The sequence below is a fragment of the Ranitomeya imitator genome, chromosome 5 (assembly GCF_032444005.1).
Source record: "Ranitomeya imitator isolate aRanImi1 chromosome 5, aRanImi1.pri, whole genome shotgun sequence".
Taxonomy (NCBI): Eukaryota; Metazoa; Chordata; class Amphibia; order Anura; family Dendrobatidae; genus Ranitomeya; species Ranitomeya imitator.
The window spans coordinates 102755522-103036471 of NC_091286.1; the positions used below are offsets into that span (position 1 = coordinate 102755522).

A 280950-nucleotide genomic window follows, 5' to 3' on the forward strand; every position below is an offset into this window, starting at 1 on the left:
ACCCAGAGAGCATTGACAGACTTTCTAAGAAAAATGTACAGCTAGTGAGACGGAGCAGCCGCAGAAACTTCTAGAGACTGTTCCTGCCAAATACTGGGCTTGCTCCCCCACCCCCTACTAGGTGATTTCACAGTTTCTTTTTGCATACTAATCCATATAATTGCTTGTCAAATACTCTGTAAATATTGTCCTTTTGTGATTGTCATTTTCAGTATCTCTGTTTCTGTTTCATATTGTTAATCCAAAAAGTAAAATTGTTGTTTCTACCTGGTGCCTCCGCTGTTGCATTTAGCCACCTGCTTACATACGTAGGGTTAATAAAAGAAAACAAAGAAGTCATGAGATTTCTATAAATCCAGTCCACTTTGCTGGGACTGTAAGACGCTGTGTTTTTGTGCAGCAAAAATATATAGTGTCAAAAACTCATTGTGGGAACTTAACATAAGGCATGTGCATTTTTTTAATACGAATCACAGATCAAAATCGCCTATTCAAGTCTATGGGTCCTTCAAAAACTGATACCATCCATGTGCTGTCCATTTTTTACTCACTTTTTTGGTGACCAGAAAAATGCTCTAAAGAAAAAAAGCCCACAGCCATGAATGCCCACATTGACAAAATAGCAACACTTATAACCCCCCCCCCATAATATGTTATATCACTCAGGGGTCTGTGTACAGGGTGACCCCGGCTGTACCGATATAACATTATTATCAACTTTACTTGTGGGCAATTTTCAGGGAACTGACTTTTCTTATGGGAGAAGCCGGAGAAAACACCATCAGTTTTTTTGCATATAAGAAAAAAATTATGAAATGCTGATGATAAAACTGAATCACTGATAAAAATGTGATCCAAAAACACATATGAAGACAGTCAGGTTTTTCACATGTGCAAAAAAAGAAGTAAACAAAACATGGAGGTCTGAATGAGGTTTAAAACGAAGGTGCAAATGATCTGCAAAGGAACAAGACACTGGGTGTAAATGAGCCAAACGTATGACTATAGATAATATTCTGGGTAGGTTTATTGCAGGTCAGGTGGTTATATAACATGTATTATATTTAAGGTTCAGCTCTGAGGGCCAAACTTATACTGGAGGATTTGGCAGGTGTACGTAGTGTAGACTACAAAATATCACAATTGGTGTGTAATGGAAATACTGCGCTAAGGTAACACAGATGGGAGGCTACATCAGCTAGGACACCTAATGCAGGGCTAATATCAGGGGATAAGATAGCAGCAGGGAAATAACACTATAAAAGCAACCGATACGGAGGCTCACTAGACTGCATCAACACGGCAACATTTCTCTCCCACACCTGATCTTAAAGCGTTTTATTATCAACTGTTAAACTGCTTGTAAAATTCATTGTAAAGGGGTTGTTCCCTTCTAAGCCAATCCATTAAGAATCCCTATGTTTCCACCCCGGTACAATGATAACACTTAGGCCGGAGTCGCACTACCGTAGAATACGGACAAGTGTTATGCGAGTATAAAAAAAAAAAAAAAAATCGCATCGCACTCGGACCAGTATTCATCTATGGGAAAGCTCACGTCACCGTATTTTTTCTCAGCCGTTTTCATTGTGCGAGTGAAATTGCAGCATGCTGCGATGGCCCAGTGTCCGTGACAGAGTCTTGGCTCACTCGCACCCATATAAGTCTATGGGTGCGAGTGAGACAACGCACATCACTCAGATATCACCCGAGGGATGTGCGATATACGCTGACCCCGGCAATGGAGAAATTCATTTCATCTAGCCAGCCCCCTTCACACTCCATGCTGGACACAGAATGCACGTTCTGGGGTTGAAATAAAGTTGAACGTATAGCTACATCATATATACTGAGTCGGCCTTCACAGGGAGCAAGACTGAGATCTACCTTGCTGCATCACATACGTGGAAAGCCCTTACCCTATAGATCATCATGACTTTTACACCAAGCATAAAGCAATGTTTATTTTACGGTATCATTAATCCTAACAATTCTGTATAACCTTATCTTCACTGTAACCAGCTTATATAAATACTAGGCTACAGACAGGAAGACTTGATTGTTGCAGGAGGTTGGGAACACATCCAGCACTTGTGTTCTTTATCATTACGGTTCTGCCCTTTACAAAATTATTGGTCAGATGTAAATCAGCTTTTCGGAACTGTACAGAAATGGCCGTGTTAATAAACGACTTGGAATAAATCCAGAATCTATTTCGGTCAAGATAAAGATTATTATGAAACCTCTGAAGGACATTGATGCCATAAGGATGAAGATGTTCTGAAATAAGAGGAGTTGATGCATAGTACTGTAAAAGGCAAATCGCCCATTTACTTCGGGCCTTATCCGTCTGATAATACTGCTAAGAAGCTATATAAAAAACAAACCTTAGGCCGGTTTTAAACATCCATTATTTTTGTGGGTTGATCATGAATGCATTACAGCAGATTGATTGTCCACAACCCCCCCCCCCCCCCCCCTCAAAATTGAGACATGTCCTGTTTTGATCTGTGATGTAGATCAAGCTCATCAATTGCCCTATGAAAAGAGAAGGGGAAAAAAAAGGCAGATGGAACATGGATAGAATCATGTTTAATAAGTGGGAGAAGGAAAGATTTTTTTTGTTTTTACAAGTGAAAAACAGAAGGAGCAAGGATTCTAAAATCTAAGAAATGGATAAAAAAAATAAGAAATGGGTTCAGGACACTGAAAAAATACATGAGAAAAAAAATGCTTAACTCACACTTCAGTGTTTTTTCTTATTACTAGTGATGATCAAACACTAAAATGCTCGAGTGCTCGGTACTCGAATCTAGCATGTGGGACGTTCGGGTGCTCAACTCAAATACAGAGTATAATGGAAGTCAAAGGGAAACCCGAGAATTTTTCCAATAGACCCCAACAGGAGGGCTGGGGAGGCAGGAACATCACTGAAATGATGAAAACAGCACTCTAATGAAATGGGAATAGCATGGGGAAGACGCCTGGACGCATCTCTAACTCCCAGGTCGCTGCTGGGAACAAAGCTGTAAGAGTATTACGCCACTTTTACGGACTGACAATAAAACATACAAAACCAAAGATAAAATGGATTTATAGGGAAAAAAATGTTAGGAAACTATCTTTCCTGTATAATGCCTTGTATATAAGGCAAAATTATAAAGAGAAAAAAATAGCCTCCTCCACCCCTTAATAGCTGTGAAACATGTGGAGCGGAGACCCGAACATGGTGCACAAGCCAAGCACCTGCTTTCTAGCAAGTTGCTGATGGGGACTGGAGATTTCCTTTGACTAACGCCATTATCTCCCCTTGCTTCTGTTGTGAGGCTTTTGGACCTTGTGCCGCCTTGTCTGTTCACATATGCTACTGCCGTTCTGTTATCTGACAGTATTTTTACATGTGGTGACCCCTTATCCTGGGCAGAACTTCTAGCAGAACTATCCTGATGGCTGTTAGCTCTGTCATATTTGATGTCTATATCTGAAGGCCATCGACCTTGGAGAATTCTGCATTGTGTGTGAGCCCACAACAAAAAGAGCTTGGATCTGTGGTGAAAATGGTGAGGGGTTCAGGATTTCCAATCAGATCCACTGAGAGAAGTTTTCCCTAGAGAACTACCACTTTAGATTCCAGTGCGCTTTTTGAAATAGTAAAATTTTCTGTCCAGGTTTCCCTTGATTTTTTTCATCTCTTCCAGGATTAATTCACTGTCAGTGTTGACATGGCCTTCCTCAGGGAGATCACTGGGTTGCTAATTATTTTGGATACAGATCTGAGTACTTTCCTTATTTTCCTTCCCGGGAGAAAGGATGTTTGTCTCTTGGAGTCTAACAATATCCAAAGGAATGTTTGCTCTTGTTCTGGGGTTGCTTTTAACTTTTTTTAATTTATCAACCATGTTAAGGAATCTAGAACCTATTTGACTTGGTCTACTGCCCTTCTGTAATGTTTTTGCTACAATTAAAAAATCATCCAGATATGGGATGAATAGAATGCCTTTTTCCCCTGACGTGAGCTAACGTTTCTGCCATCACTTTTGTGAATACCCTTGGGGCCATTGAGAGGCAGAAGGGGAGGGCCTGGATGAAACATTTACTGCTACTCATTTTTTGTGGCTTTGGAATATTGGCACATGGCAATACGCATCCTGGAGGTCCAGAATAGCCATAGCCACGGAAAAAGAAGTTTTACCACCGACCCTATTGTCTCTATTTTGAAGTGTTTTGCTTTTATAGATTGATATTTTTCAGATTCATACAGTAACAATGCAGTGACATGACAAGAATCTGCATAACTAATCATATTCTAAATAGTTACAAGTCAAATTTATGTATGGAATACCCAAGATGATTGTCTATACAATGATGGTAGTCTCCAAGTAGTAATGGATAATGAGATATAGAGCCTGAAAGTCAAGATTTCAAAACATTGTTACCCTTTTGCTCTTTTCTGGAATTGTCCTGAAAGATTGATCCGGTTTTCGCTCTAGGAAAAGGGGGTTTTCAAATTCCCTTCCTCTGTATTAACACTCCCTTTTTTATAAGATGATTTCTCATTCGATCTTCGCTTATGGTGCCTAAGGTACAGTGACTCGAAGATATCTTTTCCCAGGCAGGAAGAAATTCTTTTAGGTCTTCCACTTACTTGGATCCTGGAGTCATTGCCTCCTGGATCTTTTGAGAAACCCTGATAAAAAAAACCCCCAAAACTATCCTCTGAAAAGTTCTTTCCTCTATTCAGAGCACGGTTGTGCAGCGAGTCTGACCACATGACCAGATACATCTGCCAAGAAATCTGCTGCCTTCAGAATAGTTGAAAGTCTTCTATTAGTTCATCTCTTGGACACATGTTCCTAATCTGAATCAAATTGGTTGAACCACATTCTACAAGACCTTGCTGTGCATGTGGCCACTGTACTGGGCTTGAAGGCTGCAGCCCCCTATTCTCAAGCTTTTTACTTTCCTATCCTACAAGTGTTGTGGGACACTTTAGAAACTGCAGCGTCTATTTCTCTATATTGTCCAAACACTTCGGCATCAAAAGGATATTTCCTTTTAAGTTCCATTGGGATAAACAATTTTTTTATCTGTCTTTTTCCACTCTTTTTTTCATGAGAGTTTATGTTTTGTGGACGGGGAAGCATTTGGGCTTCTGAATGTCTAATCCACAAAAAATTATGCCCTGCATAGACTTTGGTTCTTTCACGTGTTCTATTCTCATTGATGCCCTGACTGCCTTCACCAGCTTATCTGTGTCTTCGGTGGAAAGCATGGCTGACCGCCGTAATCATCATCAGAGGAGAATGAGGAGGACTCATTGTAACAGAACCCTCGTAGTTCACATTCTTCTACCTCATCTTCTGAGCCAGAGTTTAATGTGACGTCTTTCCTTACTGAGGAGTTGCTGGGGCCTTCTTAGATTCAGAACCCCTTTAAATGATTTATTAAAATGTAAGTCTTGATTATGGACCTCATTCTATCCATCAAGGAGCTTCTTCAGCTAGGAATGTTCCTCTGGCTGGAATGATCCTGATGTGAGGAATTGTTTTTATACGGACTCAAGAGGAGCTCATGTTTGTGCTGGCTCAACCCCTCCCAGAAAATGAAGCCACAGACACCCAGCATTGATTTCTGCATTTCCTGTTTAGGTAATTGATAATGACCTTCGGGGAGCAACGGCCCATTCCAAGCCATACTTCCCCCTCAAACTGTGCCATGCCCGACCATGACCATCCCTTGCTGAAAGTGACGTCCGCCACCACTTTGTGGAGCTACTGTGCCAAATCTGGTCATGATCCCGAATCCTTCTGCAGTCCGGTGTCACAGGTTCCTTCTGCCAGACACAGGCTCGTTGATGCTGGAAGCAGCCATCCCCAGGTAAAACTTCTCTCTGGCAACGCCGGGAAAATGTAGGTCTTCCTCAAGGATAGGAAACCACTGAAACGTATAGAGAGGCTCCGCCTTTTAAAGCTGTAGGTTTCCTATTTTTGAGGGCAAATCCTCTCCATGGTGCTGTCGTGGGGGGGAAAAAAAAGTTTTTTTTATTGGAAATTGCTTCACAAAATGCTCTATTTTGGGGAAATTTGAGAAGTTTTTTTATGTCCTGAAATGTATTTTTGCAGACCTCCGACAGAAAAGTGCCTAGATTGAAGGGTTTGCAATCAAATCAATCAAATGTTTCAAAGAAGTGATGCGCACTCTTTTTCCCACTAGGTGTTTTTCAAAACCTGAAGCAGAAGAAAAACAATCACAAGACTGAACACATGACCAGAAAGTCGTTGCAAAATGGAAATTGGGGTCGTATTTCAACTATTTATTGTGGCATCTTCTCAGAGAGGACAGACCCAAAATACTCATTAAAAAACTTAGTGTGCACATACCATTACTGCGAGTTTTTAGTGATAATTGTTCACTGGCCAATAAATTCACCTGTCTGAATAGGAGACAGCAAAAGAAATACCGGTATTCATTAATTCAACTCCCTTTTATATAAATGTTAATAAAAAGGCCACCAACATGTTGGAGGCTTCTTGGCCATCTATTAATCGGTGTCGGATGCTCCTTGGCACACTGAGGCTTGCCCTTGGAATAGAAATACTTAATCGCTTCTAAGCGGAGTCCTGACAGGAATGTTCCATGCTAGCAACATGCTCATCCTCCATATTGCAAGCCACGCAGCTTCACATACATAGCCATTCTCAACAAATTCTATATTTACTAATGAATGCCTGGCATCTGCTGCTTTCAGAACCTGGCAGGAACATGGCGACCATCTTCAGATTCCGATCATTGACCAGACTACAGAATGGCATCCTCACAAAAACCTCTGCACTATTCAAGTTCACATTCTGTGACTTGTGCTATAATACGGGCATTTCTTTATAAGCCATTTATTAGAACGGTGTGGTCTTGGGCTTCAATTTCATGGCTTCACTATTCAATTTGTTTTATGACCTGTGCCATTCTTGTCAAAAACTAAAGTGGATCCCACCAGAAAGGAGGAACTAAATTTTTTCAATGTATATATGACCAAATCTTTGTTCTCAGACTGGTAGAGGGTTTAGATGTAGTGGAAATTTTGTGATTAAAAGCTTTTTCACCATTTTTTCAGTAGTCGTCATTCATAGAAACAAGGCAGGTGTTAAGTACGTGCTCGGTGAAGATTCGGGATTGCATTTGCATCTTTTTTGTCGTGTTTTTCATTTGTGCTTAATTCTTTTAATTTGCACTTTTTTTAAAGTCTACTTTATGTGTGTTCACTAGTGATGAGCGAGTATTTGTGACTGCTGGGAGGTTTAGTTTTCCTTGCCCGCATCTGCATGATTTGCGGCTACTAGACAGCTTGATTACATGTGGGGATTCCCTAGCAACCAGGCAACCCCCACATGTATTCAGGCTGGCTACCAGCCGTAAATCATCCAGCTGTGTCAACTAAAACTAAATCTCTGAGCACTGACAAATACTCTGAGACCACCCGAGCACAAGTATACTCGCTCATCACTAGTGTTAACCTGTTTGTTTTTAACATCATTGTGAGCGGCATTAGTGGCTGATTCATCAATTGTGACTTTATAAAAAGCTGCAAAAATTTTTGTGCAAATTTACGTCAGTCTTCCACTGGTTGACGTTATGTATGCCTGGAAAGTTTTGCATAAATTTTGCTACATTATAACATGCAACATTTTGAGCTAAAAAGTGAGAAAAAAGTTAAAAAGGCAAAAATTAAGAGCATTTTTGATTTTCTGTAAAATAATGAACCACACATTCCATTTTGAAGAATTTGGCATTGAACCGGCAAACACCCCAAGGTAGAAATATAAAAATATAAAAAAAAAACAACACCAAAAAAAACAAACCACAAATGGTAAATCAGGGCCTGCCTAAACATCGGGCTCACCAACAGGATAGCTACCATGTCTCCTACAAACACATATAAACATCTGCTCTTATAATGGCATATGTATGGAGATATTTTACACCATAAAAATCACTTTTACAAGAGAAAAAAATAATGTATACGCAGAAAATGACAGAATGATATGGCAGCACAAAGAATATGTACAGCCTCTGTGGGCTACTATAAAAGCTCCATGCACAAGACTTCACGCAAGTATCTTGGAAATTCTCATTTCCTTAATTTACGTAATCCCACTTTGATAATAAAATTTTGAAAACTTTATATAAATGACGTAGGAATAAAGACGTACACCATGTTTGAATAAAATTAATAACCAGTGTCTATTCACAATAGCCAATCATGGATATCAAACACAATAAGTCACAATTCTATGTTCCGTATTTCTTACAAGGATGTGCAAGATCCTTCGAGAAAAATTCTTTGTGGTCACACTCCTGAATACAGGAACACTCTCCGCAAACTCCGAAAGCGCCTCCAAGTCAACTGAAAATGGCTTCACCAAATTAGACAATGCCACTAGGTCTATGTAGAGTATATCTTTGCCTAGTCCATGTGAACTGAATGTGGCCGTTCATAAAATTGATACCACTTCATTTGTTTTTGGTCTAGGTCTTGCTGAAATTTTCTGTATGTAAACTTTAGGTCTTTAGAAAAAAAATGACATCTGTTTCATGGGATAGAGCACCATGTACAGTAGGGTATTGTGCATACAACGTCTTGTAGACACTGATTTATCCACTTTGTTTTGAAGCAGAAGACGCCTCAGAAATATACTGGCAGGTTTTTTCTCCTGAGGCATCTCTTTTGGCATTTTGTAGACTTTGCCGCCAGCAACTTTTGAATTAAATGTTAGATATAAAATTGTGACAATTTCCAAGCAGAAGATGCTTGAAGAATGGACGGGTAACTTGTTTTAGATGCTTCACAGCTTTCAAAACCTTAAAAACGCAAAGATAAAGGTAGAACATATACACAGCACTTTCCAGGAGGAATCCACCCTAGAAAAAGATGTAATGTGCACATATAGCCATGCCAAGGTAGGTGATGATACACAAGAGGTGAATGTTTGGGAAACAGGTTTTGGAAGGGTTGTACATATTTGTCCTTCAGCTCTGATGTAGAAGCAATGGTGGTTGCTTTGCACTACAGTCTGTAAAATGAGCAGGAATGTACAAGAAATCCAGTTTTAAAAACTAAACAGGCAAAAGCCCTGATTTCCCGACGTTCTGCCTAACAGGTTATTGCTTCCAGGCATGTGATCTAACAGAATAGGAACGTCACCTGAGATCCCACAAAGCATTAATATCCGGTAACACCAGTATGTAGTTTTAAGGGATTGACTAATTGTGTTAAGCTATAAAAACTACAGAACATCAGTGCGCCCCCCGATCCTTATTAAGCCATTCTACAATGGCCCAGGTAAAAACTGGATGAGGAGCACTCTGCATCCATAGAAATTAAATGGTGGAGGTCTTTTCCATGTCAATCCCGACTCTCTGCAGGTATAGATATAGGAGACTTTGATGCCTAGAACAGGTGGAGAAGTGGTCGGAGTGCGGGCACAGTCGTGAAATAGTCATGTAAAGTAAATTACGTGACACCATCATCATTTTTATGGCCTGAGTGCGATACGTCCAAGTTTCTACACAGATAGCAGTGTGGCTAGAAGTAAAGTGTTTGGGATGGGGAATTTACAGTTTTATAGCATAAAACACAATCAGGGTCAGACTGGGGTGTCTGGGGACCACAGAGGGAACGGACTCTAGGGGCCCACCCTTCAGCTATATGCCCATCTGTTAGTCGTTATCCCCGATATAGTGGAGCTGCTCCTGAACATTTACTGTGCGCCACAAAAACTGGAACAAACAATTATGGTAGTTTGCATAAAGGGGTTCTTCGGTTATAACAAGTTATCACGGATCCATGGGCTCTACAGGATAGGTGATCACTTAGGTCCGACCATTAGAAACTGCACCGATTGAAAGAATGAGTTTTAGCTCTGACTGGAAATAGGCCCGATGCTATTGCATAGGGAGTGTGGTGAAATGAACATCTCCCGACGATGTGGCCGCAGGAGATTTTAAACACAGCCGTGTTTAAATCTCCCGCACAGACACCGCTGGGAGATCGGCATCGGCAATTGGCGGCGGGCGACCAATCACATCAGCTGCTAGCAGTATTCAAATCTGGCGCCAATACCGCTAGCAGCTGATTGGTCGCCAGCCTTGGCAGGGGATTCAAATCGCACGCGGCAACGCTCATTGGCTCAGCCGGTGGGGGATTTGAATCCCACGCCGTTCAGCCAATGAGCAGTGCCGCGCAGCTTTGGCGGGGGATTCAAATCCCACACGGCACCGCTCATTGGCTCACCCGGCGGGGCGTGGGATTTGAATGAGCGGTGCCGCACGGCTTTGATGTTGGATTTGAATCCCGCACCGCTCAGTTGAGGCCAGGGGCGCTCAGCCAATGAGCGGTGCCGCACGGCTTGGCGGGGGATTCAAATCGCATGCGGTAAACGCTCATTGGCTCAGCTGGTGGGGAATTTGAATCCCACGCCATTCAGCCAATGAGCAGTGCCGCGCGGCTTTGGCAGGGGATTTGAATCCTGCGCCGCTCAAAGCCACGCGGCACTGCTCATTGGCTGAGCAACTGCCGGTTGAGCCAATGAGCGGCGCGGGATTCAAATCCCCAGCCAAAGCTGCCAATCACATCAGCTGCTAGCGGTATTCAAATCTGGCACCAATACCGCTACTGGAGGGGCATTCAAATCCTGCGCGGCACGCTCATTGGCTCAGCCAACGAGCGGTGCCACGCGGCTTTGGCAGGGGATTCAAATCCCGCTCATTGGCTCAGCCAGCGGGGGATTTGAATCCAGCGCCGCTCATTAGCTGAGCTGCCGCTGGCAGCACAGCTTTGGCGGGGGATTCAAATCCCGCATGGCACCGCTCATTGGCTCAGCCGGCGGGGTATATGAATCCCGCACCGCTCATTGGCTCATCTGGCGGCAGCTCAGCCAATGAGCAGTGCCGCGCGGCTTTGGCGGGGGATTCAAATCCCACGCAGCAGTGCTCATCAGCCGGCAGGGACTTTGAATCCAGGGGCGCTCAGCCAATGAGCAGTGCCGCGCAGCTTGGCAGGGGATATGAATCCTGGCGGCCATATCGGAATACCCATAACTTGGGTGTTCAAATATGGCGGTCGGCGTAGTTCCGATGCGAGCAGCTGGGAGAATATCCCGACGGAATAGCGGTGCCGTTTTTGTCACTTCCGGCCGCGGTGGATTGTGGGATAGCGACACAATCACCGGAAGCTGTGACCAAGCTGATTGGCAATTATATATTAGATAGGACACAAATCCCCATTTAAAATGCAGCGGCAGGTGAGATGTCTGACTATAGCTCCATTCCTTCTCTTTGGGGCTTCCAGAAAAGACAAGTGCAGCGCTCGCAGCCACAGAATGAATGAATGGATGAGTGGTCAAGTCGGACGTGCCACTCTAGTCTAATGGGGAAAAAAGTTCCACATTCTACCGATTAGGTCCAAGCAGTCAGACTCACACTAATCAATATGTCCTGTAAGTGCATCTCTGCCGCGCTGTACTAAGTATTTAATCTCTAATGGAAATAAAGAATCTTTTCCTAAATAATATCAGAGTGAACAAATGACTGCCACAGACAACACGATCCCCTATACCAAGACCAATAATACCACATACAGGGAAGAAATACCACCACAACATGACCGGACCACATAGTGACCGAATAATACCACATATTACCAGCATATAGCGACCAAGTAATACCACATAGGAGAAATATCGCCACACCATAACTAAACTACATATTCGACCACATAGTGACCAAATAATACCACATACAGGGGACAAATTCCACCACACTATGACCAGACCACAAATTACCACCACATAGTGACCAAATACTACAATACTAATCATGAATACAAACCACAATACCAACAACATGATTATTACAACCAGTGATACTATACACAAGAGCTCTGTATATACACTGTGTGCAGAATTATTAGGCAAGTTGTATTTTGATCACATGATACTTTTTATACATGTTGTCCTACTCCAAGCTGTTCAGGCTTGAGCCAACTACCAATTAAGTAAATCAGGTGATGTGCATCTCTGTAATGAGGAGGGGTGTTGTCTAATGACATCAAAACTTTATATAAAAGTGTGCATAATTATTAGGCAACTTCAATTCCTTTGGCAAAATGGGTCAGAAGAGAGATTTGATGGGCTCTGAAAAGTCCAAAATTGTGAGATGTCTTGCAGAGGGATGCAGCAGTCTTGAAATTGCCAAACTTTTGAAGCGTGATCACCGAATAATCAAGTGTTTCATGGCAAATAGCCAACAGGGTCGCAAGAAACAGGTTGGGCAAAAAAGGAGCAAAATAACTGCCCATGAATTGAGGAAAATCAAGTGTGAAGCTGCCAAGATGCCATTTGCCACCAGTTTTACCTTATTTCAGAGCTGCACCGTTACTGAGTAACAAAAAGAACAAGTTGTGCGATACTCAGGGACATGGCCAAGGTAAGGAAGGCTGAAAAACGACGACATTTATCTTATGTTTCTTGTTCAGATGTGAAGACTGGGCCAAGAAATATCTTAAGACTGACTTTTCAAAGGTTTTATGGACTGATGAAATGAGATTGACTCTTGATGGGCCAGATGGATGGGCCAGAGGCTGGATCAGTAAAGGGCAGAGAGCTCCACTCCGACTCAGACGCCAGCAAGGTGGAGGTGGGGTACTGGTACGGGCTCGTATCATCAAAGACGAACTTGTGGGACCTTTTCGGGTTGAGGATGGAGTGAAGCTCAACTCCCAGACCTACTGCCAGTTTCTGGAAGACAACTACTTTAAGCAGTGGTACAGGAAGAAGTCAGTATCATCCAAGAAAAACATGATTTTCATGCAGGACAATGCTCCATCACATGCCTCCAACTACTCCAGTGTGGCTGGCCAGTAAAGGTCTCAAAGAAGAAAAAATAATGACATGGCCCCCTTGTTCACCTGATCTGAACCCCATAGAGGACCTGTGGTCCCTCATAAAATGTGAGATCTACAGGGAGGGAAAACAGTCCACCTCTTGGAACAGTGTCTGGGAGGCTGTGGTGGCTGCTGCACGCAATGTTGATGATCGTAAACAGATCAAGCAACTGACAGAATCTATGGATGGAAGGCTGTTAGTGTCATCATAAATAAAGGGGGCTATATTGGTCACTCATTTTTTGGGGTTTTGTTTTTGCATGTTAGAAATGTTTATTTCTAAATTTTGTGCAGTTATATTGGTGAAATAAACAAGTGAGATGGGAATATATTTGGTTTTTATTAAGTTGCCTAATAATTCTGCACAGTAATAGTTACCTGCACAAACAGATATCCTCCTAAGATAGCCAAATCTAAAAACCCACTCCAACTTCCAAAAATATTAAGCTTTGATATTTATGAGTCTTTTGGGTTGACTGAGAACAGTTGTTGATCAATGATAAAAATAATCATCTAAAATACAACTTGCCTAATAATTCTGCACACAGTGTAGTGTCAGTAATGATTATCAGTGACATACACAGATATGGCTCCTGGTCCCCCTCATATCCATCCTGCCCTCCCCCCATATATCCATCCTGCCCCTTCCCCCAATATATCCATCCTGCCCCTTCCCCCATATATTTATCCTTGTCCCTTGAAATGGCTGCAAGCACAGAAGGAGAAGAAAAAAAAAAATTCCTCTTACCTGCCTGCGCTCCCGGCAGCATCCTCCCTTACAGATTTGGGGTGCTCATATTAAAATTGCCACCAACCTAGCAGATATGTGCGCACCAGTGACATCAGTCGCACGCTCGTCTGTGTTCATCGGGACGTGCACCACGGTGGTTCAGGTAATGAATGCTGCATGCGCGTGCCCCTGCACATACTCTGCCTGCGCATTTAAAGGGCCTGTGCCCCTAAAAAAAAAAAAAACACTTTTTTTCCCTTCTTCCCACAGACATCTCTCTGGTCCACTGCAAGGGCCCATCGGTGATTCCCCCCGATACCTCGCCAGTCTAGTCCGACTCTGAACACAATTATCTATGGCATATTAAAAGTTTTAATAGAAGGTGGATGACGCATTTAAAAAAATTAAATAAATAAAAAAAGAACAACTAAAAGTACTGACAAAGAGGCCAAGATACAAGAAAATAAAAATGAATGTTTATCCAGACACTGGTGTCACTTACAGAAGTGCTCACACTATAGAAAGCACGTCGGCGCTAAACCACTGGTACATACAATCTGCAGATATCTCATTTTCCATACTTGGCTTCTACTCATGACAGGTGGTGTCAGATTGTCCAGTCACTTTCTGACAATCAGATAATCCTTGAGATTTCCCATACCAGGCATATTTGGCTGGATAGCAGAATGGCAATGCCTTCACTATAGTGAATGGTGAATGTTTCCAAGTAAAAGTTATTCACAGGCTTTTCATGCCCAGGAGGAGCACAGGTACCAGCAATGTTATAAGGCACGTGCAGAAACCATCCTTCCATCTGCTCGTTAGCGCACGGACAGTTTAACATTGATGTTCATTGCTGCCAACTCCGCCACAAAGTACCGAAAAACATACGGCACAGAAATGACGTCAATTGTATCTGTCCGGTCACAGACCAAGCAATAGTGCTTCCGGTTTCGCATTGAGGACCAAGATGGAGGAGGCTTCTCCAGGATAGGCGACAGGAGGCTGCCGCAGGTCACACACACATGGGCCTCTGATCTATCGGAACAGTTAAAAAGCCTGTCATGAAGAAGGAAGGAGGTTCCATGTGCCAGCAGGGCATCACGCTCCATCTCTCCAAAACGAATACCTCCTTGGACGTTTCTGCCGCCCACAGGCTGGTTGGTCACTTTGTCACGAGAGCCGGTTGTCCTAACTTGGAACTTGTCAGAAACCATGTGACGAAGACGCTGGTAGTAGACCACACCGATAAAAATGTCCGCCTCAAGCTCAAGCCCACTAATGCCGCTGTACAATTTCTCTGTGCCATAGTAGTTGTAGCCAGCAGCCTTCAACATTTCACCAAAATATTCCAGAGCAGAGTTCTCCTCTGAGAATGTGAAAGGAGTGGCATCGTGGCACAATCCGTGGAGTGCTGCCGATTTACCGGCCATGCTCTCAATCAACATCCCAATTGTCATTCTGGAAGGGAATCCGTGCGGGTTAAATAAAATGTCCGGAACCATCCCGCTTTCTGTGAATGGCATATCCTCTGCTGGCCACAGTCTGCTGAGGATGCCTTTCTGGCCATGTCGGCTAGCAAATTTATCACCTATGGTGGGGTTACGCGGGATCCTCATAGTGATGCACACGAATTGGAACTTTCCAATACCCAGGTCATTGCTGCAGGCCTTAATGTTGTCAACAATACAGTCCTCCTTATTCCTGAAAAGACAAGACATGAAAGTGAAGGAAAATCCATGAAAACAGTCTCACAGGTCTCTCTTATCAGTAAGGATATGTTCATGTGTGGCCTACAATAAGAGCCAGTTCACACGTTGCAGTTCTGTTGCGTTTTTTCTGCTCTGATGTCACAAAACATGAAGGATTTCCTAGTCCCAGCAAAGTGAATGAGAATCCTGAAGTCTCAGGCACACGCTGCGTATTCGTGACTTGTAGATTTATATCTGCAGTATGCAGCATTTTTGCTGCAGATTTCACGCAAACTAAAGAGTGGGGCAAAAAAGCATCAGAAAAACACAAAAAAAAAAAACATGTAAAAATGCTGCTATTTTCCTGCCAATAGATCAGTACTGCAGCAGATTTTTCATACTTGAAGTGCATTTTTTGTGTGCATTTTTTTTATTGCAGCTTTTTCACCCATTCAAATAGTTAAATCGCTGCAAAAAAGCTGCGTCTCAGCAAACACACACCAAGGCCAAGTTCACACTGGCCGTTTTTGCTGTTTTGTATGCTAGTTTTTACAGTACCAGCAAAACCTATAAGATTTCAGAAATCTCATGCACACACTGTTTTTTGTCATCAGTTTTTTGGGCTTTGCATGTTTTTTTGGACATAGAACATGTCAGTTTTAGCGTTTTTCATCCATTGACTTGAATGGGAAGTGAAAAAAACACTGAAAAAAATGCACCAAATACACAGGTATCAGGTTTTCCTGTTTTTTTTGTGCACGAGAGTCAAATCTAGCATACCAAAAACGCAGCAAAAAACATGCTTTTTTAAAAAAACAGGATTTTTGGTTGCTTACCGTAAAATCTGTTTCTTGAAGCCTCCATTGGGGGACACAGGAACCATGGGTGTATGCTGCTGCCACTAGGAGGCTGACACTATGCAAATAAAAAAGTTAGCTCCTCCTCTGCAGTGTACACCCCACCGACTGGCATTATGCTCTTCAGTTAGTGAGAAAGCAGTAGGAGAAAAGAACAAGGTTGAAAAACCATAACCACAAACTTGAGAACTGTAAACGTGAGAACAGTCATAAAACAGATAACAGAAACATTGGGAGGGAGCTGTGTCCCCCAATGGAGGCTTCAAGAAACAGATTTTACGGTAAGCAACCAAAAATCCTGTTTTCTTTATCGCCTCTCATTGGGGGACACAGGAACCATGGGACGTCCCAAAGCAGTCCCAAGGGCGGGAAAACAGACTTCCATCAGGTCAGAGGACTCGCCACTGCCGCCTGCAAGATCCTTCTGCCTAGGCTGGCGTCCGCCGATGCGTAGGTATGGACCTTGTAAAATTTGGCGAACGTGTGGATGGAAGACCAAGTTGCCGCTTTGCAAAGCTGTAGGGCGGAAGCCCTGTGGTGCACCGCCCAGGAGGCACCGACTGCCCGGGTAGAGTGAGCCTTAATCCCAGGAGGGGGCACTCTGTTCTTGACCCGGTAAGCCTCCAAAATTGCCATTCTGATCCATCGAGCAATAGTCGCTTTGGAAGCCGGTTGGCCTCTGCGCGTGCCATCAGAAATGACGAAAAAAGAATCCGTCTTCCGGAAAGAGGATGTTCTATCCAGATAGATCCTCACTGCCCTGACGAGGTCTAGCTTGTTCAACGATCGCTCCAGAGGATGAGTCGGAGCTGGACAAAAGGATGGTAGAACGATGTCCTCGTTGAGGTGGAAGGTGGAAACCACCTTAGGAAGAAAAGAAGGTGGGGGCCGGAAGACCACCTTGTCCTGGTGAATGACCAAAAACGGAGGACGGCAAGACAAGGCCGCCAACTCGGAAACACGGCGAATAGACGTGATGGCCACAAGAAAGGTCACCTTCCAAGAAAAAAACGATAGAGGAATCTCCCTAAGAGGTTCAAAGGGAGAAACCCTCAGAACGTCCAGTACCAGGTTTAAGTCCCATGCCTCCACAGGGGCTCTGTACGGCGGGACAGCATGGGCTACCCCTTGAAAGAAGGTCTTAATTTGTGGCCGAGAGGCCAAGGTCTTCTGAAAGAGAATGGAAAGCGCAGAGACCTAACCCTTCAGGGAGCTAAGAGCCAGGCCCGAATCCAGTCCTGCCTGAAGGAAGGCCAAAAGAGAAGGCAGGGAAAAAACCATAGGCGGAACGCGGTTGGACTCGCACCAACGGAAGTAAGCCTTCCAGGTGCGGTAGTAGATCCTGGAAGACGAAGGCTTCCGAGCCTGAATCATGGTGTGAATCACCCGGTCCGAAAGGCCGGACGCTCTTAAAACCGCGGTCTCAACAGTCACGCCGTTAAACTGAGCGACCGAGAATTCGGGTGGCAGATCGGACCCTGGGACAGCAGATCGAGCCTGTCTGGAAGCCGCCAGGGAGCGTCCGCGAGAAGGTTGACGAGCTCCGCGAACCAAGCTCTCCTGGGCCAATCTGGGGCGATCAGGATGACCGGCACCCCTTCCGCTTTGATCTTCAACAGTTTGGGAAGTAATGGAAGGGGTGGGAACAGGTAGGGCAGCTCGAACTGTGACCAAGGAATGGCCAGAGCATCGACGCCCACTGCGAGAGGATCACGGCACCTGGAGACGAACTGCGGAACCTTCCTGTTGATTCGAGACGCTGTGAGATCCACATCCGGAGTCCCCTATCGAAAACAAATCTGATGGAAGACCTCCGGATGCAAGGACCATTCCCCTGCCGCGAGGCCCTCGCGGCTGAGGAAGTCGGCGGCCCAGTTGTCCACGCCGGTAATATGCACCGCGGATATCACTGGAACCGTTGCCTCCGCCCAAAGAAGGATCTTGGATACTTCGGCAAGGGCCAAGGAGCTCCGGGTCCCCCCCTGATGGTTGACATATGCCACAGCCGTGGCGTTGTCCGTCTGGATCCGGACTGGAAGGCCCCTGAGGATCCTTTCCCAGTGGCGGAGGGACAGAAAGATGGCCCGAATTTCGAGGACGTTGATTGGCAGAGATGACTCCTGCGGCGACCAACGGCCCTGAACCGTCAGGTGGCGAAAAACCGCACCCCAGCCGATCAGGCTGGCGTCCGTTGTCACCACCTGCCAGTGAACCGGAAGGAAGGACCTGCCCTGGGAGATGAGAGGTGACGTCAGCCACCAGTTGAGAGACCGCTTGACCCGAAAAGAGAGTCTGATCGGCCGATCCAGGGATAAGACAGACCTGTCCCACTGAGACAGAATTGCTTGCTGAAGGGGTCGAGAATGGAATTGGGCGAAGGGAATCGCTTCCAAGGTAGCTACCATCCTCCCCAGAACCGTCATGGCCGATCGGAGGGAGGGAGGCCGAGGACCCTGGAGCAAGCGTATGTCTCGACAAAGAGTGGATCTCTTGTCCTTGGGAAGGAAGACTCTGGTCTGACGAGTGTCGAAAAGCATGCCCAGAAAGATGATGCGCTGAGAAGGAATAAGGCAGGACTTCTTCCGGTTGACCAGCCACCCGAAACGGGATAAGGTGTCGAGAACAATGGACAGGCTTTCGTGGGCCTGAGCAAAGGACGGAGCCTTGATGAGGATGTCATCGAGGAATGGAAACAGGACCAAGCCTCTGACTCTCAAGATGGCCATCAGCGCCGCCATGATTTTCGTGAACACCCTTGGCGCGGTTGCGAGACCGAACGGCAGGGCGACGAACTGAAAATGATCTTGTTGCACTGCGAAGCGCAGGAAACGGTGATGTCCAGGAAATATCGGAACGTGTAGGTAGGCGTCCTGGATATCTATAGAGCATAGAAATTCCTGAGCCTCCATGGAAGCAATTACTGAACGAAGGGATTACATCCTGAAGTGTCTCAGGCAAACCCTCCTGTTCAGCAATTTGAGGTCCAGAATGGGACGAACCTTGCCGTCTTTTTTCGGTACCACAAAAAGGTTCGAGTAGAAACCAGTGTACCGTTCCTTTTCTGGGACGGGAACGATTACCCCGGATTTGAGCAGAGAAGCGATGGCTGCGAAGAAGCCCGGAACCAGAGCAGGATCTTTTGGAGGACGGGATTGGAAGTAACGATCCCTGGGTCGGGAGGCGAACTCTATTTTGTATCCCGAGGATACAACTTCCCTGACCCATGCATCCTCTACTGCGGAAATCCAGACGTCCCTGAAACGGAGAAGACGGCCCCCCAACCTGGGAGTTGGGCTGGAGTCTTGCCGAGAGTCATGCGGAGGTGGATCTTCCAGTCCTGGGCCTGGACGATCTACCCTGGGAATAGCGAGGACGCCAGGACGGAGAGGGCCTGAAGGACACCGCCTTCTTCTCTTGACGTGCCTGTGGCCTCTGTTGCTGCTGGGAAAAAGAGTTTGATGCAGCGAAGCGACGAAAAGGCCGAAAAGAGCGAAACTGCCGTCTAGGAGGAGGGCGACGAGGCTTAGCCTGGGGGAGAAGAGAACTTGTACCCCCGGTGGCGTCCTTAATGATTTGGTCCAGCTGGGAACCAAAGAGACGAGAGCCCTGGAAGGGCAGACTAGTGAGGGACTTTTTGGAGGACAAGTCCGCCTGCCAGGCCTTGAGCCAAACGGTCCGGCGGATGGCAACGGCATTGCTGGAAGCCTGAGCCGCACAAGACGCGACATCCAGGGAGGCGGAAACCAGGTAATCACCAGCGTGGGAAATCTGGTTGGCAAGTTCCGCTAATTGCGCAAGAGGTGCCCCGTCCAGGATACCTCGCCGTAGATCCTTGGCCCATTTTGAGATGGATTTTGAAGCCCAAGTGGAAGCAAAAGCTGGACATAGCGCTGCTGAAGCCGCTTCAAAAGCAGATTTCGCGAAGGATTCTATAACTATCGTTAAAATCCTTCAGAGATGCTCCGCCGGACAGTGGAAGCACCGTGTTGGTGGACAGCCTGGAAACAGGGGGATCCACCGAGGGGGAGACCGTCCAATTGGCGGTAAGTTCTGGTGAAAAAGGATATAACACCCCCAGGCGTTTTCCCCTCTGAAAACGTCTGGTCGGATTCGCTCTCTCTCTGGCCAAGATTTCCTCGAATTCAGGATGAGGAGCGAAAAATTTTGAAGGTGGTTTGGCCCGTCTAAACGAAACCGCCTGATCTGCGGGTTCCGTAGAGGGATCCTTAATGCCACAGGTTTGGTTTATAGCCCGAATGAGGTTCTGGACCGTCTCACTCATGGTGGCGATTTGGTTAGGATTCAGCTCCGAAATATCCTCCGAGGGCGCATCAGATAATGCCTCGCCTGACTCAGGGGAGGAGGATCGGTGAGACACCAACCGTGGGGGAGGGCCGTGCGGCGAGATGGAGCGCGAAGAGGACTCAGACCGACGTTCCTGTCTGGACCTTTTGTGGCTTATCAAGGAGGGCTCGGGCGGCGGTTCCTGCGACCCGCTGGCCACTGCAGGGGTTTGCAGGGGTAACCGATCCAGCGCGGACACCAGGGTTTGAGATACCCGTGTTAAAATCGGCCACCGATTGTGACAGAGAGGCGGCCCAGCCTGGGATGGGGGGGATCACTCTCGGGCGGAACAGCCGGGGGATCCTGGGCGGTGGGAACAATCGGGTTGAGCACTGACCTGAGGGAAGCTTGCTGTTACAGGACGAACATGCAAAGTACATGACTAAGGCAGAAGATGAAGAAGTAGGGGGGCGAGAGCGGCCCCCTTTAGAGGTAGACATTTTAAGAGATCCCTGAAGAAATGCCAGCAGGTTAGGGGACAGTGGGGCAGAGGAGGGTGTCAGTCTGCAGTGCAGCTACTCACGGTAGATGAGAAAGGAATTCAGAGAGAGCTGTCCGGCTTGATGGAATGGACCTCCGGTAAAGGTAGTCCCTCTAGCAGGGGATGTGGGCTTCTGCTGCAGTCTGATCAGAGGAAGCTGACCGCTGAGGAGTGCGACAGGTGCAGAGGAACCTCGTGTTTCAAGATGGCGCCGGTAGGTGGGGAAAAGGGTAGGACCTGTGCCCGTCACGGAGAGGTTGTCGGGCGGGAGAAAAGCCCGCCCGACGAAGAGGAAAAGGGGGCGGAGTCCGGCACCGGAAGTAGGCCCCGGCCGAAGCCGGGGCCTAAATTAGAGATAGGTGCTGGAGAAGGCCGCGGCGACTGAGGGGGGAATCGGCGCGGCAGCTGAGACGCCGCACACCGCAGCAGGCGCAAAGCGGTGTGGCGGCCTACAAGCCGCCGCGCCAAAAGAACGGGCTGGACGGCCGCATACAACGGCCTGGGAAAAGAAGCTGCAGGGACCCGCAGCGGTGCGGCGGCTGTTTAGCAGAGCCGCCGCACTGAAGTAAATAATGAACGGCCGCTTGCAGCGGCCGGAGCCGGGCAGCCGCAAGCAGTGTGGCAGACCGAGAGGGCCGCACTGATGGCAAGGACGCCGCTGAGAGCGGCAGGACCAGCTGTGCGGCGGCTAGTGGTAAAGAAGCCGCGCCGGCACAGGGGCAAGGCGGCCGTCGCCAAAGAAGCAGTGCGGCGGCTGAAAGAAAAAGGGCCCAGCTCTGGAAAAGAGGTAAGGTGCCCTGCACCTGAAAACCCCTTAAATAAGGCACCTCCTTTGAAAAACTGTGGGATGGGGGTAGGCCGTTAGGTAAAATACTCACATTAGACATCCCACGCCGGTACTAACCTGGAAGGTATTAAGACGTCCAGGGGCTGATAGACGTCCTCGTCTCCGCGACCGACAGGCTATGGTGGGCGAGTTGGTGGGGGACGGGCCAGGACCGGACTTCTGAGCACGCTTGTGTGCCAGGTTCTTGGTCCTGCTGTGGGATCTATGAGGATACGGGGTGGCAGTACACGCCGTACTCATAGTCCGCATCGTGGGACTACAGGTGTGACTGTTCACCCTGTATCCCTCCGGAAAAACGTGAAAAGAAACGACGCACATTGAGGTAGATAAGGGTCTAATGAAAGACCCGTGTCCACCTCCTACTGACACTAAGCTAAACTGAAGAGCATAATGCCAGTCGGTGGGGTGTACACTGCAGAGGAGGAGCTAACTTTTTTATTTGCATAGTGTCAGCCTCCTAGTGGCAGCAGCATACACCCATGGTTCCTGTGTCCCCCAATGAGAGGCGATAAAGAAAAACAAACAAACGCTGAAACGCCTAGAGTGAACTTAATCCAAGCCTCATAATACCCACAGAAAAAAAACATTGTGTGCACAAGATTTCTGAAACTTCTTGATTACGCTGATTCTGTAAAAGGCCATGTATTTTACGCACCAAAGAAGCTACGTTAAAAAAACACAGCAAAACCTCCACGTGTGAAGATAGCCCAATGCCAAGAAATGTGTCCGTGTGATGTAAAGCTCGTACGACTCACTTGTAAAACACCACAAAGTTCTCTCCAGTGTTTTGGTTCAGATAACCATAGTACGGGTCTCCATAACGCAGGACAGCGCCTACCGGTGGCAGGCCATCGTCATCTAGTTTCCCCTTTATCCGTTCATCGTCCGGTTTGATTCCAAACACAAAATTGTCTTCGTGATCTTTTATTTTTTTAGCCAGGTCGATGACATCGGTTTTGTAAACGCTCCCATGAGCAAATCCTCTCTCCCAAGACGATTTGTTCAAAATCTGCAAACACAAGTAGTTTATATCAGATGGCTGATAAGGAGCCATATCAGGCATCCATCACAAAGTAGCTATTTAGTGGTTGCCATATAGTATTGCATCAAGGGTGCTGTTTGACTTTAAAGGGAAGCTTTTTTTGTTATCTAATACAATAGCAGTATGATGCAGGGGCTGAGACCCTGATTACAGCGATGTGTCACTTACTGGGCTGCGATTTGTTGTTTCTATACAATCAGTGTTTTATCAGCAGGAGATCATCATTACAGAACAACTTGGCACATGCATCCTAGTCCAACCACTGCACTAATGAGCAGCTCTGTTACTATCATACACGGCTGCAGATTGCGCAGGGCTCAGTTACTGGGGGTCACATGTGGCCCTTTGGCTAGTCCTATGCGGCCAGTGGAAAGAGACAGTCAAAGACCGAAAACCAGTGGCACCCCACACAAAACCTCTGCCCCCTGCCACAACTTCATCAGTATTCATCCTTGGGATACAGATACTGATGAATAAAATAAACAGAAAGCAGTCAGCTCCCTCTCCCACCATTCAGTCACTGCAAGGCTGTATGAGGGGCTTTGTGGGGGGGGGGGGCTTTGCAGGGGACATCATACTCTTTGTGTGACCATGGAGGCATCACAGTGTGCTGGGAGCTGATAGTAAATCATACTGCTCCTGTTATTACACCCAAATTGGTGTTGTTTTTAAAAAAAAAAAAAAAAAAAACTTTATGAAAAGCAGTAAATCGTACGGTTCTGATTAGCTGCTACTAATAAGAATACAGTTTATAATGAGCCCTATTGTAACATGTATCAGCAGTATCAGCCTATCAACATACTAAATTCTGCTCAATATGAAGAGGTAAAAATAAATCTAAAATAATAACAATGAGCTGAATTAAGTACAGCGTATAGGTTCGGCCCTCCATAACAGTAATAATATTTCATCTGGCCCTTTAGGAAAATGAAATGCCCACCCCTGAACTAATTGACACATCGCTGGAATCAGGGTCTATGTCCCTACATCATGCTGCTGTTTAAAATTTGCTTTAATATTAGGAAAAGGGGTTCAGGTATAGGGTGCAATAAATGCACAAACATATGAACGGTGCAGTAATAAAAAGGAGCTTCATCCAAACCTATTAACACTACAAGCAGATTATATCTATCCAACGCTATGTAGATAGATTATATTTTATACCCATAATTAATGGGGTACTCTGGGTCCTTTTCATATAAAGGATCTGACCATCCTCTGCACTTACCCAATTCGCAAGTGTGAACAGCGCCTACAAATAACTTACCATCGCATCCTCCATATCATATCCCGTGTACGAAATCACCGCTACAATGGCGTTTGTTCCAATTGGATAGTTATCCATGTCAAAATAATCATACATGGTGGGACGCACCAGAGGACTCTGGGGGGTCTGCAGGCGATACAGTTTGTTATCAGAGCGATCCTGATAGGTTAAAAGAGGGAACCCCATCGTCTGTTTACCTGGAAATAAGAACAGGACAGATATTACGTGGTCTGAACAGTGCCATATGGGTCCTGTGTGCACACGGTGGGAATATCGTGCGGGTACCTACCCATCTGACATTGGTACATGTTCCTGGGACTCTGGTTGTGGTCGGAGAAGGGGATGAAGTTGGCCACAACACTCATCAAGCTGTGAGGAAAGAGCTCCTGATGGGTGGTCACTCCGGGCACAATTTCACCCTCATATATCGCCACGTTCAAGAAAACCTGGAAGAGAGGCACAGATGGGAATCTAGACACATCAGTGGGCTGGAAGATCAATGAAACACACTTACATCAAAGAAAAATGTTGATTTTTATATGAAGTATCACAAAGTAGAAACCTCACACAGATAGCCAACTTCTATTTAATTAGTACCCCCTTCCTTATCACCGCTCCTAGATGCTCTAGTCTAACCCCAAATGCTGTACACAGACCAAACGCAGGCAGGATCCCCATTTCAGATGTGCTCCCCTACAAAAAACATAAATGCGGCACACTCTGCCAACAATGGGTTAATAACAAGGAATCGGCTCCGTTTAATCTCATTTAATCGGAAATGAAGAAATCATGTTCTATCCAGGCTGACTGGGAACAAGGGGCTTTCACTACTGCACTGTGAGCTGTGCGCACATAGGAACGGTAAGAATGAGATAAGTCCATCCGGATCAGCCGAAAATTCTGCACTGCTGATCCAAAGAGCTGAAGAAAAATAAAAACCTGTCATCTTAGAGGAATAAAAAATTAATTTCTGACCCCAAATGTTACAATTGGTAGTTGTGAATTCGCCATCAGCTTCAACTGGCAGAAAGTTCCAGAATCTCAGTGTTCTAAAGACTCCCCTCCTCCGCCGGGAGAGAACCTCATTTACCCTACAGCAGAGGTCAGCGGGTGCTGGCACGCTGCCTGCTGTGGGACTATACCTCCCAGCAGGCCTTGAACAGCCTGGTAGATTTACAGTCTAGGGTAGAAAATAATTCATTTAGGTAACTGATTTAGTTAGTTTCTCCCATACACACGCCTAGTGTAAATTTTACTGGCAGATTACGCTAGCGCTATTTTTTTGTGAAACAATATTTTGCACGCCGATTTCATGACGACCACACTACCCTGGTCACGCCACCCTGGTCTCGCCACCATGGTCCCTCGATCACAGCTACACTTACATGAGCTAGTAGATGACAATGTGTAATACCGCACCTGCTCCAACGTGCCGATCAGCTCTTCTTTCCCTACCGCCAAATTCCTAACAGGACGGACCATCCTGCAGGGGGTGGTGAAAACATACAGCCCAGGGTAAAGACTTGCTTTTCCAGTCATGGGGATGAGCACCACCTCAGTCCAGGGTGGGATCGCCTTCTCCTGAGTTACCTGTGAAATAGTAATAGGTCATATACAGAGTTGAGCAAATTTGTCCGGATTTGGGTCCGAATACGATCGGCAGCGAATATGGTTTTTGCAATATTCGTCGAACACAGCCGAATGTCATTAGGGTCAATGGGAGTAGTAATTACCGAATGTGTTCGGAACCGATCATCAAACATACATTCGGCACAAATAGGGTACCAATATGGCAAATTCGGAATTGGTGACCGAAGCCGAACAGAGTCGCTCAACTCTATATACGTTTTAGTAGAGATAATTTGTAGTTCACAGACCACCGAGAGGTTGTCTCAAGCAACTTCTGTCACATACTGATTGTATTCATCCTGGGAGGTCAGCAAACCCTCTCTCAATGGCAGACATACTCGTTTAACCCTTTACTGCTCAATAACTTAAAGGAGTTGACTGCTACTCAGACAATGGCTTCTCAATTACTATATTTCCCCATTTTCTAATAAAGACAGCCTGTTCTCTCCTCTGGTGTCAGCACCGTACCAGCAATGGTTGCAGGGAGACCCGGCACCGACAATCGGCGGCCGCTGATGGACCTCTTCACTGTCACTTCCTTTGGCTGTAACTGACAGAGCAGCGGCAGTGGTGGTGACTTCATCTGGATGTCAGTTACATGCAAAGGATGCGACAGTGAAGAGGACCATCAGCGGCCGCCGATTGGCTGCAGGGGTCACGTGACAAAACCATGTCATGGGAGATCCAGCACTGGGAGAACAGGCTGCTTTTATTTTAACAAGGTGCAATATAGTAATTGAGAAGGGATTGTGAGCAGCGAACAACACAATTTAAAGGGTTTGGGTGAGGAGTCCGGTCTTACATGGCCGATGCTGGCAGCGTTACACAGCCAAAACCTGCCTTTAATAGCAGCTGTTGGAGCCAATTCTAATTGCTCCTGTTTAACCGCTTAAGTGCCGCTGTTAATCTGTGAGTGGCAGGAGCGTGGTGGCGCACTCTTGTCCAAAATGCAGATAAACTAAAAGGGAAAAGAAGCTTATTTGTTGTTGTTACATCCGTAAAAGTCCAATCTCTCAATATATAGAATAATTTAACTCATAATAAAGTGTAAACAATAAGGAAAAGTTCATATTTTTTACTTACTAAAATAATAAAATAAAGGACATGGAAGAACCATGTTATGAGGTATATGCTACCACAAATGAATGCTGTAAAAATGAGAAAAAAATAATTGCATAATTGCTCTTTTCCTCCATATTTTACAACTGGAAATTTTCTTCACTTTACATCACATGGTAAAGTGAATGTCATTCAAAACTGCAACTTATCCCGAAAAAAAAAGAGAAGTCCTATAGGATTACGTTGATCAAAAGGTTTTTTTTAAAAGTTATGTATTCTTAGAAGGAAAAAACTAAACAAAAAACAGACCAAAAAGAAAATATCGTAGTTACTTACCGATAACGGTATTTCTCTGATCCCATGACGGCACTAACGAGAGAGAGGGATCCGCCCTCAGGGACAGGAAACCCACAGGTTAAAAAGGCGGGACCTCTCCTCCACCTCAGTTGGTTTACAGAGCCTTGCAGGGAATTTCTGCTGTAACTTAATTGGTTATTTTTACACAACAAAATACAACTGTATAACTTATATAAGCTCCTCTATATATATATATATATATACACATTTTTTTTTTTTTTTTAATGCACACCTCGTGACTTAATTTATAAGTAGTGTGGACACCCATACGTGAAGGGAGGGAATATACAGGTGCCGTCATGGGATCAGAGAAATACCGTTATCGGTAAGTAACTACGATATTCTCTTACCCCATGACGGCACTAATGAGAGAATTTCAAAGAATGAAAATTTTAGGGTGGGACCTCTGCCTCAAGAACTCTCCTACCAAAAGTTAAGTCTGAGGGAGAAGATAGATTAAGCTGATAGTGCTTGAAGAATGTAGAGGGGGAAGACCAAGTGGCTGCTCTACATATTTGATCTATTGATGCTCCACCACGTTCAGCCCAAGAGGTTGCCACCGACCTGGTTGAATGAGCCTTAATTGTGTTCGGAGCTTGTTCTCCGGAAGAGGTATATGACATCTTGATGGCATCTCTTACCCACCTCGCCAACGTGGCTTTCGATGCCTTGTGACCCTTATTTGGTCCCTGAAAGCAGACAAACAGAGCCCTCCCTTTTCTACACTCCCTTGTGGCTGATAGATAGTGTGTTAGATATCTCTTTACATCTAGAGTGTGTAGAGCCTCCTCTTTTTTGTTTTTTGGATTGGGGCAAAAAGATGGTAACGCTATCTCTTGAGATCTGTGGAATTTTGACGCCACTTTGGGAAGGTAAGAAGGGTCAGTTTTGAGGATTACTCTGTCATCTAATATTTGTGTTAGAGGTGGGTAAGCTGATAAGGCCTGCAGATCACTAATCCTGCGAGCTGAGGTTAGGGCCACCAATAAACAGGTTTTCCAAGATATTATTTTTAGTGAAGCCTGAGATAAAGGTTCGAACGGCGCCTTAGTTAGTGCTGAAAGGACTAAGTTCAGGTCCCAGGGAGGAGCGGTGAGATGTATAACTGGTCTGGACCTAGTAGATGCTCTAATAAATCTTTTTACCCAGTGATTCCCCGCCAAATCCTGATTATAAAGGGCACCCAATGCTGCAATCTGAACTTTCAGGGTGTTTGTTGCCAGGCCTTTCTCTAATCCTTTTTGCAGAAATTCTAGAATTTCCTGGATTGGCATCTGATCTGATAGAGTAACTGCTGATGTGGATAGGAACTTTTTCCAGACCTTGCCGTATGCTTTGGTAGTTACAGGTTTTCTACTAGCCAGCAGGGTAGAAATTAGATTTGAAGAAAACCCCCTTTTTGTTAACAGTTCCCTTTCAAAAGCCAGGCCGTCATATGTAAACTTTTTATTTGTGGGTGATTCACTGGCCCTTGATGCAGGAGGTCTGGGATATCTGGGAGTACCCATGGATCCGCTATGGACATTAGGCGTAGCCATGGGAACCATACTCTTTTCGGCCAGAACGGGGCTATCAATATCACTTTGGCTCTGTCCTCCCTGATTTTTTTCAAGACTAAGGGAATTAGAGCTATCGGAGGAAACACATAAGCTAGATGGAATTTCCATGGAATTAACAACGCGTCTATAGCCACTGGACTCCCCCGAGGATCTATCGAGCAGAAGGCCTCCGTTTTCCGATTTTGATTGTTTGCAAATAGATCTATATCCGGGGCCCCCCAAAGATCCACTATGCGTTTGAATATTCTTGTATTTAACTCCCATTCCCCCTGTTTTAATTGGGTTCTGCTTAGAAAATCTGCAGTTTGATTTTCTGACCCTTTTATGTGAAGGGCTGTCAGGGAGGACAAGTTGGCTTCTGCTTGTGACATGATGAAATTTGTCACTTTCATTAGGGATTGAGACCTCGTCCCTCCCTGATGGTTTAAATATGCTACTACCACCCTGTTGTCCGTCAGTACTCTCACGTGGTGGGAACGGAGGGAAGTTAAAAAATGATTGATGGCGTACTGAACTGCTAAAAGCTCCTTCATGTTTGAAGTAAGGTCTTTTTCTTCTACTGACCAAGGACCTTGGGCAATTTGCCTGTTTAGGTGGGCCCCCCACCCCCAAGGACTTGCGTCTGTGGTCAGGATTATCGAGACCGGCCATACCCATGGAACCCCCCTCCTGAGATTGGACGGGTCTGTCCACCAAGCTAAGGAAGTTTTTGTCCGAGAGGATATTTTTAATTGCTTTTCTAAATTTCCTCCTGCGTGGGATACTGCCTCTAGTATTTCCCACTGGAGATCTCTCGAGTGGCTCTGAGCCCACTGTACCGCTGGGATACAGGATGTCATCGACCCCAGTATGGACATGGCTCTCCTTAGAGTGATCAGAGGAGAGATACTCAACTGATTCACTAGATGTATCATGTTGGATACTTTTTCTTCCGGCAGACGACACTCTTGCTTTGTTGAGTCTATTACTATCCCCAAGTACAACTGTACTTGAGATGGGATAAGCCTGGATTTTTCCAGGTTCAAAAACCATCCTAGATTTGATAGGGCTACCATCACTCTGTTTAGTTGCTGGCTGCAATGTAGAGAGGAACTGCCCATCACTAGGAGGTCGTCCAGATAAGGCACAATCAATATGTTTTGTTCCCTTATATGGGCCATTACTTCCGCCATTAATTTTGTGAATACTCTCGGGGCAATGGCTAGACCAAACGGAAGAGCCCTGTATTGGTAATGTTTCAGTTCCCCTTGTATCATTACTGCAACCCTGAGATATTTCCGGAAATCCGGATGGACTGGCACATGATAGTATGCGTCCTTTAAGTCTATAACAGTCATGAAACAAGACGGGATAAGGGATCTGACACATGATTTTATTGTCTCCATTTTGAATTTTTCTATTACCAGGTATCTGTTTAGTTGTTTCAAATTTATAATTACTCTGAAAGTTCCGTCCGGCTTTGTTCGAAGAAAGAGCGGAGAATAAAACCCCTTTGTCTCTTCCTGTTGCGGAACTTCCTGTAAGACTTTCTTCTCCAGAAGACTGAGAACTTCTCTCTGGATACTCAGCTGCTCGATCTCTGACTTTCTTCGTGGTGTGACCACAAACTGATTGTGAGGCATTGAGTGAAAGATTAGTCTTAGGCCCGTCTTTATGATGTTTAGAGTCCAGGCACTTCCAGAAATTTTTTCCCAGGTTGGAAGAAAGTGGGTCAGTCTCCCTCCTACCTGGGGCACACCCTCATTGTGGCTGTTTTTTATTATCCGGCTTGTTGAACATGAAACCTCCTCTTTTGAATTTTCTGTCTTCCCACCCCTCCTTTTGGTTTTTTGGGGGGCGTCTTTGTGTGAACCTCCTTCCTCGAAAGGGCCGTCTATAAGATTGATTTAGGAATCCCGGAAAGGCTTTCTTTTTATCAACCGCTTTTTCGAGGACATCGTCTAGGGTGGGACCGAACAAATATTCACCTTCACACGGAATGGAACACAACTTAGCTTTAGTTTGCAGGTCCCCCGGCCAGCACTTTAGCCATAGTGCTCTCCTAGCCGCATTTGAGAAGGAAGCCGATCTTGCCGTCAGTCTAACTGAGTCTATTGAGGCATCTGCTAAATACGCAGCGGCACCTCTCATCGCTGAGACAGAGTCCAGTATAGACTCTCTCGGGGTTTTATTTTTTAATTGAGTCTCTAAATGATCCAGCCAGACCATTAGTGCTCTAGCTGTACACGTAGCAGCTATCCCGGGTTTTAGCCCCCCGCTGGCGGCCTCCCAGGACCCTTTTAGGAAGACATCGGCCTTTTTATCCATAGGATCCTTGAGGGTCCCCATATCTTCAAAAGGCAGAGCGAACTTTTTAGAGGCTTTCGCGATGGCGACGTCTAATTTTGGCGCTTTTCCCCATGAGGCGCAGGCTGGGTCATCAAATGGGTATTTCCTTTTGGGTGTTAACAGTACTTTTTTGTCTGGTCTTTTCCACTCCTTTTTTATAAGGGCTTGAATTTTTTCATTTAATGGGAACACTCTGTACTTCTTTTGTTCCAGGCCACTAAACATAAGATCTTGTACAGATTTTTTGGAACGAGTGTCTGCCAGACCCATTGTCGCCCTAACCATTTTTACCAGCGCATCCGTTTCATCTATTGGGAAACAGTTGCGACCGCTTTCTGAAGATGCGGAGGAGGATGATGAAGCTGTAGAGCTATCAGAATCCTCACTCGAGCTATCTCCCTCGCTGGAGCTGTAATCTGGAGATTTTTCTTTATGTTTTCTTTTACGGTTTTTTACGCTTTTTAATGCGTCCGCTACTTGGGTTTTAATTAGATCTTTTAATTCAGATGTGAAACTTGGTGTCTCCTCATCAATGGTGTTCTTAATACATGTCGCACAGAGTTTTTTAACCCATGATTCCGGCAAATCTGCTGAACAAAGCGGGCATACTCTATGTTTACTTTTCCCCTGGCATTTCTTTCCCTAGGAAACAATAAACCCCTATTAGAATTTCCACTTTCACGGAGGTCACTTACCCTCCTAATGTGAGGAAGATACCGGTTGTGGCTTTGAGGATGCCTCCTCCAGTTGAACCACCGTCTCCCTCCTGGATCCACCAGAGCCTCTGCTACGCTGGGATCCTGAGCTGCTGCGCTGCGTGGGTTTTCTTGAAGAATGGCGCTCCTTCGGGTTCTTTGTCACAGGGGCCTGTGAAATTTCTTCCACCGACTGCTCTATTCCACTCATGGTGGTAATCTCTGAGCAGCGGTATGCCCCTTTCCTTCCAGATATATACCGATGGAGCAGCGCCAGGCAACTTCCGGTTTACCCAGAGGTGCTTTGCGCCGCCCCGGAAGTGACCCCGGCGCCTGCGCAGTAAGTCGCCGGACCTCGCGCGCGCGCTCACTACTTGCCGGCTCACAGGAGGGACGGAGCTTCTGCAGCCGCTGCTGCACCCTGCGTCCTGCCGCTTGTCGGTGACCGGCGTCACCACCCCCTGTGCGCCTCATGGACCGGCGGAGGAAACCTCCAGGTAGCCGCCGCTACCTATTACCGACCACTCCATTGAAAAGAGAAGAGGCAGGCTCGGTCCTCTTCACTGCCTCCCCTCCGCGCATATCCACGAGGCCCGCCGACCCCGGAACGCGCCTTCAGGGAGGAATCCACCCGTGACCGTGGCAGGGCCCCCCGCTGCCTGAACTCGGCCCGATGGTCCCTGGACTCCTGGATGGTAAGCTGTGGGTCCCCGTCGGGGACAGGAAACCGAACTGAGGTGGAGGAGAGGTCCCGCCTTTTTAACCTGTGGGTTTCCTGTCCCTGAGGGCGGATCCCTCTCTCTCGTTAGTGCCGTCATGGGGTAAGAGAAATTGTTTCATTGAAGGGAATCTGTCAGCATATTTTCACTATGTAATCTGAGAGCAGCGTGATGCAAGGGTAGACCTGATACTTGCAATGTGTCACTTACTGGGCTGCTTGATGCAGTTTTGATAAATCCAGTTTTCCCTGCTGCAGATCTAGCAATTCTGAATGCCGAGCACTGTCTAATCCCATCTACACCACTGATTGGCAGCTTTGTGTTCACTGTGCATAGACAGAAAGCTGCCAATTAGTGGTGTGGGTGGGGTTATACAGAGCTCAGCATTCACAGAACTGTTTCATGGGACACTTCAGACATTGGTAAAGAATAGGAAACGTTCCAAAAATTAAATAAGAGTCACAAAAGCACAACAGCTCCCACTCTGGTGCCCCCTAGTGCTGCTGAAAAGAATGACATCCCATCCATTATGTGACCTCTCAGCCAATCACTGGCCTTTTTTTGCTGCAAACTCCCCTTGAATATTAATAATATTAGAAAACCTCTCATGGGAAGCTTTTTTTCTGATTGAAGGTGTTGTTCCCTTTCAGAAATATTTTCCGAAGTTTGGTTTTTCAACAAAAAAAAAAAATTCCAACAAAATAAAATGTGTGTTTCTTCCTATCGTGGGTCTTGCGATGTGTCTCCGCTGCTGCTCTGGTCTCTGGTTGTGGCAGTGACTTCCAAATCCCAAACACTGACCTCAAGACCTCTCAGATGCTTTGACATCTGTAGTGATTGACTGCAGCAACATCGGCATGAAAACACCAGAGACCAGGGCAGCGGCAGAGACACAGAGGAGGACTTGGGAGGGTAAGTAAAGCGGAATTGTTAACAATGCACTGTACATCTCAAAACTGAATACTCTCGAAAGCAGCAGCAATAAAATAGGAGCAAAAAATGGACACGACCTAGTGACCCTAAGGAAAAAAAGCTTTTGTTCAACATGATCTTAAAGGGTATCAAAGCAGACAGCAGGAAAATGAAGGCGAGTAACACTAGAGGGTGAGGATGAGTACACCCTGCAGTCACTGTCTCAGACATCAGATATTCCCCACAAGTATTACCTTAAAATTTCGAAGTGTATGGACAACATTTGGAGCCAAATCTTTCTCCACCCAGCCCACCATTGCTCCATCCAACATGACCGGGTAACAATCTGGAAAAGGGTTTCCAGGAATCCCATCAACCGGAGTGATTCCTGGAAGAAAAACCATGAACATTTAGAAGACTCCATCCAAACATCTAAGCCATTACTGAGCGCACCACTGCCCAACCATCTGCAAACCCATTCTGCTCAACACATACTTTGCCTCTTTTGGATTTGTATTGTACTGGCTGATATATATATATATATATATTTTGATCGCCTCCATGCCACGCCGCATTGATGCAGTAATTGATGCAAAAAGGAGCCCCGACCAAGTAGTGAGTGCATTTACTGAACGTACATTTCAGTAGCCCAACATTTCAGAATTTAAAATCATTTTTTCAAGCTGGTGTTATAAAGTATTCTAATTTACTGAGATAATGACTTTTGGTTTCTCCTTGGCTGTAAGCCATAATCAACATTAACAGAAATAAACACCTGAAATAGATCACTGAGAATTATCGCGTTCCTGCAAACCGGGTGAAAGGGTTAACTCCAATTTCACCCGACCTACAGGAACAAGGGGTGTGGTACTTCAGCCCAGGGGGGGTGGCTTCGCCCCCCCCCGTGGCTACGATCGCTCTCATTGGCTGTTGAAAGTAAAACAGCCAATCAGAGCAATCGTTATATTTTAGCAATGAAAATTGATGAAATATTACAATCCAGCCATGGCCGATGCTGCAATATCATCGGCCATGGCTGGAGACCCCAATCTGCCCCCCCACCGACTGACAGCTGCGTTCTGGCGCCGCTGTCAGCCTTTCCTACCCCTCCGTTCTGTCCCCGCTGCACTCCTCTCCCCTCCACCCCCCCGTCCTGTCTGGCGCCCCCCCACTGTCCGATCCCATCCCCCCATACTTACCGAGTCCTGGGGTCACTCCCGATGTCCGTCCGGCTTCCAGGATTGGCGCCGCCATCTTGCAAAATGGCGGGCGCATGAGCAGTGCACCCGCCGAATCTGCCGGCCGGCCGATTCGTTCATTCATTTTGATCACTGATACATCCTATCACAGTGATCAAAAAAAAAAAAAAGTAAATAGCCCCCCCCCCCCCCCCCCCCATATCACCACCATAGGTAGGGAACATTATAAAATAAAGAAATTATGTTTATTTTTCCACTAGCGTTAGGGTTGGAACTAGGGTTAGGGCTAGGCTTCTTTCACACTTGCGTTGGTACGGCTCAGTCGCTAAGCGTCGGCGCGACGTACCGACGCCCTTTGTGAAATTTGTGCACAACTTGGGCAGCGGATGGTGCAGTTTTTCAACGCATCCGCTGCCCATTCTGAAGTCCGGGGAGGAGGGGCGAAGGTCCGGCCGCGCATGTGCGGTAGAAAATGGCGGATGCGACGTACGAAAAAAATGTTCCCTTGAACGTTTTTTCGTGACGACGGTCTATCAAAACACGACAGATCCAGTGCACGACTGACGCGACGTGTGGTCTTACGTCGCAATCCGTCGTCAAAACAAGTCTATGGGAAAAAACGCATCCTGCGGGCACATTTGCAGGATCCGTTTTTTTCCCCAAAACGACGGATTGCGATGTATGTCACACGACGCAGGTGTGAAAAAAGCCTTAGGGTTAGAACTAGGGTTAGGGTTGCAATTAGGGTTAGAATTAGGGTTAGAACTAGGGTTAGGGTTAGAACTAGAGTTAGGGTTAGAATTGGGGTTAGAATTAGGGTTGGAATTAGAGCTTGAATTAGGGTATGTGCACACAGTGCGGATTTGGCTGCGGATTCGCAGCAGTTTTCCATGCGGTGTACAGAACCATGTAAACCTATGGAAAAGCAAATCTGCTGTGATCATGGTGCGGAAACGCCGAGTTGTATTTTCCGCAGCATGTCAATTCTTTATGTGGATTCCGCAGCGTTTTACACCTGCTCCTCAATAGGAATCCGCAAACGTAAAACCGCAGGTGAAATCCGTACAAAAAACGCAGGAAATCCGCAATAAATCTGCAGGTAAAACGCAGGGCGTTTTACCTGCGGATTTTTCAAAAATGGTGCGGAAAAATCCGCACACGAATCAGCAATGTGGGCACATAGGGTTAGGGTTGGAATTAGAGTTATGGTTGGGATTAGGGTTGGAATTAGGGATAAGATTAGGGTTAGCTGTGTGTTGGGGGTTAGGGTTAGGCTTGTGGTTAGGGTTATGGTTGGGATTAGGTTTGAAGTTAGAATTGAGGGGTTTCCACTGTTTAGGCACATCAGGGGGTCCCAAACGCGACATGGCGCCACCATTGATTCCAGCCAATCTTGCGTTCAAAAAGTCAAATGGTGCTCCCTCACTTCCGAGCCCCGACGTGCGCCTAAACAGTGGCTTACCCACACATATTGGGTATCAGCATACTCAGGACAAACTGGACAACAACAATTGGGGTCTAATTTCTCATGTTACCCTTGTGAAAATATAAAAATTGTGAACTAAAAAATCATTTTTTGAGGAAAAAAAATATTTTTTATTTTTACAGCTCTACGTTATAAACTTCTGTGAAGCACTTGGGGGTTCAAAGTGATCACCACACATCTAGATAAAGTCCTTGGGGGAGGTCTAGTTTCCAAAATGAGATCACTTGTGGTGGGTTTCTTCTATTTAGGCACATCAGGGGCTCTGGAAACGCAACGTGACGCCTGCAGACCATTCCATCAAAGTCTGCATTTCAAAACGTCACTACTTCCCTTCCGAGCCCCGACATGTGCCTAAACAGTGGTTTACCCCAACATATGGGGTATCAGCATACTCAAAACAAACTGGACAACAACTTTTGGGGACCAATTTCTCTTGTTACCCTTGTGAAAGTAAAAAATTACAGGCTAAAAAATAATTTTTGAGGAAAGAAAAATGATTTTTTATTTTCACGGCTCTGCGTTATAAGCTTCTGTGAAGCACTTGGGGGTTCAAAGGGCTCACAACACATATAGTTTAGTTCATTGGGAGGTCTAGTTTCCAAAATGGGGTCACTTGTGGGGGAGCTCCAATGTTTAGCCACACAGGGGCTCTCCAAACTCGACATGGTGTCCGCTAACGATTGGAGCTAATTATTGATTCAAAAAGTCAAATGGTGCTCCTTCCCTTCCGAGCCTTGCCGTGTGCACAAACAGTGGTTTACCCCCACATATGAGGTATCGGTGTACTCATGAGAAATTGCCCAACAAATTTTATGATCCATTTTATCCTGTAGCCCATGTGAAAATGAAAAAAATTGAGGCTAAAAAATTTTTTTCGCGAAAAAAAAAAGTACTTTTTCATTTTTACGGATCAATTTGTGAAGCACCTAGGGGTTCAAAGTGCTCACTATACATCTAGATAAGCTCCTAGCGGGGTCTAGTTTCCAAAATGGGGTCACTTGTGGGGGAGCTCCAATGTTTAGGCACACAGGGGCTCTCCAAACGCAACATGGTGTCCGCTAACAATTGGAGAGAATTTTTCATTCAAAAAGTCAAATGGTGCTCCTTCCCTTCCGAGCCCTGTAGTGCGCCCAAACAGTGGATCCCCCCACATATGGGGTATAGGCGTACCCAGGACAAATTGGACAACAACTTTCGGGGTCCAGTTTCTCCTTTTACCCTTGGTAAAATAAACAAATTGCTGCTAAAAGATCATTTTTGTGACTAAAAAGTTAAATGTTCATTTTTTCCTTCCATGTTGCTTGTGCTGCTGTGAAACACCTAAAGGGTTAATAAACTTCTTGAATGTGGTTTTGAGCACCTTGAGGGGTGCAGTTTTTAGAACGGTGTCACTTTTGGGTATTTTCAGCCATATAGACCCCTCAAACTGACATCAAATGTGAGGTGGTCCCTAAAAAAAATGGTTTTGTAAATTTTGTTGTAAATTGAGAAATCGCTGGTCAAATTTTAACCCTTATAGCTTCCTAGCAAAAAAAAATTTTGCTTCCAAAATTGTGCTGATGTAAAGTAGACATGTGGGTAATGTGATTTATTAACTATTTTGTGTCACATAACTCTCGTTTAACAGAATAAAAAGGCAAAATTTGAAAATTGCTAAATTTTCAAAATTTTCGCCAAATTTCTGTTTTTTTCACAAGTAAACGCAAAAATTATCGACCTAAATTTTCTACTAACATGAAGCCCAATATGTCACAAAAAAAAAAAATCTCAGAATCGCTAGGATCCGTTGAAGCGTTCTTGAGTTATTACCTCATAAAGGGACACTGGTCAGAATTGCAAAAAAATGGCCAGGACATTAACGTCAAAATAGGCTGGGTCATGAAGGGGTTAAAAATGTTATTAGTGCTACTATGAGACCTGAACATGTTATCTATACACTGCAATACCTCTGTATTCTACCTTGGATCGGCACGGTTACACGTAAATGCTGGCTGGATAACAAAGCAATTGACATCTACCAGGTATGGAGTGAGTTCCGCTCCAAAGCACGCTCATTACTTGCACCTGGCGTGTAACGTGCATGTTCATCATGTCGGGAAGGGTTAAATTAGTTATCAAAGATGATCCTGAGGGTAATGTACACTTATTCTGACTATATTGGTACATGGATCAGACGCATGCACAGTACCTAGCGTGCAGAGTAGGACCATCAGATGAGAAGTGTTAGAAGTCTGGGTCACGATCTCACACACCACAGTCATATGATTCATAAGACCACAGGGTTCTCCGTCTGGAGTGTGCACCGGGCACAGAAAACCCCACGACTCTGGCAGAAGACGGCGGACACTTGTAGTCCTCATTTTGGCAAAGGAAGCCCCTCTGTGTACACAGCGAAAGTGAGAAAGGTAACGGACGAAATTCAGCTTGTCAGCCACTACTGTCAGCCCACTAGTTTGAAGCATACCAAAACCTAAAAACAAGAAGAAAAAAAAAAATACCAATTAAACTTGCACTCTACAACTTAAAAAAAGTTGACGAACAGCTGCTGTTAAATAATTCCCCGATGACCCAGTCATGTACTTGCCACTTTTGCTGCGCACATTTCCAGTCGCCAGCAGGTATTCACACGATCTTGTGAGATCGGTGGTGGAACTGAATATCCTCATCAGGTTTTCTGTATTCATGACGAAGTTACTCTTCTGTCCTCTCTTCTCCAAGTTCAGTTTGGCTCCCAACAGCCAGCCCTCCATCTTTTCCTTTAAAACAAAAAGCAAAATATAAAGCTTCACTTGCAGGGGATTCGGATTTTCCAATTGTGTTTGGTTTTCTAGAGAAAGGAAAGTTTTTAAAGAGAATCAGTCACCATGACCGGCTATGTGTGGAAGGCAGAGGAGCCACAGATCGCAGAGATGGTGAAAGGTTGTTAAGAGTTGGTGTACTGGGCTTCTGAGCCCGGAGAGATGCATTAGAATGCCAACACGGACCGATGGCAGACTTACTGAAGGGAGATAAAAAAGACATTGTTGGATTAGTGTCTTCATTTAGCCACACATTGTAGCGGGTAAGGAGAGGGGTTTATAATGACAGATTCTCTGTGTATAAGGATACGAAAGACAAGATTGTAGCCATCCCCTCCCCGACATTGCAATATTCACAGCAGTTTCCATAAATGGACACACTGGCATGTCCAGGTGATTGTGCAGACACAGGAGCTGCGCTCAGCGCCATCACCGCAGGAGCTCAGCTTATAGAAGCTTTTCATTATTTTTGCTATTGTGAAAGCCTTTGTAAATAGTGTAGTGACAGAATTGCCATCTTCCTCGGTTTCCAGTGCGGTTCCGCTCCTCTTCTGAGTCACGTGACGGCTATTCGACTTGCCGGTTTACATCTGGGGTCTGTGCGTGAGCCAGAAGTCTCTCTAACTGTGTAAGTATAAGGAGCCATGTTCTGTGCTCTATGGACTTACATGGTTAAGACCACTTCCGGCTCACACATGGACCCCAACGTGAGCCGACAAGTCGGAATAGCCATCACGTGACCCAGAAGAGGAGCAGCACTGGAAACTGAGGAAGATGGAGAACGGTGAGTATAGTAACACTACAGTATGGGGCATGGTTAAGCTATTGAGCAGAGCAGTTGCACCAGAGCAAAGCTCCTAATATTACAATTAAAAATAGTTAAGAGAATCTGCACTAATTGGACTCGCCATCGATGGGAGATGGCCCGAGATTGGGGACGCACCAAGCTTTGCGGGTGCTAAAGTGACATGTTCGAGTGTCCCTGCACCCACAAGTTTCACAGTCCCCTTGTGTTCATCATTAGTAATAATATAAGGGTAATGTGGGTATCGGAAAAGTTGGAAGGGAGAGATCCTGACAATTTCTTTCAAAAATGTCTCCTTTACACTTTTTGGTAAAGAGACCCTCACTCCTGTTTGCAGTGAAGAGCGCCCATACAGTACTCATAAGACCTGGGCAGTGGCCAGGCCTACCAACCTAAAATGAATAAAATTCTCCACTACAATGATCAGGACATAGTATTAAAGAAAGTGTGGAAAAATAGGGACTTTAGGCTTGGCTGGCAGAAGATCTCATTCTTTCCGGAATTCTCAATGAAGGTCCAGTGCAAAAGGTCCATGTTTTGGACATTAAAGAAAGAAATAGCATTGAGCCTACAGTATGCCATGGGTTATTCTGCCCAATTGAGAGCGATTCCCCTGGGTACCCTACTACTTTTTTTTAGACTCTCAAAGATACTCTAAGATGGCTGGACACTAGTGATGAGTGAACGTGCTTCGATAAGGCGTCATCCGAGCGTGCTCGAAAAATATGTTCGAGTCCCTGAGGCTGCACGTCTTGCGACTGTTTGATGGCCGCAACACCTGCAGCGATTGACTGTTATCCTTCCATGTGTTGCAGCTGTCGAACAGCCAGGAGACATGCAGCTGCGGGGACTCGAACATAGTATTCAAGCACACCGAAGACACTCGGATAGCACCCGACCATGGATAACACCTTATCCAAGCACATTCGATCATCACTACTGGACAATCATGAGCAGCAGATCCAACAGGACATGAGAGCCGGATGAGTCTCCATTTTGGAATGGTCTTTTGAAGTAGTAGCTAAAAGCGCTTTATCTCTGGGTAAAATGAATGAATGTGACATGTTGCTCAGTCTCTCTCTGCAGTTTAGAAATTAGACATGAGTTGATTTGTGTGCAGATTTTGTATTTTTCTTTGCAGTAGTGTGAACCGGGTCCCGGAAACATCGTTACTTGGGAAACGTACTCTTACTCTTAGTAAGAGTATAACAGATGGCTCTAAATGTTCTTGTACCCCATCCCTTACGGGTAAGGGCAGGTATACATCAGTTTGGGGAGGGAAAGGGTTTTATTGCAGGGGGGGGGGGGATGAGGGAGCAGTTCTCTTATGTACACATGTATTAGTTTTTACACGTATTGGTTTATTATAAAGGAATTGAATCTGTTATTTGCTCTATTGTCTAGAATCCTGACAATTATTTCTAATTTGAGAAAATGGGATGAACGGTAAAAATCTTGTCATGGAATATCGAAGGCTTAAAAAATGGTTCCAAAAGGCAAGCGATTTTGGAATATCTCGGGAAGGTTAATCCTGCAATTATGGGGTTGCAGGAAATGCATATGGCCAGGTAAACCGTTCATTAGCTCACAGGTCTTGGATAGGATATAGTTTTCATTCTAACTATGGAGTTAGTCTTTTCGAGCATAAATATATTCCCATTAAATGCATAGACTCTTTTAGAGATGACAAAGGCAGGTTGGTTGGGATTCAGTGTTTTTTGTCTCACTTTGCATGTATAATTGTATTCCTCCCTCTTATTAAAATACTAGATGGTGGCCCAATTCTAACGCATCGGGTATTCTAGAATATGTATGTAGTTTATTTATGAAGATTTAAGAATAATGCAATGAATACACAGGATTCGGCCAGCCGGCCGGAGGCGACCAATCAGTGAAGTGTGGTTCAAATGCAGCGCCAATTCGCGGCCGGACTGCACCTGTCGCTGATTGGTCGGCCGGGCGCGACCAATCAGTGAAGCCAGGGCCGGCTCCAGGTTTTTGAGGGCGCCGGGAGAAAGTCTCAGTGGGCCACAGATACAGCAGAGAAATACCGGATTACGTACCAGTAATGCTCTTTTATAGAGCCCACGACAGCACCCACGAGAGAGGGGATCCGCCCCTAGGAACAGGAAACCTACAGAGAGATAAAAGGGGCGGCCCCCCCTCGCTCCTCAGTTGTTTTACAGAGAATAGGAGGAACCGCCGCCAGGTTTTAGTTAACAGGTTCAGGTATATATACATATACAGTGGGGCATAAAAGTATTTAGTCAGTCAGCAATAGTGCAAGTTCCACCACTTAAAAAGATGAGAGGCGTCTGTAATTTACATCATAGGTAGACCTCAACTATGGGAGACAAACTGAGAAAAAAAAATCCAGAAAATCACATTGTCTGTTTTTTTAACATTTTATTTGCATATTATGGTGGAAAATAAGTATTTGGTCAGAAACAAAATTTCATCTCAATACTTTGTAATATATCCTTTGTTGGCAATGACAGAGGTCAAACGTTTTCTGTAAGTCTTCACAAGGTTGCCACACACTGTTGTTGGTATGTTGGCCCATTCCTCCATGCAGATCTCCTCTAGAGCAGTGATGTTTTTGGCTTTTCGCTTGGCAACACGGACTTTCAACTCCCTCCAAAGGTTTTCTATAGGGTTGAGATCTGGAGACTGGCTAGGCCACTCCAGGACCTTGAAATGCTTCTTACGAAGCCACTCCTTCGTTGCCCTGGCGGTGTGCTTTGGATCATTGTCATTTTGAAAGACCCAGCCACGTTTCATCTTCAATGCCCTTGCTGATGGAAGGAGGTTTGCACTCAAAATCTCACGATACATGGCCCCATTCATTCTTTCATGTACCCGGATCAGTCGTCCTGGCCCCTTTGCAGAGAAACAGCCCCAAAGCATGATGTTTCCACCACCATGCTTTACAGTAGGTATGAAGTTTGATGGATGCAACTCAGTATTCTTTTTCCTCCAAACACGACAAGTTGTGTTTCTACCAAACAGTTCCAGTTTGGTTTCATCAGACCATAGGACATTCTCCCAAAACTCCTCTGGATCATCCAAATGCTCTCTAGCAAACTTCAGACGGGCCCAGACATGTACTGGCTTAAGCAGTGGGACACGTCTGGCACTGCAGGATCTGAGTCCATGGTGGCGTAGTGTGTTACTTATGGTAGGCCTTGTTACATTGGTCCCAGCTCTCTGCAGTTCATTCACTAGGTCCCCCCGCATGGTTCTGGGATTTTTGCTCACCGTTCTTGTGATCATTCTGACCCCACGGGGTGGGATTTTGCGTGGAGCCCCAGATCAAGGGAGATTATCAGTGGTCTTGTATGTCTTCCATTTTCTAATTATTGCTCCCACTGTTGATTTCTTCACTCCAAGCTGGTTGGCTATTGCAGATTCAGTCTTCCCAGCCTGGTGCAGGGCTACAATTTTGTTTCTGGTGTCCTTTGACAGCTCTTTGGTCTTCACCCTAGTGGAGTTTGGAGTCAGACTGTTTGAGGGTGTGCACAGGTGTCTTTTTATACTGATAACAAGTTTAAACAGGTGCCATTACTACAGGTAATGAGTGGAGGAAAGAGGAGACTCTTAAAGAAGAAGTTACAGGTCTGTGAGAGCCAGAAATCTTGATTGTTTGTTTCTGACCAAATACTTATTTTCCACCATAATATGCAAATAAATTGTTAAAAAAAACAGACAATGTGATTTTCTGGATTTTTTTTCTCAGTTTGTCTCCCATAGTTGAGGTCTACCTATGATGTAAATTACAGACACCTCTCATCTTTTTAAGTGGTGGAACTTGCACTATTGCTGACTGACTAAATACTTTTTTGCCCCACTGTATACATATTTACAACCTTATACTACATCTTTCTAATATTTACACCTCACCAAAAAAGCACCACGTGCAACTATACAAGAAAAGGGAGGGATGTGAATGGGTGCTGTCGTGGGCTCTATAAAAGAGCATTACCGGTACGTAATCCGGTATTTTCTATTCGCCACGACAGCACCCACGAGAGATTTTCAGAGACTATAGATTGGGTGGGTTAACTGAGTCAAGAACCGAAACCCCAAAGGTTAGATCAGAAGCAGCAGATAGGTCTAATCTATAGTGCCTATAAAAGGTGCCCGGTGAAGCCCAAGTTGCGGCCTTACATATGAGCTCTATTGGCACGTTCGCCCTTTCTGCCCAGGAAGTTGATACGGCCCTTGTAGAATGAGCCCCCACATGCATTGGAGGATCTCTTCCTTTGGTCCTGTAGGCCAAGACTATGGCTTCTCTGATCCAACGAGACAACGTCCCCTTCGTGACTCTGGATCCTTTGGTTTTACCCTGAAAAGACACAAACGGGGCCCTACTCTTCCTCCAGTCCCTAGTTCTTTCTAAATAGGCTAAAATAGTCCTTTTAACATCTAGGGTATGAAGTCTTATTTCCTCTGGAGATGAGTGGTCTTTATAAAAGGTAGGTAATAGGATCTCCTGGGATCTATGAAAACTAGTGGCCACCTTAGGTAGGTAACATGGATCTGTTTTCAAAACTATTCTATCAGGTGTTATAGATAGGTATGGAGGATCGATTGCTAACGCCTGCAGATCACTCACTCTTCTAGCTGATACCAAAGCTACTAATAATATTGCTTTCAATGAAATGTTCTTTAATGAGGCTGCATGAATAGGCTCAAACGGGCATTGTGTCAATGCATCCAGGACCAAAGATAGATCCCACTGGGGCACCTGTGGAATATTTATTGGTTTCGACCGTTCACATGCAGATATAAAACGGGATATCCATCTATCACCTGCGATATCATAACTGAAGAGGGCTCCTAACGCTGAGACCTGAACTTTCAAAGTATTAACTGAAAGTCCCAATTCTAGTCCTTTTTGCAAAAACTCCAGTATTGAAAATATAGGCACCTCTGAAGAAATTTGTGTAGTGTGAAACTGAAGAAATTTTTTCCAGACTCTAACAAATTTTGGTGGTAGAAGGCTTTCTACTCTTCATAAGGGTATCTATCAATCCACTAGAAAACCCTCTCCTGCTTAGTAATTGCCTTTCAAATTCCAGGCAGTTAAGTTCATGCCCTTCACTTGAGGATGGAAAAACGGACCTTGAGACAGCATGTTGTCGGCCAGAGGCAGAATCCACGGATCTGTCACTGACATGGCTCTGAACCATGAAAACCATGGCCTCTTGGGCCAAAAGGGGGCTATTAGCAGAATTCTTGCCCCTTCCTCTCTTATCTTCCTTATCACCATGGGCAATAGATTCCATGGGGGAAATGCGTATGCTAGGTCGAATGTCCAGGGTACCTGAAGGGAATCTAATATGTCTGGATTGTCCAGCCTGCACAGGGAGGCAAACATCCTGACCTGTCGATTGGATCTTGTTGAGAACAAGTCTATTTGAGGCATGCCCCATCGAGTTGTTATCATTTTGAAAATCTTCCTGTTGAGCATCCATTCCCCTTGATGAAGAGTATGACGACTGAGAAAATCGGCCTGAAAGTTGTCTACCCCTCTTATGTGTACCGCTGACAAGGACAACAGATGACCTTCGGCTAGCCTTATGATGTCTGACGCCACCTCCATAAGAGTGACTGACCGTGTACCTCCTTGACGGTTTAGATAGGCCACCGCAGAGGTGTTGTCGGAGAGGACCCTTGTGTGAGAGCCTCGCAGCTGAGGAAGAAAGTGGAGCAGGGAATAATATATAGCTCTTAACTCTTTAACGTTAGAAGAATCACTATACTCTGATCTGGACCAGAGTCCCTGGACCATCTGATCTCGAAAATGTGCTCCCCAACCTTCAGGACTAGCATCTGTGGTAACTATATTTGAAGGAGTGATTACCCACAGGACTCCTTTTGACAGATTTCCCCAATCTAACCACCATGTGAGGGAGTGTACCACTTCTGTTGGAAGAAAAACTATCTGATCTAAACGACCCTGATTCTCAATATTCTCCTGTAATATAAATCTCTGCAGCTGCCTGGTATGAAACTGTGCCCACTCAACTGCAGGAATACAAGAAGTTAAAGACCCCAGCAACGACATGGCGCTTCTCAAAGTCATACTACGCCTATTGATTGCTAAGTTCACTTTATCAATTATGGAGTTCTTTTTACTATCTGGCAGGCAACATACTTGATCAACCGAATCTAAAAGGAGGCCAAGGAACTTCTGACATGTAACAGGCCGGAGTCTCGATTTCTCCCAATTAATAATCCAACCAAGAGATTGTAATGAAACGGCTACCTCTTCCAATCTCTGTTCACACTGTAGGGAGTCTCTACCCACTATTAGAAGATCATCTAAATACGGGATGAGTAGTGTGTCCTTTAACCTCAGAAAAGACATTACCTCTAACAATAATTTAGTGAAGACCCTCGGAGCCAAAGATAGGCCAAAGGGCATTGCCCTATATTGCAGATGACAAACCTGACCATCTAATACAACTGCTACCCTGAGAAACTGCTGGTGTAACTGGTGTATAGGCAGATGGTAGTAAGCATCCTTAAGATCCAGCACCACCATGTAACAGTTGGGAAATAGATTTTTAATGGCTGATCGAATGGACTCCATTTTAAAGGCTTTAGGTTTTATGAAGGTGTTTAACTTCCTTAAATTAAATATAGTCCTAAAGGACCCATCAGGCTTAGTAATTAGAAATAAGGGAGAATAAAAACCCTTTCCTATTTCAGATGGTGGAACTTTTATTAATACTTGTTTGGACAAAAGAGACTTGATTTCAGTTTCCAGTGCTTCTTGCTGCAGCCTGGATTTTAGGGATGTAAGAAGAAAAGAATCCGGAGGTGTCCGGATGAGGTCTAAAGTGAGACCTGACGAAATTAAATTTAAGGCCCATGTATTGGCCGTTATCTCTCTCCACTGTTCCACAAATTGTAGTAGTCTACCGCCCACTGGTGGAATAGGGTTCACGGAACTTATCCGCTGGTCTGAAGGGACGCTTATTGAACAGATTGCCCTTCTGCCTGAACTCCCTGTTACTCCAGCGGTCTTTAAAGCCTCCTTTCCTTCCAAATGGTGGCTTCCTGAACGCTCTTCTGTAGGAAGGAATGAAGGGATTAGGAAACCCTTTTTTCCTTTCGCCCGCCTTAGTGAGTATGTCATCCAGGACAGATCCAAAGAGGTACTCACCCTGGCAGGGTATGGCACACAATTTAGCCCTGGACTGGGCGTCTCCCTTCCAATTCTTTAGCCATAATGCTCGACGAGCCGTATTTGAGAGATTTGCTGATCTAGCCACCAGGCGGAGAGAGTCTATTGAGGCATCAGATATAAATGCCGCAGCCCCCTTAATCAATGGAATGGAGGCCCGTAACTTCTCTCTGGAGACGCCACTCCTGATATTCTGATCCAGTTGTTCCAGCCAGACCAACATGGATCTACTACTACATGTAGCTGAAATTGCTGGCTTAAAAGCAGTAACAAAGGCTTCCCATGACTTCTTTAGCAGCGCATCAGATTTTCTGTCCATTGGGTAAGACAAAGAACCCGCATCCTCTACTGGCAAAGAAGAGCGGCGAGAGGTAGATGCTACAGCTGCATCAACTTTCGGCACTTTAGCCCAGGTGGCCAAGTCTCCGTCATCAAAGGGGTAGCGTCTCTTACAGGACACTGGCACAAACCCCTTCTGACCTTTACTCCATTCCTTCTTGACCAGGTCCTTTATAGCCTGGTTTACCGGAAATACATGGCCCTTCCTTTGAGAAAGACCCGCGAACATCACCTCTTGCTGGGTCTGGGGTTCTTTAGATTCTGAAACCCCCATAGTACTCCTTACTGACTTAACCAGATTTATGCCATCCGTAGGAAAGCAGACATAGTCTTCCTCATCTGATGAACCCGATAACAGAGACATCTGACTCAACCGCCCCGCTTTCTGCTGACGTGTCGGCTTTAGGCGAGGATGCTCTGCTAACTCTCCTTTCAATATTTATGGATGGACTGCTTCCTTTTAAACTCTGAAGCTCCTCCCGAATCATAAGACGTATTTCGTTCATCTTAACGGACTCTTCCTGCCGCAGTGTGTTCTCTATACAAGCCTGACATAGCTTTTTACTGTAAGAGTCAGGTAAGGGCTCAGTACATATTGCACATTGTTTGTGCTTGGTCTTCCCAGTCCTCTTCGCCTATTAAGACATAAGGAGGGGAACCGCATAAGCTTCCATCGAGCTATACAAAAACACTCACCCTGAAGTATACTTGTATACCGGGTCTCGGCTCCTTTGCTCGGCCTGGGGTGTGCTATGGGACGATCTCCTTCCTGACTTGTCAGTGGAGTCGCCTTTAGATAATCCACTGCCTCTTTTTCTAACAGTGACACTGGGTGCAACCACCTCCTCCACAGGGCGCTCACAGACCTCCTCATGGGATGACATGCTGACGCACCCTCTGCACAGCTGCGCTGTAATTTATGGCACCGGAGAGCACACACACACACCTTCCCCTTTTTTTTTTTTACCTATTTCATTAGGCTTTAGTCTTTGCGTCCACCGCAGCTGCATTCAATGGCGTCCACACAGGAAACGCCAGTCTGACCCCGCGCCCCCGGAAGTTCAAAGAACTACTTCCGGGACGCCGACCATACCGCACATGTGCGACAACTTTCTCCATGCGGCCGAATCCACCGCCATGGAGGAGGAAGGTGCTCCGTTGCTATCCGCACACCGGAGACAATGCTGATGCCCACAAGATATTATCGAGGGGCAAGCCCACAACGCAGGTACTCACCGGCCGTGCCGTTCTGCCATCCGCGGAGGAGCGCTACAACCTTCTCCCAGCAGGGAGACTGTTGCCTCTGAACATCCATTCTGATGCGATCAGAAGAGGGGGGAGCCAGCAGGAACCTTCCCCCGTCTCTGACACTCGCTCTGGAGCCCCTGCCGCTCAGCAGAGACGTACAGGCGGCAATCCAGACGAGCTTTCCTCTTCCATAACTTCCAGAGATTCTCTCTGAGGGTTTCCCATCTAGGAACAGGAAACCAACTGAGGAACGAGGGGGGGCCGCCCCTTTTATCTCTCTGTAGGTTTCCTGTTCCTAGGGGCGGATCCCCTCTCTCGTGGGTGCTGTCGCGGCATCTAACACGGCCCGCGCGGCATCTAACACGGCCCGCGCGGCATCTAACACGGCCCGCGCGGCATCTAACACGGCCCGCGCGGCATCTAACACGGCCCGCGCGGCATCTAACACGGCCCCGCGCGGCATCTAACACGGCCCCGCGCGGCATCTAACACGGCCCCGCGCGGCATCTAACACGCCCCGCGCGGCATCTAACACGCCCCGCGCGGCATCTAACACGCCCCGCGCGGCATCTAACACGCCCCGCGCGGCATCTAACACGCCCCGCGCGGCATCTAACACGCCCCGCGCGGCATCTAACACGCCCCGCGCGGCATCTAACACGCCCCGCGCGGCATCTAACACGCCCCGCGCGGCATCTAACACGCCCCGCGCGGCATCTAACACGCCCCGCGCGGCATCTAACACGCCCCGCGCGGCATCTAACACGCCCCGCGCGGCATCTAACACGCCCCGCGCGGCATCTAACACGCCCCGCGCGGCATCTAACACGCCCCGCGCGGCATCTAACACGCCCCGCGCGGCATCTAACACGCCCCGCGCGGCATCTAACACGCCCCGCGCGGCATCTAACACGCCCCGCGCGGCATCTAACACGCCCCGCGCGGCATCTAACACGCCCCGCGCGGCATCTAACACGCCCCGCGCGGCATCTAACACGCCCCGCGCGGCATCTAACACGCCCCGCGCGGCATCTAACACGCCCCGCGCGGCATCTAACACGCCCCGCGCGGCATCTAACACGCCCCGCGCGGCATCTAACACGCCCCGCGCGGCATCTAACACGCCCCGCGCGGCATCTAACACGCCCCGCGCGGCATCTAACACGCCCCGCGCGGCATCTAACACGCCCCGCGCGGCATCTAACACGCCCCGCGCGGCATCTAACACGCCCCGCGCGGCATCTAACACGCCCCGCGCGGCATCTAACACGCCCCGCGCGGCATCTAACACGCCCCGCGCGGCATCTAACACGCCCCGCGCGGCATCTAACACGCCCCGCGCGGCATCTAACACGCCCCGCGCGGCATCTAACACGCCCCGCGCGGCATCTAACACGCCCCGCGCGGCATCTAACACGCCCCGCGCGGCATCTAACACGCCCCGCGCGGCATCTAACACGCCCCGCGCGGCATCTAACACGCCCCGCGCGGCATCTAACACGCCCCGCGCGGCATCTAACACGCCCCGCGCGGCATCTAACACGCCCCGCGCGGCATCTAACACGCCCCGCGCGGCATCTAACACGCCCCGCGCGGCATCTAACACGCCCCGCGCGGCATCTAACACGCCCCGCGCGGCATCTAACACGCCCCGCGCGGCATCTAACACGCCCCGCGCGGCATCTAACACGCCCCGCGCGGCATCTAACACGCCCCGCGCGGCATCTAACACGCCCCGCGCGGCATCTAACACGCCCCGCGCGGCATCTAACACGCCCCGCGCGGCATCTAACACGCCCCGCGCGGCATCTAACACGCCCCGCGCGGCATCTAACACGCCCCGCGCGGCATCTAACACGCCCCGCGCGGCATCTAACACGCCCCGCGCGGCATCTAACACGCCCCGCGCGGCATCTAACACGCCCCGCGCGGCATCTAACACGCCCCGCGCGGCATCTAACACGCCCCGCGCGGCATCTAACACGCCCCGCGCGGCATCTAACACGCCCCGCGCGGCATCTAACACGCCCCGCGCGGCATCTAACACGCCCCGCGCGGCATCTAACACGCCCCGCGCGGCATCTAACACGCCCCGCGCGGCATCTAACACGCCCCGCGCGGCATCTAACACGCCCCGCGCGGCATCTAACACGCCCCGCGCGGCATCTAACACGCCCCGCGCGGCATCTAACACGCCCCGCGCGGCATCTAACACGCCCCGCGCGGCATCTAACACGCCCCGCGCGGCATCTAACACGCCCCGCGCGGCATCTAACACGCCCCGCGCGGCATCTAACACGCCCCGCGCGGCATCTAACACGCCCCGCGCGGCATCTAACACGCCCCGCGCGGCATCTAACACGCCCCGCGCGGCATCTAACACGCCCCGCGCGGCATCTAACACGCCCCGCGCGGCATCTAACACGCCCCGCGCGGCATCTAACACGCCCCGCGCGGCATCTAACACGGCCCCGCGCGGCATCTAACACGGCCCCGCGCGGCATCTAACACGGCCCGCGCGGCATCTAACACGGCCCGCGCGGCATCTAACACGGCCCGCGCGGCATCTAACACGGCCCGCGCGGCATCTAACACGGCCCGCGCGGCATCTAACACGGCCCGCGCGGCATCTAACACGGCCCGCGCGGCATCTAACACGGCCCGCGCGGCATCTAACACGGCCCGCGCGGCATCTAACACGGCCCGCGCGGCATCTAACACGGCCCGCGCGGCATCTAACACGGCCCGCGCGGCATCTAACACGGCCCGCGCGGCATCTAACACGGCCCGCGCGGCATCTAACACGGCCCGCGCGGCATCTAACACGGCCCGCGCGGCATCTAACACGGCCCGCGCGGCATCTAACACGGCCCGCGCGGCATCTAACACGGCCCGCGCGGCATCTAACACGGCCCGCGCGGCATCTAACACGGCCCGCGCGGCATCTAACACGGCCCGCGCGGCATCTAACACGGCCCGCGCGGCATCTAACACGGCCCGCGCGGCATCTAACACGGCCCGCGCGGCATCTAACACGGCCCGCGCGGCATCTAACACGGCCCGCGCGGCATCTAACACGGCCCGCGCGGCATCTAACACGGCCCGCGCGGCATCTAACACGGCCCGCGCGGCATCTAACACGGCCCGCGCGGCATCTAACACGGCCCGCGCGGCATCTAACACGGCCCGCGCGGCATCTAACACGGCCCGCGCGGCATCTAACACGGCCCGCGCGGCATCTAACACGGCCCGCGCGGCATCTAACACGGCCCGCGCGGCATCTAACACGGCCCGCGCGGCATCTAACACGGCCCGCGCGGCATCTAACACGGCCCGCGCGGCATCTAACACGGCCCGCGCGGCATCTAACACGGCCCGCGCGGCATCTAACACGGCCCGCGCGGCATCTAACACGGCCCGCGCGGCATCTAACACGGCCCGCGCGGCATCTAACACGGCCCGCGCGGCATCTAACACGGCCCGCGCGGCATCTAACACGGCCCGCGCGGCATCTAACACGGCCCGCGCGGCATCTAACACGGCCCGCGCGGCATCTAACACGGCCCGCGCGGCATCTAACACGGCCCGCGCGGCATCTAACACGGCCCGCGCGGCATCTAACACGGCCCGCGCGGCATCTAACACGGCCCGCGCGGCATCTAACACGGCCCGCGCGGCATCTAACACGGCCCGCGCGGCATCTAACACGGCCCGCGCGGCATCTAACACGGCCCGCGCGGCATCTAACACGGCCCGCGCGGCATCTAACACGGCCCGCGCGGCATCTAACACGGCCCGCGCGGCATCTAACACGGCCCGCGCGGCATCTAACACGGCCCGCGCGGCATCTAACACGGCCCGCGCGGCATCTAACACGGCCCGCGCGGCATCTAACACGGCCCGCGCGGCATCTAACACGGCCCGCGCGGCATCTAACACGGCCCGCGCGGCATCTAACACGGCCCGCGCGGCATCTAACACGGCCCGCGCGGCATCTAACACGGCCCGCGCGGCATCTAACACGGCCCGCGCGGCATCTAACACGGCCCGCGCGGCATCTAACACGGCCCGCGCGGCATCTAACACGGCCCGCGCGGCATCTAACACGGCCCGCGCGGCATCTAACACGGCCCGCGCGGCATCTAACACGGCCCGCGCGGCATCTAACACGGCCCGCGCGGCATCTAACACGGCCCGCGCGGCATCTAACACGGCCCGCGCGGCATCTAACACGGCCCGCGCGGCATCTAACACGGCCCGCGCGGCATCTAACACGGCCCGCGCGGCATCTAACACGGCCCGCGCGGCATCTAACACGGCCCGCGCGGCATCTAACACGGCCCGCGCGGCATCTAACACGGCCCGCGCGGCATCTAACACGGCCCGCGCGGCATCTAACACGGCCCGCGCGGCATCTAACACGGCCCGCGCGGCATCTAACACGGCCCGCGCGGCATCTAACACGGCCCGCGCGGCATCTAACACGGCCCGCGCGGCATCTAACACGGCCCGCGCGGCATCTAACACGGCCCGCGCGGCATCTAACACGGCCCGCGCGGCATCTAACACGGCCCGCGCGGCATCTAACACGGCCCGCGCGGCATCTAACACGGCCCGCGCGGCATCTAACACGGCCCGCGCGGCATCTAACACGGCCCGCGCGGCATCTAACACGGCCCGCGCGGCATCTAACACGGCCCGCGCGGCATCTAACACGGCCCGCGCGGCATCTAACACGGCCCGCGCGGCATCTAACACGGCCCGCGCGGCATCTAACACGGCCCGCGCGGCATCTAACACGGCCCGCGCGGCATCTAACACGGCCCGCGCGGCATCTAACACGGCCCGCGCGGCATCTAACACGGCCCGCGCGGCATCTAACACGGCCCGCGCGGCATCTAACACGGCCCGCGCGGCATCTAACACGGCCCGCGCGGCATCTAACACGGCCCGCGCGGCATCTAACACGGCCCGCGCGGCATCTAACACGGCCCGCGCGGCATCTAACACGGCCCGCGCGGCATCTAACACGGCCCGCGCGGCATCTAACACGGCCCGCGCGGCATCTAACACGGCCCGCGCGGCATCTAACACGGCCCGCGCGGCATCTAACACGGCCCGCGCGGCATCTAACACGGCCCGCGCGGCATCTAACACGGCCCGCGCGGCATCTAACACGGCCCGCGCGGCATCTAACACGGCCCGCGCGGCATCTAACACGGCCCGCGCGGCATCTAACACGGCCCGCGCGGCATCTAACACGGCCCGCGCGGCATCTAACACGGCCCGCGCGGCATCTAACACGGCCCGCGCGGCATCTAACACGGCCCGCGCGGCATCTAACACGGCCCGCGCGGCATCTAACACGGCCCGCGCGGCATCTAACACGGCCCGCGCGGCATCTAACACGGCCCGCGCGGCATCTAACACGGCCCGCGCGGCATCTAACACGGCCCGCGCGGCATCTAACACGGCCCGCGCGGCATCTAACACGGCCCGCGCGGCATCTAACACGGCCCGCGCGGCATCTAACACGGCCCGCGCGGCATCTAACACGGCCCGCGCGGCATCTAACACGGCCCGCGCGGCATCTAACACGGCCCGCGCGGCATCTAACACGGCCCGCGCGGCATCTAACACGGCCCGCGCGGCATCTAACACGGCCCGCGCGGCATCTAACACGGCCCGCGCGGCATCTAACACGGCCCGCGCGGCATCTAACACGGCCCGCGCGGCATCTAACACGGCCCGCGCGGCATCTAACACGGCCCGCGCGGCATCTAACACGGCCCGCGCGGCATCTAACACGGCCCGCGCGGCATCTAACACGGCCCGCGCGGCATCTAACACGGCCCGCGCGGCATCTAACACGGCCCGCGCGGCATCTAACACGGCCCGCGCGGCATCTAACACGGCCCGCGCGGCATCTAACACGGCCCGCGCGGCATCTAACACGGCCCGCGCGGCATCTAACACGGCCCGCGCGGCATCTAACACGGCCCGCGCGGCATCTAACACGGCCCGCGCGGCATCTAACACGGCCCGCGCGGCATCTAACACGGCCCGCGCGGCATCTAACACGGCCCGCGCGGCATCTAACACGGCCCGCGCGGCATCTAACACGGCCCGCGCGGCATCTAACACGGCCCGCGCGGCATCTAACACGGCCCGCGCGGCATCTAACACGGCCCGCGCGGCATCTAACACGGCCCGCGCGGCATCTAACACGGCCCGCGCGGCATCTAACACGGCCCGCGCGGCATCTAACACGGCCCGCGCGGCATCTAACACGGCCCGCGCGGCATCTAACACGGCCCGCGCGGCATCTAACACGGCCCGCGCGGCATCTAACACGGCCCGCGCGGCATCTAACACGGCCCGCGCGGCATCTAACACGGCCCGCGCGGCATCTAACACGGCCCGCGCGGCATCTAACACGGCCCGCGCGGCATCTAACACGGCCCGCGCGGCATCTAACACGGCCCGCGCGGCATCTAACACGGCCCGCGCGGCATCTAACACGGCCCGCGCGGCATCTAACACGGCCCGCGCGGCATCTAACACGGCCCGCGCGGCATCTAACACGGCCCGCGCGGCATCTAACACGGCCCGCGCGGCATCTAACACGGCCCGCGCGGCATCTAACACGGCCCGCGCGGCATCTAACACGGCCCGCGCGGCATCTAACACGGCCCGCGCGGCATCTAACACGGCCCGCGCGGCATCTAACACGGCCCGCGCGGCATCTAACACGGCCCGCGCGGCATCTAACACGGCCCGCGCGGCATCTAACACGGCCCGCGCGGCATCTAACACGGCCCGCGCGGCATCTAACACGGCCCGCGCGGCATCTAACACGGCCCGCGCGGCATCTAACACGGCCCGCGCGGCATCTAACACGGCCCGCGCGGCATCTAACACGGCCCGCGCGGCATCTAACACGGCCCGCGCGGCATCTAACACGGCCCGCGCGGCATCTAACACGGCCCGCGCGGCATCTAACACGGCCCGCGCGGCATCTAACACGGCCCGCGCGGCATCTAACACGGCCCGCGCGGCATCTAACACGGCCCGCGCGGCATCTAACACGGCCCGCGCGGCATCTAACACGGCCCGCGCGGCATCTAACACGGCCCGCGCGGCATCTAACACGGCCCGCGCGGCATCTAACACGGCCCGCGCGGCATCTAACACGGCCCGCGCGGCATCTAACACGGCCCGCGCGGCATCTAACACGGCCCGCGCGGCATCTAACACGGCCCGCGCGGCATCTAACACGGCCCGCGCGGCATCTAACACGGCCCGCGCGGCATCTAACACGGCCCGCGCGGCATCTAACACGGCCCGCGCGGCATCTAACACGGCCCGCGCGGCATCTAACACGGCCCGCGCGGCATCTAACACGGCCCGCGCGGCATCTAACACGGCCCGCGCGGCATCTAACACGGCCCGCGCGGCATCTAACACGGCCCGCGCGGCATCTAACACGGCCCGCGCGGCATCTAACACGGCCCGCGCGGCATCTAACACGGCCCACTATTATATAGCAGTGTGGGCACCATATCCCTGTTAAAAAAATAATTAAAATAAAAAATAGTTATATACTCACCTTCCGGCGGCCCCCGGATCCAGCCCAGGCTTTTAGCGATGATCTTGCCAGGTCCGTTCCCGGTAATGCTTTGCGGCAATAACCCGTGATGATGTACCGGTCTCGCGAGACCGCTACGTCATCTGGAGTCATTACCGCAAAGCATTACTGGGACCGGAGCATCGCGAGGAGCGGGAAAAGCTGTCAGGGACGCCGCAAGGTGAGAATATCATGACTTTTTTTTAATTATTATTTTTAACATCTTTTTACTATAGATGCTACATAGCAGTTTGCCAAAGAAGAATGGTCTAAAATTCCAGTAGAGCATTGTAAGAAACTCATTGATGGTTACCGGAAGCGGTTGGTCGCAGTTATTTTGGCTAAAGGTTGTGCAACCAAGTATTAGGCTGAGGGTGCCAATACTTTTGTCTGGCCCATTTTTGGAGTTTTGTGTGAAATGATCAATGTTTTGCTTTTTGCGTTTTTGTGTTTTTTTCATAAGACAAATTAAATGAAGAGAATACCAAAGAATTTGTGTTTGCATTCATTTTCAGGAAGAAAATGAGTATTATCTGACAGAATTGCAGGGGTGTCAATACTTTTGGCCATGACTGTATCTGGAGGATCAGAGCTCCTGACCTAAGGGCTTTCTCCTGTGCCACCTCAAATATCATCCAATGTCACCGATGGATTTCATTCTTTGTATTTCCCCTATTGCTCCTTAGGGCTACGCCCCCAGATCTTTATCGGATCCCTCTCTCCTTTTGTTTCGGGTACAAGTGAAACCAATGAGGTCTAGATACCCTTTAGGCTGGAAACTTAAGCCATTCTGGCTCAGACTTATTAACTATGATAGTGTTAAGGGGAATTTGTTGCAATTTTTCTGCACACAACTTAGGCTCAGTTCCTATTAGTGTAGGTTGAGACGCTATGAAGGCCTTCCCGAGGGGTACTAATAAGCGACATAAAAATTGTTAGAGATAATTCATGGAAAAAGGGGCAGAACTTAGAGAATAGTGTGCGGGGAAACTGAACAAATATACACTGCTCAAAAAAATAAAGCAAACACTTAAACAACAGAATATAACTCCAAGTAAATCAAACGTCTGTGAAATCAAACTGTTCACTTAGGAGGCAACACTGATTGACAATAAATTTCACATGCTGTTGTGCAAATGGAATAGACAACAGATGGAAATTATTGGCAATTATCAAGACACCCTCAATAAAGGAGTGGTTCTGCAGGTGGGGAACACAGACCACATCTGGGTACCAATGCTTTCTGGCTGATGTTTTGGTCACTTTTGAATGTTGGTTGTACTTTCACACTCATAGTAGCATGAGACGGACTCTACAACCCACACAAGTGGCTCAGGTAGTGCAGCTCATCCAGGATGTCACATCAATGCGAGCTGTGGCAAGGTGGTTTACTTGTGTCTGTCAGCGTAGTGTCCAGAGGCACTATCAGGAGACAGGCCAGTACACCAGAAGACGTGGAAGGGGCTGTAGGAGGGCAACAACCCAGCAGCAGGACCGCTACCTCAGCTTTTGTGAGAGGAAAAGGAGGAGCACTGCCAGAGCCCTGCAAAATAACCCCCAGCAGGCCACAAATGTGCATGTGTCTGCACAAACTGTTGGAAACCAACTCCATGAGGATGGTCAGAGCCCGCCGTCCACAGATGGGGGTTGTGCTCACAGCCCAACACCGTGCAGGATGCTTGGCATTTGCCACAGAACACCAGGATTGGCAAATTGGCACCCTGTGCTCTTCACAGATGAAAGCAGGTTCACACTGAGCACATGTGACAGACGTGAGTCTGGAGACCCCGTGGAGAGTGATCTGCTGCCTGCAAAATCCTTCAGCACGACCGGTTTGGCAGTGGGTCAGTAATGGTGTGGGGTGGCATTTCTTTAGATGGCCGCACAGCCCTCCATGTGCTCACCAGAGGGAGCCTGACTGCCATTAGGTGCCAAGATGAAATCCTCAGACCCCTTGTGAGACCATATGATGGTGCGGTTGGTCCTGGGTTCCTCCTAATGCAGGACAATGCCAGACCTCATGTGGCTGGAGTATATCAGCAGTTCCTGAAAGATGAAGGCATTAAAGCTATGGACTTGCCCGCCTGTTCCCCAGACCTGAATCCGATTGAAAACATCTGGCACATCATGTCTCGCACAATCCACCAACGTCACGTTGCACCACAGACTGTCCAGGAGTTGGTGGACGCTTTAGTCCAAGTCTGGGAGGAGATCCCTCAGGAGACCATCCACCGCCTCATCAGAAGCATGCCCAGGCGTTGTAGGGAGGTCATACAGGCATGTGGAGGCCACACACGCTACTGAGCATCATTTCCTTGCCTTGAGGCATTTGCACTGGAGTTGGATCAGCCTGTAACTTCATTTTCCACTTTCATTTTGAGCATCATTCCGACTCCAGACCTTTGTGGGATATTAGTTGTGATTTATGTTGATAATTTTTAGGTTTTATTGTTCTCAACACATTCCACTATGTAATGAATAAAGATTTACAACTGGAATATTTCATTCAGTGATATCTAGGATGTGGGATGTTGGTGTTCCCTTTATTTTTTTGAGCAGTGTATATCCAGAATGATTGCTCTGAAAATATGGCGCAGTGGAAAAATGCCCAATACTACAGTACACACATTTCCAAAGTTTGTAGGCAAAAAGATTGGGACTGTTTCTTAATCGACATCCGAGCTCCTTCCGGAGGGCATTTATAGACCCCTTTGTTCATATAGACCACAGTTTTATAATTAGCACACAGTGGATAGAGACCAGAACCATTGCGTTATTTCTTTACGGACTGATAATGAGATTTGATCTACATACCTTTAAAAACATGAGGAACAGCTGTCCTGGAGTTAGGACCTCCTGACTCATTAAACTGTCCGTACTGTCCTCCATGCACTCGTCTTTTGCAAAAGTAAAAAGTTTCCTGGTCATGTGGCAAAGCATGTAGAATTTCTCAACGTAGGTTTTAAGATGTATGCAAATGCACTGTCTGTGAATAGACAAAACTGTTGTAATTACAGAGAACAATGGTGGATTCTGTACAAAAGTTACTAAAGGTTCAACACAACATGTCGATGGATGTCGGCCGTTGCAGGGTTTCGCTCTCCCAGTAGGTGTAAGGCTGGAATCACACAGGAAAGTTTTGATGCAGTTTTTCAAGCCAAAGTTGGATGTGAATCCAGTGGGTAGGAGAAGAAGAATAAGTCTTTCCTTTATACTTCACACATAAACCACATCCACTTCTGACAGCTATGTATGATTCCAGGCTTAAAGGGGTATTCTTGTTTAACCAAACCAGTGGATGGGTGAAAAATGTCAAGTTTGGAGAAAGCCCCCAAGGTTGGACCCAGACAAATCAACTGAATCCAGGTCCTGTGTTTCCACCACTAGTGGGCTAGTGGTGGTGCCGAATGTCAGACCCCTACTGGCAAGTAAAGTGACAGCATATTCTAGCGAGATGTCATCACTTTATACTGAATAATTCCAAACTGCAAAGACTAATCTAATATATACTTCTACCATACAAACCAATAAGGCTATGTTTTTTTTTTTATGCAAATTTTAAGCTGTGTTTTTACATCACCAGCGAAGTCTATGAGATTTCAGAAATCCCTCACATCCTCCCCCCCCAAAAAAAAAACACGAAAAAAAAAAACACGCAGTAAATATGCAGCAAAAATGCAACATGTGAACGTAGAATGATCTTTCTAGCCTAAGGCTGTTACTGAGCAGGACAGGAATAGCAATTATAGAAACTGCTCAAGACATTCCTAACCCTATAAAAAGCATGGCATCTTACTCCAGAAGAAACTCTGCCACCTGTTCATCAGTATACCACTCTGGCATGAAAAACTTGACTCGAAAACGCTCTCCCAGATATTTGAGGACTTGTTCTTGGGTCTGACACCCGTCTTCCATCACCAATCGCAGCATCTGTGTGACGCAGTCTCTATAGAAGGAATTGTCCTCTTTTCCCTTGATCAGCTCTGTGAAAATCTGATAGTCGGAAAAACCAACTAATGCCTGGAAGAGTGAAAGAAACCAGATCAGACGGAGACACAAAATATCTAAGAAATAATACAAATTTGGTCTTTTGAGGTCCAAGCGCCATATTGTCATCACTCTCAAAGGCAGCAATACACTTTATGTGCCATTACTATATGAACAGGGAACCCATTCTCCTTGTGGGAGGCACAGAGATGGCTATATACCCACTCTTTTTTCGGATGTGGAAACTACTTTTAAGCAGCCACACACAGGCAAACATGTCTGACCAGATGGTTGGGGACCACACAGAATGGCATTATGGCCTGTGTGTGGCCCAGAACAGGACTGGATTAGATGGTCAGTGAGGGAGCCCAGACCAAGGGGCGGTCACACAATCACCACTTTCCACAGGTCCGGTGATAAAATATGTGCATGCAGCGGTAGGTGAACATGCGCACTGCTGCACCATTCATTGTCTATGGGACTGGCGGAGAAAGAAAAGTATAGCATTTTCTGCTCTTCAGCAGTCCTTAAACAATATAGTAGGTAGCGCCATCTATAGGCTGGATGAAGGCACGCTGCTCAAACACTAATACTATGGCTGACCCTGCTGATAAGAAACAGGAGTAGGGGAACCATAAAATACAGAACGGGCCAAAATCGTTCTGATCACAATGCTTCCGAGAAGACTTCTGTGGGCTAGTGTTGGCAATGTGTAGGAACATTAATTCATGACGTCACTTACGATCTACACTGACCTTCAGTGCAAAGCCTATGGGGAGGAAGAAGAGCTCCTTGTTATAGATGAAATTAACCATTACAGAGCCATTCTCCAGGTAATGCAAATTCATGTTTGCAGCGGTGTGCTCATCTCGGACACAACGGATCGTGAGACCTGGAAAAACAAGCGATATCGCCATGAATGGGTTAAATCGTTTTTCATTGGGCGCATGAATTATGGTATCACAATTACTACCATCGGCTAAAGCCAAATGTCATCTAATACGTGACTCTGTGCGGACGGTTTTATATATCTGACATTCACAATACACGCTGGGACCACCATTTCTGGACTGGCACAGGAGCATTCAAACATGGACGCATCATATGTGCCCATGAAGATGGCGAGTTTGGGTCAGGAAACCAGCAACTGGTACAGATGTAGCAGTCCAAGCACTGAATGTCGGATGTATGAAACCAGACTCAAACGCTGTTCCCTACGAAATCCATCATCCGTGAAGGTTTCTGATGGTCTATTATTTAATTTTACTGCCCTTCCCGTAGGACCCAGGTTTTCATTTTAGTGCTTTCGTCGCTCTCCTCTTTCAAGAGCCATAATTTTTTTTTATTGTGTCAACATAGCCATATGAGGGCTTGTTATTTTTGGAACGAGTTGTAGACTTGAACACCACCAATCACTTTACTATAAAATGCACTGACAAGCCGGATGACCTTTCCGGGTGCAGTGAATTCCACCGTTGTAATCTGGGTTTGGTTTTTATGGTGCTAAATGTGCAGGTGAGCACGATTATGGCAAAATACCAAGAGTCATTTTTTTTTTTTTAAACCGTAAAAATATATTTTTTTAATTTTTAAAATTACGGTAAGCATAAAAAACCTATTTGTTTGTGCAGCCATTTCCTTAGACCTATTACTTTCATTTTTCGGTCAACTGAGCTGTGTGATGCCTTGTTTTCTGTAGTTTTTATTGGTCCCATTTTGGGATACATACGTTTCTTTCACTTTTTATGGGGAGGTGCGGTAACTGAAAACCAGCAATTCTGACAGTGATTATTTTTCTTTACTCTATGGGTTAAAATGACATATTTTGATAGATCAAACTTCTACAAAAGCGGATAACAAACTCACTTTTTTATTTTTTGCATTTTCATAGGCATTTTACACTTTTTTTTATATACTACTTTTAATCTCTTTTAGCCCCTATACAAAACTCGTACCTGTGATCTTTTGATAACTCGCACTATATACTAGAACACTGTAGCATGGCAATACATTTAGATCTAACCATCTCCTAGGATTCACAGCCCAATCAGACCCACGCTGGTTGGAATCCCTGAAATTGCAAATGGTGCACGTGCGGCGCTCTCCTCCACAAACGCCTTCTGCTGTCCATTGACTAGGATTGCCGTAACTACTTAATGGAAGCATAACTTGTCTCGTGGCTTAACCTGACATGAACACAATTATCTTGGCCTTTAAGTAAACCCTTTTCAGAGATTTCTGCGCACTCCATGCTCTATTGACTAAAGTTGAGCAAAAAGAATAGCAGGACACTGATCCCGAACCACGTCAGCAGTTTTATCAGAGCCCTGCAACCCTCCTCATCTGCCTGCATCTACAGCACCTCCTCTGGTGGCTCCGTACATCATGAAGGCATCGCTCTACAATGATGATTCCAACCTGCAGGAGAAGGTTTGCCGGGCTCTTCCAGCCAATGTGGCCGCTGGACCCAGGTCCTGTCACTCCCATGCTCAACTTCATTACAGATTTTGGCAAATTGACTTTACGCCAAGTAGTTTCCCAGAATTATTGTTATAGCGCCATTTATTCCATGGTGTTCTACGTGTGAGGAGGGGTATACATAAAAACAAGTACAATAATCTTAAACAATACAAGTCACGACTGGTACAGTAGGAGAGAGGACCCTGCCCGCGAAGGCTCACAATCTACAAGGAATGGGTGAGGATACAGTAGGTGATGATAGAGCTGGTCATGCAGTGGTTTGGTCTATCGGTGGTTAAGGCAGGTTGTAGGCTTGTCGGAAAAGTAGGTCTTCAGGTTCTTTTTGAAGGTTTCAATGGTAGGGGAGAGTCTGATATGTTGAGGTAGAGTTCCAGAGTAGGGGTATGAACGACAGATCTTGTATACGATTGTGGGAAGAGGAGATAAGAGGGGAGTAGAGCAGGAGATCTTGTGAGGATCGGAGGTTGCGTGCAGGTAAGTACCGGGAGACGAAGTCACAGATGTATGGAGGAGACAGGTTGTGGATGGCTTTGTATGTCATGGTTAGGCTTTTGTACTGGAGTCTCTGGGTAATGGGGATCCAGTGCAGGGATTGACAGAGGGGAGAGGCCGGGGAATAGTGGGGGGACAGGTGAATTAGTCGGGCAGCAGAGTTTAGAATAGATTGGAGGGGTGCGAGAGAGTGTTCGAGGGGAGGCCATAGAGGAGGAGGTTACAGTTGTCAAGGAGGGAGATGATGAGGGTATGCACCAGGGTTTTTGCAGATTCTTGGTTGAGGAATGTATGGATCCGTGAAATATTTTTGAGTTGAAGGCGACAGGAAGTGGAAAGGGCTTGGATATGTGGTTTGAAGGAGAGATCCGTGTCAAGGATTACCCCAAGGCAGCGAGCTTGTGGGACTGGGGAGAGTGGGCAGCCATTTACTGCAATGGAGAGGTTCGTTGGGGGGGGTTTGTGTGAGATAGGGGAAAGATGATGAATTCTGTTTTGTCCATGTTAAGTTTTAGAAATCTAGTGGAGAAGAAGGATGAAATAGCGAACTGACAATGAGGGATTGTGGTTAGTAGAGTGGTGATATCTGCAATTCAGAGCACTGCATTGTAGGAGTGCAAATTCACAGTGTCTTCCCTTTTATACATTTATGGCCCAGGATCCCAATTTTGCAGTTTCGATAACTCCTATAAATAATGGCGGAAAAAAATGTGCAGCCGACTGTCCACGAAATGCGAAAATTATAACAATGAGGATTGAATTATTACTTTTTAGGGTCCGTTTACAGACACTGGTGTCACAATATAACTGCTGACTGGTAAACTTGACGATCAGCGGTCATTTGAATGCCTGTTCACACATTGTCCTCGGCAGCACGAGTCCAGCTCACACAGGACGATTTTCTTTTTTATGCTGCATAAAAGGTCCTTAACTGATTTTGCTTGTTCATCGGATGATCGGCAGCCTGCTTACACGGCAAGATAATTGGCAACGCACGTTCCTAATTCTCTTGCAGTGCAAATGCCCTTTTAGGATAAATTCACATCACACCAAAATATATCTTACAGAATGCAACAGAAATGTATTCACCGTATTGAGTATAGCCTCGGCCTCGGTTCTTCCACTTGGGGCGGATCAAAGCGATAGGAAAGTTCCTCCTTGGCATAATGAGCATTCTCATGACTTTCTCATTTCCATTTACTATGAAGTAGCCACCCATTTCCTTCAAATTAGAAACAATGAAATATTATAAAGTCCATTATCTAAGAAACACACATCTTAGACCTTATCAAATAAAAAAAATAATCCCCTGGGTGATGTGACGTGAAGCCCATTTTTGCAAACAACCTACTTCTATGTTTGGTCCAGATGACCTAGAGCTGCGAGATGGCAAAATGTTATTGCGGACAGAAAATGATCAGCAAGTACTATAGGAATAATCCCGCCTGATACACATCTGCATACTAGGGTCTGTATAGGATCAGTGTCTGCGCACCAAACCCACCTGTGATCCATAAGCCGAGAGGGAGTAATAGTTAAGAGTCACAGCTCTTGCTAATTCTGCTTTCTTGCTACATTAATGCAGTTTTCTAAAGCTACATTCACATGCCCAGTTATCATCCATTAAAACGGATCCAGCAGCAAGTTGTTGACAAATAAAAGTTATGCAGACAACTTTTTTGTCCAACTCTATCCTCTAGACACAGTGTTCCCCAAGTCCGGTCCTCAAGAGCCACCAACAGTTCATGTTTTCAGTATTTCCTTAGTATTGCACAGGTGATAATTGCATCACCTGCACAGGCAATAATTCCATCACCTGTGCAATACTAAGGAAATCCTGAAAACATGACCTGTTGGTGGCTCTTGAGGACCGAAGTTGGGGAACACTGCTAGACACAGTGGTGCATCCTTACAGATTAAGGACTGAGTGGATAAAGTCACACTATAAAGGCATATCACCCTCAATTAAAGCACAATTGTGCATTTATTCTTAATTTGTAAAATAAAATATGATAAAAGAAGTTATCACCATCTGCAGAATAAGTGATAACTTGTTGAACGAGGGACATCCGACTGCTGGGACCGGCAGAACAGGGAACTTATGTATGATCTGTGCTCCAATCATTCCCTATGGGGCTGCCATGAGCTTTTCCGGTAGCCACATAGAGAATGAATGGAGTGGCGGACTCTGCTGCACAATCTCATAACGGGGACAAAAGTTTTCAATCACGGATAAAAATTCCTCAATCTGATAATTGGTGCAGGACCCAGCAGTCATCCATTTGGCCAATTGGTGCAGGACCCAGCAGTCATCCATTTGGCCAATTGGTGCAGGACCCAGCAGTCATCCATTTGGCCAATTGGTGCAGGTCCCAGCAGTCGTCCATTTGGTGCAGGACCCAGCAGTCGTCCATTTGGCCAATTGGTGCAGGACCCAGCAGTCGTCCATTTAGCCAATTGGTGCAGGACCCAGCAGTCGTCCATTTTGCCAATTGGTGCAGGACCCAGCAGCAGGTTATCATCTATTATGTGGATAGGTAATAATGTGTTGTACCTGGACCGCTCCTTTAATGGCAAATACAATTATTAACTGACGTGATATGAGAAATTCTCTATACAAACACACTGAAGAAGGATCAAGTCATTGAATAATCCTCGATCTGCCCTTACCTGCTCTTCTTCATGATGCCGAATGAGTTCCTCTGGTGACAGGCCATACAAGTTACAGAGTTTGGATTTTACCATGATGGGCACATACCCAAAGGACTGTTTGATGACATCTTTCTGAACGCCATTGAGAGACCACCTTACATCCACCTACAAAAGAGAAAATACATTAACTTTCATATAGGAATACACCTTATTGAATTGGCAAACTACAGTCACCGAGGGCATGTCACCACAGCTTATCAGTACCCACCTGTAGAACACCTGCAGGCTCTTTGGACTTTATAAATAATGTCACACTTCATTAAATAATGTTTGAGCACTATTTAAGCTCCAAGTTGCTCTGTTACTCCTCCTGGAAATGTAAAAATAACTAATGTATCACCATTTCCCCAGTCATTGGGGGATGAGTCCCTACATATCCTGTGTCTAACGCAGCACTAATTGGGTGGTACATGTGGTCTGGAGAGTGACCTGGAAATATTCAGTTGTTAAAGAGGTTTTCCACTACTAACTTACTGTATATACTAGAGTATCAGCCGAGATTTTCAGCCCATTTTTTCCCCTCTCGGCTTATACTCGAGTCATATACCGGGGGTCGGCAGGGGAGGGGGATCCGGGGCTGTGTAGTTATACTTACCTGCTCCTGGCGCGGTCCCTGCAGTCCCTGGCTTCCCCGGAGCTGCAGATTCTCCCTGTACTGAGTGGTCACATGGTACCGCTCATTACAGAAATGAATATGCGGCTCCACCTCCCATAGGGGTGGAGCCGCATATTCATTGCTGTGAATAAGCGGTAACTGTGACCGCTCAATACAGGAAGAAGATGCAGCGCCGGGGAAGCCAGGGACTGCAGGGACCGCGCCGGGAGCAGGTAAGTATATAGGGAGCGCAGCGCGATATTTACCTGCTCCTCGCTCCCGGGCGGCTCCGTCTGCAGCGTCTCCTGGCTGTGACGCTCAGGTTAGAGGGCGCGGTGATGTAGTCAGTGCGCGCCCTCTGCTGAGCGTCAGTGCTGGAGATGGAGCCGCACGAGGAGCAGGTAAATATTGAAAGCGCCGGCATCCTGAGCAAGAGAGGTGAGTATGTGATTTTTTTTTTTTATTGCAGCAGCATTCTATATGGCACAGCATTATAAGGAGCACCTATGTGGCCATAATCAAAGGTGCAGAGCATATATGGGGCGCAGCTTTCTATGGAGCATCTATGGGGCAATAATCAAGGTGCAGAGCATTCTATATGGGGCACAGCTTTCTATGGAGCAATAATGAACGGTGCAGAGCATTATATATGGGGCACAGCTTTCTATGGAGCATCCATGGGGCAATAATGAACGGTACAGAGCATTCTATATGGGGCACAGCTTTCTATGGAGCAATAATGAACGGTGCAGAGCATTCTATATGGGGCACAGCTTTCTATGGAGCATCCATGGGGCAATAATGAACGGTACAGAGCATTCTATATGGGGCACAGCTTTCTATGGAGCATCCATGGGGCAATAATGAACGGTGCAGAGCATTCTATATGGGGCACAGCTTTCTATGGAGCAATAATGAACGGTGCAGAGCATTCTATATGGGGCACAGCTTTCTATGGAGCAATAATGAACGGTGCAGAGCATTCTATATGGGGCACAGCTTTCTATGGAGCATCTATGGGGCCATATTGAACGGTGCAGAGCATTAAATGTGGCACATCTTTATATGGAGCATCTTATGGGGCAACAATGAACGATATAGAGAATTACCGTATATGTGGCACAGCTTTATATGGAGCATCTTATGGGGCAATAATGAACGGTATGGAGCATCTATTTTTACTTTTGAAATTCACCGGTAGCTGCTGCATTTCCACCCTAGGCTTATACTCGAGTCAATAAGTTTTCCCATTTTTTTGTGGCAAAATTAGGGGGGTCGGCTTATACTAGGGTCGGCTTATACTCGAGTATATACGGTAATCCCCCTTCATATGTTCTAACTCTGCCTATCACTTTTCTAATATACTTCTAGTACCTGCCCGGCTCCTGTGAGCTCATCTCTCTGGTGGTCATATATTCTTCTGTTGTGATTCTGCCTCTGCTAAGTCTGGATCTGGATTTGGACAAACTGAGCAGTGCAGTCATTGGTGGGGCAGTTTCCAGTTAATAATATGCTTGTGCTCCAGGGGCAGCCTGTGGGGGTCTTCATGTGGTGCCTTGCTTACATATGCATCTGTATGGGCTTATGGCAGGTCACTAATCCCTCACTAACCTGCCCCCTATTCTACATACTGCACTTTCAGTTTATAGTGTTGTCTTTAACCCCTTTACCCCCAAGGTTGGATTGCACGTTAATGACCGGGCCAATTTTTACAATTCTGACCACTGTCCCTTTATGAGGTTATAACTCTGGAACGCTTCAACGGATCTTGGCGATTCTGACATTGTTTTCTCGTGACATATTGTACTTCATGATAGTGGTAACATTTCTTAGATATAACGTGCGTTTATTTGTGAAAACAAAACACGGAAATTTGGCAAAAATTTTGAAAACTTTGCAATTTTCCAACTTTGAATTATTATATGCCCTTAAATCACAGAGATATGTCACACAAAATAATTAACCCTTGTCAGGCTGCATAATTTTACAACCTTAACAGGCTGCATAGGTACAATTGTACCTTCACATATACCTCCACTGTGGGAAGACTTTACTTGGTTTCAGAAACTAAAGTTCATTCAGCTACAAATGTTATGCTGATATCTATTGTTCAGTGTTGTTACTGGTCACTTATGTTGCTGTCAATTAAGTTAATTCAAACTGGGAGTGGCTTCTACTTGTCTTCCTGCCTCCCTCCTCTCATTAGCCATTTTGCTGTTCATCTCATTGCTGTGAGCACACATTTCTAGGCTTGTGAAGTCTTCAATTTCTTGGAAACGAAGGTAGGAAAGTCTCACAGCATCTAACAGCCAGTTATACCTTTATTCTCATTATGTGGGGACAGAACAGTCAAATTGTCTTTCAGCCTGGACTTGGCTTACATATATTTTGTATGAAACTTATCACTATAGGTATAATTTTTATACGAAAAATGGATAATAATTAGTATCTACATATTGTTTTACGATGTTTTATTTATATTCAGCACAAAATACGAAGCCAAAATTCATCTAGCAAGTCATCATGAGTGATAGTAATGCTGGATCTAGTTTCCGCCATAATCCAAGAAAACGTGTTTGCAGGTTAGTATAATTTTGTGAAAAGCCAATAATGTAGTATTTCGGAAAATTATTTATTTTACATTTTTTCATATTTACAGATTTACGTCTGACGAAATAATGCGAATGCTAGAAGAATCTGATTCTGAGCATGAGGATGAACCATATGTTCCATCTGATGATGAAAACTATGTACCACAAGTGGATGTTACTGAAGAAGATTCAGACATTGAACAAGAAATGGTCATAGAGCATGAAAATGAATACGAATCAGACGAAAGTGTTGAGGATGATTCTGTGCCTCAAAGTGCAGGCGACATTTGGACTGCTAAGGATGAAACTCAATGGTGCAGTAATCCACTGCCAAATGCACAAACAAAATCTCGTAATGTCCTACGACAAAGAGGTGGCCCTGCAGCAATCAGCAACCTATATACAGCAAAAGAGCTATTCAAGTCCATCATGACTCCCGAGATGTGTGACATCATATTACGGGAAACGAATCGAAAGGCCAAGAGAGTTTGTGATGCTTACAACAACGAACTGGTACAACGTTTTCCTGATTCTTCCAAACGGCCACCACAAAAAACATTCAAGCAATTTACTGAAACTGAACTTCATGCATTTTTGGGCATACTGATTGCTGCTGGTGTGCACAGAGCCAACAAAGAGAATCTGGAGGAAATGTGGAATGTTGCTGCTCTGCCTCTTATACGTGCAGCCATGTCTCGTGACCGCTTCAAGATGATACTCAGATTTATCAGGTTTGACAACGAAAATACACGTGCAGAACGTGTGCAAACAGATAAAGCTGCACCAATACGGGACATCTGGACAATGCTGAACAGTAATCTGGAGAGAGCCTACAAGCCATATCATTGTATCACCGTCGACGAGCAATTATTTCCATTTAGAGGTCATACTAAATTTACCCAGTATATACCTTCAAAACCAGCTAAATATGGCATAAAGATTTTCTGGGCTTGTGACTCATCAAATGCCTACCCTTTACAAGGTCAGCTCTACACTGGGAAACCAACTGATGGTCCTCGACAAGTAAACATTGGAGAACGAACAGTATTGGACCTAGTGAGCTCGTATAAAGGCTCTGGAAGAAATGTCACCACCGATAACTTCTTTACAACCATGGAACTAGCTAAGGTATTGAACTCCTGGAACATGACACTAGTTGGTACAGTGAGAAAAAACAAAAGGTTCCTACCTAACAACATGCAGCCTGCCAAAGAAAGGCCTGTATACTCGACAAATTTTGCCTACAATCATGATGCAACAGTCTGTTCATATGTACCAAAGAAGAACAAATCAGTCGTGCTTCTATCATCTATGCACATGACGGGAGAAGTTGAAGAGACACTAGCAGCCAAGCCAGAGATAATAAAATACTACAACATAACAAAAGGTGGCGTTGATGTTATGGATAAAATGTTGGGAGAGTACACTGTGAAACGACGAACATCACGTTGGACTTTGGCATTTTTCTACAATATGATTGATGTCAGTGGGTTAGCATCCTACATCATCTACAGAGAACACAATCCAAGCTTCAGGGCAAAGGATCAACGAAGAAAGTTCCTGAAAGATCTCGCAAATCAGCTGTGTATGATTGCAATTGAAGATCGTAGTACAAACAAAATGATAATGAGAAACCATTTTCTTCGAGGTGCAGTAGAAATGGTGCTTGGACGATGCATTGTGGTAGCATCGCAGCCAGCAGCTGGCCCCAAAATACCTCATGGTAGTCGTGGACCCTCCCCTGTTGTTGGTAGTTGCTATGTCTGCAGAGACCTGAGGCGAAAACAACGCAAGACTAGAAAGTCTTGTGTGGTTTGTGTGAAACCCATTTGCGATGAACACTCTGTAGCAAAGCCAACATGCATTACTTGCAAAGAAAATCAATAAAAAAAAGTTTCTTACATTTTCTTTTATAATGTAAATGAACAGTTTTTTACTTGTTTATAATAGTTAAATAGCATTATCATTAAAAAAAATTTTATGCTTTTTCCCTTGCATTATCTTCATTCAAAATATATGAGGTACATTTGTACCTATGCAGCTTGTTATGGATGCAAAAAGATCTCGACCCCTTATCTCGGAAGCGGGTGGAGATATTTTATTGAAATTTGGCCAATATATTCTGGACCAAAAATGTAGAGATGTCACGAAATTTCAGCCCTCTACGTCTTTTCAAAAAAAAGTTATTGCAATTTTAAAACGGAATAGTTACAATTGTACCTATTCAGCCGGATAAGGGTTAATAAGTAACATTTCCCACATGTTTACTTTACATCAGCATAATTTTGGAACAAAATTTTTTTTTTTGTTAGGGAGTTGTAAGGGTTAAAAGTTGACCAGCAATTTCTCATTTTTATAACACCAATATTTTTTTGGGACCACATCACATTTGAAGTCATTTTGAGGGGTCTATATGATAGAAAATACCCAAGTGTGACACCATTCTAAAAACTGCACCCCTCAAGGTGCTCAAGACCACATTCAAGAAGTTTATTAACCCTTCAGGTGTTTTACAGGAATTTTTGGAATGCTTAAAAAAAAAAAAAAAAAAAAAAAAAAAAAATTTAACTTTTTTTTAGTTTTTTTTCACAAAAAAATTTACTTCAGCTCCAATTTGTTTTATTTTTACCAAGGGTAACAGGAGAAAATGGACCCCAAAAGTTGTTATACAATTTGCTCTGAGTACGCTGATACCCCATATGTGGGGGTAAACCACTGTTTGGGCGCATGACAGAGCTCGGAAGGGAAGGAGCGCAGTTTGACTTTTCAATGCAAAATTGACTGGAATTGAGATGGGACGCCATGTCGCATTTGGAGAGCCCCTGATGTGCCTAAACACTGAAACCCCCCACAAGTGACACCATTTTGGAAAGTAGACCCCCTAAGGAACTTATCTAGATGTGTTTTGACAGCTTTGAACCCCCTAGTGTTTCACTACAGTTTATAACGCAGAGCCGTGAAAATATATATATTTTTTTTTTCACAAAATTATTTTTTAGCCCCCAGTTTTGTATTTTGATTTTCCCAAGGATAACAGGAAAATTCGACCCCAAAAGTTGTTACCCAATTTGTCCTGAGTACGCTGATACCCCATATGTGCATTTGGGCGCATGGCAGAGCTCGGAAGGGAAGGAGCGCCATTTGGAATGCAGACTTAGATGGATTGGTCTGCAGGCGTCACGCTGCATTTGCAGAGCCCCTGATGCACCTAAACAGTAGAAATCCCCCACAAGTGACCCCATATTGGAAAGTAGACCCCCCAAGGAACTTATCTAGATGTGTTTTGATAGCATTAAACCCCCAAGTGTTTCACTACAGTTTATAACGCAGAGTCGTGAAAATAAAAATTAATTTTTTTCCCACAAAAATGTTTTTTAGCCCCAAAATTTTTCATTTTCCCAAGGGTAACGAAAAATTGGACCCCAATAGTTGTTGTCCAATTTGTCCTGAGTATACTGATACCCCATATGTTGGGGTAAACCCCTGTTTTGGCGCACGGGAGAGCTCGGAAGGGAAGGAGCACTGTTTTACTTTTTCAACGCAGAATTGGCTGGAATTGAGATCGGATGCCATGTTGCGTTTGGAGAGCCCCTGATGTGCCTAAACAGTGGAAACCCCCCAATTATAACTGAAACCCTATCCCAAACACACCCCTAACCCTAATCCCAACCATAACCCTAACCACACCCCTAACCCTGACACACCCCTAACCGTAAATGTAATCCAAACCCTAACTTTAGCCCCAATCCTAACCCTAACTTTAGCCCCAACCCCAGCCCCAACGGGAAAATGGAAATAAATTTTTTTAATTTTTCTTTTTTTTTTCCTTTGACCCAGTGGGGACATCACTGTATAATGACAGATCGCTGATCTGACACTTTGCAGAGCACTGTGTCAGATCAGCGATCTGACGTGCACTGCTCCTGGCTTACCAGCGCCTGCTCTGAGCAGGCACTTGGTAAGCCACCTGCCTACAGGACCCGGAAGTAGCCCTGCAGCCATTTTGGACCCGGGGTCTGAAGGGAGGAGATGCTCGGTACAAGGTGAGCACATCGCCTTGTACCGATCGTCTCGGCTGAAGCCCGCAGGGAGCCCCCTCCCTGCGCGATGCTTCCCTGTACCTGCCGGAACACTGCGATCATGTTTGATCGCAGTGTGCCGGGGGTTAATGTGCCGGGGGCGGTCCGTGACCGCTCCTGGCACTTAGTGCCGGATGTCAGCTGACACCCGGCCGCGATCGGCCACGCTCCCCCTGTGAGCGCAACCGATCGCATATGACGTACTATCCCGTCACTGGGAATTAAGTCCCAGGCCACCTTGATGGGAAAGTACGTCATATGGGATTAAGGGGATAAAAAAAAACAAAATGTAAAAAAAAAATGTAACTACAGCAAAATGGCGCTGGTGCATGCACAGTAGCATCCATCGCTTGCTGATTGACACTAATGTGCATGCGCCGCCAGCGCCATTTTGTAGTTTTTTTTTTTAAAGACCACAATGTGAACTGCGCAAGCGCAGTATGTAGAATAGGGGGCAGGTCAGTGAGGGATCAGTGACCTGCCATAAGCCATCAGTATGAATAGCTAAGCAGGGCACCACATAAAGACCCCCATAGTCTGCCTCGAAGCACGAGCATATCATTAACTAAGGCTACGTTCAGATTAGCGTTGCGCGCCGCTGCGTCGGCGACGCAACGCACGACGCACGCAAAAACGCGTGCAAACGCACGCAAAAACGCTGCGTTTTGCGACGCGTGCGTCGTTTTTTTGACGAAAATCGGACGCAAGAAAAATGCAACTTGTTGCATTTTCTTGCGTCCGACGCTAGCTTCAAAAACGACGCACGTGTCGGAAAACGCAACAAGAAAAACGAATGCGTCTCCATGTTAAACATAGGGGCGCATGACGCGTGTGTCGCCGCTGCGTCGCCCGACGCAGCGTCGGGAAACGCTAATCTGAACGTAGCCTAAAAATACAGGTTACAAAACAGCAACAAGACAGATTTCATCAACCACGGTATCATTGTAATCAGTATAACGGCGCTGACCTGACACTGTCTGTAGGTTACTGAGCACAATCCTGCTGACAGGTTTGCTATAATGCCATAAATTTTACATTAAGGGGCACTTTTATGGCATGGTGATAGTGGTACACAGCAATTGTGCCTACATGACATCTTCGCAGCACAATGTACATGTGACAGCACACCAGGCTTACCAATCAAAGAGCCATGGATGCCAGACAGCAAGAGGAGGTTGCAAGGATCTCCTCCAGCAGCGAGAAATAACCGTCATACCACCACCACGTCCAGCAGCGAGAAATGACCGTCATACCACCACCACGTCCAGCAGCGAGAAATGACTGTCATACCACCACCACATGCAGCAGGAAGAAATGACTGTCATAACACCACCATGTCCAGCAGGAAGTAAAGACTGTCATACCACCACCACGTCCAGCAGGAAGAAATGACTGTCATACCACCACCACATCCAGCAGGAAGAAATGACTGTCATACCACCACCATGTCCAGCAGGAAGTAAAGACTGTCATACCACCACCACGTCCAGCAGGAAGAAATGACTGTCATACCACCACCACATCCAGCAGGAAGAAATGACTGTCATACCACCACCACGTCCAGCAAGAAGAAATGACTGTCATACCACCACCACGTCCAGCAAGAAGAAATGACTGTCATACCACCACCACATCCAGCAGGAAGAAATGACTGTCATACCACCACCACGTCCAGCAAGAAGAAATGACTGTCATACCACCACCATGTCCAGCAGCGAGAAATGACTGTCATACCACCACCACCAAAAGCTAGGTGGAGATATTAAAGGGGTATTCTCAAGTCTGAAAGTTATCCCCTATTTTTGGGATAGGGTATAACTTCCATATTGCTGGGGGTCCAACCACTGGGAATCCCACTTATCCAGAGAATTGAGGCTCTGAAGAGGCTTACATGAATGGAGTGGTGATCTATCAAGCGCACTGCTGCTCCATCCATCATCTCTGCGCCCAAGACCAGAGGAGCGCAGCGCTGAGCTATCTCTGGCAGTCCCATTAATAATGAATGGAGTGGTAATGCGCATGACTAATATGCACCATACCAGCATAAAAATGGGGCTGTGATGAACCTGGCTATCTGTGGCGGTCCCATAGAGAATGGGTTGAGCAAGACATTTCAGAGCTCTGCACTTGGAATTGGTGGGGGTCCCAGCAATCAGTCCCCCAATGATCCACAAATTATACTTTGTGTATGTGATCGTTTTAACCACTTGCTATAATCCATTAACTGCTGCTCAAAATGTCAATTCCAGGCGCATCCCAGAGGTAGTCTCAAAACTCACCATCAGCTTTCCCCGGTATGTACATCTTCGGCCCCGGCATTCTGCTGGGTAGATCTTGGGGTTTTTGCAGAGACTTCCTTTAGGAACCATAGGATGACTGAGGGCTGCATCCATAATGGCAAATGATACACGATCGCCTTTGAAGGAGAATTCTAGTGGCTTTATAGCCTGTGGAAAGAAACAGAACATTACAAGGACATTCTGCTCAGCACCGGCCAAATGGCTGCTCCGATGGGACGCACCGGGCACATAGGGGCCTATTTATACATTTAGTGCGCGTTCTGGGAGCTAAGGGAATATTCAAAACCAAATGTAAAAAAATATTGTGAACAGACCCTTGCTGTGATGCCAATATATTTCCTGATTTTATACTCACATGACAGGTGTAAGACTTCCAAGGTGACACCAATAATATTGCATCTGCCATACCTACAGTATATGACAGCACACAAGTGGAGCTACAATCAGTCGTGCTCGGTGTGAAGGACATGGCTGATTGCTCATTTCAGTAACTAAGTCAGACCCTTCTTGTCTATGGATCTTCTATGACAGAGAAGGGGGCTGACTCAGCCAGCCCCCATCAACACGAAACACTACTTAGCCATTGGCTCCATTGCTCTGGTTTTCCCCTAGTTTGCAGTGATGACGTCACATGACTGCTGCAGCCAATCATTAGCCTAAGCACTCACAGCGGCAAGTACAGTGCATGGCGGGTGTGATGTCATCACTACAGGACCGGCAGGGGCCACCGGACAGGTGACGTATTGCAGTATACAGTACAAGCAATCAAATGACGACAAGACGAAAGTGAAAAATGTAAAAAAAATAAATATCCAGGTCTAACCCCCTTTCATCATCCTGCAGCATCTGTAAAAATCGGATCAAAATAAGACACCAGAATTGCCGTATATTGCAGCCACTGCACCTTAAAAAAAAAAAGCGAACAAACTGCGGCAATAAAAGCCGCACCTCGCCAGATAGAACACGAGCCCACGGGGCGCGGACATTGGCGACAATCCACATTTCAGCAGAGCCACTAACATAAAACCTCACAAGTTTGGTGTCGCCGTCATCGTTCCGACCCGGGAATTATTCGGCTTATTTCTACAGCACAAAGAGGAACGTAACGAAACAAGGGAGGAGACGTTGCTTTTCACCAATTCATCGCTGGCACTTGGGAATTTCTTTCTGACGACTCTCTGCATATTATACGGGAAAGTGCAAGGAAAAAAAATACAAATTATCCCGCAAAAAAAAAAGTCTGCATTGTTTTGGAAGAAAAGAATGAAAGGACAATTGCAAAAGCAAAAATAGTCTCTGTCCTTAAAATTCCTGCATAACCCAGCAATGCAGCGCCGGTCCTCACCTGGATCGCCCGGTACAGCCCGTCAGTCAGGGCCTCATTGAAGCTCTCGGTGTGAGCCCTGGTGAGGTCCTGCAGCGGCGGGTGCTGCTCACGTCCAGGCTTTCCATAGCTGGGGTCAGTCAGCTTCTTCAGACTGGGCTGGCTGGGCAGCGTGAGCCACTTCTGGGCCGCCTCCATAGTGTGCAGTGATGGCGCTCTACAGCCCGGACTACAGGCAGCACACGTGCAGGAAGATGGGGGACAGTATTCACAGGTGCGCCCTGTGCTTCCGCTAGAGGCGGCAATGTCATCACTTCCGCCTCCCGGAGCTGCGGCCATTTTGTTGGAGACCCGGATGACTGGTGGAGTGCTGCACTTACACCCGGCTTCTTCCTCCTGCCCTGCAGTCTGTCACTCTGTGAGCTGGTGTAAGTATCGCCTGTATTTTCTGTGTGGCACAGTGTGAGTATGCAGAGCTGTGTAATAGAAGATCATTCTGAAACTTGTATTATTATTTATTCTGGAGTTCTGCTATAATGTTTATCTGGAGCCTTCCCGGTGTAATGGTAATCGCACAATTCTATCTACCTTGTACCGTCCATTGTGTGCGGAATACGGCTGAGCTGGTGGTTTGTTACAATGTGTCCGTGTCCATAAATGTTACCTCAGCCGATGTTCAAACGTTCAGGATTTGTCATAGGCCAATACTTTTATAAGATCATGTGTGAGGAATCCGCGACTGTCACAATGGCAGCGGGTCAGTCAGTGTGACCACAGAGAAGTCCACAGCAGCTGTCACCATGGCAGCGGGTCAGTCAGTGTGACCACAGAAGTATGCAGCGGCTGTCACCATGGCAGCGGGTCAGTCAGTGTGACCACAGAGAAGTCCACAGCAGCTGTCACCATGGCAGCGGGTCAGTCAGTGTGACCACAGAGAAGTCCACAGCAGCTGTCACCATGGCAGCGGGTCAGTCAGTGTGACCACAGAAGTATGCAGCGGCTGTCACCATGGCAGCGGGTCAGTCAGTGTGACCACAGAGAAGTCCACAGCAGCTGTCACCATGGCAGCGGGTCAGTCAGTGTGACCACAGAAGTACGCAGCGGCTGTCACCATGGCAGCGGGTCAGTCAGTGTGACCCCAGAGAAGTCCACAGCAGCTGTCACCATGGCAGCGGGTCAGTCAGTGTGACCACAGAGAAGTCCACAGCAGCTGTCACCATGGCAGCGGGTCAGTCAGTGTGACCACAGAAGTATGCAGCGGCTGTCACCATGGCAGCGGGTCAGTCAGTGTGACCACAGAGAAGTCCACAGCAGCTGTCACCATGGCAGCGGGTCAGTCAGTGTGACCACAGAAGTACGCAGCGGCTGTCACCATGGCAGCGGGTCAGTCAGTGTGACCCCAGAGAAGTCCGCTGCAGCTGTCACCATGGCAGCGGGTCAGTCAGTGTGACCACAGAGAAGTCAGCAGCGGCTGTCATCATGGAAGCTGGTCAGTCAGTGTGACCACAGAGAAGTCAGCGGCACCTGTCATCATGGAAGCGGGTCAGTCAGTGTGACCACAGAGAAGTCAGCAGCGGCTGTCATCATGGCAGCGGGTCAGTCAGTGTGACCACAGGGAAGTTAGCGGCGGCTGTCACCATGGAAGTGGGTCAGTCAGTGTGACCACAGGGAAGTCAGCGGCGGCTGTCACCATGGCAGCGGGTCAGTCAGTGTGACCACAGAGAAGTCAGTGGCACTTGTCTCCATGGCAGCGGGTCAGTCAGTGTGACCACAGGGAAGTCAGCGGCGGCTGTCATCATTGAAGCGGGTCAGTCAGTGTGACCACAGAGAAGTCAGCGGCAGCTGTCACCATGGAAGCAGGTCAGTCAGTGTGACCACAAGGAAGTCAGCGGCGGCTGTCACCATGGAAGCAGGTCAGTCAGTGTGACCGCAGAGAAGTCAGCGGCGGCTGTCACCATGGAAGCAGGTCAGTCAGTGTGACCACAGAGAAGTCAGCGGCGGCTGTCACCATGGAAGCAGGTCAGTCAGTGTGACCACAAAGAAGTCAGCGGCGGCTGTCACCATGGAAGCAGGTCAGTCAGTGTGACCACAGACAAGTCAGCGGCGGCTGTCACCATGGCAGCGGGTCAGTCAGTGTGACCACAGAGAAGTCAGCGGCGGCTGTCACCATGGAAGCGGGTCAGTCAGTGTGACCACAGAGAAGTCAGCGGCGGCTGTCATCATGGAAGCTGGTCAGTCAGTGTGACCACAGAGAAGTCAGCGGCACCTGTCATCATGGAAGCGGGTCAGTCAGTGTGACCACAAAGAAGTCAGCGGCAGCTGTCACCATGGCAGCGGGTCAGTCAGTGTGACCACAGAGAAGTCAGCAGCGGCTGTCATCATGGCAGCGGGTCAGTCAGTGTGACCACAGGGAAGTTAGCGGCGGCTGTCATCATGGAAGTGGGTCAGTCAGTGTGACCACAGGGAAGTCAGCGGCGGCTGTCACCATGGCAGCGGGTCAGTCAGTGTGACCACAGAGAAGTCAGTGGCACTTGTCTCCATGGCAGCGGGTCAGTCAGTGTGACCACAGAAAAGTCAGCGGCGGCTGTCATCATTGAAGCGGATCAGTCAGTGTGACCACAGAGAAGTCAGCGGCAGCTGTCACCATGGAAGCAGGTCAGTCAGTGTGACCACAGGGAAGTCAGCGGCGGCTGTCACCACGGCAGCAGGTCAGTCAGTGTGACCACAGAGAAGTCAGCGGCGGCTGTCACCATGGAAGCAGGTCAGTCAGTGTGACCGCAGAGAAGTCAGAGGCGGCTGTCACCATGGAAGCAGGTCAGTCAGTGTGACCACAGACAAGTCAGCGGCGGCTGTCACCATGGCAGCGGGTCAGTCAGTGTGACCACAGAGAAGTCAGCGGCGGCTGTCACCATGGAAGCAGGTCAGTCAGTGTGACCGCAGAGAAGTCAGCGGCGGCTGTCACCATGGAAGCAGGTCAGTCAGTGTGACCACAAAGAAGTCAGCGGCGGCTGTCACCATGGAAGCAGGTCAGTCAGTGTGACCACAGACAAGTCAGCGGCGGCTGTCACCATGGCAGCGGGTCAGTCAGTGTGACCACAGAGAAGTCAGCGGCGGCTGTCACCATGGAAGCAGGTCAGTCAGTGTGACCACAGAGAAGTCAGCGGCGGCTGTCACCATGGAAGCAGGTCAGTCAGTGTGACCGCAGAGAAGTCAGCGGCGGCTGTCACCATGGAAGCAGGTCAGTCAGTGTGACCACAGAGAAGTCAGCAGCGGCCGTTATTATTCCACGTGGTTTTGGGGGGGTTTATGTGCAGAATATGAAGGAAATAATTTTGTGAATTTCTGAGCAGAGTTCACGGTTCTAGAGAACCCGTCACCAAGTCAACACCAGGAAATCCACTTATCTATAATCATCACCTTTATACTCTTCCTCTTTAGTGTGTCAGAGACATCCTTCACAGCTTACACCCTGTTCACACCGTATCTGTGAAGCATCGGCATACATACTAAGCCCACGTTCCCACCATCAGCTTCTGATGAGTTTTTGTTGTGCAGGTTTTCGGTGCCTATTAGATAAATTCGGTTACTTGGGTCTCTATGCTGTGATTTTTGTCTCTTTTTGGTATCTCATGTTTTATAAAGTTGCTTTGTCTTTAACACTTTCCGGTATTTGGCTTTGACACAACTTAAATTGATACAGGCGCGCGGATTACGAGTGGTTTTAGTGCCTTTCCCCAGCAGAATTGTATATGTGTTTTTTTTTCTGTGGCTTTTCGCCATCAAATTCAGTTCAATATTGAAAAGTCACACAAAGAGCGCCATGTACCCGCAAGAGAAACTAACATGTTGCGGATTTCAAACAGGCACTGCAGCTTAGTTTACACTGCTTAAAAAAATTTAATAACTAAATCATGAAGCACCACAGTAGATGATGAAAGAGAACAAATCGAATTAGTTCTCCCAAAATGCCCAACAGGCGACAAAATGTCGGGACTGCTCCAAGCAAGATGCAACACAAAAAAATGGAGCAAAAATGTCCAAAACCACATAATTATAAGAATATATAAAGTCTTTATTTATTGTAGAAATAACACACAACAATTGCAAAAGTGCTGTATGCACTATGCTTTTAAAAGAAGACCACAGGAAGGAGACATGACAATAGCCAAGCATAGGTGGGGGTACAATGATAAGTATACATCTTTTTTCATTCAGCAAAAAGGGTTAAGCAAAAGATCACATATACAGGGTCCAACCGGTATCCCCTTAAGAGAAATCACACAGATGCAATACGTTAAGTGCAGTAAATCAAGGATCAGGCTTACCCATTGAGGTCATTTAAATAATGTGCCCCCTCCTTGCCTGGCGCCCCGGCAAAAAAGGAGTATACAATGGCTGTTAGGTCCAGGAGATAAAGAATAAGATGAAGTAGTATGGGCTAGAAGAGGTTAATTACCTGGGTGTATGGTAGTCACTGGTGCGGAACATACCCAAAGTGCGTGTCGGGGTGTGTGCCGCAGCAGTGACTTCCATACAGTCACCCAGGTAATTGACCACTAAATGCGGGCTGCCCCTTTAAGAAGGGGGAAGCACCCTAACATGCTGCCAGGAAGTGCAACATGCACAAGAAATGCCAGCAGAAGGGGACCACTCTGCAGGGCCGGTGCAGTGAGTATGCCAGCATCACTCCCTGCACGGAGGGGGAGGGGAATCCAGGCAGGGGAGTGGCAATAGCGTCACACCCTATAATAAGAGCTGGTATCACACAGAATATATACACATTACAGGTGAAGCAATTGAACCACACTGATATTAGTAACTAAAATTAAAAGATGTTTTCTGGCAAAACTGACACAAGCCATTATGTTCTTACTAGATGGTGGCCCGATTCTAACGCATCGGGTATTCTAGAATATGCATGTCCACGTAGTATATTGCCCAGCCACGTAGTATATTGCACAGCCCACGTAGTATATTGCACAGCCACATAGTATATTGCCCAGCCACGTAGTATATTGCCCAGCTACGTAGTATATTGCCCAGCCACGTAGTATATTGCCCAGTGACGTAGTATATTGCCCAGTCACGTAGTATATTGCCCAGTGACGTAGTATATTGCCCAGCCACGTAGTATATTGCCCAGCGACGTAGTATATTGCGCAGCCACGTAGTATATTGCCTAGTCACGTAGTATATTGCCCAGTCACGTAGTATATTGCCCAGTTACGTAGTATATTGCCCAGTGACGTAGTATATCGCACAGCAACGTAGTATGCAGCACAGAGCCACGTAATATATTGGCCAGTAACGTAGTATATTGCCCAGTGACGTAGTATACAGCACAGAGCCACGTAGTATATTGCACAGCGAACTAGTATACAGCACAGAGCCACGTAGTATATTGCCCAACTATGTAGTATATTGCCTAGCCAGGTTTGTCACAGGTGAAAAAATAAAAAATAAACATATACTCACCTTTCCGAAGGCCCCTTGTAGTCGACAGCAGCTTCCGGTCTCAGCGTTGGTATGGGCGCAGGACCTGTAATGACGTAACGGTCACATGACCGTGACGTCATGACAGGTCTTTCTAGCGCAGGCGCGCAGGGCCTGTGATGACGTCGCGGTCACATGACCGTGACGGGATGGCAGGTCCTTCTGCCATACCATCTTTGCCACCGGAAACTGCAGCGGAAGATGGCGGCCGGCGGGAGCGGCTCAGCGGACTACGGAGGGTGAGTATAGCAGGTTTATTTTTTTATTATTTTTAAAATTACATTTTGTACTATTGATGCCGCATAGGCAGCTTCAGTAGTAAAAAGTTGGGGACACACAGGGTTAATAGCGGCGGTAACGGAGTGCGTTACCCGCGGCATAACGTGGTCCGTTACCGCCGGCATTAACCCTGTGTTAGCGGTGACCGGAGGGGACTATGCGGGCGACAGGCGCTGACTGCGGGGAGTAAGGAGCAGCCATTTTCTTCCGGACTGTGCCCATCGCTGATTGGTCCCGGCAGCCATGACAGGCAGCTGACGAGACCAATCAGCGAATGAATAACCGTGACAGACGGAAGTGACCCTTAGACAATTATATAGTAGATTGCTCAGTAGCGATTTTTGTCTTGGAACTCTGCCATGCAAGCCATTTTTGCCCTGTTTCTTATGGTGGAGCCATGAACACTGACCCTAACTGAGGCAATTGAGTCCTGCAGTTCTTTGGATGTTGTTGTGGGGTCTTTTGTGATCTCTTGGATGAGTCGTCGCTGTGGTCTTAGTTCCTTGGTATAAACAGTTCCTCGGAGACATATTTGTATTGTCCCCTTATATACTTGTACATGGTTATTAGATCGCCCCTCAGTCGTCTTTTTTTTCTAGACTAAATAATCCTAATTTTGCTAATCTCTCTGGGTATTGTAGTTCCATCCCCTTTATTAATTTTGTTGCCCTCCTTTGTACTCGCTCTAGTTCCATAATATCCTTCCTGAGCACCGGTGCCCAAAACTGTACACAGTACTCCATGTGCAGTCTAACCAGGGATTTGTACAGAGGCAGTATAATGCTCTCATCATGTATATCCAGACCTCTTTTAATGCACCCCATGATCCTGTTTGCCTTGGCAGTGCAGTATCTGACTTTCCAGAATACAAATTGCCAAACACAGAACACTGTGTAAGAAATGTCAGTGGATTTCAGCTCCGAAGTTTGAAAAATATTGAATGCAGCTCCAGACTATAATATAAGTTGTAACTTGTCTTGCCTTGTCTTTGCTCTGTTTGTACAGTTAGGTCCATATCTATTTGGACAGAGACTACATTTTTCTAATTTTGGTTATAGACATTACCACAATGAATTTTAAACAAAACAATTCAGATGCAGTTGAAGTTCAGACTTTCAGCTTTTATTTGAGGGTATCCACATTAAAATTGGATGAAGGGTTTAGGAGTTTCAGCTCCTTAACATGCTCCTAACATGCTCCAGCTCCTTAACAAAACCAGGGATTCAAGCTTGAGGAGGCTAATTTGCATATTCCAGGTGCCTTCTGGGAAAAGCGAAGAGTCTCCCTAAGCTAGAAGATCGTTGGGTACAGCCGGGACCAGCTGCTTGGAAAGAATCACCAAACCAGGGATTCAAGCTTGAGGAGGTTAATTTGCATATTCCAGGTGCCTTCTGGGAAAAGCGAAGAGTCTCCCTAAGCTAGAAGATCATTGGGTACAGCTGGGACCAGCTGCTTGGAAAGAATCACCAAACCAGGGATTCAAGCTTGAGGAGGTTAATTTGCATATTCCAGGTGCCTTCTCGGAAAAGCGAAGAGTCTCCCTAAGCTAGAAGATCGTTGGGTACAGCCGGGACCAGCTGCTTGGAAAGAATCACCAAACCAGGGATTCAAGCTTGAGGAGGTTAATTTGCATATTCCAGGTGCCTTCTGGGAAAAGCGAAGAGTCTCCCTAAGCTAGAAGATCGTTGGGTACAGCCAGGACCAGCTGCTTGGAAAGAATCACCAAACCGCGCGCCTTACGGCGCGCAAATTTTTGCCTGTAGGACATTATTGCAAGAGAGCTTGGCTGAGTAGATTACACAAGAAGGAAAACACACAGCAAGTCAGCAGGATCTAGGAGCAACATGGCAGATGTGACAACCTACATGGTGATCTGCAGCATGTGCTACATGTTCACAGATCGACCAGAAGAAGAATTAAATTTCACCTGTCAGAAGTGTAGACTAGTGGCCCTTTTAGAAGAAAAGGTGCGGGGTCTGGAAGAAAGAATAGCAACTTTGAAACTCATCAAAGAGAATGAAGACTTTCTAGACAGAACAGAAGCATCTCTACTGGTCACAGAAGGTGAAAAAAGTGTCAGAGAACCTCCAAAAGCAGATGAGTGGAAGCATGTGACCAAAAGAAGCAAGAAGACCATGGAGAAATCACCAACCACACAACTGAAGAACCGATATCAAATCTTTGTAGAGGATGAAGATGGCACACCTAAGGATGAAGCAATACCAGCAAGCAAAAAAGAAGAGGGCACACAGCAACAAGTGACAGCAAAAAGTACAGCCAAGAAGCAACGAAGAGTGGTGGTGGTGGGAGACTCACTACTGAGAGGCACAGAAGCAGCCATCTGCAGACCGGACATAACTGCAAGAGAAGTATGCTGCCTTCCAGGTGCGATGATCAAGGATGTGACCGATAGGATACCAAAGCTCTTCAACTCCAAGGACGTCCACCCATTTCTTCTGATACATGTTGGCACCAATGACACGGCAAGGAAGGACCTACCGACAATCTGCAAAGACTTTGAAGAGTTGGGGAAGAAAGTAAAGGAACTGGATGCACAGGTAGTTTTTTCTTCTATCCTTCCAGTAGACGGGCATGGAACCAGGAGATGGAACAGGATCCTTGATGCAAACAACTGGCTAAGACGATGGTGCAGACAACAAGGATTCGGATTCCTGGACCACGGTGTGAATTACTTGTACGATGGACTCCTCGCCAGAGACGGACTACACCTCAACAAACCTGGGAAACACACATTCGCCAGAAGACTCGCTACACTCATCAGGAGGGCGTTAAACTAGAAGAAGAGGGGACGGGAAGAAAAACATTAGACTTGAACAAAGAAGACCCAGGAAAACATACTCAGAAGGGAGGTAAGAACATTTCTAAAACAATCCACAGCGAGGAGATTGGAACAAAACAAAATCCTCTAAACTGCATGCTCGCAAACGCCAGAAGCCTGACAAACAACATGGAAGAACTAGAAGCAGAAATATCTACAGGTAACTTTGACATAGTGGGAATAACCGAGACATGGTTAGATGAAAGCTATGACTGGGCAGTTAACTTACAGGGTTACAGTCTGTTTAGAAAGGATCGTAAAAATCGGAGAGGAGGAGGGGTTTGTCTCTATGTAAAGTCTTGTCTAAAGTCCACTTTAAGGGAGGATATTAGCGAAGGAAATGAGGATGTCGAGTCCATATGGGTCGAAATTCATGGAGGGAAAAATGGTAACAAAATTCTCATTGGGGTCTGTTACAAACCCCCAAATATAACAGAAACCATGGAAAGTCTACTTCTAAAGCAGATAGATGAAGCTGCAACCCATAATGAGGTCCTGGTTATGGGGGACTTTAACTACCCGGATATTAACTGGGAAACAGAAACCTGTGAAACCCATAAAGGCAACAGGTTTCTGCTAATAACCAAGAAAAATTCTTTCACAATTGGTGCAGAATCCAACCAGAGGAGCAGCACTTTTAGACCTAATACTATCTAATAGACCTGACAGAATAGCAAATCTGCAGGTGGTTGGGCATCTAGGAAATAGCGACCACAATATTGTACAGTTTCATCTGTCTTTCACTAGGGGGACTTGTCAGGGAGTCACAAAAACATTGAACTTTAGGAAGGCAAAGTTTGACCAGCTTACAGATGCCCTTAATCTGGTAGACTGGGACAATATCCTCAGAAATAAGAATACAGATAATAAATGAGAAATGTTTAAGAACATCCTAAATAGGCAGTGTAAGCGGTTTATACCTTGTGGGAATAAAAGGACTAGAAATAGGAAAAACCCAATGTGGCTAAACAAAGAAGTAAGACAGGCAATTAACAGTAAAAAGAAAGCATTTGCACTACTAAAGCAGGATGGCACCATTGAAGCTCTAAAAAACTATAGGGAGAAAAATACTTTATCTAAAAAACTAATTAAAGCTGCCAAAAAGGAAACAGAGAAGCACATTGCTAAGGAGAGTAAAACTAATCCCAAACTGTTCTTCAACTATATCAATAGTAAAAGAATAAAAACTGAAAATGTAGGCCCCTTAAAAAATAGTGAGGAAAGAATGGTTGTAGATGACGAGGAAAAAGCTAACATATTAAACACCTTCTTCTCCACGGTATTCACGGTGGAAAATGAAATGCTAGGTGAAATCCCAAGAAACAATGAAAACCCTATATTAAGGGTCACCAATCTAACCCAAGAAGAGGTGCGAAACCGGCTAAATAAGATTAAAATAGATAAATCTCCGGGTCCGGATGGCATACACCCACGAGTACTAAGAGAACTAAGTAATGTAATAGATAAACCATTATTTCTTATTTTTAGGGACTCTATAGCGACAGGGTCTGTTCCGCAGGACTGGCGCATAGCAAATGTGGTGCCAATATTCAAAAAGGGCTCTAAAAGTGAACCTGGAAATTATAGGCCAGTAAGTCTAACCTCTATTGTTGGTAAAATATTTGAAGGGTTTCTGAGGGATGTTATTCTGGATTATCTCAATGAGAATAACTGTTTAACTCCATATCAGCATGGGTTTATGAGAAATCGCTCCTGTCAAACCAATCTAATCAGTTTTTATGAAGAGGTAAGCTATAGGCTGGACCACGGTGAGTCATTGGACGTGGTATATCTCGATTTTTCCAAAGCGTTTGATACCGTGCCGCACAAGAGGTTGGTACACAAAATGAGAATGCTTGGTCTGGGGGAAAATGTGTGTAAATGGGTTAGTAACTGGCTTAGTGATAGAAAGCAGAGGGTGGTTATAAATGTTATAGTCTCTAACTGGGTCGCTGTGACCAGTGGGGTACCGCAGGGGTCAGTATTGGGACCTGTTCTCTTCAACATATTCATTAATGATCTGGTAGAAGGTTTACACAGTAAAATATCGATATTTGCAGATGATACAAAACTATGTAAAGCAGTTAATACAAGAGAAGATAGTATTCTGCTACAGATGGATCTGGATAAGTTGGAAACTTGGGCTGAAAGGTGGCAGATGAGGTTTAACAATGATAAATGTAAGGTTATACACATGGGAAGAAGGAATCAATATCACCATTACACACTGAATGGGAAACCACTGGGTAAATCTGACAGGGAGAAGGACTTGGGGATCCTAGTTAATGATAAACTTACCTGGAGCAGCCAGTGCCAGGCAGCAGCTGCCAAGGCAAACAGGATCATGGGGTGCATTAAAAGAGGTCTGGATACACATGATGAGAGCATTATACTGCCTCTGTACAAATCCCTAGTTAGACCGCACATGGAGTACTGTGTCCAGTTTTGGGCACCGGTGCTCAGGAAGGATATAATGGAACTAGAGAGAGTACAAAGGAGGGCAACAAAATTAATAAAGGGGATGGGAGAACTACAATACCCAGATAGATTAGCGAAATTAGGATTATTTAGTCTAGAAAAAAGACGACTGAGGGGCGATCTAATAACCATATATAAGGGGACAATACAAATATCTCGCTGAGGATCTGTTTATACCAAGGAAGGTGACGGGCACAAGGGGGCATTCTTTGCGTCTGGAGGAGAGAAGGTTTTTCCACCAACATAGAAGAGGATTCTTTACTGTTAGGGCAGTGAGAATCTGGAATTGCTTGCCTGAGGAGGTGGTGATGGCGAACTCAGTCGAGGGGTTCAAGAGAGGCCTGAATGTCTTCCTGGAGCAGAACAATATTGTATCATACAATTAGGTTCTGTAGAAGGACGTAGATCTGGGGATTTATTATGATGGAATAGAGGCTGAACTGGATGGACAAATGTCTTTTTTCGGCCTTACTAACTATGTTACTATGTTACCACCCTGTTTTTAAAGGGACCAAAAGTAATTGGACAGATTAAATAATTTTAAATAAAATGTTAATTTCTAGTACTTGGTTGAAAACCCTTTGTTGGCAATGACTGCCTGAAGTCTTGAACTCATGGACATCACCAGACGCTGTTTTTCCTCCTTTTTGATGCTCTGCAAGGCCTACACTACAGTAGTTTTCAGCTGCTGTTTGTTTGTGGGCCTGTTTGTCTGAAGTTTAGTCTTTAACAAGTGAAATGCTGCTCAATTGGGTTGAGATCAGGTGACTGACTTGGCCATTCAAGAATATTCCACTTCTTTGCTTTAATAAACTCCTGGGTTGCTTTGGCTTTATGTTTTAGGTCATTGTCCATCTGTAGTATTAAACGACGACAATCAGTTTGGCTGCATTTGGCTGGATCTGAGCACACAGTATGGTTCTGAATACCTCAGAATTCATTTGGCTCCTTCTGTCCTGTGTCACATCATCAATAAACACTAGTGACCCAGTGCCACTGGCAGCCATGCATGCCCAAGCCATCACACTGCCTCCGCCGTGTTTTACAGATGATGTAGTATGCTTTGGATCATGAGCTGTACCACGCCTTCGCCATACTTTTCTCTTTCCATCATTCTGGTAGAGTGTTGTTCACTTGGTTGGCTGTTGTGAAGGGGTTTCTCTTCACCATGGAGATTATTCTGCGATCATCCACCACTGTTGTCTTCCGTGGGTGCCCAGGTCTTTTTGCATTGATGAGTTCACCGGTGCTTGCTTTCTTTCTCAGGATGTACCAAACTGTAGATTTTGCCACTCCTAATATTGTAGCAATTTCTCAGATGGTTTTTTTTCTGTTTTCGCAGCTTAAGGATGGCTTGTTTCACCTGCATGGAGAGCTCCTTTGACCGCATGTTTACTTCACAGCAAAACCTTCCAAATGCAATCACCACACCTCAAATCAACTCCAGGCCTTTTATCTGCTTAATTGAGAATGACATAACGAAGGGATTGCCCACACCTGTCCATGAAATAGCATTGGAGTCAATTGTCCAATGACTTTTGGTCCCTTTAAAAACAGGGTGGCACATGTTAAGGAGCTGAAACTCCTAAACCCTTCATCCAATTTTAATGTGGATACTCTCAAATGAAAACTGAAGGTCTGAACTTCAACTGCATCTGAATTGTTTTGTTTAAAATTCATTGTGGTAATGTCTATAACCCAAATTAGAAAAATGTTGTCTCTGTCCAAATATTTATGGACCTAACTGTATATGGATGATTGACCAAAACTCTTGTGCATGCCCTCATCATCTCCCTCCTCAATTACTGCAACACCCTCCTCTGTGGCCTCCCCGCTAACTCTCTTGAACCGCTCCAGTCTGTCCTCAACTCTGCTGCCCGGCTAATCCACCTCTCTCCTCGCTACTCCTTTGCTTCTCCCCTCTGCAAATCCCTCCACTGGCTCCCAGTTCCCCAACCAATCCAGTTCAAACTACTAACACTGATCTACAAAGCCATCCACAACCTGTCCCCTCCCTATATCTCTGAACTAATCGCCCAATATCTTCCTTCACGTAATCTTCCATCCTCCCAAGACCTCCTACTCTCCTCCACACTTATTTGTTGTTCCTCACACAACCGCCTCCCATGATTTCTCCTGAATATCCCCCATCCTCTGGAATTCCATGCCTCAACACGTTCAATTATCCACCACCCCCCGTTCCTTCAGACGGAACCTGAAAACCCATCTCTTCAGGACTTCAGGAAAGCCTAAAGCCCGCAATAATCATTCCGCCGTCTCACCAACCACCTGAGCTGCGGCCTCACCACCACTATAGCTCCCGCACCCCCGACCTTGTGTCTCTTCCCAATTAACCCATAGAATGTAAGTTCGCAAGGACAGGGTCCTCTCCCCTCTGTTCTGGTCTGTCATTGTAAATTTGTTTACTGTAAACGATGTCTATAACTCTGTACGTAACCCCTTTCTCATGTACAGCACCATGGAATTAAAGGTGCTATATAAATAATAATAATAACTTGTGCAAGCTGTATTGTATTCTCATTATTTAATATGCACTGTCCATATTTATCTGATCCTGCAGACTCCGGGCACAGACATGGTGCTGAACGGTATTAAAGCCGTGTTCTTTGACATGGATAACACATTGATTGACACATCTGGAGCCAGCAAAGAAGCAATAGAAGAGGTAAGTAACGTGTAAATCTGTTTGTTATACCACAATGCAAGTGTTGTGTAGCCCCATCATTTCAGGCGACTTTTCAGAATAAGTCAGTGTGTACATGAGTCATAAGTATTTCTAAGCACGGTGTCACCTGTATGATGGTGATTATGTTTTATGAAATAGAAGCTCTTGTGGTTAAAACCATTATCTTATATTTCACCTTATTCATAGGGTTAATTGATCAAAATGTGTTCCTCTGACTTGTCATAAGATCACATGGATAGAGCCTGAGAAGCAGGCTGACATCTTTAGTTAGTAGCAGTCAAATGTTTCATTAATGGGAAATCTCAGCCACAATATTTTGAATGAAGAATTTAAGGGGTTTGTCTTCCACATTGGAAGGTGAACAGTGCCGATAATGTTGTCCCCACACCCATTCTCAGACGTGTGTACAATCGCCAGATAATGTGCACCTGTCCTATTTTGAATAGGCCAAATGCATGCATCCCACCCAAGTGGCACCTGTCACTCCTTGTAAATTGGTTGTCCTGCACCTCACTCTTTTTTTTCCCTCTTATAAACTGTGCCCATCACCTTTTAAGATGGTAAGAATGGTGTCCCTGCAACCCCCTTTATATCCTCAGACATGCCCCTCAGAAAAAGTGCTTTTATACTTGCCCCGCGCTGCATGTAAATGATACGGTCCAGTCCGATGGGCGTCCCCAGATTGCGACCACCACAGCCCTGGTCCCTTCAAACGCCACCTTTTCTAATGGCATGTAAGTGGATCACGTCTCTCCGTCCTCCTCGTAGTGCCCGAAGTCTTGCTCCTGATTATTGGAATCGTAGAGCTGTGCAGGCGCGCCTCACTGTGCCCTATTATACATCCAGTCTCTCAATCATCCACATAGTGCCTGACGTCTCGCGCCTGCGCAGTGGAATGACTGGCTGTTCAATAGGGCACAATGAGGCGCGCCTGCGCAGTGGAATGGGGGTTATGGGATAATGCAGTCATAACAGCCTGCTCCTGCTTACATGCTTCGTTCTGTTAGAAGGTGCTGGTCAGATTACTTTTGTTATAGCAGAGACTGTCTCTGTATTTGGCGGAGCACTTATCCTATCAGTATAAGGTAGGTGAACACGGTTTCTGGGCACCTATACTGCAGTATACAGCTCAAGTTTTTTAAAAGATATACTGTAACATCGAAATAGGCAACCATTCACCAGAGGACTAAAATGTGTTACTATGGCCTCCATCTGGTCGGTATGCAACTGTATAGGAAAGTGCAGCATTCTGTGCTTTCCTATCCAGAAGGCCACTGTAAAGAAGCATTTACCATGCAGTATACATTTCTTTACCATGGATCCTTATGGTAGACCAATGCCTCGGCATCTGTCCTGCCTATGGCCACTATCGGGCACATAACGTGAGTGTATGCACCTTTTCATGGCTGGTGAGCACCCATGAATTGGCTAATTTTATTAGTGTACTCTATATGGCGATAATACAGCTTACAGTTCATACATTCCGTTTTGCATGTATCTTGGCAAACATAGTGCACTGCTACCCTTTTTGTTGTGTAGATATTTATTGCAGTCACTGCAGCCTGTACCAGTTCACATTTGCTTCATTCTGTTAAGGTACCGTCACACTCAGCAACTTTCCAACGATCATGACCAGCGATACGACCTGGCCGTGATCGTTGGAAAGTCCTTGTGTGGTTGCTGGAGAGCTGTCACGCAGACAGCTCTCCAGCGACCAACGATGCTGAAGTCCCCGGGTAACCAGGGTAAACATCGGGTTACTAAGCGCAGGGCCGCGCTTAGTAACCTGATGTTTACCCTGGTTACCATTGTAAATGTAAAAAAAACAAAAACACATACTCACATTCCAGTGCCTGTTACGTCCCTGGCGTCCGCTTCCCTGCACTCCTCCTGCATCCTGTGTAAGCGCCGGCCGTAAAGCAGAGCGGTGACGTCACCGCTGTGCTCTGCTTTACGGCCGGCGCTGACACAGGATGCAGGAGGAGTGCAGGGAAGCGGATGCCGGGGGACGCGACAGACACCGGAATGTGAGTATGTGTTTTTTTTTTTTTACATTTACAATGGTAACCAGGGTAAACATCGCGTTACTAAGTGCGGCCCTGCGCTTAGTAACCCGATGTTTACCCTGGTTACCAGTGAAGACATCGCTGGATCGGCGTCACACACGCCGATTTAGCGATGTCAGCGGGTGATCCAGCGATGAATCAAGGTGCTGGCCTTCTAGCTCCGACCAGCGATGTCACAGCAGGATCCTGGTCGCTGCTGCATGTCAAACACAACGATATCGCTATCCAGGACACTGCAACGTCACGGATCGCTATCGTTGGTAAGTTGTTCAGTGTGAAGGTACCTTTACATTCTGGACATTTTTGTTTTAAATCATTGTCCCTATGCCAAGATTCTAGAGTAGATATAAAAACTTACATACTATTGTTAAAATCTACGTTTTTTTTGTCATGTCATAGAACTTCATACCAACAAGAATAATTTCACAACTTTTTCCACACTTAATGTCACCCATAATCTGTACAATGCTATTGAAAAATTAACTGAAATCTTTTTGAATTGAAAAAGAAAAATATAAAACTTAAATATGTGTTTACATAAACATTCTTCAGGAGACACACACCTGTATATTAGGGGGGCTCTCATCGCTACAGAAATGCCAAACATGTGGAAGCTAAGGCTATGCGCACACGTTGCAGATTATTTGCGGTTTTTTAGCGTTTTTGCGCTATAAAAACTCTATAAAACCGCAAATAATCTGCATACATTAAGCATCCTATCATTTTTAGTGAAATCCGCAATTTCTGTGCACATGATGTGCGTTTTTCTGCATGAAAAACGCATTGCGGAAAAATAATGAACCTGCTCATTAATTTTGCGTTTTTTTTAGCGGTTTTCCCACTGTCTAATGCATTGGGAAATGTCTGGAAAAAACCGCGCAAAAACCACGTCAAAACCGCGCAAAAAAAGCATGCGGATTTCATGCAGAAATCTGGCAGAAATGTCCGGATTTTCACAGGAATTTTCTGCATGAATTCCTGAACGTGTGCACATAGCCTGAAAGTGGTTTAGACGCACGGTGGGAGCTCTCAAAGGAGGAAGCATTTGGATTTGGGAACATAGAATTTCTTTTGGAGTGCAAGGAGCCATAGCGCTTTTCTAGAACCCTTGTGCTGCCAGTAACGTGGAAGCCCCCTATATTTCAGTTTACAGACCTGAGAGCGGATTTGTTTTTGTTTTGGATTGAATTGAAGCTTTTATTGGAAACATTTTACATAATGTTTGGGACCACATTTATCCGGCGCTCTACGCTGAGCACTTATATTGGGGTTTCCATCTAAATATATGAGTGACGTGATTCAGATGAAACCCCCCCAAGGGAGGCACTCACAATTATGACAGCAGAGTTACTCTGGACTCCATGTGGCCTCTGCTCAGCGGTGTCCTTCTTTTCAGAATTGCACAAAACTTTGGTGGACCTCGCTTTTGTGGACGCCTAAAAAGATGTACACCGCCAGTTCACAGGCCAAACAGAGTCCACAGTGCCTCCATCTGCCTCATAGGGAATCTTCCACCAGGGGTTCTATTTGAATCATGTAGTTCAGAGATTTTCACAGAAACCCCGATGTAAGCGATCAGCGTAAAGTGCAGGATAAACTTGAGCAGAGTCTTGCTGTGATCTTTGGGAGGCAGAATGAACAAATCAACAGCAGGTGAAAAATTGGCTTAACCCCTTAGTGACCGAGCCAAATTTTTGAAATCTGACCAGTGTCATTTTATGTGGTAATAACTCTGCAACGCTTCAACAAATCCCAGTGATTTTGAGATTGTTTTTTCGTGACACATTATACTTTATGATAAAGGTAAATTTTGTTCAACATTTTTTGTGTTTATTTATAAAAAATATCAAAAATTTGAGAAAAATGTTAAAAAATTAGCAATTTTCTAAATTTGAATGATTATCCCTTTAATCCAGATAGTCATACAACAGCAAACCATTAATAAATAACATTTCCCACATGTCTGCTTTACATCAGCACCATTTGTAAAATGTTATTTTATTTTGTTAGCATTTTAGGAGGTTTAAAAATGTAGCAGCAATTTTTCATTTTTTCAAAGAAATTTACAACATTTATTTTTTTAGGGACTTATCCATGTTTGAAGTGACTTTAGGGGTCCCATATATTGGGAAACCCACAAACGTGATACCATTTTAAAAACAGCACCCCTAAACATATTGAAAACTGCTGTCAGGTAGTTTATTAACCCTTCAGGTGCTTTACAGGAATTAATGCAAAGTGGTATGACAGAAATGAAAATGTGTATTTTTACCACCTAAGTGTTGCTAACTTCTAAACAGATTACTACAGCCCTCAGACTCTAAGGCCGCTATTTGGTCATGAATTGCCATGGCAAACATCAGTACAACAAAATCATGATCTGAGGGCACCAATTGTGACAAAGAAGAAGCCCCCACACTCTGTTAACCATTTATAATGATGTAGTCACTATTGACAGCAGCATCTAAGGGGTTAAACAGATTTAGATGGTGCAAATACTGATTGTGGCTGGTACAGCAAGTTGTCAGCTATAGTGGACAGCCGACAGATGCTGGATTGTCATCTGTATGGGGATACTATTCTCTTATATCTCAGGTCAGTTAAAAGACGTATTGGCGGTCATTAAGGGGTTAATTTATTTTTTACGCCGTTACTCGTGCAGTATAAGGAATTAGGCTACTTTTTTCTACGGGTCGGTGCGATTATGTTTGGCTGCTGTCACACACTGAAAGACGCTTTTTATTGCGTATCCCTATATTTAGATAGCTATAATTTTTCCATATTTCGGCTGACAGTTTGTTTTTATTAATACCATTTTCGGGAACAAAGTTTGTAGATCGCTTTCTATTCCAATTTTTGGGTGGCAGAATGAAGAAAATTCAGTAATTCAGGAATTGTTTTTTTTTTGTTTTTTTATGTGGTAAAATTGAGAAATAGCTTTATTTTTTGGGTTAGTAAGATTACAGCGATGCCACATTTATATCTTTTGGCTCTTTTACACAACAAAAACTATTTTGTAGAAAAAAAAATATTTTTGCATCGTTTTTATTCTATAACTTTTTTTATTTTACCGCGGATGGAGCTGTATTGCGGCTTGTTTTTTGCAGGACAAGATGATGTTTTCAGAGATATAATTTTTATATACATGTCTTTTTGATCGCGGTTTATTCACTTTTTGTTCGGCAGTATGATGAGAAAGCATAGTTTTTTGCCTCGTTTATTTATTTATTTATTTATTTATTTTTTAGTGTTCACTGAAGGGATAAACCAGTGGGATAGTTTTATAGGTCGGGTGTAACTTTTTTTACCTTGTCCCAGGAGGACATCAACTTTCCCTGCCCTGAACACTGATGTTATTCTCTGCAATGATTTTGCGTTGCAGGGCATTAGCTCAGCGTCTCTCAGGCAGGAAGGTGTGTCAGCACTTGCTCTGGGCAGGAGCTTACAGGCCACTTGGTGACCCCGCTACCATCTTTCGGCTTTGGGTCACCATGACAACCATCAGCACAATGCGATCGCAATTGCTTTGTGCCGATGGGAGCAGAGAGGAAGGTCCCTCCCTCTGTGATGCCCATCAATGTAGCGGTCACTACTGACAGTGGCATCAGAGGGGTTAAACGCCTGCAGTCATGCATGACATCAACTCTGATATACAGCTGATGCCCTCATTTGCCTGCCCTGACCTCGAACAGCCTGACTTCGCCTTTGTCTTGCCCACTTGTACCTCGAACTGGAGTCCTTGACCCTCCTTTTCATCTGCTGCAGTCCCGAGAACTGCTTCCCTGGAGTGGTACCTGGTGTCTACTGGCAGCTGAGCCTATCCTCACCATCAGAGGCTCTAGTGAATACCCAGTAGACACTTAAATCACGCCCCTTCAGGGTAAGTCTGGCCCGTGGCGCAGTGGATCCACACCCACCACTGTTACAGTTGATTTTTTGACACGACAAAAACCTTAACAGCAGTGTGTAGGTTTTTATATAGACTCTAGTTATTAAGGGCCATATTTTAAATCCTTCTTAGTATATATACATTATCCTTAGTCTTCGTCACTTTCCTTCAGTTTACAATGTAAATGTATTTCCTATATTTTCACAGGTACTAAAATTCCTGGTAGACAAGAGCCAGTTCAGCGAAGAAGAAGCCCAAATTATATGTAATCATTTCCAAACAAAACTTCTCCATGAAAATTTTGATTCCTACAAAATGACTATGGATGACCTTAGGGTTTCACATTTTGAAACCTCCATGGAGGAGATAAGATCTGGAGATTATAAAGATTTAGCCAAAGAATGTTATAATCTTTGGAAAACATGTCGCCTCCAACTCCTGGCCATGTCAGAAAGTACCAAAAATATGCTGAGCGAGCTCCGAAATTCTGCCACCTTGGTACTGCTCACCAATGGACAAAGACAAGTTCAGAGAGAGAAAATTGAGGCTTGTGGCATCAGTCCATACTTTGATGCTGTGGTGGTGGGAGGAGAACATGTGGAAGAGAAGCCGGCACCATCGATATTTCTTCATTGCTGTGACCTTGTGCAGGTGAAACCAGAGGACTGTGTGATGGTAGGTGACAGTCTGGAAACTGATATTCTCGGAGGACTGAATGCTGGACTCAAGGCAACTATTTGGTTGAATAGAAATCCACATGGAAACAGCAACCCCAAGCCCACACCTCACTATGTCATTGATTGCGTGACCCGCCTGCCTGACGTACTAAGGAATTTACAGTAGCCGACGACCTTGACTGGGAGCAAAAAGTGTCTATATACATCCTTACCTCATATACTGTACCTATAATATGGGGAGAAAAGGTGCGAAAAGTAAGAGATCATCGATATACCACAAGAAGAGTCTATTGCATACTCATCCAGCTATAGACTATTGACCCCAGACTAATCCCCCATATTTCAACAGTTATCTACCTGGTACTCTGGGCTAACACTACACGATGGAAGCAATTAAACGGCCACCAGTTGACTACATCTTTGCCAATAGGTACCGTAGTAGTTTAACACCCTGTTTGGACATGCTGACCACACTTCCCATGTGCACAGAACGATTGGTCCTTCTTCTGTGTACATAAACGGTTATTGTCCTTAGCAGCACATCTCCTGTTTATACATTCAGATCTGTTGCTGAGAATGATGATTTTTTTTTTTTAAAAAAACCTTTTCATTTCACCCGACGAATGAGCATTTTGTCCGTTCTTTAGGTGACTGGCAGTCTGTTAACAGTGGCCAATCATCGGGAAACAAGCGTTCCTAGTTACGCTCATTCACTATAATCAGCCACCGAAAAATGCATTTTTTAAAAATATTTTTTATGGTAATGTATCTATTAAGAGTTTCCTTTTATTAATGAAGCCAGGGGGGTTAAAAGAAAATTAAATACCCTCTTATTCTGGTGACATTCTTCTATACCCAACTCTGCATTCTTCTACCTGGTCTGCCAGGGTCTACAACGGGCAGGGGCGTCATGTTAGCGCTGCAGCAATTAGGCGTGCCTTGAGTTGATGTAGCGTTTATATCTTGTCCAAGTGGGAGGAGTGGGAGAATGCTGCAGCATATCAGCGGTTACGGATCAGACAATGCTATGGCCACAAAATTTATCAAGTAACACAAAGGCTCGTGTATTGTGGCCACACACAAGTTAATAGTTGTATGGCGATGTAATATAGTGTCGGCAAAACGGCACCTATCTATGCCTCTAAATTCATGTACATGAAAATTGTATTTCTGTTGAATTTTATGGCATTGTCCATTGGATGCGACATAAAAGAAGCATTGCTTGTAGTGGGCAATATCTCTATAATTATTTGCCACGCTGACAATACACACCCTGTGCCACCAATCAGTGTTCTGCTTGCATTATGTCTTAGACCTTGGTTGTTTATTAAAATGACCCTGTTTTATCACTAAGGACTGGTCACAGCATGATCACGGCATCTGCCAATTAAATACGTTTAAAAAACATACAAGAAAGGTATTAACATGTACCACTAGTAGGAGCACAGGCTCCAGTGGTGAAATGTAGCTCAGGTATACGTTAGAACAACTTTACACCAATTTCGTGTGTTTTTTTTAAAGATAGTATGCTGCACTTTTCTAGAAAAAAAAATATGAAAGCGATTCATGGCATTTACAGTGGGGAAAATAAGTATTTGATAGACTGACGATTTTTCAAGTTTTCCCACCTACAAAGAATGGAGAGGCCTGTAATTATTATCATACGTACACTTCAACTGTGATACAAAGTAAAAAATAAATCCAGAAAATCACATTGTATGATTTTTACATAATTAATTTGCATTTTATTGCACAAAATAAGTATTTGATGCAGTAGAAAAACAGAACTTAATATATGGTACAGAAATCATCTTTTTTGCTATTAGAGGTCAGACGTTTTCTGTAGTTCTTGACCAAGTTTGAACACACTACAGCTGTGACTTTGACCCACTCCTCCATACAGATATTCTTCATATCTTTCAGGTTTCGGGGTTGTCGCTGGGCAGTACTGAGTTTTAGCTCTCTCCAAAGATTTTCTATTGGGCTCAGGTTTTGAGACTGGATAGGCGACTCCAGGACCTTGAAATGCTTCTTACAGGGCCGCTCCTTAGTTGCTCTGGCTGTGTGTTTTGGGCCCTTGTCATGCCACGACCCATCTTCAATTCTTTTACTGAGGGAAGGAGTTAGTTAGCCAAAGTCTTGCGATACATGACCCCATCCATCCTCCCTTCAATAAGGTGCAGTCGTCCTGTCCCCTTTGCAAAAAAGCATTCCCAAGGTATGATGTTTCCCCCACCGTGCTTCACGTTTGGGACTGTGTTCTTGATATTGTGCTCATCCTTCTTCCTCCAAACACAGGGAGTGGAGTTCATACCAAAAAGTTCTGTTTTGGTCTCATCTGACCACATTCTCCCATGCCTCCTCTGGATCATCCAGATGGTCATTGGTGAACTTCAGATGGGTCTGAACATGTATTGGCGTGAGCAGGGTGACCTTGTGTGCCCTGCAGGATTTTAATCCATGATGGCATAGTGTTGTACTGTAATGCTTGAGATTGTGGTCCCAGCTCTCTTCAGGTCATTGACCAGGTAGTTCTGGGCAGATCCCTGACCTTTCTCTGAATCATCCTCACCCCACTGGGCGAGATCTTACATGGAGCCCCAGACTGAGGAAGATTGACAGTCATCTTGTATTTCTTCCATTTTCTAATAATTTTGCCTGTTGTCCTGTAGCCCATCCCAGCCTTTTACAGGTCTACAACTTTGTCCCTGGTGTCCTTACACAGCTCTTTGGTCTTGGTCATCTTGGAGAGGTTGGCGTTTGAGTGTGTGGACAGGTGTCTTTTATACAGGTAACGAGTGCAGAGTAGGAGGGCTTCTTAAAGAAAAACTAACATGTCTGTGAGGGCCAGAATTCTTTCTGTTTGGTAGGGCATCAAATACTTATTTTATGCAATAAAATGCAATTTATTTAGAAATTATACAATCTGATTTTTTGTTTTGTTATTTTAGATTCTGTCTTTCACAGTTGAATTGTACCTACGATAAAAATTACAAACCTCTCCATTCTTTGTAGGTGGGAAAACTTGCAAAATCGGCAGTGTATCAAATACTTATTTTCCCCACTGTACATACAGTAATTACTTGACATTTCCATGTATATTATTTGTTGATTTAAAGTTTTCTGGCATTTATATTAAATGAATATTGAGGGTTTGTTTTTAATTATTTGAATGAAGACAAAATGACTGTGGCATCCACCAACACCAGTGAGTATAATAGAGGTTGATTATCAGGTCATTTACCTAATGTGGTTACATGCAACCAATCAAGTGCTGTAATAATGAAATGATGTGATTCTATCCGAGGTTTACAGAGGTTCTCCATCTTATGCAGAGATTCTTTACAATGAAAGCTTATGCAGTGATAAATAATTGATTATGAAAATGAAATACCAAAATAAAAGTTTGAAAATTACAAACATGATGTCTGTGTACCATATTTCTGAAAAACGTGCATCTTTTTATCCAAATAACCAGGCTGCAATGGCTAGAAAATGAAGCCGTGTGAAGCTTCGACGCGCCTGATCCAGGGCTTCTATATAAATGAGGCAGCACTGCAACTCTTAGCACCCTGGATCTGAACATTTGGCGTTATTCTTCTCTCGATTCACATGTGCATGATCATTCTTGTTCTGCTAAACTAAGCGATTGTGCCAATATTGCTGTTGACCAGTGCAATGTTTTCTACAAAATATCTGCCTGCATACACTTGTAGAACTGTACCCGATAAATTTTTGCACAAGCCCTTTTTCTGATAAATTGGGCAGAATTTGTGTCCGACTTTTTTTTTTTTTTGAAGATTGAGGTTTGTGCATCTATGTATAGTGCATCACCATTTTCAGAATAGAAGCTAGCTGGCCTGCCGTAACTTAGACCAGTCTTACCAGAAACTCTTGACTTGGCCCTCTGTGCACACCTGATTGGTTTAAAGGGAACCTGTCAGCAGGATTGTGCACAGTAACCTACAGACACTGTCAGGTTGGTGCCATTATACCGATTACAGTTATACCATGGTTGATGAAATCAGTCTTGTGGTTGTTGTGTAACTCAACTGAAAATAAATATTAATGAGATTCTTGTGCTGTGGGGGTCTTCATGTGATGCTCTGATTAGGTATTCATCAGTCTGGCTTCTGACATGTCACAGATCCCTCACTGACCTGGCCCCTAGTTTACATAATGAATATAATATTGTGGTGTAAAAAGTCGTAGTTACTCACCGATAACGGTGTTTCTCGGAGCCCATGACAGCACTACGGAGAGAGGGGATCCGCCCTTCAGGGACAGGAAACCTACAGATAAAAGGGCGGTACCTCTCCCTCGCATCAGTTGGTTTACAGAGCATCGGAGGACCTCCAGGTTAGTTTACAACAGAGAAAAAATCATATTACAACATTTCTTAAAAGAGGAACCCCGTGCCTATACTCAAACTATATACAGTATATAAATTATATGTAATTAAAGGTGCTCACCGCACACGTGATGGGAGGGAATAAGCGAGTGCTGTCATGGGCTCCGAGAAACACCGTTATCGGTGAGTAACTACGACTTTCTCGGTCTCCCATGACAGCACTACGGAGAGAATTGCAGAGACTAAGCTTAGGGAGGGACCACCGCCTCGAGAACCCTTCGTCCGAAGGTTAAGTCAGACACAGAGGCTAGATTTAATCTATAGTGTCTAAAAAAGGTCGATGGTGATGACCAGGTGGCCGCTTTACAGATTTGCTCTATTGATACCTCTGACCTCTCAGCCCATGAGGTAGCTACTGCTCTTGTGGAATGTGCTCTTATACCATCTGGGATCTCATTCCCCGAGGATGAATATGCCAGGACTATCGCCTCCTTTATCCACCTCGCCAAAGTACCCTTGGATGCCCGGAATCCTTTTCTGGGACCCTGAAAACAGACAAACAGAGAGCCTTCCTTCCTATACTCTCTGGTGGAATCTAAATATTGGATTAGGCACCTTCTGACGTCTAGATTATGGAAGTTCTGCTCTTTCTCATTTTTTGGTTTGGACAAAAGGATGGCAGGGAGACTTCTTGTGACCTATGGAATTTTGATGCCACTTTTGGCAAATAGGCCGGGTCGGGTCTAAGAGTGACTCTATCATCTAATATTTTGGTGAAGGGTGGATTAGAGGATAAGGCTTGAATGTCACTTATTCTGCGTGCGGATGTTAACGCTACCAAGAGAATGGTTTTAAGTGATAGAGTTTTAATGGAAATCGTCTCTATGGGTTCGAATGGAGGACCCGTTAACGCCGAGAGGACTAAATTTAAGTCCCATGAGGGCACTTTCTGAGCGACTAATGGCTTTGATCTTGTCACCGCCTTAACAAATCTAATTATCCATGGGTTGGCCGCAATATTATGGTTATAGAGTGCTCCTAGAGCTGCTATTTGTACTTTAAGAGTACTAACCGACAACCCCTGTTCCAGACCTTTTTGTAGGAACTCCAGTATTTTAGGAATTGAGGGCCCATCTTGGACTTTTACTTTGGAGACGGACAGAAATTTTTTCCATGTTTTCCCATATATTCTAGTAGTGATGGGTTTTCTACTTTTTAACAACGTGGTAACTAAATTATCCGAGAAACCTCTTTCTTTTAATAGTCTCCGTTCAAAAACCAGGCTGTCAAATGTAAGTTCGATTCCTGTGGGTGGAAGATCGGCCCTTGATGTAGAAGGTCTGGTATATTCGGCAGGACCCATGGGTCCGAGACCAAAAGCATCCTCAGCCAGGAGAACCACGTCCTTTTTGGCCAGAACGGGGCTATGAGGATCATTTTCGTTTTGTCCTCTCTGACTTTCCGAATGACTGCCGGGATCAGAATAGTTGGAGGAAAGGCATACGTTAATTTTTGGGTCCACGGAATCATAAAGGCATCTAGAGCCTGTGGATTCCCTACCGGGTTCAGTGAGCAGAATTTGTTCACTTTTTTGTTTTTGTGATTGGCGAATAGATCTATTGTCGGTGCTCCCCACATTTTTGTGATCTGATCGTAGATGGATTGGTTTAGAGACCATTCGCCTTGTTTTAACTGAGATCGACTCAGGTAATCTGCTCTCTCGTTGTTTGAACCCTGAATGTGTAGCGCAGAGAGGGATAGTAGATTTTCTTCCGCTAGGTTGAAAATTTTGGCTGAAGAACTCATGAGTGCCCGAGACCTTGTTCCTCCCTGGTGGTTTATATACGCTACAGTCACTTTGTTGTCCGAAAAGATTCGGACATGATGTCCCCGAATATAGGTCAGAAAAGAAAGAAGAGCTTGAAGTACTGCCCAAAGTTCTTTTTGGTTTGAGGATGCTGATAGTTCCTGGACTGACCAGGTTCCCTGAGCAACTCTGTCCCCCATGTGAGCCCCCCACCCTGTGGGACTCGCATCGGTTGTTATCACCCGGGATATTTGTGTCACCCAAGGAACTCCCTTTGATAAGTTTTGGGTTTCCCCCCACCAACGAAGGGAATGAATAACTGAGGAATTCAGGGTGATTTGACCTTCCAAGTTGTCCTTTAGTATTGACTGCCATTCGAGTACGTGCCACTGAAGTTCTCTTGTGTGGAACTGTGCGAAGGGTATCGCTGGTAGGCATGAGGACAGAGAGCCTAGTAGCGACATTGCTCTCCTTAGAGTCATGGAAGGATGGTGAAAAGTTCGCGTTATCATAGCTAATATGCTGTCTTTTTTGGGGTTTGGAAGCCGACGTTCTTGGACTCGGGAGTCTAATGTCAGACCTAGGAACTCCTGTACTTGACAGGGTTCCAACTTTGATTTTTTTAAGTTTATGAGCCACCCCAAGTCCGTCAAGATAGTCATTACCCGGTCCCTCTGTTCTTTGCAACTTTGGGCCGAGTTGCTTACGATGAGAAAGTCGTCTAGGTAAGGGACTATTAATATATTTTGTTCCCTTATGTGGGCCATCATTTCCGCTATTACCTTCGTGAATATTCGAGGGGCTATAGAGATTCCGAACGGAAGAGCTCTGTACCGAAAAAATCTTAATTGTCCTTTTATGGAAACTGCCAATCTCAGGAATTTTTGAGACTGATTGTGGATGGGCACATGATAATATGCATCGGTTAGGTCTATCACGACCATGTAGCAATTCGGAAACAGGATTTTTATGGTGGACTTTATTGTTTCCATTTTGAATTTGTAATTTTTTACGTATTTGTTCAGGTTTTTTAGATTTATAATGGTCCGAAAGGACCCGTCGGGTTTTGGTACTAAAAAAAGAGGGGAGAAAAACCCTTCTCCTACTTCCTGAGGAGGGATTTCTTGAATTACAGATTTTTGCAGTAGGGAAATGATTTCTTTCTCTAAAGCTGCTTGTTCTGCCACTGAAGATCTTATTTTCGTTTCTATGTACTTCCGGGGAGGAAAAGAAATAAAATCTATTTTTAGACCGTACTGTATGATGTTTAGAATCCAGGTGTTGTTGGATATTTTCTCCCAAGCGGGAAGGAAAGATGTGAGTCTTCCCCCTACCGTAGGCACAATGTCATTTGGCGGGTTTTTTGTCACGAGAGGTGTTGCCAAAGAGGTAACCTCTATCCCTTCTCCTGCCTTCTTCCCATTTATTCTGCTCCCTGGGGGGTCTGGGCGGAAAAATCTCCGATTCCGAAAGGACTGCCTGAATGGGGCTGGGCCCAAATTTGGAAACCCTTTCTTTTTGTCTCCTGCTTTTTGGAGAATGTCATCCAGGGTCTCTCCAAACAGAAAATTTCCTTCACACGGAATAGAACATAGCTTAAGCTTTGTCTGGAGATCCCCAGGCCAGCTTTTGAGCCATAAGGTTCTTCTGGCTGCATTGGAGAGAGCAGCGGCCTTAGATGTTAACCGTACGGAGTCTGCCGAGGAGTCCGCCAGGAATGCTGCTGCTGCTCTGATTGCAGGGATAGAATCCAGTAATTTATTCCTGGGTAGCCCGTCTCTAATTTGACTCTCTAATTGATCGATCCATACCATCAGAGATCTGGAGGTGCAGGTAGCCGCAACAGTAGGCCTCAAGCTACCCCCAGCCGACTCCCATGCCCCTTTAAGAAATGTGTCTGCTTTTTTATCTAAAGGGTCTCTGAGGGTACCCATGTCCTCGAACGGGAGCGCAAATTTTTTCGAGGCTTTTGCCACCGCTACATCCAACTTTGGTGCCTTATCCCAGGAAGTGGATGCGTCATCTTCGAAGGGATACTTTCTTTTAAGCGAGGGTACTGAAGAGTTTCTCCTATCAGGTTTTTCCCATTCTTTTTTAATTAGGGATTGGACATTGGGATTTAAAGGAAAGGTTTTCCGTTTTTTTTGTCCCAAGCCACCAAACATAACATCTTGGGCTGTTTTGTCAGGTTTAGGCTCCTCCACCCCCATAGTAGCCCTAACAGCTCTTACTAAGGCATCCACTTCCTCGAGAGGAAAACAATGTCGGCCTGAATCTTCCTCGGAGGAGGATAGGGAGGAGTCAGAGTCGTCCGAATCTGCGTCATCAGATGAGGATCGGACAGAGTGGGATTGTACTGTTTCCTTTACTTTATCTTTTCCTTTTTTGGAGGAAGATACAGCATTCTGAACCTCAGATCTAATAATATTTTTTAGCTCTGATGCAAAGTCGGGAGTCTCCTCACATAGCACACGCTGGATACAGGATTTACATAGCTTTTTGTCCCAGGCTACTGGTAAAGCTTTGTCACAGATGGGGCAGGATTTGTTTTTCCTTTTCTCCAGCTTCTTCTTTCCCTATTAAGGGAGAAGAGGGAGCCCTATTATAATATATACATTCACGAAGATCACTCACCATTCGGACGTGCAGGCAGGTACCGGTTCTGGAGGGGGCCCTGGGTCTGGAATGGAAGGTTCCCGAGGAGGTGAACTAGTCTTCGCAGCAGACCTGCTGCGCTGTGTAGAACGGCTGCTAGACCCACTCCTAGCGCTCTTAGGGTCTGTCTTCTTGTGGTGCTGCTGCCTAGGCTGCAGCTCCTGTGGATCGCTGTCCTCCATGATTTACAGGGAGATGGTGCGATAACTGTGTGTGCACCATCTCCCTATTTGTATTTGGCGCCACCTCCGGCGTTCCCCCGCACTTCCGGTCCTGCGTCACGTCCAGGGAGAAGAGAAGCTACCGCGCATGCGCGCGGCGATGACCCGGAAGTCCTGCTGCATTTCCGGAGCGGCGGCCATCTTAGTACACCCGGAGCGTGCGCTTGTCGGCACAGAAGCTCCGGGTGATCCAGCGCCCCTTCCTCTCTCAGAGTCGGCGGCGTTCTCCCTCCGCTCACCCTGAAGAACCCCTCGGTTCCAGCGGTGGCGGCTTCGGGAGCCGGACAAGCCGCGGCAGGAGCCTCCTCGCTGCCGGTACTCGACCGCCCAGTCCCAGTCCATCGGTCTTCATACAGGTACCACCGGAAAGAGGTTCCCTGTTCAGGGACAGGAAACCAACTGATGCGAGGGAGAGGTACCGCCCTTTTATCTGTAGGTTTCCTGTCCCTGAAGGGCGGATCCCCTCTCTCCGTAGTGCTGTCATGGGAGACCGAGAAATAGAAATTAACATTCATCACGTAGGCACGATATTCATATAAATGAAGATATGCATAGTAGCCATTTTATCATGCTACAGCACAGGCAACACCTCCTGAGCGATGAATGTTATTTTTTAGTTTTTTGCCACACAATAGTATATTCAGTATGTAAAATCAGTGACCTGTCAGAAGCCCATACTAATGACTACCTAATCAGAGCACCACATGAAGACCCCCCCCACATCACAAGAATCTCATTAATCTTTATTTTCAGTTTAGTTACACAACAACCATAAGACTGATTTCATCACCCAGGTATCATGTTAGGCTACGTTCAGATTTGCGTTCCGCCGGGATGCGTTGGGCGCAGCCGTGGCGACGCATGCGTCATGCGCCCCTATATTTAACATGGGGGCGCATGTACATGCGTTGTGCTGCGTTTTGCGATGCATGCGGGTTTTTTTGCCGCACGCATCAGGGCACAGAGGACGCAGCAAGATGCATTTTTTTTGCGTCCAAAATTCGGCAAAAAAGGACGCATGCGTCGCAAAACGCAGCGTTTTAGCGTGCGTTTTTATTTGCGTTGTGCGTTGCCGACGCAGCGGCGCACAACGCAAATGTGAACGTAGCCTTAATCAGTATAACGGTCCTGGATACACCCATTCAAGATACTAGGAGGCTGTACAGAGACCACCACAATTTGAAAAGGAAAAAGCGCATGTATAGTCTCCTCACGGAAGGGCAAGAAAACAAGCTTTAGACAGCACAAAAAGCACATGAAAAGAAAATACCGTAAGTGCAGGATACAAGCTGTGCTGATAAATGAACTAGCGACTGAACACAGTAGCACCCTGGATACACCAAGCTTACATCCAGCCTATATTACTGTGAGGGGCACTTCCCACATGAGAAACGTGGATCAATCTTCAAACTACACATCAGGGGGTCTGAAAATGAATGAAGATTGCCATCCGAGACATGCAATTTTTATGTACTAAAGGTAACCGATAACATGTAAAAATAACTCTTTCCAATATCAATGTTGTCCACAGCGTTTAATATAGTAGGGCGTTTGGAAGTCAGATATCCAGCTGAAACAAATGCCACGGTTTTTCGCATTGAACGCAGTTTTGAGAAAATAGAATTCCCTGTTAATCGCAGTCATTGTATGAAGGGGATATTTTTGAGTCCCACAATATCCGTCTACTGCAGTCCATCGCCGGACCAACCACAGCACAGTAGATTCGGGATACCTCCTAGGTGCCTATGTCTATGGTATATTTACATGCTTGAAAAGTAGTGTAGGTGTCAAAGCTAATACTCTAATATTAGCCTTACTGAAATGTAATACAACAGACAAATGTAGAACAAGGAGAAATATATTCATACATATAACAAATACAATACATATGCCATATTCATTATGATTTGACAAGTAATACATTCTAATCATTTGGTTGTATGAAGCATAAAAGACAGGTAAGAACACATAGGTAAATCAGACTAGTGGCAAAATACACAATGAGTATTTCTGATTAATAATAAAGAAAAAAAAGAAAATTAGTATTAGGGCATTAATAAGGTATTCTGAAAGGTGAAGTATTTGCTCCAATCATCAATACAAAGGTCAGTCTAGTTAAGAATAAAAGTGCAGAGGAGACTGAAGTGGTTCTGATACGGTGACTCTTACACTAGAGTCTTTAATAGGCAAGATTCACACATGTAGTTTCTTTATGCTAAGTCAAGAGTTGATATAAAAAAAAACAAAGCACATTCATGCTTTACCTTAGATTTATTTCCACTTCTCTGATTGACAAAAACTACATGTGGAAGTCTGACCCAAAAGGAACACTAAAGGCAAAACTTATTCAGCCAGGCATGACAAGTTTAACGGAACACCCCACAAAAAAAATAATAATAATTGAACTGTCCCTACAACAGCATGACCAGTTTTTGCCCAAAGTGTTCATTTAAAGGGGTTGTCTGGGACTGTTTGTGATTTTAAAAAAAATAATATATATAGGCTGTGTAATGTAACTGAAGCATATCCACACGTTACCATTAAGGGTAACGTGACACTCGGTCCCCTCTTGGGCGATGTACCAGACCACGAGGTGAATGTCATGCATGTGTTTTCCACCTGTTTGGCTTCCCCTAATGTACATCATAAGGGACGTCATGTCAACAGGCAAGCTGCAGAGCTTTCTTCTCACTGCTTTTATCAGGTGTGCACAGCCTAAGGCTGGGTTCAAATTGCGTTAACACAGCCCGTTCAACACATGCGTAAAACGGGGGCTGGGTTAACGCACGTGCCGAAATGTGATCCCGCTAGGGCAGATAGAGCTAGCAGCCTGCGTCCCAGGGTCCGTCACTCAATGACGGCACATCGCTAGCGCACGCCCATTGTGTGGGCGTGCGCTAGCAATGCGCCCGACATAGGGCTTAATGGCGGTGTTAACGGACTGCGTTACACCTCGTTATGCTGCGGTGTAACGTAGTCCGTCTAACGGACTGCCAAAACGTTATGTGAACCAAGCCTTACCCATCGGGCAAAGACGAAATCAGGCAAAAATCACGTGTGACGGGGCTAGATGGTGGGATTTTGCATTGTAGAAACTATAGAGAAAAAGGGTGAATAAGAATATAATGAAAAGTATACTGCAAAAATACTAAATATTATATATAAAGAGACTAAAAAAAATTTCACAGACTCCCTCTATAAATACTGGAGGAAACCATTTCCTGTGGATACCCAAAACTCACCAATATGTGAATGTAAGTGCTTACTACAACGCTCTATCTGTGGGTCCATGATCCAGTCTGTTCCTTACATACTAAAATAATTTAGATCCCATAACAAGAAATAGATCCACAAATATAGCTGTTCATTTGAGCCCTTAGGAGTGTTTTGTGCAAAGTTGCCCAAAGTGGTGATGTGCCCTAATCCTGCCACAGAAGACATCATTTCTTTGGTTCCATTATTCCATTATTTGGTCTTTTTCCCTTTCATACTAAAAAAAAAAGCTACTCTTTATAAAAAATAAATACATCTATTAATGCATCTGTGAGCAGCAGCATTTCTGGGATTCTCCGTGAAGACTGTTTTACTCCATTTTTCCCCAGTCTGACTTGCTATCCTCTGGACACTAGGCTGCCGAATTAAATGTTGGATTTTCAATATAAAGGTCATTAGATGACAAATTCATAATGTCTTCCATTGGTGGCCCTTCATCTTCAGGAGGTATTTCCGCCTCAAACATACGCTGTAATAAGGCATCCACTGTCCTATAGCCTGAAAGTCAAAAGAATAATATCAAGTTATTTGTGCGCAAGATGTGAAAGTTTTCCCAATGTATATGAATAAATGTCCGGAATATCCATAACTTTTCAGCCAGTGTATAACAAAAATTGAAAGAACATTACGTGGGTTCCTATTTTCCAAAAGGTAATGTGTCAGGAGGCAGGTGCTCACCCCAAATCTCTTATCCTAGCAGACACAAAGATGGTGGTGTGGGATTCTAAAGGAGGGAAAGGATGGCCAACTCATCCTGAGGATATTGCTATAGTGAATTTTTATGCTGTGATATTCTATGCTGCGTTCATATATTCTGATGTAATATCTGTATAGAAATGCTTTGGGGTGAAGAAATATTATTATGTGGTTCTAGTAGTCGACAGTTTGGAGTGAACAGTGAAAGTCACCTACTGGGTGTGCTCAAGGATGGAGGTTTCAGAGGTAGCGGGCCTGCACTAGTAACTGGATGATTGGCGGTCTGCATCCTAATACGGCCAGTATGTCTTAGATGTCTAGAAAGGGGAACAGCCAGAAGCAGATCTCAGCTTTAGAAGGTACGACTGGAAGCCCAGAAGGTAAAACTTTGGGTTTCTGGGGATCCTGGGAAGCTGAAGGAGTGGGGATGAAGAGGCAATGTGTAGGTCGGACCTGGAAGTATAGTGAAGAGATACTGGACTTGCCAGGCCAGGGCATGGTTACTACACAAAAGAGGGCTGTGGTTAGTGGAGGACAGATAGCAGAATGGGGTAGTCTAGTTTTGCTTTCAGCATAGTTGAAATGTTAACAAGTCAAGAGCGGCCACGTGAAACCGATGGGTTTGTGCCTCTGTGCATAACAGAAGATGTGAAGTACAACATATATACCCGCTACCTAATGTACATATGTTTCATCAGTTCCAACAGTAAAGCTTACTTAGATCTGTAAAATGGACGGATGGGGCTGGTTTGTTTACGTTTAAAATCCATTTCAGAATGGTAACACATTCTCTGCCAACCTAACCTTGCAGACAGCCCCTTTTTGTCTCCACTCCTGAGATCTCACACTGCTCAGTAGAAGCTGCAGCTGTCTGTAAAGCTGAGTGGTGGAGACTGAAAACACATGGACTCATGAGCTTTCTTCACCCAGTAACTGGACACATAAAATGTAATATTAAGATTATGCAGCCATTCTGACAGATTTTTAACTTAAAAACTAGAGTCTCATTAGACTTAAGAGATTAATTTATTAATTTATATGGTTTCTAACGTAAAACCTGCTAACAGATCCGCTATAAACACAATTTCTTTATACTAGCCGCATAGGGATATTCACAAGCAGACGTCTGGTTGTAGAAATTTATAAAAACAAGTTTGATTCATATATCATGTCTGTCTGAGGAAGCATTGTACGAGACATAACACGGTGTACAACCCTACTGCTGCCGTGTGCCACAGCAGGGTGGGAGCGAACAACAATAATACGAGGAGGACGGCCTCTTAAACTATGGTGACAGATCTAAGGAGGTTGGGTCAAAAAATGCTCCTGTGATCTCAGGCTGATTCCTACTTTACAAAGTATTTTGTTTTGTTTTTTTTAATTCCAAGCAATTTTAGACCATTTTCAATCCTGGAAAAAAAAATACTTTAGGACATACTAGCCATTTATCATTTGCAAAAAAAAAAAAAAAAAGAGACACACATACGTTTTGACGCAATCTGAAACATGAGTCCTTTTTGGTTCTCTTCGTCAAACCCTCCAAGATCATTTTCACAATTGTCCATGTTGTCCACTAAATTTCTAGCTGGGATATCTTCCCTGCGTCCAATAAGTACCAGAAAATTAGAAGAGATGACGGCATTAAATGATACACACACACAAAAAAGTAAAGATATGGCCATTTAAACTACTGAGATTAAAATAGCTAAATAGAGTGGTCACTATAGTTATTAAATAGTTAAAGGAGGTATCCAGGTTTGAGAGCAAAGTCACGTCGATTTTTCCCGTTATTGCCAATGCGAGCAAGTGGTCACATGACCGTATTTATCCGATTTGCAGCCATGTGCCAACTAGATACGTTTGGCTTCTCTCAATTCATGGATATTGAGAGATGCCAGGTGAGACTAGTCAGCACGTGACCGCATGTCTGCAAATCGTGCACATGCGGTCATGTGAGCACTCGCACACCAGCAATATCAGGTACCAGGGAATCTGGGGTCTGTACAATCCTGGACAATCACTATATATGTATATATCCCATACAAACAAAAGAAAGAAGGGCTATCAGTGGATACCAAAAAGCTAGATTGTGAGGACGGGAATGACAGAGACTGATGACCTTGATTACAATCTCTAAAATATGATAGTGCTACAAAATACAAGTAACATTAATAAAGAAGAACGTGCTAAATACTATCTCATCTGTGCTAGGGACCGACCATGTCCGACAAAATGTGCAAAAGGAATAGAAAACATCACTCACTCCTGTACGGCCATTCCGAGCTCCTGGATCTTTTTTTCAATGGCCGTTTCAACTTCACTTTTCTCTAAAGAGTATTCCACAAAAAATGCTTCCAATATAAACGCTACAAATATGCTGAAAACCAAAGAATAGTGGGTTTCATGTCATTAGTTAAAGGGAAACCATATATTAGAGCCACTGTAAATATAGAATGGAAATATAAGCAATGCCCCAATACAAATTTAGTAGAAGAGTTACTTTTTAGAGGAAATGTTATTAAAGAGCCAGTCCCAGTTACTTTTCTTCCGCTATAAAACTTATTGCCATTATTCTCCTTTCTGCTCTGCTATAAATCCAGTGATGCACCAGTACAGCATCTCGTGATCAGCTGGCGCTAGAACCATCTATGTGCTAGGATGACACATATATCATATCTGACCCCAGATGAAGAGATGGCGAAACGTGCATTGAATGCAAACATCCGAGTTGATGTCGTTTCTTTGATCCAGTCTTGATAGGTTTACTGTTTCTTATCGTTATTCCCTGTGTGGCCTCTTATGTGAATGCATTAACAAGGGTTCATCCATTATATGAAAATAAGATCGACCAGACAAGGCAAGACTTTATTGTTCAACCACCACAACCCCTTTGTATACCAGACCAATGCCCAAACCCCATAACCTCCCTATCCAACATCACTGAAGGGGGGGCTTAATTGTCTCCTCTCCAAATCCCACCTCACCACCTGTGCGCTCGACCCCATCCCATCCCACCTCCTCCCCAACCTCACCACCACACTTATCCCATCCCTAACCCACCTCTTCAACCTATCACTAACTTCTGGCACCTTCCCCTCTGCGTTCAAACATGCCACAATCACGCCTATCCTTAAAAAGCCAACCCTCGATCCAACTGCTATGTCCAGCTATCGCCCAATATCGCTGCTCCCATTTGCTTCCAAACTCCTGGAGCAGCACGTCCATGCTGAACTCTCCTCCCACCTCTCATCTAACTTGTTGTACGACAATCTACAATCTGGTTTCCGCCCCCATCACTCAACTGAGACTGCCCTGACCAAAATCACTAACGACCTACTTACCGCCAAAGCTACTGGACAATACTCTGTACTCCTTCTAGACCTGTCGTCTGCTTTCGACACAGTTGACCACTGCCTCCTACTACAGATCCTCTCCTCCTTTGGCATCAAAGACCTCGCCCTATCCTGGATCGCCTCGTACCTTTCCAACCGCACATTCAGCGTCTCCCACTCCCATACTACCTCCTCATCCCACCCTCTCTCTGTTGGAGTCCCCCAAGGCTCTGTTCTAGGACCCCTACTCTTCTCAATCTATACACTTGGCTTGGGACAACTCAAAGTCCCATGGATTCCAGTACCACCTCTATGCTGACGACACTCAGATCTACCTCTCTGGCCCAGAAGTCACCGCTCTGCTGTCCAGAATCCCAGAGTGCCTATCAGCCATATCCTCCTTCTCCTCTCGCTTCCTCAAACTCAATGTGGACAAATCTGAACTCATCATCTTTCCTCCATCCCACAAATCTTCCTTACTTGACCTATCTATCGCAGTCAATGACATCATGCTTTCCCCTGTACCCGAAGTCCGCTGCCTCGGAGTAACCTTCGACTCTGCCCTGTCCTTCAAACCACACATCCAAGCTCTTTCCATCTCCTGTCGCCTCCAGCTCAAAAATATCTCCAGGATCCGTCCTTTCCTCAACCCCCAATCTACTAAAATGCTTGTGCACGCCCTCATCATTTCCCGCCTTGACTACTGCAACATCCTTTTCTGTGGCCTCCCTGCTAACACCCTTGCACCTCTCCAGTCCATCCTTAACTCTGCTGCCCGACTAATCCATCTCTCTCCTCGCTACTCCTCCGCTTCCCCCCTCTGCAAATCTCTTCACTGGCTCCCATTCCCTCAGCGTATCCAGTTCAAATTGCTAATACTGACCTACAAAGCCATCCACAACCTGTCTCCTCCATATATCTCTGAACTAATCTCTCGATATCTTCCCTCACGTGACCTCCGGTCCTCCCAAGACCTCCTTCTCTCCTCCACACTTATTCGCTCCTCATCCAATCGCCTCCAAGACTTCTCCCGAATATCCCCCATCCTCTGGAACTCTCTGCCCCAATACGTCCGACTATCAACCACAGTCGGATCCTTCAGACGGAACCTGAAAACTCATCTCTTCAGGAAAGCCTACAGCCTGCACTGACACCGCTGCTGCCTCATCACCAATGAAGCTACTGCCTCACCAACACCGGAGCTACCGCCTCACCAACACCGGAGCTACCGCCTCACCAACACCGGAGCTCCTGCAACCCTCAACCTACTGTCTCCTTCCCCATAATCCTGTAGAATGTAAGCCCGCAAGGGCAGGGTCCTCGCCCCTCTGTATCAGTCATTGTTAGTTTGTTTACTGTATGTGATATTTGTAACTTGTATGTAACCCCTTCTCATGTACAGCACCATGGAATCAATGGTGCTATATAAATAAATAATAATAATAATAATATATGCTTGTGATAATATCTCTAAAGCAGTGTGGAATTAATGGCGCTATATAAGCGAGTAAAATAAATACATAAAATGAGGGAGACTGGTCATATATCCAATAAAGTGCAATAATAATAAGTATGCAAAAAGGGTCTTCAAAGTGCAAATGGAGTGCTATATGTGAAAAACTGCATATCATGACATAAATAACCCGTCTCCCTCATTTTATGTAGTTATTTTCCTCACTTATACAGCGCCATTAATTCCACACTGCTTTACAGACATTATCGCAAGCATATAATGGATGAACCCTTCACAATGCAGTCACATAAGAGGCTACACAGGCACATAGTGTTATGTATGTTTCATTATTAATTCAATTAATTTGCTATGGATTCCGATTTTATGCACTTTTTCTCCTACAAATCTTATCTGTCACTGGTGACATTGTACTATTGTAGATTGGAATCAATATATTAAAGAATGTTTACCATGTTCAGGGGATTCATCCTTTCCCCTATTTTACTATCATTTGTTTATTTTTCTTGTAACACTTCATATCAATTGCTGTATTTTTTAGCCTTTTTTTTTATATTTTATATATTTTGATTTCTAGGATTAATGTAACATAACTACTCATTTTCGTAAGACCGTGCCTCCATGCATATGTTTTAAATGTTTTTATATGTTAATAATAAACCTATAGATTTCTGAACTATTTATGGTATGGGCAGTCTTTCTTTATAGGTTTAATAATGACACTGTAATAATAGATCTCTATATTCTCATAAACGAATATAAGAATACAGCCAGGAAGGCTGAACTGTGGTCTACTACATAATAACTGTGTGACAGGCACTGTACAGGCATCATCTTTATCTTTGATAGAAGATTGTGTCTCTCTGCAGTGGAAAGCTTCAGGCTATGTGCACACGCTGCGGATTACTCTGCAGATTTTTCCGGACTGATTTTGGTAAATCCGCACTGCGGATTTCCTGCGGAACTACTGCTTTTTTTTGCGGTTTTTGTGCGGATTTCACCTGCGGATTCCTATTATGGAGCAGGTGTAAACCGCTGCGGAATCTTCACAAAGAATTGACATGCTGCGGAATAAACAACGCTACGTTTCCGCGCTTTTTTTTTCCGCAGCGTGTGCACAGCGGATTTTGTTTTCCATAGGTTTACATGGTACTGTACAACTCATGGAAAACTGCTGCGAATCTGCAGCAAAATCCGCAGCGTGTGCACATACCCTCAGTAACAAATTACATGCAATTGCATCAGAGCGGATTTTCTACCAAATGAGGTGGTGACCCTCCCACAGAGAACGAAAACATGTAATTACAAGGGGGTGGGGGGGAGGGGGAGTCACCATGTGGTCACTTGACCCAACTGAAGAGAAGTGTACTATGAATCTCCAAATAAAAAAAAAAAGGAGAAGACAAAAAAAACACTGGGGTACTTCCTACTTTAAGTTACAATAATAGGGCAGCCATGTCATTGTACCATAACCTGTGGACTGTACTGGAGACCTGCTGTGCTCTACAGGCAAAATCTATCTAGACACTGATTGGGGAAATTCAGCGGATATGTTTACATTAGCATGAAAAGTTTGGAATAGGTTCCAAAAACTGATAACAGTAATTTTCTGGTTCATTTGTCCTTTGATTAGGGTCACACCAAGCCTGTTGAATGGGACCAATGTCTTTTATTTGTTTTTTAAGTTCTACGTAACAAAACAACAGCTAACAGAGTCTTTATCATGTATTGTTCCAATCTTGTCTAAAGTAAAACAAATATTTAATAAACTTTTAAATTGAATGCAAATCCTTATGGACTGTTTATCAGGCTGGGATCAGACAGTGATTTCCACCCATTGCAGATGTGTTACAAATGGCCAGCGTGCTGTGCTGTTGTGTGTTGACCACATGGACACCACATTGACCGAAAAAAATGGTCATCTGGACAAAACCTTATTCTTTCCCCTTCCAATCCCCATACCATTGCAATTACTGAATTTGAGAACTGGTTCCAGCAAAACTTCAGTCCACAAACCATATTGTGTAGAATGAACTGCAGATTTTTTAATACTTACTTGATGATCATGATGACAACCACCACATGAAAGGCAATGAAATACAATTTTGCTGCCGGATGGGTCACAAGAGCAAACCCAGTAGCAAGAAGTAGGATGTTAAGAAAAAGTGAAAATTTAACATTTTTGTTTAAAAAAAAAACATGCAGTTTTCCTGTAGTTTTAGGAAATAGTATATGCTGCATTAAAGGGAACCTGTCACCCCCCCAGGCGTTTGAAACTAAAAGAGCCGCCTTGTGCAGCAGTAATGCTGCATTCTGACAAGGTGGCTCTTTTAGTTATTGATGCTGTAAATGCAGAAATAATCAGTTTTTTAATTTGTCCTAAATACCTTTCTTCAGTCCTGGAGGCAGGCCTTTCCCCCCTGCTGCAGACACCTCACAGCCGTCACTCAAGTCTTCTTGGCGCCAGGCGCCGCCTCCTCAGCGCTGTTTGTTTTGAAATCTGCCGCCTGCGCTCTTTTGTCTTGCCTGGGGCAGGCGCAGTGAGCGCTGCCCGTCTGTCCTCATATGCAGTCTCGCTGACTGCGCCTGTGCGGACGCCCTGCCTGTGAATCCCAGCACCGCAGTGTCTTATGATTTATTCACACTGCGGGGCTGGGATTCCTGGGCATGCGCACTGCGTGTCTAAGCCACTCACCCAGGTCGCAGTGCGCATGCCCAGGAATCCCAACGCCGCAGTGTGAATATATATACTATGTGGCTGTGCTATATGCTACGTGGCTGTCTGTTATATAGTACGTGGGCTGTGTTATATACTACGTGGCTGCTATATACCACGTGGCTGTGCTATATACTACGTGGGCTGTGCTATACTACGTGGCTCTGCTATAAACTACTTGGCTGTCTGTGTTATATAGTACGTGGGCTGTTATATACAAGGCTGTGCTATATACTACATGGCTGCTATATACTACGTGGCTGCGCTATATACTACGTGGCTGTGCTATATACTACATGCTACGTGGCTGTGCTATATACTACGTGGCTCTACTATATACTACGGGGCTGTACTATATCCTGCACCCCGAACGCCCGACATCCAGCGCCCCGAACCCCCAACAACCTGCAACCAATCAGCGACAGACACAGTCCAGCCGCGAATTGACGCGGGATTTAAACCACGCTTCGCTGATCGGCCGGCCGGGCCGGCCGCGACCAATCAGCGATATTGGCACGGGATTTAAACACGGCTTCAGTGATTGGTCGCAGCCGGCCGTGTGCGACCAATCAGCGATATTGGCGCTGTATTTAAACACCGCTTCGGTCATTGGTCGTGCCCGGCCGGCCGTGACCAATCAGCGACAGGTGCAGTCCGGCTGCAAATTGGCGCCAGATTTCAACCATGCTTCACTGCTCAGCCAGCCAGGGTGCGACCAATTAGCGATATTGGCGCGGAATGTAACCCCCACTCACAGCGCGACAGACATACATACATATTCTAGAATACACGATGCGTTAGAATCAGGCCACCATCTAGTGGTTAATAATTAGTGCCAAAAACTAAATCAGTAAGATAAAAGGATATCATGCCACTGGTTAACCACAGTCAGCTCCACTAAAACAACAAAAGCAGAACTCAAATCGTTGAAGTTATTCTTGCAGTATTTACTTTTGGCAAAGGAAGAATCCCTCAAGGCTTTGGCTCCACAGTCCTGTGCATAAGGATCAGTGGAGTTTTCAGGAAAGAAACGGATTTTGTTCTTGAAAATTTCCATCCCGATAATAGCAAAAACATAGTATATAGTCTAATAAAAAGAGAAAAATAGGTTTACTATAGCCAGAATGTACTGTAACACCTTACTACAAAAAAAATAATCAAGAATTGGCAAATGTGCTGCTTCTCTCAAATATTTGGCCTGTCCTAGTTGTAATAAATCTTCGCCAAAGTATATACATCAAAAAGAGATACTAGTTACAAAAAATATACAGTTTACTTAGTGCATAAACGTAGAAGAGATGAAAAAGATACATACTAGGATAATGCCACAAAAAGTCAACATGGTCGGAAAGATGTTTATTAATGTGTTCATGATGACCCGAAACCTGGAAAAAAAAATATGCTTAAGAGGGAAGGTTCATCCGTATATGTCTTGCGTCATTGTCACTGAAATCTGTCATCAATTGGGGTCCGTGCCTGGGACAAGAGACCATTATCCCCCTTTATCTTCAGTTTTAGAACTCTTCATGTGTCATTAAAGGGGTTGTTCCACGAACAAAGTATCAAAGTATGTTTTAATTATTAGGTCTTGAAATAATAATACGTTTCACAAATGGTTGTGTTAAACAAAGTGTTCCTGTACTGAAATAAACTTACAGGTCCAGACCAGGGGAGAAAGAATAAGTCATTTATGATAAGTAAGTATTCAAAATAGTGAGCATGGGCTCTTAGCTGCTTATTTCTGTAATGTAACACATTTCCCTGCCTGTTTTTTTTTTCACAAGAGCAAGTGCCATAATTCAGGCTCATCTCCAGCCTTCTGAGCTCATAATATCAACACAGATGGAACTACTACTACACTTACTTTATTATGAGCTCAGAGGGCTGGAGATATGGCAAATATACCTCCTTTTTGAGGTAACTAATTTCCCTGCCTGTTTTATCACAGGAGCAGTAGCCGTGAGCCCCATTCTGTGTGTACACTACTGATCATAAGCGCCTTATGCTTCCTTTCCTGGCCAGCAGCTGTAGTATGTGCTGACCATGAACTGGAGCAGCTCTACATGATCGGCCACAGAAAATAAGACACAGTACACAGCAGGGGCACATTTAGAAGATTATCTCAGCACAGGAACAATTTTTTAACACATCCAATTGTGGAACTTATTATTATTCCAAGATCTATTAAGTAAAATGTACTTTCTTTGTGGGACAAGCCGTTTAAGTGATATGGGATTAGATGCATTAAAGTCCTGCTTCATGGAATGGTATTTTCTGAGTACAGATAGCGTTCCGTCAAGTGGAATTGCCTATTTGCTTTAGTGACAGGTAGAAGACACAGCCAAAGGAAAACACCTTCTAAATGTCTCAGGGGTATTTCAGCAATTATTTAAAAGTAAATCTTCCCTTTAAAAAAATAGTCATGTCACTAAGCAATGTAAGTTTAGTTATCTGTAATTTGGGCTAATGATACATGATGGGACATAGCTGAGAATTAGTAATACCTCTGAAAGCTGTCAATGATCCTAATGAGCCGAAGAACACGAAGAATGAAGACAATGTCTAGAATATCTTGACTGGTATATTGACTCACTGCAAAGGGACAATATTCCACAATTAGCTGTCAGTTTAATTATGTGACAATCTTCCAATCACATATGAAAGTGCCAAAAATACAACACATGCTGTATGAAAAAGTGAATAAAAAAGTTCAGCAATGAAGATATTTATAATGTACAACCCCAAAAAGTTGGGACGCTGTGTAAAATGTAAAGAAAACAAGAATGGAATGATTTGTAAATCTCTTATAGAAGTATTTTATTCATAGCAGAACACAGATCAATTCTGAAAGTTAAAAACAATTCTATTTAATTTGAAAAATTAACTCATTTAGAAATTGATGGCAGCAACAAATCTAAAAAAAAAAAGTTAGGACTGCGCCATGTCTACAGTTGTGTAGTATCCAGTCTTTACAACAGTCTGGAAAAGTCTGGGAAGTGAGGAGACTAATTGCTGGAGATTTGGGAGAGGAATGTTGTCTCTTTCTTGTCTCATGTAGGATTTTAGCTGCTCAACATTCCTTGGTCACCTTACCCAATTTTTAGTCAGTAGTTTACAGATTGGTGAACCTCTAACCATCTTTGCTTCTAAGAGACTCTGCCTCTCTAACATGAAAATTAATCCTGCAGCTGTTTTTCATTAGTACCACTTACAGTTAAGTCCATATATATTTCGACAGAGACCACATTTTTCTAATTTTGGTTATAGACAATACCACAATGAATTTTAAACAAAACAATTCAGATGCAGTTGAAGTTCAGACTTTCAGCTTTCATTTGAGGGTATCCACATTAAAATTGGATGAAGGGTTTAAGAGTGTCAGCTCCTTAACATGTGCCACCCTGTTTTTAAAGGGACCACAAGTAATTGGACAATTGACTCCAAGGCTATTTCATGGACAGGTGTGGGCAATCCCTTCGTTATGTCATTCTCAATTAAGCAGATAAAAGGTCTGGAGTTGATTTGAGGTGTGGTGCTTGCATTTGGAAGGTTTTGCTGTGAAGTAAACATGCGGTCAAAGGAGCTCTCCATGCAGGTGAAACAAGTCATCCTTAAAGGGACACTGTCACCTGGATTTGGAGGGAACAATCTTCAGCCATGGAGGCGGGGTTTTGGGGTTTTTGATTCACCCTTTCCTTACCCGCTGGCTGCATGCTGGCTGCAATATTGGATTGAAGTTCATTCTCTGTCCTCCATAGTACACGCCTGCGCAAGGCAAGATTGCCATGTGCCAGCGGGTAAGGAAAGGGTGAATCAAAAACCCCAAAACCCCGCCTCCATGGCTGAAGATTGTTCCCTCCAAATCCAGGTGACAGTGTCCCTTTAAGCTGCGAAAACAGAAAAAACCCATCCGAGAAATTGCTACAATATTAGGAGTGGCAAAATCTACAGTTTGGTACATCCTGAGAAAGAAAGAAAGCATTGGTGAACTCATCAATGCAAAAAGACCTGGGCGCCCACGGAAGACAATAGTGGTGGATGATCGCAGAATAATCTCCATGGTGAAGAGAAACCCCTTCACAACAGCCAACCAAGTGACCAACACTCTCCAGGAGGTCGGCGTATCAATATCCAAATCTACCATAAAGAGAAGACTGCATGAAAGTAAATACAGAGGGTTCACTGCACGGTGCAAGCCACTCATAAGCATCAAGAATAAAAAGGCTAGACTGGACTTTGCTAAAAAAAAAATCTAAAAAAGCCAGCACGGTTCTGGAAGAACATTCTTTGGACAGATGAAACCAAGATCAACCTCTACCAGAATGATGGAAAGAGAAAAGTATGGCGAAGGCGTGGTACAGCTCATGCTCCAAAGCATACCACATCATCTGTAAAACACGGCGGAGGCAGTGTGATGGCTTGGGCATGCATGGCTGCCAGTGGCACTGGGTCACTAGTGTTTATTGATAATGTGACACAGGACAGAAGCAGCCAAATGAATTCTGAGGTATTCAGAGACATACTGTGTGCTCAGATCCAGCCAAATGCAGCAAAACTGATTGGTTGTCGTTTCATACTACAGATGGACAATGACCCAAAACATAAAGCCAAAGCAACCCAGGAGTTTATTAAAACAAAGAAGTGGAATATTCTTGAATGGCCAAGTCAGTCACCTGATCTCAACCCAATTGAGCAGCATTTCACTTGTTAAAGACTAAACTTCAGACAGAAAGGCTCACAAACAAACAGCAACTGAAAACCACCGCAGTGAAGGCCTGGCAGAACATCAAAAAGGAGGAAACACAGCGTCTGGTGATGATCATGAGTTCAAGACTTCAGGCAGTCATTGCCGACAAAGGGTTTTCAACCAAGTACTAGAACTGAACATTTTATTCAAAATTATTTAATCTGTCCAATTACTTCTGGTCCCTTTAAAAACAGGGTGGCACATGTTAAGGAGCTGAAACTCCTAAATCCTTCATCCAATTGTGCATTCTATTGTGTTATAACTTATAATTCTGCATAAGGTTTTGTTTCAAGGTTAGAGCTAAATTCTAGAACCAAGAAATTAAATGCTTTTTCTATTCACATTCCACATGACTTTACCACCATGATGGAAAAAAGTGACATGTTGTGGGGGGTAGGGGTGAAAAGAGAGCAGGCCGTTTGGCCTGGGAACCAATATCACTATTTCTCCACTGTCAAAGGACACCAGTGCACTGAGCCACTTCTTGGAGCAGCACCCGGGCGTCACGAGTGCCTACCAAGTGGCCGGAGAGATCATGCTATGCACATGTACGGCACTGTGCTCTCCTATAATTCTTTGCATTTCCTCTCCCTTTAATTTTCTGAGAAGAGGGACAAAGCCCAGCTGAGCAAGGTGTCCCGAATTTAAAGATACCACTTATAGCAAACACAAGGACAGGAGTGGGCAACTGGTGACCTTAGGGCCTCTCCCCTCCCCAGTACAGATGTACTGTAATTTGGGAAGTTGCAGTAATTATAATTAATGTCACCAGCAAGTGGCTGCATCATTCCGATATCCTACATATATTCAGTATAATAAGATATTATTCATATTAGCCATCTTCTTTAAAAAGATCCCCCCCCCCAATAGAAGACTATCTTTTGTTGCACTTTGGGTACTTGTTTTGATAGGTTTGTCTGTTCTACATCGGGGGTAGGAGATATTAAGGGTAAGTGGATTCTACTAGATTTCAAAGCTCTCTATATCATAGGTGAGGAGCTGTGGACATTGCTTTATTTATACCCTTGACTGTGGTGCTCTTAAGCCCCTTTCACACATCAGTTTTTTGCTGTCAGTCACAATCCGTTGGCTCGATGGATCCATCGCAGATTGTGAAAAACTGATGTGACGGATCCGCTTTTTTGCCGGATCCGACTAGCGGATGCAGCTAATTGGATCCATAAAAAAAAATTGGAGCATGCTCAGTTTACAAAAATGGAATCCGTCATGGGATTCCGTTATCCGGCTCCGTCGCTGTTCATTTTTTCAACGTACACAAAAAACGTTACTTTGTCCGTTGTCTCCGGCTGCCGTACAAGCAATTTTCAACGGATCCGGCGAATGACGGATGAAACGTGAAGCAATCCGTTGCTAATATAAGTCTATGAGAAAAAAACGGATCAGGCAGAATCAGTCGCCGAATCCATTTTTTTTTTCAAAATTCGACTGACTGCGACTGATAGCAAAAAACTGACGTGTGAAAGGGGCCTTCGTTGGGAAAAGGAAAGGGAAAGCAATGCTCAAAAATTTACCATGGTACTTTTCACACTGGTCAGGAAAAGAGATTTGCAAATCGATTCATACTGAATTTAAAGGGAGTTGGTCAATACAAAATGACTATATGTAATGGGTGTGGACGGAACGGTCGCGTTCATATCCTTGTTCACACAACGTGATTGGTTTCTTCTATGTCTTGCTTCTTTCGTATATATTGTGTCATGTGAAGTGTGTTATGTATAGAGTAATGTAAAGGTAACAATGTTAGTAACGTATAGTCTACAGTATACGATAAGTATAGGATAAGACATAGTTTAGGGCTTAGGCTATAAAGTAGGTAGCATAAGACAGTAACTGTTTAGGTAATGATGTTAGGGTAAGATAGGATAGTATTAATGTATGGGACTAGCCCATAGTGGGATGGGGCTTAGCATTAGGGCAAGTGACTGCTTCCTGTAGCTAGTTAGATAGGGTCAAGTTCAAGTAGAAGTAGCAAGTGTCTGTGAGCAGTGCTGCAATTTGGGTGAACTACGGGAAAAGAAGACTAAGGGATAAAAGAATAGCGAGATCCCGAAGTGACCGATGAGACAGAATGGCGTTCTAGAAAAGTGATCCTTGGATAGAACAACGTGTCACAAGAAACACTAGGCTTGCAAAACGCCAAAGGTAACGAACCTAAAGAGAATGGAGTTCGTGAGACTAGTGGGGGACCCGAGCGGAAGATACAGGGCACCAGTACTGGAAGAAACAGTATGAGGAACAGCTGAGTGAGAGACTAAATCAGAACTATGGCAACAAGCTAGGCTGACACAAAGTCGGGCAAAACTGTATACTTCACCTGCCCTGGAGTAGACTACAGTGGAAGGATACAGTGTGCATGAAAATGTCCATAAGATTTTGTACCAAGTATCCCTTGTACATTACCATATCACGTTACTGTTCATTAAAGACCGTTTTAGAATGGGGGTCTCATTTATTGAACTGCGGAACCTATGGTCCTGGCTGGCCAACTACACCGTCTATAGGCGGCTGCAAGGGCCTTAGAACACTAACACCACCACCCAGCCAAGTCACACACTTTCATTTAACATGCCAGGGCGTAAAAGGAGCAGACGAGTGCCTCGCCCACGGCTACCGCCCCGCGCTGCACTTACACTACGCACATAGCCTTGTAGAGGATATAACCTCTATAGAAATCACACCTTTATTGTGCCAATCGCTCCATCCTTTCTCGAGGTTTAAGTATGCTAACTATAGAGTTTGATGCACCATGAGTGTGGCCATAAGCTCGGTGCACCGTTTCACCCACAGGTTTTACATAGCCCTGCCTGCCTTGCTGGTGATTGACATCACTGGGGCCTAAACTTTCTCTGCAGATATCACTAGCTCCAGGTAAGTCTGTGTTGTCAGTTACATGTGAAGGAGGCAGGGCCATGCAAAATAAGTGACTGAACAAAGCATTGAGCCTCTTCGCCACATCATAGGTACACCAAGCACCCTTATTATCATAATTAAACTTCAGTTTCTACAGAACTGAGGCAATGACTAGAACTCTAAAGTGTAATTTTTATAAGGGCCCCATCCCCTACAAGGCTATGTGCTTAGTTTACGCTGTCATTTTGGGATGACACACTCCCTTTAGTTTGTTTCAAATATCCTGAGAGATTTGGTTTTCTAAGAATCTACATTTTTCAGGATTCATGTCACTCAAATCCAGTAAATGGGGACCAAAAAAGGGTTAAAAAAATACTCACTTTTCCCAGGCCACCGCAGCTCTCTGTCCAGTACTCCGCTAGCTACTTTGTGCCCCTTGTTGACCACATTGAGAGGTCTAATCAGCACCAGAAGATCTCAGATAGAAGACCGAAGAGGAGTAGAGTGTAAGAAAGAAGACAAGAAAAGCAAGAAAAGACAAGAAAACCAAAGTTGGAGCAATCTGGAGAGTGGGCAATGAGCTGTGGTGGCAGGTCAAGTTAGAGTAAGCCTTTATTTTTAACCCCTTCCAGGCCCCCCATTTATTAGGATTGTATTATGGGGTCTGGAAACACAGACATAATTGAATCTGCCAGCTAATTTGGGCAAAAGAAAATAAAAGAAAGGATTTTTGGAAGATCAGCTCATCTGTCGTGAGGAAGTATATGGTCACATTGTACTCTACTTCCCCATGTTATATACTATGAGTAAAATGTAGAAACATTCAAACAAACTGGTAGTCATCCAAACATCCAATGGAAGATAGAAAAGAAAAATACAACAATGCAGGATGAGGTGCGGCTCAATAATGAAAAAGAACATACATAATATAGTATAGCTACAGATTAAAAACATGACGGAATAGAAAAACAGAGACCAATGTGCACAGACCTGATTTCAGCGCCGTGTTCACTGTTGTAGCAATAAGAGCAGCGATGATGATGAAGGTGTCAAACCTTACAAAGGACAAGGGATATACAATGAGCACAATAACAGTACTGAAAGCCCATCTATGATTGATGGTAGTGTTTTGCACGTACCTTAGGCCTAATTCACACAGCAATTTTTTTTCAGTGTCTCTGGGGGTTCTTTCTGAATCCCCCTAAAAACGGGATTCAGAGGAAGAGTGTATACAGCCATAGAATAAAATGATATAGAGTTTAAATCAACTCCGTGCACGTTTTTTCTCTAAACAAGTCCTTTTGTTCAGACAAGCATAGAAACCCATTCTACCACATTTCTGTGCCCTTCTGAGCAAAAGGACATGTTCCATTCCTATTAAATTGTGTATGTGTTATGTAGAGGAAGCAGGAGTGCCACATTACATGATCGTCACATACTGCGCGAGTTGGACATCATTTTGATGTTGGATATTGCACCTACATTTGGATTTTGATTTGTTGCATAATCCTAAACCTCTTACTAATGGCACTAGACATGCAGAAAGGGCACTGGTTAATGTAACACTTAGACAGGACTACTCCGGCCCGTTAATGAGGTTCAATCAACTATATAAAAATTGATTGGCGCTCATTAACAGTCCTTGTTATACACGTCAATGAATACTGATGGGAGCAGAACGATCGTTAATATAATCATTCTGTCCTTATACAGAATCATGTTGTTAGTGTTTAAATGGTAAGTCATACTAACCCCAATAATATTACATATTTTTCTTACATACATTATCTGATCACCTAAGAAAAACAGATCATGATCTCTATTGAAAATAAAGAGTAGAAATCCGGCAATTTTTGCATGGGCCATTGGGGTTTTTTAGACTAATTTCCTATAGTTTTAAGAAATCCACTTTTGATAGAATCCTAGAATGTTAGAGTTTGGAAAAGACCTCCAAGGTCATCGTGTCCAACCCCCTGCTCAATGCAGGATTCATTATTTTACATTATTAAACCAAATCGATCAAAAACAATGTAAACAGCTCAACGCAACTTGTATACCAAATGGTTTCCCAAAGTTCAACATGAAATGCCACCATTAATAATTAGTAGTTTCAGAATTATTCATTCCATCATGACAAGCGTCTTTAGTACTTAGATCAGGTTTACAGCAGGTCATAACAGCCAAAAGTACTTTACTAAGGCCAGATACCAGCTTCTGGCAGTGTTCCTGAGGAATGTTCCTCATGGGCAATGGCCTCCATTTCTCTTGGTCTGTCAAGAACGTGGTCGAATAAGGTTAAGAGAAGAAACAATTGCCTTGATAGCGGCATTTTGTGCTGAATTTGGAGAAACCACTTGTTGTATTAGTTGTGTTGCTCTATTTAAATTGTTCATGTTTAGTTTATTGCAAACAGGAGAAAGATTGTAAATGATCATAAACCTAATTTGCAGTGGGGTTGAATTAATGGTGATTGCAGCTGTAAAACATTGATACCTAAAGATGAGGATAAATGTAGATTTACTAATTAAATTGAGCCAGAATTTGGTTACACATGAAATGGGCCACTTCTATGAAGTGGTTTAGAAACGTTTTATGTTAGTAGTAAAGATAGCGTGGTGCCCGATTGAGCACTTGGCAAAAAAAAATAAAAAATTAAGTGAGCCAACCAAGAGGTGGTATAACATCTTGTATATTTGTAAGCTGTCTAAATTTATGACAGTATTAGTAAATCGAGTAATCAATAGTGTGCGTGGCACATCCTTAATGGACGGTATGAATTATTATAGGGTGCCAAGTCCTTTGGAGCCAACCGCGGAGCTCCTGTAGATCGGTAGTGAATGGAAGGAAGGAATTGCACACCAAAAGGCATAATTAGGATTTATTCAGAATATCTCATATTCATAGGAGTAGCCGTCAGTATAGCAAAAAGCTAATGTTTAAGGTAAATACCCTTCATCAGACAGAGTCAAGTGTTGTGTAAAGTGAGCGGTATTAGAAAATCGGCATGGCAAAGTTCCAAGGACATTTGAGGGTCGTATAAGTAAATGGGATGAAAGTGTAGAAAGTTAAAATAAATGAAACCTACCAATTCCAAAACTGGCTCTTTGCAAAGAAAGACCTGGGGTCATATGTGTAGAGTTTGAGCAGAATCTCTATGACATAAAGGGAGAGAAACACCCACTCCGCATTGGAAATCAATGGGATTTTGTCCTCCAGGCCAATGAAAATGGCATTTACTAGAATGACGACATCAAAAGCATATATAAAACCTCTGAAAGAAAAAGAATAAACAACCCATTAATATGAAAAATAAGTCATAGTGTGGAAATGTCAGAGACCATAATACATACTTATGAAGGACCACCCTGCGGATAAAGCGACTAGCTGCACTTCTGTACAGATGAGGCATCCAGCATTCAAACGGATGCATACGGGCCTTCATAGTGATCACCCGGATGTTCAACAAGTCAGCCAAGCGTATAAAGGCCTCCTTTCCTGAAGGAATGGATACATAGAAACATTAGGAGGTCATTGCAATTTTGGGTTGAGTTTTAAAGGTTAATTTGAATGGGCTGAGGAAAATAGTCACTTGGCACTGGGGAGATGGGGGGCATAATTATTTTCTTTTTTTTGTCTTTGCTTCCTATTCATTCAAGGAATTATCCAGGACTTTAATATTGACAACTTATCCATAGAATAGGTCATCGACATCAGATAGGTAGGGGGTCCACCTGACTGCACTCCCACCTATCCGTGAATCATTGCAAAAGTGGCACAGCTCTGAACATTGTGTAATTGCTACACCAGAATTGGTCAGCCATGTCAGTAATCTGTGGCCACCTCCTGGCATCTGCGGCTCTTATTTTGATTAGCTGGCCTGTCATCGTTATGGCTTTACACCAAGGTGACATCACACCAGGCCTCTTAATCAAAATAAGAGCTGCAGATTCTGGGAGTTAGGAGGCGGTTCTCAGGGCTCCCATCCAGCGGCCACTGATTACTGATGTGGCTGATGGACCGGGTCCTGCGTATTCATACCAACTCCTAGTGAATAGTACTGCAAGTTACCTCCAAAACAATAAAATGTAGGGAAGAACATACTCTAGGGAGAAGAAGTTTAAAACCGCTTTTGTTTACTTTTTTTTTTAGCAGTGAATATCAGCAATGGCACTTACAATGAAACTATTGGACCCCGCAGATCCAAATCAGCTTTGACATTTATGCCATGGCTTGGGGTTGGCAGGAGGTTTCCCCTGTAACTGGGGTAAGTATAGATGCCCAAGTTTCAGTGAAGAGTTTCACAATAAAAAAAAACAATTAATATCCTCAGAGATTGCTTATGACTTATTTGGGGACACATTATGTACCAAATGTACATTAAATATAGACTATGTAACAGAATGTAAAAAACAAACCTCAAAATAAACCCCGAAATAAATCAACAAATACTTTATCTTGAGCAAACAATACATAAAGACCACAAACGTACTTATAATTGTTAAATTACCAGAATAACCAAAATTAAACTGGTTATTTACTGTAATTATATATATATATATATACATATATATATATATACACACAAATCATCATTGAAAGTTTGAACATTGCTAATTTTTTAACATTCTTGTCAAATTTCTGAATATTTTTTTTTTATATACAGAACAGACCAAAAGTTTGGATACCTTCTCATTTAAAGATTTTTCTGTATTTTCGCAACTATGAAAACTGTAAATTCACACTGAAGGCATCAAAACTATGAATTAACACATGTGGAATTATATACTTAAAGTGTGAAACAACTGAAACTATGACTTATATTCTAGGTTCTTCAAAGTAGCCACCTTTTGCTTTGATGACTGCTTTGCACACTCTTGGCATTCTCTTGATGAGCTTCAAGAGGTAGTCACCGGGGATGGTCTTCCAACAATCTTGAAGGAGTTCCCAGAGATGCTTAGCACTTGCTTGCCCTTTTGCCTTCTGTTATGTTTGCTAATGACAGGTGTTATGAAGGCAATCCAGAAACACAGTGTGCTTAGCGATCAGAGCGCACACAGTGATCTGACAAATACCCAAAAATACAAGAACGAGCTCTGAGACGTGGAAACTCTGTAGACTGCACACCTGATCCTATCCTAAACACAACTAAAAGCGGCTGTGGATTGCGCCTAACAACTACCTAGGCAACTCGGCACAGCCTAAGAAACTAGCTAGCCTGAAGATAGAAAAATAGGCCTGACTTGCCCCAGAGAAATTCCCCAAAGGAAAAGGCAGCCCCCCACATATAATGACTGTGAGTAAGATGAAAAGACAAAACGTAGGGATGAAATAGATTCAGCAAAGTGGGGCCCGATATTCTAGGACAGAGCGAGGACAGTAAAGCGAACTTTGCAGTCTACAAAAAACCCTAAAGCAAAACCACGCAAAGGGGGCAAAAAAAACCCACCGTGCCGAACTAACGGCATGGCGGTACACCCTTTGCGTCTCAGAGCTTCCAGCAAAACAAAAGACAAGCTGGACAGAAAAAAAGCAACAAAAAAGCAAAAAGCACTTAGCTATACAGAGCAGCAGGTCACAGGAACAATCAGGAGAAGCTCAGATCCAACACTGAAACATTGACAAGGAGCAAGGATAGCAGCATCAGGCGGAGTTAAGTAATGAAGCAGCTAACGAGCTCACCAGAACACCTGAGGGAGGAAGCTCAGAAGCTGCAGTACCACTTGTGACCACAGGAGTGAATTCAGCCACAGAATTCACAACAGTACCCCCCCCTTGAGGAGGGGTCACCGAACCCTCACCAGAGCCCCCAGGCCGACCAGGATGAGCCGCATGAAAGGCACGAACAAGATCGGAAGCATGAACATCAGAGGCAAAAACCCAGGAATTATCTTCCTGAGCATAACCCTTCCATTTAACCAGATACTGGAGTTTCCGTCTAGAAACACGAGAATCCAAAATCTTCTCCACAATATACTCCAATTCCCCCTCCACCAAAACCGGGGCAGGAGGCTCAACAGATGGAACCATAGGTGCCACGTATCTCCGCAACAACGACCTATGGAATACATTATGTATGGAAAAGGAGTCTGGGAGGGTCAAACGAAAAGACACAGGATTGAGAACCTCAGAAATCCTATACGGACCAATAAAACGAGGTTTAAATTTAGGAGAGGAAACCTTCATAGGAATATGACGAGAAGATAACCAAACCAGATCCCCAACACGAAGTCGGGGACCCACACGGCGTCTGCGATTAGCAAAAAGTTGAGCTTTCTCCTGGGACAAGATCAAATTGTCCACTACCTGAGTCCAGATCTGCTGCAACCTATCCACCACAGAATCCACACCAGGACAGTCCGAAGACTCAACCTGTCCTGAAGAGAAACGAGGATGGAACCCAGAATTGCAAAAAAATGGAGAAACCAAGGTAGCCGAGCTGGCCCGATTATTAAGGGCGAACTCAGCCAACGGCAAAAAGGACACCCAATCATCCTGGTCTGCAGAAACAAAACATCTCAGATATGTTTCCAAGGTCTGATTGGTTCGTTCGGTCTGGCCATTAGTCTGAGGATGGAAAGCCGAGGAAAAGGATAGGTCAATGCCCATCCTACCACAAAAGGCTCGCCAAAACCTTGAAACAAACTGGGAACCTCTGTCAGAAACAATATTCTCAGGAATGCCATGCAACCGAACCACATGCTGAAAGAACAAAGGTACCAAATCAGAGGAGGAAGGCAATTTAGCCAAGGGCACCAGATGGACCATTTTAGAAAAGCGATCACAGACCACCCAAATGACTGACATCTTTTGAGAAACGGGAAGGTCAGAAATGAAATCCATCGAAATATGTGTCCAAGGCCTCTTTGGGACCGGCAAGGGCAAAAGCAACCCACTGGCACGAGAACAGCAGGGCTTAGCCCTAGCACAAATCCCACAGGACTGCACAAAAGTACGTACATCCCGTGACAGAGATGGCCACCAGAAGGATCTAGCCACTTAAGGTACCGTCACACTTAGCGACGCTGCAGCGATACAGACAACGATCCGGATCGCTGCAGCGTCGCTGTTTGGTCGCTGGAGAGCTGTCACACAGACAGCTCTCCAGCGACCAACGATCCCGAGGTCCCCGGTAACCAGGGTAAACATCGGGTAACTAAGCGCAGGGCCGCGCTTAGTAACCCGATGTTTACCCTGGTTACCAGCGTAAAAAAACAAACAGTACATACTGTTGAGGGACTATTGAGGGACAATATCCTCAGAAATGAGAATACAGATAATAAATGGGAAATGTTTAAGAACATCCTAAATAGGCAGTGTAAGCGGTTTATACCTTGTGGGAATAAAAGGACTAGAAATAGGAAAAACCCAATGTGGCTAAACAAAGAAGTAAGACAGGCAATTAACAGTAAAAAGAAAGCATTTGCACTACTAAAGCAGGATGGCACCATTGAAGCTCTAAAAAACTATAGGGAGAAAAATACTTTATCTAAAAAACTAATTAAAGCTGCCAAAAAGGAAACAGAGAAGCACATTGCTAAGGAGAGTAAAACTAATCCCAAACTGTTCTTCAACTATATCAATAGTAAAAGAATAAAAACTGAAAATGTAGGCCCCTTAAAAAATAGTGAGGAAAGAATGGTTGTAGATGACGAGGAAAAAGCTAACATATTAAACACCTTCTTCTCCACGGTATTCACGGTGGAAAATGAAATGCTAGGTGAAATCCCAAGAAACAATGAAAACCCTATATTAAGGGTCACCAATCTAACCCAAGAAGAGGTGCGAAACCGGCTAAGTAAGATTAAAATAGATAAATCTCCGGGTCCGGATGGCATACACCCACGAGTACTAAGAGAACTAAGTAATGTAATAGATAAACCATTATTTCTTATTTTTAGTGACTCTATAGCGACAGGGTCTGTTCCGCAGGACTGGCGCATAGCAAATGTGGTGCCAATATTCAAAAAGGGCTCTAAAAGTGAACCTGGAAATTATAGGCCAGTAAGTCTAACCTCTATTGTTGGTAAAATATTTGAAGGGTTTCTGAGGGATGTTATTCTGGATTATCTCAATGAGAATAACTGTTTAACTCCATATCAGCATGGGTTTATGAGAAATCGCTCCTGTCAAACCAATCTAATCAGTTTTTATGAAGAGGTAAGCTATAGGCTGGACCACGGTGAGTCATTGGACGTGGTATATCTCGATTTTTCCAAAGCGTTTGATACCGTGCCGCACAAGAGGTTGGTACACAAAATGAGAATGCTTGGTCTGGGGGAAAATGTGTGTAAATGGGTTAGTAACTGGCTTAGTGATAGAAAGCAGAGGGTGGTTATAAATGGTATAGTCTCTAACTGGGTCGCTGTGACCAGTGGGGTACCGCAGGGGTCAGTATTGGGACCTGTTCTCTTCAACATATTCATTAATGATCTGGTAGAAGGTTTACACAGTAAAATATCGATATTTGCAGATGATACAAAACTATGTAAAGCAGTTAATACAAGAGAAGATAGTATTCTGCTACAGATGGATCTGGATAAGTTGGAAACTTGGGCTGAAAGGTGGCAGATGAGGTTTAACAATGATAAATGTAAGGTTATACACATGGGAAGAGGGAATCAATATCACCATTACACACTGAACGGGAAACCACTGGGTAAATCTGACAGGGAGAAGGACTTGGGGATCCTAGTTAATGATAAACTTACCTGGAGCAGCCAGTGCCAGGCAGCAGCTGCCAAGGCAAACAGGATCATGGGGTGCATTAAAAGAGGTCTGGATACACATGATGAGAGCATTATACTGCCTCTGTACAAATCCCTAGTTAGACCGCACATGGAGTACTGTGTCCAGTTTTGGGCACCGGTGCTCAGGAAGGATATAATGGAACTAGAGAGAGTACAAAGGAGGGCAACAAAATTAATAAAGGGGATGGGAGAACTACAATACCCAGATAGATTAGCGAAATTAGGATTATTTAGTCTAGAAAAAAGACGACTGAGGGGCGATCTAATAACCATGTATAAGTATATAAGGGGACAATACAAATATCTCGCTGAGGATCTGTTTATACCAAGGAAGGTGACGGGCACAAGGGGGCATTCTTTGCGTCTGGAGGAGAGAAGGTTTTTCCACCAACATAGAAGAGGATTCTTTACTGTTAGGGCAGTGAGAATCTGGAATTGCTTGCCTGAGGAGGTGGTGATGGCGAACTCAGTCGAGGGGTTCAAGAGAGGCCTGGATGTCTTCCTGGAGCAGAACAATATTGTATCATACAATTATTAGGTTCTGTAGAAGGACGTAGATCTGGGTATTTATTATAATGGAATATAGGCTGAACTGGATGGACAAATGTCTTTTTTCGGCCTTACTAACTATGTTACTATGTATGTTACTATGTTACTTACATTCAGCTGTCTGTCCCTTGCCGTCTGGTTCCTGCACTGACTGCTGGCCGTAAAGTGAAAGTGAAAGCACAGCACAGCGGTGAGTCACACAGTGGTGACTCACCGCTGTGGCTGTGCTCTGCTTTCACTTTACGGCCAGCAGTCAGTGCATGAACCAGACGGCAAGGGACAGACAGCTGAATGTAAGTATGTACTGTTTGTTTTTTTACGCTGGTAACCAGGGTAAACATCGGGTTACTAAGCGCGGCCCTGCGCTTAGTTACCCGATGTTTACCCTGGTTACCAGTGAAGACATCGCTGAATCGGTGTCACACACGCCGGTTCAGAGATGTCTACGGGGAGTCCAGCGACGAAATAAAGTTCTGGACTTTCTTCCCCGACCAGCGACATCACAGCAGGGGCCTGATCGCTGCTGCCTGTCACACTGGACGATATCGCTAGCGAGGACGCTGCAACGTCACGGATCGCTAGCGATATCGTCTAGTGTGACAGTACCTTAACTCTCTGGTACCAAAGATTCCAGGATGACCAGCCAACACCGAACAATGAAGTTCAGAGATAAGTTTATTAGTCCACCTATCAGGGACGAACAGTTTCTCTGCTGGACAACGATCAGGTTTATTCGCCTGAAATTTTTGCAGCACCCGCCGCAAATCAGGGGAGATGGCAGACACAATGACTCCTTCCTTGAGGATACCCGCTGGCTCAGATAAACCCGGAGAGTCGGGCACAAAACTCCTAGACAGAGCATCCGCCTTCACATTTTTAGAGCCCGGAAGGTACGAAATCACAAAGTCGAAGCGGGCAAAAAATAACGACCAACGGGCCTGTCTAGGATTCAAGCGCTTGGCAGACTCGAGATAAGTCAAGTTCTTATGATCAGTCAATACCACCACGCGATGCTTAGCTCCTTCAAGCCAATGACGCCACTCCTCGAATGCCCACTTCATGGCCAGCAACTCTCGATTGCCCACATCATAATTACGCTCAGCGGGCGAAAACTTCCTGGAAAAGAAAGCACATGGTTTCATCACTGAGCAATCAGAACCTCTCTGTAACAAAACCGCCCCTGCTCCAATCTCAGAAGCATCAACCTCGACCTGGAACGGAAGAGAAACATCTGGCTGACACAACACAGGGGCAGAACAAAAACGACGCTTCAACTCCTGAAAAGCTTCCACAGCAGCAGAAGACCAATTAACCAAATCAGCACCCTTCTTGGTCAAATCGGTCAATGGTTTGGCAATGCTAGAAAAATTACAGATGAAGCGACGATAAAAATTAGCAAAGCCCAGGAACTTTTGCAGACTTTTCAGAGATGTCGGCTGAATCCAATCCTGGATGGCTTGGACCTTAACTGGATCCATCTCGATAGTAGAAGGGGTAAAGATGAACCCCAAAAATGAAACTTTCTGCACACCGAAGAGACACTTTGATCCCTTCACAAACAAAGAGTTAGCACGCAGGACCTGAAAAACCATTCTGACCTGCTTCACATGAGACTCCCAATCATCTGAAAAGATCAAAATGTCATCCAAGTAAACAATCAGGAATTTATCCAGATACTCACGGAAGATGTCATGCATAAAAGACTGAAACACAGATGGAGCATTGGCAAGTCCGAACGGCATCACTAGATACTCAAAATGACCCTCGGGCGTATTGAATGCAGTTTTCCATTCATCTCCTTGCCTGATTCTCACCAGATTATATGCACCACGAAGATCTATCTTAGTGAACCAACTAGCCCCCTTAATCCGAGCAAACAAGTCAGATAACAATGGCAAGGGATACTGAAATTTAACAGTGATCTTATTAAGAAGGCGGTAATCAATACACGGTCTCAGCGAACCATCCTTCTTGGCTACAAAGAAGAACCCTGCTCCCAGTGGTGATGACGATGGGCGAATATGTCCCTTCTCCAGGGATTCCTTCACATAACTGCGCATAGCGGCGTGTTCGGGCACGGATAAATTAAATAATCGACCTTTAGGGAATTTACTACCAGGAATCAAATTGATAGCACAATCACAATCCCTATGCGGAGGTAGAGCATCGGACTTGGGCTCTTCAAATACATCCTGATAATCAGACAAGAACTCTGGGACCTCAGAAGGGGTGGATGACGAAATCGACAAAAATGGAACATCACCATGTACCCCCTGACAACCCCAGCTGGATACCGACATGGAATTCCAATCCAATACTGGATTATGGGGTTTGTAGCCATGGCAACCCCAACACGACCACATCATGCAGATTATGCAACACCAGAAAGCGAATAACTTCCTGATGTGCAGGAGCCATGCACATGGTCAGCTGGGCCCAGTATTGAGGTTTATTCTTGGCCAAAGGTGTAGCATCAATTCCTCTCAATGGAATAGGACACCGCAAAGGCTCCAAGAAAAACCCACAACGTTTAGCATAATCCAAATCCATCAGATTCAGGGCAGCGCCCGAATCCACAAACGCCATGACAGAAAACGACGACAAAGAGCATATCAAGGTAATGGACAGAAGGAATTTGGACTGTACAGTACCAATGACGGCAGACCTAGCGGACCGCTTAGTGCGCTTAGGACAATCAGAAATAGCATGAGTGGAATCACCACAGTAGAAACACAGACCATTCAGACGTCTGTATTCCTGCCGTTCAACTCTAGTCATAGTCCTATCGCACTGCATAAGCTCAGGTTTAACCTCAGGCAGTACCGCCAAATGGTGCACAGATTTACGCTCGCGCAAGCGTCGACCGATCTGAATGGCCAAAGACAAAGACTCATTCAAACCAGCAGGCATAGGAAATCCCACCATGACATCCTTAAGAGCCTCAGAGAGACCCTTTCTGAACAAAGCTGCCAGCGCAGATTCATTCCACTGAGTGAGTACTGACCATTTCCTAAATTTCTGACAACATACTTCTATATCATCCTGACCCTGGCACAAAGCCAGCAAATTTTTCTCAGCCTGATCCACTGAATTAGGCTCATCGTACAGCAATCCGAGCGCCAGGAAAAACGCATCGACACTACTCAATGCAGGGTCTCCTGGCGCAAGAGAAAATGCCCAGTCTTGAGGGTCGCCGCGCAAAAAAGAAATAATAATCAAAACCTGTTGAACAGGATTACCAGAAGAACGAGGTTTCAAGGCCAGAAATAGCTTACAATTATTTTTGAAACTAAGAAACTTAGTTCTATCTCCAAAAAACAAATCAGGAATAGGAATTCTTGGTTCTAACATAGATTTCTGATCAATAGTATCTTGAATCTTTTGTACATTTATAACGAGATTATCCATTGAAGAGCACAGACCCTGAATATCCATGTCCACACCTGTGTCCAGAATCACCCAAATGTCTAGGGGAAAAAAAAAAAGTGAACACAGAGCAGAAAAAAAAAAAAATGATGTCAGAACTTTTTCTTTCCCTCTATTGAGAATCATTAGTTTGGCTCCTTGTACTGTTATGTTTGCTAATGACAGGTGTTATGAAGGCAATCCAGAAACACAGTGTGCTTAGCGATCAGAGCGCACACAGTGATCTGACAAATACCCAAAAATACAAGAACGAGCTCTGAGACGTGGAAACTCTGTAGACTGCACACCTGATCCTATCCTAAACACAACTAAAAGCGGCTGTGGATTGCGCCTAACAACTACCTAGGCAACTCGGCACAGCCTAAGAAACTAGCTAGCCTGAAGATAGAAAAATAGGCCTGACTTGCCCCAGAGAAATTCCCCAAAGGAAAAGGCAGCCCCCCACATATAATGACTGTGAGTAAGATGAAAAGACAAAACGTAGGGATGAAATAGATTCAGCAAAGTGGGGCCCGATATTCTAGGACAGAGCGAGGACAGTAAAGCGAACTTTGCAGTCTACAAAAAACCCTAAAGCAAAACCACGCAAAGGGGGCAAAAAAAACCCACCGTGCCGAACTAACGGCACGGCGGTACACCCTTTGCGTCTCAGAGCTTCCAGCAAAACAAAAGACAAGCTGGACAGAAAAAAAGCAACAAAAAAGCAAAAAGCACTTAGCTATACAGAGCAGCAGGACACAGGAACAATCAGGAGAAGCTCAGATCCAACACTGAAACATTGACAAGGAGCAAGGATAGCAGAATCAGGCGGAGTTAAGTAATGAAGCAGTTAACGAGCTCACCAGAACACCTGAGGGAGGAAGCTCAGAAGCTGCAGTACCACTTGTGACCACAGGAGTGAATTCAGCCACAGAATTCACAACAGCCTTCACTTTGCGTTCCAGCTCACCCCAAACCATCTCGATTGGGTTCAGGTCTGGTGACTGGAGGCCAGGTCATCTGGCGTAACACCCCATCACTCTCCTTCTTGGTCAAATAGCCCTTACACAGCCTGGAGGTGTGTTTGTGGTCATTGTCCTGTTGAAAAATAAATGATGGTCCAACTAAACGCAAAGCGGATGGAATAGCATGCCGCTGCAAGATGCTGTGGTAGCCATGCTGGTTCAGTATGCCTTCAATTTTGAATAAATCCCCAACAATGTCACCAGTAAAGCACCCCCACACCATCACACCTCCTCCTCCATGCTTCACAGTGGGAACCAGGCATGTAGAGTCCATCCGTTCACCTTTTCTGCGTCACACAAAGACACGGTGGTTGGAACCAAAGATCTCAAATTTGGACTCATCAGACCAAAGCACAGATTTCCACTGGTCTAATGTCCATTCCTTGTGTTCTTTAGCCCAAACAAGTCTCTTCTGCTTGTTGCCCGTCCTTAGCAGTGGTTTCTTAGCAGCTATTTTACCATGAAGGCCTGCTGCACAAAGTCTCTTCTTAACAGTTGTTGTAGAGATGTGTCTGCTGCTAGAACTCTGTGTGGCATTGACCTGGTCTCTAATCTGAGCTGCTGTTAACCTGCGATTTCTGAGGCTGGTGGCTCTGATAAACTTATCCTCAGAAGCAGAGGTGACTCTTGGTCTTCCTTTCCTGGGGCGGTCCTCATATGAGCCAATTTCTTTGTAGCACTTGATGGTTTTTGCCACTGCACTTGGGGACGCTTTCATAGTTTTCCCAATTTTTCAGACTGACTGACCTTCATTTCTTAAAGTAATGATGGCCACTCATTTTTCTTTACTTTGAATTTGTATTATGGCAAGAAAAAAGCAGCTAACAGTCTATTCAGTAGGACTATCAGCTGTGTACCCACCAGACTTCTGCACAACACAACTGTTGGTCCCAACCCCATTTATAAGGCAAGAAATTCCACTTACTAAACCTGACAGGGCACACCTGTGAAGTGAAAACAATTCCCGGTGACTTCCTCTTGAAGCTCATCAAGAGAATGCCAAGAGTGTGCAAAGCAGCCATCAAAGCAAAAGGTGGCTTCTTTGAAGAACCTAGAATATAAGACATAATTTCAGTTGTTTCACACTTTTTTGTTAAGTATATAATTCCACATGTGTTAATTCATAGTTTTGATGCCTTCGGTGTGAATGTACAATTTTCATAGTCATGAAAATACAGAAAAATCTTTAAATGAGGTGTGTCCAAACTTTTGGTCTGTTCTCTCTCTCTCTCTCTCTCTCTCTCTCTCTATATATATATATCAATATCAGAGCAGCACAAAAGACAAAAAAGGGAGACCGGGTGCAAAAAAAGCTCCCAAAGGCAAAGACCAAACCTAAGCTAATTTTATTCAGCCCATGATACAGACGTTTCGGTCTAAAGAAGTGAAACTTCTTCAAGGCTTGAAAAAAGTTCACTACTTTGGACCGAAACGTCACTGTCATGGGCTGAATAAAATTACCGGTAGCTCTTGTTTCACAAACAGTGTGCTGCTCCTGTTTTTGTAAAAAAAAAAAAATATATATATATATATATATATATATATATATATATATATATATATATATATATTAATATATATATATTTTATTACACCCTAAATAGTGCCATTTTTTGTTTTTATTTTATACAATATCTCTTGCACAAAACAAGGCCTCATATGTGCATAACTTGAAAAAAAAAAAAAAAGGTTATGGCTCCAAAAATGAAGACAGGCAACTAACCAACCAATCTGAATACTTGTTGCTAGAACAGTATATAAGGAGCTAGGAATTTTCTCCCATAAAGATAAGGACATAACAGGATTTTATTTCGGTCTTATTTTAGACAAACAAGAACACTACTTTGGTGGACTTGCATCTATTTACAATCTTAATAAAAGTTTAACCAAAGCCTCATGCACAGGACAATATTTTGGCGCTATTTAACATGGAGCTGCACTGTGGCTTCTACTCTTTAGCGCCACGCATATAGGCATCCATGTACAATAGCGCCATCATGTGCAGAACGGTTTATACACACAAAATAGCAGAAGTGAATATGACGGCCCAAGCCTAAAAAAAAAATAAAAAACTGTGACAGCATAATTTATAACAAACTGTCCATTAATTTTCCTCACCCACATATCTTTGGTTGTCTTCTTTTGACACTCTTAAAAGAAGTTCTCTGTGGGAGTTACTGATGTCTGGTGCCACCAACTTTACTAATTTTAGCCATGTAGATTCTGAAATGACAAATTCTGATCCTTCTTGTACCTTCAGGGCATTAAATGCATCCGCCATCTTGCGACGCTTCATGTAAGCCAATTTACGGATCTCATTCTGAAAAATCATATACTGATTAGCAAGTTTAAAGGAAATCTGTCAGAAAAATCCAACTCTCCAAACTGTTTACATGGTCATGTCGCTCTGTGAAAGATTTTGGTACTCACCGCAAAATCTCATTTTCGTAGCCTGCAATGGGGGACACTTGAACCATTGGTTATGTGCTGCCATCTGGAGGCTGACACTAAGAATACATCTTAGAAAAAAAAAAATCTGTCTAACAGCTTACACCTGGCAAGCCTACACTCAGGTATTCAGTTAGTGCAAAAGCTGTGGGAAGACCAGACCCCCCCAAAGAAGGGAGGGTGATGTGTTCCCCCAATGAAGACTACAAGAAAGACTGTACAGCGATTACCAAAAATCTTCATTTCTCGGTTGCTTCATTGGGGGAAACAGAAGCCAGAGCCGTCCTACAATCAGTCCTTATGGTGGGAAAACTAATATCAGTGCTGCAGAAGGAAGAAATTCAGAACTGGCAGATTGAAATAAGTGAAGAATGGTAGCCCTAAAGGTGGTCTGACCGCTGCATGAGCATACCGGGATGATCAACAAAGCATCTGAACGTCTGATTGGAGCTGTTAGGGAGAGGTAGAGCTGCACAACTAACCACAGGGGTTGGACAAAATAATGGAAACTCCTAACGTTTTGGCATCATAATCTTCGAACATGTGATAAACATGCAAACCGTGACATATGGTAATATTTTGTAGTTGATTATTTGTGTTATGTGATAGGTGTATGTAAATTAACTGTTTGTTTTGCATAATTGTAAGAACATTGATGAGAGCCTGATACCAACGGCAGACCTCTCGGATTTTCAAAGAGGCCAAATTGTTGGTGCTCGTATGGCAGGCGCTAGTGTAACAGAAAGTGCCCGAATGCTTGGCATGTCAAGAGGTACTGTCTCCAAAGTAATGACTGTGTTTGAAAGAGAAGGAAAAATTTCCGCAGCAAAACACAGGTCCGGCGGAAAGTCAAAGTTGACAGAGAGACCGTCAGACTCTAAAGCGAATTGTGAGAGAAGATAGCAAGACCACGGCTCCGAAAATCACTGCTGAGCTCAATGAACACCTACAGAACCCAGTTTCCACGAAAACTGTTCGTCGGGAGCTGCACAAATCTGGATTCCACGGAAGAGCTGCAATTAGAAAACCGCTGCTCTCAATGACAAATGTTTCCAAGCGTTTTTGAGTGGTGTAGAAACCTCCAGAATTGGTCCCTCAAGCAGTGGAAACGTGATATTCTCAGACGAATCATCGTTTACCCTATTTCCGACCTCCGTCCGAGTGTACGTTTGGAGACAGCCGAAAGAACCATTCCATCCAGACTGCCTTCTCCCAACCGTAAAACATGGCGGAGATTCTGTGATGATCTGGGGTGCTATTTCGTGGAGATCTGCCGGGCCAATGATATCCCTTCATGGAAGAATTAACAGACGAGATTTTTTAGGTGACCAAGTGCATCCACTGGTTCAAGCACTGTTCCTGGAGGGGAACGCCATCTTTCAAGATGATAATGCACCAATTCATACAGCTAGAATCGTTAAATCACGGCACGGCATGGCACGAGGAACATTCTAATGAAGCGGAGCATCTCATCTGGTCCCCACAAACCCCAGACCTCAACATTATTGAGCATTTATGGTCGATTTTAGAGATTCACGTTAGACGTTGATTTCCGCCGCCATCGTCGCTCAAAGAACTGGAGGGTGTTTTAACTGCAGAATTGGCTAAAATTCCTTTGGAAACAATTCACACCTTGTATGAATCCATACCTGGGAGAATTGAGGCTGTAATCGCTGCAAAAGGTGGACCTACACCATGTTAAACTAACTTTTGTTGATGTTTCCAGGTGTTTCCATTATTTTGTCCAACCCCTGTATGTCAAATTGTGTAAGAACCTCTCAGGGAGATGAGGAACGAAGAGCCTAGAAGAAGGACAGCAATCTCCTCATTAAGGTGGCAGTCAGGAGTTTTCTTAGCGTCAGTCTCCAGGTGGCAGGATATAATCCATGGTTCCTGTGTCCCCCAATGAAGCGTCCCAAAAAAAATGTCATCCACACCATTACTCATGCCATCTGTTGGTTTCCGACTGAAAAAAAAAATTGCTGCTATAATTAATATACAAGTAAGGCGTAAAGGAGGTTTTCCCACAAAGGTAATTTTAATCAACATTTTAATCAATAGACAAGTTCCACAATTGGATGTGTTTAAAGAAAATGTTCCTGTGCTGAGATAATCTTATACATGTGCTCCTGCTGTGTACTGTGTAATGGCCCTGTCTGACCGTACAGGGACATGGTCTGCTCACACCACAGCTCCTGGGCGGGGGGAAAAGCAAAAGAGGATACAGACAAGACAGCTGGGGAACATGTATAAGATTATCCCAGCACAGGAACATTTTAAAAAAAAAACACCTTCCAATTGTGGAAATTATTATCTATTGATTAAAATGTTGATTACAATTAACGTACTTTGTGGGAAAATCCATTTAAGTGATCTGGATTGGTTAAAGAACTTGCCAGGTCTCTGCCTCACTGGATTTATTCAACGAGCAGATCTGCCTTCCTCTGCTTGACTGACATCTTATGGTGTATTGTAGACAGTGAGCTGTCAGTCATCGCTGTAGTCAGTGAGCTGTCAGTCATCGCTATAGTCAGTGAGCTGTCAGTCATCGCTGTAGTCAGTGAGCTGTCAGTCATCGCTGTAGTCAGTGAGCTGTCAGTCATCGCTGTAGTCAGTGAGCTGTCAGTCATCGCTGTAGTCAGTGAGCTGTCAGTCATCGCTGTAGTCAGTGAGCTGTCAGTCATCGCTGTAGTCAGTGAGCTGTCAGTCATCGCTGTAGTCAGTGAGCTGTCAGTCATCGCTGTAGTCAGTGAGCTGTCAGTCATTGCTGTAGTCAGTGAGCTGTCAGTCATTACTGTAGTCAGTGAGCTGTCAATCATTACTGTCGTCAGTGAGCTGTCAGTCATTACTGTAGTCAGCGAGCTGTCAGTCATCATTGTAGTCAGTAATGTCAGTAATGTTGTCAGCGAGCTGTAAGTCAAGTAGATGATGGTGGGGCTGGGTGGGGACTAGGCTTGGGAAGTGCTATGACACACCCAGAGCATTTAAGCCTCATTTGCATATAAAGTAAAGCATGTTTCCAGTCAGGCAGCAACAGATATCAGTAAATCTTACAGAGAGCAGCATGAACATTTAGAGGTTTGGGGGGTGAGATTATTTTGATAGATTCCCTGTAAGTCAATTAAAAAGTAATTAGTCAAGAACTGCTAATATTAGGCTTTGATTGCTCTAACAGTTTTGTCATTCAGTGAGCACATCTACAGTATATATATAGCTGGGTGATTCTAGGTAGCTTATAGCTTAAAAAACACCTACATTTACCAAAATCTAATGCAATATATCTACTGTGCATCCAAATAAGAACAACAAAAGTATTTCATATTCTTATTACGGTAGTTAAGGTGCCTATACACTTTAACAGATGAATACCCTTTTTTTTTTTTTAATATTGTTTTTTTTTTCAACAATTTTCCTTTATCTTATTGGACCAAATGTCGTATGGTCTACAGCTATTTGGATTTTGACTTTTGACTCTCCCCATTTTTAGTAAACCAATATCTTAATGAGCACATTAATAAACCCCAAAAACCCACCTTTAAATGTTTTCTGTAATTATTGTACACAACGGCTAAGAAGACAGACATGAAAATGTACGTATTCAGGATAATGTAGGCTATGAAGAAGACAGAATACCACCAGTTGTAGTCATAAGCCGGCATCCTGGGAAGGAGAATGTACAATGTGTGACATGGACAGTAAAAAAAAAGAAATAAACAAAGAGACAATGACATGCAATGAAGACTGGTGAACCCTTCACACCACAGCTGATTGGACAGATTCTTCAAACCTGACAAATGTCACTTTATACATATCCCAATGACTCCGGGGCAGTTTTTTCATGATACATTGTTGTTTAGGTTGTTGGCAAATTTAGGTTGATATGGATTTGCTTTTTGTTTTTTTAAATTAAAATATCTGAAGTTTGATGAAAAAAAATTAGCAATTTTTAAAGTTTGAATTTTTATGACCTTAAATCAGATGGTCGTACTACACCAAATAGTTAATACATAGCATTTAGCATATGTCTGCACCGGTTTTCAAACATCCTTTTATATTGTTAGGATGATGAAAGGCTTAAAGAGAACCTGTCACCAGAAAAATGCTATTAACCTGCAGATATGGGGTTAATCTGCAGGTTAACCTGCCCACACTTAGTCCCCAATGCCGCTCCCCCCCATGGATAGTTCCGGTCTCATTCATGGAGGGGGCGCCGATGCTGGTTCACTGTGAGTATACAGAGCCCTGGTTATAACCGCGGCCCTGACTTATCCTGGCTCAGCATTAGGGCCGGCTGCACCAGTTACAGACGCTGCTCTGTATACTTTAATGGGAAGTAACAACAGGCTTTTGCTATGTAATTGGAAAGCACCATGATGTAGGAGCAAAGACCATGATTCCAGGGATGTGTCACTTACTGGGCTGCGTGTTGCTGTTTCAATAAAATTAGTGTTTTGTCCGCAGATTATCACTACAGGACTAGATGTTTCGTCCCTCCTGTTCAACAGCTCTGTGTAACTCTGGCCCACTACTGATTGGCAGCTTCCTGCCTATGCACAGTGTATATGGAAAGCTTCCAATTAGTGGCGAGGGCGGGGTTATACAGAGCTCGGCATTTAAAGAACTGAGGGATCTGGACAAAACAGTGAACAATTTGCATCTTTATTTGTGTTTTTCTATGTGCACTTTATAGTTCTGGTTGTTCAGGATGTGATTGATTTTTATTTTCACTTTTACATTAAATAGATGCTTTAAATGGTGTAACTATTTGTAGATACTTTTCAGGTTTTTTTAAAATTTTCTGTGGTGGTTTTTGTTCTACAAATGTTTTCTTTTTTTCATGCGGAGTCCTGCTATGGTACTTGAACACTTACTAGTCTAATTAGTGGTCCAATACACTGAAGTACTCGTGTATTCGTTCATTGGACCTGTGTTTTACACTAACAGGAGATCTTGTAGGCACTGTTGTTACAGGACATTGTTTGCCCTTTAGTTGCCATGACAACCAACCTCACCCCATAGCACAGGGGTGCCAATGGAGCTCCTTCTCACAAGCAGCCATCTAGATGCAGCAATCGGTACGGACCGCAGCATCTACAGGGTTAAATCGCCAAGTTTGGGGCCGGCACAGACCCTGGCTGTTGCTGCAGGAGCTCAGGGGTCAGTTAGGCCGATCTCCTGTGGGTATTGTCATGACAAACTGGCACCTCCATGTGTGGGAACACCTTCCTGAATAAGACCTACTATTACATCCAGTGTCGGGTGCGAGCCATCACCAAATTTCACAATACAGACTGAATACATTATTTAAAAGATCTCTTAGACCTAGTGAAGCCGGCATATGTATTTTAAAAATCCATGCCAGAACAACAAAGTATTTCTTTATAAAATTTTGTATAAAATGCTGAGTTTAAAATCAAGATTATACAGCCATTCTGACATGAACTTTCACAGTAAGTACACCAACCTCATCAGGTCTTGATGTCTTAAAGGGAATCTGTCAGAAGATTGTGCTATGCAATCTAAGAGCAGCAAAATAGTCGGACAAACTCTGATTCCAGGGATGTGACACTTGCTAAGCAGCTTGCTTTAGTTTCTATACAATCAGTGTATCATCAGCAGGAAATTATCACTGCAGGACTAAGTGTCTTGTACGAGGCAGTCCAGCTAATATGTGTAACCCCACCCCACCACTGCTACATCTACAGCAGAGAGAACAGGTATTCTATCAAAACTGTACCAAGCAATCCAATAAGTGATACATCACTGGAATCAGATTATCTGCTCCTACATCATGCTACTCTCAGATTCCACAGCAGGCAGATGCACTGTTTCCAAGCTTTACCCACACTATTAAACCAGATCAATCCAAAGATAAAACAAGACAAACTGCATAGTTTAATAAATAAATCTCTTGGACTTTGATAAGACTGCTGTACTTGCTTTAAAAGCCACGTCCAAATGGCTGCACAGCTCTATCTGACTGTTTGGACTTGTGAGCCTTGTTATGCTTTAGCCAGACTCATAAAATGCTTATTGTAATATCAGATTTACATAAGCATTCTGACATGGATTTTCACAGTCAGCCCACTAGCCTCATAAGGTATAAGAGATCTATTTGCTAATATACACGGTTTATATTGTGAAATCAAGGGACAGATGCACTTTAACACTTTTGTACTTTATTATACTATCACTTTCCTACCTTTTAGTTATTACAGGATGCAGTATAACATTTGTACAGATAACAATAGGTGTATGTGATCACAGTGTAAAAGTTATTCACTTCTTCCTTTTGAATAAAATGTAGCGCATTTCAATTTACTGCAATATACACAGAACTTACATGACATCCGGGCTGTTCGCAGTAGTCACCAACACATAAAGATTAAACGCACCGTCAAGGTAGTTTTCAAAGTAAGGTTCTCCTTCAGCTGTTACTAGTTTTCTGCAAGTGATGAAATACATGAGGAGGAAGAGGAAGAGGAGGAGGAGGAAGAGGAGGAGGAGGAAGAGGAGGAGGAAGAGGAGGAGGAGGAAGAGGAAGAGGAGGAGGAAGAGGAGGAGGAGGAAGAGGAGGAGGAAGAGGAGGAGGAGGAGGAAGAGGAGGAGGAAGAGGAGGTTGCTAGTTAGTGGTAATCATCCCTAGGCTCCCCTGCTCCCAAAGAAAAACAAAAAGCAGAGCGCAAAGTATATATGGACACTTATCCTCTTGTTGTTAAATGGGGTTCATGTGTACATTTTCTGTATGGCAGAAAGCTTTGGTGTCGCAAGCGAACGGATATTAAATTTCGAATCCACCCTAAACTAGAGAAAGCTAAATACATCAACACTAGTGATGAGCGAGCTTGGATAAGGTGTTAGCAGAGCAATCTCGAGTGCTAATAGAGTGTCTTCAGCATGCTCGGAAATTATGTTCAAGTTGCCGTGGCTGCATGTCTCGTGGCTGTTAGACAGCCGCAACACATGCAGGGATTGCCCGTTTGTTAAGCATTCCCTGCATGTGTTGCGGCTGTTGAACAGCCGCAAAACATATAGCTGCAGGGACTCTAACAGAGTACCTACGGTGTGCTCAAAAACTATTGGCACTCGAGCATGCTCGGAAAAAGCAAAAATGACGAGATTTCAGTTCCAAAAACTGTGATTCTCTATTCACATAAGCAAATTGTCTCTTCAGAGAGGAAGAGGACTAGAACTCTAGTGCCACCTATTGGAAGTAGCAATCCTAACAGTCAATGCCGACCCTTTAATGAGCCTTGCCACATGACTTAGGATAATAGCCAAACCAGAATCTCAATTTGCAGACACTGTGTTTCGGGGTACTGCCCCTCATCAGTGCAAAGTGGAGATCTGGTTTGGCTGATTGAGAGGCGTCTGACTGGGATCCAAGAAGTATTGTTTCTCCTTGCGGAGAGTGACATGATAAGCACTTCACTTCATAAGATCTCCACTTTGTACTGACGAGGGGCACTACCCCGAAACACAGTGTCTACAAATTGAGATCTGGTTTGGCTATTATCCTAAGTCATGTGACAAGGCTCGTTAAAGGGTCAACATTGACTGTTAGGAATGCTACTTCCAATAGGTGGCGCTAGAGTTCTAGTCCTCTTCCTGTCTGAAGAGACAATTTGCATATTTCCCAAAGGAGCATTGCGGCTTTAAGTCTCCTCACCTAGACATGCTGATCATGTCACTCTTCGCGAGGAGAAACGATACGTCTTGGATCTATTCACATAAGAAATTCTGAGGACATACACAGTCAGCGGTACAAAATCACATGACACGCATCAACGCGTTTCAGGTGTTTGCACAATGTTAATCAAGATTTATCTATATCTAGATCAAAGTGTAAGAGAAATGGGGTATGAAAAAGAAAAATTGAGCAAAGGCAGACATCAAAGAGTTACAGATCATGACTATAGGTCAACAGGAGTTGGTTGTCCAATGCGATTTCCTGTTGTATTAAGTCATCAATTTCCTTATTGATCAGACAGTATAAGGCTATGTTCACACACTGCTTTTTTTTCTCCAGTCACAACCTGATCTTTTGGCAATAAAAAAACCCCTACAGCCAAAAGGCAGTTTTTTTACTGTGTTTTCCAGAATAGCAAAGTTCAGCTTTGCTTCCACCATGCAAGCAGAAGGCAACAGCAGAAGGCATTAGGCCACCTATGCAAGACGTATGTGAAACCATAAAAGATTTCTGTTAAAAAAGGACAATTTTATAAAAATTATTCAGAGGAAAATAGGGATTTTTGTATACTCACCATAAAATCCTTTTCTCCGAGCCATTCATTGGGGGATACAGACCGTAGGGGTGTATGCTGCAGCCACTAGGAGGATGAGAGTACAGCATGTCAAGCACAAGCTAATAACAGGGTGGGAGCTGTGTCCCCCAATGAATGGCTCGGAAAAAAGGATTTTACGGTGAGTACACAAAAATCCCTATTTCTCCTCTGCCTCATTGGGGGACACAGACCGTGGGACATCCCAAAGCAGTCCCTGGGTGGGGACAACATCAGATCAGGCCCTGTGTAACGCTACTTACAAGTGCGCCACCGGGGCCTGCAGAGTCCGCCTGCCCAAACTCACATCTGCAGAAGTCGGGGAATTATAGTGCTTCAAGGATGCATGCGGACTGGACGAACCCGCAAAGCTGACAGATGTGCATTGCTGACGCCTGGTGTCTAGAACCTAAGAAACCTCGATTGATCAAGTGGAGTGAAAATAGGCTGACGTCTAACACGGAAGGACTTCTGAATGTGTAAAGAATCCACCAGGTTAACATGGCCGAAGAAACGGCTAAGCCCTTCCTGAAAAAACATTAGTAAGCCCAAATGAGGTGTCCATCGTCTCGAAGGACGCCATCCTTGACACGTACCTACTTAGGGCACTCACATTGTCCAGGTTATGGGGAACCCATTCCATTTTGTGGACTGGAGCCGAAAGAGAAGAGGGAAGAATGATGCCCACAGTAGAAGTACGATACCACCTTGGTAACAAGGGATGGGGACGGCCTGAGGACAACCTTGCTGATGGTAATAAGGAAAAAAGGTCTGAAGGAACAGAGCGGCCAGCTCCAAAGACTCATCTGAATTGACTTGGACAGTGCGGATCTCCCAGGATCACTGGGGCCTTCCTGCTTTTAAAGACCCTCGGAACAAGTGGAAGAGGTGTGATGGAGCTGGTATCACAGAAGAACCAGAGCATGCACTGCGATGGCTTTGGGATCTCGAGGCCGAACCATGAACTCTAATACATTGGCGTTCAGTCTGGACGCCATCCGATCTACATCTGGAGTGCTCCAGTGAAGGCAGATATGATGGAAGATCTCCAGATGAAGTGCCCACTCACTTGAGGCGAGACCCTGGCGGCTGAAGAAAACTGCCGCCCAAAGTTCAACTCCTAGGATGAGTACTGCCGAGATCACCGAATGATAGATCTCGGCCCATTAGAGAATGTGAGGTACGTAGGTCAAGGTGCCTGACCACGGGTACATGCTAGAGGATAGACGTATTGCACAGCCGTGATAACGTGATAATATCCAACTGAATTTGGATGGGGAGACCTGCCAGAGGGCATTGGGCCTGCTGTAGGAGCAGAGGTACCGTTGGGATCCCCAGAAAAAAACTGATCGGGAGACTGGATTCCCGAGATAACCAGTGGCCTTGAGCAGTGTGGTAACACTCCGTAGTCACTAGCAACCATTGAACTGGGAGAAAGGATCTCCCCCGGATGGGAAAGACGCTCAGAGATTACCCTCTGGAAACCTGTTTGACCTGCAGAAAAAACAAGCGGAGCAAGAGAACTGCCTCCATTGCTATTATTCTACCCAAGGATCCTCATAGCAAATCGGATGGAAATGAGGGCAAGTACAGACCGGGGCTGAAATTCGGCCCTGTCTTGAGAAGAGATAGCCCACGACAAGACAGGCCGTTCTGACATTTGCCAGAATTGCCGGATGGCCATTCCAGCCCAGAATGAGGGGATGAGTGACCGAGTGCAGGGGGCTCCCTGTTGAAGGACCACGGCCTTGTCTCAAGTGAGGATTCCAACCCTCTGGAGGTGTCTAGGATCATCCTTAAAAAGGCTATCTGCTGGGCTGGAAATGAGGAAGACCTGTCTAAGTCTATCCGCCAGCCCAGGTGAGGAAGGGTATCGTAAGGTATATATAGACGGGCTCAGCGTAATCCTGGAAGAGCGGCTGGAAGTCGACCAGATAGGGGAGGACGGCCACGCACCCAGAGTGCCAGAGGGACATGACAGCCGCCATGATAATGGCGATCACTCTAGGAGCGGTAGCTAAGCTGAAGGGCAAGGTCGTGACTTGTGAAGATAAGCATCCCGAATGTCGATGGATGCCAGAAAACTCCACCTTTTCCCATTGAAGTGATGGCCGAGTGGAGGAACTCCATCCAAAGAAGGAGGACCTTTTCAAGCTTGTTAGAAGTTAGAGGTCCGGGGTCGGTCTTACTTTTCGGTCCCCTTTTTGGAACCAAGATCCCTTAGATCTAGACTGTCCTGCACAACCCCTCCACTGTTGGTTGGATCTATAGGACACCTGCTATCCTTTGTTCCTATGTGGGGTACACCCCCAACTACTCATCGAATAAGCGATCACTCTAAGGGAGTGATGTTAGAGGTTTTTTTGAACGCAGAGTATGCTTCCGTTCTCTGATCCATAAAGCCCTTCTGAATGAAATGGCATTCGCTGCAGACAACGCCGCACAACTAGCAACATTTAAAGAGGCGTGCACCTCAAAGTCTCCCGCTCAAGAGATTTGATAGGCCAGCTGTACTGTCTCCGGAAAGAGAGAGAACGGTTCTGAATCAAACAAAAATAGACCAACACTGGAACCATCAGTAACAAAAGCTACAGAGACCAAACACCCTGTGGCGAGGTATATAGCACATTTACATAGGACACTCCTATGTGTTGCGGACACTACTCCAATTTTTTTTTTAATTATTATTGTGAGTCAAAGTAGCTAAGTTCTCCGGCCATTAGACCATTGGTCTGGCAATCCGTGCGGGACTAAGGAAAGGTAAAGCGCTGAACTCGAGGTCGCAAGACGGAACGAGTCATTGTCTGACAGTCCATGGTATTTTTAAAAGATGATTCATCGGGCAGAGATACTGGTAGGTATACCACAGGAGTTAAGCTGCCGGGTAGCAAAGTGCGTGGCTGCATCCGCCAGGTGAGGAAAAAAACCATCTCTTGAGTTGCTGCCGTCATTGAACAAGCAGAGATAAAAAGGATGAGCTCTCAATCAACCATCCTCTTAACAGGGAGATGGAGAGGAATCGTCCGCCTCCTCGCATCAACCGTTAAATAGTGGCGATGCAGAGGGGAAACTGCTTGGACGTCAAAAGGAGGGCATCTGTACATCCACGGCGTTCAAGTCCCCGGGTGGACCGAGGTGGCATTAGGCAAAGCTGTAGAAGAGTACACGTGGAGGAGACACTCCATATGCTCATTTGATGATGGTGTGAGGAGATCGGTGTCCTCTGAAGGACCCGTCGCCCAGAGTATACGTGGAGGCGACACTCCATGTGCTCATTCGATGATGGTGTGAGGAGATCGGTGTCCTTTGAAGGACCCGTCGCCCTTAAAAAGAATTAAAGGAATTAAACCAGGCATGGCATCTGGTGTCGCTGTTATGGCATATTGCTGAAAAGAAGGATACCGTGCTTGAAGAGGCTTCTGTTTCTAGAGCAAGACCATTTGCGATTGCTCATGGTAGGGCTGGAACCCTGGACTCCCATGCTGTATAAACACCAGTGTTTTCCAATGCGCTACCATGGTGCTCGCCAGTGAATCGCTTATCCGGACGCTCGCTGTCCAGGAAAATGGCAAATGCACCACTAGGGAGTTTATCTCCATTTGGAGAAAACCTGCGTGTCAATCGGCAGAGATTGGCTGATGGCCAAAATAGGCGAATCCAGCTTGTGATGAGGCTTTGGAGAGTCCAGATCCAAGGTCACCTCCGATTCAGATGCTGAGTCTACTTCTCAGCAAAACATTGGTGAGGGAGATCAAGAAATGAAGCACCCATTTTCTAGACGCCTGTACGTTTCTAGAATACTTGTGGCCCTTGCTAGCCGACGGCCGTGTAGGAGAGGATCCATCTGTATTGGTCCTGCGAGCACTCCGAACCACAGTGGGTTCACATAGGGATACAATCTCTTGTCAGAGAAGCCATGGATTGCGGCAGTGACAAAGCTCACTCAGGGGAACTAGGTACTCTGGGGAAAAAACTGGGATCGGCGGCGGCGGAAGGCTCCTGCGCTCATTTGAACTAGGTACTCTGGGAAAGGTGACCGGCTTCGGGCTGGTTATGTGCCTTTCACACGAGGGTATGCTGGTTATGTAAATTTAAGACCAGGGAATGCTGGTCCTGTGCCTTTAAGACCGGTGAATGCTGGTCATGTACCTTTATGACCAGTGAATACTCGACATGTGCCTTCCTTCAAGACCAGAGAATACTGGTCATGTACCTTTAAGACCAGGGAATGCAGGTCATGTACCTATGAGACCAGGGATTGCTGGTCGGGAGCCTTTAAGACAAGCTTTAGGACCAGGAAATACTGGACATCGGGAAATACTGGATCTAGCAATCAAGCTGGTCGTGTGCCTTTAAGACCAGCTTTAGGGACAGGGAATACTGGACATAGTTTTCCAATCCATTATCCCCCTCAGCATGCTGCCGGAGGAGGTGTGTGGGGAAAGGAGAGCGGGGGAAGGGATGGAGCAGCGTCTCCCTACCCGGTTCTTGAGTCCACCGTCAGCATTGGATTAGACTCTCCAGCGCTGAATACCGCCAGGTCCAATGTTCCCTCTGTGTCCGGAGATGAACATGGCCGCCGAGAATATGCTGTGTTCTCGTCCTGAACGAGAAGCGCCTGAATAGGTAAAAAGATAAAAAATAAAATAATAAAGAGTTTTGGGTCTGAATAGCAGACCCATCCGTGTGCCTCCTACGGGCACTAAGCAAGAACTGGTTAGCTGAGAGCCAGCAGGAGGGTGTACAGTCATGGCCAGAAGTTTTGAGAATGACACCAAAATTATATTTTCACATGATCTCCTGCCCTCTGGTTTTTATTAGTGTTTGTCTGATGTTTATATCACATACAGAAATATAATTGCAATCATATTATGAGTACCAATAGGTTATATTGACAGTTAGAATGAGTTAATGCAGCAAGTCAATATTTGCAGTGTTGACCCTTCTTCTTCAAGACCTCTGCAATTCTCCCTGGCATGCTCTCAATCAACTTCTGGACCAAATCCTGACTGATAGCAGTCCATTCTTGCATAATCAATGCTTGAATTTTGCCAGAATTTGTTGGTTTTTGTTTGTCCACCCGTCTCTTGATGATTGACCACAAGTTCTCAATGGGATTAAGATCTGGGGAGTTTCCAGGCCATGGACCCAAAATCTCTATGTTTTGTTCCATGAGCCATTTAGTTATCACCTTTGCTTTATGGCAAGGTGCTCCATCATGCTGGAAAAGGCGTTGTTGGGCGCCAAACTGCTCTTGGACGGTTGGGAGAAGTTGCTCTTGGAGGACATTCTGGTACCATTCTTTATTCATGGCTGTGTTTTTAGGCAAGACTGTGAGTGAGCCGATTCCCTTGGCTGAGAAGCAACCCCACACATGAATGGTTTCAGGATGCTTTACAGTTGGCATGAGACAAGACTGGTGGGAGCGCTCACCTCTTCTTCTCCGAATAAGCTGTTTTCCAGATGTCCCAAACAATCGAAAAGGGGATTCATCAGAGAAAATGACTTTGCCCCAGTCCTCAGCAGTCCACTCCCTGTACCTTTTGCAGAATATCAGTCGGTCCCTGATGTTTTTTCTGGAGAGAAGTGGCTTCTTTGCTGCCCTCCTTGAAACCAGGCCTCGCTCAAAGAGTCTCCTCCTCACAGTGCGTGCAGGAGCACTCACACCAGCCTGCTGCCATTCCTGAGCAAGCTCGGCACTGCTGGTAGTCCGATCCCGCAGCCGAAACAGGTTTAAGATACGGTCCTGGCGCTTGCTGGTCTTTCTTGGGCGCCCTGGAGCCTTTTTGACAACAATGGAAGCGCTCTCCTTGAAGTTCTTGATGATGCGATAGATTGTTGACTGAGGTGCAATCTTTGTAGCTGCGATACTCTTCCCTGTTAGGCCATTTTTGTGCAGTGCAATGATGGCTGCACGTGTTTCTTTAGAGATAACCATGGTTAACTGAAGAGAAACAATGATACCAAGCACCAGCCCCCTTTTAAAGTGTCCAGTGATGTCATTCTTACTTAATCATGACTGATTGATCGCCAGCCCTGTCCTCATCAACACCCACACCTGTGTTAATGGATCAATCACTAAAACGATGTTAGCTGCTCCTTTTAAGGCAGGACTGCAATGATGTTGAAATGTGTTTTGGGGGTTAAAGTTCATTTTCTGGGCAAATATTGACTTTGCAAGTACAGTAATTGCTGTTAAGCTGATCACTCTGAAATTCAGGAGTATATACAAATTGCCATTAGAAAAAATGAAGCAGTAGACTTTGGAAAAATTAATATTTGTCTCATTCTCAAAACTTTTGGCCATGACTGTATACTGCAGGGGAGGAGCTAACTTTTCTTTGTATCACTTAGTGTCAGCCTCCTAGTGGCAGCAGTATACACCCACGGTCTGTGTCCCCCAATGAGGTGAAGGAGAAATGTTATTTTTTTGTGTCTGAAAAAATACTGACTATTCTAAACAACAAAACCTGGCTCATGCATGAAGAGCAGCCTTGAACTAAGGTTACATGAGTTCATTAAAAAATACACAATTGCAAATATAAAAACAGTTGAGAAAATTGAATTGGTAGGGCATTGTCTTTTTAACACATTGATAGGGCACTGTTTACTTTCTCTCATTGGTAGGGCATTGATTACTTTCTTACTTTGGTAAGGCAATGAGCTGGTCAGACATTGTTTACTTTAATACATCACTAATTTAATTAAACTGTAGTAATACTAACATTCTTGCTTATGTAAGGATACCAAGACATTAAGGTAAAGTTTAAACTTGGGAAAATCAAAAATAAATTGGTTTCAGTTCCTGCATACCTGTATTTTTTTTCACCAAACACGATGCAAAAAAAAAAGATAGCGGCTATTTATTATATAGCAAATCATTTTTGCAGCTATTTTTGCACTTACTCGACTTTTTATGGGTGAAAAAAAAAACGCTGAAAAAATTGACATGGCAGTTTTAAAAAACGCAACAGTTTTCCTATTCAGTCAGGAAAAAAAGTGTGTGCATTAAAATACACAGTAAAAAAAATGCAGCAACGAACGCAACGTGTGAACATAGTCTAATAGAGGAGGAGCTGCAAAGTTAAAAGGGAGTCAGTCAACCGAAACAAAGTATTAAAGGAAACCTGGTGTCATGGTAAGGAAATGGTTAATGTCCTGTTCTCTCAGGGTTAATTTTGCTTGCCTCTTTTTGGATGCGGGAGGGGTATTTATACTCACTCCATACTAGGATTCCCTGTCAGCTATATGTTCTTCTAGTCTGTGTGCCTGACCCCTGGATTGTGTGCCCAGTTTGCAATTGTTTTGCTTGCTCTCCGTGCTGTACTCTGCTTTTTTGTTCTTTTGGATTTCTGACAATCCCCAGTCTCACCCCTTTTGTACCTTGTGATCTCCTGGCTCCAATCTTAGCTTGTTTGACTACTTTCCTGTGTATATCATCTCCCGTCGTCTGAGTCCGCCCCCGACCACCTCCCACTCGGTCACATGGTTCAGGTCCTGTTCGTTACCTGGTTAGTAACCTGGCATTTTTGCTCAGCTCCCTTGCTGCTGTGTGCAGCTCTCCCCGCAGCGATAATACTCGGGAGCCGTGACACCTGGCAGCTGATACATGATGTCTGAACCACGGGCAGTATGATTTTAGCCAGACTGCAGCGTTTCACAGAAAAACATGCTCTAATAGTGAGAAAGAGACCATGTCATAAGGGAGACTAGTTGGACAGGTAAAGTGGCTTTCCCCCACCCAGTGTCTTGGAGTAATAGGTCTCTCCCTATACATAACAAATCCGTCCGTTACACCCTCAGCTTAGGGGACGTGAACAGAAATAGCACACTTCACCAAATGTAGATTAAAAACAATATTTTTCTTTAAATAAACTCAAAAATAAAAACACAAATCAAGACATCAGATGTGAGAGACACCTGGCTAGAGAATCCTTTACACACATTCAATAAATGATCATATTGCAGTGCAACATTCCAATAAATTCTATTAGAGGAATTAAACCAAACAATTTCAGCCCTTATAATGATAATGTAAGAAATTACTTATCCTATATTAAATGGCTATAAACCAGAGCCACATGTGAATGATCTTGGCCCAATGAATGTCCTTGCTTACTATCACAATCAGTGTGCCACGATCAATAATCACTCAGGTGGATGAACAATATGCTAGCAAAGCCTGTAATGGTTATAAATTTCAAAATTTCAATTTATGCGCTAAACACTCATTTTTTCATATTTCTAGTGCAGTAATGCAGTTCAATTTTCATGTTTCATGTTTGCATGTTTTAGCGCCGCAGTGTGCTGCCTTATTTATTTGACTGTATACAAGTTGGTGACTCTAGGTTCAGCACCTGTTCACACTTAGGCTATGTTTGGATGTGACGGTCAGGTTTTTGAAATTTGTATTTATTAGCCTTCTGACTGAGCACTCCGCCTCTTAGCCACAGGTGTTTTAATTGCAGCAGGTCCATTACCCCTCCACAGAGAGAGAGAAACTTAGTCTAAGAAGAGGTTTCACAGGTACCCATTCAGATGAAGATGTTTATTCTCAGCGAGGAAAGGAAAGTTTAGGACCTGGTATGCGAGAGATGCCCTAATGTGGCTACCACATACACATGAATTGGCCAATTTATGCACTAAACGCTCTCATTTTTTAACATTTCTAGTGCAGTAATGCAGTTCAGTTTTCATTTTTGCATGTTTTAGCACCACAGTGTGCTGCCTTATTTATTTGACTGTAATGGTTATAAAGACCTCTCTTGGAAAACTTACTGAATGTGTGGATTCGGTGCAGTGTCCCTCTACCCCGACGCGCGTTTCATATGCACTTCTTCAGGGTGCATCTGTGTTTTTATTTTTGAGTTTATTTAAAGAAATTTGTAATAAAAATATTATTGCTTTTAATCTACATTTGGTGAAATGTCTGTTCAGTTCCCCTAAGCTGAGGGAGTATGGTGTAATGGACGGATTTGTTATGTATGTGTTTAGCACATGATATTGTTAGACTAATAAGTGATATAACTCTCCCTATACATGCATGCAGAGAGAGAGCCATCACTAAAAGGTGAGCAATGCGAGAAGACACCAACAGGGAACGATCTGTTCAACTAGTCTCCTGTGCGGCTTGGTCCTTGACTTGGTATTAAAGTTTTTTTTGCTCTGAAACGTTGTTGGGCAGCATGTATCAGCTGTCAGATTCCCTTTAACTAAGCACATACCTTTTAGGAAATATAGCCTCTATAAAAATCACACATTTAGTGTGCTAATCATTGCCTCTGTTCTGCAGATACTTAAGTTTAATCACACATATTGATCAGGGTACTTGGTGCACCCTAGGTGTGGCAAAAAGACTCAGTTCACCTTTATGAAGAAGAAAGAGCAGCATCCATACCAGGTGATGTCAATCCAAAAAAGTTCTTTATTCCGCCATGATAAAAGTACAACGTTTCGGCCTGGTTGGCCTTTGTCAAGTATATGACATATCATATACTTGACAAAGGCCAACCAGGCCGAAACGTTGTACTTTTATCACGGCGGAATAAAGAACTTTTTTGGATTGACATCACCTGGTATGGATGCTGCTCTTTCTTCTTCTTCATATACGTTTTTGTCCGATTGGATCCTTGGATCTTGCATCCGTTGTCTGAGTGCTGATGGTTGACCTCGTTGTTCAGTTCACCTTTATGTCCACTGGTTTTGCATGTCCCTGCCTCCTTCACTGGTGATTCATATCATTGGCTAAACTGGAGGGAGAACTGTCTGTTAACAAAGCTGAGGAAAAGCCAGTCCTATCATTCTCTACAGATAGAGCTCGCTCCAAATAAACCAGTGCTGTCAATCATCGGTGGGGACATGCAAAACTAGTGGGTGGACCAGTGCACGAATCAGTTTATTCACACCAGGGGTGCACCCTGATTTGAAATTTGGATAAAAATTCAGTTTCTCCAAATTGGAAGCAGCAATGAGAACAATAAAGGTGAGATTTTTATAGGGGGTTTATCCCATGCAAGACAATGTTCTTAATTTATACCATCAATTTAGAATGACAGACTCTGTTGAAGTAATAAAAACATGATAAACGGGGTAATGTCCACTATAAAGAAGCCAATTCATGGGTAAAAAAAAAAGGTGAGGTAGAAATTGAGTCATTACTAAAAAAATAATAATAATTAGGATACGGTTTACGGAACAATTATGTAAAAAAAATTCTATATTCTCACTACAATAATACTAAAATTAAGCTTTACCTGCTTCCAAAAAGTTTTTGAGCCATGAGTGAAAAAATTAAGACACTGAACATGAAAAGGAGGAAGACATAGAGGATCTCCGGTAATGTGTTTCTGATGCTACGAAATGCTCGGCGGATCTGCAGACAAAACAGGAAAAACATTGTTATTGTAAAGAAAATCCACACTTCTTTCTGAAGTCTCTTAACAGACTAAAGCTTGCTAGGCTACAAAGTAAATTATAGACTGATATAAAAATGGAGGTCAGCATTTTGTTGGGGATCTCCAATGATCACACTTATATAATGGAATTACACATAACAGAATTCAGAAGTACATTGATTTGTGTTTCTCAAAATCATCTGACATCTCTAAAACATATGCGCCGATTACTGCAAGCTATTTTGTCATCGAGTTCAGTTATCTCCCAGACGGGATTACATTTATCAGACAGAATTTTATAATTTACTGTGTCAATTCAAGAAATTTGGAGCTACATTATATGGACAAAAGTAGAGAGTGGACAAGAGTAGATGGGGCAAAACTTTTAATCATTGAATTCAGGTTGTTCATTTTGTCCCATTACCAAAGTGTATAAAATTCAGCCCCTCACCACATAGTCTGCCATTAGTAAGGTGTGTTGAAAGAATGACTAATTCTAAATAGCTCACTGATACTAGCGTGGCCCAGTAAAACGATGCCACCATTGGAACAACTTCTTCCTTCCTAAATATTTCACCATTACCTGTGAGTGGTATTATTGAAAAGTGGAAGTACTTAGGAACCACAAAACTCATTTAGAAAGTCCAAACCTCCTCTTTTATTAACATCAGTAACAAAACCACGCCAGGAACTTCATGACATGGGATTACATGGCCAAGTAGTTGCATATAGGCATTACACCACCAAGCAAAATGCCAAGTGTCGGATGGGGTGGTGTACAGCATGCCGCTCCTGGACTCTGGAGCAGTGGAAAGTAGAAGGAATGTGAGGATTGCGTCACACAACCCTGGTCCGCAGTACAGGTCGGTGCTTTACAGCCATAGATAGCAACTGCGCAACTTTCCTTACCTTCTGGGATCCCAGGCTTGGCTTATGATTCGCAAACGGGCGAGATATCACCTGTGAGTTGCACAGATTATGTTACAGGTATAAATCAGATACTGTTACGGATAACCCAGAAGTTGAGGAAATTCGCACAGGATCTGTCCATGACCAGAGAGTAGTGACCTGGACCGTGGTTGTGTGAAATGATTCACTGATATCTAATGGAAAGGTTTCCTGTGGAGTGACGAATCACTTCTCTGTCAGTCTGTTGGACATGTCTGGGCTTGGCAAATGCCAATGAAATATTATCTGCCTGACTGCATTGTGCCAACTATAAAGTTTGGTGGAAGAGGGATAATGCCATCGGTTGTTTTTCCAAGGTTGGATTAGGCCCTCCAGTTCCAGTGAATGGAAATCTTAATGCTTCAGCGTACCAAGACATTTTGGACAGGTGTAGCCTCCAATTTTGTGGGAAAAGTTTGAAGAAGGATCTATTCTATTCAAGCATAACTGTACCCTAGTGCTCAAACCAATGTCCATAAAGACATGGTTGGGTAAGTTTGGCGTGACAACTTAACTGGCCCACAAAGATCTGTGACCTTAACCCAACTGAACACTTATGGGATAAACTAGACTGGAAATTGTGAGCAAGGTCCTCTCAACATCAGTGTCTGACCTCACAAATGTTCTTCTGGATGAATGGGAAAAAAATTCCCACATACATACTCCAAAATCTTGAAAAAGGACATTCCAGAAGAATGGAAGTTGTTTTAGCTGCAAAAGGACCAACACCATATTACGGCTTATGGATTTAGAATGGGATGTTATAAAATGTGGTGTCTCAATTCTTTATTCCATATAGTGCATACATATTAGGAAATTAATGGATTTTACATAAAAAAAAATGATGGTTCCAGGATAGGCATTAAGATGCCTCTAACATAGCCTCATATTTTGAGATAGGAAATAAGCAACACATGTATACAATGAATGATTCCCACACAAGGAAATCTACATTTCATGGCTTGATCTTTACCGTTCTGCAAAGAATAGGAAAGGGTTGAACATTCTATATATCTGAACTACTTGGAGATCCTAAGACAAAAAAAACTCACCTGTCGACTTTCAGCAAAATTAACCAAGTAAATGGGACGTAGGATTCTAGACCATCGAACACTTGGAATCTGTGCAATAAGCAAAGATCCATAGATCATCAAATCTATTAAGTTGAGCTGTAAAAAATAACAATGATTAAACATTAGAATTACTGTTCTACATATTATATACATTTTAGACAACGTGGATACAGTTTTTGAGACACTCGTCAAAATACAAAAAGGGAAATAATTTAAACAAAATGTTATTTCCATCTCCAAGTTCATGGCCGATACAGGAATATCAGCATCAAAGCACTGGCCAGAGCAGATGGAGCATCCGAAAAACAGAACTGAGCTGTTTTTATAACAGAAGTAAATGGGAGTTACAGAACCAGCCTAGCTCCGCCTGCTTGGCTATTTACAGAGACCCACCAACTTTCGCAGGCGATGAAGTCAAGTTCCCATAATGAGTTTTTGGTGAGTTCTTGCATACAGCTCTTCCTGTTTTGCTCAGCGGTCATATGGTACCGCTCATTAAGGTAATGAATATGCACGCGTCTCCACTCCCATTGGCGTGGAGCGTATATTGATTACCTTAATGAGCGATACCACGTGACCGCTCAGCACAGGAAGAGCTGCCGGGACAACGGAGATGCAGGGACATGCAGCAACCGCGCGAGGAGGGCGAGTATGATGGAGGAGAACTCCGAGCAACGCATAAAGGGGGAGGACGCCGAGCCACGCATACAAGGGGGAGGACGCCGAGCCACGCATACAAGGGGGAGGACGCCGAGCCACGCATACAAGGGGGAGGACGCCGAGCCACGCATACAAGGGGGAGGACGCCGAGCCACGCATACAAGGGGAAGGACGCTGACCCACGCATACAAAGGGGAGGACGCCGAGCCACGCATACAAGGGGAGGACGCCGAGCCACGCATACAAGGGGGAGGACACCGAGCCACACATACAAGGGGGAGAATGCCAAGCCACGCATACAAGGGGGAGGACGCCGAGCCACACATACAAGAAGGAGGACGCCGAGCCACGGATTCAAGGGGGAGGACGCCGACCCACGCATACAAAGGGGAGGACGCCGAGCCACGCATACAAGGGGAGGACGCCGAGCCACACATACAAGAGGGAGGATGCCGAGCTACGCATACAAGGGGGAGGGGGAGGGCGCCAAGCCACAGATTCAAGGGGGAGGACGCCGAGCCACGCATACAAGGGGAGGACGCCGAGCCACGCATACAAGGGGGAGGACGCCGAGCCACGCATACAACGGGGAGGACGCCGAGCCACGGATTCAAGTGGGAGGACGCCGAGCCACGCATACAAGGGGAGGACGCCGAGCCACACATACAAAGGGGAGGACGCCGAGCCACGGATACAAGAGGGAGGACGCCGAGCCACGGATTCAAGGGGGAGGACGCCGACCCACGCATACAAAGGGGAGGACGCCGAGCCACGCATACAAGGGGAGGACGCCGAGCCACGCATACAAGGGGGAGGACACCGAGCCACACATACAAGGGGGAGAATGCCAAGCCACGCATACAAGGGGGAGGACGCCGAGCCACACATACAAGAAGGAGGACGCCGAGCCACGGATTCAAGGGGGAGGACGCCGACCCACGCATACAAAGGGGAGGACGCCGAGCCACGCATACAAGGGGAGGACGCCGAGCCACACATACAAGAGGGAGGATGCCGAGCTACGCATACAAGGGGGAGGGGGAGGGCGCCAAGCCACAGATTCAAGGGGGAGGACGCCGAGCCACGCATACAAGGGGAGGACGCCGAGCCACGCATACAAGGGGGAGGACGCCGAGCCACGCATACAACGGGGAGGACGCCGAGCCACGGATTCAAGTGGGAGGACGCCGAGCCACGCATACAAGGGGAGGACGCCGAGCCACACATACAAAGGGGAGGACGCCGAGCCACGGATACAAGAGGGAGGACGCCGAGCCACGGATTCAAGGGGGAGGACGCCGAGCCACGGATTCAAGGGGGAGGACGCCGACCCACGCATACAAAGGGGAGGATGCCGAGCCACGCATACAAGGGGAGGACGTCGAGCCACACATACAAGTGGGAGGATGCCGAGCCACGCATACAAGGGGGAGGGGGAGGGCACCGAGCCACGGATTCAAGGGCGAGGATGCCGACCCACGCATACAAAGGGGAGGACGCCGAGCCACGCATACAAGGGGAGGACGCCGAGCCACGCATACAAGGGGAGGACGCCGAGCCACGCATACAAGGGGAGGACGCCGAGCCACGCATACAAGAGGCAGGACGCTGAGCCACGCATACAAGGGGGAGGGCGCCGAGCCACGCATACAAAGGGGAGGACGCCGAGCCACGCATACAAGGGGGAGGACGCCGAGCCACGCATACAAGGGGGAGGACCCCGAGCCACGTATACAAGGGGAAGGACGCCGAGCCACGCATACAAGGGGGAGGACGCTGAACCACGCATACAAAGGGGAGGATGCCGAGCCACACATACAAGGGGGGAGGACGCCGACCCACGCATACAACAGGGAGGATACCAAGCCACGCATACAAGGGGGAGGACGCCGAGCCACACATACAAGGGGGAGGACGCCGAGCCATGCATTTAAGGGGGAGGACGCCAAACCATACATACAAGTGGGAGGACACCGACCCATGCATTCAAGGGGGAGGACGGGGAGGACGCCAAGCCATGGATTCAAGGGGGAGGACGCCGACCCACGCATACAAAGGGGAGGACGCCGAGCCACGCATACAAGGGGAGGACGCCGAGCCACGCATACAAGGGGGAGGACACCGAGCCACACATACAAGGGGGAGAATGCCAAGCCACGCATACAAGGGGGAGGACGCCGAGCCACACATACAAGAAGGAGGACGCCGAGCCACGGATTCAAGGGGGAGGACGCCGACCCACGCATACAAAGGGGAGGACGCCGAGCCACGCATACAAGGGGAGGACGCCGAGCCACACATACAAGAGGGAGGATGCCGAGCTACGCATACAAGGGGGAGGGGGAGGGCGCCAAGCCACAGATTCAAGGGGGAGGACGCCGAGCCACGCATACAAGGGGAGGACGCCGAGCCACGCATACAAGGGGGAGGACGCCGAGCCACGCATACAACGGGGAGGACGCCGAGCCACGGATTCAAGTGGGAGGACGCCGAGCCACGCATACAAGGGGGAGGACGCCGAGCCACACATACAAAGGGGAGGACGCCGAGCCACGGATACAAGAGGGAGGACGCCGAGCCACGGATTCAAGGGGGAGGACGCCGAGCCACGCATACAAGGGGAAGGACGCTGACCCACGCATACAAAGGGGAGGACGCCGAGCCACGCATACAAGGGGAGGACGCCGAGCCACACATACAAGGGGGAGAATGCCAAGCCACGCATACAAGGGGGAGGACGCCGAGCCACACATACAAGAAGGAGGACGCCGAGCCACGGATTCAAGGGGGAGGACGCCGACCCACGCATACAAAGGGGAGGACGCCGAGCCACGCATACAAGGGGAGGACGCCGAGCCACACATACAAGAGGGAGGATGCCGAGCTACGCATACAAGGGGGAGGGGGAGGGCGCCAAGCCACAGATTCAAGGGGGAGGACGCCGAGCCACGCATACAAGGGGAGGACGCCGAGCCACGCATACAAGGGGAAGGACGCCGAGCCACGCATACAACGGGGAGGACGCCGAGCCACGGATTCAAGTGGGAGGACGCCGAGCCACGCATACAAGGGGAGGACGCCGAGCCACACATACAAAGGGGAGGACGCCGAGCCACGGATACAAGAGGGAGGACGCCGAGCCACGGATTCAAGGGGGAGGACGCCGACCCACGCATACAAAGGGGAGGACGCCGAGCCACGCATACAAGGGGAGGACGCCGAGCCACGCATACAAGGGGGAGGACACCGAGCCACACATACAAGGGGGAGAATGCCAAGCCACGCATACAAGGGGGAGGACGCCGAGCCACACATACAAGAAGGAGGACGCCGAGCCACGGATTCAAGGGGGAGGACGCCGACCCACGCATACAAAGGGGAGGACGCCGAGCCACGCATACAAGGGGAGGACGCCGAGCCACACATACAAGAGGGAGGATGCCGAGCTACGCATACAAGGGGGAGGGCGCCAAGCCACAGATTCAAGGGGGAGGACGCCGAGCCACGCATACAAGGGGAGGACGCCGAGCCACGCATACAAGGGGGAGGACGCCGAGCCACGCATACAACGGGGAGGACGCCGAGCCACGGATTCAAGTGGGAGGACGCCGAGCCACGCATACAAGGGGAGGACGCCGAGCCACACATACAAAGGGGAGGACGCCGAGCCACGGATACAAGAGGGAGGACGCCGAGCCACGGATTCAAGGGGGAGGACGCCGAGCCACGGATTCAAGGGGGAGGACGCCGACCCACGCATACAAAGGGGAGGACGCCGAGCCACGCATACAAGGGGAGGACGTCGAGCCACACATACAAGTGGGAGGATGCCGAGCCACGCATACAAGGGGGAGGGGGAGGGCACCGAGCCACGGATTCAAGGGCGAGGATGCCGACCCACGCATACAAAGGGGAGGACGCCGAGCCACGCATACAAGGGGAGGACGCCGAGCCACGCATACAAGGGGAGGACGCCGAGCCACGCATACAAGGGGAGGACGCCGAGCCACGCATACAAGAGGCAGGACGCTGAGCCACGCATACAAGGGGGAGGGCGCCGAGCCACGCATACAAAGGGGAGGACGCCGAGCCACGCATACAAGGGGGAGGACGCCGAGCCACGCATACAAGGGGGAGGACCCCGAGCCACGTATACAAGGGGAAGGACGCCGAGCCACGCATACAAGGGGGAGGACGCTGAACCACGCATACAAAGGGGAGGATGCCGAGCCACACATACAAGGGGGGAGGACGCCGACCCACGCATACAACAGGGAGGATACCAAGCCACGCATACAAGGGGGAGGACGCCGAGCCACACATACAAGGGGGAGGACGCCGAGCCATGCATTTAAGGGGGAGGACGCCAAACCATACATACAAGTGGGAGGACACCGACCCATGCATTCAAGGGGGAGGACGGGGAGGACGCCAAGCCATGGATTCAAGGGGGAGGACGCCGACCCACGCATACAAAGGGGAGGACGCCGAGCCACGCATACAAGGGGAGGACGCCGAGCCACGCATACAAGGGGGAGGACACCGAGCCACACATACAAGGGGGAGAATGCCAAGCCACGCATACAAGGGGGAGGACGCCGAGCCACACATACAAGAAGGAGGACGCCGAGCCACGGATTCAAGGGGGAGGACGTCGACCCACGCATACAAAGGGGAGGACGCCGAGCCACGCATACAAGGGGAGGACGCCGAGCCACACATACAAGAGGGAGGATGCCGAGCTACGCATACAAGGGGGAGGGGGAGGGCGCCAAGCCACAGATTCAAGGGGGAGGACGCCGAGCCACGCATACAAGGGGAGGACGCCGAGCCACGCATACAAGGGGGAGGACGCCGAGCCACGCATACAACGGGGAGGACGCCGAGCCACGGATTCAAGTGGGAGGACGCCGAGCCACGCATACAAGGGGAGGACGCCGAGCCACACATACAAAGGGGAGGACGCCGAGCCACGGATACAAGAGGGAGGACGCCGAGCCACGGATTCAAGGGGGAGGACGCCGAGCCACGGATTCAAGGGGGAGGACGCCGACCCACGCATACAAAGGGGAGGACGCCGAGCCACGCATACAAGGGGAGGACGTCGAGCCACACATACAAGTGGGAGGATGCCGAGCCACGCATACAAGGGGGAGGGGGAGGGCACCGAGCCACGGATTCAAGGGCGAGGATGCCGACCCACGCATACAAAGGGGAGGACGCCGAGCCACGCATACAAGGGGAGGACGCCGAGCCACGCATACAAGGGGAGGACGCCGAGCCACGCATACAAGGGGAGGACGCCGAGCCACGCATACAAGAGGCAGGACGCTGAGCCACGCATACAAGGGGGAGGGCGCCGAGCCACGCATACAAAGGGGAGGACGCCGAGCCACGCATACAAGGGGGAGGACGCCGAGCCACGCATACAAGGGGGAGGACCCCGAGCCACGTATACAAGGGGAAGGACGCCGAGCCACGCATACAAGGGGGAGGACGCTGAACCACGCATACAAAGGGGAGGATGCCGAGCCACACATACAAGGGGGGAGGACGCCGACCCACGCATACAACAGGGAGGATACCAAGCCACGCATACAAGGGGGAGGACGCCGAGCCACACATACAAGGGGGAGGACGCCGAGCCATGCATTTAAGGGGGAGGACGCCAAACCATACATACAAGTGGGAGGACACCGACCCATGCATTCAAGGGGGAGGACGGGGAGGACGCCAAGCCATGGATTCAAGGGGGAGGACGCCGACCCACGCATACAAAGGGGAGGACGCCGAGCCACGCATACAAGGGGAGGACGCCGAGCCACACATACAAGAGGGAGGATGCCGAGCTACGCATACAAGGGGGAGGGGGAGGGCGCCAAGCCACAGATTCAAGGGGGAGGACGCCGAGCCACGCATACAAGGGGAGGACGCCGAGCCACGCATACAAGGGGGAGGACGCCGAGCCACGCATACAACGGGGAGGACGCCGAGCCACGGATTCAAGTGGGAGGACGCCGAGCCACGCATACAAGGGGAGGACGCCGAGCCACACATACAAAGGGGAGGACGCCGAGCCACGGATACAAGAGGGAGGACGCCGAGCCACGGATTCAAGGGGGAGGACGCCGACCCACGCATACAAAGGGGAGGACGCCGAGCCACGCATACAAGGGGAGGACGTCGAGCCACACATACAAGTGGGAGGATGCCGAGCCACGCATACAAGGGGGAGGGGGAGGGCACCGAGCCACGGATTCAAGGGCGAGGATGCCGACCCACGCATACAAAGGGGAGGACGCCGAGCCACGCATACAAGGGGAGGACGCCGAGCCACGCATACAAGGGGAGGACGCCGAGCCACGCATACAAGGGGAGGACGCCGAGCCACGCATACAAGAGGCAGGACGCTGAGCCACGCATACAAGGGGGAGGGCGCCGAGCCACGCATACAAAGGGGAGGACGCCGAGCCACGCATACAAGGGGGAGGACGCCGAGCCACGCATACAAGGGGGAGGACCCCGAGCCACGTATACAAGGGGAAGGACGCCGAGCCACGCATACAAGGGGGAGGACGCTGAACCACGCATACAAAGGGGAGGACGCCGAGCCACACATACAAGGGGGGAGGACGCCGACCCACGCATACAAAAGGGAGGATACCAAGCCACGCATACAAGGGGGAGGACGCCGAGCCACACATACAAGGGGGAGGACGCCGAGCCATGCATTTAAGGGGGAGGACGCCAAACCATACATTCAAGTGGGAGGACACCGACCCATGCATTCAAGGGGGAGGACGCCAAGCCATGCATACAACTAGGAGACCGGAGGAGCCACACATAGCAGGACAAGGATGAGGGGACAATGCATACCTGGCTTATACTCGAGTCAATAAGTTTACCCACTTTTACGTGGCAAAATTAGGTGCCAAGGCTTATACTCGGGTCTGCTTATACTCGAGTATATACAGTAGCTTAAAGGGGTTTTCTCCCAAACAAAAGTTAAGTTTAATCAATAGATCTTGGAATAAAAAAGAAGTTCCAGAATTAGATGTGGTTAACCCCTTTCTGACCTCGGACGGGATACGTCCGAGGCCAGATCCCCTGCTTTGATGTGGGCTCCAGCGGTGAGCCCACATCAAAGCCGCGACATGTCAGCTGTTTTGAACAGCTGACATGTGCGCGCAATAGCGGAGAGTGGAATCGCGATCCTCCTGCCTCTATTAACTAGTTAAATGCCGCTGTCAAACGCTGACAGCGGCATTTAACTAGCGCTTCCGGCCGACTCCGTCACATGATTGAGGGTCAGCGATGCGTCAGGATAGTAACCATAGAGGTCCCTGAGACCTCTATGGCTACTGATGCCGGCTTGCTGTGAGCGCCACCCTATGGTCGGCGCTCATAGCAAGCCTGCAATTCAGCTACATAGGAGCGATCTGATGATCGCTCCTATGTAGCAGAGCCGATCAGGCTATGCCAACTTCTAGCCTCCCATGGAGTCTATTGAAGCATGGCAAAAGTAAAAAAAAAATGTTTAAAAAAAAATATGAAATAAAAAAAAAAATATATAAGTTTAAATCACCCCCCTTTTGCCTCATTCAAAATAAAACAAAAAAAACAAAACCTACACATATTTAGTATCACCGCGTTCAGAATCGCCCGATCTATCAATTGAAAAAAAGAAGGATTAACCTGATTGCTAAACAGCGTAGCGAGAAAAAAATTCTAAACGCCAAAATAATGTTTTTTTTCTCGCCGCGACAATGCATTAAAATGCAATAACGGGCGATCAAAAGAACGTATCTGCACCAAAATGTTATCACTAAAAACATCAGCTCGGCACGCAAAAAATAAGCCATCACCTGAACACAGATCACGAAAAATGGAGACGCTATGGGTATCGGAAAATGGCGAATTTTTATTTATTTATTTATTTATTAGCAAAGTTTAGATTTTTTTTTTTTGCACCACTTAGATAAAAGAGAACCTAGACATGTTTGGTGTCTATGAACTCGTAATGACCTGGATAATCATACTAGCAGAATAGCAGGTCAGTTTTAGCATTTAGTGAAGCTAGCAAAAAAACCAAGCAAAAAAAAAAAAACCGCATGGGATTGCACTTTTTTTACAATTTCACCGCACTTGGAATTTTTTTCCCGTTTTCTAGTACACGACATGGTAAAACCAATGATGTCGTTCAAAAGTACAACTCGTCCCGCAAAAAATAAGCCCTCACATGGCCATATTGACGGAAAAATAAAAAAAGTTCTGGCTCTGGGAAGGAGGAGAGCGAAAAACTTACACGGAAAAACGGAAAATCCCAAGGTCATGAAGGGGTTAAATAAAATGTTCCTGTGATGAGATAATCTTATAAATGTGCCCCTGCTGTGTACTGTGTAATGGCTGTGTCTAACCGTACAGGGACATGGTCTGATCATATCACATCCCCTGGGCAGGGGAGGAAGCAAAAGAGAGGATACAGACAGGACAGCACAGGATCACAGCTACTGCTTTTTTGTGAGGCAAAACATTTCCCTGCCTGTTTTTAGACAATGTTTTACTTCAAAGAAATGATCATTTGTGATCCTGTGCTGTACTGTCTGTACACTTTTTTTCTCCCCCTTACCCAGGAATTGTGGTATGATCAGACCATGTTTCTACATGGTCAGACACGGCCATTACACAGTACACAGCAGGGGCACATTTATAAGATTATCTCAGCCAGGAAAATTATAAATCTGCGTATATGTACATATTACATCAGGTGTATGTGTTAAAATACACACCAAATGCCGCCTTCTCCAGAATGCAGCGCTATTCTGCTCCTCTTCTCAGTGATGTAACCGTACTTCTGACTAGCCGGCTCACTCTATGCTGTGTGTGTGAGCCGGAAGTCTCTTTTACAATATTAGTCTATGTATCCAAGTTCTGACACTAGGAGTTTACATTGTGAAAGCCATTTTTGTGATTTCAGTGATGTCACTGAGAAGAGGAGCAGAACAGCTATGGATAGCAGAGATAGTGGAGGTAAGTGAGTGTATAAACACAAACACACTGCATAAAAAAAATCTTAATGTGAGGGATTCTGTAATATGTCATGCATGTAACTCACATCTACAAATGAGCAAACAAAGTGCAGAGATCGGCTTCCGCCTTATGATCATTCCAGATAGACATGTGAATGGTGCAGTCAATCACTACAGCAACATGCCCATTTGGATCAGACAAAGCACAGAGACTGGAAGGGTATACAAGCCACCACAATGAAAGAGCAGAAGTGGGGAACAGATAGGTGTAGTTTTGATATTATTTTGCAGTATTTTTGGGTGGTTGAACAGTCCCTTTAACTTTGATCGGAATAACACAGAAACATTGGTTTATAAAAAATAAAAAAAAACAGTTAAGTTCCAAATGTTGGACTCCCCAGTTCCTAAACATACACTGTAGTTATAAGCTAAATTAAGTATTACGGTATTTTTTGGACTATAGGACGCACCCTAAGTTTAGAGGAGGAAAATAGGAAAAAAATAATTTTTAACTGTCATCAGGATCAGACATGTCAGGGGTGACAGGTGCCTCTTACAGTCCGAATGTAGCTCACCAAGTGGTCGGCAGCGGTGGAGCGGGGTCACAGGAGGTAGGAGCAGGGTCACATTTACCTCATTTGACAGCAGGAGTGGGGTGATGCTACGGCCTTGGGCTAGGAGGATGGGGGTGTCCCGGAAAGGCAGGAGCAGAGTCCAAGCTGTGCACATCGATCTCCCATCTGTCTAAAGTAAAATGGCGGAGGCAGTGCATCCACAGACTGAGATCTTGGCTTGTCATTGAGCAGAGATCTAAATCTGCTCATGCGAGATTTTCCTTAAGCCCACCACAAAGTCAATGTGTGCAGTGGGGTCTCTGCTCCTGCCTTCCACTGCCAGGCACTCCCTCCTCCTAGCCCAGGGATCGCAGCACCACCCTACTCCTGCCACCACAGGCAACCCTGCTCCACCACCGCCACTGCCCCCCCCAATGTGACCTACATTAAAGACGCAGCCAATTTTGCTCCAAAATTTGAGGAAAAATAGGGAGTCTTATAGTCCAAAAAAATATGGCAATCCTTTGATTGAAGAGATAACACTGTGTAGCCCTGCTGCTGTATGTGAACTGGCTGCCGGCCCAATCTGTCCCCTCCGGGTCCTGGTTCGACGGGCAACCCGAGTCCTTTTATCTGCTTACCCCCTTCAGGAGTACCGCTGAACTCTGTGTCTGTTGCTGCGTCCGGCCCTAGTGAAGCTGATATCACCTCACGTTTTTCCGGTTGCTGTATTATGTATAATGAATACAGCCACGGATCCGGTATCCGTCTTTGCGCCTGTTCTGGGTAGTGATTAATGTTACCCGGTTCTCACAATGTCCTTTTTCTCCGTCCCTTTTCTCCTCAGGCCGGTGATTTGGGCCTGGAAACCGTCATAGGGCTGTTAGAAATTCAGCTGTATGACCTCTCACTTTCAGCTCCTTAGCCCAACTGCCAGTTCTTCTCTCAGACCAGAATGGATCAAGGGGAGTCTCTGGAGCTCCCCCTTCTGGCCGGAGGTGGTAGTGCAGTCTTGCTATTTTAGTTTTTGTATTTAGTGTCAGTAACTGTTTTGTGGCAAATACCCCTAGGGGTGCCACAACACTATGCCTAAACAACACAATTCCACCAGAATAAAGGGTATACCGTACAACAGGAGAGGTGCAACTGCTAATATCAGGAAACAATGGGGAGACTGGAGTAAATGTCCTGTTCTGGTGTCCAATGCTGTAGTTAGTGACATTTAATTTACTACAACTAAGATAAAAGGTTTCCAATGATGCCTCCAATACAATTCTATGCCATATTCTTGTACTATGGCTTAGATATATTTTGCACTTCAGACAAGGGGGTTATGTTGGGGTAGAAGTGGGTATTAGGGTGAATGTTACGTCATTCTTTTATTCCGCAGAGTAGCAGTGGTTCACGGCATGAAATTAAAGGATTGTTATTTCTTTATACTTTCATTGTTTCTCCCTTCTGCTAGGATGGTTGTAATGTGGGTTCTTTTTGTTAAATAAAAGCCTTTGCGTAAAAAAAATAGTAATAATTATTAATACTTACAAATATTGTCACCATTACACAAATGTTCTTTGTATCCTTCCAGAAAACACTACGAGGAGTGACTTTACTAAAATGTACAAGTCGCCCAAAAAACGCTAGTAGGCAGAAGACCTCTACTATGGAGGTAGCCTGAAATTTAAAAAGTACAAAAAAAATCAATACTGTGAATCCAACACAAATGTTTTCCTTACCCCAGAGATTCAACAATAACCTTTGAGTACTTCCTTTTTACAGTAGCAGCCAAAGACCCCACAGAGAAGGAAGAAATAGATTAGTCCTGCTTCCACCTTCATCATACTGCTAAAGGGCCATGCATGATTAGAAAAGCTTAAGTGGTCACAGTTATTTTAACAAGTTTTGCATAAATCAGTGGCATAAGCAAATAAAATAAAGCTTTGTAATATAATAGAATATATTGGTGACATATTGCAACGTCTATCTTTTTCCTTTATGCAAGAATGACCTGTTTTAGAAGTTGCATGTTGGATGGAGATTTATGCTCAACTTGTCTCAACAGAATTCCCCATGGGTACTTTGATTGGGCTCAGACCAGCAGACATACAGTACTTGGTCACTGAATCACTTTCACCCTGTTCTTCAGAAAGGCAACAGTGGCCTAAGATGTGTGTTTTGGATCATTGTCATGTTGGAAATGTGCAAGCCTACCAAGGACATGGAGGGATGGGAGTATCTTCACTTTCAATATAGAGCAGTTCATCTGTGAATTCATGATACGAACAATGAAATTTAGCTCCCCAAGACCTGCCACCATCATGTTTCACTGTAGGCACCATGCATTTTTCCTTGTCCTTCAAAATCTTTGTGAAGTCATACAGTTTTGAAACCACCAGTTCCAAAAACATTAATCTTGGCTTCATCATTCCAGAGTATAGAATTCCAGTAGTCTCCACATTTTTCAGCATGGGCCCTTTGTAATTTTTTTTTGTGTGTATGGGCTTTAGGAGAGGTTTTCTTTGTGGATGACACCCATGCAGGACAATCCTCTGCAGCGTACACCGTATTTTGTCACAGGAAACACTATCCCTAGTTTGTCTTTCAACTTCTTTAGCTGACTCAAGTGAACTTACATGTAAATATTATTCAACCCTTCATCAGAAGGCGCTCCTGATTTTTCTTTTTTTTACTTTTTATTAAAAGATTTGACAAAATAAGAAACATATGGCAACATAGCATAAGCATAGAGTCAAAATAATCTGTATATCAACGTTCACATTGACATAGATTTGACATCATACCTTCAATAATAAAGTATACAAACAAACTAATAAAACATAACCTTCAGCATAATATATTCTACCAGGCATTTTACTTCCTAAGCAACAGAGTCTTTATAAAAGTTTTTAAGCTCGTACCAGGTCAGGTTATAATAGACACGTTATTAATCCTACACAAATCATCACTTTCATGGTCCAGAATGGATCTACATCAGGGTCTATATCGTGAGATTGAAGAGACCATAGCACCAGGAGCCAAGTGCATCAATGGCGAGTTACACCACCTTTCCCATATCTTTTGAAATTTCTGGGGACATCCTCTGTTTCTGTATAATATGTTTTCATAAGGAATTATGTCATTCACTAGTTTCTTCCACTGATTAATCGAAGGAGATTCCCACCATCCAAGGCGCTCCTGTTTAGTTTTTAATTTCCGTGATTGGCTGTAGTTCTATCTTTGTTAAAATTTTGTTATAACTTTTGCTACTGTATTTTGATTGATCATTAAACCTCTGCTGATATTCTTGTAGCCATCACCTTTGTTGTGTAAAGAAATTAATGTGACATTTCTCTTCTATGTGGTGCCATTGCTGACAGCATAAAATAAGGCAGGGGTTTTCATTAAGTAGCGCCCTTTTGTAGTCAACTGTCTTCTGGACACCTGTTTAATGAATAATTAGACATACATGTGGTTGAATTCATGTTAATTAGAATATGTAGTCTAAACTTTATCTTTGTTCCTAAGACTTTCATTTGGAGCATTCATTTTTCCATCATGTTCTTAAATTAATTTGATAGGAAAATTACTATTTTTTGTGTGTGCAAACGGAAATTTTTTATTTTTGCAATCAGTGGCCCACATTTGTGGGAGCATTTTGTAGTATAGTATCCCATAGAAAATAGCTTCTAGCAAAGTTATTTTACTACAGCGCTAGATTCACAGCCAGCTTGCCCAGTATTGCTATATAAGGTCTTCTCGGCTGCACTCTATGAGAGAGCAAGATCAGAAAACGAAAATCAGGAATTAATCTCTCTGTGTTTTTTTTGTAAATGGTAGACTTGATAGCAGCTAGCCTCCACTCACTAGCATAGAGACAACTGAAAACTGGAGCTACAACCTAACTGTAGAAAACTGTAGAAAAATGCCAAATGCAAGTCATATAAAGCCAGTAGTATAACTCCTCATGTATACATATGACAGCTTATTACAAAAAGTTATCTGAAACAACAGGTACTCCTCAAAGCTTTGCCTCCTGCTTCAGGCTCAGGGATCAAACAACTGATCATGTGATCGATGTGCACCAATCAGAAAGAGATCTGCTGGTTCTCCTATAGTCAGTCCAGCTGTTTGTGAGAAATATGTCAGACTGCGCCTGTTTCTGCTGTGACAGAGCTGCTGTAATAGTTGCATGTACGGAGAGAAAATATATAGTAAGAAAATTAAAATAGAAAAATAATAAAAACTCTTGTGTTAACTATAAACACAGGCATATCATGAAGGTAAGGGAACTGGTCACCAGATTCATGCTGCTCGAACCACAGGCTTTTTCTCTGAAACACTCGAGCATTCGTTTGAAAAGTCGGCCGGGGATCATAGGAAGAGGCGCGAGTAGTCCTGCGAGTCCTCTCACTTATCTGGAGTGATAGAATGAGGAAGCGGCTGGGGAGCGGCACCATACTAGTCACATCTCTCCCTATGGTTCCTGGTTGGCTTTTCAATCTATGTCTTCGCTGTGACATTTATAAATGCAAAACACCTGGCTGCCATCGGTAGTAAAGACACTGAATCATGCTGTCCGATCTGGACTGGAATCTCATAACAGGTTACCTTTAAAAAGAACCTGTCAGTAGGTTAAAGCGCCATACTGGAGTTCAGATTTTGCTGGAATGGTTTAAGGGTGCCATCTCACATTGGCAGAGCCCCTGAGGTGCCAGAACAGCGGAACCTCCCCATAAGTGACCCGATTTTACAAAACTACACCCCCAATGAATTCTTCTCGGGATTCAGTAAGCATGATGACATCACATGTGTGTCACATAATGTTATACCATTGGGTGGTTTAGAACAAATAATTACATTCCTACCACTAAAAATGTTGTTCCAGCCCCAAATTTTCAATTTTTAAAAGGTCTAAAAGGAAGAAATGGACCTCAGAGTTTGTTTTGCAATCGGTACATGTCATCAGGAAATACTTTTCAGGCACGGTGCTTCTGGCATTGTCTAAGCAGGCCACAGTCACTGGCAGACCTGGAGGTCGTCATGACTATCTTGGGTTGCCATGACAACCATCGAGGCTTTGCGATGACGTCGCAAGGCTGCTGATAGGATAGGGAGGGGGCTCCCTCTTCCATCCTAGCCTCCTAAATGCTGTGATTGATATAGATTGCGTCATTTAGGGGGTTAAACAGCCAAGGCGGTGCTAGCACCACTCCAGGCTGTCATAGCCAGGGCTCGGCTATCACGTAGCTCAGCTCCCGGCGACAATTACACTGGCACAGCTCCTATGCACGCACGATCGCCATGATGTACCTATATGTCTTTGGTCAGGACACCTATCTGATCATGACGTACAGGTAAGTCAAATGTTGTGAAGGGGTTAAATCCATCAGAAAGAAAAAAAAAAAAAACAATAACTAAGACTTTGATACTCACCAGAAATGGGAGATGGTAAACTGCAGGTTCTTCAAAAATGGCCAGTGCCAAGTCAACAGTGATACAGACATAGGTGAGTACTTGCATAACCCAGTGGTTGTAAAAATAGTAAAGTCTTAAGAAAAAGAAAAAAAAAAATATTACATTAAGGAAAAGTTGGAACCAAATATAATGAAAGAATAATTATCTCTATAATATTCACAAATGTTTTCATCACTTTAGTGTAAAATTCTATCAGAGCAGAAAAATAATTTACAGAATGTTCCTGTATGGATGCAAAAATTTGAATAAGACATTTATGTGTCAAAAGCCATCAACTTCATAACTCGCCACTAGATTTGAGCAAATTTTTCAAAATTTGGTTCCAATTACGATCAGCGACGAATATTGTATTTGCAGTGTTAGCCGAACACAGACAAACTTCATTGGAGTCAATGGGAGTAGAAATGCTCGGAATTGATTGTCAAACATAAATTCGGTGTGAATAGGGTTCCACTATGGCACGAATATGGATAATTCAGATTCGGCGACCGATTCTGAACATAATCGCTCAACTCTACTCACGACGAGAAACAAGTTGTCTTGCCGACTTGTTATCCCGCCGGTCATCTCTACTACAAGATAGACTTGTTGCCAGCCTTTCTGCACATCTGCAGTTTATGTGTGTTGCTTGCATTTAACTCCTACTGAATTCCTTCTTTATTTAACAACTAGCGCTGCCTGGGCATAGTAAATATCTGTGGTCAGTTATTGCACCTCACTTCTCTTATTTTCCCATCACGCCTCTCATTTTCCCCCTCACATCTCATTTTCTCCCTTACACCTCTCATTTTCCCCCTCACTCCTCTCATTCCCCCCTAACACTTGTCATTTCGACCTCACATCTGTCATTTTTCGATCACTCCACTATTTTCCCTCACGCCTCTCATTTTGCACTCACACCTTTTAATTTTCACCTCACACCCCTCATTTTCACCTCACACCCCTCATTTTCACCTCACACCCCTCATTTTCACCTCACACCCCTCATTTTCACCTCACACCTCTCATTTTCCCCTCAGTATATACATGTTTGTCATCTCCCTTATATATTGTATACACCTGTATGTCATCTCCTGTATATAGTATATACCTGTATGACATCTCCTCCTGTATATAGTATATACCAGTGTGTCATCTCCTCCTGTATATAGTATATACCTGTGTGTCATCTCCTCCTGTACATAGTATATACCTGTATGTCATCTCCTCCTGTATATAGTATATGCCGGTGTCATCTACCCTGTATATAGTATATATGTGTGTCTCATCTCCCCTGTATATAGTATATACCTGTGTATCATCTCCTCCTGTATATAGTATATATCTGTGTGTCATCTCCTCCTGTATTAGACCTCGTTCACACGTTATTTGCTCATTATTTTTACCTCAGTATTTGTAAGCTAAATTGGCAGCCTGATAAATCCCCAGCCAACAGGAAGCCCTCCCCCTGGCAGTATATATTAGCTCACACATACACATAATAGACAGGTCATGTGACTGACAACTGCCGGATTTCCTATATGGTAAAGTTGTTGCTCTTGTAGTTTGTCTGCTTATTAATCAGATTTTTATTTTTGAAGGATAATACCAGACTTGTGTGTGTTTTAGGGCGAGTTTCATGTGTCAAGTTGTGTGTGTTGAGTTGCGTGTGGCGACATGCGTGTAGCAACTTTTTGTGTCGAGTTGCATGTGACAGGTTAGTGTAGCAAGTTGTGTGCAGCAAGTTTTGCGCATGGTGAGTTTTGCGCGTGGCGAGTTTTATGTGTGGTGCTTTTTGAGTATGTGCAAGTTTTGTGTGAGGCAACTTTTGCATGTGTTGCAACTTTTGTGCATGTGGCAATTTTTCCGCGTGTGGCGAGTTTTCCATGAGGTGAGTTTTGCACGTGTGGCGAGTTTTGCGTGAGCCTAGTTTTGCACGTGGCATGTTTTGCGCGTGGCAAGTTTTGAGCGGCGACTTTTGTGTTTCGACTTTTATGTGGCGAGGTTGGTGTATGTGTGGTGAAATATGTGCTGAGGGTGGTATATGTGTTCAAGCACGTGGTAGTATGTGACGCATTTTGTGTGTGTGTGTTCATATGTGTGGTGAGTATCCCATGTTGTGGCCCCACCTTAGCAACTGTACGGTATATACTCTTTGGCGCCATCGCTCTCACTCTTTAAGTCCCCCTTGTTCACATCTGGCAGCTGTCAATTTGCCTCCAACACTTTTCCTTTCACTTTTTCCCCATTATGTAGATAGGGGCAAAATTGTTTGGTGAATTGGAATGCGCAGGGTTAAAATTTCGCCTCACAACATAGCCTATGGCGCTCTCGGGGTCCAGACTTGTGACTGTGCAAAATTTTGTGGCTGTAGCTGCGACGGTGCAGATGCCAATCCCGGACATACACACACACACACATTCAGCTTTATATATTAGATTTACAGATAGAATTTGGAGGAGTGAGTTTTCATTGTGAAAACTTATTGGAAAACTGAGCCTTAAAGTGCCAAAGTGAGTTTCTAACAAAGATTGGAGGTTGAAATACTCCAACCAAACCATGTATTCGGTCACTGGTGAATAAGCTGGAACGTACAGGAACATTACTGAATAGGTATGATTGAGGATGTCTGATAATGTCCACCGGATTTTTCCTTTGGGGCCATTTGAAGAGTCAGTTTTACAGCAGCAAGCCACGAACATTACAGGCACTTCGAAAGAACATACAGCGAGAAATGCAGGCTATGACCCCAGACTTCCTGCGGAATACATTGAACAATATGCAGGTGTGCTTGGATGCAAGCAGTGGAAATGTTCAAAACATTAGTTTCTCAAGAAGCAAGCTATGCACAGTCCAAATTTCAGTAACAGATTGTCTCTTAAAAGTTATGGCAATTTTTCCAGGTAAACTAGTGAATGAATCACCACGTATTATATAATGAATTAAGGGTGAGAGAGAGGAGATGGTAATTGGGGGTGGGGACATGTAATTATAATGAATTAGGTGAGCGGAAGGTGCTCAAAAGTGAGGTGTTTTGGACGTAGGAGAGGGACTGGTAATGAATTGGGGGAAAGAGTACAGTGGCTAATTAATTTATATATTTACTAGTTGGCCCGTGCAAAATTTTCGTAAATTGATTGTCGGGGGCACAGGCAATTTTAGGAAAATCAAGCTGGTCAAATGTAAATGTCTTCAATGAGATGATGAACACAAAAAGGTATGTGTCTCACTGATATACATATATACACATATATATGTATGGATTATACGTCCATTTTGTAAGCCGGTGAGAAAATCTCGCCATACAGATGTCACACGGATGCTTATATGCGAGAAAATCGCATCCTCAAATTGCACATGGATGACATACGGATCACTGTTCAGGGAACATTTCTTCGATTCTCGTCCGTGTAAAACGGACCGATTTTTTTATACGTTGTGTGTGACTATAGCCTAAAGCAGATCCCCCAACATTAAACATAATGGTATTTTACTTACTGATCAGAAAAGGTCTGATTGTCAGGACCTTGGAAAAGAACAAGGGCAGCAGTATTTTTTCCCACTCCACAGCAGCACTGCCATCTATCTGCAGTGTAGGGAAGTGCAACACAGCCCTATGTATGTGAATGGAGCAGCTCCCTGTACAGCAGTGCCACTTTGACAGTAAAAATGATGAAGGAGAACTGACCCCATAACTGAGCGTATTTACACCATTGTATAATAACTGGGAATATCCAATAAAAAAAAAGCAGATTATTTTACCTTTTTTCCCCCTACGGTTGGATTTTTTTTTCAATTTTTGCAAAGTTGTTTCCACCAATCTCTCCCATCGGGAAAATGTACAGTCTGAGTTATGTCAACGCTGCAGTTTTTTACTTGGGACCAGAGGAGACTCCAGGTCACCAATCAGCTGCAACCTTAGAAGATACACTTTTCAATGAGTGTCCAATAATACGGAAAATCTGATGGTTCAGAACCTGTCCAGTCCCTTTTAGGCTGCATTCATTTATATCTTCAGTTTTAAAGCTGAAGTCTTAAACGAGTTAAGTTTTACTTTTATTCTACTTCCACATATGTAGTAAATATTTTCTATGTACCTGCCTGAAATCGGCTGGGCAAGGAGTTCAGCAAGCTGGAAAGCCCCCCAAGGCAAATGTTAGGATTTGTTTCAGCTTTGTGGTATTGTCCTTTGGGGTAATGTGGTGCCACCTGCAGGTCATTTTTCCTTACTGCAGTTTTATGAAAATTAACGTTTAAAATGTATTTTGTGATCACATCATGGATGTGTGACTTGTTTGGCTATTTGCTTGCTGAAGCGGGCAAGTTTACCTTTCAAATGGTGCATCAATTGTGTGTGTGGGTGCAGTATGAACGGAGATACAAAGGAATTACTGAAAAAGAGTGTTTTGAAATAATATAGAAGGATTGGGCAGGGGAAAAGTGGCTATTTATGGTTAACCGGGGGGTGTGGGGGGGCACAGTGGTGGGTTAACAATTTACATTTGGAATAGCTAATTCAGGAAACAAATGTGTACATATATGTGACCTTTTTATTTTCAGGGCAGCAAACTCTGAAGTGACCAAGTCCCGGCGTTAGGACGCGGTCATGAAGGTTTGACAATATGAAGAAGAAAAAGGCTGTAATCAAATGAGATGTCAGTGGTAAGTTACTAGAAGTACATTTTTATATATATATATATATATATATATATATATATGGGTATTGTATAGTCACATGTTTACACGGACCGATTGTCGGCACTAAACGACCACTAAATGGTAAATCGTTACCGATCGGCAGTTATTTACTGCCGTCTGTCTGAACAAGCGATTAAACGATGCACACAGAGCGATTCGTGCCATATTATATAGCATCCCCTGTTATATATAGTGCTGTCCCTTATTACACAGCATTCCCTTTAGTTATAGGTGTAAAATGGGTTGGTCACCAGATTTCACAGAATAAACTGTATACATTATTAAAAAAAATGTCCTATACCTTATGAATCTGGTCCACCTGCGTCGAAAATCCAAGTCACAATGGCTGAATAATCCCGATATTAACTAAAATGTGAGATATCTCACAAGTCCAAGTATAATCAGTCTCCACTACCCAGCCTGACTGCCAGCTGCAGCTTGTACTGGACAGTGTGAGATCTCAGCAGCAGAAAGAATGGACTCTAATAGGTGATTTCAAACAAGTTAGGAGGATGGAGACTGAAGGAGAAGACGGAGTTTAAGGGCCAGTGCACGTGGCAACTTTTAGTTGCCGATGTACCTGCATCTCTTGAAGCAGAAGACACTTCTGAATAATGGTGGCGGTATTTTTCCCAAAACATCTTTTTTACGGCAGTGGTTTTTTTTTTGCATTTTTCTTTTTCTCCTTCAGAAAGCTTGGAATCCTCCAGAAGAATAGTCAGGTCACTTCTTATAACCACTTCACAGTTTACAAGTCTGAAGTGGTTAAAAAAGGTTAGAAAAGGTGTCACATATGAATAGTCAATTTTACATTTTTCTTTGTTTTGGGCATTTTTTTAGCACTTGTTTGATACAAATTCCAGGCGGCATCTCCTTGAAGACGACATCATGTGTACTTACCCTAAACTTTCAAAAATAATCAGCCACCCTGACATGCACATGAGATAACTTAGAAATTTGATAAAACCCTATTAAATAAATACATAATTTAGATAATGCATCCGCGTTAATTCACTAATTTGCACTTTGGGGTGGAAAGTAAAGCAAGCTTGCCTCATTAGTCTGGAAAGCATTTAGGGAAGCTGAAAAAGGGAAAGTTTATGACTTTCAAATTGAGGAACTGTCTACTCGGAGAAACTGCTTTCGGTGGTGATAAAATGGATACATTTATGGTTAGTACATCATGAATACTCCCTCTGCTTTACTGATAAACAGAAAATGTAAGAAAAATGAAGGACGTTTCACTTCAGTAACCTTCACTAGAAATAAGGATTGGAAAAAAAAATGCATTAGAAATTCAGGTTCTGTTTCAGAAAAACAATTATTATGCCAAAACATGGCAAAAGTTCAAGCATTATGCTGACTAAATCATTTTCACAAACCATTTGTTATTTGGGAGCCTGTGCCAGGTTGGGGGTGCAGGGTGGGTAGTCTACACAATCTCTGCAGCCCAAATCTACACTGCAACACCAATGCAAATGCACAGCATAACAATACCTGCTGTTTTACCTTAGTTTCCATCTGTGTTTTTAAATGAGAACTTACCAGTAGATTTTACATGAGTTAACTAATACAAGGAGTGCACAGCCTGCGGCCCCGGGGCTACATGACCTTTCTATGTGGCCCTCAACCATCTGGTCAGATAAGCTTCACAGTATCTTGTAGCTGTTCACATGTATTTTTCCATGTCAAGGAGAGAGGAGGGACAGTAAGTAATGGTGCACTGTGTGGCCATCTCTAAGGCCCCCATATTTTGGCATAGTGGGGAAATCCCATAGCACGGAAAAATTAATTATGAGATGAAGTGACCATGCACAAGTGCTGGTATATTCATTGTGGCCAATGGGATAAGGAAAACACTTCTGTATCAGCATCTCGCATAAAAGGGGCTATCCACAGGATAGGTTATAACTTAGAGATTGGTGGGGGTCCAACTGGTGAGACCCACACCAATAGGCAGAACATGCGTGATGGGGCACTATTATCTCTGGCTCAAAATGGAGCAGCAGGTGTGCTGCCCGAAAAAGTAGAGCGCCGCGCTTAGCAGCTCCGTAGAGAATGAATGGAGCAATAGTTGAACGTATGGATTAGTGCTTATTCTAAGGGTATGTTTCTACGATCAGGAAACGCTGCGTGTTTGACGCTGCGTACAGCCGCAGCGTCAAACACGCAGCGTCCAGACGCAGGTGGCAGACCCGCCTAAGCAGATATGCGGCGCGTCTTTCCAGAACGCAGTGTGTCTGTTTACAATGCGGCGACACTCCGTCGCTGCACGGTAAATTTACCATAGACTTTCATTAGATGCGGTAAAACCGTAAACGCAGCTTACTACGCATGTCTACTTATTTAAATAAGGTCTTACCTGTCATACCGCCGGAAGTCCGCGTCCACTGCAGTTCTCGCGATAACTTAGCTTACCGCTAGAACTGTCGTGCACATGACCGGGGGTTATCTCCAGTCACCCTAGGCTAGTTCTAACGTTCAGCTGACCGCGAGAGCTAGAGTGTAGGTAATCCCTGGAGAGTTATCTCCAGCGGTCATGTACAAGCTCTGCTATGTCTGATGTCAGGCATCCGATAGCAGAGCTGGACTCGTCGTAGGACACTCGTTATTTTGCTGCCTTCAGTGTGAATGTACAATTTTCATAGTCATGAAAACACAGAAAAATGTTGAAATGAGAAGGTGTGTCCAAACTTTTGGTTTGTACTGTATATCTATGTATCTATGTATCTATCAATACACACAGTTGTGGCCAAAAATATTGACACCCCTGCAATTCTGTCAGATAATATTCAGATTCTTCCTGAAAATGATTGCAAACACAAATTCTTTGTTATTATCTTCATTTAATTTGTCTTAAATGAAAAAACACCAAAAGAATTGTCCTAAAGCCAAATTGGATATAATTCCACACCAAACATAAAAAAGGGGGTGGACAAAAGTATTGGCACTATTTGAAAAATCATGTGATGCTTCTCTAATTTGTGTAATTAACAGCACCTGTAACTTACCTGTGGCACCTAACAGGTGTTGGCAATAACTAAATCACACTTGCAGCCAGTTGACATGGATTAAAGTTGACTCAACCTCTGTCCTGTGTCCTTGTATGTACCACATTGAGCATGGAGAAAAGAAAGAAAACCAAAGAACTGTCTGAGGACCTGAGAAACCAAATTGTGAGGAAGCATGAGCAATCTCAAGGCTACAAGTCCATCTCCAAAAACCTGAATGTTCCTGTGTCTACCGTGCACAGTGTCATCAAGAAGTTTAACGCCCATAGCACTGTGGCTAACCTCCCTAGATGTGGACGGAAAAGAAAAATTGACAAGAGATTTCAACGCAAGATTGTGCGGATGTTGGATAAAGAGCCTCGACTAACATCCAAATACGTTCAAGCTGCCCTGCAGTCCGACAGAAGGCACCCTTCAAATATCAGGGACCTGGAGCAGTTTGCCAAAGAAGAATGGTCTAAAATTCCAGCAGAGCATTGTAAGAAACTCATTGATGGTTACTGGAAGCAATTGGTCGCAGTTATTTGGGCTAAAGGTTGTGCAACCAAGTATTAGGCTGAGGGTGCCAATACTTTTGTCTGGCCCATTTTTGGATTTTTGTGTGAAATGATCAATGTTTTGCTTTTTTCTTCATGCTCTTTTGTGTTTTTTCATTTAAGACAAATTAAATGAAGATACCGTATATACTCGAGTATAAGCCGAGATTTTCAGCCCATTTTTTTGGGCTGAAAGTCCCCCTCTCGGCTTATACTCGAGTCATATACCGGGAGGTCAGCAGGGGAGGGGGAGCGGGGGCTGTGTAATTATACTTACCTGCTCCCGGCGCGGTCCCTGCAGTCCCTGGCTTCCTCGGCGCTGCAGATTCTCCCTGTACTGAGTGGTCACATGGCACCGCTCATTACAGAAATGAATATGCGGCTCCACCTCCCGTAGGGGTGGAGCTGCATATTCATTGCTGTAAATGAGCGGTAACTGTGACCGCTCAATACAGGAAGAAGATGCAGCGCCGGGGAAGCCAGGGACTGCAGGGACCGCGTCGGGAGCAGGTAAGTATACGGGGAGGGGAGCGCAGCGCTGCGCGATATTTACCTGCTCCTCGCTCTGGTGCGGCTCCGTCTGCAGCGTCTCCTGGCTGTGACGCTCAGGTTAAAGGGCGCGGTGACGTAGTCAGTGCGTGCCCTCTGCTGAGCGTCAGTGCTGGAGACGGAGTCGGACGAGGAGCACGTAAATATTGAAAGCGCCAGCGTCCTGAGCGAAGAGAGGTGAGTATGTGATTTTTTTTTTTTTTTAATTGCAGCAGCAGCAGCAGCATTCTATATGGCACAGCTTTATAAGGAGCATCTATGGGGCCATAATCAACGGTGCAGAGTAATATATATGGCACAGCTTTATAAGGAGCATCTATGGGGCCATAATCAACGGTGCATAGCATTATATATGGGGCACAGCTTTATAAGGAGCATCTATGGGGCCATAATCAACGGTGCAGAGCAATATATATGGTGCACAGCTTTATAAGGAGCATCTATGGGGCCATAATCAACGGTGCAGAGCAATATATATGGGGCGCAGCTTTCTATGGAGCATCCATGGGGCAATAATGAACGGTGCAGAGCATTAAATGTGGCACAGCTCTATATGGAGCATCTATGGGGCCATAATGAACGGTGCAGAGCATTATATGTGGCACAGCTCTATATGGAGCATCTTTGGGGCCATAATGAACGGTGCAGAGCATTATATATGGCACAGCTTTATGTGGAGCATCTATGGGGCCATAATGAACGGTGCAGAGCATTAAATGTGGCACATCTTTATATGGAGCATCTATGGGGCCATAATGAACGGTGCCGAGCATTATATGTGGCACAGCTTTATATGGAGCATCTATGGGGCAACAATGAACGAAATGGAGAATTATATATGGCACAGCTTTATATGGAGCATCTTATGGGGCAATAATGAACGGTGCAGAGCATCTATTTTTATTTTTGAAATTCACCGGTAGCTGCTGCATTTCCTACCCTAGGCTTTTACTCGAGTCAATAAGTTTTCCCATTTTTTTGTGGCAAATTTAGGGGGGTCGGCTTATACTCGAGTATATACGGTAATAATACCAAAGAATTTGTGTTTGCAATCATTTTCAGGAAGAAACTGAGTATTATCTGACAGAATTGCAAGGGTGTCAATACTTTTGGCCACAACTGTATCTATATATCTATATCTAGATGTAGATAGTTACTTACCGATAACGATATTTCTCTGACCCCATGACAGCACCACGGAGAGAGGGAATCTGCCCCGCCGGGACAGGAAACCTACAGATAAAAAGGCGGTACTGCTCTTCTGCATCAGTTGTTTTACAGAGCATTAAAGGAACTTTCAGATAAAACAATATCACTAATTAAAATATTTATTATTACTCAAAGGAAGCACCGTGTGACAATATTTACTAAATAACTAAATGCTCACACCCCTTACGTGAAAGGGGGGGGGGGGTGAGTATACGGGTGCCGTCATGGGATCAGAGAAATACCGTTATTGGTAAGGAACTATATTTTTCTCTCTCCCCCATGACAGCACCACGGAGAGAATTGCGGAGATATGCAGATTCGGGTGGGACCACTGCCTCCAGAACCCTTTTGCCAAAAGTAAGGTCTGAAGAGAAGGCTGGGGGTCCAGCCGATAGTGGTTAAAGGAATGTAGAGGGAGAAGACCATGTAGCAGTTCTACATATCGGTTCTATCGAGGCTCGGCTCTTTCCGCCCAGGACGTTGATACTGATCTTGTTGAGCCTTTATTTTCTACGGAATGGATGCCCCGTGAGAGGAGTATGAGAGTGTGATAGCGTCTCTTATCCATCTTGCGAGTGTACTTTTGGATGCTTTCTGCCCTTTCCGCGGTCTCTAAAAGCACAAAAAGAGAGACCTATCCTTCCTACAATCTCGTGTTGCCGCTAAATATTGGATTATGCATCTCCTGACATCTAGGATGTGTAAGGCTTCCTCCCTACTATTTTTTGGATTGGGACAGAAAGCAGTGAGGGATATCTCCTGAGCCCTGTGGAAAACGTGATGCCACTTTTGGAAGGTAGGCCGGGTCTGTTTTAAGGACCACTCTATCCTCTAAAACCTCAGTGAAAGGTGGGTATGTCAATAGTGCCTGAATATCGCTGACCATGCACGCCGAAGATAAGGCCACTAGGAGGGAAGTTTTAAGGGACAACACTTTCAGTGGGACTTCTGTTGAGGTTCGAAAGGAGACTTAGTTAAAGCTGAGAGGATCAAATTAAGATCCAGTGGGGGGGGGGGAGACACCCTGAGATAGGATGGGTCTGGATCTACTTGCAGCCTTGATAAATCTAGCTATCACGCGATTCCCAGCCAAGTCATAATTGTACAGGGTTCCTAGTGCTGCAACCTGAACTTTTAAAGGTACTTGTGTCCAACTCCTGTTGTAGGCCCTTCTGTAGAAATTCTAATATGGCTGTGAGTGGAACCTCCTGGCCCCAAGAAGCATCTGACACAGATAAATTTTTTCCAAGTTCTACCGTATGTTCTGGTAGTTACAGGTTTTCTGCTCTGTTGGAGGGTGGAAATTAAGTTTGGAGAGAACTCCCTATTGCTCAAAAGTGACCTCTCAGGTTCCATACTGTTAAGTGCAAGTTTTTCACTTGCAGATGGATCACAGGCCTGGATCAAAGGATCACAGGGGGTGACAAAGGAAATTGTCCGAAATGCGCGTCGGGGTGCGCTATTACATGCACATTTTTGAACATACAAACACATGGTTTGTTTTTTTCATCTATTGCACTAGATACAATTGATTTTTGAATCGTTCTTTTTGCACACCGCACTTTATATAATAGATTTTTGTGTGAATTCAGGTAATTTTGTGCACAGCACATTGCACTTTTTAGGTTTTTAGGAGAAGATATATATTTAGTATTTTTTATGCACAGCACATTGTTTTATAAAAGTTTTTTATATAAGTTATGATTTGATTTTACCTCTTAAGGGACTTTTTTGTTATTGTGTCTGCCATTAGTATGTTATAAAATGTCCTGTTATGCGTACAGATTTATTGTTTTTATATTATATTTCTAAATATTTTTAGAAATGATTGCCACAAGGATTATATAATAAAGGCATTTTTTTATATAAACTCCTGGCTTTGGTTTCTGCCTGGCTGTCCATGGTTCGGTTGTTTGGGTTTTCTTCCCTCATTATAGAAACGGTGTTTAAAATAGTCTCTCTAGGTGGTCTTGTTTTAGCTGTGTTTCTAGTTGATCTAGTCAGATCATCAGAGCCCTAGCCGTAAAAGTGGCGGCAATTGCTGGCTTTAGTCCACCCCAAGGGGCATCCCAGGAACCCTTTAAGAATGAATCCGCCTTCTTATCCATGGGGTCTTTTAACGTCCCCCATATCCTCGAAAGGAAGTGCACATTTTTTGGAGGCTTTGGCGATAGCTCCAAAATTAGATGTGGCTTTTTTCCAGAATGAACACATTGGGTCTTCAAAGGGGTATTTCCTTTTGGGGGTGAGGAGGTCCTTTTTTTTCTGTTTTTCCATTCTTTTTTAATTAACTCTTGGACTTTCTCGTTTAACGGAAATGACCTCCTGATTTTTTGTTCAAGCCCACTAAACATTATGTCTTGAACGGTTTTCTTGGGCCAGGGGTCCACAAGACCCATGGTGGATCTAATTGCTTTAACTAAATTATTTGTTTCCTCTCTTGGAAAACAGCACTGACCATCCTCAGACAAAGATGACGAGGAAGAAGAGGGTGAACTAGCAGAATCCGATTCACTTACATTCCCTGAACTACTGGACTCAGAATCAGGGGATTTATGTCTAATTTTCTGCCGTTTTTTCCCCGACCTCTGTAGGGATTTAAGGGAGTCCTCCTCCTGACTTAATTAAAGATCTGAGGTCTGAAGCAAAGTTTGGGGATTCTTCACAAATAGTCTGCTGAATACAAGAGCTACAAAGCCTCTTCCCCCAAGAGCCGGGTAGATCCTCTGCACAGAGCTCACATAGGTTATTTTTAGCCTTGATGGTACACTTCCTCCCCTATAAGACAAGAGGAATAGGCGCTAATTACAAAGTGGACTGTCACGAAGTTCACTCACCATCCTAGCAGAAAACGGAAGGATACCGGATACGGGCACAGTTTATCCGAAGATGGATGGATTCTCTTTCCCGCTGACGACTACGCTGGGGCTCTTACTACGCTGAGAGCCTGAGCGGTTGCTGCTACTGCGTCTGTGGGAAGGATCCTTCTCCGTCCACTTTCTCTGCTGTCGTGGCTGCTGCTGTCACTGCTGCAGGCTTGGATGGGAGAAAGCACCCTGACTGGGAGAACGACCCACAGGGGCCTGCTCTTCTGAGAGATCCTGGTCTCTCATACCGGTAGGGATGTCGACTGACTGTGACGAACCCACCCGGGGTCTCTAGTTGATTTAAAAGCTGCTTCCAGGACCTCCCCCAGCCTCCATTTCACGAGAGAATGCTACTTTGTCCAACCACAGTGTTCCCAGTAATGCAATGCGCATCCGACGTCATCGGGACCTCGCACATGCGCACTACTGGATTTCCTAGTAAAGCATTGTGGCCACATCTCCCACGCGTGCGCCCTCTCGTTCTGGAGCTCTGGAAGCTGTAGGCCACAAGGAACGCCGCACTAGCACCGGGAGAGGTGGTCTTCGTCCCATCTTCCGCCACCCCTCACCCCCAAGGGCCCACTGACCCTGGTAGTGGCGCTTCGGGAAACCTCCCCAGTCGAGGCAGGGAACCCCCTGCCTAAATCGAGCTGACCGGCTCCAGAATCCCACAACGCTCCTGAAGTACGCCACAATAACTGCATGGTTCCCCCGGGACAGGAAACCAACTGATGCAGAAGAGGGGTACCGCCTTTGTATCTGTAGGTTTCCTGTCCCGGCGGGGCAGGTCTCCTCTCTCCATGATGCAGTCATGGGGGGGATAGAGAAATTAAGTTTGTGCTCCCCTACTCTAGTATATGTAGACAAGGAGTGTCAACCAGGCTTCACTGCGCTTGCTCAGTGTAGACGAATGAGCAAACCACAAGTGGGACTCCGACTCGGCTATCTGATGTCAGTATTCAAGGAACATGATAATCAGGGAGGAATACGCATTATAGGAGTAGGGCCACATTAGCCCTACAGTAAAGGTACCGTCACATTAAGCGACGCTCCAGCGATATAGACAACGATCCGACCTAACCTAGATCGCTGGAGCGTCGCTGTAGAGACGTCAAACACGGCTACTCCAGAACGATGCAGGAGCGATCCAGTGACATACAGTACTTATCGTTCTCGCTGGTTGATAGCTCCATCTATAAACATTTCAGGCATCGTTGCTTTTGCTGTCAAACATGACGAATCACGCCGACCTGACGACCAAATAAAATTCTGACCTTCTAGCTCCGACCAGCGATGTCACAGCGGGATCCTGATCGCTGCTGCGTGTCAAACACAACGAGATCGCTATCCAGGACGCTGCTACGTCACGGATCGTTGTCGTTCTCGTTGTAAAGTTGCTCAGTGTGAAGGTACCTTTACACTTATGTCTCCAATTTGCAAAAACCAACAGCTACAGCTATTTGTTTGGCTAGACAGCCGAGTTGTCAATCAAGCAGGGTGGCACCGGGCAGGGAGTAATGATGAAGGGTGACCAGAAAAATGCCCACAAGAAAATTGTCCACACGGAAAATTGCCCATACGGAAAATTGCCACTTGCAGCATCACAAAGTTTCAGATCAATGATATTTGAGGTGCAAGGTTAAAAATGCCCACAGAAAATTGCCCACAGACTGAATTATAGATTAACTGCTCTGCAGGGCAGGGGGATAGTATATGCATGTATACATCAGATGCTCTGCAGGGCATAAGAATAATATATAATTATAGGTGAGATGCTCTGCAGGGCAGAGAATAGCAAAGATCTATAGGTTAAATGCTCTGCAGGACAGGGGGATAGCATGCTGGTATATGTGAGATGCTCTGCAGGGCAGAAGAATAATATAGAATTATAGGTGAGATGCTCTGCAGGACAGAGAATAGTATAGAATTATAGGCGAGAAGCTCTGCAGGACAGAGAATAGCAAAGAGATATACAGTTGTGGCCAAAAGTATTGACACCCCTGCAATTCTGTCAGATAATACTCAGTTTCTTCCTGAAAATGATTGCAATCACAAATTATTTGGTACTATTATCTTCATTTAATTTGTCTTAAATGAAAAAACACAAAAGAGAATGAAGAAAAAAGCAAAACATTGATCATTTCACACAAAACTCCAAAAATGGGCCAGACAAAAGTATTGGCACCCTCAGCGTAATACTTGGTTGCACAACCTTTAGCCAAATAACTGCGACCAACCGCTTCCGGTAACCATCAATGAGTTTCTTACAATGCTCTGTTGGAATTTTAGACCATTCTTCTTTGACAAACTGCTCCAGGTCCCTGATATTTGAAGGGTGCCTTCTCCAAACTGCCATTTTTAGATCTCTCCACAGGTGTTCTATGGGATTCAGGTCTGGACTCATTGCTGGCCACCTTAAGGGTATGTGCACACAATGCAGATTTAGTGCAGAATTGGTGCAGAACTGCAGCAGATTTTTGTGCTGCAGAAACGCTGCAGAACTGCACTGATTTACAGTACAATGTAAATCAATGTGAAAAAAAAAAGCTGTGCACATGGTGCAGAAAAATCTGCGCAGAAACGCTGCAGATTTCAAAGAAGTGCATGTTACTTCTTTTGTGCGCTTCTGCAGCGTTTCTGCACCCCTTCATTAATAGAAATCTGCAGTGGTAAAATCTGCACTAAAAACGCACTTGCGGATTCTGCCAGGAGATGCAGATTTAGTGCAGAAAATTCTGCACCACATTTCCTACGTGTGCACATAACCTAGAAGTCTCCAGTGCTTTCTCTCAAACCATTTTCTAGAGCTTTTTGAAGTGTGTTTTGGGTCATTGTACTGCTGGAAGACCCATGACCTCTGAGGGAGACCCAGCTTTCTCACACTGGGCCCTACATTATGCTGCAAAATTTGTTGGTAGTCTTCAGACTTCATAATGCCATGCACACGGTCAAGCAGTCCAGTGCCAGAGGCAGCAAAGCAACCCCAAAACATCAGGGAACCTCCGCCATGTTTGACTGTAGGGACCGTGTTCTTTTCTTTGAATGCCTCTTTTTTCTCCTGTAAACTCTATGTTGTTGCCTTTGCCCAAAAAGCTCTACTTTTGTCTCTTCTGACCAGAGAACATTCTTCCAAAACGTTTTAGGCTTTTTCAGGTAAGTTTTGGCAAACTCCAGCCTGGCTTTTTTATGTCTCGGGGTAAGAAGTGGGGTCTTCCTGGGTCTCCTACCATACAGTCCCTTTTCATTCAGACGCCGAAGGATAGTACGGGTTGACACTGTTGTACCCTCGGACTGCAGGGCAGCTTGAACGTATTTGGATGTTAGTCGAGGCTCTTTATCCAACATCCGCACAATCTTGCGTTGAAATCTCTTGTCAATTTTTCTTTTCCGTCCACATCTAGGGAGGTTAGCCACAGTGCCATGGGCTTTAAACTTCTTGATGACACTGTGCACGGTAGACACAGTAACATTCAGGTCTTTGGAGATGGACTTGTAGCCTTGAGATTGCTCATGCTTCCTCACAATTTGGTTTCTCAAGTCCTCAGACAGTTCTTTGGGCTTCTTTCTTTTCTCCATGCTCAATGTGGTACATACAAGGACACAGGACAGAGTTTGAGTCAACTTTAATCCATGTCATCTGGCTGCAAGTGTGATTTAGTTATTGCCAACACCTGTTAGGTGCCACAGGTAAGTTACAGGTGCTGTTAATTACACAAATTAGAGAAGCATCACATGATTTTTCGAATAGTGCCAATATTTTTGTCCACCCCCTTTTTTATGTTTGGTGTGGAATTATATCCAATTTGGCTTTAGGACAATTATTTTGTGTTTTTTCATTTAAAACAAATTAAATGAAGATAATAATAACAAAGAATTTGTGTTTGCAATCATTTTCAGGAAGAATCTGAATATTATCTGACAGAATTGCAGGGGTGTCAATACGTTTGGCCACAACTGTGGGTTAAATGCTCTGCAGGACAGGGGGATAGTATGCAGGTTTATGTGAGATGCTCTGCAGGGCAGAAGATTAATATAGAATTATAGGCGAGTTGCTCTGCAGGACAGAGAATAGCAAAGATCTATAGGTTAAAAGCTCTGCAGGACAGGGGGATAGTATGCATGTATACGTAAGATGCTCTGCAGGGCAGAAGAATAATATAGAATTATAGGCAAGATGCTCTACAGAACAGAATAGTGTAGAATTATAGGTGAGATGCTCTGCAGCACAGGGAGATACTATGCAGGTATACATGAGATGCTCTGCAGGGCAGAATAATATATAGTTACAGGTGAGTGCTCTGCAGGACAGAAGAATGTCTGCGAAAATTGCCCACACAGAAAAACTACCCACAAGTTTATTAAGCAGTTCTAATAACAATAACTTAAGTTTATTAAACAATCATTGCACACCTGCAAATAATTAGCTGCCGGGTGATAGTCCTTGACTTCCATGGGCTCCTTTGAAATACAATACAGCACAACACAGGCAGCAGAGAAAATGCAGAATGGATTTCAACAAACGTCTCTGGGCCCAGTTTACTTCTCCAGGTTCGGTTCACTCATCCCTAGTCCCGAAGTACGGATTCTGTTCTTAGAAGTTGTCATTCCACTGTGCTAACAATAATTCCATTCTCAGTGCGATGCGTCTGGGCCTAGAGACCCTTATTCTGCTCAGTGTGGTGTATATGGGCCTAGAAACCCTTATTCCATTCAGTGTGCTGTGTATGGGCCTAGAGACCCTTATTCCACTCTCATTGTGGTGTGTATGGGCCTAGAGACCCTTATTCCACTCAGTGTGGTGTGTAGATAGATCTAGTCTGCTCTCATCTCTCACTGACTCTGCCTTACTCCTCCCACCAGCCCAGAACAGCAGCACATGCAGAAACAACAGCAGTATGGTCCAGAGGAGCCATCACTGCTATCAGTACTCACAAAAGAATCACTGTATTATCTGTGGAGTTACATGGGACTGCAGGTCAGATCTAATACATTATCATCTCAATGGGAGCCCACCAAAAGAAGGGTGCTGCTGGCAGAGATAGTTGGTCCTGGAAGCCCAGAAGGCACCGCAGAAAGGTGAGATTCTGTCAGAGGAGCGGAAGTGCCATAGCAGCGCCGCTCTCCCATTGACTTCAGTGGCAGTGAATCTGGCACCTGCACTTCCTTCCCTGTCCACTTATGACTAATCTGCATGTGCTGCTGTTCTGGGCTGGTGGGAGGAGTAAGGCAGAATCAGTGAGGAGAGCAGACTAGATCTATCTATTGCTGTCGATAATGACAGACTGCTACAAACCACAGATCTTCAGCATTTTTGCAGTTTTGCACTAGGTCAACTGTAAATCACAAGTTGATCACATATCACGAGAACATCCTCACCTTTCACCTCAAATATCACAGATCTTAAACTTTGTGATGCTGCAATTGGCAATTTTCCGTGTGGGCAATTTTCCGTGTGGGCAATTTTCCGTGTGGGCAATTTTACTGTCGGCATTTTTACTGTCGGCATTTTTACTGTCGGCATTTTTCAGGGAACCGATGAAGCTGTAGCACTCATAGTGCATAGGTCCACTCCCAATGCACTTCTAACTTGATTACCATATATGTCCAGAAAAGGATTTTTCAAGGATATATAGGTATCTACTACCTTGTATTTGCAAGGCCTACATGACTTAGTATAAAGCTGGTGACAGATTACCTCTAAAAAAAGGTTGACTGCCACCGTTGAAGCAAACCGCACGTCGGGTGTGGTGTGGACCTTGTACTTGGGAACTTATCTGCGTGGCACTAACCAGGTGCATATTTGTCCCAGATCATAGCGGAGTGATGTTTTAGGACATTTTTGTGCGGCAGCACTTCTTAGGATCATTGGAATGCTTTCAGTGGAGCAATTGCACCCCTAACTCACTCATCTCCACACATCTATCTTACTTTGGAATGCTTTGTGCTTTAGTTCTAATTTCCACCATTTATTACTTATTCCCGCCATTTATTTCTCATTTATGTACCTGCAAAATATAAATCCACACTGCATCCTGCTGTCCCTTTGTGCAGCAATTTAACAGATAATCCAGACTGTCGCACCTTGTTTTACATCTTTTGTTTTTACCCCATGTGTGAATTTTAGACTATTATTTAAAATTTGATGTCATTTAATAAAATCTTATATTTTACTCAATTTCCCATTATCCTCCCTTTATATAAAGTACACTAGCTAATACTCACCTGATTGCTTCGGGTGAGGTTTCAAAAGGAATATTTCTGTTGTACTGAGCATCATAAACATAGGCAGCAGCCAGAAGTAATTTCTAAGAAAAAGAGAAAAATGACATAATATATACCAAGTGTTTAGCTCAGAATAAAAGAGAGCAAACTAAAAACATCAATATACTGCGTGATGCAGTAATAAAGGTATAGCAGTATAAATTTTGACTTGGTCGCGAAGCTTAGGAACTTAGGTTCCTTCTACTGTTAGGCTAGGGTCACATTGCGTTAGGGCAGTCCGTTTAGCGCATAGCGCTACGGATTGCGCTAACGCAATGTCCCAAAAGGGATCGCGTTTGCCGATCCCGCTAGCGCAGATGCCTGATCTTCGCTAGCGAGGAACGGACCGCGAACGCTGCAAGCAGCATTCGAGGTCCGTCACTCAAATGACGGCACATCGTTAGCGCACGCCCAATGTGGGCGTGCGCTAGCGATGCGTTCGCCATTACAAGCAATGGTGGCGTTAACGGACTACGTTACACCGCGTTATGCTGCGGTGTAACGTAGTCCGTTAAACGGGTTCACACAACGCAGTGTGAACACATTTTTAAAATTCAGGGCAATTTTCTTCCAAATCACCACGCAACAGCTACAGAGTAGGTGCAACTAGGGTCTAAAACCCATTTGGGTAGTCAGTCTCCGCATCAACTTTCTGAAAGTGGCTTGTAGGACTGGCTGCATATTTACTATGGCATTTTGTCAGCCACATTGTAAGGGTGTGTTCAGACAAAGAAGGTGGTCAACATTGTGGCTGACCCTCTGTCTCGAATTTGCAGTTTTCACTTCCACGGGACCACATGTGGATTATTATGTGACCACAATAGGCAGAATCCACATATAAGCCAATCTGATAACATCACTCTGAAAACATTTGCAAATCATTGAAAACATGTGCATCAATACACATCAACATGGGCTTCTCATAAAAATGGATGGAGGGCATTTTTCACCCAGATGGATACTCTTTGAAATCTTTGAGAACATGGTTATCTGAAGAGTAGAGATTGCAGTCGCACCAATTCTTTGATTCATAAGCGAGTCCAGAGAACTAATTGCCAGAAGAAAGAAAAAAACACCAATATTATACATGATGCAAAGTAGGTGGGAGCCATTTTACATTGTGGTGCAGAAATACCAAAGACAACACCTAAATAAAATCACTACAATGGAGGGAATGAAAAAAGATATACGGTATATATAAGCATTTTACCCCAAAATGCATGCACATGCAGCGTTTTTGTTTGAGTCATGCGCAAGATGATGCGCAGGCATAAGCATGCTTTTGCATGCGTTTTGGCATGCGTTTGCACATGCAGATGATGCGCTGCACACAGAAACGCTAATGTGAACTTAGTCTAATACATTCATAAAGCATCAATACATGAGCATAAAATACAGCAGCAGAACCACCATTAGTATGTGAATGCAGCATCAAAACTATTGTTAGTACATGAAAGCAATACCAAAATCGTTTGTCAGTACATGAATGTAGGAGCAGAATCAGCATCTGTACATGCATAAAGCATTAATAATGTGTCAATACCCATAAGCAGCACCAGTGTCAATACAGGAATACATCAGTAAATGAATACAGCACCAGAACCAGAGCTAGAACATGAATGTAATACCAGAATCACCATCAGTACCATAAGGCCCTTTCACACATCAGGTTTTCGCCGTCAGGCTAAATCCGGCTTTTTTTTTTTAAAAACGAATCCAGAGAAAGCTGTCGCCGGATCGGTTTTTTTCTCATAGACTTGTATTAATGCCAGATTGCACCGGATGGCCTCACATTTCATCCGTCTTTCGCAGGATCTGGCGAAAAGGGATTTTCCGGCGTCTGGAAAAAATGTACAAAGTTACGTTTTTTGTCTGCGGCAAAAAAACAGACAGCGCCGGATCCAGCGCTTCCGTCTTTTTGCTAGAATGGAAGCCTATGGGCGCTGGATCCGTCAAATGCCAGATTCCAGCACCAGATTTTGTTTTGTTTTTGTTTTTTTTAACTGTGCATGCTCAGATTTTTTTAGGATCCAATTAAGCTGGATCAGCTAGTCGGATCCGTCGACAAAATAGGATCAGTCACATCAGTTTTTCACAATCGGCGACAGGTCCATTTTTTTTCAATATTCGCCGGATTCAGCCTGACGGCAAAAACCTGATGTGTGAAACAGGCCTAAGGAATGCAGCCACAAGAACCATTATCAATTCATGCATACAGAACCACCATCAGTACATGCATACAGCAAAAAGCATCAAAAAGTACAGGAATACAACACAAGAACTAATAACTAATACAACACATAAATACATTAAACTCTTGAACCATCATCAACACACAAGTACAGTACTAGCACCACCATCAATGCATGATTAAAGCACCATCATCAAGATAGGCCATCAATTTCTGATCAGCCAGGGTCTGACATCCGGCACACACACATTTAGAAGGTGGATGTGTAGTACCTTGCAGCAGCCACTACAAGTAGATGGTGCATCTCGGCAAGTGAATACTTCCGGCCAGAGGCCTCCGCCGCCAACACCGATAACAGCTGATTGGCAGGGGTGCCAGGTGTCACACCCTGGCCCATCAGACATTGATCTAACTTAAGGATAGGTCTTCAATGTAAAAGTAATGAACAACCTCTTTAATCCCTTTCTGACCTCGGACGGGATAGCACGTCCGAGGTCAGATCCCCTGATTAGATGTGGGCTCCGGCAGTGAGCCCACATCAAAGCCGCGACATGTCAGCTGTTTCGTACAGCTGACATGTGCGCGCAATAGATGCGAGTGGAATCGCGATCCACCCGCCGATATTAACTAGTTAAATGCCGCTGTCAAACGCTGACAGCGGCATTTACGGTAACTACCGCTTCCGGCCGCGTGGCCGGAAATGTGCACATCGCCGACCCCCGTCACATGATCGGGGTCACCGATGCGTCAGCATAGTAACCAGAGGTCTTCTTGAGACCTCTATGGTTACTGATGCCGGCTTGCTGTGAGCTTCACCCTGTGGTCGGCGTTCATGGCAAGCCTGTAATTAAGCTACGATCTGATGATCGCTGCTATGTAGCAGAGCCAATCAGGCTATGCCAGCCTCTAGCCTCCCATGGAGGCTATTGAAGCATGGCAAAAGTAAAAAAAAAAAAAAAAAAAGTTTAAGAAAATATGAAATAAATAAAAAAAATATAAAAGTTTAAATCACCCCCTTTTTGCCTCATTCAAAATAAAACTATAAAAATAAAATCAAACCTACACATAATTTGGTATCGCCACATTCAGAATCAGCCGATCTATCAATAAAAAAAAGGATTAATCTGATAGCTAAATGGCGTAAATGCCAAAATTACTTTTTTTGGTCACTGCAACATTGCATTAAAATGCAATAATGGGCGATCAAAAGAACGTATCTGCACCAAAATGGTATCACTAAAAATGTCAGCTCGGCACGCAAAAAGTAAGCCATCACCCGACCCGAGATCACGAAAAATGGAGACACTACGGGTATTGGAAAATGGCACATTTTTTTTAGCAAATTTTGGAATTTTTCACCACTTAGATAAAAATTAACCTAGACATGTTTGGTGTCTATGAACTCGTAATAACTGATAGCCAGTTTCCTACTCCACACTGATGGGGAGAAAAACCCCGAAACAGCTGTCTGTGGATGGATACCATGCTTGGCATAGGTGGTTTTCCTTTATTGGATGTTTTCCTTTATTGGATGCTGCCCTTCCCTTGGTTGTTCCTTCCCGGGGAAAGGCCTGGCTATTCACTGCCTGCGTTGAGAAACACGTGATGGTGTCTCCGCAGCTCCTCTACATGCATTTGCATATTTGGGGGCAGTGTTCTGGATCACTGCGTTGAGAAACACGTGATGGTGTCTCCGCGGTGTTGGATGTTTTGGTCTCTACGGGGTCAATCATCCGTGCCTTTATAGACTTTCTACTAGGCACTGCTCCTGATAGCCAGTTTCCTACTCCACACTGATGAGGGGCAAAAACCCCGAAACAGCTGTCTGTGGATGGATACCATGCTTGGCATAGGTGGTTTTCCTTTATTGGATGCTGCCCTTCCCTTGGTTGTTCCTTCCCGGGAAAAGGCCTGGCTGTTCACTGCCTGCGTTGAGAAACACGTGATGGTGTCTCCGCAGCTCCTCTATATGAACTCGTAATGACCTGGAGAATCATAATGGCGGGACAGTTTTAGCATTTAGTGAACCTAGCAAAAAAGCCAAACAAAAAACACTCATGGGATTGCACTTTTTTTGCAATTTCACCGCACTTGGAATTTGTTTCCCATTTTCTAGTACATGACATGGTAAAACCAATGATGTCGTTCAAAAGTACAACTCGTCCCGCAAAAAATAAGCCCTCACATGGCTATATTGATGGAAAAATAAAAAAGTTATGGCTCTGGGAAGGAGGGGAGCGAAAAATGAACACGGAAAACCTGAAAATCCCAAGGTCATGAAGGGGTTAAATATAATAGTTCTTGGTAGTGCACCATCATGTATAATCTGGACATCTATTGCCAAGAACAATGCTATTCTATACACTCAGAACAATTGTGTCAACGATCATTCTGTGTCCATGAAAGTGCAGATAGCCCTACAAAACAGGCTAACAAACAACAAAACACACAGAGATGAACCCCTAAAATATAAACTTTTATTAATTAACTAGATGCTGGCCCGATTTTAACGCATCGGGTATTCTAGAATATGCGTGTCCACATAGTATATTGCCCAGCCACGTAGTATATTGCACAGAGACACGTAGTATACAGCACAGACACGTAGTATACAGCACAGACACGTAGCATATCGCCCAGCCACGTAGTATATCGCCCAGTCACGTAGTATATCGCCCAGTCACGTAGTATATCGCCCAGTCACGTAGTATATCGCCCAGTCACGTAGTATATCGCCCAGTCACGTAGAATATCGCCCAGACATGTATGTAACAGGTTAAAAAAAGAGTTAAAATAAAAAATAAACATATACTCACCTTCCGAGGGAGCCCTTGTAGTCCTGTCGCCTGTGTGCGGTGCAGGCGGCAGCTTCCGGTCCCAGGGTTGGATGAGCGCAGGACCTGTGATGACGTCGCGGTCACATGACCGTGACGTCATGGAAAGTCCTTCTCGCATATCATCCTTGGCCCCAGAACCTGCCGCTTGCACTGCCGAGAAGAGGACGCGACTGCGGAGGGTGAGAATAACTTTTTTTTTTTATTATTATTATTATTATTTGTAACATTAGATCTTTTTACTATTGATGATGCATACGCATCATCAATAGTAAAAAGTTGGTCACACAGGGTTAATAGCTGCGTTAATGGAGTGCGTTACACCGCGGTCCATTAACGCTGGCATTAACCCTGTGTGAGGGCTGACTGGAGGGGAGTAAGGAGTGGGCACTGACTGCGTGGAGGAAGGAGCGGCCATTTTTCCGCCGGACTGTGCCGGTCGCTGATTGATCGTGGCTGTTTTGCCGCAACCAATCAGCGACTTGGATTTCCATGACAGAGGCCGTGACCAATGAATATCCGTGACAGAAAGACAGACAGGAAGACGGAAGTGACCCTTAGACAATTATATAGTAGATAACCGTCACACTGTCCTCCTTTATGAAAACAGCCTCTACATTGTCACTTACGCTATACACTCTCTCCACATGCCGACCCCTCTCAATGCTAAAAAATAAATAGCAACAAAATAGCATTGTTCTCTGCTCATTTCACCACTGTCCTCGTGGCCTCTGTGTTCCAGGCCCGTGCGGAACTATGGCAGAGGTGCGATAACATTACATAATCATGCCACAGCGTCTCATGAGAACACGCTACACGTCGGGGCAAGGAACCGATTAGGGCTCCACTGCTCCAGCAGTGTTGGCCTGGAGATCTACTCAATCATATGAGCATCTTATAGACGCAGATATAAATGAATCCTGCAAATGCAAACTGGATTGGACCCTGTGGTTTGCTGAATTGGCTATTAAACAGTTTTGGATAACTGGGATGAGCCAGCCGAATATCACCCCTGTGGATACATCAGGGAACATGTCTGAGGAACCATTTTCCAGCAGAAAGAAAACCTACTTTCCTCAATGGAGTGCTCAGCGCAGAACACTTTCCTACAGCCTTACACTACCAGTTATACAGTGTAAGGCCGGTTTCACACGTCAGTGGCTCCGGTACGTGAGGTGACAGTTTCCTCACGTACCGGAGCCACTGACACACATAGACGCATTAAAATCAATGCATCTGTGCAGATGTCATTGATTTTTTGCGGACCGTGTCTCCGTGTGCCAAACACGGAGACATGTCAGTGTTCATGGGAGCGCACATATTACACGGACCCATTAAAGTCAATGGGTCCGTGTAAACCACACAGGGACAATGCTGAAACCGCGATTCATATCTTCTGTGCAGAGAAGATATGAATAATCCATTTTTTTGTGGTTTTTCGTGTATAAAATAAAGGTCCATGTCCCCACCCCCTGTGCGCCCCCCCACCCACCCCTGCTGTTCTGAAAATACTCACCCAGCTCCCTCGTTGGCTGTCGCTGCTTCCTGTCCTGGCCGCACCTTCTACTGTATGCGGTCACGTGGGGCCGCCGATTACAGTCATGAATATGCGGCTCCACCTCCCATAGGGGTGGAGCCGCATATTCATTACTGTAAATGAGCGGCCCCACGTGACCGCATACAGTAGAAGGTGCGGCCAGGAGAGGAGGCAGCGACAGCCAACGAGGGAGCTGGGTGAGTATTTTCAGAACAGCGGCGGGTGGGGGGGGGGAGCAAAGGGGGTGGGGACATGGACCTTTATTTTATACACGAAAAACCACAAACAAAATGGATTATTCATATCTTCTCTGTAGCAAACGCTGCTGCACAGAAGATATGAATCGCGGTTTCAGCACGATGCAGGGGACAGCGCTAAACTTTAGCGCTGTCTCCTGCACGCTCCGTGTGGTACCCAGTGGGAACACGGGCGGCACACGTGTGCCACACTGATGTGCCACAGAAACGCAGGGGCACGCGGACACGGATAATTCCGGTACCGATTTTTTCCGGTACCGGAATTATCTGGACGTGTGAGACTGGCCTAAAGCAAAATCCAGCAAAAACTTGGCGTTGGAATTATGGTGGAACACTCCATGAAATGTTTTAACATTTTTTACACAACTCAAAATTGTTGTTTTTATCTTTGCCGCGTGCAGCTTCGCCAAACTGGGTAAAGATGTGGCGCTATAGGATGTTGTGAAGCCTGCCTGTCAAATTCATAACACAATTTTCCCCACAAAATTGGTGTTAGCTACATCAATATATATGCCAGCAACTGATGGAAGTAACATTTCTGGCGGAGGTGTTCACCAGTTGTAAGTTGTGCCAAATTCATTAAGAGGCGCACACATGAATTTGGCAGCTCTACCTACACACCTTCTATAATTAAAACTGGGACGCAAAGAACTAAAAAGTTTACTATGGCAGAAAGGGAACCTAGTTAAAAAAAAAGTCTAAAATGGAAATACGAGAGTTGGAGGAATCACCTACAAAAGACTTTAGAACCCTAACTAAATACAGGACTTCAGTAGGGTTTGGTTTTCTTTTTGTTCAGGGTTTTTAGTTATTTTTTTAAATCAAATTTGAAAACTTTGAACTTTCTTGACTAAGCTGAAAGTGACATGATTATTATTAAGAGATTATTAACTATATTTAACTTGGCCACTTGCTCTGGAATTTGTATGAACATCATAGAACAGTGGATAATAATAAACTTAGTGTGTCCCACTTTGTCGTTTTACATTTCTTAAGGTCTATGTGCACACAACGTCATTTTTATACTAACGTGACACAAATCGGTTCTGCTATAGTATGACTCCTGAAGAAAACCACGCCAGAGTTCTCCGTTAAGAGTCTTCTTTGATGCTTCTCGTCATACTTCTGGTGGCTTTGTAGTGTTTTTTTTCTTTTAATTTAAATGTCATATATAGGATAGCAGAATGCAACAGAAAAAGGACCAGTTGTTTGTTTTTTTTTTTAGATGCGTCACGGCTTTCAAAGCCTGAAGCTGTTGAAAGAAAGTTACTAAAAACGTAATTTTGAAATTGCTGTATATGTTCATCATTTTCAGTGGGTTTTTTGGGCACTTTTTAAAGGTGGAATCCACCCAAAAAAAGAGGTCATGTGCACATGCACCCAAAACATGATTGTTCTGAACCTCCTTTTTTTTTTTTAATGGAGTCCGAGCACATTCTTGACAAATCACGTTCTTGGCAATAATTATATAGTTTACAAAGAGAAATAAGGCATCTTTCACAAGTTAATAATGTGGCTACTACTTGATTTTACAATTGTTATTACCACAAAAAGTATAAGGCCTCATTCACATGTAAGGCTACTTTCACACTGGCGTTTTTTGCCAGACGTCGCAATGCGTCGTTTATGGCAAAAAACGCATCCTGCAAAGTTGTTTGCAGGATGCGTTTTTGCCCAATAGATTAACATTAGCGACGCATTGCGACGCTTTGCCACACGTCGCAACCGTCGTGCGACGGTTGCACCGTGTTGTGGCGGACCGCCGGGAGCAAAAAACGTTACATGTAACGTTTTTTGCTCCCGACGGACCGCTTTTTCCGACCGCGCATGCGCGGCTGGAACTTCGCCCCCACCTCCCCGCACCTCACAATGGGGCAGCGGATGCGCCGGAGAAATGCATCCGCTGCACCCGTTGTGCAGTGCGTCAAACGCTAGCGTCGGAATCGCTGCCCGACGCATTGCGACGGGGAGATTCCGACGCTAGTGTGAAAGTAGCCTCAGTTTTATTTGATGTAGGAGAACAACTGATCGCGTTTGGTCAGCTTTTTTTCACTAATGAGAAAAAAAAAATTGTATCACCTATCAGTAAGTGAAAAAATGGACAGAACTCGATGGCATCCAAATGTTGTCGAGATTTTTTCACAGACCCATAATGACTTTTCACTGCATAGCTTGATCCAACATTTGGATCAATATCGGACAGGTCTCTGCCATTATGCATGGACCATTCTAACCATAAAAAATGACGGGCATGTGAACAGTGCCATAGGCTGTCATAGGTATGACTGCTATCTGTGAAAAAATAAAAAAGGATAGCACTCGTATCTGGGGAATTGACTTGTGAATGAGTCCCAAGACCGATTTTACAGTTGTGACATTAATGGTTCGAGCACTGCAATGTCTGGACAAGCCACTGTTCTCCTGAACCGAATTCAATTGCTTCATACAGAAGTTATTTATGAGTCTGCTGCGTAGGAGTTAGGAGAACAGGGACAGGTCTGGACATTGAGGTCTGTACTTGGACCATGAATTTTGGACACGTAAAACTTTACCATACAGCACAATGTACCTGATAAAAATTAAAAGTATAATAGTATTATTCACTGATTTATTTAGGAACCTTATGCAACCAAAAATCCCTGCATGGTGTCTATAGATTTCAGATGAATAGAAAAGTCAAAGAAATTATTTCAACGGATCTGCCACCTGTAAACATACACAAATAGTCCCACAAACGTGAAAAAATAATCCGGAAATTGCTGACGTGACAGGGTCCATGTGCAGCTCCACGCACGCGTCCATATCGTGGTGCTACCTGCCATTAAAACTAGCAATTTCATGTCTATAAATCTGATGCAAACTGTGATTCTTTCCACAAGGCCATTTGAGAACTCACTTGCGTCTACTAGCACGTGGACAGGTGCGGAGTTGCACAAAAATAAAAATTACCAATTTTGATGTTTTGGCGTTTTTACACCAATATTAAGCAGTGTCGCCAACTCGATTTGGCTACGGCAGCCTGTCTAATTCATAGAAAATGGTGGCATTTCTTATATCAGAAATGTTACTACAGATTGTGACCGGAGTCAAATTTCTAATGAGGCGAACGCCATTGATAAGTTGCCCAGAATTAATTACATTAACATTTACATCTTATTTCCTGCACGCCAGTCATACGAACCACCAGGCTTAATGAATTGAGGCCATAACTTTGCTCTCATGTTCAGCTAGCTTTCTGCAACCAATGCCTTACTCATGCTGCATACTTGTAATGTAAATTAAATGCAAAAAAAAGGGTTACTAAATACATACTGTATGTATAGTGGATGTATTTTCCAGTCTGAATTAAAGGGACTCTGTCACCTGAATGTGGAGGGAACAATCTTCAGCCATAGGGGCCATAGGCAAGATTGCCTTGTGCAGGCATGTACTACGGAGGACAGAGAATGAACTTCAATCCAATATTGCAGCCAGCGGGTAAGGAAAGGGTGATTCAAACACCCGAAAACCCCGCCTCTATGGCTGAAGATTGTTCCCTCCAAATTCAGGTGACAGAGTCCCTTTAAGTCTAGGTTAGAGAGCAGGACTTGTACTTGTGGCTGTAACGTGGACAAAGAAAATACAACTGCTATAATGTCTGTATGAGCAAAGCCACATAATCAGCCAGTAAGTGTGTGATCACACATACAAAATCCAACATGCATTCCTGGGACACAAATCCAAAGCTGTTGTGCAGCAGATTGGCACAAGGATTAGCCAGATTGTCATCTAACGGGGCTAATTTTCACCATTCCCATCCAAAGTAAATGAAATGTAAAAGGATCCACCAAGAAATTTTAAGTTGCATGTGAACAGAATTGTGATACCTCCATTCCACATCCATGGGATAAGGATTGTTTGCAGTTATAATCATGAAGTGGTGCCAAAATCTGAGCAAAATCAGACAAATATGAATGAAGTAACAGCAGATTCTAAAAAGTTTAAAGAAAAATGAGCAGCTAGATAAGACAAGTTCCTGAGGGAGAGGAAGCATTTGAGTATCCGCTAATATTTACCAAAGTCACTACATTGTAACAACAAAGTCAGCATTTGTGGATCCTTCCCACTACTAGCAGTAAGGAATGACAAGTTTAGAGCAACAAAATCTAATCAGCGATCACTTCAATGAATCGGCTCATAGATTTTAGGTAATAATCCTGTGTATTCATTTCAGCAGTACAGGTTATAAAAACTAGATCCCTAGAAAGGCTAGGCAGAAGCTTCACTCTCTCTTAGGGCTCCTTCTCACTTGCGAGAAATATGTCCGAGTCTCGCATGTTAAAACCCGCACGCACCGCTCCGGAGTGCCGGCGCAAGAGCTTGGTTTTAACATGCGAGACTCGGACGTATTTCTCGCAAGTGAGAAGGAACACTTAGGGTAAGTTCACACAGGGTGTTTTTGCTGCTTTTTTTATGCTAATTTTTAGCTGCTTTTTACAGTACCAGCAAAGCCTATGAGATTTCAGAAATCTCATGCACACACATTGTTTTTTTTGTTTGATCAGTATTTTGTGCTTTGCTGCGTTTTTTGGACATAGAGCATGTCACTTCTTTCAGCCTTTTTGCTGCGTTTTTTCACCCACTGACTTGAATGGGTATTGAAAAAAACGCAGCAAAAACGCAGGTATCATTATTTTTGCGTTTTTGCTGCTGAAAATCCAAGGACATTAGTATGAACAAAGAAAAAAAAACGCACCAAATCCTGCGTTTTTGATGCAGCTTCTTTCCTGCCAAGAAGATCAGGTTTTGCTGCAGAAAAAAAAAGCAGCAAGAACGCCCCCTGTGTGATCTTACCCTTAAGTAAACAGGGGCAAGAGGACACCCTGCAGAAATAAAATAAGTAGTTGAGGCTATAAAGTTGTGAGCGCATAAAAATATATAAAAAAAAATATATATACACTGTATGTACAATAATGTGTGTATAATCTGTGCACACAACCCCAGAATCAGCTAATCAGACAACTATAATAGGGACGGACTAAACTGCATATTGGGATGATGGGATGATGGGATGATGGGCTGCAATACTAGACTCCACCACTAGATGGCAGCACATTTTACACATGCAGCCCAGGAAATGACTTCTTGTAATATAGGAAGAAGGGAATTCAATGGAAATACTTAAATGAATCAGAACATCCACAGGGCTGGATTAAAGTTTAATAATAGAATTAGGGAAAAAAGATTGTAACTATATGGGATTATGTGTAGAATATCGGGTTACACACGCCTGGTGATATATCTCATCAACATTTCATAGGAATATGGGTATAATTATTGTTCTGTATGGGGATTATGGGTGAAATATCACAAATACACATGTCCAGGAACATACTTCATCTACTTCTGATAGGAATATGGGTATAATTATTGTTCTGTATGGGGATTATGGGTGAAATATCACAAATACACATGCCCAGGAACATACTTCATCTACTTCTGATGGGAATATGGGTATATCTATTGTTCTGTATGGGGATTATGAGTGAAATATCACAAATACACATGCCCAGGAACATACTTCATCTACTTCTGATAGGAATATGGGTATAACTATTGTTCTGTATGGGGATTATGGGTGAAATATCACAAATACACATGCCCAGGAACATACTTCATCTACTTCTGATGGGAATATGGGTATAACTATTGTTCTGTATGGGGATTATGGGTGAAATATCACAAATACACATGCCCAGGAACATACTTCATCTACTTCTGATGGGAATATGGGTATAATTATTGTTCTGTATGGGGATTATGGGTGAAATATCACAAATACACATGTCCAGGAACATACTTCATCTACTTCTGATAGGAATATGGGTATAATTATTGTTCTGTATGGGGATTATGGGTGAAATATCACAAATACACATGGCCAGGAACACACTTCATCTACTTCTGATGGGAATATGGGTATATCTATTGTTCTGTATGGGGATTATGAGTGAAATATCACAAATACACATGCCCAGGAACATACTTCATCTACTTCTGATAGGAATATGGGTATAACTATTGTTCTGTATGGGGATTATGGGTGAAATATCACAAATACACATGCCCAGGAACATACTTCATCTACTTCTGATGGGAATATGGGTATAACTATTGTTCTGTATGGGGATTATGGGTGAAATATCACAAATACACATGCCCAGGAACATACTTCATCTACTTCTGATGGGAATATGGGTATATCTATTGTTTTGTATGGGGATTATGGGTGAAATATCACAAATACACATGCCCAGGAACATACTTCATCTACTTCTGATAGGAATATGGGTATAATTATTGTTCTGTATGGGGATTATGGGTGAAATATCACAAATACACATGCCCAGGAACATATTTCATCTACTTCTGATAGGAATATGGGTATATCTATTGATCTGTATGGGGATTATGGGTGAAATATCACAAATACACATGCCCAGGAACATACTTCATCTACTTCTGATAGGAATATGGGTATAACTATTGATCTGTATGGGGATTATGGGTGAAATATCACAAATACACATGCCCAGGAACATACTTCATCTACTTCTGATAGGAATATGGGTATAATTATTGTTCTGTATGGGGATTATGGGTGAAATATCACAAATACACATGCCCAGGAACATATTTCATCTACTTCTGATAGGAATATGGGTATAATTATTGTTCTGTATGGGGATTATGGGTGAAATATCACAAATACACATGCTCAGGAACATACTTCATCTACTTCTGATAGGAATATGGGTATAATTATTGTTCTGTATGGGGATTATGGGTGAAATATCACAAATACACATGCTCAGGAACATATTTCATCTACTTCTGATAGGAATATGGGTATAATTATTGTTCTGTATGGGGATTATGGGTGAAATATCAGAAATACACATGCTCAGGAACATATTTCATCTACTTCTGATAGGAATATGGGTATAATGGTTCTTTGTGGGGATTATGGGTGAAATATCACAAATACACATGCCCAGGAACATATTTCATCTACTTCTGATAGGAATATGAGTATATCTATTGTTCTGTATGGGGATTATGGGTGAAATATCACAAATACACATGCTCAGGAACATACTTCATCTACTTCTGATAGGAATATGAGTATATCTATTGTTCTGTATGGGGATTATGGGTGAAATATCACAAATACACATGCCCAGGAACATACTTCATCTACTTCTGATAGGAATATGGGTATATCTATTGTTCTGTATGGGGATTATGGGTGAAATATCACAAATACACATGCTCAGGAACATATCTCATCTACTTCTGATAGGAATATGGGTATAATGGTTCTTTGTGGGTATTATAGGTGATAGAGGATGATAGTGGCAGCACAGAAACAGCCACACAAAAAAAAAAAATCTGCCCTGTATAGCGGGGATCAATATGAAAGTTTCCATTCCCATTCAAGTGAACCTGGATGGAAAACAGGCACATAAGACTCAATTATGCCTTGCCTACTGACGAAGAAGCAATACCGAGTCCTATATCAAACATGTGAACGTAAGCAGGATCATTTATTGTTCCATGAAAGCTATTTTGTTTGATTTGTTATGATGGCCTTCGTATTAACCTAGAGACCAGTATACACTAAAATATATGTTCCATTTCCAAATATTTTTGTTAAGATAAAACCTATTATTTTATTAAAAGTTATTTTTAAAAAATTCTATATATCTCCATTAAAAGTTATTGATGTCAACAAACCTAAGTAACCAATAAAATCCTGCAAAAGATCCAACATCCTATAAAGAACAATGTATTGAGAATAATATAGGTATATAAGCAAGAAGTATGGTGCAAGACTGCTCATCTCTATGACATGGCCGGCCTAATAAGGAGGTGGGAACACTGGGTCAAAGACCTATGATGCCAGGGGTGGGAGAAGTCAATGGACATGTAGTCCTGTCAGATGCAAATAGGTTACAGGATCTGTATCTCCATAGCATTCTGACCATAACCCCATATAGAATAATAAATATACCCATATTCTTACCGAAAGTTAATGAAATGTTTCATCATATTTTACCAATAATTAACATATAAAACAATAATTGTACACATACGTGTTCTTACCAGGAATTGATCGAATATGACACTGGGCATGTGTATTCATGATATATCACCTATAATACCCACAAAGAACCATTATACCCATATTCCTATCAGAAGTAGATGAAGTATGTTCCTGGGCATGTGTATTTGTGATATTTCACCCCTAATCCCCATACAGAACAATAATTATACCCATATTCCTATCAGAAGTAGATGAAGTATGTTCCTGGACATGTGTATTTGTGATATTTCACCCATAATCCCCATACAGAACAATTATTATACCCATATTCCTATCAGAAGTAGATGAAGTATGTTCCTGGGCATGTGTATTTGTGATATTTCACCCATAATCCCCATACAGAACAATAATTATACCCATATTCCTATCCGAAGTAGATGAAGTATGTTCCTGGGCATGTGTATTTGTGATATTTCACCCATAATCCCCATACAGATCAATAGATATACCCATATTCCTATCAGAAGTAGATGAAGTATGTTCCTCAGCATGTGTATTTGTGATATTTCACCCATAATCCCCATACAGAACAATAGATATACCCATATTCCTATCAGAAGTAGATGAAGTATGTTCCTGGGCATGTGTATTTGTGATATTTCACCCATAATCCCCATACAGAACAATAATTATACTCATATTCCTATCAGAAGGAGATGAAGTATGTTCCTGGGCATGTGTATTTATGATATTTCACCCATAATCCCCATACAGATCAATAGTTATACCCATATTCCTATCAGAAGTAGATGAAGTATGTTCCTGAGCATGTGTATTTGTGATATTTCACCCATAATCCCCATACAGATCAATAGTTATACCCATATTCCTATCAGAAGTAGATGAAGTATGTTCCTGGGCATGTGTATTTGTGATATTTCACCCATAATCCCCATACAGAACAATAGTTATACCCATATTCCTATCAGAAGTAGATGAACTATGTTCATGGGCATGTGTATTTGTGATATTTCACCCATAATCCCCATACAGAACAATAATTATACCCATATTCCTATCAGAAGTAGATGAAGTATGTTCCTGAGCATGTGTATTTGTGATATTTCACCCATAATCCCCATACAGAACAATAATTATACCCATATTCCTATCAGAAGTAGATGAAGTATGTTCCTGGGCATGTGTATTTGTGATATTTCACCCATAATCCCCATACAGAACAATAGATATACCCATATTCCTATCAGAAGTAGATGAAGTATGTTCCTGGGCATGTGTATTTGTGATATTTCACCCATAATCCCCATACAGATCAATAGATATACCCATATTCCTATCAGAAGTAGATGAAGTATGTTCCTGAGCATGTGTATTTGTGATATTTCACCCATAATCCCCATACAGATCAATAGATATACCCATATTCCTATCAGAAGTAGATGAAATATGTTCCTGAGCATGTGTATTTGTGATATTTCACCCATAATCCCCATACAGAACAATAATTATACCCATATTCCTATCAGAAGTAGATGAAATATGTTCCTGAGCATGTGTATTTGTGATATTTCACCCATAATCCCCATACAGAACAATAATTATACCCATATTCCTATCAGAAGTAGATGAAGTATGTTCATGAGCATGTGTATTTGTGATATTTCACCCATAATCCCCATACAGAACAATAATTATACCCATATTCCTATCAGAAGTAGATGAATTATGTTCCTGGGCATGTGTATTTGTGATATTTCACCCATAATCCCCATACAGAACAATAATTATACCCATATTCCTATCAGAAGTAGATGAAGTATGTTCCTGGACATGTGTATTTGTGATATTTCACCCATAATCCCCATACAGAACAATAGATATACCCATAGTCCTATCAGAAGTAGATGAAATATGTTCCTGGGCATGTGTATTTGTGATATTTCACCCATAATCCCCATACAGAACAATAGTTATACCCATATTCCTATCAGAAGTAGATGAAATATGTTCCTGGGCATGTGTATTTGTGATATTTCACCCATAATCCCCATACAGAACAATAGATATACCCATATTCCTATCAGAAGTAGATGAAGTATGTTCCTGGGCATGTGTATTTGTGATATTTCACCCATAATCCCCATACAGAACAATAATTATACCCATATTCCTATCAGAAGTAGATGAAGTATGTTCCTGGACATGTGTATTTGTGATATTTCACCCATAATCCCCATACAGAACAATAGATATACCCATAGTCCTATCAGAAGTAGATGAAATATGTTCCTGAGCATGTGTATTTGTGATATTTCACCCATAATCCCCATACAGAACATAATTATACCCATATTCCTATCAGAAGTAGATGAAATATGTTCCTGGGCATGTGTATTTGTGATATTTCACCCATAATCCCCATACAGAACAATAGTTATACCCATATTCCTATCAGAAGTAGATGAAATATGTTCCTGGGCATGTGTATTTGTGATATTTCACCCATAATCCCCATACAGAATAATAGATATACCCATATTCCTATTAGAAGTAGATGAAGTATGTTCCTGGGCATGTGTATTTGTGATATTTTACCTATAATCCCCATACAGAATAATAGATATACCCATATTCCTATTAGAAGTAGATGAAGTATGTTCCTGGGCATGTGTATTTGTGATATTTTACCTATAATCCCCATACAGAACAATAGATATACCCATATTCCTATCAGAAGTAGATGAAATATGTTCCTGGGCATGTGTATTTGTGATATTTCACCCATAATCCCCATACAGAACAATAGATATACCCATATTCCTATCAGAAGTAGATGAAATATGTTCCTGAGCATGTGTATTTGTGATATTTCACCCATAATCCCCATACAGATCAATAATTATACCCATATTCCTATCAGAAGTAGATGAAGTATGTTCCTGAGCATGTGTATTTGTGATATTTCACCCATAATCCCCATACAGAACAATAATTATACCCATATTCCTATCAGAAGTAGATGAAGTATGTTCCTGGGCATGTGTATTTGTGATATTTCACCCATAATCCCCATACAGAACAATAATTATACCCATATTCCTATGAAATGTTGATGAGATATATCACCAGGCGTGTGTAACCCGATATTCTACACATAATCCCATATAGTTACAATCTTTTTTCCCTGGTTCTATTATTAAACTTTAATCCAGCCCTGTGGATGTTCTGATTCATTTAAGTATTTCCATTGAATTCCCTTCTTCCTATATTACAAGAAGTCATTTCCTGGGCTGCATTTGTAAAATGTGCTGCCATCTAGTGGTGGAGTCTAGTATTGCAGCCCATCATCCCATCATCCCATCATCCCAATATGCAGTTTAGTCCGTCCCCTATAATATCAGACTGCAAACTATTCACCAGAATTATGTTGCAGCAGATTCATGACCCAGGCTAGCCTCAGGGTCTCTCTGTACAGCAGATCCATGACCCAGGATAGCCCCAGGGTCTCTCTGTACAGCAGATCCATGACCCAGGATAGCCCCAGGATCTCTCTGTACAACAGATCTATGACCCAGGATAGCCCCAGGGTCTCTGTGCAGCAGATCCATGACCCAGGATAGCCCCAGGGTCTCTCTGTACAGCAGATCCATGACCCAGGATAGCCCCAGGGTCTCTCTGTACAGCAGATCCATGACCCAGGATAGCCCCAGGGTCTCTCTGTACAGCAGATCCATGACCCAGGATAGCCCCAGGGTCTCTCTGTACAGCAGATCCATGACCCAGGATAGCCCCAGGGTCTCTCTGTACAGCAGATCCATGACCCAGGATAGCTCCAGGGTCTCTCTGTACAGCAGATCCATGACCCAGGATAGCCCCAGGGTCTCTCTGTACAGCAGATCCATGACCCAGGATAGCCCCAGGGTCTCACTGTAGAGCAGATCCATGACCCAGGCTAGCCCCAGGGTCTCTCTGTAGAGCAGATCCATGATCCAGGCTAGCCCCAGGGTCTCTCTGTACAACAGATCCATGACCCAGGATAGCCCCAGGGTCTCTGTGCAGCAGATCCATGACCCAGGCTAGCCCCAGGGTCTCTGTGCAGCAGATTCATGACCCAGGATAGCCTCAAGGTCTCTCTGTGCAGCAGATCCATGACCCAGGCTATTCCCAAGGTCTCTCTGTGCAGCAGATCCATGACCCAGGACAGCCCCAGGGTCTCTGTGCAGCAGATCCATGACCCAGGATAGCCCCAGGGTCTCTGTGCAGCAGATCCATGACCCAGGATAGCCCCAGGGTCTCTGTGCAGCAGATCCATGACCCAGGATAGCCCCAGGGTCTCTGTGCAGCAGATCCATGACCCAGGATAGCCCCAAGGTCTCTCTGTGCAGCAGATCCATGACCCAGGATAGCCCCAGGGTCTCTGTGCAGCAGATCCATGGCCCAGGATAGCCCCAGGGTCGCTTCGTGCAGCAGCCCCATGGCCCAGGATAGCTCCAGGGTCTCTCTGTGCAGCAGATCCATGACACAGGATAGCCCCAGGGTCTCTCTGTGCAGCAGATCCATGACCCAGGATAGCCTCAGGGTCTCTGTGCAGCAGATCCATGACCCAGGCTAGCCTCAGGGTCTCTGTGCAGCAGATCCATGACCCAGGCTAGCCTCAGGGTCTCTGTGCAGCAGATCCATGACCCAGGATAGCCCCAGCCGGGTCTCTCTGTGCAGCAGATCCATGACCCAGGATAGCCCCAGGGTCTCTGTGCAGCCGATCTCTCCTACCTCCTCCGTGTTCTGCCCTGGGACGCTGCATCCTCCCTCTGTTCCGTTATTTCCACTGCTGACATCACTTTTTACTGGACTTTCCGACATGATTTAAAGGGATTCTCGAAATATCGATCTAGCAGCTTCCAGCAGAGCTTGTCCTGCAGAGTGTGAGGGTCCTGCCCTGTGCTGATCACTCTCACTCCTCCACATACGTTCCTTGATGAGTGGAGCTCCCCGTCCTGCAGCGGCCGGGGCTGGAGTCACATGACCGAACGGAAACCACTCAGCAGGATTTGGGGAAAGCTCAGATTTCACCTTCCGCAGATGAGCAGCCCCTGAGATAATAAGCATATAGTCCCCCATTCATTGCTGACTGTGGCTGTTGTCTGCAGACTGGGGGTCTTGTGTACTGAGTGATTTTTGTATGCAACTTTATTTTGTTAACTTTTTTTTGCTGCAACTGAATTTAGGATTCATCGGTTGCATTTCTGTTATATTATCACACTGATGATGAAGGAAATCCACAATTCCCAGATTTTCTGTGGTACAGCAGCGGAATGTGTTGTAGGGTCTCCTCAGGGGGAGATCGTTCCCTTTAGGCGCTGTCCTGGCAGTCCTCCCTCCATCACCCAAGCTGCATTTTCCCTTTGTGTTTTTGGTTCAGAATATCTGCTGCGCTCAGCATTTCAAGGAACATGGATGTGATTTCATGAAAACTCATTCCCACGCTCCGTTTAATGGAAATCTGTTACTCGGATAGTGATATTAAAATGCAAATATATTGTTAAAAGTGTTAGGGCGCAGTCAGACCGCCGTATAAATCAGACCATTATAGGAGCAAAATTCACGGACTGGTCGGTGGATCTCCCTACCCAAGCGTGACAGCGCATAGAAATACATGAAGCTGTCACACCCGGGCCGGTAGAGCCGCCGGCCAGTCTGCGCACTGCATTCCGATCTCGGTCCGATTTATATGGCCGTTTGACTGCGCCCTGAGAAAGGTGCCCGGTCGCTGTACTAACAGAACGGCTCCCAGGAGAAAATGGATCTTATTCCTACGAGGAATCGCAATACATCAGTGCAGAGTCAGCTGTCGGTCAAAGTGCCAGGGCGTGCTTCCACCGCCGCTCACAGTGCTCCGAGCAGTCACTGTAGCTGTGTCAGCACACTTGTATGGCCAGTTCACACTGAAGTATTTGATCAGTATTTTACTTCAATATTTGTAAGCTAAAACCAGGAGCGGGTGATAAATACAGAAGTGGTGACGTGTTTCTATTATACTTTTCCTCTGATTATTTCCCTCCTGGCTTTGGCTTATAAATACAGAGGTAAAAAATCATCAAACACTCGAGTGCACATGACCTAATAATACATGAAAGACCATCGCACTTCTTAGCCCATGTGCACATGTTGAATATTTGTAGATTTTTTTACCTCAATATTTGAAAGCCAAAATCAGGAGTGGGTGATAAATACAGAAGTGGTGACGTGTTTCTATTATACTTTTCCTCTAATTGTTCCACTCCTGGTTTTGGCTTATAAATACTGAGGTAAAATACTGACCAAATACTGATGTGTACAGTAAACATGACCATAATATGACTGAAAGTAAGAGGATCCCAGGAGGAATACAGTTAATTTTCTCCCAGTAACCATGCTTTCTGTGAGGTGGCCGAGCACGTTTCTAAGGGCTCCTACTCACTTTCGAGAAATACGTCCGAGTCTCGCATGTTAAAGCCCGGCTCTGCCGCCGGCACTTGGAAGCGGAGCGTGCAGTTCCATGTATTGCTATGCAGCCACACGCTCCACTCCGGAGTGCCGGCGGCAGAGCTGGGTTTTAACATGCGACACTCGGACGTATTTCTCGCAAGTGAGTAGGAGCCCTAAGGCTGGTTTCACATTGGCGGTTGTGTCCGCAGCGTTTCTGACGCAGATGTATTGCCCCGTCAGGGCAGCGGGGTACTCAGTCCTGCGGTTCACAGGGGGATGTCACGGTGGCTGACCCGGTCCGTGGCCCTGGGACGTCCTTGTAAAAGGGAAAGGTCTTTAAAGGGATAGAGTTTATGTTCGTGACGCCACCTGTGGTATTCGGTCAGGGTGACCGACGCTGCCTTAAGGGGTCCGCTGGGGTGATGTTATGGCAGCTAGATGGTATACCTTCCCACAGGTGAAGTATGTCCCCAGGGCTTCCCGGTGTGTAGATGGTGGATGGTGAGAGGCGCAGAGAAGAACGAGGACACAAGGTTGCAGTCTCTTTACCTTTACTGAAGACTTCAGCATCCACAGTGCAGGGCACCAGATCACAGGGCAGGCAGAGTCCGGCCGGTTTGGAGGCAAGTCCAGAGTCCCCTTGTCCAGGTGGAAATCAGTAGCCTTCCCTTGCACTGCAGTGTTGTAGTCCCTTACTGCTAAGCTTCTCATAAGGTCCTCACAACTGTTGTAGATGTTATGTCTCTCTCTCTGTCCCCCGGATAGGATAGGACAAACCCGTATGACTGGTGGCTTGAGGCGGTTTATAGGGACTCTATCATGCCCCAGCTTCTAAGGGGTGCCACCGTGCCTCCTGGGTGTAGGGTGGACAGGTAACGTGAAATTAGCTGTCCTGCCGGTCTCTGGAGCAAGGCATAAAGGCCATTACTCCCTCGGTGTTCCGGCTACCGGGCTTCTGCGCCTCAGAAGGAGGCAGCCTGTGTAAGGCTGGTCCCCTTCTGATATCCACTCCTTTGCTACGACTTCTTTGCACGCTCGCTGCAATACAGTTCTGCCTTTGATGTCTCTTTCTAGTAGCTGCAGCTCTGAGGGCATGCACAGCTCTGTGTCCATCTCCTTTGCTCTCTGACAGGATCCCACCCCTGCCAAGGACCAACTGACTGAGCGGAGCTCAGCCAGCAACTGACTAACTTTCCCTACAAGGGACCAGTTTTACAAATGTGGGGAGTGACCTAATAAATAAGAGCAAGAGCTCCCCCTGGTGGCCTGGAGTGTGAAATGTTTTGCATGTTTGTGACACCTGGATGCAGTTATCGTTCTTTGCCTCCAAATGTAGCATCACTCTCCCCGAGAGGAAAGCAATACCACTGCGACGACCAGGACCCTGGGGCGCCGCACATACATCCGCATGATTCTTGATTTCATATCTTTAACATTGTAGAGATGCAGGTGCATGAGTTTGCATGCGTTCGCCCGCGTTTGCTTACGTATGCGTATTTTCGTGGTATGCGGCCGGGCGCGGCTGATGCACCATGTTAGAATTTTTGTGGCGTCAAATTTCCGCCACCATACACATGCGGACGCTTGCAGAAGGAGTGCGTCAAATAAACGCATTACAGTCTATGGGAACGCATGCCTACGCAAGGACATGCGTATGACTGCGTTTACGTACCCATGCGTTTTTATGAGTAAACATGTATAGGAATTTGTTTTAAGCCATCCCCCAAACAAAGCTTATAAAAGAAGGTGTGGGCAGTGGAAGTCCATTACTCTCAAGACTCTGGAAGCAATACAAGCATTGCAGCATCAAGTTTGAAAGACTCCATCAAAATGTAAATATACAAGCTATAAGTCTGCCTGTCTGTTTTTATTCCTGCGGTCTTTAATCATTTCTGTCTCTCTTGCAGCATTCCTCATCATGTCCTCCACTGAAGATCAGAGCTCACACAGTGGACAGGAGACTGAAGTGAGTACATTTGCTCCTGATTGGTAAGTATTCACTGTCACTATTTTACACATGTGGCAAAATATTTATTTTTCTTTTTACAGAACCATTCCAGTACAGAAGAGCAGGAGCAGCAGGCTTGGGCACAAGTTTCGGTGGCAAGACGGCGTGTAAGTACAGTATTCTTGACTGTTTTTATTTATTCTTTACTTTTTTTTCTTTTTGACTGTTTTTATTTATTCTTGACTGTTTTTAGTTGTTCTTGACTTTTTTTCTTTTTGACTATTTTTGTTTTAAGTGTGTTATCTTTCCAACATTAATGACTTTCATTCATTTCTAGGTTCCACAACGGAAGGAGGAATTCCTTGATAACAACCTCCTCATCACCTTGGTGCAGGAGTGAGTTCCGTTTTGGGACACCCGGGAGCAGCCGCACTTGGACACGGTAGTGATTCGGCGGCTGTGGACTGAGGTGGACCAAGCGCTGATGGATGACTGGGACAACACCACGTCACGAGTCAGAAAGGCTTTTCATAAGTATTGCAGTGTGGTCTGATGTGGCAGAGAACCTGAAGGCCGGGATCACACAACCGTGTGTGATGCGAGAACCTCCTGCTTTGTTTAACAATTTTTTTTTTCACCTATTCACAGTGAACAAAGTCAAAACCCGCTGGCATTCGATGAAGGATCGCTTCAACAAGGACCTGAGACAGGAGATCCAAGTTCACAGTGGTGCTGCAGCAAGGATCGGGAAATATAAGTACCACCAGTTGCTGGCTTTCCTGAGGCCTGTCCTTGCTCAGAGAATGTAAGTATTTTTGTGTTGTATTTCATTGTGTTGTATTCCCTAATCTGAATTTTTCTATTCCACAGGAGTTGGTGCTTTTACAATTGTTATTTTTTTGTAGTAATGTTTTACTTTTCTTTTCACAGAACCTTTAGCAGCACCCTCGGACCTGGATCGTCCTCTGGAGCGGTCCCTCATCGAACAGCCACGGACCAGTCCCAGCCATCCACCAGTGAAGCAGCAAGTGGGTCGGGGTCACAGGCTGGACAACAGGCAGCTGGTCCTTCAGGTGTCCCCCTGTCCCAGTCCTCTGTCTCTTTTTTGGGGGGCTCTTCCCGCCAGCGGCAGAAGGCCTCGGACAGGTCCCTCATGCCCGAGTTTATTCACTTGAGCTCAGTCTTCCAGAACGGCTTGAAGGCGCTGGGAGATAAACTGGAAAGTGGTCTGACCCATATTAACACGCTTTTCCAGGATGTCAACCAATGCCTTAACCGTCTGGAAGCTGACCTCCAGAGACTAGTCCACCATTTTTTTTAATAAGATAGAGCAGGGCATGTCAGAACACCTTACGCCTGAACTCCAACTCAACGTGATGCAGGCCTGCAATGCTGCTTACATTCAGGCTATGCAGCAGACTTGGTACTTCCACCAGACACAGGTGGTATTTCCGCCTGTGCCACAAATTACACACTTAACATCAATACCGAGTTCTGCTGCATACCACTGTAAGGCCACAACCATGCCCAGTCCTGCCGCACACCACTACACCGCCACCACCATGCCGGGTGCTGCTCAAAGCCACAGCACCACCACCTCCATGCCGAGTCCTGCTCCTGCACGGTTGTCCACCACCACCACTAGGCCGCCAGAAGACCCTGCACGGCCGTCCACCGCCACCACAAATAGGCCTCCTGAAGTTCCTGCACGGCTGTCCACCGCCACCACCAGGCCGGGTCAACATTATGAACGACCTGCTGACCCCACCACTCCCACTCTCCCAAGGAGACATAAAAAAAGGAAGCTGCCACATAAAACTGGACAGAAAGGCAAAGGAAGTGTCGTGCTACCTCCACACTCATCTCTTAGGCTATGTGCACATGTTGCAGACTAGGCTTAGGAATTTTTGGTGAGGATTCTGCATCTCTTGGCAGAAAACGCAGGTTCGGATTTGACACGTATTTTGTGCAGATTTTCAAAGAGAGAGAAAGAGGCCACAACATGATCCGCACACCACCAATGCAATGTATGAAAAAGAACAACTTTTATTGGTAACAATGACTAAAAGCAATTAAAAACAATACAAAAAATGAGAGCTCCCCCAATAGGCCTGTTCAAAGTGCGACATGCAACATGCATACATAGTCAAAGTAACCCACCTGGCGCAGCATAATAAACTACTATATTTATTGCTAGGTAGAACCTGCAACCTATAATAAGAATGCAAGTCCCTATATATAAATACTCCCGGCAGATATAGAGACAAAGGATAAAAGTCCCCAAGAGAATAATGGACTGACTCAATGTGCGTGCTACCCTATATATGGAATGACCCAGCCACAATGAGGAATAGTGTAGCTGTATTAGGGATGGACACAAGGGGTCCCACAGCCGTGGAAGCCCCTAAACGATCCACAGAGGCACAGCACAAAATAGCCTGGGAGTACCCAGAAGGTAAAAAAAGTAACCTGAGCAGCCAGTGGGAGGAACAGGACCAAGAGGCAGGAGAGGCCTGCTGCGGATTTACTGCGTATTTTTTGCGGATTTACTGCGTTTTTTTACCCCTGTGGATTTCTATAATGGAATGGGCACAAAAACGCTGCAGATCCGCAAAAAAGAAGTGACATGCTACTTCTTTTAATCCGCAGCATTTCCACACGGAATTTTTCGCACCATTAGCACAGCATTTTTGTTCTCATTGATTTACATTGTACTGTAAATCACTTGCGGATATGCAGCGTTTCTGCACCGCAAAAAAACGCTGCGGATCCGCAGGAAATTCAAATCCGCACCGTGTGCACATACCCTTAATGTGTCTGTGTTGTCCAGTTTTTCTCTCCCTTCCAATATGTCTCTACCATCCCATGCTTCCACTCCTAATGTGTCTACTTCCATCCTTGACCTCCCAGACCCCACAAGTTTAGTTACCCCTTCCCCTGGAACCTCTTCATCATCCACCCGTAGCCAATCCTCCCAGCTCCACCCCCCCAGGTCCATAACATTTCCCCCTCATCGGTTGGTAAAAGATAATTTTTTTTTCTTCTAAATTATTTTTTTTTTTTGTAATTAAATTTGTGTTGTTTTTCCCCAATCACTGCTTGATCTTTGTCTCTTTTTCATCACCGGCAACACACACCGTGCGCCGTCAGCACACATATCGCCTTGTACACACACTGTGTTTTTTGCCACCTCATAGCTCCATGACACACAACCTGTTGCCTCTATTCTTTATTTGCGTTACACTGACACTTTGCTTCTTGTGTCTGTCATGGAGCTATGAGGTGGCAAAAACACAAAGAGGACTGAAAATCCTCCAAAAATGTATATTTATACAGTAAAAGGTCAGGGGTCAACAATGCTCACCTGCCCAGGAGTCAGCACTAGTGCACACAGGATGCTGTGTTTTCTGCATCCTGAGTGCACTAGTTCTGACACACAGGCAGGTGAGTAAAGATATGAGGTGGATTAGCTCCATCATCTCTTCAGTCTGCATTTATAGAAAAATAGAAATGCAGACTGAAGAGACAATGGAGCTAATTCAACATCACCTACCATAGCACTGACCTCAGAGAGAAGAGGTGTAGTGTAAAGCATGGTTTACATAACCCAATTTGGTTATAATCTTATCCCTGTCTCATGCAATAAGCATGATACAGATAGTGGATTATATAAAAACTGTAGTTGTGAAGCGGTGATCACCTTATTAAACTTTAAAAATAATTATTCTAATATAGAGGACACTTGGAACATGTGTTTAGCTAGAGGTGCTTTATTGTCAGCAAGCATTAAAGTAAATTTAAATAATTACCGGTACATAACAATACACAAGATTACAAGAACACTAAACCATGTTATCTTGCCAGGACCGACATCCACTCTCATAGAAATAAAGTAGGACACAAATAAATCCCTCATTTGGGCAACTTCAACAGTTGTCCTAAAAGGGTGATGATGGTAATCTGGCAGTGGGTTACAAACAGGTTCATCAAGTTCAATGTTGGGTCACTCTTTAGCCATTATGTAGTTGTGCACAACCACACACGCCTTGACAACCTCATCAACTGTCTCAATTTTGAGATTAATGGCTGTCCCTAAAATGCGCCATTTCGAGACAAGCATACCAAAGGCACACTCAACAGTTCTTCGTGCCCTGGTCAGTCTGTAATTTTTGTGTGTGTCAAGTCCCGACTGGAGTATAGTTTCAGGAGGTTTCCACATGTCTGAAAGGCCTCATCCCCAACCACAACAATGGGCATTGGCAGACCTTGAGTCTTGTTAAGAGGTTGTGGCAGGGGGAAATTGTAATGATTCCCATACAACCGTTGGCCCATGTCCGAGTTTTTAAATGTCTGGGAGTCATTACCACGGCCAAATGATCCAATGTCCACGGCAACAAACCTACAGTCCGCAGCTGCAATCGCCATGAGCACTATGGAAAAATATTTTTTATAATTAAAGTACTCGGATCCAGTTCCAGCCAGTTTGGTAATCTGGATATGTTTTCCATCCACTGCTCCCAAACAGTTGGGGATATTACAAACTTCAAAAAAAATTTCAGCCGTTTACTGCCAGATTTCCATGGTGGGTAGGGGGATAAATTCCGCATGGAGAACATTCCACAAAGCCCGGCAGGTGTCTGCAACAATCCCAGAGAGTGTTGAAATTCCTATCCGGAACTGGAAATGGAGCAATGATAGTCTCTCTCCGGTAGCCAGGAATCTGCCAAAAAGAGAAAGAAAAAAATAAATCAGAACAATAATATTTATGATTGGAGCTTTGCTAAACAAAGAAAGAAAGAAAGAGAAAGAGTAATATTGGGCATGGCTTGTGTCAAGGAAATTCTCCTTGAAAAATTGTTTCATAACAAACGCATGCGCATAAATAACGCAAACGCGTGCAAACGTTGCGTTTTTTTATCCGTCATGCGTAAGTTGATGTGGATAAAAAATGCAGCATTATCATGCATTTGCATGCGTTTTGCCATGCGTTTGCGTACGAAACGCTGCGGACTCAACCGCAAATGTGAACCTAGCTAAGGCTGGGGTCACACTAATCGAATGGAAAATCAGTCAGAGTCTGCCTGCCGAGAGTCGCACAAGTGTTCTCTGTATGGTCATCCTTGTGTAATGTGTTTGTTATGCGATGATGTGATTTTTCTTGCACCTATGTATCCGTATGACATGCGTATGGCTTTATATTTCTCACTGCTTTTCCCCATTGAATTTAATGGCTCAATGGGATGAAATGAGGAAAATGTGTGCGTATTTGTCGCAAGCTAGACGGATGGTCCGTGTGGTGTCCAAGTTTTTCTCACACCCATAGGCTTGCATTGGCGAGACTCAGACAATATATATGCATACAGTCATGGGATTTTACACGCACACTGAATACACCAGAGAAAAAAAGCGGTGATGGGAGCTGCCCCATAGATTAACAGTGATCCGAGTGCTATTGCATCGCCCCCACGTAAGGGCAATAGGGTACTCGGTACCGGGTCCTTCAGTTCCCTCAGCTGGGATGTCACGGTGGCCCGACCCGGACCGTGGCCCTATGAGGGGCGTCCAATAAAAGGGGTTAGTTTGTAGATAAAGGTAGTGTTCGTGACGCCACCTGTGGTATTCGGTCAGAGTGACCGACGCTGCTTAGGGGTCCGCTGGTGTGATGGAATGGCAGCTAGATGGTATACCTTCCCACAGGTGAAGTATATCCCCAGGGCTTCCCAGAAGAGTAGATGGTGATGGTGGGTGGTGCAAGGCGCGGTGAATAACGAGGACACAATGGGTGCAGTCTCTTTACCTTTACTGAAGGCTTCAGCATCCACAGTCCAGGGTGCCGGATCACAGGGTAGGCAGAGTCCGGCCGGTCTGATGGCAATTCCAGAGTCCCCTTATCCAGGTGGAAATCAGTAGCCTTCCCCTTGCGCACAGTAACGTAGTAGGTCCCTACGTGCATTAGCTCCCATAGGGTCCTCACTCTTGTTACTCTTCTCTCTGGCCCCCAGATGGATAGGACGAACCCGTATGACGGTGGTGGCCTGAAGCTATTTTATAGGGACCCTAGTGTTGCCCCTCCTCCGCGTTGCCACCTTGTCTGCTTAGGTTCTTAGGTCGGGCAGCCAACTTGGAATCGACTGTCCTGCCGGTCTCTGAAGTAAAGCGTAGAGTCTATTACTCCCTCGGTGTTCCGGCCACCGGTTCTGCGCTCAGTGGGAGGCAGCCTGCTTCTAGCTGGTCTCCCACTGGTGTTTTACTCCTGTTGCTACGACTTAAGTGCTCACTCACTACGGCACACTTCCTTTCTTGTCTTTTCCTTGGAGGCTGCCGCATGGGTTGCAGGCGCAGCTCCGTGTCCTTCTTTCCTTCCTGGGCTGAGCCCAGTCTGCTCCTCTCCTCTCCTCCTGACTATCTCCTCCCTCCAGTCAGCTTCTGTCTGCCTAACTTCCTAACCAAACCCCCAGTATTACCCAAGTATGAGGAGTGGTCTAATAGATAGAACCCTTAGCTCCCCCTGGTGGCCGGCGTGTGAAGTGTGTGTGTGTGTCTGTGATACCTGGCAGGGTGAACTCCTTTGGTGCCATCAGACGTAACATCGCTCCCCCCTAGTGGAAGAACGACATTACTGCAACGACCAGGACTCTGGGGCGCTGCACTATGCAATGTTATTTCATATAGCACTCGTCCGTATTCTAAGGCTGGTTTCACATTTGCGTTTTTTTCCGCTGCGTTTGTACCACATATAAACGCATGCGTCGTGTTTTCCTATATTTAACATTAAAAACGCATGTTTTTTTTTGTTCGCGTTTGACGACGCATGCGTCTTTTTGTCGCTTGCGGCTTGGCGCGGAAATGCAACATGTAGTATTTTTAGAGGCGTCTATTTGCCGCCAGGAAACGCATGCGTTCGATTGCTAACCATAACACTAGCCCTAACCCTAATGGGAAAATGGAAATAAATACATTTTTTTAATTTTTCCCTAACTAAGGAGTTGATGAAGGGGGGTTTGATTTCTATTTATAAGGGGTTTTCTAGTGGATTTTTATGATTGGCAGCTGTCACACACTGAAAGACGCTTTTTATTCCAAAAAATATTTTTTGCGTTACCACATTTTGAGAGCTACAATTTTTCCATATTTTGGTCCACAGAGTCATGTGAGGTCTTGTTTTTTGCGGGCCGAGTTGACATTTTTATTGGTAACATTTTCGGGCACGTGACATTTTTGATTGCTTTTTATTCCGATTTTTGTGAAGCAGAATGAACAAAAACCAGCTTGTGAAATTTCTCATCATGCATACCAAAAGCGCAAACGCAGGAAAAAACGCATGTAAACGCGTACAAACGTGGCGTTTTTTTAACCGCATGGGACAACGCATGCATCTAAAGAACGCAGCGCTTGTACGCGTTTACATGCATTTTTTTCAACACTTGCGGATGCGTTTTAAACGCTGCGGATTTAAACGCAAATGTGAAACCAGCCTAAGGTAGTGTGACCCTGGCCTAAGACTATTAATATGCAAATTAACACTATATCTGCATTTTTATAGCATTATCCAGCATGACCGTTTTTCCTTAAAGAGAACATGTCAGCAGGATTGTGCACAGTAACCTACAGACACTGTCAGGTCAGCGCCGTTAAATTAATTAGAATGATACCTTGGTTGATGAAATCCGTCTTGTGGTTGTTGTTTAATCTGAAGAGAGGATGTGGTAAAAGCATCTGATGTCCATGCAGCCATGCTGATCCTGTCTTTTCACATGACACACCGTGATAAGCCTGGTTCTGATGTTCCGCAGGGCCCTCATAGAAGCGGGGTACTATCATTGGTTTACCGTGACAGAAAAGAGCCAGAAGACCACATCGTCTGATTTCTCCTACTGATATACTGATTAGAAGCATTTCACCATAAATGGTGTTTCTTTTAGTAGTGCAGGGGTTAATCTGCTAAATTGAGCACCCCTGAAAACTTTCCTGCATTAAGGCTCTCAGCTGTTCACTGTTAGCCCATCTCATGTGTAATCTGGGTCCTGGCTAGCACTCATTGTCAGAATAGCTTTTACTGCATGGTGGGAGGTTGTTGGTTGCTATTTGAGAGGGCATTTGGTGGATTTATCTGTGACTGTTGCTAGGTTTTGGATGTGTGTTAATTTCCCCTCCTCCTACTTCAGTTTTACCCCGTCCTCCATTCCCCGTTGCATTCCTCTGTTGTTTGAATATATTTGTATGATTAGTATTTTCCTTTATCCCTGTTTGCATTAACTTGTTAGTCTGGTTGGTGTATTACAGTACACTACTGCTCCCCTCTTCCCTGGGTGGGGGAAGGGTACAGACTGAGGGCGGATTCAGGAGCTAAGGCAAGGTACTGGTCCCAGCTTCTTCACATCAGAAATAATCTGGAGAACAGGGTGAGCTAGGGCGCCCCTAGGGTTAGGGACAGGGAAGGAACTCTTGCACCAGATGGGACAGCTGAGCTGTCAGTAACTGCATCCCAGACACATTGAGGGGTAGAATTGTGAAGAAACACTATGCAATGACAACTGCAGCTGCAAATGTATTGATAATGAAATAAAGCTCAGCTCTGCTGTACTGTGTAAGTTCTGATTTCACTGCATAGCTATGTGTGATTATGAGAGCAAAGTGTCAGGCATTACCATATATGTCACTTTGGTAATGCCTCCTTTTATTTAATTTGGAGCTTCATATGCAGATTAACATGCAGCCTGGAACAGCTCATTTACATATAAGAAAACATGAAGATGTGTGGAATAAAACATCAGATCACAGATATCAAGGTATCACTTTATTCAGCTTCCTACGACCTATATGCCCATGTAGACAGATTCCCTTTAACTGTGATTGTTTGCTTTAATAAGTGTGCTTGTCACACACTCGTAAATGTTTGTACATATTTTAATAGTCAAATTTGAAGAGAGGCACAGGAGATGTTTGCTTAACACCTTTGATAACACATTTAGGCTGTGTGCACACGATGCAGATTTAGTGCAGAATTTTCTGCATAAAATCTGCACTAAATCTGCATCTCCTGGCAGAATCCGCAGGTGCGTTTTTTGTGCGTTTTTTATGCGTTTTTTTTCAGTGCAGTTTTGGTGCAGTTTTTTGTGCGTTTTTTGTGCGTTTTTTATGCAGTTTTGTAAGCATTTTTTAAAGCTAAATTAATAAAGTTAAAAAAAAAAATGTGTCCATGTCATGATGTCATTTCCTAACCCTAGCCCTAACCCTAGCCCTAACCCTATTCTAACCTTAGCGGAAAAAAAAAAATTCTTTATTTTTTTATTGTCCCTACCTATGGGGGTGACAAAGGGGGTTATATCTCAGTGATCAAAATGCACTTTGGAACGAATCTGCCAGCCGGCAGATTCGGCGGGCGCACTGCGCATGCGCCCGCCATTTTGGAAGATGGCCCCCGGGAGGAACGGTAAATATGATGGGGTGGGGGGGAGCACGGGTGGGGGGGGAATCGGAGCATGGGGGGGTGGATCGGAGCATGGTGGGGTGGATCAGAGCGCGGGGGGGGGTGGATCGGAGCACGGGGGGGGCGGTGGATCGGAGTGCAGGGGGGTTGGATCAGAGCACGGGGGGGGGGGTGTGATTGGAGCACGGGGGTGAGCGGACCAGAGCACGGGGGGAGCGGAGCACAGGACGGAGGGGAGCCGGAGCAGTGTACCGGACAGATCGGTGGCTTGGGGGGGATCGGTGGGGTGGGGGCACATGTTATATGTTGTTTGTAATGTATGTTTTATGTGTGTTTGTGTTTTTAACCCATTGTAGTCAGTCGCCTGACGATGGGACAACTCTCCCATCATCACATTTCGATGGGAGTAGTCCCACCCGACGAATGACTACAATGAGTCACTACTGACAGAGAGACAGACACACAGACCGACACACACACACAGACCGACACACACACACACACACACAGACACTACATACCGTTTCCACCATGCGCTTCACATCGATCCCCATCCGACGGTACGACTCCATTTTCACTACACTCCGCCCACACACTTCCTCCACATCACTGACGTCACTTCCGTCTGCTGCGGTTTTGACACCCAAATCCGCATAAAATCTGCAGATGGTTTTTACATCTGCAGTTTTTATGCGGATTTGACCCACAAAATGGGAGCCTATGGGTGCAGAAACGCTGCAGAACTGCACAAAAGTAGTGACATGCACTTCTTTGAAATCTGCAGCGTTTCAGCACGGATTTTTCTGCACCATGTGCACAGCTTTTTTTTTTTCCTATTGATTTTCATTGAATTGTAACTCACAGTGCAGTTCTGCAGCGTTTCTGCTGCAGAAAAAAACGCTGCAGAACTGCACTAAATCTGCATCGTGTGCACATACCCTTATACAACTTGTTTAAATGTCAGCATGTGAGAACAGTTAACAAAATACCTACAGTAGCTTTAGCCGAATCCAATAAAATACCATTAAGAGAGCATTTACTAGAAAAAGAAGGCCAATAATGAGACATTCAACTATACTGTATCAGTAACACAGATGGTGCAGATATTTTAGTCTCTTTAGTGCATGTAAGGCGTATAATGTTTAACCAAAGAAAAGGGCGTAAATATAAGCTCCGCCATATAGAGTACAAAAACACTCAACAAGGCACAGATATCACTTATTTATATTAAAAAGGATTTGAGTATATATATATATATATATATATATATATATATATACATACATAGATACATACACACATGTATATATTCGCATATATCTCTTCTATTGTGCCAAAGAGAGAAAAAGAAAGAAGTGGAACCCACTCAACATATATGAATAACACCAAAATGTGAGCAATGGATAAACAAGGGACCAGTCAAGCAAATAGGTGATGTTTAAAAATGTAACGTTTTATTTTAATGAAACATGGTAAGCAATACTCCACAAGAATAAAAAATATAATACTAATATAAATATATACCACATATATAATACACAAACTACGCACGTATCCTGGACCGAAAAAAACCGTGCCAACTACATCAGTATATATAGGCAGAATTAATACAGAAAAACCCCTGAAGGAAAAAATAATAGATATAATATAGTTCATAAAAAATTCATATACTGTGTAAAAACGAAGGATGGAGGAGGACAAGGTAAAAAAGGTGTATAAAAGGAATTATTTCCACATATAGGAAGGTGAGGGCTAAAAAATATATATGAATAAAAAACACATAAGCCTCACAAAGTGCACAGTGTCAAAAATTTAACAGATATTGCAATATAGAGTGAAGGTCTGCTGACCCAAAACAGGGGGTGAGGGGCATTACACCTCAGAAGCAAATAAAGTGAACAAGTGCATATAATGAAAACAACAAGGATCCTTTACACATTAAATAAGGTATACCTTTCAGGGGTTAATAGGTCCAGTAGTACGTGCGCCCCGACGCGCGTTTCGGAACGAGTCCTTCGTCAGGGGGTATACCTTATTTAATATGGCTGGGCAATATACTACGTGACTGGGCAATATACTACGTGACTGGGCAATATACTATGTGACTGGGCAATATACTACGTGACTGGGCAATATACTACATGACTGGGCAATATACTACGTGGCTGGGCAATATACTACGTGGCTGGGCAATATATTACGTGGCTCTGTGCTGTATACTACGTGACTGGGCAATATACTACGTGACTGGGCAATATACTACGTGGCTGTGCAATATACTACGTGGCTGTGCAATATACTACGTGGCTGTGCAATATACTACGTGACTGGGCAATATACTACGTGGTTGGGCAATATACTATGGGGCTGGGCAATATACTACGTGACTGGGCAATATACTACGTGGTTGGGCAATATACTACGTGGCTGGGCAATATACTACGTGGCTGTACAATATACTACGTGGACATGCATATTCTAGAATACACGATGCGTTAGAATCAGGCCACCATCTAGTATATATATATATATATATATATATATATATATATATATATATGGATTAAGGGTAGCCAGGGCCCTGGGCTGTTCAGACTCTGTGGGCCCCCCGGTCATGGCGGGGTCGTGCAACGGGGTCATCATATACCTGAACCAGATTATTCCAGAAAAATAGTTGCTGAGTGAAACTCCACTTCTCACCTCTCACAGATTAACAGTTCCCATCACCAGATCACACATATTAAAGTAGAATGGCGTGCACTCTGACAGGAGAGAGATTGGTGCAGGCTGAACCTGGATAACGTCCAGTTAATCGATAGATTTATAAAACAACAGCCGCACACATCACCACAGGGACCCTAACGCTCCAGACCCGCAGATTGAGACCGCATCCCCCTCTCCAAGTTCACCATATTACTCCATATAGTGCCATGAGGTTTGATAAAGGCCCATTATGGGGTCGAAACGTTACCTCAACACCTTTTTCTACTGTGGTGAATAAAATTCTCTAATTTTTGCATTTGAAAATCTATACCTTGAGTGCGGCTGTTGTTTTATAAATGTACAGATCACACATATAACTGGCAGCTTTTGTTTTGACCAAAAGATTTTTCAAGCCGACACCATAATACGGTAGACACATTTGGCCGGGACATACTCTATTGTAACCTATTAAATATTTGTTAAAATATGCAATACAATTTAGGTATATTTTTACTTATTTTTCAATTTTTAAAATGACCAATAATATTACATACAAGGAACAAATACAACACCATGACCAGACCACATATTACCACAATACTATAGAAAGTTCACCACCAGCACTCAGAAAAAGGATGCACGCTCAAGAGTCTGAGGATCCAATCAGACCCATAATAGCATAAAAAGAAAAAAGAGCAGCGTCCATACCAGGTGAAGTCGTGTCCAAAGAGGTCTTTATTCAGCCATACAAAGAGATACAACGTTTCGGCCGGGTTGGCCTTTGTCAAGTATGATACTTGACAAAGGCCAACCCGGCCGAAACGTTGTATCTCCTTGTATGGCTGAATAAAGACCTCTTTGCACACGACTTCACCTGGTATGGACGCTGCTCTTTTTTCTTTTTTTTCTTTTTACACATATTACCACAAGTGACCAAATAATATCACAAACAAAGAACAAATAGCACCGCACCATGACCAGACCACATATTACCGCCACAAAGGGACCAAATAGCACATACAAGGAACAAATACCACAACACCATGCCCTGACCACCTATTACCACCACATAATGACCTAATACTGCAATACTGATCAGTAATAAAAAAACACAATACTATCACCATAAGTGCCATTATACACAGGAGATCTGCACTTAGTATGCAGTGTCTGTGTAGAAGTTATACAGTGATCACTGGTGTCATTATACACAGGAGCTCAGTATATAGTATACAGTGTATAGTGTCAGAGCATAGGTTAGACACTGACTTAACAGTGACGTCTCTAGGTGAAGTCCTTCTTTCATCCAGCACAGACCGCCATCACTTCTTCCAGCCAGGGCTCATCTCTGCAGGAAATAACACAGTTATCTCGAGCTCCGCTTGCAGAACACATTACTTATTTTTTCCCAACTTCTACATTACACCATATGAAGAAAAAGAGGCAACATAGTGTCACTCTACACAGCAACAGGACCGTCCTCTCATTTAAAACAGTATACTCAAAAAATAAAATAAATACATCACTGCAGTATTAATATCCCTAAATTAGTCCCTATGGTAATAATATTCCCCATCCTGGCACCTGTGTGTCTCATTCCTGGCTTCAATCATATGTTCTCCCATCCTGCCCTCATGAGTATCCATTCTGCCCCATATGATCTCCCCATCTGTCTCCATCATATCCATCCCGCCCCATGATCCAATCCTGCCCCATGATCCTGCACGATCTGTCTCCAATCCTGCCCCCAGTGTCTCCATTCTGCCCCGTATCTCCATTCTGCCCCCTATGTCTCCAGCATTCTGCCCCGTGTCTCCAGCATTTCTGCCCCAGTGTCTCCAGCATTTCTGCCCCCAGTGTCTCCAGCATTTCTGCCTCCAGTGTCTCCAGCATTTCTGCCCCCAGTGTCTCCAGCATTTCTGCCCCCAGTGTCTCCAGCATTTCTGCCCCCAGTGTCTCCAGCATTCTGCCTCCAGTGTGTCCAGCATTCTGCCCCCAGTGTGTCCAGCATCTCTGCCCCATCTGTGTCCAGCATCTCTACCCTCATCTGTGTCCAGCATCTCTGCCCCATCTGTGCCCAGCATCTCTGCCCCATCTGTGTCCAGCATCTCTGCCCCAATGTGTCCAGCATCTCTGCCCCATCTGTGTCCAGCATCTTTGTCCCCATCTGTGTCCAGCATCTCTGCCCCATCTGTGTCCAGCATCTCTGCCCCATCTGTGTCCAGCATCTCTGCCCTCATCTGTGTCCAGCATCTCTGCCCCCAATGTGTCCAGCATCTCTGCCCCCAATGTGTCCAGCATCTCTGCCCCATCCGTGTCCAGCATCTTGTCCCCATCTGTGTCCAGCATCTCTGCCCCATCTGTGCCCAGCATCTCTGCCCCATCTGTGTCCAGCATCTCTGCCCCATCTGTGTCCAGCATCTCTGCCCTTATCTGTTTCCAGCATCTCTGCCCCTATCTGTGTCCAGCATCTCTGCCCCATCTGTGTCCAGCATCTCTGCCCCCAATGTGTCCAGCATCTCTGCCCTTATCTGTTTCCAGCATCTCTGCCCCTATCTGTGTCCAGCATCTCTGCCCCATCTGTGTCCAGCATCTCTGCCTCATCTGTGACCAGCATCTCTGCCCCATCTGTGTCCAGCATCTCTGTCCCCATCTGTGTCCAGCATCTCTGTCCTGTCCCCATCTGTGTCCAGCATCTCTGCCCCATCTGTGTCCAGCATCTCTGCCCCCATCTGTGTCCAGCATCTCTGCCCCATCTGTGTCCAGCACCTCTGCCCCCATCTGTGTCCAGCATCTCTGCCCCATCTATGTCCAGCATCTCTGCCCCCATCTGTGTCCAGCATCTCTGCCCCATCTATGTCCAGCATCTCTGTCCCCAGTGTCTCCAGCATTCTGCCCTGGGTCCCCCGGATCGCTGCTCTCAATTAAAAAAAAAAAGTTCTCACCTGGCCACGCTCCTGTGGCAAAGCTCCCTCCACGCAGCTGAAGCGCGCACTCGCCGGCAACTGACAATCACGTCAGACGCCGGCGACGTGCGCGCTGCGGCTGACATCAGCTGCCAGCCTCCGATTGGCTGGTGGCTGTTAACTATTGACGTGCAGTCATGGGCCCGCACGTCAATAGCGTAAAACTGCCGCAGCGCCGGTAGGAGCCTGGTGAGCAGATGAGACGGGACCTGATGCGGGCCCCCTCTGCCCACCATGCCCCATACGCCAGTCAGGGCAGTAATGCCCTGATGGTGGCCGAGGTCAGTCTCAGCGGTAGCCCAGGGCCCCCCCACACCACTGGGCCCTGGGCTACCACCCAGATTGACCTCATTATAATCTGCCCCTGTATATATATCTCTTTCTTTTGTTTTATGAGCTCAAAATTCATCCACCTCCTCTCACACTGGTCCGCCCACCATCACTTTTACATGCTGCTTTCCACGCGGCGTGCGCTGCCTTTGACCGTGGTACTTCCATTGCCATGGAGATGCGTCCTCTTGGCGTCACACTTCGGGCCTGCCTCACTGACGCATAATGGTTGATTATGGCCCCATAAGATGCTCCATAGAAACATTTGCCCCATATAATGCTGCATAAAGGTTGATTATGGCCCCATAAGATGCTCCATAGAAAATGTGCCCCATATAATGCCCCCATAAACAATAAAATGAGAACATACCATACTTTCTAACGTTGAGTGATTGTCTTCCAGAAAAGGCATGAATGTGCCGTGCTGTTTTGATAATATTTTCCTATTATCATATCACTTTTTACAAGACACACCTCTATACTGCCCTTATGGCAAATTTCTTGCTCCCTTAATGTGTGACTGAATCTTAGGGCTCTGCGTCATGATGGAGCAGGTTTGTGTCTTGCACAAGAAACCTTTCAGAAGCATTATTTTAGGCTATAATTTACACAGAGTCTATTTGATGAGTTCAGAGCAGAAACTCAACGTTTTTGAGGAGTTTTAAGATTTGGAGAATTTTTGCTTAGTTTCTGCTACAAAAACTGCTTAAAAACCTATGTGTGCACATACCACAACAGGAGATTTTTTTGAGACATTTGCAGTCCCAGGAGATTTTCCATCTCTTCCAGGAATGAGTGAAGTCTCTTGTTTTTCTGGGAGTCTTTCAAATGTTGCAAGGATGTTGTCAAGCATGGATCAGAGTGCCCTCATAAACCGGAACAGCCGATAATAATATTAGCAAACAGTTGTGCTCAAAAGTTTACATACCCCGGCAGTATTTTTGCTTTCTTGGCCTTTTTACAGAGAATATAAATGATAAGATAATTTAGAAAATTGGAGTACGGCTCAACAGGACTGGATTTTCCTTTCTGGTATTTTTCAAAAATACGCATTACTCATGAGTCATGAGTAAGACTGCTTAATGCAGTCGAAACGCATCGACTGGGTCATGTCAACCATGTAAATTTTTCTTTTGTATGTACTATATTTTCCTTTGAAAAAGAAAAGGAAAATCCAGTCCTGTTGAGCCGGAGTCCAATTTTTTCTATTATCCTTGATGTGAGGCCAGGGCGAGGCCGGTGTCTGAGCCCCAGGTGGATGAGCATACAGAAACTGGGTGAGCTGGAATTAAGTTTTTATAATATGAATGATAACACCAAAACCTTTTCTCCACTCATGGTTAGTGGTTGGGTGAAGCCATTTATTGTCAAACTATTGTGTTTTCTCTTTTTAAATCATAATGACAACCCAACATGACTATGATCAAAAGTTCACATACCCCATTTCTTAATACTGTGTATTGTCCCTCTAACATAAATGACAGCTTGAAGTCTTTTGTGGTAGTTGTGGATGAGGTTCTTTATTTTCCAGATGGTAAAGCTGCCCACTCAAAAATCCTCTAGTTCCTGTAAATTCCTGGGCTGTCTAGCATGAACTGCGCGCTTGACATCTCCCCAGAGTGGCTCAATGATATTTAGGTCAAGAGACAGAGATGGCCACTCCAGAACCTTCACTTTGTTTTGCTGTAGCCAATGACAGGTTGACTTGGTCTTGTGTTTTTGGAGCGTTGTCATGTTGGAACGTCCAAGTACATCCCATGCGCAGCTTCCAGGATGATGAGTACAAATGTGCCTGCAGTATTTGCTGATAACGTGCTGCATACATGTTTCCTTCAACTTTGACCAAGTTTCCTGTGCCTTTGTAGCTCACACATCCCCAAAACATCAGTGATCCACCTCCGTGCTTTACAGTAGGAATAGTGTTAATTTCATCATAGTCCTTGTTGACCTATCTCCAAATGTAACGTTTATGGTTGTGGCCAAAAAGTTAAATTTTGGTCTCATTACACCAAATTCCCTTGTTCCAGAAGTTTTGAGCCTTGTCTCTGTGCTGTTTTGCATATTATAGGCAAGATACTTTATGGCATTTGCGCAGTAATGGCTTTCTTCTGACGACTCGACCATGCAGCCCATTTTTCTTCAAGTGCCTCCTTATTGTGCATCTTGAAACAGCCACACGTCTAGTTTTCAGAGAGTCCTGAATTTCAGCTGATGTTATTTGTGGGTTTTTCTTTGCATCCCGAACAATTTTCCTGACAGTTGTGGACGACATTTTTGTTGGTCTACCTGAGTGTGGTTTTGTTTTTACAGAGCCCCTGATTTTACATTAGTTAATCACAGTTTGAACACTGCTGACTCTCATTATCAATTCCTTAAATATCTTTTTCTATCCCTTTCCTGTTTTATACAGTTCAACTACCTTTTCCCGTAGATCTGTTGACAATTGTTTTGTTTTCCCCATGACCCACAATCCAGAATCATCAGTGGCTGGATGAAAGATGCAAGAGTCTGTCTGGATCCCAGAAACTCACTCAGCTTTTATGCACACACACTAATTACAAGCAAACAGGTAACAGGCGAGGATATTACCTTAAAGGTACTGTCACACTAGACGATATCGCTAGCGATCCGTGACGTTGCAGCGTCCTCGCTAGCGATATCGTCCAGTGTGACAGGCAGCAGCGATCAGGCCCCTGCTGGGAGATCGCTGGTCGGGGAAGAAAGTCCAGAACTTTATTTCGTCGCTGGACTCCCCGTAGACATCGCTGAATCGGCGTGTGTGACACCGATTCAGCGATGTCTTCACTGGTAACCAGGGTAAACATCGGGTAACTAAGCGCAGGGCCGCGCTTAGTAACCCGCTGTTTACCCTGGTTTCCAGCGTAAAAAAACAAACACTACATACTTACATTCAGCTGTCTGTCCCTTGCTGTCTGGTTCCTGCCTTGACTGCTGGCCGTAGTGAAAGCAGAGCACAGCCACAGCAGTGAGTCACCGCTGTGTGACTCACCGCTGTGCTGTGCTTTCACTTTCACTTTGCGGCCAGCAGTCAGTGCAGGGACCAGACGGCAAGGGACAGACAGCTGAATGTAAGTATGTAGTGTTTGTTTTTTTACGCTGGTAACCAGGGTAAACATCGGGTTACTAAGCGCGGCCCTGCGCTTAGTTACCCGATGTTTACCCTGGTTACTGGGGACCTCGGGATCGTTGGTCGCTGGAGAGCGGTCTGTGTGACAGCTCTCCAGCGACCAAACAGCGACGCTGCAGCGATCCGGATCGTTGTCGGTATCGCTGCAGCGTCGCTAAGTGTGACGGTACCTTTAGTAGCCATTCAAACCAACCCATTGTGTCAACTTCTGTGCATTTTATCATGCCAAAATCACCAGGGTATGTGAACTTTTGATCAGGGTCATTTGGATGTTTTGGGTTGTCATTAAGATTTAAAAAGAGAAAACACATTAGTTTGACAATAAATGGCTTTACCCAAGCACTAATCGTGAGCGGAGAAAAAGTTTTGGTGTTATCAATCATATTCTCTGAAAAAAATACAAGAAAGCAAAAATTCTGTCAGGGTATGTAAACTTTTGAGCACAACTGTACTTCCAATTAATAATGTAGTATAGTTTTTCTGATTCTCTATGTATCTTTCCTCATGTGCATCCATTGCAGGACCTTTGGTATCCATGGTTACGATCACTGTAATCGTGACCGTTGCGAGTGGTCGTAACCATGGATACCTAAGGTCCTGAAATGGATGCACATGAGGAAAGAGACATAGTGAATCAGAAAAACTATATTTCCAATTAGAAGTATTTGCTATTATTATTACTAGATGAGTCCCGATGCTATCGCATCGGGAGGGTGGTGACGTCCCGATAGGGGCAGGCTTTGCAGCACTGAGAATCTCTCTTCCCCAAGTGATGCTCCATACAAAATACGCTCCATATAATGCTCCATAAAGTTCATGATGTGCCCCATAAGATGCTTCATACAAAAATATGCCCCATATAATGTTGCACAAAGGTTAATTATGGCTCCATAAGAATCTCCATAGAAACATTTTCCCCATACAATCCTGCATAAAGGTTGATTATGGCCCCATAAGATGCTCCATAGAAACATTTGCCCCATATAATGCTGCACAAAGGTTGATTATGGCCTCATAAGATGCTCCATAGAAACATTTGCCCCATATAATGCTACATAATGGTTGATTATGGCCCCATAAGATGCTCCATAGAAATGTGCCCCATATAATGCTGCATAATGGTTGATTATGGCCCCATAAGATGCTCCATAGAAAATGTGCCCCATACAATGCTGCATAAAGGTTAATAATGGCCCCATAAGATGCTCCATAGAAAATGTGCCCCATATAATGCTGCATAATGGTTGATTATGGCTCCATAAGATGCTCCATAGAAACATTTGCCCCATATAATGCTGCATAAAGGTTGATTATGGCCCCATAAGATGCTCCATAGAAAATGTGCCCCATATAATGCTGCATAATGGTTGATTATGGCCCCATAAGATGCTCCATAGAAACATTTGCCCCATATAATGCTGCATAATGGTTGATTATGGCCCTATAAGATGCTCCATAGAAAATGTGCCCCATATAATGCTGCATAAAGGTTAATAATGGCCCCATAAGATGCTCCATAGAAACATTTGCCCCATATAACGCTGCATAAAGTTTGATTATGGCTCCATAGAAACATGTGCCCCAGATGCTGCTGCGATAAAAAAAAAGGATATACTCTCCTCTTGTCCTAAGCAGGCCCCTGGCACTTGCGATATTTACCTGTCCCCGTTCCACCGCCGGGCGCCGCTCCGTCTTCCGCGTCTTCTGCAGTGACTGTTTGCTCAGGCAGAGGGCGCGCACACTAAACACGTCATCGCGCCCTCTGACCTGAGTGTCATAGGCAGAGGACGTGGAAGACGGAGCGGCGTGCTGCGGTGGAACGGGGACAGGTGAGTATCGTGCAATGCTCACCCTCCCCCGTTATACTCACCTGGTCCTGGCACGGTCTCTGCTTCTCACTAACAGATGGTCTCTGGCGCCGGCAGCTTCTTCCTATGTTCAGCGGTCAAGTCGTGCCGCTCATTACAGTAATGAATATGCGGCTCCACCCCTATGGGAGTGGAGTCGCGTCCATATTCATGACTTTAATGAGCAGTACGATGTGACCGCTGAACATAGGAAGACGCTGTTGGCGCCGGAGAAGCAGGGACATGCAGAGACGCGCCGGGAGCAGGTGTGTATGATATGACCCGCTGGTGGTACTGCGCAAAGGGCCGGGTACCACCAGCGGGTGCCATATTGGAATACCCATCACTTGGGTATTCCAATATGGCGGTCGGCTACTTTCGGCGCGGTGAATTGTGGTTGTTAAACAATCGCCGGAACCTGTGACAGAGCCGATTGACAATTAGATATTAGACTAGATGGTGGCCCGATTCTAACGCATCGGGTATTCTAGAATATGCATGTCCACGTAGTATATTGGCCAGCCACGTAGTATATTGGCCAGCCACGTAGTATATTGCCCAGTCACATAGTATATTGCCCAGCCACACAGTATATTGCCCAGCCACATAGTATATTGCCCAGCCACGTAGTATATTGCCCAGCCACGTAGTATATTGCCCAGCCACGTAGTATAATGCCCAGCCACGTAGTATATTGCCCAGTCACGTACTATATTGCCCAGCACTTAGTATATTGCCCAGCCACGTAGTATATTGCTCAGCCACGTAGTATATTGCCCAGCCACGTAGTATATTGCCAAGCCACGTAGTATATTGCCCAGCCACGTAGTATATTGCCCAGCCACGTAGTATATTGCCCAGTCACGTAGTATATTGCCCAGGCACGTAGTATATTGCCCAGTCACGTAGTATATTGCCCAGCCACGTAGTATATTGCCCAGCCACGTAGTATATTGCCCAGCCACGTAGTATATTTCCCAGCCACGTAGTATATTTCCCAGCCACGTAGTATATTGCCCAGCCACGTAGTATATTGCCCAGTCACGTAGTATAATGCCCAGCCACGTAGTATATTGCCCAGTCACGTAGTATATTGCCCAGTCACGTAGTATATTGCCCAGCCACGTAGTATATTGCCCAGCCACGTAGTATATTGCCCAGTCATGTACTATATTGCCCAGCCACGTAGTATATTGCCCAGCCACGTAGTATATTGCCCAGCCACGTAGTATATTGCCCAGCCACGTAGTATATTGCCAAGCCACTTAGTATATTGCCCAGCCACGTGGTATATTGCCCAGTCACGTAGTATATTGCCCAGTCACGTAGTATATTGCCCAGCCACGTAGTATATTGCCCAGTCACGTAGTATATTGCCCAGCCACGTAGTATATTGCCCAGTCACGTAGTATATTGCCCAGCCACGTAGTATATTGCCCAGCCACGTAGTATATTGCCCAGCCACGTAGTATATTGCCCAGCCACGTAGTATATTTCCCAGCCACGTAGTATATTGCCCAGCCACGTAGTATATTGCCCAGTCACGTAGTATATTGCCCAGTCACGTAGTATAATGCCCAGCCACGTAGTATATTGCCCAGTCACGTAGTATATTGCCCAGTCACGTAGTATATTGCCCAGCCACGTAGTATATTGCCCAGTCATGTACTATATTGCCCAGCCACGTAGTATATTGCCCAGCCACATAGTATATTGCCCTGCCACGTAGTATATTGCCCAGCCACGTAGTATATTGCCAAGCCACTTAGTATATTGCCCAGCCACGTGGTATATTGCCCAGTCACGTAGTATATTGCCCAGTCACGTAGTATATTGCCCAGCCACGTAGTATATTGCCCAGTCACGTAGTATATTGCCCAGTCACATAGTATATTGCCCAGCCATGTTGTATATTGCACAGCGACGGAGTATACAACACAGACCCATGTAGTATACAGACTTAAAATAAAAAATAAACATATATTCACCCTCCATTGAAGTTCTGGTCCTGCGTGCGGTGCACCCGGCAGCTCCCGGTGCCAGGGTTGGTATGGGCGCAGGACATGACCGTGACGTTATGGCCGGTCTTTCTCGCAGGACCTGTGATGACGTCGTGGTCACATGACCGTGACGTCATGGCAGGTCCTTGTCGCGTACCATCTTTGCCACCAGAACCTGCCGCTTCCATGGACTGGTCACCGGAGCGTCGGGAAGGGAGCGGGAAGGGCGCCGGAATGTGAGTATATAATGATTTTTTATTTTTTTAATTATTAGATCTTTTTACTATTGAGGCTGCATAGGCAGCATCAATAGTAAAAAAGTTGGTCACACAGGGTTAATGGCAGCGTTAATGGAGTGCGTTACACCGCGGCATAACGTGGTCCATTAGCGCTGCCATTAACCCTGTGTGAGCGCTGACTGGAGGGGAGTACGGAGCGGGCACTGACTGCGGGGAAGATGGAGCGGCCATGTTGCTGCCGGACTGCGCCCGTCGCGGATTGGTCGCGGCAATGGTCGTGGGCGTTTTGCCACGACCAATCAGCGACTTGGATTCCATGACAGACAGAGGCCGCGACCAATGCATATCCGTGACTGACAGAAGGACAGACAGATAGACGGAAGTGACCCTTAGACAATTATATAGTAGATTATTTCACCTACTATATATTTTGAATAGGATCTTTGAAATGGGTTATGCCCCTTTATGGTGTCAGACATCCTTTTTATTTTTCTTGGATACAACATGTTACTATCATATTCTATGAGCCTTTTGATATGCATTTTTCTTTTTTATCGATGAATAGCACCAAAGAAGCACTAGGTGAAACGCTAATAAAATGTATAAATTTTATTCACAAGAAAGATAAAAACATATACAAATAATATGTAAAATTAGGGAAAACCAGAAAAAATGCAGGAACAACCGACAGGTATGGCTGGAGAAGTGGCAGTAATCGATATAAAGTTACCTTCAAAGTGTCAGTGTAATTATAATAGAAGTAACCACATATTCAACAACCATATGAAAATAATTAACAATTCACCCGCTGCTACAGCTGTTAATGATAATGCACCTGAAGCAAGTGCATATATATCATCACATTAATTAATATATAACCATGAATGTGCAAAATCGCAAAATGTACAAATAAGGCTGAAAAAAATATATTTTTGGGTGCAGGATCACTGCAAGCCGCAGCATCAGGGAATGTGATAATATAATCAAGACATAGAAAGTAGAAGGAACATATTTACCTAATGTAAACCATCAGCCACCCACGACACCCGACGCGCGTTTCGCTGAGGACGAAGCTTTAGCAGCTGTAGCAGCGGGTGAATTGTTAATTATTTTCATATGGTTGTTGAATATGTGGTTACTTCTATTATAATTACACTGACACTTTGAAGGTAACTTTATATCGATTACTGACACTTCTCCAGCCATACCTGTCGGTTGTTCCTGCATTTTTTCTGGTTTTCCCTGGTTTTATACATTTTATTAGCGTTTCGCCTAGTGCTTCTTTGGTGTTATCGATGGATATTGCCTGGCGTTATATTGATTGAGCTGCGGTATATAGGTGTTAATACATTTTTTATCGATGACCATCGGTCTGTAAATAAATTCGAAGATATGTCCGTTTTTATCCAAGTTAGGCCGGGATCACACATGCGAGAAACACGTCCGTGTCTCGCATGTGAAATCCAAGCTGTGGCGCCGGCACTCCAGAGCGGAGCGTGCGGCCGCATAGCAACACATGGAGCCGCACGCTCCGCTCCCAAGTGCCGGCGCCAGAGCTTGGATTTCACATGCGAGACACGGACGTGTTTCTCGCATGTGTGATCCCGGCCTTAGAGTATAAATCGTTCAATGAAGTCAATGGCTCAGTGAAAAAAAGAGACAGAACAAAAATGCCATCCATGCTGTGACCTAGTGCTGTCTGTTTTCCTATGTCTAAGGCCCCTCTCACACATCCGTATTTCTGTGGCCTCTGTTTTCAGACGTACACATGCACACCCGTTACAATCTATGGGGCGGCGTATATGAAAACAGAGACAGTGTGTCCGTGTGACCCACAGGTAGACATGTCCGTTTTTTTCCAGCAGCACAGATGGCAATACGTACCACACAAATGCACACGGATGGCATAAGTGTGAGACATCCTTGTGCCCGTCCGTGTAACACATACCGGAATAGAATGCAGAATAGAGATGATAGATATCTGTAAGACATATAATTGGTGCTTTGTGTAGTTTACTGTACACGTATTTACCTAATTAATAAACAAATGAAAAAAATGACGTGGGTCCCTTTCATTTCTGGAAACCAGCAAAGGTAAAGTAGACAGCTGCGGGCTGACATTATCAGACTGGGAAGGTCCATGGTTATTTTGCCCTTCTCAGCATAAAATTACCAGCCTGAAGCTGCCCCAGAAGTGGCGCATCACATTAGATGTTCCAATTCTGGTGCTTCACCTCCGTTCTTCCAAATGACCTGGTGCAGGGGCAATTGAGGTAATGGGGCTTGGGTTGATGTCAGCCGTGAACTTTCCCAAAAACTTTTTGTGGGGACTGCAAATAGATATCACATAGATTAATGCAAGTGAATTGTGCAGGTGGATGTCCATAGGTAATAAATTGCAGCATGCAGTACAATCCTTTATTCGATTCAAACTCAACCATTAAGCTTAATGGCTGCGTAGGAAAAAAAGCAGATACCATACGGACACCATCCACATGGCATACATTTTCAAAAAATCATTTGCAATTCATACTGCATGAAACTGCATTTGGCCTTGGATTTTGGTTTTTTTTTCATGAATAAAACAGATGTCATATGGATGGATGTAAATAAATGACATTTGGATCACATATAGTGTACCGTAGAGATGAGAAATTGAAAACTCTGGATAAAAAAGATGAGTTTTCATTTCCGAACCTTTATGGCATTTTACCAAGAGCTGATAATCGTGGAATGAGCGTTTAACAATGTAAACATGCCTCCTGTACATGAGTACAGAACAACCATATAAGAGATTGCTGTGCCCCCATCATTGTACGTTGTCCCGGACTGCCGCCCTGCCACCAGGTACCACTGACCTAGAAGGGAGTCCTGCGAATGGATCTGCTCATCTCTAATAAACACAATAGTTTTTTCTTCAGGGTTCAGCAGCAGGTTGTGGCTGGGTGCACAGAGCAAAGAAAACCATAAACTACACAGTTATCCTGGACTTCACATCATAGACAGTGCTGGCCTCCAGATGATAATGTAGGAAAGCCCTAGACATCAGTGAAGTGAAAGGCTCCGACAACATGGCCGCCGTGTATAACTGAGGAGGCAGCGCGCCCTCTAGCGGACAGCTGTGACTGCTGAGAACTGCGACCGTGACCTTCAGGCCATGTGACGTCACTAGACAAGGAGCGGGCAGTGCCGGGCACGGTATGGCGGAGGTGTCGGAGCGCGGGCTGTACGTGGCGGTGCTGCTCAGCTTTACCGCTGGGGTCTTTGTCGGTTGGCAGGCAAACAGGCAGCGCAGGAAGTATCTGGACTGGAGAAGGAAGAGGCTGCACGACAAACTGGTGGAGACGCAGAAGAGGCTGGATCTGTCCTAGTGCCGAGCCTGGACTGCTGCCTCTGCCTCCTGCCCCAGCACTGCAGGTATCACTGAGCTCACCCCGCTCACACTCCCATACACATGTGCAGTCACTGGTGTTGGAGGTCACGTCAAGAAATAAAGTTGCAAAATTCAAAATGTAGAAAACTAATGGAGATTTATCACTGCAACAGTGTATCAGCACAACTGCATAGAAATGATGGTGAACACGCTCAGTGCCATTCTATTGGCGCCCCAGAACCACCACCGAAAAATAACGTCCACACTTTCTTCATGGAGAGTAACTAAGGATTATTCTGCCAAGTAAAATAGTAACAGCACCATATTAGACAATGCACATGCACCGTCTACATACGGGGTCTCACTGAGCTGTCATAGAGCCCGAGCTGCAGGGAGGGGGTCTCTAAATGTGCCACTCGTAACCATAGAGGGGTCTGTAAATGTGCTACTCGTAACCATAGAGGGGTCTGTAAATGTGCTACTCGTAACCATAGAGGGGTCTCTAAATGCCACTGGTAACCATAGAGGGGTCTCTAAATGTGCCACTCGTAACCATAGAGGGGGTCTCTAAATGTGCGAATCATAACCATATAGGGGTCTGTAAATGTGCCACTCGTAACCATAGAGGGCTCTGTAAATGTGCGAATCATAACCATAGAGGGCTCTGTAAATGTGCCACTCGTAACCATAGAGGGGTCTGTAAATGTGCCACTCGTAACCATAGAGGGGTCTGTAAATGTGCGAATCATAACCATAGAGGGGTCTGTAAATGTGCCACTCGTAACCATAGAGGGGTCTGTAAATGTGCCACTCGTAACCATAGAGGGGTCTGTAAATGTGCCACTCGTAACCATAGAGGGCTCTGTAAATGTGCCACTCGTAACCATAGAGGGGTCTGTAAATGTGCCACTCGTAACCATAGAGGGGTCTGTAAATGTGCCACTCGTAACCATAGAGGGGTCTGTAAATGTGCCACTCGTAACCATAGAGGGCTCTGTAAATGTGCCACTCGTAACCATAGAGGGCTCTGTAAATGTGCCACTCGTAACCATAGAGGGGTCTGTAAATGTGCCACTCGTAGCCATAGAGGGCTCTGTAAATGTGCCACTCGTAGCCATAGAGGGGTCTGTAAATGTGCCACTCGTAACCATAGAGGGGTCTGTAAATGTGCCACTTGTAACCATAGAGGGGTCTGTAAATGTGCCACTCGTAACCATAGAGGGGGTCTCTAAATGTGCCACTGGAAACCATAGAGGGGTCTCTAAATGCCACTGGTAACCATAGAGGGGTCTCTAAATGCCACTGGTAACCATAGAGGGGTCTCTAAATGCCACTGGTAACCATAGAGGGGTCTCTAAATGCCACTCGTAACCATAGAGGGGATCTCTAAATATGCCACTCATAACCACATGTACAATACTGTGCAAAAGTTTTCGGCAGGTATGGAAAATTACTGTCAAACAAGAATGATTTAAAATAGCGGTGGTGGTTTATTTTTTATCAGTTACCAAAGTGAAGAAAATAGAAATCTAAATTGAATCAATATTTGGTGTAGCCGCGCCTTGCTTCAAAACCGCATTCTTCTAGACTAGACATACTTGTACACAGACTTGTTCCAGTATTAACCAATTATACCAAGCAAGTGATAATGATCACCATTTTTAGGGCTCATGCAGACATCTGTGCAACATGGTGCGAGCATGGACCAGATCTGGTCTATCATCCCAACCATGGCACCTTTCTTTGCATACTTCTATAAGGCCGTCACGCTCGGGTCAGGAGACCTGTGGCCAATCTGTGCTCTGATCGTGTTTCACGGATGTCTGCATAAGCCCTTATATATAGTTTATAATACAGTTATGAACAGGAACATCTGTGTAGGAGGCTTACAACTGGGCGAGGAGCAGCCAAACTCTGCTACAATGGTGAGGTTGTGGACAAGGCTGTGGAGTCTGTAGTCAGAGCCCATTTTGGTGGAGTCAGCGTCATGGAAATTGAGGAGTCGGAGGTTTGGCTTACCAACTCCACAGCCCTGGTTGTGGAAGACAGTTTCATCTCACAGATCCTGCGCCATAGCAACAAGACACGAGGCAGTTATATATGCCCATTTGTTTGGACCCACAGAAATCCGCTTATGGGCAGAGATCTGGAATGTGAACTCCAATCTCTCATATATAGGTAAATGAAGGCTTAGATTTAAGGTTTTTTTCCAAAACTGGAAAAATATGATTGCTTTCATTCAAAAACAACTCCATGCCTGACCGTGGATTGCGTCTGGAATTACAGTACAGCTGTATTAACCTCTTCACACTACATGAAGGATGTATAAATGTCATGGAGAATGTCAGGGACTTGGGAGCGGGCGAGAGGCAGAACCTACTCCACACGGGACAGATGTCTGCTATATGTTACATAGCTGATGTCTGAAAACACAGCTGCTTAACACTTAAATGCCACTGTCAATCACTATATTTATTTTAAAAATTGTCAAGAGGAGTAAAATAATAAAATTTTTAGTGTAAATATGAAGTGACAAAAATTGGGACTTTTTTTTTTTATATCAAAAACCGTGTTGGAAAGCTGTTGATTACTACTAGTGATGAGCGAGCGTGCTCAGATAAGGTGTTTGTCTGAGCATGTTCGTGTCCTAATCGAGTATTTTCGGTGTGCTCGAAAGCTTGAGTCCCTGCGCCAGCATGTCTCGTGGCTGTTGGACAGTTGCGACACATGCAGTGATTGCCTAACAAACAGGCAGTCCCTGCATGTGTAGGAACAGCCGCGAGACGTTTAGTATTGGCGACTTGAGCATTTATTTTAGCACGCAGAAAATACTCGAGTAGGGCACGAGCGTGGATAACACCTTATCTGAGCATGCTCGCTCATCACTGATTTCTACTAGTATGCTTTGTTTCTATCTGCAACATATTGAATAAGAGAAAAATCTTTCCACTTCCAGGTCCCTTGTGAACAGTTTCTGTTAAGAGGTTGTATTATCATAGACAACTCCCTTTAAAATTTCGACCCTACGCATATAGCGCATATTGTCTGGGCTTGAGGGCACCTCAGGGCCACTGTGGCTGATGGAGCGAGATCCTGGGCTAGTTACCCCCTTCTATAACATCCCTATATGCTAATTTACCATATTAATAGGGTTGCACATTAATGTTTTACATCCCGTATAGTGTACGCCTAAAGTGGCATCTAAGAACTAGAATAACCTGCTCTTTGTTTCTGTCTATTTCTTTTATAGAACTTGAAGAGAAGATAAAGGAAGATCTGCTTGGAGATGCCATTATATTGTTACACATGAACCCTTTTTATCTGTTGACTTTTGTAAAGAACAAAATTGTTATAAGTAAATTCCAGAATATTTGATGACTTTGCCTTGTGGTTTCTGTGTGTTTTATTCAATTTTCTACAGACTTCTATTTTATGATGTGCAGTCAAGGATTTTAATTTTGCTCTCACAGTAGTTAAAGGGAACCTGTCAGCAGGATTGTGCTCAGTAACCTAAAGACCATGTCAGCTCGGCGCCGTTATACTGATTACAATAATACATTGATGAAATCCGTCTTGTGGCTGTTGTTTAATCTTTGATTTTCAGTTTTGAGTTATGATATGTCAATGAACCGGGGTGACCAGTGGGGGGGTCTTCATGAGGTGCTCTGATTAGGTATTCTTAATTCAGACTGTTAACAGATGACTGATCCCTCACTGACCTGCCCCTAGTTTACGGTTCCCTGAAACTTGCCCACATGAAAATTGCCCACATGAAATTTGCCCACACGGAAAATTGCCCACATGGAAAATTGCCAATTGCAGTATCACAAAGTTTCAGATCTATGATATTTGAGGTGAAAGGTGAGGATGTTCACATGATGTGTGATCAACTTGTGATTTACAGTTGACGTAGTGCAAAACTGCAAACATGCTGAAGATCTGTGGTTTGTAGCAGTCTGTCATTCTCAGCAATAGATAGATCTAGTCTGCTCTCATCTCTCACTGACTCTGCCTTACTCCTCCCACCAGCCCAGAACAGCAGCACATGCAGAAACAACAGCAGTATGGTCCAGAGGAGCCATCACTGCTATCAGTATTCACAAAAGAATCACTGTATTATCTGTGGAGTTACATGGGACTGCAGGTCAGATCTAATACATTATCATCTCAGTGGGTGCTCACCAAAAGCAGGGTGCTGCTGGCTGAGAGAGATGGTCCCGGAAGCCCAAAAGGCACTGCAGAAAGGTGAGATTCTGTCAGAGGAGCGGAAGTGCCATAGCAGCTCCGCTCTCCCATTGACTTCAGTGCCAGTGAATCTGGGGCCTGCACTTCCTTCCCTGTCTACTTATGACTACCAAGAGTAAGAGTGAGCAAGACCCTACCTAGTTATGTATCATACACATATACTGCAGAGGCAGGCAGGCATAGGATGGAAGGAAATGCAGAGTGGATTTGAATAAGGGTCTCTAGGCCCAGACACACCACAATGAGCGTGGAATAAGGGTCTCTAGGCCCAGACACACCACAATGAGAGTGGAATAATGGTCTCTAGGCCCAGACACAACACTGAGAGTGGAATAAGGGTCTCTAGGCCCAGACACACCACAATGAGAGTGGAATAAGGGTCTCTGGGCCCAGACACAGCACAATGAGAGTGGAATAAGGGTCTCTAGGCCCAGACACACCACAATGAGAGTGGAATAAGGGTCTCTGGGCCCAGACACACCACAATGAGAGTGGAATAATGGTCTCTGGGCCCAGACACACCACAATGAGAGTGGAATAAGGGTCTCTGGGCCCAGACACAGCACAATGAGAGTGGAATAAGGGTCTCTAGGCCCAGGCACACCACAATGAGAGTGGAATAATGGTCTCTAGGCCCAGACACACCACAATGAGAGTGGAATAATGGTCTCTAGGCCCAGACACACCACACTGAGCGTGGAATAATGGTCTCTAGGCCCAGACACACCACACTGAAAGTGGAATAAGGGTCTCTAGGCCCAGACACAGCACACTGAGAGTGGAATAAGGGTCTCTAGGCCCATTCACACCACAATGAGAGTAGAATTATTGTTAGCACAGTGGAATGACAACTCCTAAGAACAGAATCCGTACTCTGGGACTAGGGATGAATGAACCTATAGATCTTTGCTATTCTCTATCCTGCAGAGCAACTCACCTATAATTCTATATTATTCTTCTGCCCTGCAGAGCATCTCACCTATAATTCTATATTATTCTTCTGCCCTGCAAAGCATCTCATGTATACATGCATATACTATCCCCCTGTCCTACAGAGCATTTAACCTATAATTCAGCCTGTGGGCAATTTTCTGTGGGCATTCTTCACCTTGCACCTCAAATATGGATCTGAAACTTTGTAATGCTGCAATTGGCAATTTTCCGTGTGGGCAATTTTCCATGTGGGCAAAATTTTCCATGTGGGTAATTTTCCTGTGGGCAATTTTCTGGTCACCCGTGATAGTATAGGTGAATCTAATGAAAATGTAGAGTCCCTGTGGGTGGAGATAAGGGGAGGGGGAAAAAATAATAAATTACTGATAGGGGTTTGTTATAAGTCTCCAAAAATAATGGAAGCAACGGAGAATATCCTCATAAAGCAAATAGATGAAGCTGCGACTCAAGGAGAAGTCATTATTATGGGGGACTTCAACTACCCTGAAATAGATTGGGGAACGGAAATCTGCAGTTCCAGTAAAGGTAATCGGTTTTTGACAACTATGAGAGACAATTACCTTTCAAAACTGGTTCAGGACCCAACAAAAAGGGGGGCACTGCTAGACCTAATATTAACCAACAGGCCAGACCGCAAAGCAAATATAAGGGTTGGGGGTCACTTGGGGAATAGTGATCACAAAATAATACGTTTTCATGTATCCTTTAATAAGATGTGCAGTAGATGGGTTACAAGGACACTAAACTTCAGGAGGGCAAATTTCCAACGGATGAGAGATGATCTTGGTGCAATTAACTGGGACGATATCCTGATAAATAAAAATACACAAAGAAAATGGGAGACATTTATTAGCATCCTGGATAGGACCTGTGCACAGTATATACCATATGGGAATAAACATACTAGAAATAGGAGGAAACCAATATGGCTAAATAATGGGCGCAATAAGTGACAAAAAGAAAGCATTTAGAGAATTAAAGGAAGTAGGTAGTGATGAGGCATTAAATAAATACAGAAAATTTAATAAATTCTGTAAATAGCAAATCAAGGCAGCTAAGATTGAGACAGAGAGACTCATTGCCAGAGAGAGTAAAAATAATCCCAAAATTTTCTTTAACTACGTAAATAGTAAGAAACTAAAAAATGATAGTGTTGGCCCCCTTAAAAATAGTCTGGGTGAAATGGTGGATGAGGATGAGGAAAAAGCCAATATGCTAAATGACTTTTTTTCATCAGTATTTACACAAGAAAATTCCATGGCAGACAATATGATCAGTGATAACAAAAATTCCCCATTAAATGTCACCTGCTTAACCCAGCAGGAAGTACGTCGGCGTCTAAAAATCACTAAAATTGAAAAATCTCCGGGCCCGGATGGGATACACCCCCGAGTACTGCAGGAATTAAGTACAGTCATTGATAGACCATTATTTTTAATCTTTAAAGACTCCATAATAACAGGGTCTGTACCACAGGACTGGCGTGTAGCAAATGTGGTGCCAATATTCAAAAAGAGGACAAAAACTGAACTCGGAAATTATAGGCCAGTAAGCTTAACCTCTACTGTGGGTAAAATCCTGGAGGGCATTCTAAGGGATGATATACTGGAGTATCTGAAGAGGAATAACCTCATGACCCAATACCAACATGGGTTTACTAGGGACCGTTCATGTCAGACTAATCTGATCAGCTTCTATGAAGAGGTAAGTTCCGGACTGGACCAAGGGAACCCAGTGGATGTAGTGTATATGGACTTTTCAAAAGCTTTTGATACGGTGCCACACAAAAGGTTGATATATAAAATTAGAATAATGGGGATAGGGGAAAATATGTGTAAGTGGGTTAAGAGCTGGCTCAGGGATAGGAAACAAAGGGTGGTTATTAATGGAGCACACTCGGACTGGGTAGCGGTTAGCAGTGGGGTACCACAGGGGTCAGTATTGGGCCCTCTTCTTTTTAACATTTATTAATGATCTTGTAGGGGGCATACAGAGTGGAATTTCAATATTTGCAGATGACACTAAACTCTGCAGGGTAATCGATACAGAGGAGGACAATTTTATATTACAGGATGATTTATGTAAACTAGAAACTTGGGCTGATAAATGGCAAATGACCTTTAATGGGGATACATGTAAGGTCAAGCACTTGGGTAGAAGTAATAAGATGTATAACTATGTGCTTAATTCTAAAACTGGGCAAAACCATCAATGAAAAAGACCTGGGAGTATGGGTGGATGACAAACTCATATTCAGTGGCCAGTGTCAGGCAGCTGCTACAAAGGCAAATAAAATAATGGGATGCATTAAAAGAGGCATAGATGCTCATGAGGAGAACATAATTTTACCTCTATACAAGTCACTAGTGCGACCACACTTAGAATACTGTGCACAGTTCTGGTCTCCGGTGTATAAGAAAGACATAGCTGAACTGGAGCGGGTGCAGAGAAGAGCGACCAAGGTTATTAGAGGACTGGGGGGTCTGACATACCAAGGTAGGTTATTACACTTGGGGCTATTTTGTTTGGAAAAACGAAGGCTAAGGGGTGATCTTATGTTAATGTATAAATATATGAGGGGACAGTACAAAGACCTTTCTGATGATCTTTTTAATCATAGACCTGAGACAGGGACAAGGGGGAATCCTCTACATAAGGAGGAAAGAAGGTTTAAGCATAATAACAGATGCGGATTCTTTACTGTAAGAGCAGTGAGACTATGGAACTCTCTGCCGTATGATGTAATGAGTGATTCATTACTTAAATTTAAGAGGGGACTGGATGCCTTTCTTGACAAGTATAAGGTTACAGGGTATATATACAAGATTCCTTGATAGGGCGTTAAACCAGGGAAATAGTATGATTGCCGTATGTGGAGTCGGGAAGGAATTTTTTTCCCCAGTGTGGAGCTTACTCTTTGCCACATGGTTTTTTTTGCCTTCCTCTGGATCAACATGTTAGGGCATGTTAGGTTAGGCTATGGGTTGAACTAGATAGACTTAAAGGGACTCTGTCACCTGAATTTGGAGGGAACAATTTTCAGCCATAGAGGCGGGGTTTCGGGTGTTTGATTCACCCTTTCCTTACCCGCTGGCTGCATGCTGGCTGCAATATTGGATTGAAGTTCATTCTTTGTCCTCCATAGTACACACCTGCGCAAGGCAAGATTGCATGCGCAGCCGGAACATCGCCCCCTCCTCCCTGGGACTATACAGTGGGCAGCGGACGCGTTGAAACACTGCGTCCGCTGCCCACGTTGCACAGAATTTTCATAACGTCCGTCGGTACCTCGTGCCGACGCTTTGTGACGGCCCCGTACCGACGGAAGTGTGAAAGAAGCCTTAGCGTATCGGCACTGCCAGAGTCAGAGGAGCCTTAGCGTGCCGGCACATGCACTGACAAGTGGTGGACACCACGTCAAGCTCCGGACGGCAACAGCTCTCAGCCCACCCCATGAGCAGGGCACCGGTACCCCAGTGACTCTAACCATATGCACTGGACATATGCACAAAGCGACAAGCAATTTTACTCTAAGTATGTAACTGAAGAAGGTCGAATAAGACCGAAACGTTTTTTGGTACTACGCAATACATTTTTCAAGTCACACGCATTTAAGTTGAGTGCAAGGTTCTTTTATATTCATGATATTATGGTGTGGGAACCTACCTGTGCACCACTATAGCAGTGCTCACATCTTTGTTCACAGCTTCAAGTGTAAGACATCAATAGTTAAAATCAATAGTTTATTGGTTGCAATTAAAATATGATGATACAGTGCAGAAAATATTCAATGTATGACCACGTTTTAATCGCAGCCAATAAATAATGGACTTCAACTATTTAACTTGAAGCTGGACCAACGTGAACTGTGATCTTTTTCAATTGTTAGGGGCGCTTACAGAAAGAGGGATAGTTCGAGAGACAAAATGAATGTGTGACAGTGGGATTAATTTCATTCAAATGTCAACGGATAATCCATACTGACACTGATGCACTCTGAGCCTGAAGGACAGCTTGAATTTCATTGGCACCTGATTGGGGCTGCTTATCTCCATCCTGACTATAGTGCGTTGCAACCTTTCATCAATTTTTCTCTGCCGTCCATATCCACGGAAATTGGTTACAGTGCCATGGGTTGTAAATTTCCTGATTAAGTGCGCACTGTGGACAAAGGAACATCAAGATCTCTGGAGATGGACTTGCAACCTTCAGATTGTTGATACTGGAATGCAGAAAGAGGAGAGGAGAACTTTCTGAAAACTTGAGAACCAAAATTCCAAAAGTTCTCAGACAGTTCTCTTCTCCTCTTTCTGTTCTCCACGCTTAGTGTGCCACACAGACACACAATTTAAAGACGGAGTCAACTTCTCCCTTTTTTTATCTGGTTTCAGATGTGATTTTCATATTGCCCACACCTGTTACTTGCCTCAGATGAGTTTGAACGTGCATCAAATGTTTGAAACAAAGTTGTTAACCCGCAATTTTGGAAAGATATCAACAATTCTGTCAGCCCCATTCTTTGAGTTTTGTAAAAAAAATGATGTCCAATTTGCCTTTTATTTTCTGTTTATTTTGTTTCAATGCACACATAGGAAATAAGCATGTGTATAACAAAACATGTGTGATTGCAATAATTTTGTGGGAGAAATCCAAAATAATTTGGAGGGCACCAAAACTTTTGGCAGTGACACATATACAGTATATATATATATTATATATACAGTCATGGCCAAAAGTATTCATACCCCTGCAATTCTGTCAGATAATACTCAGTTTCTTCCTGAAAATGATTGCAAACACAATCAGTGAACGTGCAGAAGAGCAAAAGCACAGGAGAGGATACCAGGGGGAGACCAGCCCCGAGCAGGCTGCCTCCTTCTGAGGCGCAGATACCGGTAGCTGGAACACCGAGGATCGTAAGGCTCTCAACAACTTACATCAGAGACCGGCAGGACAGCTGAATTCCACGTTCCCTGTCCGCCTTAGTACCCAGGAGGCATGATGACACCCTTAGAGGCTGGGGTGTGCTAGAGTCCCTATAAACCGCCTCAAGTCACCAGTCATACGGGTCGTGTCCTATCCTATATGGGGGACAGAGAGAGAACATCTGTGAGGACCTTATGTGAAGCCATAGGCAGTAAGGGACTACAACACCATGGCGCTAGAGGAAGGCTTTGATTTCCACCTGGATAAGGGGACTCCTAACTTGCCTCCAAGCCAGCCGGACCCTGTCTGCCCTGTGATCTGACGCCCGGGACTATGGCTGCTGCAGTCTTCAGTAAATAAGGTAAAGAGACTGCAAACCTGTGTCATCGTTCTCTGCACCTCTCACCATCTTCCATCTACACATCGGGAGCCCTGGGGATATACTTCACCTGTGGGAAGGTATACCATCTAGCTGTCATAACATCACCCCAGAGGACCCCTTAAAGCAGCGTTGGTCACCCTGCCCGAATACCACAGGTGGCATCACGAACATAAACTTTATTCCCTTTAAAGGGAACCTGTCACCCCGTTTTTTCAGATTGAGATATAAATACTGTTAAATAGGGCCTGCGCTGTGCGTTACTATAGTGTATGTAGTGTACCCTGATTCCCCACCTATGCTGAGAAATACATTACCAAAGTCGCCGTTTTCGCCTGTCAATCAGGCTGGTCAGGTCAGGTGGGCGTGGTGACATCGCTCTTTTCTTCCCCAGCTTTCCGTTGGTGGCGTAGTGGTGTGCAAACTCGGCTTTGGGAAAATGGCCGCCGCGATCTCTTCTGCGCACGCGCGGCATCCCGCGGCCATTTTCCTGAAGCCCCGTGCAGCAGAGCACTCCATCTGCGCACGCGCGGCCCCAGGAAGATGGCCGCCCCCACCGATGACAGGGGGTAATAGCGCAGATCGCGCGCTGCTTCTTCACGTGCGCGCAGTGGATTCGTCACTGCGACATGCACACACCACTACGCCACCAACGGAAAGCTGGGGAAGAAAAGAGCGATGTCACCATGCCCACCTGACCTGACCAGCCTGATTGACAGGCGAAAACGGCGACTTTGGTAATGTATTTCTCAGCATAGGTGGGGAATCAGGGTACACTACATACACTATAGTAACGCACAGCGCAGGCCCTATTTAACAGTATTTATATCTCAATCTGAAAAAACGGGGTGACAGGTTCCCTTTAACCCCTTTACCCCCAAGGGTGGTTTGCACGTTAATGACCGGGCCAATTTTTACAATTCTGACCACTGTCCCTTTATGAGGTTATAACTCTGGAACGCTTCAACGGATCCTGATGATTCTGACACTGTTTTCTCGAGACATATTGTACATCATGATAGTGGTTAAATTTCTTTGATATTACCTGCGTTTACTTGTGAAAAAAAGGAAATTTGGCAAAAATGTTGAAAATTTAGCAATTTTCCAACTTTGAATTTTTATGCCCTTAAATTACAGAGATATATCACACAAAATACTTAATAAGAAACATTTCCCACATATGTCTACTTTACAACAGCATAATTTTGGAACCAAAATTTTTTGTTAGGGATTTATAAGGGTTAAAAGTTGACCAGCAATTTATCATTTTTACAACACCATTTTTTTAGGGACCACATCACATTTGAAGTCACTTTGAGGGGTCTATATGATAGAAAATGCTCAAGTGTCACACCATTCTAAAAACTGCACATCTCAAGGTGCTCAAAACCACATTCAAGAAGTTTATTAACCCTTTAGATGTTTCACAGGGATTTTTGGAATGTTTTAAAAAAACAAAAATTAACATTTCACTTTTTTTCACAAAAAATTTACTTCAGCTCCATTTTGTTTTATTTTACAAAGGGTAACAGGAGAAATTGGACCCCAAAAGTTGTACAATTTGTCCTGAGTACGGTCATACCCTATATGTGGGGGTAAACCACTGTTTGGGCGCATGGCAGAGCTCGGAAGAAAAGGAGCGCCATTTGACTTTTCAATGCAAAATTGACAGGAATTGAAATGGGACGCCATGTCGCGTTTGGAGAGCCCCTGATGTGCTTAAACATTGAAACCCCTGACATGTGGCACCATTTTGGAAAGTAGACCCCCTAAGGAACTTATCTAGATGTGTGGGGAGCACTTTGACCCACCAAGTGCTTTACAGAAGCTTATAATGTAGAGCCGTAAAAATAAAAAATCATATTTTTTCACAAAAATGATGTTTTCGCCCCCATTTTTTTTATTTCCCAAGGGTAACAGGAGAAATTGGACCCCAAAAGTTGTCCAATTTGTCTTGAGTACGCTGATACCCCATATGTTGGGGTAAACCCCTGTTTGGGCGCACGGTATAGCTCGGAAGGGAAGGAGCACTCTTTTAATTTTTCAACGCAGAATTGTCTGGAATTGAGATTGGACGCCATGTTGCGTTTGGAGAGCCCCTGATGTGCCTAAACAGTGGAAACCCCCCAATTCTAACTGAAACCCTAAGCCAAACACACCCCTAACCCTAATCCCAACCATAACCCTAATCACACCACTAACCCTAATCCCAACCCTAATCCCAACCGTAAATGTAATCCAAACCCTAACTTTAGCCCCAACCCTAACTTTAGCCCTAACCCTAACTTTAGCCCCAACCCTAACCCCAACCCTAATTTTAGCCCCAATCCTAACCCTAACTTTAGCCCCAACCCTAACCCTAACTTTAACCCCAACCCTAACCCTAACTTTAGCCCCAACCCTAACCATAACTTTAGCCCCAACTCTAACCCTAACTTTAGCCCCAACCCTAATTCTAACCCTAATGAGAAAATGGAAATAAATACATTTTTTTAAATTTTATTATTTTTCCCTAAATAAGGGGGTGATGAAGGGGGGTTTGATTTACTTTTATAGTTTTTTGGGGGCGGATTTTTATGATTGGCAGCCGCCACACACTAAAAGACGCTTTTTATTGCAAAAAATAGTTTTTGCATCTCCACATTTTGAGAGCTATAATTTTTCCATATTTTGGTCCACAGAGTCATTTGAGGTCTTGTTTTTGTGGGACGAGTTGACGTTTTTATTGGTACCATTTTCGGGCACGTGACATTTTTTGATCGCTTTTTATTCCGATTTTTGTGAGGTAGAATGAACAAAAACCAGGTATTCAGGAATTTCTTTTGGGGGGCAATTATACCGTTCCACGTTTTGGTAATATTGATAAAGCAGTTTTATTCTTTGGGTCAGTATAATTACATCGATACCTCATTTATATAATTTTTTAACTTTTGGCGCTTTTATACGATAAAAACTATTTTATATATAAAATCATTATTTTTGCATCGCTTTATTCTGAGGACTATAAATTTATTTTTTCGTTGATGACGCTGTATGGTACCATGGTTATTTATATCCGGCTTTTTGATCGCGTGTTATTCCACCTTTTGTTTGGTGGTATGATAATAAAGTGTCGTTTTTTGCCTCGTTTTTTTTTTACAGTGATCACTGAAGAGGTTAACTAGGGGGACAGTTTTATAGGTCGGATCGTTACGGATGTGGCGATACTAAATATGTGTACTTTTATTGTTTTTTTATTTAGAGAAAGAAATGTATTTATTGGAACAATATATATATATTTTTTTCTTCATTTAGGATTTTTTTTTTTTTACACATGTAAATATTTTTTTTTTTAACTTTTTTACTTTGTCCCAGGGGGGGACATAACTATATAGGGTCAGATCGCTGATCTGACACTTTGCTGTGCACTGTGTCAGATCAGCGATCACACAGGCACTGCAGGGAGGCTTCCCGGCGCTTGCTCTGAGCAGGCGCTTGGAAGCCACATCCCTACAGGACCTGGAAGGCCCCCCGCCGCCATTTTGCATCCGGGTCTGCAAGGAGGAGGATGTAAGAGACCCTCGGAGCAACGTGATCACATCGCGTTGCTCCGAGGGTCTCAGGGAAGCACGCAGGGAGCTCCCTCCCTGCGTGATGTTTCCCTATGCCGCCGGAACGCTGCGATCATGTTTGATCGCAGTGTGCCGGGGGTTATTGTGCCAGGAGCGGTTCTTGACTGCTCCTGGCACATAGTGCCGGATGTCAGCTGCGATAGTCAGCTGACACCCGACCCCGATTGGTGATGGTGTACTATCCCGTCGGTGGTCATACGGGCCTATACCACCTCGACGGGACAGTACGTCCAATGTTAGAAAGGGGTTAAAGACCTACCCCCTTTTACATGGGCGCCCAGGGCCACGGACCGGGTTGCCATCGTGACATCCACCTGTGAACCGCAGAACCCGACCCAGTACCGAGTACCCCACGGCCCTGGCGGGCGACTCACATACATCTTGCTAACCAGTTCCTGGTTAGGCCTGCTTCTCTGTCCAGTTGGGGTTCAGCTTCCGAAGCTCTGGGGTCCATCCTGAAGTAGCGCCTTGTGTCCACCTGGGTGCAAGTCTAACCACACCATCAGGGGCTCTAGTGAAAAACCAGATGTTCGCTTAGTTACGCCCTTTCAAGGCTTTCTCCGAATTACGGCACAGTGGTTCCACAACGTGTGTAACAGCAATAAAATGTTATGCTCCCATGATGAGTTTTTAACGCTGCATAATTTTTGCTTTGTAATAGCTACTGTGTCTTAAGGTACCTTCACAGTGAACAACTTAATAACGATAGCGATCCGTGACGTTGCAGCGTCCTGGATAGCGATATCGTTGTGTTTGACACGCAGCAGCGATCAGGATCCTGCTGTGACATCGCTGGTCGGAGCTAGAAGGCCAGCACCTTATTTCGTCGCTGGATCACCCGCTGACATTGCTGAATCGGCATGTGTGACGCACTGACTGTGAGCGCCGGCCGTAAAGCAGAGCGGTGACGTCACCGCTGTGCTCTGCTTTACGGCCAGCCCTCACAGTCAGTGCGGGAAGCTGACGGCGAGGGACGCGACAGACACCGGAATGTAAGTATGTAGTGTTTTTTTTTTTTTACATTTACAATGGTAACCAGGGTAAACATCGGGTTACTAAGCGCGGCCCTGCGCTTAGTAACCCGATGTTTACCCTGGTTACCCGGGGACTTCGGCATCGTTGGTCGCTGGAGAGCTGTCTGTGTGACAGCTCTCCAGCGACCACACAACGACTAAACAGCGACGCTGCAGCGATCGGCATCGTTGTCTATATCGCTGCAGCATCGCTTAATGTGACGGTACCTTTACAGTTTCAGTAAAGTAGATGGGATTTGTAGAAAACTCATGTCCACTGGGGTTTGTTTGTTTTTAAATTTGCCAGAAGAAGGAACAGATTTTGCCCGGTGGCTGTTTGGTGTAAACAAAATTATTATTACCTCTCCAAATGACAGAGATAACTTATTGATTAATTGACAAGGACATATGTAAAAGTCATGGTGACCCATAGCAAAAGTTCTAAGTGGTATCTGCCTGCCTCCACAAAAAAACTATCTGGCAAAGTAAGCGGGGTTTTATCTCCCAACTTTTATGACCAGCGAGAGCTACATTTATACCCCCTTTGTCAGAGTTGGACTGGCCTGGCGGGGAACCGGAGAAATGCCCGGTGAACCCCAGAGAGAAGGAGGAAGAAAAAAAACGCAGACCTGACCCGCCGCCATAACCAGGGCCTGTGTTGCCACCCAGAGAACCCAGGCAAGTGCTGGGGCCCTGGGCGAACAGGTGACACACATGCTATGGGGACCCGTGAGTCGGGGAAGCCCAGTGCCAGCGCTGGCACCAGACCCCCACCTCAAACACTCACCTCTTCTCCTTTCCAGCAGCTGCAGTGTCTTCAGCGCTCTCTGACGTCTCAGGGCAGAGGGCGTGATAATGTCATCACAGCATGCTCTGTGTCCTGAGCACTGCAGAGTCAGAAAAGATGCTGAGTATATCGCACCTGCGGCGGGAACTGGAGAGGTGAGTATTTGACTTTTTAATGTATACTGTATATAATTGTATACTGCATGGAAGAACATTATATGGGGCCTATTATATACTGCATGGAACATTATAGGGGGCCTTTTATATACTGCATGGAGCATTATAGGGGGCCTATTATATACTGTATGGAGCATTATATGGGGCCCATTATAAACTGTAAGGAGGAGCATATTGTATTGAGGAGCATTATATGGGGCCTATTATACAGCTATGGTAAAAATTAAGAGACCACCACATCAAAACCCTGTCATGGGCAGCCCAATCTCCAGACCTGAGCCCCATTGAAAACCTCTGGAATGTAATCAAGAGGATGATGGATAGTCACAAGACATCAAACAAAGAAGAACTGATCACATTTTTACGCCAGAAGAAGTGTGAAAGACTGGTGGAAAGCATGCCAAGACGCATGAAAGCAGTGATTAAAAATCATGGTTATTCCACAAAATATTGATTTCTGAACTCTTCCTGAATGAAAACATTAGTATTGTTGTTTCTATATGATTACGAACTTGTTTTCTTTGCATTATTTGATGTCTGAAACAATCTTTTTTTGTCAGAAAAAAATACAAAAATTATTGCTTGGAAATTCGGAGACGTTGTCAGAAGTTTATAGAATAAAAGAACAATTTTCATTTTACTCAAAAATATACGGTACCTATAAAGAGAAAAATCAGACTAACTGAACATTTTGCATGGGTCTCTTAATTCTTGCCAGAGCTATATACTGTATGGAGGAGCATTATATGGGGCCTATTATATACTGTATGGCGCATTAAATGGGGCCCATTATAAACTGTAAAGAGGAGCATTATATACTATATTGAGGAGCATTATATAGGGCCTATTATATACTGTATGGTGGAGCCTTATATGGGGCTTATTATATACTGTATGGAGGAGCATTATATGGGTCCTGTAATATACATATGGAGCATTACATGGGGCCCATTTTATGCTGTATAGAGGAGCATTATATGGGGCCCATTATATACTGTATGGAGCACTATGTAGGGCCATTATTCTGCATGGAGCAATATATGGGGCCACTATACTATATGGAGCACCATGTGGGGCTATTATACTGCGTGGAGCATTATATGGGGCCCTTTATATACTGTAAGGATCATTATATGGTGGCCATTATATACTGTATGGAGCATTATATATGATCCATTATACTGTATGGTGCATTATATTGGGTCCATTATACTGTATGGAGCATTACATGGGGCCATTATACTATATGGAGCATTATATGGGGTCATTATATACTGCATGGGTCATAATATGGGGGTCATTATACTATATGGAGCATTATACGGGAACCATTATACTGCATGGAGCAATATATGCGGCCCATTATACTGTATGGAGGACTATGTGGTGCCCTTAATACTGTATGGAGGACTATGTGGTGCCCATAATACTGTATGCAGGGCTATGTGATGCCCATAATACTGTGTGGCGGACTATGTGGTGCCCATAATACTGTATGGAGGACTTTGTGGTGCCTATAATACTGTATGGAGGACTATGTGGTGCCCATAAAACTGTCGTCACGGGGGGAAGGGGGGTGATGTCATGTCTGGAGGTAAGGAAGGATCTCCTTAGCAGGTAATACAAACATACAACACCTTCCTGACTCCAGGCCAGAAATGGGAGCTCTAAACCCGGTTTTCAGGGGAACTTCCCTATAAGTTCTAGTCTGGAGGCAGGGTTAGAGAGTTCTGTGAGAGACAGCAAAGGGAGAGGAAGCATGTGAGGAGAGAAACTGGGAGTGGAGCTGTGACAGAGCTCTTCCCAGGATTAAGTCCAAAAGAAACCGACACCGGAGTCCGTGGTTGCATGGGTACTAAAGGCACAGCAACTAGAACCGGAGGGCAGGAGATTGCAGGTCTCCTGGCCCATCTGACACCTGGAGGCACAACAGTAAGTCAGGAGCCTGGGGCTGTCAGTGAGAAGACAGTGCCCATGAAAGGCTCATGATGTCAACCATACAGGTTAGGAGTAACAGACACAGAGAGGGACTTTTGTAAGGCTTCAGGCAGCAAGGCGAAGGCTTCCGAACCCACCTGGCTAAGTGGATCCCAAGTTACTTCAAGGCTGCCCGGATCTCATCATCACCTGTAACCTGTGCCCCGGACTGAACCTGCAACTCACCAGTAAAAGGTAAAGGAAACTGCAATCCCTTTATCCTCCAATTATTTCCTGCACCCTCAGTCCTGCACCCCACAGTCAAATATCCCTTACCAACTGTATCGGTAGCCCTGGGGACTAAGCTCTACCTGTGGAGAGCTATACCAACTTTGCTGCAACACCATCAGCCCCAGTGGTCCCCTTTAACCCCTTTCTGCCATTGGACGTAATATTCCGTCCATGTGGGGTGGGCCTTAATTCCCAAGGATGGAATATTACGTCCAGCGCGATCGGCCGCGCTCACGGGGGGAGCGCCGCCGATTGCGGCCGGGTGTCAGCTGCTTATCGCAGCTGACATCCGGCACTATGTGCCAGGAGCGGTCATGGACCGCCCCCGGCACATTAACCCCCGGCACACCGCGATCAAAGATGATCGCGATGTGCCGGCGGTGCAGGGAAGCATCGCGCAGGGAGGGGGCTCCCTGCGGGCTTCCCTGAGACCCCCGCAGCAACGCGATGTGATCGCGTTGCTCCGGGGGTCTCCTACCTCTTTCCCTGCAGTAAGTCCCGGATCCAAAATGGCCGCGGATCCGGGTCCTGCAGGGAGGGAGGTGGCTTACCAAGTGCCTGCTCAGAGCAGGCACTTGGTAACGCTGCACTGCTCTCAGACAGATCGGTGATCTGTCAGAGTGCTGTGCAAACTGGCAGATCACCGATCTGTATTGTCCCCCCCTGGGGCAAAGTAAAAAAGTAAAAAAAAAAATTTCCAAGTGTGTAAAAAAAAAAAAAAAAAAATCCTAAATAATGAAAAAAAAAAAAAAATATTATTCCCATAAATACATTTCTTTATCTAAATAAAAAAAAACAAAACAATAAAAGTACACATATTTAGTATTGCCGCGTCCGTAACGACCCGACCTATAAAACTGGCCCACTAGTTAACCCCTTCAGTAAACACCGTAAGAAAAAAAAAAAAAAACAACGCTTTATTATCATACCGCCAAACAAAAAGTGGAATAACACGCGATCAAAAAGACGGATATAAATAACCATGGTACCGCTGAAAGCGTCATCTTGTCCCACAAAAAACGAGCCACCATACAGCGACAACAGCAAAAAAATAAAAAAGTTATAGTCCTCAGAATAAAGCGATGCAAAAATAATTATTTTTTTCTATAAAATAGTTTTTATCGTATAAAAGCGCCAAAACATAAAAAAATGATATCAATGAGGTGTCGCTGTAATCGTACTGAACGGAAGATTAAAACTGCTTTATCAATTTTACCAAACGCGGAACGGTATAAACGCCTCCCCCAAAAGAAATTCATGAATAGCTGGTTTTTGGTCATTCTGCCCCACAAAAATCGGAATAAAAAGCGATCAAAAAATGTCACGTGCCCGAAAATGTTACCAATAAAAACGTCAACTCGTCCCGCAAAAAACAAGACCTCACATGACTCTGTGGACTCAAATATGGAAAAATTATAGCTCTCAAAATGTGGTAACGCAAAAAATATTTTTTGCAATAAAAAGCGTCTTTCAGTGTGTGACGGCTGCCAATCATAAAAATCCGCTAAAAAACCCGCTATAAAAGTAAATGAAAAAAATGTATTTATTTCCATTTTCCCATTAGGGTTAGGGCTAGGGTTAGGGTTAGGGCTAGGGCTAGGGTTAGGGTTAGGGCTAGGGTTAGGGCTAGGGTTAGGGCTAGGGTTAGGGTTAGGGCTAGGGCTAGGGTTAGGGCTAGGGCTAGGGTTAGGGCTAGGATTAGGGCTAGGGCTAGGGTTAGGGCTAGGGTTAGGGTTAGGGCTAGGGTTAGGGCTAGGGTTAGGGCTAGGGTTAGGGCTAGGGTTAGGGCTAGGGCTAGGGTTGGGACTAGGGTTAGGGTTAGGGCTAGAGCTAGGGTTAGGGTTGGGGCTAGGGTTAGGGCTAGGGTAAGGGCTAGGGTTAGGGTTAAGGCTACAGTTAGGGTTGGGGCTAAAGTTAGGGTTAGGGTTTGGATTACATTTGCGATTGGGATTAGGATTAGGGGTGTGTCTGGGTTAGAGGTGTGGTTAGGGTTACCGTTGGGATTAGGGTTAGGGGTGTGTTTGGATTAGGGTTTCAGTTATAATTGGGGGGTTTCCACTGTTTAGGCACATCAGGGGGATCTCCAAACGCGACATGGCGACCGATCTCAATTCCATCCAATTCTGCATTGAAAAAGTAAAACAGTGCTCCTTCCCTTCCGAGCTCTCCCGTGTGCCCAAACAGGAGTTTATCCCAACATATGGGGTATCAGCGTACTCAGGACAAATTGGACAACAACTTTTGGGGTCCAATTTCTCCTGTTACCCTTGGGAAAATACAAAACTGGGGGCTAAAAAATAATTTTTGTGGGAAAAAAAGAGATTTTTTATTTTCACGGCTCTGCGTTATAAACTGTAGTGAAACACTTTGGGGCTCAAAGTTCTCACAACACATCTAGATAAGTTCGTGGGGGGGTCTAGTTTCCAACATGGGGTCACTTGTGGGGGTTTCTACTGTTTAGGCATATTAGGGGCTCTGCAAACGCAATGTGACGCCTGCAGACCATTCCATTTAAGTCTGCATTCCAAATGGCGCTCCTTCCCTTCCGAGCCCTCCCATGCGCCCAAACGCTGGTTCACCCCACATATGGGGTATCAACGCACTCAGGACAAATTGGACAACAACTTTTGGGGTCCAATTTCTCCTTTTACCCTCGAGAAAATACAAAACTGGGGGCTAAAAAATAATTTTGAGGGGAAATTTTTTATTTTATTTTCACGGCTCTGCGTTATAAACTGTAGTGAAATACTTGGGGGCTCAAAGTTCTCACAACACATCTAAATTAGTTCCTTGGGGGGTCTAGTTTCCAATATGGGGTCACTTGTGGGGGGTTTCTACTGTTTAGGTACATTAGGGGCTCTGCAAACACAATGTGACGCCTGCAGACCATTCCATCTAAGTCTGTATTCCAAATGGCGCTCCTTCCCTTCCGAGCCCTCCCATGCGCCCAAACGCTGGTTCTCCCCCACATATAGGGTATCAGCGCACTCAGGACAAATTACACAACAACTTTTGGGGTCCAATTTCTCCTGTTACCCTCAGGAAAATACAAAACTGGGGGCTAAAAAATTATTTTTGTGGGAAAAAAATTTTGTTTTATTTTTACGGCTCTGCATTATAAACTTCTGTGAAGCTCTTATTGGGTCAAAGTGCTCACCACACATCTAGATAAGTTCCTTAGGGGGTCTACTTTTCAAAATGGTGTCAGTTGTGGGGGGTTTCAATGTTTAGGTACATCAGTGGCTCTCCAAACGCAACATGGCGTCCAATCTCAATTCCTGTCAATTTTGCATTGAAAGGTCAAACGGCGCTCCTTCCCTTCCGAGCTCTCCCATGCGCCCAAACAATGGTTTACCCCCACATATGGGGTATCAGAGTACTCAGGACAAATTGTGCCACAACTTTTGTGGTCCAATTTCTTCTCTTACCATTGGGAAAATAAAAAATTGGGGGCGAAAAGATAATTTTTGTGAAAAAAAAAAAGATTTTTTATTTTTACGGTTCTGCATTATAAACTTCTGTGAAGCACTTGGTGGGTCAAAGTGCTCACCACACCTCTAGATAAGTTCCTTAGGGGGTCTACTTTCCAAAATGGTGTCACTTGTGGGGGGTTTCAATGTTTAGGCACATCAGTGGCTCTCCAAACGCAACATGGCGTCTCATCTCAATTCCTGTCAATTTTGCATTGAAAGGTCAAACGGCGCTCCTTCCCTTCCGAGCTCTCCCATGCGCCCAAACAATGGTTTACCCCCACATATGGGGTATCAGAGTACTCAGGACAAATTGTGCCACAACTTTTGTGGTCCAATTTCTTCTCTTACCATTGGGAAAATAAAAAATTGGGGGCGAAAAGATAATGTTTGTGAAAAAAAATGATTTTTTATTATTACGGTTCTGCATTATTAACTTCTGTGAAGCACTTGGTGGGTCAAAGTGCTCACCACACCTCTAGATAAGTTCCTTAGGGGGTCTACTTTCCAAAATGGTGTCACTTGTGGGGGGTTTCAATGTTTAGGCACATCAGTGGCTCTCCAAACGCAACATGGCGTCCCATCTCAATTCCAGTCAATTTTGCATTGAAAAGTCAAATGGCGCTCCTTCCCTTCCGAGCTCTGCCATGCGCACAAACTGTGGTTAACCCCCACATATGGGCTATCAGCGTACTCAGGACAAATTGTACAACAACTTTTGGGGTCCATTTTCTCCTGTTACCCTTGGTAAAATAAAACAAATTGGAGCTGAAGTAAATTTTTTGTGAAAAAAAGTTAAATGTTAATTTTTATTTAAACATTCCAAAAATTCCTGTGAAGCACCTGAAGGGTTAATAAACTTCTTGAATGTGGTTTTGAGAACCTTGAGGGGTGCAGTTTTTAGAATGGTGTCACACTTGGGTATTTTCTATCATATAGACCCCTCAAAATGACTTCAAATGAGATGTGGTCCCTAAAATAAAATGGTGTTGTAAAAATGAGAAATTGCTGGTCAACTTTTAACCCTTATAACTCCCTAACAAAATAAAATTTTGGTTCCAAAATTGTGCTGATGTAAAGTAGACATGTGGGAAATGTTACTTATTAAGTATTTTGTGTGACATATCTCTGTGATTTAATTGCATAAAAATTCAAAGTTGGAAAATTGCGAAATTTTCAAAATTTTCGCCAAATTTCCGTTTTTTTCACAAATAAACGCAGGTAATATCAAAGAAATTTTACCACTATCATGAAGTACAATATGTCACGAGAAAACAATGTCAGAATCACCGGGATCCGTTGAAGCGTTCCAGAGTTATAACCTCATAAAGAGACAGTGGTCAGAATTGTAAAAATTGACCCGGTCCATAACGTGCAAACCACCCTTGGGGGTAAAGGGGTTAAGCAGAGTTGGCCATCCATGGCCGAGTACCACAGGTGGCATCACGAACATTTCCCCAAAGACATTATTTTCCACTTCTCTTCATCATTTTTGTTGGATGTCCAGGGCCACGGACCGGGTCACTGCTTCCGTGACCACCCCTTTAAGTACCGCCAGACCTGGCCCGAGTACCTCACGGTCCTAGCGGGCGCTCCAGAGGACTATATAGTCCTGTCTAAAATGATAAGTCTGTAGTCTCACTGTGTGCTGCAACGATTCGCCGGTTTCTGAGCTATTGTGGAATTTACACCAGATATCACTTATCTGATATATAATTGCCTAGAATACTACTTCCTGCAATTTGTGCCAACTTCCTGTCCGGAGCTAATGTCCGGAGCTAATGTCCGGAGATAATGTCCGGAGCTAATGTCCGGAGCTAATGTCCGGAGATAAGTGATGTCAACAGTGTCCAGTGTCTGATTGGTTGCCGCCTGCTGCGAGCGACCAATCAGAAACGTGCCGTACTGTGACACACTCCGCCCGCCATTTTGGTGTGATTTTTGAATTTTTACCTCACAGCAAGTTTCTACTGCGTGGAGGCGGGCCCATGTTGTGAATTCTGTCGCTGAATTCACTCCTGTGGTCACAAGTGGTACTGCAGCTTCTGAGCTTCCTCCCTCAGGTGTTCTGGTGAGCTCGTTAACTGCTTCATTACTTAACTCCGCCTGATGCTGCTATCCTTGCTCCTTGTCAATGTTTCAGTGTTGGATCTGAGCTTCTCCTGATTGTTCCTGTGACCTGCTGCTCTGTATAGCTAAGTGCTTTTTGCTTTTTTGTTGCTTTTTTTCTGTCCAGCTTGTCTTTTGTTTTGCTGGAAGCTCTGAGACGCAAAGGGTGAACCGCCGTGCCGTTAGTTCGGCACGGTGGGGTTTTTTTTGCCCCCTTTGCGTGGTTTTGCTTTAGGGTTTTTTGTAGACTGCAAAGTTCGCTTTACTGTCCTCGCTCTGTCCTAGAATATCGGGCGCCAGTTTGCTGAATCTATTTCATCCCTACGTTTTGTCTTTTCATCTTACTCACAGTCATTATATGTGGGGGGCTGCCTTTTCCTTTGGGGAATTTCTCTGGGGCAAGTCAGGCCTATTTTTCTATCTTCAGGCTAGCTAGTTTCTTAGGCTGTGCCGAGTTGCCTAGGTAGTTGTTAGGCGCAATCCACAGCCGCTTTTAGTTGTGTTTAGGATAGGATCAGGTGTGCAGTCTACAGAATTTCCACGTCTCAGAGCTCGTTCTTGTATTTTTGGGTATTTGTCAGATCACTGTGTGCGCTCTGATCGCTAAGCACACTGTGTTTCTGGATTGCCTTCATAACACCTGTCATTAGCAAACATAACAGTACAAGGAGCCTAACTAATGATTCTCAATAGAGGGAAAGAAAAAGTTCTGACATCATTTTTTTGTTTTCTGCTCTGTGTTCACTTTTTTTTCCCCCTAGACATTTGGGTGATTCTGGACACAGGTGTGGACATGGATATTCAGGGTCTGTGCTCTTCAATGGATAATCTCGTTATAAATGTACAAAAAATTCAAGATACTATTGATCAGAAATCTATGTTAGAACCAAGAATTCCTATTCCTGATTTGTTTTTTGGAGATAGAACTAAGTTTCTAAGTTTCAAAAATAATTGTAAGCTATTTCTGGCCTTGAAACCTCATTCTTCTGGTAATCCTATTCAACAGGTTTTGATTATTATTTCTTTTTTGCGCGGCGACCCTCAAGACTGGGCATTTTCTCTTGCGCCAGGAGACCCTGCATTGAGTAGTGTCGATGCGTTTTTCCTGGCGCTCGGATTGCTGTACGATGAGCCTAATTCAGTGGATCAGGCTGAGAAAAATTTGCTGGCTTTGTGCCAGGGTCAGGATGATATAGAAGTATATTGTCAGAAATTTAGGAAATGGTCAGTACTCACTCAGTGGAATGAATCTGCGCTGGCAGCTTTGTTCAGAAAGGGTCTCTCTGAGGCTCTTAAGGATGTCATGGTGGGATTTCCTATGCCTGCTGGTTTGAATGAGTCTTTGCTTTGGCCATTCAGATCGGTCGACGCTTGCGCGAGCGTAAATCTGTGCACCATTTGGCGGTACTGCCTGAGGTTAAACCTGAGCCTATGCAGTGCGATAGGACTATGACTAGAGTTGAACGGCAGGAATACAGACGTCTGAATGGTCTGTGTTTCTACTGTGGTGATTCCACTCATGCTATTTCTGATTGTCCTAAGCGCACTAAGCGGTCCGCTAGGTCTGCCGTCATTGGTACTGTACAGTCCAAATTCCTTCTGTCCATTACCTTGATATGCTCTTTGTCGTCGTTTTCTGTCATGGCGTTTGTGGATTCGGGCGCTGCCCTGAATCTGATGGATTTGGATTATGCTAAACGTTGTGGGTTTTTCTTGGAGCCTTTGCGGTGTCCTATTCCATTGAGAGGAATTGATGCTACACCTTTGGCCAAGAATAAACCTCAATACTGGGCCCAGCTGACCATGTGCATGGCTCCTGCACATCAGGAAGTTATTCGCTTTCTGGTGTTGCATAATCTGTATGATGTGGTCGTGTTGGGGTTGCCATGGCTACAAACCCATAATCCAGTATTGGATTGGAATTCCATGTCGGTATCCAGCTGGGGTTGTCAGGGGGTACATGGTGATGTTCCATTTTTGTCGATTTCGTCATCCACCCCTTCTGAGGTCCCAGAGTTCTTGTCTGATTATCAGGATGTATTTGAAGAGCCCAAGTCCGATGCTCTACCTCCGCATAGGGATTGTGATTGTGCTATCAATTTGATTCCTGGTAGTAAATTCCCTAAAGGTCGATTAATTAATTTATCCGTGCCCGAACACGCCGCTATGCGCAGTTATGTGAAGGAATCCCTGGAGAAGGGACATATTCGCCCATCGTCATCACCACTGGGAGCAGGGTTCTTCTTTGTAGCCAAGAAGGATGGTTCGCTGAGACCGTGTATTGATTACCGCCTTCTTAATAAGATCACTGTTAAATTTCAGTATCCCTTGCCATTGTTATCTGACTTGTTTGCTCGGATTAAGGGGGCTAGTTGGTTCACTAAGATAGATCTTCGTGGTGCGTATAATCTGGTGAGAATCAGGCAAGGAGATGAATGGAAAACTGCATTCAATACGCCCGAGGGTCATTTTGAGTATCTAGTGAAGTATATCGTGGCACTACTGTGTCGGTGCTCAAGAGAGGTTTCCCACACCAGTATATATAATAAGTAAATAACTTGGCACTCAACTAAGTGGGTAGTGAAAAATTGAACAGAAAATCTTTTATTACTTGTAACAGCTGGACTGCTGTTACAAGTAATAAAAGATTTTCTGTTCAATTTTTCACTACCCACTTAGTTGAGTGCCAAGTTATTTACTTATTATTTTGAGTATCTAGTGATGCCGTTCGGACTTGCCAATGCTCCATCTGTGTTTCAGTCTTTTATGCATGACATCTTCCGTGAGTATCTGGATAAATTCCTGATTGTTTACTTGGATGACATTTTGATCTTCTCAGATGATTGGGAGTCTCATGTGAAGCAGGTCAGAATGGTTTTTCAGGTCCTGCGTGCTAACTCTTTGTTTGTGAAGGGATCAAAGTGTCTCTTCGGTGTGCAGAAAGTTTCATTTTTGGGGTTCATCTTTACCCCTTCTACTATCGAGATGGATCCAGTTAAGGTCCAAGCCATCCTGGATTGGATTCAGCCGACATCTCTGAAAAGTCTGCAAAAGTTCCTGGGCTTTGCTAATTTTTATCGTCGCTTCATCTGTAATTTTTCTAGCATTGCCAAACCATTGACCGATTTGACCAAGAAGGGTGCTGATTTGGTTAATTGGTCTTCTGCTGCTGTGGAAGCTTTTCAGGAGTTGAAGCGTCGTTTTTGTTCTGCCCCTGTGTTGTGTCAGCCAGATGTTTCTCTTCCGTTCCAGGTCGAGGTTGATGCTTCTGAGATTGGAGCAGGGGCGGTTTTGTCACAGAGAGGTTCTGATTGCTCAGTGATGAAACCATGTGCTTTCTTTTCCAGGAAGTTTTCGCCCGCTGAGCGTAATTATGATGTGGGCAATCGAGAGTTGCTGGCCATGAAGTGGGCATTCGAGGAGTGGCGTCATTGGCTTGAAGGAGCTAAGCATCGCGTGGTGGTATTGACTGATCATAAGAACTTGACTTATCTCGAGTCTGCCAAGCGCTTGAATCCTAGACAGGCCCGTTGGTCGTTATTTTTTGCCCGCTTCGACTTTGTGATTTCGTACCTACCGGGCTCTAAAAATGTGAAGGCGGATGCTCTGTCTAGGAGTTTTGTGCCCGACTCTCCGGGTTTATCTGAGCCAGCGGATATCCTCAAGGAAGGAGTCATTGTGTCTGCCATCTCCCCTGATTTGCGGCGGGTGCTGCAAAAATTTCAGGCGAATAAACCTGATCGTTGTCCAGCAGAGAAACTGTTCGTCCCTGATAGGTGGACTAATAAACTTATCTCTGAACTTCATTGTTCGGTGTTGGCTGGTCATCCTGGAATCTTTGGTACCAGAGAGTTAGTGGCTAGATCCTTCTGGTGGCCATCTCTGTCACGGGATGTACGTACTTTTGTGCAGTCCTGTGGGATTTGTGCTAGGGCTAAGCCCTGCTGTTCTCGTGCCAGTGGGTTGCTTTTGCCCTTGCCGGTCCCAAAGAGGCCTTGGACAGAAGGGCGGTAAGAACATTTCTAAAACAATCCACAGCGAGGAGATTGGAACAAAACAAAATCCTCTAAACTGCATGCTTGCAAACGCCAGAAGCCTGACAAACAAGATGGAAGAACTAGAAGCAGAAATATCTACAGGTAACTTTGACATAGTGGGAATAACCGAGACATGGTTAGATGAAAGCTATGACTGGGCAGTTAACTTACAGGGTTACAGTCTGTTTAGAAAGGATCGTAAAAATCGGAGAGGAGGAGGGGTTTGTCTCTATGTAAAGTCTTGTCTAAAGTCCACTTTAAGGGAGGATATTAGCGAAGGAAATGAGGATGTCGAGTCCATATGGGTCGAAATTCATGGAGGGAAAAATGGTAACAAAATTCTCATTGGGGTCTGTTACAAACCCCCAAATATAACAGAAACCATGGAAAGTCTACTTCTAAAGCAGATAGATGAAGCTGCAACCCATAATGAGGTCCTGGTTATGGGGGACTTTAACTACCCGGATATTAACTGGGAAACAGAAACCTGTGAAACCCATAAAGGCAACAGATTTCTGCTAATAACCAAGAAAAATTATCTTTCACAATTGGTGCAGAATCCAACCAGAGGAGCAGCACTTTTAGACCTAATACTATCTAATAGACCTGACAGAATAACAAATCTGCAGGTGGTCGGGCATCTAGGAAATAGCGACCACAATATTGTACAGTTTCACCTGTCTTTCACTAGGGGGACTTGTCAGGGAGTCACAAAAACACTGAACTTTAGGAAGGCAAAGTTTGACCAGCTTAGAGATGCCCTTAATCTGGTAGACTGGGACAATATCCTCAGAAATAAGAATACAGATAATAAATGGGAAATGTTTAAGAACATCCTAAATAGGCAGTGTAAGCGGTTTATACCTTGTGGGAATAAAAGGACTAGAAATAGGAAAAACCCAATGTGGCTAAACAAAGAAGTAAGACAGGCAATTAACAGTAAAAAGAAAGCATTTGCACTACTAAAGCAGGATGGCACCATTGAAGCTGTAAAAAACTATAGGGAGAAAAATACTTTATCTAAAAAACTAATTAAAGCTGCCAAAAAGGAAACAGAGACGCACATTGCTAAGGAGAGTAAAACTAATCCCAAACTGTTCTTCAACTATATCAATAGTAAAAGAATAAAAACTGAAAATGTAGGCCCCTTAAAAAATAGTGAGGAAAGAATGGTTGTAGATGACGAGGAAAAAGCTAACATATTAAACACCTTCTTCTCCACGGTATTCACGGTGGAAAATGAAATGCTAGGTGAAATCCCAAGAAACAATGAAAACCCTATATTAAGGGTCACCAATCTAACCCAAGAAGAGGTGCGAAACCGGCTAAATAAGATTAAAATAGATAAATCTCCGGGTCCGGATGGCATACACCCACGAGTACTAAGAGAACTAAGTAATGTAATAGATAAACCATTATTTCTTATTTTTAGGGACTCTATAGCGACAGGGTCTGTTCCGCAGGATTGGCGCATAGCAAATGTGGTGCCAATATTCAAAAAGGGCTCTAAAAGTGAACCTGGAAATTATAGGCCAGTAAGTCTAACCTCTATTGTTGGTAAAATATTTGAAGGGTTTCTGAGGGATGTTATTCTGGATTATCTCAATGAGAATAACTGTTTAACTCCATATCAGCATGGGTTTATGAGAAATCGCTCCTGTCAAACCAATCTAATCAGTTTTTATGAAGAGGTAAGCTATAGGCTGGACCACGGTGAGTCATTGGACGTGGTATATCTCGATTTTTCCAAAGCGTTTGATACCGTGCCGCACAAGAGGTTGGTACACAAAATGAGAATGCTTGGTCTGGGGGAAATTGTGTGTAAATGGGTTAGTAACTGGCTTAGTGATAGAAAGCAGAGGGTGGTTATAAATGGTATAGTCTCTAACTGGGTCGCTGTGACCAGTGGGGTACCGCAGGGGTCAGTATTGGGACCTGTTCTCTTCAACATATTAATTAATGATCTGGTAGAAGGTTTACACAGTAAAATATCGATATTTGCAGATGATACAAAACTATGTAAAGCAGTTAATACAAGAGAAGATAGTATTCTGCTACAGATGGATCTGGATAAGTTGGAAACTTGGGCTGAAAGGTGGCAGATGAGGTTTAACAATGATAAATGTAAGGTTATACACATGGGAAGAAGGAATCAATGTCACCATTACACACTGAATGGGAAACCACTGGGTAAATCTGACAGGGAGAAGGACTTGGGGATCCTAGTTAATGATAAACTTACCTGGAGCAGCCAGTGCCAGGCAGCAGCTGCCAAGGCAAACAGGATCATGGGGTGCATTAAAAGAGGTCTGGATACACATGATGAGAGCATTATACTGCCTCTGTACAAATCCCTAGTTAGACCGCACATGGAGTACTCTGTCCAGTTTTGGGCACCGGTGCTCAGGAAGGATATAATGGAACTAGAGAGAGTACAAAGGAGGGCAACAAAATTAATAAAGGGGATGGGAGAACTACAATACCCAGATAGATTAGCGAAATTAGGATTATTTAGTCTAGAAAAAAGACGACTGAGGGGCGATCTAATAACCATGTATAAGTATATAAGGGGACATTACAAATATCTCGCTGAGGATCTGTTTATACCAAGGAAGGTGACGGGCACAAGGGGGCATTCTTTGCGTCTGGAGGAGAGAAGGTTTTTCCACCAACATAGAAGAGGATTCTTTACTGTTAGGGCAGTGAGAATCTGGAATTGCTTGCCTGAGGAGGTGGTGATGGCGAACTCAGTCGAGGGGTTCAAGAGAGGCCTGGATGTCTTCCTGGAGCAGAACAATATTGTATCATACAATTAGGTTCTGTAGAAGGACGTAGATCTGGGAATTTATTATGATGGAAAATATAGGCTGAACTGGATGGACAAATGTCTTTTTTCGGCCTTACTAACTATGTTACTATGTTACTATGTTACTATGTTACATATTTCGATGGATTTCATTTCTGACCTTCCCGTTTCTCAAAAGATGTCAGTCATTTGGGTGGTCTGTGATCGCTTTTCTAAAATGGTCCATCTGGTGCCCTTGGCTAAGTTGCCTTCCTCCTCTGATTTGGTACCTTTGTTCTTTCAGCATGTGGTTCGGTTGCATGGCATTCCTGAGAATATTGTTTCTGACAGAGGTTCCCAGTTTGTTTCAAGGTTTTGGCGAGCCTTTTGTGGTAGGATGGGCATTGACCTATCCTTTTCCTCGGCTTTCCATCCTCAGACTAATGGCCAGACTGAACGAACCAATCAGACCTTGGAAACATATCTGAGATGTTTTGTTTCTGCAGACCAGGATGATTGGGTGTCCTTTTTGCCGTTGGCTGAGTTCGCCCTTAATAATCGGGCCAGCTCGGCTACCTTGGTTTCTCCATTTTTTGCAATTCTGGGTTCCATCCTCGTTTCTCTTCAGGACAGGTTGAGTCTTCGGACTGTCCTGGTGTGGATTCTGTGGTGGATAGGTTGCAGCAGATCTGGACTCAGGTAGTGGACAATTTGATCTTGTCCCAGGAGAAAGCTCAACTTTTCGCTAATCGCAGACGCCGTGTGGGTCCCAGACTTCGTGTTGGGGATCTGGTTTGGTTATCTTCTCATCATATTCCTATGAAGGTTTCCTCTCCTAAATTTAAACCTCGTTTTATTGGTCCGTATAGGATTTCTGAGGTTCTCAATCCTGTGTCTTTTCGTTTGACCCTCCCAGACTCCTTTTCCATACATAATGTATTCCATAGGTCGTTGTTGCGGAGATACGTGGCACCTATGGTTCCATCTGTTGAGCCTCCTGCCCCGGTTTTGGTGGAGGGGGAATTGGAGTATATTGTGGAGAAGATTTTGGATTCTCGTGTTTCTAGACGGAAACTCCAGTATCTGGTTAAATGGAAGGGTTATGCTCAGGAAGATAATTCCTGGGTTTTTGCCTCTGATGTTCATGCTTCCGATCTTGTTCGTGCCTTTCATGCGGCTCATCCTGGTCGGCCTGGGGGCTCTGGTGAGGGTTCGGTGACCCCTCCTCAAGGGGGGGGTACTGTTGTGAATTCTGTGGCTGAATTCACTCCTGTGGTCACAAGTGGTACTGCAGCTTCTGAGCTTCCTCCCTCAGGTGTTCTGGTGAGCTCGTTAACTGCTTCATTACTTAACTCCGCCTGATGCTGCTATCCTTGCTCCTTGTCAATGTTTCAGTGTTGGATCTGAGCTTCTCCTGATTGTTCCTGTGACCTGCTGCTCTGTATAGCTAAGTGCTTTTTGCTTTTTTGTTGCTTTTTTTCTGTCCAGCTTGTCTTTTGTTTTGCTGGAAGCTCTGAGACGCAAAGGGTGTACCGCCGTGCCGTTAGTTCGGCACGGTGGTTTTTTTTTGCCCCCTTTGCGTGGTTTTGCTTTAGGGTTTTTTGTAGACTGCAAAGTTCGCTTTACTGTCCTCGCTCTGTCCTAGAATATCGGGCCCCACTTTGCTGAATCTATTTCATCCCTACGTTTTGTCTTTTCATCTTACTCACAGTCATTATATGTGGGGGGCTGCCTTTTCCTTTGGGGAATTTCTCTGGGGCAAGTCAGGCCTATTTTTCTATCTTCAGGCTAGCTAGTTTCTTAGGCTGTGCCGAGTTGCCTAGGTAGTTGTTAGGCGCAATCCACAGCCGCTTTTAGTTGTGTTTAGGATAGGATCAGGTGTGCAGTCTACAGAGTTTCCACGTCTCAGAGCTCGTTCTTGTATTTTTGGGTATTTGTCAGATCACTGTGTGCGCTCTGATCGCTAAGCACACTGTGTTTTTGGATTGCCTTCATAACACCTGTCATTAGCAAACATAACAGGCCCAGTGACGTTGCTCTTCAAGCTCCTGCCGAATTTCGTCAAAAAAATGATAATACCATTTACCAAAACTATATATATTTAGTTGTGAAGTGGTTCAGTGACATTTTCACACCAATTTTGAACTTTTGTTTGGTGTTTTCTCCATATACTGCCTATTATTTTTGTTCTTTCTTACTATTATTTATTAATTGTATTATTCTTACATTTGAATAAATAAAGTATATATGGATTCTAGACTCCCGATTCTTTAGAATCGGGCTGCCATCTAGTGTAATATAAGAAGAGAAATCTTTGGCATTGTACTATACCTATATTTCTTATCTGTGCATCATGAATCGTGGTATGTGGTAAAGGGGCCCACTCAGACTCTTTCACCCGGGGCTCACGAAAATCTGGAGCTGACCCTGGTTACGACGCACATCAAGATGAATGCCAGCTGCAGTTGTGGTCATTAAAATGGCAGCCGACTGCAGCTGTGACAGGGCGCGCAGTTACGTTAAATGGCTGCCGGCCTATCAGAGATCGTACACTGACGCCTGCAGCGTTTGATAGGAGGATGGCGGCCTTTCAATGTTACTGCTATATGACGTCAATGCGCAGTCTGGCACAGCCACAGTCGATGGCCGTTTTAATGACCATGCCGAATAGGAAGCCACAAGAGGATGCCAGGGAGTACAGTAAGGTGAGAAGAATGTTCCCCCTCACCCCCATCCCCCTCTGTAATTGTTAATGATCAGTATTGTAGTACTCAGTCACTATGTGGTGGTAGTATGTGATCTGGTCATGATGTGGTGGTATTTCTCTTGCATGTGGTATCATTCGGTCACTATGTGGTGGTAATGTGTGATCTGGTCATGGTGTGGCGCCATTTGATCCCTGTATGTGGTATTATTCTGCCACTATGTGGTGGTAATATGTGGTTTGGTCATGGTATGGCAGCATTTGTCTCTTGTATGTGATATGATTCAGTCACTATGCGGTGGTAATATGTGATCTGGTCATGATGTGGTATTTCTCTTTTGTATGTGGTATAATTTGGTCACAATGTGGTCATAATATGTGATCTGGTCATGGTGTAGCAGCATTTGATTCCTGCATTCCTGCATTATTAAGTCACAATGTGGTGGTAATATATGGTCTGGTCATACTGTGGCAGTATTTGATCCCTGCAATTGGCATTATTCGGTCACTATGAGGTGATAATATGTGATCTGGTCTAAGTGTGACTGTATTTCTCTTTGTATGTGGTATTAATCAGTCACTATGTGTTGGTAATATGTGGTCTGGTCATGGTGTGGCAGTATTTGTCCCTTGTATATGGTATTTTTTGGTCACTTTGTGGTGGTAATATGTTGTCTGGCCATGGTGTGGCAGTATTTGTTCCTTGTATGTGGTATTATTTGGTCACTGTGGTGATATTATGTAGTCTGGTCATGGTGTAGCGGTATTTGTTACTTGTATGTGATATTATTGGTCTTGGTATAGTGGATTGTGTTGTCTATGAAAGTCACTTGTTCTCTCTGATCTAATGAGAAGATTCTTCATTTCCAACAGAGATTAAATACTTGGACGTTTAACCCCTCCCTGTCCTGTGACTATTACACAGTGGCAAATATGCACTCACAGGTGTTCTACAGTGAAAACAAGTAATCACCTATTTTAAGGCCGCATTCACACATTTAGTATTTGGTCAGTTTTTGCCTCAGTATTTGCAAGACAAAACCAGGAGTGGGTGATAAATTCAGAAGTTGTTACATGTTTCTATTATACTTTTCCTCTGATTGTTCCACTCCGGGTTTTGGCTTACAAATACTGATGTAAAATACTGACCAAATACTGAACGTGTGAACATGGCCAAAGGATAAGTGATAAGTTA

At 45.1% G+C, this 280950-nt stretch overlaps 4 protein-coding genes across 4 annotated transcripts; 2 read left to right on the plus strand and 2 right to left on the minus strand.

Moving 5' to 3' along the window:
• Positions 1-14121: 14121 nt before the first annotated feature.
• Positions 14122-76974, minus strand: POLR1B (RNA polymerase I subunit B). Its single transcript, XM_069768991.1, has 15 exons — positions 76734-76974; positions 75368-75535; positions 65782-65928; positions 64201-64333; positions 60894-61030; positions 59948-60171; positions 58966-59137; positions 38724-38895; positions 38328-38609; positions 33709-33842; positions 25616-25786; positions 24486-24642; positions 24197-24393; positions 22643-22896; positions 14122-15371 (listed from the first exon to the last, which is right to left on the minus strand). Exons 1-15 carry the CDS (start codon positions 76908-76910, stop codon positions 14489-14491), a joined length of 3408 nt encoding a protein of 1135 aa, XP_069625092.1. The 5' UTR covers positions 76911-76974; the 3' UTR covers positions 14122-14488.
• Positions 76975-77054: 80 nt separating this feature from the next.
• On the plus strand, positions 77055-100560 carry NANP (N-acetylneuraminic acid phosphatase). The gene is made up of 3 exons (XM_069768992.1): positions 77055-77140; positions 90383-90487; positions 96671-100560. Exons 2-3 carry the CDS (start codon positions 90398-90400, stop codon positions 97304-97306), a joined length of 726 nt encoding a protein of 241 aa, XP_069625093.1. The 5' UTR covers positions 77055-77140; positions 90383-90397; the 3' UTR covers positions 97307-100560.
• A 7456-nt stretch (positions 100561-108016) lies between these two features.
• Positions 108017-216903, minus strand: LOC138681470 (two pore calcium channel protein 1-like). Its single transcript, XM_069768993.1, has 19 exons — positions 216673-216903; positions 196938-197020; positions 177825-177939; positions 173937-174065; positions 162131-162247; positions 159990-160108; positions 147798-147899; positions 144988-145114; positions 141125-141326; positions 128631-128775; positions 128366-128551; positions 126271-126335; positions 120167-120254; positions 118978-119047; positions 118530-118749; positions 117003-117093; positions 112407-112520; positions 111630-111742; positions 108017-109945 (listed from the first exon to the last, which is right to left on the minus strand). Exons 1-19 carry the CDS (start codon positions 216760-216762, stop codon positions 109800-109802), a joined length of 2322 nt encoding a protein of 773 aa, XP_069625094.1. The 5' UTR covers positions 216763-216903; the 3' UTR covers positions 108017-109799.
• Positions 216904-246115: 29212 nt separating this feature from the next.
• On the plus strand, positions 246116-249734 carry MTLN (mitoregulin). Its single transcript, XM_069768994.1, has 2 exons — positions 246116-246395; positions 249602-249734. Exon 1 carries the CDS (start codon positions 246179-246181, stop codon positions 246347-246349), a length of 171 nt encoding a protein of 56 aa, XP_069625095.1. The 5' UTR covers positions 246116-246178; the 3' UTR covers positions 246350-246395; positions 249602-249734.
• The last annotated feature ends 31216 nt before the right edge of the window (positions 249735-280950 follow it).

Coding starts and splice junctions, on each gene's coding strand:
- POLR1B (XM_069768991.1), bottom strand. CDS start 76,910: ATGGAGGCGGCCCAGAAGTGGCTCACGCTGCCCAGCCAGCCCAGTCTG. Junction 24,643..25,615: donor TGATCGGCACGTTGGAGCAG/GTGCGGTATTAC, acceptor CCTCTCTTCCAG/GTTTTCTTGAACGTGGCGAT. Junction 24,394..24,485: donor CATGTACCAATGTCAGATGG/GTAGGTACCCGC, acceptor TCTTATTTCCAG/GTAAACAGACGATGGGGTTC.
- NANP (XM_069768992.1), top strand. CDS start 90,398: ATGGTGCTGAACGGTATTAAAGCCGTGTTCTTTGACATGGATAACACA. Junction 90,488..96,670: donor GCAAAGAAGCAATAGAAGAG/GTAAGTAACGTG, acceptor ATATTTTCACAG/GTACTAAAATTCCTGGTAGA.
- LOC138681470 (XM_069768993.1), bottom strand. CDS start 216,762: ATGTCGGAAAGTCCAGTAAAAAGTGATGTCAGCAGTGGAAATAACGGA. Junction 162,248..173,936: donor GTGTAATGGTGACAATATTT/GTAAGTATTAAT, acceptor TATTTTTTACAG/CTCAACTTAATAGATTTGAT. Junction 119,048..120,166: donor ATCATTGACAGCTTTCAGAG/GTATTACTAATT, acceptor TTTTTTTTCCAG/GTTTCGGGTCATCATGAACA.
- MTLN (XM_069768994.1), top strand. CDS start 246,179: ATGGCGGAGGTGTCGGAGCGCGGGCTGTACGTGGCGGTGCTGCTCAGC.